General features: G+C 32.3%; 1 protein-coding gene across 2 annotated transcripts; it reads right to left on the reverse strand.

Moving 5' to 3' along the window:
• Nucleotides 1-33779: 33779 nt before the first annotated feature.
• On the reverse strand, nucleotides 33780-207835 carry LOC113399430 (uncharacterized). 2 transcript variants are annotated; one of them, XM_026638570.2, is made up of 7 exons: nucleotides 207821-207835; nucleotides 154256-154292; nucleotides 123816-123849; nucleotides 72215-72833; nucleotides 56400-56512; nucleotides 35831-35999; nucleotides 33780-35660 (listed from the first exon to the last, which is right to left on the reverse strand). In XM_026638570.2, exons 4-7 carry the CDS (start codon nucleotides 72809-72811, stop codon nucleotides 35025-35027), a joined length of 1515 nt encoding a protein of 504 aa, XP_026494355.2. In that variant the 5' UTR covers nucleotides 72812-72833; nucleotides 123816-123849; nucleotides 154256-154292; nucleotides 207821-207835; the 3' UTR covers nucleotides 33780-35024. The 2 variants fall into 2 exon arrangements, with proteins under 2 accessions (XP_026494355.2, XP_026494352.2); XM_026638567.2 differs by lacking the exons at nucleotides 123816-123849; nucleotides 154256-154292; nucleotides 207821-207835 and adding an exon at nucleotides 78831-78987.
• Between the last annotated feature and the right edge of the window lie 80523 nt (nucleotides 207836-288358).

The following is a 288358-nucleotide window of genomic DNA, read 5'->3' on the forward strand; positions in this document are numbered from 1 at the left end:
CGGATAATGATTTTATTTTTTATTCTAGCTTACATATATCGGTGCCATTGTTGTATCTGATTCTATTATTAATGCTATTTTAATGTGCCTGTATGGTTTTGGTGCCATACAGCATCATAGTAAAAATTTTTGGATTGAAAATTGATGACGGATTGCCATTGCCTTTGGCATTGAACTCTATTTTGACGACTTCTTCATTGACTCGGAATTTGTCATTGTTTAGTTTACTCTTCCGTGGTGTTATTAATCCTCGTGGGATTCTGGATTCTTGCTGAGTAATCCAGAACTCCGTTTTATTTGTAACCAACTGAGTGGCATTTTGGACAGTTTGTTCAAACTAAAAATAACATCATTGATAAATATACTTTTGGCTTTGCGTATAAATAAATGCTTACAGGTGATTAGATAAACAATTTTGTGTCTCTTTATTTTGAATATTAAAACAATGATGACAAAAGGATAAAAAATGTCTTTAAATAAACAACGTTTAAGTGAAATTTGTAATTTTAATCATTTGATTGAATATTATAGACTTTAAAACGTTCATATTTCAATTGCTTTACCGACAAAATACTCTAGAAAGTCAATTGGTTTCTCCTTCACTCTAATGTATTTCGACGACTTAAAAGTGGTACTCAAATATTAGCCATACACAAAACATCAAACAAATCGAGATTGGTTCGATAAAATATAAAAGTTGAGAAAGATATCCTTTTCACGGACATCTTTTTTACGCTTTCCAGAAGTCAATATTTATATGACAAAGATAAATCGAGATAGGCCTGTCTATCATATTAAGTCTGTTTTCTCAACCGCGTAATACACGATGCCCACTGACGTTGACCTTTTACGACCCTAAGATTTTAGTTTTGCGTTACGATTTTCTTCGTATATCCAGAACAGGAGGGTTTTGCTAATCTGGTTCTCACATTACGTTCGAATGCGTAGACTAGTTGACCCGGCTCCTTAATAGGGTCACCCATCACTCAAACTGTCCCTTCAAATGAGAACATTTTCTTTGTTCCGATTCTCATGAAAATCGAGTTTTGTTATTTCATAACGTCTTCGATAATAAGATAAAAGATTACGTAACATCATTTGTGGGTAGTGATTGCCGGAAGCTATTGCGTTTGTGAAATATACTCCGATAACTTCGTATCAAAAGCTGATGAGCGAAATGAGGCAATTAAACTCAGGGCATTGAATAGGGCATTTAATCATACATATTTTATTTAATATATATGTGAATGGGAGGTGATAAATGGCGGAAATTACGTAACAAAACACTGAATCAATAGATGGACCTCCAACCACAAAGAATATTGGAAAATAAGCAGGATTTTTTTTTAAATTTAATAATTCAATTATATATTTATTTAAGCATCATAAGAGACGAGATGGCCCAGTGGTTAGAGTGCGTGCATCTTAACCGATTATTTCGGGTTCAAACCCAGGCAGGCACCACTGAATTTTCATGTGCTTAATTTGTGTTTATAATTAATCTCGTGCTCGGCGGTGAAGGAAAACATCGTGAGGAAACCTGCATGTGTCTAATTTTAATGAAATTCTAGCACATGTGTATTCCACCAACCGGCATTGGAGCAGCGTGTTGGAATATGCTCCAAACCTTCTCCTCAAAGGGAGAGGGGGCCTTAGCCCAGCAGTGGGAAATTTACAGGCTGCTAATGTAATGTAATGTAAGCATCATATTGCATCATTAACAAGATGTGAATTATAATAAATCCGATAATGTAAAACTGTGGTGCAGTTATTAACCAAAAAAGCGACATTGCTCAATTTTTTAACAAATCAATACAAAAACAAAACACAATAGAATTACGAATCAACCGAACAGAATCAAAACATGAGAAAAATATTAAACAAACAACAAATAGTAACATTTGATTTAGACAAACAATTGTAAGATTGAAATTATATTTATTGTAGTTTATAATGAACCTATGTTAAAGTTATTAATCAAAGTGAATTAGCATTAATCTATACTACTATATAATTCTGTAGAGACTGTCTGTACACTCAATTTATTTGTCGAATTTCAATCCCTGGGATCAGTTTTATTATTTTTGAAAAGTTTGTCTGTCTGTATGTCCCGCTATAACTCAAGAACGGTTGAACCGATCTTTATAAAAATTGGTATACAGTAAGAATATATGATTGAGTAAATGATAGACTATATATCTATACATTTACTACTATATAAATGTGTATGTAGAGAGTTTTTTTTGAACGAGTGACAGTTGAGGCGGAGTCAGAGGCCGATTAAGTTTGTCGCGAAAATTCAATTTCTTTTTAAATTTTGGTGTTAATGTTATTAATTTTAATATTTTCACTATTAATTATTATTTTATTATCTTATATGTTGAATAAATATATTCAAAATAAAAAAATGTAGCTTATAATTTGTAAAAATACTATCAATAATATGCAATTAAGTTGATGTCAAAATAATTAGTAATCAATTCAATGAAAGTTTATCATTTTGAGTTGAATGAAGCAACAAAATTTACCTGAATAACAGAAGAAAATAATTATGACGTCATCATTCTTCTTAATGTTCCAAAGTTACTAAAACAGAATAGTGAGTTTTCAAGAGAAAATGTGTAAGGATAATTTTTTACACAAATATCTAAGTATATGGCAAAATTTCTATTAGGGAAAATTCTTGATTCAATATATCTGTCCAAACTAAAGTGCCTTAAACTAATGACAGTTCTCTTTTGCTACTTTATAATTTAGTGGTAATCCAAAGTTAAGGAAAGATTATCTGTCAACTTGAAAATCATATCAAAAGTTTACTAAAGTGGGACTTTCCCCAGGGGTACCGTGTCCAAGATATAGAAATAGCTGAAATTTGCCATTTGGAAAATATTTCAAGTGATAAGTTAAATAACGTATATTCTGCTCTAATATTTTAATATATTTAATTCCTGTTATTATATTTATTAAAGAATATCAGGTATTTTTTCAAATAATTAGGTAAACTGGCAAATGGGCAACCTGATGGTAAATGGTCACCACAAATATAATACAAATATACAATAAAATTATTGGCGCTAATGTAATTAATAGTGGACATACGTTCAGCAAACACACCTGTTTTATGGAAGTCAGTTTTGGTGTTTCTATTTTTGTTTGAAATTCTCTTCCATATTGAAAATTGTAAATAATTAACACATTAGACCAAAACAATGATACTGAGTTTTTTAGCCAGTTCTATTATGATCAGCGTATTTTCTTTTACGAGCCTATTTTTTAATTTCACCATCCGCCAGAGAAGAAAGGAATTTGAACTTGGAAAGGAAATTGTGGTTAAATTCATCATAAAAATAATCCAGTAAGAGCAACCACTCAAATCTTCTGTGTAACTTTTCACGCAATACATATAACAGCATTAAATTTTCTAGGAAATTGTTGTTTACTTAATATAATATCAAAAGCGTATTGCACCTGTGCTGTCTTCATTACTTGCAGCTCATTAGAAATACCATGAAGATGCTAGATAAGATTATATGGCTAATCATTTCAACATCACGCACGGCGTTATCGCATACGTCATGTGTGGTTGCATTGTGTTTCAAAGATATTCTTCTTCTTGGGTGAGCCTCAAGGTTTGGAAACCCCAAGTAAAATTATTGTAATTAGCGATCACCCATTCGTTGAAATTCGATCGTAACTAATTGCTAATAAAATAAGTAAGATTGATTTCAAAGACAACAAAAGACTTCAACGACTGAACTAGACAACACCTTGTCATTGTTACGATAAATAAAAAAAAACACAAAGTTAATTAATGATTAAATTAGAATAACCAAAAAGTTTGTTCTTAATTCGGATGTGGTCGGTTTTATTTTTAATCGCATACTTTGTAAAAAGGCCAAGCGCGCTGGGTAGGTACCACTTACTCATCAGATATTTTACCGCCAAACAGCAATACTAGTATAGCGTAACTAGCGTAACTAGGTACAAGGGCCAATATATCTTAGTTCCCTAGGTCGGTGACGCAATGGGAATATAAAATAATTTGATAATATTTTTTACAGTGCATTAGCACCTTATTATATTATTATTGATTGACCCTTAGGTAGCCGGGTTGCCCGTTAGCTAAACTATATGATAAAAAAACATGATAAACAATATCACAAATTAGCAATATTTTAGTGCTATTTTAAGTTTGACTGAGCATAACATTGCCAGCATCAATGTCCTTAGTGTTGACGATGATGAACTGAATTATTTCGATGATGGTTGCCTGTCTCAACGAAGACCAGACACATAGCAATCGAGTGTATTTGCTTCTTCTTCTTCTAACTCTTAGCTTCTTCTAACTTCTTCTTCGAACTCTTAGAACGGTCATCCGACATATTTCGTAAATTCAGACACAGACCCGACGCCTTTAATTTTAATTGTATCCGAGGAATATCATACTTTACTTCTTAACTCTGTGTTATGAATGAAAATATCTGAGCACAAAAGACCAATGATTTTTACTTGCCCGACTCAGTAATCAAACTTGGAACTCTCCACTTTCCAGTCAAACAATCTAGCCATTAAATTTCAGGGTCTATATATAACATGACGGATCAAACATTACAACGCGAACATACGTTAATAGTCTAATGACTAAGACAGGCTAGACTCGCATACATTAGCTATAATTAATTCCATAACTCGTCGGCTAACCACACATTATGGGTTACTATACGTCAAATATGGGTGGATGGACTTTGCTGGAATTAAAGGGATATTTCAGAATTTTGCGCATGTGGTTCTCTGTTGATGTTCATTATATAAACATACTTTATTGCTATATACACTTTACATATGAACAGCGAGAAGTAAATTTACATTAACGCGTGGAGCTAATCAAATAATTAGCGGATTTTGGCTAATAGCGTTTGATAATTATCTGTTCTATGGTTTGAGCTATTTTGACTAATTCTGGTAACGGAATTTCGTATCAGAAGGCGAAAATTTATGGCAGAAGGCAAAAAGTCTTCAAATAAATGAATTTACAGGCTACTTCAAGATAATTGAAGATATTTAAGAATTTTCGGAAATAATCGCGTAATAATTTTCGCACTGGTTCTACCAATGATAATCATAATTGTGGCAATAATTCCACTGACTCAATAATTAATCTTTTAAATCCTACTTACCAACTATTATTATATATGTGAAAGTTTGTATGTTTGAATACACTAAACACATAAGCTACTAGAGCTAAGCTACGAGCTACTGCTCTACAAAGGGCTAGGGAATGAATGATTTTTTTTATTTCAGGAAATATTAGTACACATAACAAAATAACATTACTAGTCTTTACTAATATTATAAATGTGAAAGTAGCTCTGTCTCTCTATCTGTCTGTCGCTCTTTCACTACCAAACCAATGAAAATGATAAAATTTGGTATGAAGGAAACTTGAACTCCAAAGAAGGATATAGGCAAATTTTTTTGTCTAACACATGACAACCAACCCCCTAAAACGCGAACGAAGTCGCGAGCGACAACTAGTACTTTATATATGGCTAAATTGTACAACAGTCTTTTAACATTTAGATTAAATATTTTTTATCATCCGAAAAGTACCGCGATTTAAGATGAATGTCTAGAAAGTTCTCATGATTTAATGTAAGCAACAACTGAAAGAAATATTCCCTTACATAACATTTTACTTATCCAAAGTAATTATAATTTTATTTTACCGTCACATGAACTTAATCTTTCGATCCTGAAACCGAGCGATGAACAAAATTCAAATATTTATAGAATTTACGCGTGAGACGCGTATTTGCGAGATACTCTCAAATATTACCGCGATTTTGTACAGTAAACAAATCATGTTCCACGCTTATAATATTCAAGCGATTATTGTTTTTGTCTGTACAAAGATAAGAGCTATATTACTTTGTGCTATGATATGTTTTTTCGCTAGGTATACAGAACGTAGCGGTTTTAATAAAGGGTACCCCTTAAATTTGTATGCTAAGCTATGGAACGAGGATATTTATAAGAATTCGAGATGTTAAAATGTTTCGAAATCATTGTTGTAAATAACTCTCTCTTTATTTTGTAGAATTGTAAATACTCATATAAGATCAAGCTAATTAATATTATTGACGACCTCCGTGCTCGAGTAGTGTGTACACCGGTTTCCATGGGTACGCCACTCCGAGGTCCCGGGTTCGTTTCCATGCCGAGTCGATGTAGAAAAAGTTCATTAGTTTTCAATGTTGTCTTGGGTCTGGATGTTTGTGGTACCGTCGTTACTTCTGATTTTCCATAACACAAGTGCTTTAGAGACTTACATTGGGATCAGAGTAATGTATGTGATTTTGTCCAATATTTATATTTATTTATTATTATTATTTATATTGTTATTGAGTTTGCATTTTAAATTACGCTTAAGTGTCTGACCCGTTGGTTTGGTGACTATTTAATAAGGCTGTAGGCCCCGAATTTCCGGGATCAAACCCAGAGTCAGACTATTTTCAAGTTAATAGGTTTTAGTTCTATGGTCATGGGCAGTGAAATTACTGCGAGGGCTCAAAGATATAGATTTGAAAAATAAAAGCGTGGAACTTACACTTGTTGCTTTCCAAATAAGACATTATACATATTTAATAGATTACAACATATTATTTGAGAAAAAGAATAAATAAGTATCTTGGTTCTAGGTGCCAGTTCTACTCGGTAGTTATACATTCTGATCTCCAATATACCTACTTGAAAAATATCTAATTAAAACTCATTTTTTATCAAAGGAGAACATATGTAATATAACACGCTATCCTCAAATTACCCCTTTTGAGGAATGTCTCGTGAATCTTTAATCTCAGAATTTCATTATGCCAGGTTTTAAAACGTTAAATATATATTAAAACAACCATGAAATACACTCAGTTACGCTTAAAATATTTATGGTATAGGTGACAAGGCAGGCACACCTGGTGGACAGTGACACCGCCCATGGACCGCACCGGATCTGCACCGCATGCAACACCAGGGTGATTGCAGAGGCGTTTCTGTTGCTGTTTTTTTGAATGTTCCCAAGCCATATTACAGCAACAGTCCAATATAGGTACAAATTCCAATATTTTGAACAAATGTCGGCAATTGGAATTTAGGTACTTAACTTATCCTTAAAAATTCTTCACATACTATATTTATAGAAAAACTTTTCATCGAAGTCGAGCAAACTTTAAATCGGATTACAGTTGGAACGTGAAGTTTTAATACGATTTCGAGAATTTTGTTTTTTAATATTTAGATCTTTGACTTTAAAACTCCTGATAAATTAAAATCGCAAGATAGATTAATTAAATATTGCTACCATTAATAAATAGGCGCTTAAATCTTAGAATACTTCAAAATGTAATATTGCTAAATTAAATTGTCAGGCATTTAAGATGAAGTTTTAGGCGATTTATTTATTGGAAAATCAATTATTGGAATTTCGCCTTTCCAATTAGCTACACACAAAATAAATTTCTGCTTAAATCTCGTAATGTTTCTACTAATCGATATTGTATTTAACCTAACAAATTTACATAAAATTGTTTTGCCATTGAAGTAAATTCTAACTCGTTCCCTGCTATTGTAATTTACGGCATAACCAATTATTTAATACGGATTAACCACTCTCGTTTGTACTTCACACTGTGCCATTAGGCGGTTACGACCAACAATTGCGGGTAATTTGTACCACAAACAGTGCTAAATTGTGCAACTTAATATTCTAATGTGAGAGGACGTTTCCTTTTTTGGGATACAAAATTTAATTGCTGTAATTTTTAATTTGGAAAGGTTATAAGGGATCTTCGTTTTCGTATACGTTTTGTTTATATTATAATCTTGGTTAAATATTAAGTGTATATAAAAGCGAAGTAAAAAAATAACAATCAGTGTCTATAATTCTGCTGGTGAAAGTCCTTTCTTCATTTTTGAGGAGAAGATCACCACGCTGTTTTATTGACGGATACACACATGGAAGAATATGAACCATGAAGGTTTTCTCGAGACATTTTCCTACACGACCGATCACGACACAAATGTAAATTCAGTGGTCCTAGGACTCTGAGTCCACAATTTTGGTTAAGATCCAAATGCATATGCAATTCATGTAAAGAAAAAGGGATTTTTAAATAATTACAGGAATAATTAAAAAAGCGTATCTATTACTTTACTTACTTACTATTAATTTACTCGTCATGTTTATAAATATTGCAACAAAGTACGGCAGAGAGCAAATACAAAAGTCATACATTAATCGCTTCAAAATATTTTAAGTGGAAGCTTTTAATATGTGCAAATTAACCCAACAAGACTAGCTTAGACGAACAGAATACTAGAAGACTTACTTTTAATTAGTTCTTCATTATGCCCGGAGCTGTCTTGGCGTTGTTTTATTTGCAAAATGGTTTTTATTATGTCTGGCTTCGCGTTTGTAACGAAAATTGCAGACTTCAGTTAAAATGCATTTTTGTTCGAACGATTTGTCGTTGTATCGATTAAGTATTTCTATCAAGAAATCTTTCGTAGTAGCGTGCAGTTGGGAATTTTTGGTGTTGCATTACCTACGGAATGTATTTAAAATGATTTTTTAATTGTTGCATCGGATCATCGTACTATCAGATTGTAACAGTACTCCAGCGCTTACTAAGTATTAGCACAGTTGACAAATAAAATATTAAACGTCAATTTTGAGGCGCGTGTTTGAACATTGCCGCAATCGTTTTCTGTTTTCAACGTATCTTCAGAATTATCAAGAATCTATCACTTTGTTAAGATTAAATTTTTGGTTACATCAACGAACAAATTAATGACAAAAAAAAATTTTTTGAGCAAAATTTATCCTTTATCGTGAATTGTAAAAAGGCCTCAACAATGGCACTTCTTTCAAAAACACCGAAGCTTGCATCTGACTGTTGAATCGACAGAATTTAGAATTTCTACTAATCTAAGAGCCCCAGTTGTTGGTCTTAATGAGCAAAATTGCTACGATGCCGACTAATTACAGTCAATAAAAAACTTTTTGAATCGTTCTTTTTAGAAAATATAATTTTATGTTTCAATGAACTGTTTACGCTATTTCTGTCTATAAAAATTTTAATTTATTAATTATATTTAAGAGTTTAATCGTATTTTAACTGCAAAAAGTAGAAAATAATAATATCTCCCTCTTTTCGGCTTATCAGTAGAATCGACACCACAAAACGGACGTACTACAATACTATGTGAGCAAAAGTTATATATATATATTTTATTGATTTATTTAGTTAACCCATTAACAACTAATTTAGTACTAATATTTACAATAAATACATATAACAATTATTTACATAGAAAATGTAACTGTAAGTTATTAAAAATATAATGTAATTTAAATAAAGCAATGCTAAGCAACTCTAGTTCGATGAATATTACCCTCCGTACTAGGTGAACTGTATGACGGTAGGAGCACATTTCTCGACCGCGAGTCAATAGCTGCATAGTATATGCAAAAGTTACATGCTACGTCCATCATTGTTCTAATAATACAGAACACTTATTTTCATTTTATATTAATTTGAATATAATATTATATTGATAGTGCAATGTTGTATATATATGTGTAAGCATTTATGTAAGTGCCTGAGTTTTGTCTGCACATGTGTGTGTGTGTTTGTGTGTTTGAAGAATTTTCTATTTTTAGATGAGTTAAGTTCTTAAATGAAGTCAGGTTTTAACAATTTTTCAGTATCATCATATGATAACATTTTAAGAAATTTATGAAGTGATATCTTGAGATTATATTTAGTGAGGTCCTTTATAACAATTTTCATAGATATTTTATTATAAAGGTACGGTGCCAAATGGAGATAGAATGATTTAGAGAAGGCTAGTTTATACGTTGGTTGATCATATAATCTATAATTATGCCTCTTATTTTGGGATGTAGTACTTAGCTTTCCATATTGTATCATCAGTATACATATATTTTATATATATTTGGCGAATGGTTAAAAATGGCAAGTTTTTATATAGTGAGTCGGTAGGTTGCATATATTCTTTAAAGATCATGACCTTCAATATAGTCCTTTGAGCTCGTTCTAGTGTAAGTATTAAATTTTTACTTGCTCCACCCCATACAGAAATTCCATAACTTAATAGGGAATGACAAAAGGCGTAATAAATTGAGGTCAGAAGATTTACATCACAAACATAATAGAAGAAATATAAAAAGGTAAAATCAGGCTAGTAATTAGAAGTGATAAATACCAGACAGTAATTGATACTAGTCACATATTGCTTTGACACTTCAAATCTTCGACTTGATCCAATGACTTTATTTGTATAGCTGGGTCACCATCAGCTTTCTTAACATAAATTTTTCCTTTTGAAATCCAGTTATATCGATAACCGTGAGATTTTTTAAGTTGACGTGCCAAAAAGTGTAATTTTCTTGCTTTCGGGGTAAGAGATTCATTGACATAAATTCGCTCTTTTATGACTTGCTCACCAAAGATACTAGTATTAATCTTGTCTACACTTATTTTATTGAATTTCCTCACCATTTGTAACACTTTATTCCTAGTGTGACTATCCTGATATTCAACTATAATTGGATTTTTATTACCAGTTTTAACTCTATAGCACTGGCGGATGTCATCAACTGGTAACTTCAAACCAATGGAATTGTGAAGTTGTGAGATCATTTGCAAAACGTCCTCTTTTTCTTTCATAGGAGTGTTAATTTCAATGAAGGTTGTGCGTTGGGTACGCTGGATCTCTTCCATTTGGTCCTCCAAGAACACAATCCTAGTCACTGCTTTTTTGTAATTTTCCGACATAATCTCCACCGATTAATTTAATTTTTAAATCGCTATACAGTGCTGTTGTGTGTGGTAAAGTCTTTTTAATTTTATCATTGGTTTTCAATATCTCATTATTTTGTATTTTAAGACTATTATTCTGTTCTTTCAACTCTTCATTAATTTTAGTAATTTTTTCGAATTTTGTTTCTTCGCCTAATTTTATAGTTGCAATGAGTGTGTGTATCTCATCTCGTAAATCTTGCAGCTCACTCCTTTCTTCAAGCCAAGCCTGGTTGAGAAGACTTTATATCTTTATGAGGTGAACGCAGCATCTTAATATTTTGCCTATACTATGTACGTATCGATACAACACAAAGGACGTTGGTTTTTTAGTTCTAATATCGGTCAAAAAGCTTTAAAGCATTATAGTTAAGGTTGAAATTTGTTTGAAACACATTTATTAAATACATTAATATTTTTGAAACATACTGCCACTCAATACAAAAGCGCGTCGAGGAATGAAATAAGTACTGACTGGGAAATCGATAAGTGGTCATCACTGTCTACAGACATATTTTGTGCCTTAAGAAATTCATCACCAATGGACCAACATCCTTTGGAACTAAAATATTAGTATATCCTTTATGCCCATAGTTACACCGGCTCACTCACTCACTTTAAACCGGACACAAAAATATAAAGTATTGCTGCTTAGCGGTAGATACCTTCCCAGATGGGCTTGCATAAAACCCTACCCTTCCCTAGTGAAAAAGCCTACTCAAATTAAGAATATTTTGATTTCGATTGACCTCATTAGTATTTATTCATAATGTTAGCACTTAATATTATTTCTTAGTAAAGTTCTACTTGGTAAATTGCCAACCGTGCCCCCTTCTATCAATGCATTGCTCACATTGTAATTACAGGTTAAAAGGGAAAGTTTATTTTAATGGACTCCTTCCGCCTATAGACTTTGGGACTTTAAAACATTTAAACCATTCCTTACGACGTTAATGTTCCGCCAACCGTGGAATCTCCTTTGTAATATCCATTGTGCCTAAATTAGACTGGCTCTCTTGCCCTTAGAATCAGAACAGCAATGTGAAGCACTCAGACATGCTTAAGTGGTAAATGATATAAACCATAATAAGTTAATTATTGTCTCCTTTCAAATTACATATATAAATAATGTATTATAATTAACTTGATAATCATTTGCACCGAGAGAATAATACGAGTTCGTTATCTATTTAACGAAAACTCATTCTGGAGATCTTTCAGCATAATTAAACAGATGTTCGGGAAAAAATAACAGTTTTAGGTTCATTTGGGCGCTCATAAAATTCTGAACACGCACCCCCATAACGTGGCAGGCAATGTTAATGTATAGTACAAGTTATAAACTTATATGATTTTATAAATGTTGTAAGAAATATTTGTTTGGTTATGAAATAGTTGTAAGGTCTTTATTTTTGGAGTCAATTGACGATAGACAAAAGTGCATTTCGTAAACAGTTAGATATAATTTGGGATCCCTTTTTTAACTAAATAATTTGTTTTTGTTATTTCTTTGTCCCAGCATTGTAATGACCTAATTAAATCACCGCTTTTTGAAATTTGATGGTAAATACTCAAAACGGCTTCGAAGACTTGTCTTTTAATCGTCAATATCCTCTTATTCATTCATTCTCTAAAGTAATTAGTAATTTCAAATTAGTAAGTTAGCTAGGAATTATGTAACAAATAAACTTTTCTCGAAGTCTTTTTAATGATGCCATCTATTTAGATATGCGCGCAGTAAACATTGCGGTTACATTATTGCTCGTGTGAAATGGACCACGTACAAAATCACCTGCCTCCGAAATCCTGTAATTATCTGCACATTCGTATTATTGTAAGACAGATATACTAATCGTTAAGAAGATTTTTTTTTCACCTGCTGTACTGTATCTTATAATTAATGAATCGATATACATTCTTAGGGGTTTTTGTTTGTTATACTCTTGAATTGTAAGTAATATATTTTTGTTCGAGAATCGTACTGCAATTCTAAATGATGAAACTTTCACGAAATGATAGATAAAAAAAAAGATCTCTAGTTTCAAGATGGAAATATAAGTAGACCCCATTTATATTTTTAAATATGTCTCGTTTACATAATAGGAGGTATATCTGTAAAAAACGTTCCAAGGAATTTCGAATGCCGGATAAAGTATAACATAAATGTTATGTAACATATTTTTTTTATGATATCGGTAGGCGGACGTGCAAATGGGCCACCTGATGGTAAGTGGTCACCACCGCTCATAGACAACGGCGTTGTAAGAAATATTAACTACATCACCAATGCGCTACAAACCTTGGGAACTAAGATGTTACGTCCCTTGTGCTTATAGTTACACTGGCTCACTCACCCTTCAAACCGGAACACAACAATACTGAGTACTAATGTTTGGCAGTAGAATATCTCCAGTATAAATCCGCCCTCAGAAGATTTAGCAGTATTTTTTTTTTAATTTTAAACCAAATATTGACCTTAATTTTTTAGTATAATTACAACATGGATTTGCGCAGTAAAATTTGAAATTAATAGCACCCATATTTTTATTTAACACACACGAAACGTTTGACACACCTACCAATAATGAGGATTGTCAAGCAGCCCTCAAAAATGCTACTCTAAGCTAGTTTTTGTTTCAATGGTAGGTAAAAAATGCCTCTAGTTAGCTTATAAATGCAACCAGATTATAAACAAAAGCGCTAAGGCTTGAGTTAATTTATTTGTGATGAATCTTTACATATATTCATGTAAAGGCTATATTTTTGTATTGAACTTATATAGAATATGTGTTAACCTATGTTACTGAATTTACTAATAATAATAGTAGGCTAAACTAAATTCTATTTTATTTTGTTTAAATAATACAAAAATCATTCCAATATTTTGGAATATTTTCTTTTAATTTTAAAAGCAATAGTAATATTTTTATCAGCTCATTAAATACTTGAAGAAAACTTTAAGTGTAAGTGTACTGAAATGAATACTATGTTGTTTCTGTATTTCCTTTTCATTCCATACTATATTCTTATAATTGAAGTATTTAATGAAATGTCTGTGCTTAGTTCTTCAAGCAATGGAGGAAAACTGCACTGCAACTTCGGATGAAAATCTGCCCCAATCCAACAATCTGCTTTGAGGAATAAGCTTCAAAACCCTCTCATGCAAATAGCCCAGCAGTGGGATCTGTCAGCTGTTACATTTTTTTTTATATTTCGTCACATAAATGTGTTAAAATTTATATAGCGAGTATTTGCTAACTTTTAATTCCAAGTTTATTTTTTCTATTAAGACTATCGGGAGCAAAAATCTAATCTCGCTTTTTCACATTGTTTCGTTTCTATCAGGATATTAAAGTCCAAACACCCTTGTATAAGTCCACGAGAGTGTAAGACCATTAGTTTGTGAATTCACGTTGGATTTTGCATTATTTTCTTACAAAATAGCTTTGCTGTTAAAACGAATGTTATGGTTAGCTGGGATTGCACGTTGGTGTGGTTAGATCCAACCCACACACAGTTATTATACAGCTAGTAATGCTGTTTCTATTTCAGCCAATGGAATAACAGAATTACGTGGACTTCAGAAGAATCCGTGATCGTTGGTTGGTGGATTAAAATACAAATTAGATAATTTCCTCATCAATCCTTTTATTAAAACCAAATATAGAATTGATGAGTATTGTTTATTTAATTAATTTAACATAGGTAGATAGATAGGCATACCACCTGATGGTAAACGGTCAGTGTATGAAGTATTACCCACCCCCTTCATCACTAATACACCACCAACCTTAAGAACTAAATGCCAGAATGTCATGTCCCTTATGTACCGGAACACAGAAATACTATGTATTGTTGTTTATTGGTAGAATGAGTGATGAGTGAGTGGTGCTTAACTACAAAAGTTTACACAAAGCCCTACCATCAAGTAGTATCAATAATGGCAGTACTTTAAAATAATCATTCACATAATTAAACACAGATACACGAACTTCGAAATAAAATTCAACATTGGTATACAAAAATATAAATACTTGTTACTCTATTGAGCGGAATTGCTATGAAATATTATGAAGGGTCACCCGCTTAATTGAATATTATTATTATTGTGGATTTTTTTCCACTGCCAGGCAAGGCTTTCTCTCTTCTGGAGTATTAGGTTTGAATTTTTATAAACTATGCTATTCCAATGGTTTTTTTTTTTATTTATAAAATCGGTGGCAAACGAGCAGGAGGCTCACCTGATGGAAAGTGACTACCACCGCCCATGGACATCTGCAACACCAGGGGGCTTGCAGGTGCGTTGCCGGCCTTTCAGGAAAGAGTACGCTCTTTTCTTGAAGGTTCCTAAGTCGTATCGGTTCGGAAAAACCGCCGGCGAAAGCTGGTTCCACAGAGTGGTTGTGCGAGGCAGAAAGTGTCTTATTGTATGCTATTCCCGCGCACAAAATTAATTATAAATGACAGGATCAGACAACATGGTTAATAAGAATCTTATTTACAAAAAAGCGTAAACACGAATACAATAACATTTATTTCTGCCTTTTTTGGTATGAAAAGTTAAAAGACAATAAACGAAAGTTAACAACACAAGTCACGTGGTTGACAACGATCATTAACAATGCTGGGGCGGGCATAAGACTTTTGAGACGATATTTTAAAGCTTTTAAACCGTTTATATTTAGTATATTTTTAGTCCTACGTATATATATGTATACTTAAAAATGTCAGTTAATCGTATTGCACTAATCTCTAATGGCTTCAATTAAGCGTGTCTTATTTGTTCCGCTTTAAACAAAATGAAACGAAACGAAATGAAATTCGAAAATCGAATTTGAAAACATGAACATTCGTTAAAAGCTTTTACTAATACTGACTACAGAGAAAAATCAGAAATCCATTTTGTTTCAGCCATTTGGTTCCAAGAGTTACCACAAGATACTTATATGGATTGTATTGTCTTCAGAGAAAACTTAGGAGAATAAACGGAATAACAGTACGAGTCATTATTTTCCATTGTCAATACGCTTTCATCCGGTATCGAAGATGTTATGTCCCTTGTGTAATTACACTGGCTCACTCAAACTTCAAACAACAGAACAATATTAAACGTATAGAGTGAAGAGGCAACAGCCCAATAGTAAGATAATATCGTTACTATTAAGTTTATATTAGATGTTATTGAAGAATATATGGTATCTTAGTAGTAGGACTTGGTGCAAGCCCGTCTGGTTAGGTACCACCCACTCATCAGATATTCTACCGCCAAACAGCAGTATTGTTGTGTTTCGGTTTGAAGGGTGAGTGAGCCAGTGTGACTAGAGGCACAAGGGATATAACATCTTAGCTCTTATGGTTGGGTGGTGAATTGGCTATGTAAGAAAAGGTTAATATTTCTAACAACGCCATTGGTTGTGATCACTAACCATCACGTGGCTCAATAAAACATATACATATATATGAAAAATCACTATTCATATCTAACGAAGTCGTAACTGCCATAAATACTTTTTATGGCAGTTTTATCTGACAATTTTATCTTCAGAAACTAAAATCTTGATAAATTTTCAACTACCATGAATTGCCTAACTTGGAATTCATATCTTTGATTGATTTCTAATTTTTTAATTGACAAAAATCTACAAATTAAACACTTTGGGATCAGTTCCGATAGTAACTTAGCCTTACGTCTCTGCGTTATATATTCTTTAATAATCCTATAAAAAAGTCTTAAAGAACACCATATTCTCCTTGAAAATTTGTCATATTAAATTTACACATTTTTTGTTATCTATCTTCTTTAACAGCCTCTAGAACAATCTGATAAACACCCAGAACACGAAGTTTGGTATTATACTTCAAAATAAAAAGATACAGATGTTTCGACCAGTCGCTTTTAATTTTATTAAACTTTAACTCCCATTATATCCTAAATTTAATTACGTTTATAAAGAAACAAAAAACGAAATCAAAATTATCAGGTAACAATATGTAAGTCCCCATGAGGATGCCAATCAAATGATTTTCACCAAAAAAGCGAGAACGCGTAAACATTCTACTTTACACCTGAATTCCCACAACCGATATTCAATATGTTAAAATCCCGACGCGAAGCTAAGCTTGTAATCAAACGGTTCGTGGGTACGTGAATTTATTAAATTAGCTCATTATATTCTACACGCCCCTAACAAGACCAGAGCTGAATAATCCTTTAATAAAGAATCCTAAAAACCGCCACAATAAGAATCGATAAGGAGTTTATGAGAAGACAAGGATGTAAGAAATACATCACCTAGATGTAACAAAGAAAGAATCAACAAAATAAAGAATTATAATCACTTCTAGATATAGAATTATATCTATGAATATCTGAATTAAAAGCTGATTTAGCTATTTTTGTCGACTGATATTTATTCATATTGTATTGTGATAAAAGTTATAAACAAAATAAATTCTTATTATAGAGACAGCTGTAAACTTAACGAGTTTGTAAATATTTTTTCCAGATAAATAAAATGTATCACCGGTTTCGAATGTAGATTTCACCGAGAAGAACCGGCAAAAATAATCAATTAATAACTTTGGAATCATCAGTCATGTCATTATTAATTAAATTAACATTTAATTATCGTTAAAAAAATACATGCACACACATTTTTTATCGTACGTGATAAAAATCCTTATTTATTAATTTATTGATAAAGAAAAATTGTATTACCGATACTTTATTATACGATTTAATACTATGCCACAAGAAGGCAAAACTTTTCGGAGTCACAAACTTGGTAGCAATAAACATTTAAATTTTTTAAATCTTCGGAGCAAGGAGTTTTGTCTGGTTTCATTTAGAAAACCTTCGTCACATCCAGTCCATCAGTTCAATTTTAAAGCAATGTAAATAAAAAGACCAGAAACCGAGAAATAATAATTTCTGACGCAGCCATTCGAAGGTATTCAGCGCACGTACAACACAATGGAGATTTTTTTTCCAGTCTTCACGGAATTTGGATCCTGACAATTTTGCCACCTACGTCAGCTTTACCATTGTGAATCCCATTTACGGATTGGTTTGATAAATTAAATATTATCCGACATTTTTGTCTAAATAGTCTATTGTTTTGGAATTAGTTTTTATGTTAAATTGCTGGACCTTCATAAGGCATTAATGAAGTAAACTCATATATGTTGGTCACCATCGCTATCAGGGTTTTAATTTTTTTATAACCTTTTAACCGAGAATTAAGTATGAATAGAATGTATAGAAAATATTGCGAAATTTTAGAAAAAACAAATTATGGCATTGAATCGTTCAGATTTTGGAGCAAATTTCGTGAAAAAGAGCCGAGTGGCCTGGGGATCAGAGCACGTGATTTGTACTGAAGATTGCCGGGTCAAGCCAGGCAATCACTAATAAGTTTTCATATCCTTAATTTGCGTTTAACTGTTGCTTGCCTTCGCCCAAATGTCGGACATTTACAGATTACTTTTTAAGATACATTGATAACAGATATGAGATAAGTACCTTGACAAAACTTGGCATTGAAGCGATGTATGTATTACAATTATGAACATATGCATAGTATTTTGGTAGTGGTGGCGAATTTAAATGTTAAACTTAGTGATATCAATATTCTGGCAATGTAATGATCATTCGTTTAGAACCACCGAATCTCATAATTTTGAATTTGGACATGTTTTTTTTTTTAATTTACAACATCCACGGGCTCACAGTTGCCCACGCCTTTTTTTACATTTTACTTTTATACATTTTGACGTTTTATATTTTTACTAAACATCAGCTATTCGCTGGACTTTAAGCTTGTCGTCTTCTTGGAAGACGTGGCTCACACAGACTTTTTTTGTCATTTTAAAATAATATATACATAATCTATAATATATAATAATATATATATGACATTTTGTTCGTCGATTGGTTAAACTGTATCGGAATGAATACAACGAATATGTTTAAAATTAGGCTTCTTAAGTCTTAATACCTATACCTACTAGTAAAATAACTAATTAACATAATGAATTAAGTATTTTGCGAATCAATCTGTGATTATTATTATTATAGTGATCAGCGTTTTTTTTAATTATTATTGAAATATGATTCTATTCCATGCCATCTGACGGTAAGTGGTTACCACCCTACCCAAAGATATACATCGCCAAATGCACCAATGCGACACCAATTTTGGGAGTCAAGATGTTACGTCCATTATGTCTGTAGATACACTGGGTCATTCATTGTTCAAACTAGAACTAAACAATGGAATATCTACAGACGGGCTTGCACAAAGACCTTCCACCGATCAATCAATTGGCATTGATAATATAGTTTCGATATCGCGTTTTTTTAACAAACTTCAAAACTGACAATAACTTTGTCTCGTAAATCGATCCGATCGTTCAACTCAATAAATGATTCTGAGCCTTAACATTTGTCAACAATACAAAAAAAATATACTGATGTAGTCATACCCTAACGTGATCGCTACTAAGCTTGTGAAACACCTCGCTAATAAAATAGGTCTTAAAACTAATTCCGCCTGTAAATCATGGGAAAAAAGACATGTCCCTATTCTGAAAACAGTCCGGACGTCAAAACAAGGTTGTTAACAAACACGCAGTTCGCGCAACACGCGTTAGTGAGAATGTCAGTTAGATAGATTGTAGCAGCTGCGAAGCGACGGAAATATTTACATAGGGATGGACGATATTCGACGTCGAATATCGAAATTAGGTCGAAATGACAAATTCTTAAAAATAAATTTTATATGATGCTAGAAATAGATAAACCCCACACAATACTTCGTAGTATTATATAATTATTATTTGTATATTTCGTGGCCGACAAAAAGGGTCATACAGTTAGCATGTATCGAGTCTACAATTTCTCCAGATAAGTTGCAATATCGATAAACGTATACATACCTGTCCTACTTTGTCTCATAGTTTTAATTTTACTGTTATAAATTACCCATATAAAATTTGAATGCCATTATCTAATAATTCAATCTTTTCTTACCTAGTAATTGTTACAAAAACTAAAATAAATTCAATTATAAATGCTATTTTTATTTTAACTAAGAATAAAACTATCGACAACCATCATCCCTATCCAACAGCAGTACATCACTGAACTCGAGATTATAAAATCGTTATAATCATAACTCAATTAAATCTTTTATATTTATTCGAATCATTAAATCAACATATCGTGATACTAAATTAGACTTATTATGAGAATACAAATGACTCCAGTTATTCGAGTATTATTCAAATAGCCGACCGAAATGTACATATAATTCGATAATATTTCTTGTATTTTATTAGTCGTGTAAAACGTTACAGGAATAGGGATTTGCGATAATTTTACGTAAAGGAAGGATAAGGAATTTTTATATTTACATATCTTACAAGCTGTTGCATTTTATGGAGTATCTACTCGTATGATAGTTATGAGAAGTTATGAGGCGATTTTGGTATCAGTTGCAGTTTATCGCTGATTCTTGCTCTGCCTTAGTTAGGTTAATGAAAGACTTCGAAAACTATTGATGACTTTAATTTCTGATAAGAGTCAGGGTATTGAATTACCTGCTCCAATGATTGATTGATGCAATGTCATTTTCAATATTTTCCTTCATCTTTTAACACAAATTCTTCTTTATAAATAGAATATTTTCAAGTACCAACTTGAAAAATCTGTTTTTTCGTTTTCAAATTGCAATCCTTCACCTTCATACGAGTATATGATCTTTTGTTTATTGTTTTCTTTTGAAAAAGACATACAGTTCATAAAAAAAGTTGTTATAAAATATAAAAGACACAAAACAGACGTATACTAAATTATAAACTAATTAATAAATTTGCCAAAGCCGAGATGGCCCCGTGGTTAGAACGCGTGCATCTTAACCGATGATTTCGGGTTCAAACCCAGGCAAGCACCACTGAATTTCATGTGCTTAATTTGTGTTTATAATTCATCTCTTGCTCGGCGGTGAAAGAAAACATCGTGAGGAAACCTGCATGTGTCTAATTTCAACGAAATTCTGCCACGTGTTTTCCATCAATCCGCATTGGAGCAGCGTGGTGGAAAATGCTTCAGACCTTCTCCTCAAAGGTTGAGGAGGCCTTAGCCCAGCAGTAGGAAATTTACAGGCTGCTAATGTAAATATGTAAATGTAATCAATTTGAAAGTAATTTAGGAAAACAAAACGCCATAAAACGTACTTTGACACAACAATAAAATTGCAAGTACTAATTTTCAATTCATGTACAAAATACATGTTATTAAATATCTCGATGGCTAGCTAAAGGTATCATATCCGGAGATCCTATATTTAACGCACGAGTTGGCCTAATAAAAATTGACTGAGTTTCTTTCGACAAATTGTCAGTGTCAATCGAAATCTTAATACCTTGGTCTTGCACCGGAAATCTTTTTGGCTATACGATCGAATTTTGTGAGTGACAGAATAGGGACATTTGTCGCTGTGTTTAAATACATGTTATATATTATTTACATTTCTTAAGCTATTCATTACAAACAACTAGTTTATTCTAATATGCATTTGATTATAAAAAATATAAAAAGGCTCTCCAAGCACCATCGATCCTCAAGAGTGAATATAATTAGCTCATCTGAAGTTTCACCACGCTAATTGGACCCAGCCTAATTGGCATCTTCGTAATTTTAGAGGGTTTGTGGGGATTTTTTTAGGGAGGAGATCCGAAGTCATCAATTGTTATTTTGTAATATTTTCCAATATGATTATAACTAGATACTCTGTCTAATCATGTCATATATCGCTACTTGGAAGCTTGGAAAAATTGAAGATTTTCGGTGAAAATATTTTAGAGATTTTGTTGTATTACTTGCAAATAAGTAGGCTGACTGTTAAATAGACAACCACAAAGATAGACTAGCGGTCATCCCCGTCTACAGCCTAAGAAATATCAACCGTGACCAATGTACTACAAACTTTGCGAACTAAGATTTTACGTATCTTGTGCCTGTGAGCTACTTTGGCTCACGCACCATTAAAACCTGTTGGGCGGCAGAATTGATATATATGTATATGATGAGTAACATAACTTATACAGTACATACATTAGAGATGAGTTTGCACAAAGATCTACGACTAAACGAAACCCTACCGCTAAATAAATATTACAGCAAAATTTTTAAGTAATGATATACGACACTTACTAAACCTAATATTGTTGGTCCAAAAATTAACTTTCAATCATCAGTCATAGTAATTGTTATCCATCCGCTTCGTTCGGCTTTAATTAAATAAGTAAGTCCCCTATGCCCTTTATTCAGCTGCATAATTGGCTGGTATGTTTATTTTAATTTGTCCGGCTGTTCGTTCGTGATTAAGTGACAAACGCTCAAAAAACTTTCGCAATTATGAGATTATTAAGATAAGACGAATTGAAATTTCAAACCACGATACCGAAGAATAATTTCTTTATTGGAGAATATAATAACTGTTCTGAATTAGGGTTAAGTTAAGATTGTATCCCAAGGTAATTTTCAACCAATGAGTGATTAATGAGGCATGGATAACATTCATATGGATTTTAAAATATTGTGTAGTGATATGGATTTAATTGATGGGAAATCAATAAATATGTATTATTTAATCGAAATCAGTCAAGCCGTTGGCGAGAAGGATTATGAATCCACATCCACTGTTATATTGACACAAATCTGTACATATTTGATACAATCAATTTAAGTATCTGTTGGTAGCATTGCGTTGAATCGACGCAAAAGTATTGTAAACTGGAATTGAAAAGTGCACTTGACTGCAGTACATTTAAGCTCAATAGATTCCTTGGACACTATGCTGAATTAGTACCTCCCTGGTGACAAATTCAAGCGTTACAAATGGCTATTTTATCTTTAAAATCGATTATTAACAGCACCGAGTTTTCATTGGTTATAAATGTATAATGCAATATCTCTGCTCGTAATATGTATTGGATCAATTTTATTTTCCTTTTTTGGCTGTATGTTAACTTCCTTTGCTTGTAGGTATGTATTATTTTTTTACAACCTGTATGGATTGATAGATGATCTCGATTCACATTGTTGCAAAGTTTTAATGTAATTTAATTATGATTTACAATACTTGTCTGTAACTAAATTATTTTCTATCTTACCGAATGATTTCTCTGTCTTAATCGCTCTCTTAAATATCTTCAATTTCGAAATTAGAAGCTGATGTAAAATAATTATTACAACCATATAATTTACCATCGACAAACGAACAAAACATATCTTTACAGTATTAATACGATTTTACATACATGAATAATTGTTAATCACAAAAGTGATTGGAAATAACGCGATTTATTAACGTTCGATTGGTTCATTTAACTTGCAAAAGTAAGGTGTAATATTGGAAACAAGCGTTCTGGATCTGTTAATACGATTTTAATTACGTTAATCGTTTTACACGAATTCACGTTTAAAATATTCGTATTGAACGTAGGTGACTGTCACAATATTGGGTAACAATTAAAATGAGTTGGCGACACCAGCCTATTATCAATTTGTATGTAATTATAGTTTACGTGCTGTTTCGACCACGACATTTCGACGATCGATAAGTGCAATTGCCTAATTGAATTGTTATAAAACCGAGCAGCTGGTAACGGAGTGAAATTAACATAAATATTATTCAAGTGGTCTTATACAAGTGCTTTTAAATCAATTTACGGATAATAAATTTCGGTAAGAAATTCAACAGTTTCTTTATTCCATTTCAATCCAAAGTTGCGTAAATTAAATACAATCCTACGATCGCTAAATATTATCTACGCTTTATTGTTATCTATAAAATCTGGTGTTGATTGATGTGTCTTATTTAGTAGTATTTTTTTCATAAAATATGAATAATGGCAAAGTCAAAATTGATGTAAGCTAGTTACTCTTTTGTTTTTCTACCAAACATCCAATCATTTGAATTATATTTCGATTTGAAGTGTGATCGAGATGGCGTAATTGCGTGCGCAAGAGCTATAAATTGTAAGTTACGATTGTTGGCGAAGCATTGTCATGGTGTGTATTTATTATTCTCTATAGGCAATATTGATCAGGTAGCCCATTTGATTTGATTGTCGGTTTTTGTGTCTTTTGATTCAGTATCATAATCTTCTAGGTGTTCAATGCCTAACCAAGAAAATTAATTCTACCTTATCTTTTTAAGTCGTTTTACTCAATGTGTTGTCAGACTCTTAACCAGTAAGAGTTTAGCATTTTTTTTTTAAATTATAAAGCTACAACCAGCTTTAAATGTAGATAATACTGAAAAGGACCAACTAGGAACTCATTAGTTATTATTTGCCATCCATGTTGGTTATATAAATAAATCTACCTCATCTCATAGAACTTCTAGGACAGAAATATAACAGTAGATTTTCCCAAGATGAAACAAGGACACGTAACAATAAAAATTGGGTATACAATTTAAATAAAAATTCCGTTCCATTTTAAAGTAACGCCCCTAAATAACCCTTCAATTATACAAATTATTTCCTATATTCCTATTGGTTGACACGCGAGTGTATAATTTTAGCGCCATTGCTTCCATTATAGTTCATGATATGGACGCAGCTGTCACGATAAAAGTCCCAATTTAAAAACTACGTTTAACATCTTTATATAATTTTGTCGGTATAGGGAACATGTGGTCTAGTATGCGCCATTTGTAAATGAACATTTTTGTGTATGTAGTAATTACTATGTTTACAATTCGGATCGCTGCCCGCTTAAATTATATGTATACATTTATTAATTTATGAAATAATAAAAACATGTCTCTGTTTATTGCATACTCTACGCTAATCAGGTTTTAAGCAAAAGCATTCAGTTTAAAACAAAATACTCTCGTGGTGATGATGATGAAGAGTGCAGCCAATTACACTTATGACAGTTCACACTTATGTGCGCAAACACAGGTGATTATTCCCTCACTCTCATAGTCCGATGGGACATCAAATCCGACTCTAACGGAAAGAGTTCAGGCACAGGACCAAAGGTTTTACGTGCTATCCGAGATACAACACAACTTCCAAACTGGGCTGTTACTGAGATTTTTTCGACATCTGCCCTACCTGGGAAATACACCAAGAACCTCGGAATCTTTGGCCTTATATATACAAATTATACCAACGAGGTAGTAGGTGAGACTCCATACAGATATTATTCAAATTAGTTTTAATTTTACTTCCAAAGTTCAGATAATAGTTAAAACGCCATTTTTTGCGAATCCATTGTGAATATCATAGATTATTTAAGCTCTCAATGATATCGAATCAATGTGATGTCAAGGTGTATTTATTTGTGGCCAAAATAGGTAACGCTGTTTGGTTATAGAATAAAAAAGATAGATAAGATTAGAAATATTAATAGTAAGTGTTAATTGCTGTAGTCATTTACTTTGTTCTAGTTTCATTTCAAATTAAAAACTATAATTGAAACCAATAAAATTCAAAAAGTCTAAACAATTGTACTTATACAGCATGTTCTAAATGTCAGACTGAATACACGACACCTGGCTATGTTTGTGTCATGAAAATTAGTTAAAAATAAACGAGAGGACTGACAATGTACCGTGTCGTGATACACAAAGGAGGTGACAAAGATCGTAAATGTTTAGAACTAAAATTAAATCTTGAAATCTTCAATCAAGGGCTGCGAGTAACTATTCTCACGATCGTACGATACATTTGGATTGATATTTCTTTTTCGTTCAAGAACTTAAATTGCAATGAACTTTGAGGCAACGTTTTATTTTATCGTTTGTATGTATTGTTTCACTACTGTTAAGTGTGCTGAGTTTTCAATTTAATTTTTTCATTCATTCCAGTTCACCTAGCCTTACTTTAACATGGTTCATCCTTCTTTTCTCTACTTTGTCCCAAACTATTTTGGGTCGGCGCAGCATGTGTTTTCTTCTCTCATTCATAATTCCTCATCTGATCGCTCACACCAATCTCTCTCATACACCTCACACACTTCATCCATGTCTTCCTAGGTCGTCCACTCTCCCTTCATCCCTCTACGCTCATGCACTTAAAAAAACTATGTGATTGCGAATAAATTGTACCTTTGATTTTCAAATTGCTTTCTGCATCAGAAATTAATTATTGCATTGTTTACCAATAATACATTCATGGTGATTAATTTTGTAATAAAATTATCATTACTATTTCGAATTAAACAGTCTTAATCACTTTCGAAATAGAATGTACCATTAATATATCGTATGACATCTGAATAGCCGTTTAGGTATTTATATCGTCTAAAGATCGTCACGAACGAGTGTTCAGTGAATTTTGAGCCAAAGTTGCCTTTTATAAATTGCATTCCTCGTGGTCGACTCTGTCCTGTTAGAATTATTGCCTCACGTCTTATTTGATGAATTCGAGCAACAATAAACCAGTATAAATTGATCTGTCTTGTTACAAACTTGTTGCATTACAAAAGCAAGAAGATGTTTTTAATGGTTCTTTTAAGCTGGACGTTAGGCGCCACAGATTTTTTAATCTATTTGGTCTCTTTAATATAATGTCAGAAATGATTTTTAAATTATTGTGAAGTTAGGTTATACTTCAAAGGGGATTATTTCGGTCTACGTCATTTTATTTGTCGCCAAACAGTTTTGGCATTTAACGCTTTTGTGCGTGTCAGTGATATTAAAACATACGAATATTAAGTTTTTGCAATGAAGAGCGATTTGAGAATATATATTACAATTCTCTAGGCTAGCTAGGTCTAGGTGGTAGGGTACCACTGGTTATTTAGTGGGTATTTGAGTGTACTCTACGTCCTGGGCACCGGCGACGCGCACATACCCCCAATTCATGTGGGGGAACCGCGAGAGGCGTTTTTTCAGCGAGAATGAAAAGACCAGTTAGGTCACTAGAATTTGCATATAGTCTCTATATATATTATGTCCCTATCAAAGTATACTAGTTTCTGCACGCGGCTTCGTCCATTTGTTGTTAGGTGTTACGATATATAAATATTTATACAAAATTTCATGATGATCGGTTCAGTAGCAATATGTAACAAATAAACTAACTTATACTGCAGTAAGGAGATGGGTTCTCTTCAGCTGCTTTCATATGTTATGAATTTATATTTTAAAAAAATAAATATAACAACACGATCATAAAAAAAATATCCTATCCTCAATACTATATTTAAATAATTCATTAGACTTAAAACAGATGTTCCTTAAATCAGTAGCAGGTTGTTATAAAAATCGTTGTTACCGTTATCACACTATTAATTATGTCCTATTAACAATATATACATATAATAATAATTGGTATGTCTGTTTGTAATATTAAAATAACCGCTTTTTACTAAATGCCTGTGTAAGATGTTACTTTGGTACATGTACCGTGTATACAACACGGGACCACCAAAGTAACATTTTTTACAATTTTTGTCTGGCTGTCTGATTGTCTCGACTATCTCTGGAACGGCTGGACCGATTTTGATGGGACTTTCACTGGCAGATAGCTGATATAATGAGTTTTAAAGAGTTATATATAAAATAATAATAAAGTCACGCTGCAATATCCAAATAGTGTACAGTACCGAGCGCAGCTCTCGCGTCGCCGTCACGTCGGGTTCCTCTCACCATAGACTTAATATCACAAAAGCTGCCTAATACAGAATTAATAAGTTATAGTAAGATCAGCGAACTAAACAATAACTTTATTGTTAAATTCAAACGCGCACGAAGTCGCGGGTACAGCTAGTCTCCCATAAAATTGATTGAGACTTTTGTAGATTTGGGACATTAACATTCTGTTACGTTTGCTGGTTAATTCTGAATTAGTTCCACATAACCGCACTAAATATTTTAAACACACTTCTGGTGTTAGTGAAAATGTAATCCAATATAATAATTTCCTTTTTAATATAATAAATAATTTTTAAAATTAAAAAACACATAATATTTCATACTAATCAATTTTAATACAATTATATATTTAATAATATTCATTTCGTGTCAAGAACATTCTTAAATATTATTACATTGTTCACGTAAAGAGAAACTTACACTTAATTTAAACATCTTCTTAAACCTACGATGACGTCATCACAGCCATACTTGCAATATCATAACTGATTTTAAAATTAATCACATCTATTTGAGCAACAAAAATTAAGACCTCCATTGCCTTACTACTCTAGAAGTATTTGACGACCTCCGTGGTCGAGTAGTGTGTACACCGGTTTTTATGGGTACGCCACTCCGAGGCCCCGGGTTCGATTCCCGGCCGAGTCGATGTAGAAAAAGTTCATTAGTTTTCTATATTGTCTTGGGTCTGGATGTTTGTGGTACCGTCGTTACTTCTGATTTTCCATAACACAAGTGCTTTAGCTACTTACATTGGGATCAGAGTGATGTATGTGATGTTGTCCAATATTTGTTTTTTTATATAATGTTTACAACGGCACAACTTTTTCTTTTTAAAGAATTTTAGCAATGCCCCAAATGAATGAATCACTAATATTCCTTTTTACCCCTCCTTATAAGCTTATCACTTGTGTTAGGAGTAGGTATGACTATAGCCCATGGGGTCAGGATCGATCCTGCAACATTTTACATCGCCAGACGGCCCGTAAACCATTGCGCTATTAACGCTGTGTATAAATGTGTGTATAACACAAACTATAGTAACTTGTCAAGTGTGTTAGAATCAATTCCGGGCGTGGTCGGGTTATTTGAGGTATATAGCCTGGTCTAAATCGGTGCTTACCAGGCTTTCCAACTACTTTACACAATTAAACTAACCTAACTTTTCCATATTCGAGGGTATTTTATTTCCACTATTGAGGACGCGAATATTTTTTTTATTTTTCAGTATATTTATAGTCTAAAGTTCATTTGAACCGATAGCATATCATACCGTAAGAATATTATTAAGACCATTACTGACAGTAATATATATATACATAATATATATATATATATAAGTCATTATACGCGTATCATTAATCTTAGATTGCATCTATAGAGTTTTAATCGTGATCTGTTAAACTCAACCGTTCCGCTTTCCTTTGAGGATATTTGCCATCAGCTCCAGAAACGCCTGCAGCGCTAGTTGCCGCTATTGAGACCAAACTATTGACGTCCTTTGTTTCACTCATTAGACTTAGAATTAATACTTACGCCTTTACGTTGTCAGTTTAATATATTACATATAAAACGTTTTCAATTAATACAAATTTTGGTATAAAACTTTTACTAAACATATATCGCTTCGGCGTATTTCCTCCAGAATAAGAAGAGAATCGAAATTGCGGGATTTTCCTGCTAGTGTTCCTGCTAGCATTTCTACGCGGTCATGATTTGTACCGTAAATTATTTTTCATCTTGATTTCATTGAATATTACGTATTTAAGTACTCAACAACAAATAGCGCTTTGATAATTTAATTGAAAAAGGTAATATGAACGTTTATATGATAACAAAAGGACATTTATTTCTTTACTAAAACAGTTCAATAAAAATGTATATTAATTAGTCTGTACTGACAACAAACCGAAATGCGCGTGCAATCAAAAAGTGATTCCCACTTAATTTAACCCGCACCTAACACTAAACTTAAATTAAAACAAAAGCTTCACAAGCTATTCTAAAAGTAATGATAAACACGTTTAAGTAACTTCCCCCATCCGCAATGAACCCTATCGAATTAAATATTTGCGTACGTAAATAAATACTCTAGAAGCGTATCATTATTTCGTTCAGATCAATTTCATTTCAATTAATATACGTGTCAATTGATCTTTTATTAAATCTCGTTCGTATCCTTTGTATCCTCACCCCTAAAATTAACTCTGCAGTAGTCACTCCAACAAATCCAATGTTTAGCTCCCCGATTATCACCTTCACCGCCATCTTTTATTTTCCTGTCATCCTAATAAATAATAACCTCATTTAGTTAGACTGAGACACTTCATATCTCTGTGTGTGTTGTTAAAATGTATTCATTTGCGCAAGCCCGTCTAAACACATAAATCAACACTGCCTTAGGCGGCTTATTAATATTTCCCGTACGTACTGATCTAAAGTATCTGGAACTGACAATAATATTATATTATTTTAATTTAATTATTGCTTCTTAAATAGTTGTTTGTTCGTAAGTGTTTTTTATTCTTATTAATTAGCAATCAGACGACAAAATATCCATTAATGATAATAATGGTCACCACTAACCATACATATTAGTGCTGTAAGATATTTTAACAATTCCTTATATATTTACATACAATATTAAATAAATAATTCCACTGGATCACGCACACTAAAATCCTAAATGACAATAAAAAAAATGGGTTCTGATGAATCACTGGTAAGTAATGTAATGTAAATAGCCCACTACTGGACAAAGGCCTCTCTTCCCTGTTAAGGACAAAAATAACTGGCGTTTGATTGTTATTTTGAAAAGACACGTCTTTGGGTGATACAGACCTCGTACCACGAGGAAGATCATTTGTCATCGCAACCATGAAAAAAAAAATTACGCTATTATTAAAATCTATCTATGTATCTTTGAAACATCTAACAGAGAAATTACAAGATGGCGTATCTGATAATGATGCAAAGGAGTTTATAAGTTTTAATGGCACATCTAGTTGATGTAATTCTGTAATGAATATATAAGGGTGATGCTATCTCCAACGCAGTTGTTCAGTCCACTACGGAGAAAGAGTTACACTAGTATTTGCACAGTTACTTTCAATAAACCTACATTATGTTTACAGAATTAAACTTTAACCTTATATAACCCCGGGTTTAGGAATAAAAGGCTATTATTATTATAGTATTATGCTTTCTAACGTATAGTAACCGAGCTCGATAGATAGTACTAATTCTAGTTGCAGGTTCAAATCCATGTAAGTACCACTGAGTTTTACAAGTTTGTTTTTTTAAATATAAAAATAAAGTTAGGTGGACGAAGAAAACTGGTGAAAATCGTGTGATGGTAGGTGTTCATTGTGGCCAACTTTAACTATTCCTTATATGGCCAATGTGCCACCAACATTGGGAACTAAAAGATTATGTCCCCGTTAGCTCATTTACTCTTCAAGCTGGAACACAATAGTGATAATTATTACTGATATTAGTTCCCAAGTTGAATATATCTAATAGCTCCAAGGTCTGTGAGTTATGGCGACCATTTAGCCTCAGGTGATACATTGGTAATTCATTCGCTTGTACGATATAGGTAGGAGAACGATCAAATTGGTCACTTGATGGTAAGAAGTCACCATAACCCATAGACATTGGCACATTAGGAAACTTTAATCATTCCTTACATAACCAATGTGCCACCAACCTTGGAAACTAACACGTTATCCTAGTGCCTGTAGTTACACTACTTCAGTCAGTCTTTAAACCGTACACAAGAGTAATAAAATTATTGTTGATCTTAGTTCCCAGGTTTGGTGGCCAATGTGAATATATTCCAAGAATATATCTAATAGCGCCAATATCTATCAGTTGTGGCGACAGTTTACCATCCTCTTATCGATATCATACAAAAAAGTACTCATAGATGGAGTCTGTACTGTTGCACCAAAATCGTCACAGTAACAGCCTGTAAATTTCCACTGCTTAGCTCAGGCCTCGTCTTCCTTTTGAGGAAGGTTAGGAGCATATTCCATCACGATACTTCAATGCGGGTTGGTGGATATACATGTGACAGATTTTCCTTCACCGTCGAGCTTGAGATAAATTATATACACAAATTAAGCACATGAAAATTCAGTAGTGCTTGCCTGGGTTTGCACCCGCAATCATCGGTTAAGATGCAAGCGTTCTAACCACTGGGCCAGCTCGGCTCAAAAAGCGTACTAACTTAAAAAAAAAAGTTCGGTTCATCGTATCTAATATTAATTACATAAATTATGAAAGCCGTTTACTCGCCGTTTAATTTCCAAATAATTACTTCATAAATTGCATCCGAATTCCAACCCTCTTGTTTACGCACAATAAAGATAAAATTTAAGAGGCTCCCTAGGAAATAACTCAACAATCTAGTATCTAGATACGGAATGGCATTACAAAGAGGAATAATTTAAACGAAGCTTCTGATTTTAAATTTGCATTTTGATTGTATTTTAAACTTGAATATTGTTTTGATAATGAGGATCAGTGTGGGAAAGTAAAACGCAAGCCAATTCTTAAAGGGAGCCCAGTAGAAAGAATTCATGGAACTTAATCGATGACGGTTTGAAATTCGGACGATTAGTATTTGAATTGTCAGGCACTTTATATATGTTGTATGTTATAAGAGGCGGTACGTGCTTATATAATTACATTATATGTAGGTTAATTCACATGTTGGAAAGTTCCATTTATTTAGAGTCCATAGTATGATACGGAGTTCTCATGTGGTCTGTGGTAACGTGAGTATCATGTGTGCGCCTTGCTTTAGACTCTGCTAGTGTAACAAACGATTGTCCTTCTCCTAATCCAGAAATTCCATCTTTTGACTCGTATTCTTCGAGTGTGTGACGACCAAGAAAACTATCCCAAGAAGACAAGTGTCCCATTTTTTATTTGTCATATCAACACAGTACACTTAGCTACCACGAATACACGCAGAAATTGATTTATTTGAGAAAAGCAACGTAGCTCCCGTAGCTCTCTTTTTACAGCAAGATTATTTAACTATGATAGAAAAATTATCTTAAAAATTTTAAATAATATGTTTTGCAAAGTAGAGCATTTAGTCGATCCTCCTCAGGATCGGACACGCGACGCACTACAAACAGCAAGAAGTTAAAAGAAATGGGTTTAATGTAAGCTGGCTTTAAAGATTACAGATTATGACTAGTAATCGTGTATCTGATTGAATGAACATCATAAACAAAACCATTTTTAGGGTTATGTTCGCCCAAAGCCTGCGTGGTTAAAACGACCTAGTGTCCTAACTCTTGACGACCTCCGTGGTCGAGTAGTGTGTACACCGGTTTTCATGGATACGCCACTCCGAGGTCTCGGGTTCGATTCCCGCCCGAGTCGATGTAGAAAAAGTTCAATAATTTTCTATGTTGTCTTGGGTCTGGGTGTTTGTGATACCGTCGTTACTTCTGATTTGCCATAACACAAGTGCTTTGGCTACTTACATTGGGATCAGAGTAATGTATGTGATGTTGTCCAATATTTATTATATTTATATTAATATTTATCGTATGTTCTATTTAACTCTTACGCTAGATATATTTGTTTAATCGTATTCTCGTATCTTTTATTTGTAAACAAATAATAAAACGGGGATACAAGATCATATACAAAACAGAAACAAAGCTGATACTTTACTACGCAAAAAAAAAATGATAACACAAAGAAAAAAGAAGTCCTTTAAATACTGTATATATTGTTTGTTACCATTATTGTTGCGTGTTTGTATTTTTTAACTTATTTATATAAATATTCTCGGCTGGTTCTAAGTTTTGACTTCGATCCTTTATTGGTCTATTAGATCAGACTTATGGTAAGGTAGTAAACAAGTTCCGGAGATTCTGGGTTGCGACCCAAGTCAGATTCAGGTACCGTCGAAAAAATCTTAGTCTTTAATAGTTTTCTCAGTAGCATTAGTAGTTAGTTGACTGTGTTGACACTCCGACCTATCCGACCGAGGTGATCAGATTGCCGTCCCATCGAATTATAGGTTCTCCGTTTTTTTGCACCGTCCTCTAAATTAGTAAAAAGACTTTGGCATACATCCGGCGTTTACTTCATAGTAAGCAAAATGTATCATATATATCTCATTGATATTTTTCGATAAGATATTTAATTCGTTTAAGTGAAGTAGTTGTAGTGGAAATGAAATTAAAGAAAGTGCTATTTAGAAATGTATTTATTTTTTATTTTATTGTGCTCCTCATATTTATAAATAGACACATTTGTCCGTAAACTTTATCGTAATAGTGATGTTTTAAAACATGCGAAACGATGTTACAGGTATAATAAATATCACTTAAATAATATATTAAAAACAAAAAACAAGAACAGTTATAGACGATCGAATATAATTTTCAATATACATTGTGTCAATGAGTAATGATTGTTTTTTATTGGAATTACTTTAGAATGGTACAAAATTTTAGATAAACTATAAGATTTTAATGATGTAAGTTGTAATTAAAATAAATTATAATAAATTTTAATATACATGAATTTTTAAAAGATGCTCAAAGTTATATAAACATTGCGTCGCGTTGTTCCTAAAATGTTTATTTAAAATTTGATTATGACGTTTTATTTCCATATGAAGATATGATTCCAAACATAATTCAAAAATGTTTAATATTACAAAATTGATTAAACATAAATGTTTTACTTGAAGTATACAAAGAAAAGAAATTTAAACATCATGAACATCATAAAGACGATGGCAGTACAATAATTACAAATTCTTTAGCACCAGAAATATATAAATAAATAAAGCTTTAAAAACATAATTAAAAGGACATCAATGATTTTATTCTATAAATGCAATGTAGATAATTTCATTGTGATATGATATTAAAATCCAAGTCACTATACTAACTTAATTTTTATCAACTATTTATACAATATCTACAAATTCAGTGAATCCCAAAATTTACAATTTATATTTTTACATTAAAACAAATATGTGTATTATAATTTGATAACTGCAATTAATTTAGGACTAGTTCGATATAACTTACTATGACGAAACTTCTACAACTTAACAACTTATCTATGTTCACATAATCGTACAAAATACCTACTCATTTGATTCAAATTGAAAAATTGATTCCAAAAAGCTATGAAAAAATTAAATTATGGTTATTCCTCGTTGGAAAATCTTCAGCTAATTAGAAACTCTTTTGTACAGACTGTAGAAATATTATCACTACTCGATATCACTAAGTTCCATAGTCATAATAATTCACTCACAAACACTATTATCGAAGAAGGCAGAGGACCATACTGAATATCAGTGAAAGTAGGCCGTAAGAAGTAAACCTAGTAAATGCTTGGAATTACATTAAAAAACAGGTATCACTCAAAATGGAACCATTATGGCACGCCCATCACTGAGTCCGAAAAATCTTCTCGTTCATGACAATGGTATTTCAGCTGACAAGCGATGTCTAGAGGAAGCCCTTGTACCACATGTTCCACAAGTATTATTGCTGTATCCTGAATCGGAGCCAAACGAGGAATCTCCACTAGGAGGTTTGGGAGATGCTCGTGGACCTCTCCAGCAATTGATGCCAGGTAATTCACCTCCGGGCCAGGCTCCTCCCGGTCCCAATGGCATAGGTCCAGGTGGCCGAGCACCAACTGTGCCGACTTGAGGATACAATCGTAGCAATGCATCAAGAAGCACTCCTTCGTGGAATTCTGAAGGATCTGGAGGATGCATATGTCTAGGAACTCTATGCTGCGCCCGTCTTCTTTCAAGTGACTTAGGCCGCCGATCTAGTCTTTGTGGCCTTGGTCTATGAGGCAATGAATGTGGTGCGGGTGGTCTAGAACACGTCCGACACGGTACCGCTTCGCCGACGAGGCTAAGCTCGTCCTCAGCGAAATGATCGTCACTGTGAATGGAGTCGTCCGAACGATGAGGCAATTCTTCGTATAGAGGTGCACCACAAGTGTCTCCACCACAAGAATTGCCGCCTCTCCATGAACCACCCGTGCCGCAAACGAATACCCGTTCTTGGCAGTTGGGTCTCTTTGCTTCCACCATCTATAAAAAAAATGATATAACAGTTACTGTATTTATATCCATATAATAACAATTATATAATCAACTGTAGGGTGGAGTAACTTATTTTTGTGTACACGTTCTGTTTTTATCAATTTGTTTATAATGAAATTAAGATTAGTATGCTCATAATATTGTTCATCCATATTCACCTCAAGTTGTGGTTCCATTTCGGGCCTGTGTGGCAATGGTGGTCGGCGTGGCAGATCTTGAAGGTCCTCGTATAGTGGTGCTGGTGGTGGTGCTCGCCTCTGAGAGCCTGTGCTCTGATTGGTAGCTGAAGACTTCGATGGTAGCAAGTTAGTCACTTTCCGTTTATGCCTGGAGAAGAAATTATAACTTTAATATATCTATAAAATCTAAATACTTTCTTACAAACAATTTCAAATTATCATTTTAGATCTTAAAAAAAATTAAGTACCAAGTTCTCACATAAATTAGTTGTTATTGTTATATGTAAACAGTATCAGCAAGGAACTCAGTAGTTATTAAAAACACTACAATATCATTAATATATGTATAATATTATTTCAAACTAGCTATTCTCCAATAGCCCACGAAGATATCTTTATAGGTTTTTCCAAATCCAAATGCCAATTGAGATAACTTCAGTAGTATTGTCATGATGAGGTAAGAAATGGTAATACAGAGTTTCAGTCACAATTATCTGAATCAGACTATTTATTCTGATTCACAAAACAACAAAATAGTTTAGGATATCATATACAGTTAAATATCATTGTGTCAGCCCTAACCGTTATTTAAATCCCACTCATATTAACAAAGAAAAGCAAACGGAAGCTGCTTTATCGAACTATTAATTTAATCATACAGAGCCCATGCGAGGTTATTAAGCGTGCGTGATGTTATTTATTGTTGAAAAATTTCCTCAACGATGCGACTATTACTCGTAACTACCAGTTACGTACAAATACACTTAGCACAATATCTCTATTAATATTTGTCGGAGCGGTATTGTATCTCGAATCTATTGTACCTTGCAGCATGCCACTTGATATTTTTTTAACCATTCTGAGATATTAAAAATGACAGATACCTTATCGGTTCCATTGTTATAGTATTTGATAAGTGGATGCGTGGTTTTCTGGTTGTAAAATATTGTGCGATCTCGTCCGGGTTTAAATATTGCATTTTTTGTTTTTAAATATATTCGTTCTCTACAAACTATTGTATGTTTGTTGTTTGAGATCGCCTTTGTATTAGAAGTGTTTATCTGTAATGGCTCCTTTAAATTCTTATTATTACTGAACTCGATGTATATAAAGATTAAATCATATAATGAATATTAATATCTTAATTTAGTTTAAGACAACAATTGTTTACGCAATAACTATGACCACATGATTGATATCATATGTTTTTAATATGTTTTCATTTAAGAGGTAACAATTACCCAGTAAAAGTTACAAATAAAATAAAGCCATTTTACGTCCATCAACGCCTTAATCTAGGGAAGAGGGGGTTCGTACATTGTAAACCTTAACTATAATTTCAGCGGATGCATCACTGTTCCAACTGTTTCCACTCGAATCGAAGCAGCCTGATGGAATAAGCTCCAAACCTCTTGAAAGCTAGAGAAGGCTTTAGTGTATGCGATCCTGGTACCATCACCACCAATATTCTAAAATGTGTTGTATTAGGAATATGTATACCTGTGTGTTATTTAATTCGTATTCGTATCAAAATCAAAATATTCTTTATTCAAGTAGGTTCGTAATAGCACTTTTGAATCGTCTGTCGTTTGAATATGTTTTTATAAAGAGGTATATTTTGTATATTCGTAAGTTTGGAGCTAGAGGGTTATATGCGAATATCACTAATATTCCAAATATAATCCTTCGGGCTGGACATAGCCTATATATTATTTAGTTAAAAGGGTTTTTCGTGTGGACCGATTTTATGTAAGTCGACGAAATAACGGTCAAAGGAAAACATTTTTAACGCACGTTGCCTTAATGGTACCAGATATATGAATTATAAAATTCTTATTTTGTATGAAATTAGAACGGATGGGATTCTTTTAAAATTTACTAATGCATCAAAAATAGTAATAGTCGATCCTCTAATATGAAAGGACTAGATATTATTTTACCACGTTGCAAATGAATTATTGTACTAAAATTTCTATCTAATTATCAGATTTTTTACGATCGTAGTTTATGGTTATTTTCCTGCTTAAAACCTTTATAGATATAGTAATATTAAGGCGTCACTTGTAATATTTTTCAATGTTCTTTTGTTTTTTTTTTGTTCCGGATCAAATATTTGATTCAAAAACTAAATGTCTGGTAGATCCTCCAAAGAAATAACAATAATAAAATTGTACATTGAAATTAAAAAGATATCATAATTTGTTCATAAAGTATCCACTTGAATGTGCAAATTAAAATACCATTCAATTGAAATGCAATTATATTGGGTCATTATAAGTAAATTAGATACGGTTATTGAACACGGTTCATGGAATATTTTATATAGGGTGATACTTTTTAAATAAAAAGGTTCCGTGAATTAATATTCATTCACGGAACCTTTTAATTTAAATAGTAGGTTTGAATTCAGAAAATATTTAACCGTTAATGTAATTACAATAAATCCGCTTGAAAGTAAATAAGTCTTATTAATTGATGAAAATAATAAGACCCAGTTATTGTATATTCATGTTTTTAAGACTGGTTGTAACCCCTGATATAGAGTGGTCACCACCGCCAAAAATAATGTATTATGACCTTTGTACCTGTAGTTACTGCCTCACTCACCTATCAAACCGGAACACAACAATACAAAGTATTGTTTTTTGGCGTTTGAATGTCTGTAGAGTAGGATAATATCCTTTTTTTTTTTTTAGCATTAGCAGCCTGTAAATTTCCCACTGCTGGGCTAAAGGCCTCCTCTCCCTTTGAGGAGAAGGTTTGGAGCATATTCCACCACGCTGCTCCAATGCGGGTTGGCGGAATAAACATGTGGCTGAATTTCGTTGAAATTAGACACATGCAGGTTTCCTCACGATGTTTTCCTTCACCGCCGAGCACGAGAAGAATTTTAAACACAAATTAAGCACATGAAAATTCAGTGGTGCCTGCCTGGGTTTGAACCCGAAATCATCGGTTAAGATGCACGCGTTCTAACCACTGGGCCATCTCGGCTTTAGGATAATATCCACGGATCCCTAATACCAGGTAGTTAGGGGTTACAGTAAAGATGTGTATGTATGTTAAAAAATTGTGCTCGTAACAAAGGCACATTAAAAATGATTCGATAAATTGAATTGTGGTAAGCGAGTGAGGTTTTATTTACGCGACATTAACTTTGAAATTTAAAAAAAAAAGATAGACCTTTCTATCGATAAATGTTTAGTGAAGTTATTTACTTTACTTAACTTTAACTTAGCCGATTCATAGATTTAAATCGTTTGTTAAAATAACATAAATAAATAAGGCATATTATTTGACAGGAGATTATTTAGACGATAAAACAAAAGTGATTGATATAACCTTGTATTTTTAATGTTGGTAAAGAGTAACTACTGTGTTTTTGCCGGATCTTCTCGGTGGAAAGTATTTTTTTTATGGCATAGACAATGGCGCTGTGAGAAATATTAACCATTCCTTACATCGCCAATGCGCCACCAACAACACTGAGTACTGTTGTTTGGCGGTAGAATGTCTGATGAATGGGTGGTACCTACCCAGACGGGCTTGCACAAAGCCCTACCACTAAGTAAAGACTAAAGTCTACTTGAATAAACTATATTTTTATTTAATATATTGGTTTAACTGCTATTAATACATTTTTATTGTGTTTTAAAATGACGATATTAATATTGAAGTTAATTTATCGTAATATAAGGAATAATAATATAATCGTCAGCATTTTGGTTAAATATTCGTAGAAAGGTTAACATAACATAAAACATAATCAGCCTGTAAATTTCCCACTGCTGGGCTAAGGCCTCCTCTCCCGTTGAGGAGAAGGTATGGAGCATATTCCACCACGCTGCTCCAATGCGGGTTGGTGGAATACACATGTGGCAGAATTTCGTTGAAATTAGACACATGCAGGTTTCCTCACGATGTTTTCCTTCACCGCCGAGCACGAGATGAATTATAAACACAAATTAAGCACATTAAAATTCAGTGGTGCCTGCCTGGGTTTGAACCCGAAATCATCGGTTAAGATGCACGCGTTCTAACCACTGGGCCATCTCGGCTCAACAGAAAAGAAAGTTGAGAAAGGTTACACCTTCTTATATAAATACACCATTTGTTTTAGTTCGAATTTTTACATAAAAGTTTTCAACTATATTTTTATTTCTAAGTTGTATTATATAGATATACATATGTATATGACATGATTACATGGAAATTAAAATTTTCACACACTGAAAAGTGTGTATGTATGTACCTTTCAATAATGCAGTGTTACGTCGCAAATCACGTGACATATTATTCATGATATCAATGGCAAATATACAGTCACATATTGTATCATATAAATTCACAATGAAATTCATAATGCTCTCAATGTTGTTTACACCTTTAAAGAATCACTTTGAATGTTACCCAAGTCAGTTATTAATTTTAACTGCTTAGTGTTAAGTTGTAGTCTCATATCATTGTCCGACTCGAATTTAAAAAGAATGAAAATAAATGATTTGGTATAGTTTTGATAAATGTCATCCTAGTAATATATATTATCTACAATTTAACTTCATTTTCGTATTTTTGAATTTGGAACGACATTCAATATCCATTTCTCTCCATTATGACAAAATTTGCGAAGGAGATATATAAAGATGAAAGTCGATTGCTTTGTTATTATATATGTATAATTAAAAAACTTCCGCGACATAAAATAGACCACCCACGGTCACGACCGTCCTCATGATATCGTGAAATGGACACTCCTATAAAAAGGCAGTTAACAGGTCGTCGAGATTGAGTGATATAACAAACTCTTTTTTCCTAGAAAACTCCTTTAATAAACCGAATAAAAATTTCAAATTTTTGAAACATTCGTATATAAGAATGACATATTCTGTCAAAGATAATACGAATAAATCGGCGCCTTTGCCTGGTATTTTAAATTAAAAAAAAAAAAAAGAATCAGCAAAGACTTCTGTAATTATTATATTTCAGATTACTCAAAATATTTATATTTTTAATGTTAAACTTCCAAAACAAAAATTCAAGGTTTTATATTTGTAGCAGGAAGAAAGGTTTGTAACGTATTATTTCTATACTGAAATAGCATCACAGGGAACTGTGGTGTTATGATCTGGATATTCAATATTTGGATATTTTCATTGAAACAGGTACGTAATTCTATGAACGAATAATTTACATTTTAAAGTGTGTAGACAGCTTGGTAGGATATTGTACAAGCTGCATGATTAGGTGCCACACACTCAGAAGACTACTATGCGTGGTGGTGACCACATACCGTCAGTCGACCCATTTGTTCCCCTACATTAAAAAAGATCGTATCTCGAGACATCTACAATATAATGTTTCAGAATTTAACAAAAAATAATATGAGATATTATATAAAAAATGAGTTGAGTGAATAAGTAAGAGAAAATTATTTTTATTATTTCCTGTTATTATGTGAATTATCTAAATAAGAAAAACTATTTTTTTTAAGGCGAGATCGAACGTCTATCGATCGAATATACATTAGTCAAATACAATTAACAAGACCCGGAGCCGCCATGGAAAAAGCCGAAGTAAAACGAACGATCGAAATATCCATATTATATTTCAAAATGATATCTTTGTCCCATTTGCAGTTGAAATAATAATTATTGCCCCACTGGTGACAGGAAGGGCTGAATCATTTTTGCCCAGAGCGACTCAACAAGGAAATGCTGCTAGGATTCCAGCCACCATTCCACGCGGTCATGATTTGTACAGTAACTATTTATAATTTGTGTTTGTACACAATAAAAGTCTGAGTGCAAATAAATCCTTATATAGGTCTCGAAATATCAATTCGTTATAAAAACACAATATATTTTTCATTCATATTAATATTGTCTATGTCGATCATTCGAAATAATTTATTCTTAATTTCATCAAAAACGCAGTTACAGTATTTCTATTCGTCAGTCGTAATTTACATTTAGAAATATCATGTGATTCTTAATTTTATATACAGCTTTTTATTAGTGGTCGAATTGATTATTTTAAAAGAAAATGAATGAAGTTTGGTTTTAAAATATTACACAACACTATTTAAAACATAAAAAATTGTTTGTTTATATGTATTTATGGTATTGTATGCAATAACCATGACAACGAATGATCAAGATCGTTATCGAAATGACAATATTTTAAAATTATTTCTATCATAAGATTGAATTGATTCAAGAATCAATTAAACCATAGCCTTTAAATAAATCGTTTATCTAGAATCAAAATTCGAAGATAAGAATACATTTATACAAATTTCAAAAAAACAAATGTGGCAATGCATTTTAGACTCTATCAAAATAAAAATAGAGTACATCTACTTGACGCTTTAACTTCCATACGACTCTTTAGACGTAGTGACGTTCATAGTTTGTCGATAAAACTAGTAAGATAAATCAAGAACACGGTGCCTTGTTTTGTATGTAAATAGTCATGATTTATGTCTGTTCAAATATTTCGTTTTATCGATATGGGTCCCCACGAAATTGTATTGTAATTAATGCATTTAATTATCATTATCTCTAATCGGGCTGGTATCTTTTAATTGATGGAACCGAGATTTTATTCGATACGGCTAGAGAGATTTGTCTATATAAATAAGATTAATTAGCTTTTAACATATATATGTAAATTAATAAAAAAAGTTTATTCTACCTCGCTAGTCTAGTGATACAAAAGGCTACAGATCTGGAAGTTTGAGGTTCAAAACTCAAGTGGCAGTACTAGTTGGGAAGTTTTTTTTTTACAGTTGAGGCAGTCGGACAGGCAAATGAGCCACCTGATGAGAAGTGGTCACCACAGCCTAGCATTGTAAGAAATATTAAGTTTTCCTAACATCAACAAAGCCAATCTCGAGTGCTATGATGTTATGTCCCTTATGCCTGTAGTACATTGGGTCACTCATCCTTCAAACCGATAAAGTAAAAAACGATTAAGTTTGTTCGAGTTTATACTTTAAATAAAGGAATTTAACTATTTTTTTTTTTTTTTTTATGGCATTGATTGGCGGACGAGCATATGGGCCACCTGATGGTAAGTGGTCACCACCGCCCATAGACAAAGGCGCTGTAAGAAATATTAACCATTCCTTACATCACCTATGCGCCACCAACATTGGGAACTAAGATGTTATGTCCCTTGTGCCTGTGATTACACTGGCTCACTCACCCTTCTAACCGGAACACAACAATACAGAGTACTGTTATTTGGCGGTAGAATATCTGATGAGTGGGTGGTACCTACCCAGACGGGCTTGCACAAAGCCCTACCACCAAGTAAAATAGAATAAAGAGTTGATATAAACATTTAAAACAACAACACAACTACACTCAAATAAAAATATGAGATGCGTACAAAATTGTGATCCCGTTAAAATTTCGAAATAGGTAGTCTACCTGTGAAGTAATTCGATACTACGTTTAGTAAACTAATATTCCGCTTAAAAAAGTGTTAAAACAACACTAGACGTGATTTATCATCGACACGTCCTACGTCACAACTCATTATCTCGTTGCCCGTCACTAGCAATATAGCTATACGCCAATCAATCTTATAACATGTCTGTGCGATTAGTGACGGACCACTAATTATAGACTATCGAGTAATACGATACCAGTTCTCAATGAATATCGACAAAATGCGGTGTCGACGTCGATTTGGCGCGAGGCTCGTCTTAAATGTTTACTTATAATTAAATTTACATATGGCTGAGTTTGTAACGGGATGAGATGTACTGTTTATATTCAGATCACGTATATCGATGCATATTTATCGAATTTAACTTCATATTTTGTATGCACTGTTGTCATATTCGAACTAAAATATATTTTAACACGTGTTTCGTGTCGGTGACGTTTGTTTGCTGAAAACAAACAAACGAAACGGTTATGGATTGTACTGTTTGATAACAGTCTGATATCGATCTTTAAAAGTATAAACTGTGAGATGTCTAGAGCATCTATCGTGGCTCAGTGGTTGAAACAGACGGATATTTAACAAATGTATATAAGACTATGTTCGTCATAAGTTTTATAGCAATCATTTGTAAAATATTTCGTGTAACAAATAAGTATGTAAAAGTAATTTAACTGACGTCATTATTTTATTTATCTTTTAAATCAAAAAAGGAAATAATTTAAGTTCCTATGTATACATATAAGTGGTCACCACCGCCCATAGACATTGGCGGTGTTAGAAATGTTAACTATCCCTTACTTCGCCAATGCGCAACCAACCTTGGATACTAAGATGTTATATCTTCAAACCGTAACACAACAAACCCAGAGGGGTTTGCACAAAGTTCTACCAAGACAATACCAGTACAAATTCAATTTACTAGAATCTCATAGAGATGTAGTATTTTTTTGTCAATTATCATTAAAAAAAAAACTTTAAAATTTTTTGACCAATCATACACATCAATACACACTCACAAGATCTAATAAAGCGTAAATAGAACACGTTCATCTTAGCCGGAGATAGTTAATTCGAATTGGACTCGAACAACTTTTGGTGTGATTAATTTATGTTTACAATTCATTTAGTGCTCAACAACAAGAAAATCACGCGAAGAACCCTGCACGTGTGGCATTACTAGCAGTTCGTATAATTTTTTGCATGTATTATGATCATTTCAATAACGATAACTTCTCGTCGCAAACGCGGGGGTCTTATCGATTTAATCCTTTATAGTTGAATGATTCATGGTCGTTGGTGGTACTTCTGAGGTGCGAGAGCATCTTACATAACTTATTCATTATTTAAAAATATGTGAATGATTAAATAACAGTGAAAGCCGAACTAAATTAAATGCCGCCATTATAATACGTCATCAAAAAGATTGACCTGCAATATTGTAACCAGGATGCCGGCACTATTACCTCTGAATCCCAAGGCTCACTCTACTAAGCTCTCTAAGCTAAGTAAGTGCCAGTTCGTGGTCACCAGAAGATTATTCATTATTATAAAGTTAATAGGAACATTATTTCTACATTTGCCTTGGTTATGAAATTTAAAAAATCAAATTACTGTTATACTTAAGAAAATTCTGAGAGAATACTGTTTCCGAAGATGTGTACCATAAGGTATTTGACTAGTAATGTTATGAACAGTTTATTCATAGAATTAAAGTTTAATTATAATTCTTTAACATATCTGTGCTGGGGATGGCCTTCGCTCGTGGTTAGAATAAAGTACGACGATGTGGTTGTAGCAGAATTCTATCCGAAACGTATTCAGTATTGTATTCAGTATTGATTATGAACCATCACAAAAACTCGTGTATTATTTTTAAACATTAATTTACCAAATATCTTGCAAATACAATTTAAAAAACCCTTTCAAATTGTAAAAATGTTTTGAAATAATTTATTCACGCGTTCCGTATAAAATTTATTAACGAAGCGCTAACGATTCAACTAAAGAATTGAATTTGCGTTTTTAATATGTGTTTCGAAGTTAAGCTGAAATTTTCAACTTTAAGCATTTATGCAATATTATTTATTATAAAACTTATGTGCTACTTTTAACATATTCTACCGTGAAACAGGAATAACTAAATCGTTGTTTTCCGGTTCCGGCAAAATGGACTTAACATTTTAGTATTCTAAGTTGGTGGCGTATTGGCGATGTAAGAAATTGTTAAGATTTATAACAGCGCCCAATGTCTATGGTGACCACTTACCATCAACTCGTACAATTGGACTGTTCGCTTATCTATATAAAAATAATCTTTTTTAAGTATTTGACTCTACATAACAAATGGTGCTATTTAATATATTTTTTGTATTAATTAATTAATAGGATACAAATGGCTGTATGTCAATGACACATGTCATTGCGATAGCAATTGTTATTGACATACGTAATAAAACCGTAGCTGTCACATTTCTGTAACAAGCCGGGGCGACCACGAGTCGAGGTAGAACTCGGATTATATTACTCTTTCGTGATGTTGGTATTGTCTAACTAAATTTATGCATTAACGCTTCGATCGTTGAACGTTCGTTTTATTTATGGATGAATTGCAAGATCCCGTGGTTTCGCGGTATTTATGCGTTTAAGCAAATCGTTATTTCAATATCCTTCGTGACCTTATTACGTTTCCATTTATGGGAGATTAAACTTTTTCTTAATTTAACTTATATATTTTCAAATTCCTACTCTAGACTTTTTCACGCTTAAATGGTACGGATTCAAAAAAACAGTGAAGAATTTGTTATTAAATACATTAGTATATATAGGTTCTTTATTTTTCTGAAGTACTAAAAATTAACTTTTTTCGTAATTAATATTATTAAATATTTTTTATTTAGTTTCTGCTCGCATCGTGTATAGTCTAACTTTATTTTTGTACATATTATATTTCCTTTATTGACTGTTATTTATTATTTTTGCAAAATAAATAAATTGTGTAAAGGTATCAAATAGGTACATAGGTATAGTTAAATTGTTTTCTAACTTGTTGCCAAGAAAAGTTTATCGACGTAATTTAAGAGTATGAAGATGTAGTGCAACCGTGAAACCGTTCCATATACTACCTATTTCGGATCTACGGTAGAAATATTTGTCAAATTATTTAGACACTGTCAAATCCCAAAAGATAGTTAAAAATAGTTCATATTATCTTGACCTTTCCGTTGGATTTAATTAATGTATCCCGTTCCAATTAAAATTCATATCCGGCTAATGTAATTGTATTAGAATCAAGGGGATTCAGACGAGATCAAAGGCTTATTGGGATTGTTTGGGCTGTTATGTTTCAGGAAGTAATATAAATTGATCAAACTTTATAAGATAAATACAGTTCAGCAGTACTACGCAGGTCTTATTAAATTCAGCCGACGGATATCAAATAATTTGAAACTATACATCGTAACAAACCCAGATTCATTTATGATAAACGTATATAATATTTATTTATAATTGTAGTTTGTATCAACGAATACATTATAATTCATAAACATAATCTATTTGAGTTATTCTTCTTAAGATTATATTGTCTATGAATGCGATCGCATCCCCGTAAACTAATTCTTAATTTATTTGTTAATAAATAAGTTTAAATGCTGACGTAAAAAAAATGACTGGTAGTCTTGATATTTTATATAACATTTATATTATTTATATATAGAAAATTATACCAAACTTTGATGACTTTAGATTTATTTTTTTATTATTTTAAAAAGAGAACAATTAATAGAAAAGGATATCACAGTTCTTAATATTCATTAAACCAAGTGTTTCTGGATACAGTTGCCTGTTTGTAACACAAGAAACAGAAATTAAAACTTTTAATATACGGTCAAATTGAGTTATTCCATAGGTCTCATATGCGGTCACTTGGCTGCGATGCCTTGTCAACGACGGAACTCGCCTTAATACATAAAAATGAATGTTTATGCATTTGTTCTGGATGCGGTCATAAATTCTTCGGCTGTTTGTGATAAAAATTTGATTAGAACAAACTGAAAAAGATTATTTATTATTGTCCTTCAATATAGACGTTTTATGCTGACCCTAATTCTACACGTGCAAAGGACGGAGAGCTATTTACCAATATATAATAACGTTTTCGACAAATCGAGACACAAATGCATTATTATTAGACAGAAAAATAAACTAAAATGTAGAAAAAGAAACCATGTAACGGAATAACTTTATCAGAAAATTATTCAGGATTTAATTCAGTCAGTCTGTTACCTGCATTTCAATAGAAGGCATTGGAGACTGCTCCATTCGAGCTTATTAAAATTGCGCTCTGACGATAAGTTACGGAAAACTTTTACGCAATGTTGAACATATATAAAATGAACCTATTAAAGATATATAGACATCGGAAATGATAAGTAACTGTATGTTTCACTGTTGGCTAAGGTCGACTCTCTTTTGGAATTGGAATTAATACAACTACAGCGAATGTTACAGAATTTCAACCAATACATACAGCTTTCCTCACAAAGACTTCACCGCCAAGCACGAGATGGTGCTTGTCCGGGTATATGATAAATAAATAATAATAATAAATAAATATTGGACAACATCACATGTATTATTCTGATCCCAATTTAAGTAGCTAAAGCACTTGTGTTATGTAAAATCAGAAGTAACGACGGTACCACAAACACCCAGACCCAAGACAACATAGAAAAATGAACTTTTTCTACATCATGAACTTGCAATCTTGAACTAAGGCCGATTTACCAGTATATCTATATATTATATAAACAATAAAATAATCTGTGGATGATAAAACTAATCGGATGTTCAAAAATCGTTAAGCTTTCCATTTAATAACGCCATTTTTAAACATGATACTCGCAGATAAGTAAATACAAGATATGTTAAACAAACATATCACGACAACAATGCTTTCATGCATTTTCTGCACATGATAGTTTACTACCTAGAATCTAGGTTAGGCTAACACTAAGTGACGTGTCTCGTGTCATCGCACAGTTTATACCCCATTTACAATACAAAGATAACAATTCTAGGAAATTCACTCGTAGTATGTTTAGTTCTGTTATATATATACTTGGATAGAGTGCAATTGACGTTGATGCAAATAGCATACGCTGTTTACCAAGCATTCATTAGTGTACTGTAATATTGAATTAGATTTTTAAAGATAAAAGCAATTTAATATCATTAATTCCGCCTTTGTATTAAATCTCTGCTCGAATGCTTCCAACATTTCGTCGTTTTCGTAAACCGTTGACGAAAATAATGCATTTTTTATCGAATTTTTAATTCGCTAATGTACGAAATAGTCCAACTTTTGGGCACATTTACGTCCAATTTTTCAACTTAATCGAATAAAAGTTTGTCGATTTTATCGAAAACTTCACGAGTTGCATATTTTTAACTTGGAAACTCGAACGCAATGGATAGTGTGAACATCGACGGGTCCATTATCCAGAAGTTTCTGTCTGAAAAGTTAGTACCGAGTTGGCATATCGAAGTTAATAGAAGTTGCCAACTTATACTTGTGAAAATTGCCTGCGAATGTTTGTACGTTGTTTTGTTCTAGTATTTATATTGACAGTCATGGCATTCATTTTAGCGTATCGGCTACAAAATCTGTATTAGTCCAACAACTGTTACAGTATAAAATAACATTGCCCATTCTGTAGAAATTATTGGATTACCTACGCGATAAGGGCAACCAATTCTTGACTATTGTTCAGTAGTTAGGACACCATTTAGATTTTGGTTTTTGTATGTAAGTCACCACAATTATCTAGACGCTTAATAGCCTCAACTCAAACTGTTTATTGTTCAAATTTAATCGTTGACTACGAATTTTTGTTTCTACCGAATTATATAAAACTTTGTAAGTTCTTTAACATAATTTCATTGTAAGAAAATTGCAATCAGCTTTTTGGTTGTCAAAACGGTCGAAATCCCGCTAAAACCTAATGCCTCATCGTGAACAATGGAACAATCTTGAACGCTGTCACATCTTATCTGATGACAGATTAAATTTAGGACCGAATAGTGTTATGTCATTACGTAATATTCTGAATAGACGCGTAGATAAGTGGGTTATATCTTGTAATTTATGGCTCGAGGATGTCACACTTAATCATGAAGTTTGCGAAAGGCTTTTAACGGAATGCTTTGTAACAATAATTATGACTAAAATTTTGGAGTCTGGTACCTGGAAATGGGAGTTTATTCAGTTCTGTATTGTTTAACATGGTCTAGAGGGAGTTTTGTTTGTTACAAACATCAACTTCTGCGATGGAAATAAAAAATAATCAAAACTACTACTAATATAGGAATGATCTACTGTTATGTTATGGACTTTGTTTTACTATGGTCTTTCAATGGAGACTGGGGTATATTAAGAACTGATTTAGATTCTCACTGAAGCAATGAAGGTTTTGTTTTTAATGTAACCTATATATTATTCATTACTTACTACAAATTACTTTTTATATCGAACATTATCAGTCCTTAAAATATAAATCTACCGAATAAACTATATCTTCTTAACATTTGGTATAAAGTTTGCAGCCTGTAAATATTCTACTGTTGGGTTAAGATTTGAATTCTATTTTAAGGAGAAAGTCTGGAGCTTATTCAGATGCTCTAGTACATTTGGCAGATTTTACTTCGTCGAACACGCGATGATTCATAACTCATTACAGTATACCACAAATTAAGCACATGAAATTCAGTGATGATACCCACAATCTGTTAAAAGACAGGTATTTTAACCTCTGGACCACTCCAACTTTCATTCATGGAAAAAACAAATATAATATGACCAACATATTAATTAGCACCGTGTATTGATGAAGCTAAAAATATTAATTTCGTTATTGAAACAGTGGTCACACATAAATATAAGCGAGTTATTTGGGTTAATTAAGCTCTGATGGGCTAGTAATTAAAACTCACATTACAATTTAATCAGTATGGTTTGAATTATGATTTTTCAGGTTACTAATTATAATAAATAATTAGCATGACAGTATTGTTGATGTTTTATTTAATTTATATCTATTTTTGTTGGAGGATACTTCAAGAGTGAAGTACAGTCAAGGTTATTTCATTAATTATAGATGAATTTCAGTCAATACAAGTAATTATCACGAGAACTTTGAATTCTTTGCTATTTTATAATGATCTAAATTTTCCAAAAGCAATATCAGTATAACCATATTTAATAAGCATTATGTCTAAAACAATGGTTTTCATTATAATATGTAGAAATGTGTCCTGGACTCGCCATGCGTAAAATTTACCATAGCTATTCAAATCAGACCACAAGAACGAATTGAGATATCATGCAAATATGTGATTGTATGCAGATTGCCGATAATAAGCCGTTGCGTTCTGAAATCAACGATTCCCTTTATATAATATAAATACATTCGAAATACGACTTTAAATAAATGAAACAAGAATTAAAATTCAATAACAATTTTACAATGAATGATGTACTGTACGAAGATCTAGATATAGCTACATACAATTACACACGGAATTGCAGTTCTTAAGCTGATAGACATAAAGATTAAATTAGTAGCAAAGATTTTACGGATAGTTGAGCTTACACAATTGGTTTGCCATAATGAGAAGAAACAATGGAACTTAATAAAGACGTTATCCTACGTGTACGTGATCTTATAGATAGCGTTGAATCAATGAGATAAAATACTGATTTTTATTAGTTTCTTTATATGGAGCTAGCTACTTATATCTTTTGACAGAATGACTAACGAACAAAATAGTTTATTGCTGTAAATTTCGAATTAGGAACCTTTAATATTATGACCCAAAATAATAAATTTCTTCTTGGATTTTTTATAATGTGAAATGTTATTTAAAATCAGATAGTCATTAATTATTTATTAATGATATAAAACTTATGATTCAACATTTATATGGATACCATTGAAGGCTTTTCCAGTCTTGCATAAAGCATTCATTCAACACGCTATTAGCGTTACCGAAATTGAAAAGGAAATCTGACTGAATCGGAAGATTAAATTTATAAACCTCAATTTCTGGCAGTTTAAAAGTCTCCTTTGCAAAAAATTAAAAAAAAATACAAAAGTAGAAAATGGTTTTACTGCAGTCTTTCTCGGTTGGGTTATTTAGAGTGCTCAGCCTCTCAAAGTTAAGACAAAGCGACCCTGTAAATAGTCTATTGTTTGGGCCCCCGGTGTTGAGGGGTCTCGAGTTTGTGCGGGTTTTCTGAGAATAGTCGAGAGTTATACCGTTGAGGGGTTCGGTTGTTAGATCTTTGATAAATGTTAAGTTCGGAATAGTAGCAATGAAAGCTGCTATACGATTTGAAGGGTATGTTATTAATTTCTCGACTTAATGCTTAAATTATTGAAATTTAAATATTTAAAAAGGATTTATTTGCACTTATAAATACCAAAAGCTACCAATACTGATTTTAACAAAACGATTTTTAGATAAGGCAGTAAACTTATATGATTGCTTAGATAACAGTTGTATAGAGGTAATATACCAGCCATAGACAATATTAACACAACTCAAATAATGGAACGTTGAATATTCGAACATTGCAAAGCTAGAATGCGCAAGAGTGTCACGCCCTCTACGTTTATTGGTCGACCGTCACGGTTACATCCAATCACGAGGAAGGAATCGCGCGGTATAATTTTGGCATAATTCGTCACGCATCGATTTTAACGCTGGGAATATTCCCCGAAGGAAGTTGTGAATTTGTTAACATGTGTTGTGTTAAATTTTAATATATTTAAACAATAATTGCCTTAATTGTATGTTTCGTTTAGCGGGCGTTAGTTAAAAATTTATTTATCTCTTTCTGTCATTATCGATGTGTCGTTTGAAAGAAGAAGACGCAGCATTGTTTAATTAATCGTATCTTATACAACATTGAAAAATTATGTCACATAAATTTAAAGACGATAGATTATCAAACACTAGTTTCTGCCCGCGGTTTCACCCTCTTGTAAGGGGGGTTAGATGTTGGATATGCTATATTTTTCGATAACCTAACAATTTTTGTTCAAAATTTCATAATGATCGTAATAAAGAAATGCAAGCGACACCAATTCAGTTTCGCGTTTATAATATTAAGTTAAAAAGTAAGATAAACAACCGTACATTTTTAGATGGTTGTATCTTCTATAATAAATAAAACTCACAGGAAGCCATCCAGATATATTCTCGTTAAACACATATTGACATTTCGATGATTTATGAATAGTAAACCCGTGCGGTGTGTTGCCATATTGTTTTAAAATAGTTTATTATTCTAAGGCCGTCCACGCCGTTAAGTTGTTTATACGACAAATTTAATTTTATATAACCGTTATTGTAATGGTTCGAATATTAAATATTCCTTTTTTTGTTCTCTATTTAAATATTATCATTGAGATCTAATTTGTTTAAGAGATTACATCATACGTCATCAAATACCAAATAGTGTAATTGATGTAAGCCTATTTATACGCTTTCTCTTTTTTTTTATGATATCGGTAGGCGGACGAGCCAATGGGCCACCAGATGGTAAGTAGTCACCACCGCCCATAGACAATGATGCTGTAAGAAATATTTACCATTCCTTACATCACCAATGCGCCACCAACCTTGATACTAAAAATTATTATTATTAATAACACACAATTAAATTTAAAAATTGATTAATTATAGTTTTATTTAAATTTTAATTACAAATATTTTTGTCTTAATTTTGTAGGAAGCCTAAGGGATGTTCTCGTTCAACAAACTTAATTTTTGTTGTTTACGTTTAGTGACTATTAAGGGATTCGTGTATGGTTATACACGTACAAAATGTGTGTTACGAGAAGATCGTTAACAATGTACTTAAATTTATTTGAATTGAGAGTAACTTACTGGTTTTTATTTTTTTTATCATATACCACCGCCCATAGACAATGATGCTGTAAGAAATATTTACCATTCCTTACAACGCCAATGCGCCAACAACCCTGGGAACTAAAATGTTATCCCCATCGTGCCTGTAGTTACACTGTCACACTCACCCTTCAAACCGGAACACAACAATACTGAGTACTGGTGTTTGGTGGTAGAATATCTGATCAGTGGGTACTTCCCGGTAGAATATGCATTCCGAACCGGCGGCTTAGTAGTCTTATCTGTTTTGTTTTCCAGTTAACCGATTTTAATTCAATTTGGTATGAAGTGAGTTTGATTTTTAAATACCTAACACCTGATGACACACTGGCGACTGCTAGTGCTCAATATAATCCTGTAAAATTACGAATGTGCTAGATAAAGGATACTTAAATAAGTATATTCTGTTTTCGACTATTAAAATAAATAAAATAATAGAGCACTTTATTACAAAATATAATGATACCTGGATGTTATATATGAAAAGTTGCTTGTGTATCTTATTAATTACGTTAACTGTAGTCTTTTGTTTCGAACTAATGTTATTGAATGAAGTACTGAACATTGTATATAACAAACAATTTTAGAACGCGTTATGATAGAGCGATCTCTTCGGTTCTATTTCCGGGTAATGAAGATTCAATATTTTCTATTTCCCGGGCGCTTGATTTTGCATGCAAGTTGAAATGTGTTCCTTCAAAATATTATTTTATGCTAATGCGACAGATCTACATGCAATGGCAACCGACAGTGCCAGAACGCTGCCAACTGAGGAATCTACTTTAAATAACGTATAGATTTTTTTTTACCAGTAAATAATTTTGTTCTCTAAAGTCATTATCCTCTCGAATTTATAATAATTTTATATGTACAGACTTCTGCACACGGGTTTCCTTACTTACTTCAGTTTAATAATGACACTAATCTGTGTCCCGGATCCTCTCAATTCATGTCTAATTAAAAAAAATATTATGGCAATATCGTATTATAATTTAGACCTCGTTAAGTTACGTTATATATCCGACGACGTCTATCTGTCCGTACATCGACGTTATAAAATTGTGTGTATAAATCGGGTTTAAGTTACAAGATAAAAGTACCGGAAAGAGAAAGTGAAATAAAGTTAATGATATACTAATTAAGTAACTTTGTCGTGATTAAGAAAAGTAACTTTCTACGACTGTTATTTCAAACTAATTGCCGCCCGTGAGTTTGTTCGCGGTTTAGGGGTCGGTCGTCAGGTAAGATTCTTCATTGGTGTTTAATCTCCATTTCTACCAAATTTCATCAAAATCGGTTGTGTAGTTTGATCGTGAAAGAGCACCAGACAGACCGACAGATAGATAGACAGACACACAGGATTACTTTATAATTTTAGTATCGAATTATAGATAATAGTTGAATAATAAATCCTAATACTGTGACCAAAAGGATTACTCCGCACTTGAAAATGATTTTGTAGACACAAGTTGTTCTGGTGAGAAAAGACTCTTTTTATATTCAAAAGAAGATTTGAGAGTTTGTTTTCACCCCATTGCTAAAATTCCAAAAAAAAGGCAGGATTTTGACACATAAGATACACTTAGGTTCCCAACACCACAAAATACGAAATTAAAAAAAAGGAGAGTAGTTGTGGGATCTCTGGTTGGAACAAAGTTGCTTTTGCTGTATATTACGTATTAAATAATAAACACAATGAAAAAATCAACAACATATGAGAATAATCGTCATGAAATAAAATCGTTATTAAAATCCCGTGTGAATTAAAACCATAAGAAAAAAAAAATGGTTTTAATAAGTATAGAAAAGAAAGAGAGGGAAAGTCGTCTGTCCTCGTCTGGAGCATAACGCTTTTCCTTTAAGTGACAATATCTGCCAGTTCATTCTGTAAGCTGAACAAAAGAAGTTGGTTCCAAAAAAAAAAAACAAAATAACTACGGAAAATCACGTTATGATCCTCGTATTCTAATTCCTGAACCATCACAGCTCCTACCAATTGTATATCAAGTCTAAATTCCACGTAATCGTATGAATAATACAAATTTTCAAATGTTCAAACATCAGAAGAACGTACGCATTAACTTCACGAACAATTAAATCCGAGACATCTCTTTACTTGCACTGTCATCTGTTTAAGGTCGGGATTAAATCTCGAATAGGTGACAGCAATTCTAATCAACTTTCGGGCCATTGCTCCAGACATATGTGACGACGGCTTTAACGACGATTAAACTGTCACATCCACGCCTGTCTTCGCGGGATTCGAAGGCGCTAATTCGTGAAAATATTGTTTTGCTCCTTTTCTCGGAAGATTTCATGACAAGTGACAATTATATGTTGAGATTTGGATTGTCGGTACATTAAAAGTGTCTAACTTTTGTTCAATAAATTTTATAAGGTGTTAACGGTGTCTAGTTAATATATTTAATTGGCATATCTATGTATGTCTAGAGATTTAGTTAGTGCTAGGGCTTTGTCCAGACCCTTCTGATTAGATCAGCCACTCATCAAATATTCTACTGTCAAACGGCTATAATTAGTATTGTTGTGTTACGGTTTGAAAGGTTTCTGAGCCCGTGTAACTATAGACACAAGGGATATAGCATTTTAGTTCCCGTTAGTATTTTTTAGAGTGCCAATGTCAATGAGCGGTGGTACGACTTACCACCAAATGTCCCATTTGTGTTCCTATTTTTTAAAAAGAGAAATAGTCGAGTAATTAACATTAAAATTTACTTTTGACTTTTTAATCTTACCGTTTAAGCTGTGCAGTTACTTTATTTCAAAATGAAATAAATTTGACGTTAAAAACAATTTCAAATTCAAAATTAAATTCAATAAGTATATGATAACACATTCACGGCTATTATCTTAACCTGCCAGACATTAAATGGTCTCGATGTTACAGTACAGCCTGCATTCGTAGCCATTATGATTTACACAAATAAAACTTTTCCATTATTATTTCAATTTCAATTAACATATGCATTTGCAAATTATTTTTCCATAAGACATCTTCAACTAAATTCAAGTAATAATTTTCTCGTAACATGTTTTCCTCCATCCTCATTCGCCCTAAGGTAATAGCTGTTATTTTAAATCAAGTTCTTAGCCCACTTACTTCCAAACAAGTATGGCGCCTATAAGCACACCCACGATGAGCACGATCGAGCAGAGAGCGATCACCGCTGACGTTTGAAGCGATGGACCGCTATGATTGTATGCGTCTATCTTCTGTAAGGAAAATGAAATGTATTAATATTTAAAGTATACAATACTGGAATATTTGCTAGATTTTTCGCATCTACAGAAATATCTCTTTCTTTCTCGTTGATGTTGAGATATGTCTCAATTGGCACTAAGAGTCTTACTGACTTACGACTTGGTATACCTCTGAACGGTGGATAAGTATTTCTTCTTATCTTTGATATTTCAACGTTCAAGTTATTTTTGTATAAAATTACATAATTTATTCAACCGAACCCGTGAATGCATAGCAGATGTTATAACATCAAAAATATTACTAAAGATTGAACTGAAATAAAAAAGTTTAGCAAACATTACACAACAGCAAATCTAATAGTTTGGTAAACGGCCAAAAAGTTGTTTAAACAAATAAATAAAATTAAAGGTTCAAACATTTCATTGTATTCTTTCGTGATCTAAAAACATCGAATCAGCGTTTGGTACAGGTCCAACAGCGTACTAGATAAACATTACAGTTGATAATGAATTTGAACTCGACACATTAATTCGCATAGTTAACGTTGACAAAACAAATGAAAATTAATCAAAGCAAAATAGTGTATCAATGGACGAGTATAATTCAATTCGTAAATCCTTGGAAGCGATCCAACGAATCGACAGAACGTGATACGTACAACACAATTGTATCTGCCATTTATCATAACTCGCAGAGCAATATAGGCATTCATGCCACCGTTGAAAGATGACAATAGCGTGAATATATATCGCAAGTGCCATAATGAGTTTTGGACAGCGTGCAGCTAATTTGTCTTGTAAGTAAAGAATCGTCGATCCTTGCCAAATGTGCTTACTTTTCGCTCGGCGCTTGTGGATTTTGGCGATCATTGCTTACGTCTGCCAAAGCATACGTAATATACAATTTCAATTACTCCGAATCATATTTTATGATAATACAATTTAAAAGATCGTATCATTTTATTATTGCTGCCATTTTATTTTTTATTTAGGTCAAAGATATTACAAGTTTTACTAGAGATTATAACATCAAGTTTGTGTTAATAAAAATGAGTAAATACTAATGAGTCGTTAAGTTGTAAGAATTAAAACCACTTTATGTTTTCAAACAACAATTTTAATTTTCACTTTCAATTTGAATTTCGAATGTTTTGTTAGCTTCGAATGTTAATCGAAAACAATTTAGTTCCAACAAAATTGTAAAAACAGGTTCTATATTTCGTTTCTTTAGTCCGCCATGTTGGATGCCCGCCATTTTGTAATTATGGATACCGCAAGTTTTTATATAAAAACTGTAAGAATAGGTGTATACGGTATTAATATCTTCATAGCTGGCGTCACGCATGTTACAAGGGGAGAAACGGTCATTATAAGCCCCATGTATTTTTTCACCCTTGGGAGTTTAAGCTGGTTTTTTGTCTCTAGAAAAAGGGGTCGTTATTGAAAAAAATGTCGGGTTCGTGTTTTAAATTGCTTTATTAGACACAAAGGTGATATCGAGGTATAAAGGGAATTCCAGACGATTGACAAAACTAATGATCCCGAAAATTATAGAATTTACGATTTGCAATCATAAATTTTTCATTTTTAACTTTATGCAATTTTAAGGTTTAATTAACTATTATTAAGGCTCAATATTGTTTCATATCATATCAACCCATTAAACGGTAAATAGTTATTCCAAAATCAATGCGCTATCTGTATAATGTTCGTTATCTACTTAACTAAACTATGCAAAGGTAATTTTATTTCTGTTTTGATATCGAAGAAAATGTTATGAGAGGCGCTTATTGCTAAAACAGCAATCTCTTCTTTTAACCTTTGAATGGACGATATTATACGACAAATGTAAGCGGCGAGGATTTATTCATTGAACGTCATGTTAAAAAACGAAAATACAATGTCATAAGAAGCAAATGTGATTTTTTTTTTAAATACCTATTGGAGTAATAACTATGGTATCTATTGTCAATTCCAATCGTAGAAGGAATGCCGATAAACAAACATTAGATTTAAGTATTCCATGCGATTTGCTAATAGAAGATATATTGCGCAACTAACAAATCTTGATTAATATATCATTATTTAAAACACAACACTATTCTGCTTTACTACTTATATCCACTTAAATTTTACTTCTAAAGTTCCGATAACAGTTTCATCAACGATCGAAACGGCATTTTTTTTCTCAAGTCCATAATGAATGTCATAGATTATTCAAGCTCTCGACCAATAATGTCACCTCAATTTGATTTCAAATGTTATTCATTGATCTTTTATCCTCTCGTGGTTGGAATAGACTAGATATTACAAAATCTCAACGCTGTTTATGAGAACATAATATGTTAAATATTTAATACTCTTTATTAAGACCAACAGAAATAATATTCAATTGTCTAAGAATTCGCAGTGAAATAAACGTAACAGCTGCTAATTGTCAATCTTGACATCTTTTCTTATGGACATACACAAGCTGCCCAAAATTGGTCGGTGAATCTGGCAAAATTATACCCGACTCAACGCCGACGACGCAGGTATCCTCACGACCTTCCATGAGGTTTACTTACGCCGCAGAACTTGAGATGAATTATAAACACCCTGAGACATGATAACTCCACATATGCCACATAGTACAGTTTATCAGTACGCATGCTACATATTCTACTTTCTCTGATTAATGTCATGTTTAATTTTTTAAATCTAGTATTTAGCATACTTTTAATAAAGATCGCAATACTATTTAGTCAAGTGTAATTAAGTACAATAAATTCTTTTCCTATGCATCATGCGAAGAAGCTAACCGAACTTCTTCTTCCTCCTTCTTTTGTTGAGTTATTATTGAATAACTCCTTGAACAATTCTACCCTTAAGCAAAACGTCGTGTACATATTATAACAGAGGTCAATCATTTTTAAGTCTGATTCGTTTCACGCGAACAAGTTACATTACTCACCAAATAAAAAAAAAATCAAAATATACTTTATTCAAGTAGGCTTTCATAAGCACTTTTGAATCGTCATTTAACAAGCTATTTAAAGTAAAGCTACCCCCGGTTCGGAATGTAGATTTTACCGAGAAGAACCGGCAAGAAACTCAGTAGTTACTCTTTTTCAACATCTAAAAATACAGTCATGTTAGTTAAATACAATTATATATGTATGCTATGTCTCCTGCGTGGAAGTCAACAAGCATCGATACCAAAGTAACTTATCTTCAAAAGCCAATCCATATTTCGACATTATAGTCACTAATGTTCAACATACAAAACAATTATATCGCTTTTAATGAAAAAAATCAAGGCTCTTACTGATCGTAATTATATTCTCGAAGTTGAATTATGATTCACAGGAAAATGTCTAGACGTGTCCGCTAGTTGTGAGAATTTTGCTTTATTCTTTACAGATATGGGACACATTAACTGATACAAAAAGACTTAATATTAAGACGGTGACGAATAGTAATTTTTTTTAATTACACATAGAACTGTTATATTAGAACAAATGTGTGCGTGTCTATGTACCAGGTTGAGTGTGTTTATATGTGTGAGTTTTTTTTCAATTTATTTGTTCTCAACTCATTTGAATTATTGCTTTCTTAAATTTAAGTTTTGCAAAATAACGTGTTTTAAGTTCATGCCAATTTACAAACTATTTAACAAACATTAGGTTACAACTACAATTTAGTTATCACGTATTTAAATTAAACGAGTGACTTCAACGTTAACAACATTAAGCAATGGCGTGTTTTAAACGTCACAGTTATCAACAATAAACCAGTTATGTACGAATAAAGTCACATTACATTTGATAATAGCGGTAACATAAGACCTTTCAGTTATGTTTCAATTATACAGTTTTTATTTACTTTAGCTCCTTAATAGATGTAGTTCGAGAATATAATCTATAACAAGTTTTCTATATTAACAACTGTGGACGGCTAGTATAGGAAATGATAACAGTCATCATACACTCAACCCTCTTTATAGCGCCTTCCCTAGACGATATAAGTCTAAACAGGTACGTATATAGAAGGAACGTCTATTCTCAACTTTCACGTAGGCTCCCCGTTCTCGGAAGAAAATCCCCTACAACGACGTCAATGTTAACAAAACGAAATAATGGAACTGGTTACACTGAACTATAAATTGAAATGTCACAAAAACGATTCATATGATACGCTAAAATATCACTTCCATTTTTAAATTCAAACTCGCATATCAATTGTTCAAAATATTCAGGGATATTGTAAAGGACTTAATATCTTAACCCCCCCCCTTGCCCACTCTGACACACGTGGAACGCGGGCGGAAACTAGTTGCAATATAATTCAAATTCGTCTCATACAGAGCATTGTTGATCAATATGTGCATATTGTGTGAAATTTTTGGGGTGGGTTAATGGTTTTGGCAATAAAAACGTTCATTCAATGCAATTAGGGTGCGAGGAAATAATATTATTATATACGAGACTACGGAACCATCGAATTAGGGCTGGGGCCATTAATATGAGTTCCAAGATGTTCTTCTTTTGTAAGCTATTACATTTATTTTGAATGATAACAGAAATATCCAAATTACCTGACTTAAGACATTATTCACTTAAGGAACTGCGATCAGATTGAAAAAGTTAAATAAACCAATAGTAACTAAATCACCTTAGCAGTTAAGTAAGTAAGTTTAAGTAGTTTTACCGCAAATGCATCACAGACCAGAGAATATAACACTATACCATAATATAATTACACTGGTAGACTCACTATTCTAAACTGAACATAACCATAGTTTTACTGTCTGAATAACTAGTGAGTGGGTGGTGCCCAGATGTAACCACCACCACTAGAGAAAGTACATAATGTACATTACTAAGATACTAAACTTTCTAAAGGTGAAAAATGTTCGATAGAAAATAAATTACATTTAAAATTATAAATAGTAATCGATGATTTTCCTAATCCTACCGCAACGATATTTAGATTGGTAGGTATTAACGATGGATTGGTGTATGTATGCATGTATAGTTGAGATTATGAGACGGTTGGAAACAATAGCATTCGCATATAACACTCTCTAGGGTGAGAAGAGCCGAGATGGCCCAGTGGTTAGAACGCGTGCATCTTAACTGATGATTTCGGGTTCAAACCCAGGCAGGCACCACTGAATTTTCATATGCTTAATTTGTGTTTATAATTCATCTCGTGCTCGGCGGTGAAGGAAAACATCGTGAGGAAACCTGCATGTGTCTAATTTCAACGAAATTCTGCCACACGTGTATTCCACCAACCCGCATTGGAGCAGCGTGGTGGAATATGCTCCATACCTTCTCCTCAACGGGAGAGGAGGCCTTAGCCCAGCAGTGGGAAATTTACAGGCTGATTATGTATTATGTTTTATGTTATACTCTCTAGGGGTCCACGAAGATCTGATATTAGTTATGAATCTATTAATTTACTACTACTACAACTACAACTACTACAACTACAATTAATTAGAGCTTACTCTGCCACACTGGTATATAAGGTTTGTTGGATAAAGATGTAATAGAATGAAATAACAAGAAATTACATATTAAAACAAATACTTAAAGTTAGCATCTAAACGTCCCACAGCTGAGCTAAGACCTCCTCTCCCATTGAGGATAAGGTTTGTATCTAATTTCACCAGGTGTTCCAATGCTCCATGTGGCAGAACTGGGCCTTGGTTTGAACACAATCATCGGTAAAGATGGAGGCGTTACACTATAGTTATACAATAAGCATGAATCATTTGTGTTACACAAGACAAAGAAAGATTTATTGAAGATTAATATAGCCTATATCATTCCTTGGAGTTAAAGCTTACTTTATACCAAATATTACCAAATTCGGTTAAGTGGTTTGGCCGTGAAAGAGCAACGGACAGCCAGAGTTACTTTCGCATCTATAATATTTATTTATTTATTTATTTGGGATACAAACAATTTTAAAAACACTGTAATATAAAACAAAAATAACATAAAACACAAATCAATCAAGTATCCACTTAAAGCTAATACACAAAAAAAATATATATTTACAATTAAAATTAAAACAAAAATAAAAACAGCATATAAGTAAATATTACAAGTAAATGTATATTCGTTTGGGTTTAGTCTACCGACTGTAACGCGTATGGTCTAAGCCCAAGCCATTGAATGTCCTACTGTTGGTTTAAGAGTTTATGACTATACTATCCACAATTTTAAATGTATCTATCTTGTGTCTTACGTCATACTTTCAAGCAATAAGGTTTTATTGGAAAAAATACTTGTCCGTTGTTATTATATTTTTTAGAGACAACACTTTTTTATATTGTTGAAATTTGCGATACGAGTATCATTACCTTCAGAGACTTTATTGCTAAAGATGACACACACTACACGATGCTAGGTTAAGCTGAGCATACTCTAAAGGAATTCTATTGATCGTTCAAAGTAAACCAGCTCTTAAAATTATAGATGTAGAGTTCAAAATGCTTCAAGATTTAAATACTTGTACTTTGTAACTCTCAATGTCTCATGTACACGTTAAACAATGTAAGATCAATCGGGTATATATCTTCGGACTGTATCCAACTTACTAGACAGAATACATGTAGTCACTTACTCAATACTTACTCAGGGATATATTACGACGGTGTCCGAGCATGTAATAAATGTGACTATAATGTCCTTATATTGCTCTAAGTATCTATAAAACGTTTTCATACATAGTTCTTAAATGTATTAGTTACGTGAGTATTTTTAAAAGTGATTGCATATATTTGGTTAAAATTATATATTTTGAGCCGAGATGGCCCAGTGATTAGAACGCGTGCATCTTAACCGATGATTTCGGGTTCAAACCCAGGCAGGCACCACTGAATTTTTATGTGCTTATAATTCATCTCGTGCTCGGCGGTGAAGGAAAACATCGTGAGGAAACCTGCATGTGTCTAATTTAAAACGAAATTCTGCCACATGTGTATTCCACCAACCCGCATTGGAGCAGCGTAGTGGAATATGCTCCATACCTTCTCCTCAACGGGAGAGGAGGCCTTAGCCCAGCAGTGGGAAATTTACAGGCTGATTTTGTTATGTTTATGTATATATTTTGTGTTCCTTGAAATTATAATATGATCATTAAATTACGGATTTCTATAACTTCATGATACATAATTTTAACATAATATAAAAATATTGATATAATTAGTTACAAAAAAAATTATACTATCTCAGATAAGGGTTTAAATATACAATCACAAGCTAGTCAAAGTTACAACTTTAACATATTAATTTTAATAATAAAAATAGTAAAACTATTTCATTTAATAGACAGTTTATTTTATAGTTTCAATCACTCTCTAGGGATGAGACCGTGGCCCAGTAGTGGAATATATAAATAAAAAAAAAACTAATAGGTAATTTAATACAAGAAAGTCACGTAGCGTTTATTTCCATATCCAATGAAAGCATCCCAAAACATTATTCTCAATGAGATATAATACAGATAACATAAACGATTACGATCGACTTTTAACAGATTACAAAAAATATTTCATAACGAAAGACAATTCATCCATTCCCGAGACGGTCATTGTATGGGACTACCATAAAACACAGATAAATATCGGAACATGGCCCCGAGAGAATTAAACTTGAAAAAGGGGACGTCGATTTGTCAAAATGTCCAACTATCTGCTGAGAAATCCGTCATCAGGACGAAGACGATACATCGGTTATATCTGCTTCGATCTCGAACGAACAATATCGAGGTAATCTTAGGGAGTTTGTAGCGATTTTTTTGATTGCATTTCGATTACAAGGTAAGCAAACGCAATAACCCAATGGATTGAAGCGAACATTGTATGCTCAAATGAAGGGATTTTTGGTGTTTCATATTAATATAAATATATATCTATTCTATTTCCCAGCAGCAAAACTAAGTATTGTTGTGTTCCGGTTTGAAACCAGTGTAACTACAGGTACAATGGTGGTAACGTCTCAGTCCCCAACGTTGGTGGCGCATGGATTATGTAAAATGTATTTATAATTTCATAGGGCCTATGTGTTGGACACTTACTATCTCATGGCCCATTTTCCCGTCCGCCTACAGATGCCATAATATAAAAAAAATATTATCCATGGCGGTAATATCCAAAAATAGGTTTTTCCCTGACACTCATAATCAGATAAGACTACAAATCCGACTCGACCAAAAAAGAAATCAAAGAAATTTAAAAAACTGAGTCAATAGTGAATTAAGACTATCGATTAATATGAGTACCAAATATATGCTTATATTATGGAATAGTTGTTTAGTTTACACTTCGGTCACATTATAGTACCTAAACGACTGGACCAACGCTGTTTTACCAGTTTACCTTCATCTGTTAGTATTTGTGGGGGTAAATCTTGAATTAGAACTTTAAGCCGTTTTCATCATAATGGATTTAAGTTTAGAATTTGTATATTGTTTTGTTAATTTTATTTTATTTATTAATTTATTCCTTTACCTATTACACTAATTATACTGAGATGTTATGTTTGTCAATGCTAGGGGGCATTAATTATTGAAAAGCTAAAAAGAATTGAAAAAAAAGGCTTAATTAATTTCGTCCCGGTTTCTTGAAATTTCTTTCTAAATTATTATTTTCGTCGCCCTCAAAACTTCGTTCGGAGTTTTTATCGAAATTAAAACGACTCCGCTGAGGGAATTTGAAATTTTAAGGATCATGAAAATAGGGATCGGCGAATTAATAAAAATTTTCAATCAATACGGAACGTTTAATTGCCACATCAGAATTTGCTAATAGTCATCAAGCGGTGTTTAGTGAGGCTATACTGGTGTACGTAATTAAAGCAAAAACATGAGGCAAGTATATACTATAATATATATACTATAATTAAATTCTGCTGATACTTTTAAATATGCTGGATATATTTAAATGTTATGGTGAAAAAATATTCAAAAAGGCCATATGCTGTACAAGATTATATAGATGATAAAAAACCCCAAGCGTTACTTTAAAGTAGGGTCTGGTTAGGGTACCACCCTAATCATATATTCTACCACCAAACAGCAGTACGAGCGAGCCATTGTAACTACAGGCTTAAGGCACACATCAACTTAGTTCCTAAAGTTAGTGGCGTATTGGCGATGTAAGGAAAGGATAAAAATTGTTACTGCGCCTATGCGTAGATGTAATCCTTACTTATCCGTCCATTCATCTGCAATGGATTTTTTTCAAAATTCGAACTATTTTAATCGCATACAAATGGAAACTGAATAATAACACAAAATAAAATATCGGAGCGAGTTAACTTAATAAGGGCTTATTAAGTTAACTTGTAACGTGTAGACAAGTTTTACTATAAATATATGCGGGGTCTAGTCGTGTGTGGTAAGATTATACAAGAAACGAGGTAAAATTGAGACATCAGTGTCTTGCAAATTATAACGTATCGGAACAGCCTGTTATTTTATTTAATATGTACAGGTTTTTTAAAGGAAGTACAGTGTTTATTTTAGTAGATATTACAAAACCTTTTTACGGACTTGACCTTAAAATTATAAGCAAATAATTTTACAAATATTACATTTTAAGTAAGTCAAAACAGTGCGGTGGATTTATCTCGAGAATCTTAACTGAATATTTGAGATTCGAAACCGTGCAAGCACAATTGGGTTTCGAGTGCTTAATTTTGTGTTAAAGTATCCTATGTTTGACGGTAAAAATAATCTTGATCGAAAATTGCATGTGTTGCATGAAATGCTGCCAGGTGTGTGTGTAATAAGAAAAACTCCAACCCCCTTCTCTTTAAAGAAGAAGAGTTCTTTTTCCTGCTAACATAAACAGGCTGGTACCTAATTTAACTTTATATTTTTAATAAATTAGTTGATACTATAAATAATTTACAAATAAAATTCAAGCTCATAAAAAATCCATCCGTATTTTATTACGTTAGGAATGGTTTTATATCTTCAAATATAAATCCAAACGGGAATCATACCTGATCAACAAAATAATTCAAACAGATTCATAAATTACGGAGTTCTGTGGCAATAAACATAAAAACTACAATTGAATTGATAATCTTTTTTGATGTCGATTTATGATAAAGTATTATTTTAAGTCTGTCAATAGAAGACGATATCTTAGCATTTAACGTGCAATAATCCACTACTTATGATAGAATCAACGTTACGACACTTGTAGTTTTAATAACCCTAACTATCGATTGGATGCTCTCGTGCTGAATTGATTTTTGTCGTGTCCCTTGCGTCTATTATTACACCGGACCAATCAAGCCTTAACACGGCAATACGAGTACTGTTTGATATTGGAATAACTGATAACGTCTGACCAACACGACGGTCTTAAACAAAGCGATATTGAACACTGGTGTATCGAGAAGCTAACTGGATGTGGCACTTTAAAACAACCGTCAATACAATGACGCAAAATAATTATCGAAGGCTAAATAGCGTTAAATATCATTATATTGTGCAAGTAAAATCGTCGGCAGATGTTACACAGCTTGACAAATGACCAAATCCTGGTGTGAATTATTGGTGATCTTATATATAGAATCGTATATAAAAGTAAGAGAAATAATGAGGATGATCGCCTGAAGGAGGGATAACGCTTTTCCCTTACGTGACCATTTCAGTCGATTCATATTCGTTCTACTGTAAACCGCATAAAGAACTTCTTTCCAAAAAATTTAGTAAATATTTAATATATTTACGAAAGTACGAAATTAGAAAATCACAAAAGTCAATTTCCGACATCGCTAACAAGTTCAGTTACAAAGTTCCAACGTTTAAACTTTAAACGTGATTGATCCGTTGCATCTGACGTTAAAATAACTCGAGTAATAAAATTGGAACTCTAAGAGCAACTATTTATGGTCCACATTCACTTGATGGATAAACTTTCTCGATAAAAAATTCACGCTAGTAAATATAGTTGATACGGTAGAATGTCTAATATCGAAATAGTTTATGTTTTGAGAAATAACGTTTTAATGAAAAACCTGTATAGGTACCGTGTTTTTGGTTACCGAACCAACAAAGCTGATACTTTCTTCCTTGGTTGAGGTGAAATGAAAAGATCTAAAAGACAAGAGAAAATGGGTAAGGATTTTATAGAATTCCAAACCGTGAAAGGCTTTGTCTGATAGTTAGGGTACGTGGATGTATATCATAAGTATTAAGGTAGATTTATTACAATGTTGATAATTCGTGTAGGGCTTTTACAAATATGCCTGATAGGTTCAATTCTATATTCTTCATTAGCTCATCTATAGTAAAAAATAAATCTTTCCGAGTTGCTTTATCAGATTCTTCTCAAGTTTTATATATTTATTTTCTAACACAACGCTTTCTGATATTTATTAAACAAGGCCGATACTTCTATGGATTACCATTTTGTTATGAAAAAAAAAAATCCGTTGCTTAAATTCAAGACTCATTCTAAAATTTTCGAAACACCGTCATTTTAGTCAATTGAATAAATACATCAGCAACGTATTTCTCAGACAGGCCATGAATATTAAAATAACATTAATTATAAATGAGAAATTTGAAACAAAAACAGAACGCAACCAAATCCCTGAGTCATGATAGTATCTACATATAACAAGAGAAACGAAAATGTAATCCTTGAATGGCACTTTTAAATATTATGCGCATAAGAAAACATGCACCCTCATCTTAAACAATTAAAGGAACAAATACAAACATCTAAAGGTCTGACTGAAGTCGGTCGTTTAAGTTTGTTTTATCTTATTTTAAGAATTTTAATATATTTAAACTGTAATGTACCTTAACGACAGATATTCAGTTGTCTTCTAATACTGCAACAGTACTACTGTAAGTATTCATTTCCAATAAGTAGTTTTCATAAATCTTAAAATTTAGACTGTGATGCGGCGTTAAAATAACGTAAAGTCAAATAATAAAAAACTATCAAACACAACTCTATAGGGACAGAATTATTCAAGAAAAAAAATTATAAATAGCTATCAAATATCCTATTTTTCATCCAACCTTGGGAACTAAGATGTCCTATTATATTATATCCCTCGTGACTGTTGTGATACTGGCTAACTCATCCTTCACCTCAGCAAAATGGAACACAGAACTATTTGGCGATAAAATATCTGATGAGTGGGTGTTACCTAACCAAACGGGCTTGCACAAAGCCACCACCGAGTAATTAAAAGGTGAATAGGTAATTCTAATCAGAAGGGAAATTGTATAAATTCTATTCCAATACGGCGTCGTGCATATATTTGATTCCATTATAAATCATGAGGCACACAATCTCATTTCGTTTTGCTAATAATGATATAACAAAAAAATTAATGATTTGTTTTAAAATTTTATTTCAAATGAACTTAAAATAAATATTGATTTTCAATGTTTATGACAAACGTTCTCAAACAATATACACACGCGCATCAAAATTTCGGGGAAAGTATTGCTTACAAAACACGTACTGATATGAAAACAATGAATATACTAGTTATTGTTTTTTTTTATATATAATCAAATCCTTGAAATAAGAAATACTTTATAGACCTTTAAATTAAATTTAACTCATCTATAGTTTAGAAATTCGAAATTCAAATTAAAAAAGTTCAAATATCGAATAGAATCTCGAAAAATAAACAAAAAGAAGATCGTTAACCAACACATCGTTAGCACTATGAATCATTTGCAAATCATTTTAAATGAGATTTTTTATTTATTAATAAAGCAAAACATATAAAATGTAACACGTTAATGACGTCCAATTTATGTTCACACGTCATCAGTAAATTATCCTCTAAGAGGTGACCAAGATACTCGAGTTAAACCTCTTTTAGACCACCCAATCATTCTGCTAACGATGACTCATAGCAAATAAGTATTAACACCTTTTCCTCACAAGAACTAAGTATAAAAAGCATGAGAAAAGAGGTTTACGATAAATGTTCTTGACAATTTATATTAAATTAATACTTATTCATAAAGATTGAGAGTTAACACGACTTCTGGTTTTTGATCAACCTAAAATTTACAAAATGACGATTCAGAATTGCTTCTTAGATTCTACTATAATAAATGATGTTTTGATTGCAATTAAATCATCATCATTGTTTGCCTGTCCTTATCCAATTTACAAGTCTTATGGCCAGCCTCCAACGCATTTTAGAATGCTTTTGCTTATGGTGGTACAGTGATACGTGGTTCTCTGTCGCCATACGGTTGGTACAAACTTCATCAAATGATAAATATATTTGACTAAAAAAAAATGAACGAGCTATGGTAGTCACAGATGTAACATATGATATATCAAGTTGGTAATATGCAAAATTAAAGTTATATCCTCTTGGAAAATGTGTTGATACCATCCGATTGCTAACACTAGCAGGGCGCGCACTCATTGGTCAAATTAAATAGCGCTCGCTTTCCCAGCTTCCTGTTACATATTTCCGTCCCTTTTCACGAAATCACATCCACAGATTGCAGGGACACGAGAGAGTAAAAATCATGCCATAAAAACTACACCCACGAATTATGCGTATTCGGTAGCTCTAGTCTGCTTAGTTGAAACCATTGGACTCTACACTTGGACCTTAGAGTCTTGCCTTTGATTTTTTTCTTAAAGATTTTTTAATAAAATTATGTAGGTCAGTTTTGAAAATAATCTTAGATGCAAATATTCTTCTAGCAAGTTGATAAGAATACCGACAATGATCCTGCTATCTCTCTCTTTCTTTCCTCTCACTTTATTTTAAAATTACTGTGATTTAAGATTTGTCTTTATTAAATTTGATTGATTAGGACTCTATATGAAATTCACATCACGTCAAAAATATATCTACACTTATACAAAACTGTTTGAAAATTACAAACAAATAAAAATTTATTTCTGGTGTGATCATATAATCGTACTAATTACAAATGTAATAAAATTACAATTTCATAATTTTGCTATAGTCATATTTAGAAAAGATATAATAAATGTAATTTAATACATTTCCGACAACATCGAAACGAGTTGCATATGTCATTAAAATATTAAAACCCCAAACAGAACCTGGACGAGATAATAGTAAAGTGAAAAAATCTTAATGAATTATGTACCAGGTTTTTTCCCTTTTGCGTTGTTAGTTACACAGAGTGCCGCCTTGTGCCCGATGTCTTAATCAAACGAGATTGCGATACGTAAGCCGCAGGAATTTAACGCGGGTTATAAAAACGAGATAAAAATGCGTTGAAAATTAGTCATTCGTTTCACGCTTAATTTATTGAAGTGATTATAGGAATAATAATCGTCTAATATTTTTTATAGTGGAGATAAAGTTTAACGGTTTGTGATCAAAGTTAATAACGAGGATGATAAGAAAGTTTTTGGAACAGATAAAAATCTCAGGCGACTTCTTTTAGCGTATAGTTGTGAGATTTTATAGCAATTAAATCAAAGAAAGCTATTTAAAAAGTGATTAATTACACAAGTGATCCGACGACGAGACGAAATGACCCAGTCGTTAAAATGGTTGAGTCGTAATCAAAGATTGCGGGTTTAAACCAAAGCAAGCATCACTGCATTTTCATGTGCTTAATTACTGTGAATTATAATTTGTGGAATGAGCTCTAAGCCTTCGCGAAAGAGGTATTAACGCAGCAGTGCGATATTTATATGATATTACACATAAACATATCCGAAGTAAAACGATGTTTATTTAAAGAGTATTTTTTTTAAGAAATGGTATCTAATGGTCGACATAATCCAAGACCCATGGTTTCTAACAAACATTTCACGAACCGACATTCTTTAGCAATAATGAAGTAATGAGGTAAGTAAATAGAAAGCTCGTATCAATGTTAGCATTACAAGTACTTACGAAATCCAGGCTATAAACCGTTACTCTCAAGTTTCATAATACTGAGTCAACAGAGAACGATGGACTAAAGTAAGCAAGACTTACTTTATAAGTCGAAGATCGTAAAAAACTCGGAGATGTAAAGATAAAATGTATTGTCGCAACGCGTTCATTAAAGCCCGCATATGACAAATATTTACTAACAACGATAAGAGACAGAGTTATTCATTATTTTTTGGGAATGTTAAATTTCAGATAAGAACGTTCGCGATACGTCACGTTTTAAATGTTTTGTAAATGAAACAGGAAAAATGGTTTACGTTTTTGTGTTGATAAAATATCATAGATTCATGTTACTGACATTCATTCAATTTTATTTAACATCACTTTAAATTTTCCAAATTTGAGGTCAAAAACTGAACAAAGACTATCCCTGGTGAGAAGTTTCAGAGCTTATCGTATGGTACTAAATGTCAAAATTAAATATTATTATTGACATTTCTTTTTGTAATAAAATATGAAATACGATGCAAATTTTAATTTCTAAAATACCATTTCAGTTTATGTAAGCTTTCCAAGTGGACTGTTGCGGAAATGAAGTGGCATTCTAATTAGAATTTGCATTAAAATTTCCAACACATTTAAGTTATTCCTGTGTTTCTATTTTAATGAAAACCTAATTTTATTTTCCTTTACCGAGAACCACATATGCTAGAATAAAGTAGTTTCCATGTCAATATGGAAAATTTCGTTCATGATTTTATGTTCACATAATCAAAATCAACACCTTTAGAAATAACTGATCATAACAATATGTCATAAAATATATAAATAAATTACTTACTGGTTCCGTATCGCAAGTTTCCAAATCCGAAATCGGGTCGTCACCACAATAGTAGTCTGCCTGCAGGAATGGTGGTCGCGGAGGCGGTGGAAGCAGAAACTCTGGAGGTGGTCCAAGACAATCACACTCCGTAATGTCCGTGGGCTCCAAATCCCACATCTCGTACTTATCTAACTTAACACTATTCACAACCTTGTCGCTGTAATCACTAACACTAGAATATCTAGTATCACGTTTAACGCGGTTTACTTCATTTGTAGTTCTTATTTTTATTAAATTGGCTATGTATAGTTCGTCATCGATATCACTCCACACGTTCTTTCTAACCTCTTCATTATCTTCGAAGTCACTGTAACTCTCTGTATCAGTTTCAGACGCTATAATACGATCGCTCTCACTATTCGATTCGTTAATAAATTCACTGCTTTCTTTGTTCTTATCACGGAAAGCATTTTCACTTTTAGTGTTTACCGATTTATCGTTTAAGTCAGGCTTTTGCAAATATTTCCCACTGAGATTTTTGTAAATAGCATTCTGAAGTGTCCAAAAAGCGTACGAAGACGCTTTGGTTGGACCACTATCGTATCTCTCGTCCATACGCGGTTTTCTTCTATTTTATCTGTAACAAACAAACATCGATTAAATAAAACTTATCTCGTACAACAATCGCTACTTCATCCAATTTCGTATCAGACGTCGAGTGAATCAATTCCGTATTAACATCAAACCATTTATTATTTAATAGAAGAGTTAACACCTCATTTTGTATAACAAAGAGGCCGCAATTAATGACTACTACATCTAAGAGCACAATGGCTGCCTTGGTATCGATATCATCAGGGTCCATTGGTTATTTTAATTTATTTTTTATCGCTTCAGTTTAACCGGATGGGTTTCTAGGTATGCACGTATCGTGATGGTGTCAGAACTGGCCTCGAAAGTAAGATCAACGTTTCATAACATCAAACGATACTTATTTAAACTGTTACGCTTACAAAGATTATAATCTAAATAACATAGTTTATTATTGATTATAATAAATTCTATTTGTATTTTTTTTTATTTATTTATAGTTTTTATATAGACTGTCAGTTGACAGTTAATAGAAATTTTGGTATAATAGCGGAGATGTTACAAGTTAATGAGTTGATACAATTACGTGCACATTGGGTTAAAATTAAAGATGAATAATCCGAAGTGATTTTATAACTTCTATCAAGAGTGATAAGCTATTATTTAATAAACTAAAACCTTCATTCAAATATAAAACATTATTTATTTTTGAAAGACATGTAACAAATGAACGCATTGTTTTTATTTAATTTTTTATCGTATCAGCATCTATTCTTTTGTACTCGTGAATATTTAGAGTCATTACGACTGTAAAGAACCAAGTCTTATTTGAACCGGTGCTTGAATATTCACTAATGTCCACAATTGACACAGCGCTAATACACAATAGTTAAACGAAGAATGTTCCGAGAAGCCGGCGTGAGATTGCGGGGTCAGAGGGTCAAGACAGCTCCAAGTCACTCAATAATCAAACGGATGTTTAGCATAGAACCTCTGTCGATTTCATATATTACAATTCTTATACGGTACATTTTATATAAGTATATACGATTGATTGGTTAGAAAATTGACAATAGATTTTATTATACATATACAGATGGTCGATGGGAAAATGCTCCTAAGATTATTAAACTCCTAAAAGATACAACTCTTTTTCATTCTCCTAAAATTCGAATCAAAATCAAAATATTCTTTCAAGTAGGCTCATAAAAGCACCTTTGAATCTTCATGATACAGTGTTGAAATAAATGTAAAGGTACCACCGGTTCGATACGTAGATTCTACCGACAATAAATTGAATAATAAGTCCTTTCCATCATTTTAATTTCAGTACGTTACTAAAGTACAATTACATTTATATATCCTGTCTAGAAGTCAACAACAAACTCCAAGTTTTTTTGTAATAGAAGATTGAGTAAATGCATATTACTATTGGTTTTTAAGCCGCAGAGCAATCATCCACTTGGCATGATATTTTCGGCACCTACCATCGGCAAATTTCGACCAATACACATGACCGTATGAAGATGTCCGTTCTGTAGTTATAGACTTTATCACGTTCAGACAGACCGACGCGGTGGGGGACTTTATTATATAATACGTAGTGATTAAAATAGGCTTTCACAAGTACTTTTGCAACATATACAAGTAAATTAAAATTAACACAACCCTCGCTTCGGAATGATCGCACAACTGTTTCATTAATATAACTGTTTAAAATATTAAACCACAAAATGTACGCGTGAAGTCGCATTATAGTATATGTATATATTAGTAATTGAGAATAATAATTCGTCTATTAGTATAATTGGGTTTAACGTATTGTTGTTGATATGTCACAACCTTAATAAGGCTCTTAAATATTTCAGAACATATTGTATTGTTTGATAGGGATTTTCAATTAGCCCGTTTATAATTTCAAGAATCGTATGTATTTAACATATAAATCCAATTAGGCAGTATGTAGATAAATAACACACATACGACATTGAAAGTGAAACCAATAAACTTGTATAATATCACGCTTTCAATTTTCTTATACTCATTTAAAAAAAAAAAACCATCTCCTTGGAAAAATACTTTGTGATTGGTCAAACATATTAGTAGGGTTTTGTGCAAGCCCATCTGGGCAGGTAACATCCACTCATTAGATGTTCTATCACCAAACAGCATACCTACTTAGTCTAGTCGTTATCCGGTTCGAAGGGTAAGTGATTTAAGTTTCAAGGTCTGTATGTGTCAAATCGACCAAAATGTCATAATATTAACTTCCTGCTTAAATCGCCTAAATCTATTTAAATAGTATCGATCTAATTAAACAGTATCGATAATTTTATATTAAGGCATTTAAAGGTACTTGGTTGTAAACAAGCATGTCACCAGTTGACAGATTTAGTTCTAGATATTCATGCAGAGATAACCCCGGACGTCTCAAATATTTGGATAATCAACTGGCAATAAATACGAAAAATCTTCTACGAAATTAAAAAAAGGCAAGTCTTCTATTTCATTTATTTAATATCCAATAATTATACTTTTGCTGATCAATCACAGAAATTTAATAAATATGACCATACAATTGGATATACGGAGATCATTTATCATGGCACTTACAAAGACATGAATTACGAACAGAAGATTACATAAATTCATAATTACTATCCACAATAACATTGACAAATGTATTCAATGGATTCCATTGGACTGCGCATGCGTAATCATTTTATTTGTCTAAATTCGGCGTGTGATTTCGATCATACTTTTCGACGCTCATTTATGATCGTTCAAACCTTACATTTAACAGTAATCAAACCTCATTGTTGTGTATCTAAACGTCAATTAAAATCACTATTCGTAAGCTAAACGAAATGTTTTATTTGAATATATTCATTACTCAAGAAATTAGTTAATTCAATATGGCATGTAATTACACTGGGTCACTTAAAATTGCCAGGTGATATGACACATCATAATTATTGGGATTGTATTATCATCCACTAACCCGATCGATGGCCATCCATATAGGTTGAGTCTCATTAACATTTTGGCGAGTGTTCCGAGTGTCTGACATCAGCACAATGCCAAGTGGAGGGCCCTCAAGCCTCTTAACGAGCCTATTCTGTTGGTTTTCTCACGTGAATTATTACTAGTTGAGCAGGGTTGCCGGTTCGAGTTTTCTCGATGCGTTCGCAACAACTTGTAAACATTGGAATAACAATGACGTTAATTGACACATTTTTGTATATAATATTTCCATTTTTTTTTTCGTTCAAATATTCGTAGTAATGCTTTCAAGCTTGTACCTTGTTACATCTAAATTAAAAAAAAAAAAAAAGAAACTATATAAATTGTAAATAAAAGTGCAAAAGGTACCAAATATAATTAGTAACTTCAACATAAATTGTAAATTAAACAATTACCTCCGTGTTATTTATTAATTCTTTATCATGTTGAAAATTGTAAACAGTTACAAAAAAATAAAAAAACTAATCTAAAGGTCTCCAAACCGGTGGTAGTTTTTACTTTGACTACCGATAAATAAGGAATAATTTTATAACGAAAATTTACATGCACAAGCTTTATTAATATATCTAGTAAAAAATGTTTATGACTGATTATACATTTAGTGTCTCTTACAAAATGTCAAAGAGTAAAAAAAATAATTTTACCGGAAAGCATTTATTTTGTACTATGATCAACAAAAATAACGGTTACTAAAATATAAAACTACGTGCAAAGACCAAAGGTTTACAAAATCGAATCGCATTTGAAACGGAATTGACGCAGATTTCGCAGTTATAATGGATTTTAGTTCGTTTATAATTTTATATTATTTTCAGCGTAACAATAATTTAACATTAAGAAAATATAAAAACGTTCGCATGTCCATTTTATTGGTAATGGCAACATTGTAATTTTTTATTTTTATTTAAGCGGTCGTTTGGGCAAATTTTTGAAGCCCGTGTTTTTTTTTTTATATTAAACAAATAAATTATAGTATTAATTGTTGAATTAAAGCTAATAATATATATGTGAATGTATGTATCAGATGTCAAAGACTGATTACTAAGTTTCTTGTCGGTTCTAGAAAGTATTAAATCACAAAATTATACTTTTTTGTGTTATTTAGTGTTTTATTAACCTTGTAAATAATAAGGGTAACCAAAAACATTCGTATTTAGTTATTTCAAAATAATTCGATACACATTCTATTTTTAAATCAAAGCGCCGTTGTAGTAAATTCATGTAACAAATAAAAAAAAACTACTATGTAGGCAAAGTCAACATGGATGGCTTCCAAATGGTCCCCCTTTAATTCAGCATTCCAGCGATAAACCGTTCAATGCATTGAGATCGCTGTGTGTGAACACGCCTTTATGACCTATAAAATGAGTTTAAGTAGGGAGGCGGGACAATCTGGCTTTCTAGAATACTTCTTTAATGTGTATTTATGATATTATGCAACAAAGAAATAATACGAATTTTTTTTTTATTGTAGCAAATGTGGTTAAGTTCGAAAGGTCGTATGTGAAAATCATTGTAAAATGTCAATAATTTTCGTTTTCATAAATAAGGTCTTAATGTAAATAAATATTTTTTATTAGATAATTGGTCAGAGGGAAAATTCTTACTTTATAACAAATTACAAATTTCATGATAATCTGTCCAGTAAGAATGTTAAGAGAGTTAGGTATTAATAACACTTTGATAATCGTATATTTGTTAGTGTTCTTGTAACTTAGACTCTGACCAATTAGAACTTATATTCAAATTCATGTTTGTTTTGTAAGACGATACTAAATAGCCCTACTAAGTTGTAGATACTAAGTAGTAATTTATTTAAAGCTTTTAGCTTTATTTATTATTTAATAAGTTTATGTATATATAATTATATCAAATATTGTGAAATGTTATTTTGGTTGATATAAATTTTGGTTATATATATTTCTATAATATATAATTATATTTATTGTCAAACAAGAAATTTTATGGTTTTCATTGTGCGTGTACTTTTAAGTTGTTAATTAAATTATGGTTGAGCAACTGAAGTAAATATTCTTTTTTTTTATTATAACGTGAGAACTCCCATTATGAATTTATAATCACTAGGATTTTTTGTTTAAAGTCTATCGACTCTTACAGGAACTAAATTAAAAATAATTAGTAAGATACGGATTGTATACGGTTTTACGTAAATACGTTATTTATCGAGGAAACCTCGACGTGTATCGGACGACTACGGTATACGCCATACGGTTTGGTTCAGTCGACGCTGTGACTTCAACGCGTCCGCTCCGTGATGACGAAATTCATAGACTTCCCTAAACACATCGAAATATTCTCGATAAATAACATAAGGGAAACATATTATTTATACGAATAATAATAATAAAGCCGTTACAGAACGTACACTAAATGTAGAAATGGCCAAAGGTTGTCTAATTATTACATACGGTAATATACTAATTTATTCAATTATTTAAATAATTAAAATGATATAATATTCGAGAACAAAAAGTAGTAAAAAATAAATAAATAGGTAAATAGCTAAACCATCATATTTTTACTTGTCATCCTTAAACTGATCTTATTTTACTACAAGTTACCAAAAGATAACCAGACACCTTTTGGTACTAAAAGATAAATCATTAATAATATCAATGGAAATAGTTTTTCCTAAAACATCTCTGTTATCCGTCACTTAGCTTTGCACATTACACACACAGTGCACAGTTTATCAGAATGTTTATAAATGAATCCCTGAGCCGAACATATTCAAACAGTAATATCTTCACATCTAGATTATTTATTAGATTAGCTGGAATTGCCAACTTTGTTCATAAACTAGGTCTGGACGGAACCTCTTGGCAGAGTAATTCACTCATTTCTCAATTTAACTTTCATTTGAAACTATTCTGTATCGGCATTATTAATTTTAAAAAAAAGGAACGCATTCTTTTTAAAAAATGTTCCTACAGTATATTTGAACCAAAAAGTATTTATACGACAATAATAAAAAAAAAAAAGTAACACTAAAACTAACCTGTCATAAAATTCACTAGACTAATCCAATTCAAAAGTTTCATATCGAATACCGTACACTTATATCACTCACAATTCATCACTTCACACATAACCGCGCGTAATTATATAGAATACGAGAATGCGTCTCACGCGCCCGACCGTTTTGAACTAAATGAAATTTTACGAAACGCACCCTATTTATAACTTCGGTGCTTGACAGCTTCGCTGGTCTATGATTGGCTGCACCTACTCAGGTAGTGTTTTTTTTTGTATTCAATTTGTTTCGACGCTACTTTCTTGTCAACTTGACTTCGGATTTGATATTTATGATTGCGACGATTAAGATTTACTAAAAATAAATATTGACTTTAATATAAAAAAATATATAAGTTTAAATTTCGAATTTTTCTAAGACTCGGTCGTGCTGAATGTAAATTTCAAAGTTAAACACGGTTAAATGAATGAATGAATGGAAGTAAATTACAAATAGAAAACCAAGTAAACTCTAATTGAGCAAACGCAAGGTGCAAATCTTACGCTCTTAACTTTTCTCTTTAAACGTTAAATAAAAGCTCTTTAAAATCTTCTTTTTAATTATAAAGATGCTTAACTTGAACCTGATAAAATTCAAGCTTTTTGCCTGTCTAAGTTAATGTCTTATTTTCGTAAAGTTTTTGGAAATAATACTTTTTCTTGTTTTGAGTGGTGAGTGAACCGGTGTAATTACACTCATAAGGTACATAACATCTCAAACGGTAGGTTTCAGCGATTATAGCCAGAGATAACTTAACATCAGACACATCACAATTCGCTCAAATTATTGCATAATTTTAATTGGATATATAGTGAGTGAGTTTCATTATATTTATCTTGAAATAAAATGCATTAAAGTCAATATGAAATATATTTAAAAATGTACCTAATTTTAAAATGCAATTATATTATGCTTTGTAATATTATAATAACACGACGTCTTATGATTATTTATAATGATGTACTTGAATGTCTGTTACTTATTTTTCTAAAGAAGTTAAAATAGAAGTAGAGTCATACAATTATGAGATACGTTAAACGACTTAGAAAATAATGTATTATAGTAAAAGCTAAAGTATTTTATCATACAGCCCTACCAGTATGCACAAAGATTGAATTAAATTAAAGCTGTATGAAAAAAAAAATGGAACAATTTGCTTATAACTAAATTCAAATTAAGAAATAAATAATTGTATTTCGTTCTTAATTTAAATTAATCTCTTATCGATTCATACTACGATTTCAACTAAATTTAAATTAAGAACTGAATAATTATATTTCGTTTTTGATTTAAATTAATTAGTAATTATACGTCATCGATATTTACAACGATATCAAGTATGTACGGAATCAAAATCGTTTATTAAACTACAATTTTTGAAAAAAATCATTAACTATTTCGTAGGTCGGCGTTCTTTTTTACGCGAATGCACGGTAAAAAATTGTATGTTCGATACAATCTAGATTTTTCAATCGTCAAACGATTTTATTGATTGAAATATCGTGATTTTGGTTTTATTTGATCGTACTGATGAGCTATTGTATGACTGAGCTATTCAAGAATTCCATTTATACATGAAACTACTTGGTACTCGTTTTTAAATCGAACTGAACACCTTAAATGTGAAGCTCAGTTTTAATTTTGATTTCTAGTCGTTTTATGTTTTTTTTTTACGTCTGGCAACCCTGAATGCAATGTCAATCCTAATTATGTGTTTGTGGTCGACTACCACATATAACCTACACGTCTGAGATCTAATCACATTAATACGTGTTCACGAGTTAATTAGTTTGTTTTCGCAGATTCGTAATATGTTGCCGTATTTATTTGCTGCTGTTCCGATATACAGAGTGTGTTTGTTTGTTTAATTATGGTTTTGATGTGACTGACGTGAACAATAGAGGCTCTCAATCCATTACTAATATTTCTATATAGCAAAACTAGTAACGAGTTGGAACGACAATTACATAAGGGGATCCGAAATGTACTGAGACATTTATGTCGCAAAGTGATTCGTGTACTTTTGACTTAATTAATAAATACATTAAGGCAGGGAATCTTGTTGAATTAGAACAAATTATGTGGGACGTCAAGTATAAACTTTCTTAAATCAATCTTTATTCTTGTTAGACTAAAGTTTTGATAGAATCTAAATAGGTTTCAATACATTAAAAACTTTTTGTGAATGAGTGATTAAAAAAAATATATATTTTCGTGTAACTTTAAAAGGTCAGTTAAATAGTTCGCTTTCAGATAACCAACTGGAGAGTCGAAATTGTATACTTAGGATTTTATTAACATTTATTTACCTTAAGAATTTTTATATTCGATAAGCCATATCCACGGGCTTGTACGAAAGGAGATTCGAATATTACATAATTCGTTTACATATTATATAAATAAGCCTGCTTAGCTTCTATATCACAAGCCATAGAGATGTGTTAAAACGATGATTTCGGACAAAGCAATCGATTTGACATTCATTTTATCTGTATTTTGTGACAAAAATTGTCAAATGTTGAGGTGATAGATGCAATAGAATTATTTGAATTTCTCGGATTTTTTATAGAACAGAGAGGAAGAAATTATTTCCAGTGTTTGTAAAAATAATTTCGCTAAGTATAAACCAACTTTCAAATAATAAAATGTTACGAAATTTTATTTCCTAGCGATACAATGTATAGGCTACTGTTGCTTCTAAATATCCTGTAATACAATGGGCAGGCAACGATTCCTATTTGCCCACCAAAGGGCCTTCTCTATACAATATACATGTAACAGAATTGCAACTGATAGGTATCACCAAAAGTTTTCCACAACTGCTGAGCACGAATAAATATCATACACACAAATCCAACACATGACAAAATATTATTACAGCTGCACTATTTTTAAATTCAGTAGGTTTTTTATAAAAACTGTTAAATATTTTAAATGTATTCTATCGATCGATCAAGAATGATCTAGAATATCACTCAAATAATTGTCTTTTTATTCGAGAACAATCAACCTCGGTACTCAAGGAAATCTGTGAACGACTAGGACATTGGTACATTGTCATTTGGTATTTTGTGTAAGTAAATCACTTCTCACTTTCACCGACGGCTTGATTACCCACAAACTCGTAACAATATTAAAGAAATAATGAGAATCTGTTATCCTTACAACGTTAATGTTACACGGACTAATATCGCTGTTACTCGAATGTAGAGTCATTTTCCTTTTGTGAAGCAATGTATGCGATTTCACAAAAGAATCCAAGAAAACGAGTAAGCTGCTTCTGTTGGTAAACTTAAAAAAAAAATGTAATGTGATGTTTGCCTTTGATATTATAAGATTAGTAAGTTTTTATATGAACAAAAGCTATGAAAAAAAATGCAGTTTTTTTAACCGGTTCGTTTCAGTTCTGGATTTGCATTTTCGAACCGATGGCAGATTTCGTTTCAATATACATTTAACTATATGTAATATTAAATAAATAATAATAGATTTTAATTGCAATGTTAGTTGGTATTTCTCTTTACTTATTTATATTAAGAGGTTAGACAAGGTTTCTGTAATGCCTTATCAAGATTTTTAATTTCGGAGATTACCAGTCACAAGCAAATTTAACTCTGCCGTTACCTATTACGTTTTTATAACGGTTTATTTGTAGTTCTAGCAAACTACAATTGTTATTTGTAGTTGTTTTATACTTATATTAAATTTAGTCAAGAGTTTTTATTTAGTATAATTTAAACAGAATTTTACACAAAATATTCGAACTAAATGCAATCTATACTAATATTATAAATTCGAAAAAAAAAACTGTCTGTCTGTCTGTGTCATGCTCTTTCTGCAAGGAAGGACATAAGTTACTTTTACGCCATCTAAAGACCAACCATTAAAACGCGAGTGCAGCTGCGGGCGACAACTAGTATTTCATACATGTATTACTAAGAAATTACATTCAAAACAAATAAATATAAAAATATACATATAATCTAATTTAAGTCACAGAAATGGTTTATTTTCAATCAAACTAAGTGAAACCGGGAGCAATAAACTGTACACACACAATTACATTATTGTTAATAAATCTCTGTTTTTACATTACTCTTCGTTTTGGTCAAACGTTTTAACTAAGAGGGTAAGATGTGTTTTCGTGTTTGTTCTGGTGTTAGCCTCGGCCCGGCTAATGGCGGCGGCGTCGGCATGTTCTTTACCTAGTAGCTAAGCTGAGGAGTATTATTATACACTGTAGATTAACTCAGCGATTTTTTTTTTGTGATAAGTATCATTATATTCATAATAAATTATTAGCAAGTGTGTTGTTATACTTACGATTTTTATTTTTGTTTTATACGAGAGTTAATCAGTCAAATAATTTAAGGTAAAATTCAATTTCATAATTATTTAATTTATATAATTTTAATCAAAGTAATGATACTTAATTTTTCATAAAAAAAAATATATCTTACTGTAATCAGAACGAGAAATATCATTGCGTTTTTGTGTAGTGCGAGAAGACCTTATTACGTATTCGAATGGTTTATCGCTTGTGCTAAACGTTAAAACAACACTCCAGCGGGTTACGCCGTGGATATATGGTTGTATTAATTTTTATTTTATTTTTAAACGACCACCAACGCGTCTTAGTAATATTAATATTTATCTTTAATTAACTACAGGATTACGCAGTAAAGGTGGTAAGATGTGATGCTTATTCGGATGCTCGAATGCGTGTTGGTAGATATATTTTTTTTATGGTATCGGTAGGCGGACTAGCAAATAGGCCAACTGATGGTAAGTGGTCACCACCGCCCATAGACAATGGCGCTGTAAGAAATATTAACCATTCCTTACATCACCAACGCGTCAAAAACCCTGGGAACTAAGATGTTATGTCCCTTGTGTCTTTAGTTACACTGGGTCACTCACCCTTCAAACCGAAACACAACAATACTGTGTACTGCTATTTGGCGGTAGAATATCTGATGAGTGGGTGGTACCCACCCAGACGGGCTTGCACGAAGCCCTACCACCAAGAAACACATTGGTTTTTTCCCGGACTTGACAGCAATCTTTGGTCAAGGTCAGATAAAAGATAGTTCTTCAAAATTATATTAGTACTATCATAAAGCATGTAAGATTGCTTGGTTTTTTAAGGTTTTGGTAAGTTACTGGCCAATAGGAAACCTGACCTGAACCTTCTCCAGTCTTTACTGAATGTAAGTGGACACCATTCCCATAGACATAGGCGCCGTATATATTATCCATTTCTTAATTAACCAATGAGCCACCAACGTTAGGAACTGAGATGTTATATCCTTTGTGCCTGTAGTTACACTGGTTCTCAAACCCTTCAAACTGGAACACAATACTATAGCTTGCTCCAATGGAAGGAGGAAAAAAGATAAACAAACCCCAGATTTACGTATTTCATGCGTTTCGCTAATAACTCAACTATATTGTGCACTACTAAGTGTTTATGATTAATATATATTTATTTATAACACAACACTATTTCACTTAACTACTTATATCCACTTTAATTTTATTTCCAAAATTCCGATAATAGTTTCGTCGACGTTTAAAACGCTATTTTTTCGCAAATGCATAGTGAATATCATAGATTATTCAAGCTCTCGACCAATGGTATCGCGTCAATTTTCTGTCAAATGTTGTTTATTTGGCTTTTCTCCTCTTATGGAATAGAGTATAAGTACTACTGCGTGGCGGTACAATATTTGATGAATGGGTATTACCCAGACGGGCTTGCACCAAGTCGTACCACCAAGTAAATCAATGAGTGTAAAATTGGAATGCAAGTTTTTTCAAAATGTTATTAAAAAAAAAGAATTATCATTTGAATTTAGAATAATAAAATAAAACCCTTGCTTATATTCAGGCCCAATTGCCTCATACCCATTAAACATGCCAATATAACGAAAACATAAAAAGCGAAAATACTGATTCACAGACGACTTTCTACGGAAGAATACTGTGTAACCCAGTTTATAGAAGAATAAATGTAGGTTGGGAGGCGCTCTACATTCGGACTGATGTGTACTGGCAGGCGTTTGCCAAGTGCGATGCCAAGACGGTATTCGTTACCGATGGCCCAACATAGTGTCCCCTTGTAAGGGGGGCTAGGACTTGGCAAGAGCTGCGGAAACATATTGAGTTTGTTCGAGAGGCGAGATAAGGCTAAATTTATTCCTTCTCCAGTCTTTACTGAATTTCCTTTAAACTATAGATAGTTTTGGGACGTTTGATTTATTAAAATATAAATAATATATAAGGGCGATTATCTGGTTTATTTTGGCATTTCTTATCGACTTTGAATTGAATCAAATCAACCTATTTAAAACATGCCCGTCATAAGACACTAAAATGTCTGCATACAAAACTCGATTCTTTATCATGACACTAGAAATAGGAGAAAATTATTTTTTTTCATATGACAAGGAATTCCGTGCATGTCACATAATGGAGCAGATTTATGACCAACTTTTATGATTAATATGATTACCCCCCAAACGGCTCACGTGCATCGCACACCTCCTCCATTTACGACAACCCTTATTTAACTGCACAAAATAAAAAATAATTTTAACATATAGTGTAAAATACAAGAGGAATCCGGGTTGTGTATACTCTCACACTAAGTTTGAATGGTGCCAGTAATTCAACTCTAGTCGCAAGGGATTTCATTCGTCTCATTAATACACGCCGTTTAGCGTAAAGAACCCGTTTGTTAACACGCTACATAGATGCAGACTGTTTTATAAACTATGGGTCTAAGCTGAAAGAAAAATACATTTTTAGTCGTTGAGAGGACCTTTTCCGGGTAAAAGTGGATATTATTTTAAATAAATAAATGTTGCATTTAATTTGTTTAATTAAATGAGTTTCAAGTAATTTTATTTTTTTCATATTTTAGTAAAACGGGGTCAAGTTAAGAGGCGGTAATATTATTGTGATGTTTTTGAGTAACTGAAGTGGAAGATAGCATTAGATTAGCAAATAGAGTAACTCTCATGCATTTATTACGTTAACATTGTGACATTATATTTAAAGTAGTGATTTTGAATTTTCTAGAGTCCACTTAGGAATAACTTATGTTAAAAACTTTCCTTTTACAAATTTTACACATGTTACAGTTTAGCTATTCAACCAATCGTCATGAAATGTTACGTAATATTACCTAATATATAACACCCCCCCCCCCAATACGCGCCCCTCCACACACGCGGGCAAAGCCGTGAACGGAAACTAGTACTATATAAATGTTTGGCCTCAATACAAATCGGGCTTGGAATTTGTGAGAGCTTTAGACAAACTAATCCGAACCGTTAAATAAACATTTCTACAATGTTTTATAAAATTTTATTGTTATTACTCGTGACTAATTTATTTTTGACATCTAATTATAACTAATTGAATCATAACAGCTCAGTGGCTAGAAATTATTCGATTCAAATTCATTAATTTGTCAAATCTTCATAATGACTTACGGGCCGCCTAGTGATTTAGAAAAGTTCGATCCTGACCCCTTAGGCTGTTGTCGTCCCAAGTTGTCAGACACCAAGCACCTAATTTCTGGTCATAATATATCTCGTATTTATCGTATTGTAAGGAATACCGCGTTTCGAATTTGATTCTGCCACACATTGAAGCAGCATGTATAAGCATAGCATGGTAAAATAAACTCAAAATCATCTCCTGAAAACGAAACCTTTGTACAGCTATACGAGATAGGGTATTTCCTTTAAATGTAGTTTTCAATTGCCTTTCTCACTTATAAAACCTTTTTTAGAAGAAAAATTATGCTCAGTAAGTTTTATACAAACTAGGAAGCTGAACTGGTACAATAAACGGTAAAAATTGCTTTTTAACGATATAAATGATTTACCACTCGAATACTACGCAATAAAAGCCGTATGAAGCCTTCGTGAAGTGATCTATAAACATGTTCGTATTTTTTGGAAGTTGTTTTTTATGAAACTAACCTATGTCTCTTAATAATGAATTCATCTGTGTTAGAAATTACTCTTTATATTGAAATATATCTCCAAGCTAATGTAATTTTGTCACGTTTTACCACAAAAGTACTTTGATTATATCAAATGTACTTTTCCTTATATAAAATAAACGGAAGACCATAATGTGATACAGAGTCTCGTATTAAACAAATGTAATTAAACGAGTAACGAATGTTTTAAAACCTTTCCAAATATATCTTTGACGTATACGATGCAAATACAATAAATTAAAATGTAAAACTTCTAGTTTCCTACTTTTATTTTACAAAAATATACAATCGAAACTGTTATTTGAAGCGAGACATCCCAAGTCGGGAGGGCTCACGACTAACCGCGGACCACGACATCTCTAAAAACTGAAGAGACTTAATTAAGTTCTCTAACGACGCCAATTTACAAGAAATCCCGTACGTGACTACAGACTTAAGAAGCTATTAGAAGTCTCCATGCTAATCCACGTGTAATTTACATAGAAAACTAAATTGTAACTGTTTCAATTAAAACAGTATAAATAAATTGGTATTACCATTTACATTATCCATAAAAATTATGATATTAGAAGTTACATCAGAAATATATATATTTAGATACAGTTGATGCAGTTTTTTTTTTTTATAATATTGGTTGGTGGACCGGCTAATAGGCCACCTGATGGTAAGTGGTCATCATCGCCCATAGACAATGGCGCTATAAGATATATTAACCATTCCTTACATCGCCAATGCGACAGCAACCCTGGAAATTAAGATGTTATGTCCCTTGTGCCTGTAGTTACACTGGCTCGCTGACCCTTCAAACTGGAACACAACAGGTTGCTGCTATTTGGCGATAGAATATCTGATAAGTGGTATCTACCCAGATTTGCACAAAGAGGTACCATCACATTATTCAGATAATATTTAGAGCTCGCATTAACAAAATATACAATAACGGTAATGCAAGTATTAGTGCTGGTACGAATGAATTGTTCTCTTTAGATATTACTTTGGAGTTCTATACAGGAGTTATAATTGCGCGCACGTGGTTCGATTTGGATTCAGAATCTGATTTCGCTACGTGAGTGCATATCATTGTGATTAAAATTCGAACACGTCTCTGTAACATGAGTTTTGGAACTGGAATTCTGGGTACTGATTTTGCATAACGAGTTTTCGAGATTATAACTTCCCCAATTGATGTTAGTCGAATTTCTTTAACTTGAGCAAAAACATTGTTTTCATCTAAATTTAAGTGTAAAAAAAACATCTATCTATTTAAATTATCAAAAAAATAAATTGTCTATCTGGTTCTTCTCGATACAATTTACATACAAAAGTGAAACCTTAATGCGTTAATCTTTGCCCTATATAGTGTTACTTTTATAAACCCTCGTTTTAAGATTTATTGTGTTTGCACGAAAAACAATTGGATTTAAAAATATAATGAAAACGTATAAAGTCAGACAAAGTATTACCAAGATAAGAAAAACGATACGTTTAAACAAATCCGATTTCGTTCCTCATAAAACTGCTGAAATCCAATAGCGAGACGACGAATGAGGTGGACAAGATAAAAACAATAAAGTTAACATTAAAAATTCGAAAGCTCTGCACGTTTGTAACCCACATGCGGCACTGACCGTATTTATGTTGTCAATAAAACTCAGCGTCGCACGGGGAGTCTCTCGACATAAACATGAATGAAAATAGTCGCAGTCGGTTTTTTCTGGCCCATTTGATGGCTTCATCCAGTTTAACAAGTACGATTAGCATACTGTTTTTGCTAACGAACCTGAGAAGCTAGCCACCTATAGTGTTATATTTATCACTAATACTGAATTTAACTTGTGATTCGTCGAATATATCACCTAAAAATATGTGTAATTTTATACTTGGAATAATTATTTTTAAGTGAGAAATTAACGTTCTAATTTTAAAAATATCTGATCATTTGCGTATTCTATCTGTCTTATTTAATTATCTGTGGTATTTATTTATTTTTTATGTCATCTTTAAGCGGACGGACAATAGGTGGCATTGTTGGTAAGTGGTCAACACTGCCCATAGACGTTGGAGCCGTGTGAAATTTTAATCATTTCTTACATAAGCAAATCACCACCAACCTTGGGAATTGAGATAATATGACCCTTTTGCTTGTAGTTACACTGGCTCACTAACCCTTCAAACTGCTTTTCGGTAGAATATATGAATAGTAACCGGTACCTTCCCAGACAGGCTTATTCAGGCAAGTCATCATCTTTGTTATTCTTCCTCCAACATTTCGAATATAATCGATATTTGAAATTGATCAAAATTCCATTCCCACAATTCTTCACAGTAATAATCTTCTGCATTTCTTAACTATACAAGTCGAAACAAGATTTAAATCATCAATATTTATAAAAGAAAAATATGCCTCCAGGAATATTGAAGCGTCTCTAATTTATTGCTGGCTTCATACGATGTAACCAAATTGGCTGCAACATTTAATTCACCTAATTGGCGTTGGACGAATGGACCTACAAATTGTCTGACTGATCGTTATTTTGAATAGTGTCTATATGGAGTGGCTATTATTAAGTTAGTACTGCGGGAAATTGAAATATATGGTCTAATATTATAGAGGACGGTTTTAATAGTTATAAAGCATCCAGATCAATGTATATCAGCGTGAACTAATACACATCGAATATCAAATGTTATTGTGCACTACGATAGTGATATTCTTCAAAATATTCCTTAAAGAAAAAAGTCTATCGATGTTCAATTTACAGTTCGTGGTAGGGCTTTATGCAAGGTAGTTCTAGGTAGTTACTTCGATCAACATATGTTCTACCACGATACATTAGTATTGTTGTCTAGGTTGAAGGTCGAGTGAGCCAGTGTGACTACAGGTAAAAAGGAAAACATATTAGGAATGATAAATATTTCTTACAGTGTCAATGTCTACGGCCGGTGGCTTTTTTATCTAAATACTTTAAAAACAGCTGGGCAGTCTTCTCTAAAGAAGACTGTGACCTCATTCTACATTCCACAATGCTGCTCCAATTTTTCGAATGCGATAATAATTAGTTAGGTAATAACAAATCTGAGGGATACATTCAAGTTTTCGTTAAGCTCTGCAAGAGATGAATTATAAACACAATTTAAGCACTAAAATTGAGAGGTTGTCCGATTATTATTATTTTTTTACAAAATTGGTAGGTGGACCGGCAAATAGGCCACGTTATTGTTAGTCACTACTGCCCGTAGATGTTGGCGCCGTAAGAAATTGTAACAATTACTAACACGGACGAAGCGTTATCAACCTGTAGAACTAACTGATATCCCTTGTGTCTTTAGTTACACTGGCTCACTCACTATTTAAACCGAAACACAACAATACAAAGTATTGCTGCTTGACGGTAGAACGTATTATAGGTTGTACAAAGTAAATACTAAAAGTACCATTGATAATTATTGTAACAAACAAAACTAATTGCCACCCAGTATTCGAAACAGTTGCATTTCACTATTTGCGTTCCGGCAAAAACATTTGAAAATAATAAAATAAACAACCCTTTGATATCTAGACATGAATGACAAAAGCATGACAAATGACTTTTTACTAGCTGCTGTCTGTATAAAAGAGACAGGCCGACAAAAAGAGAACAGTACTCGTATACATCAAAGATTTAAAGCATTTGCGTGAAACTTTTGATCAATTTATTGTTGTCAATATCAAACAAACGCGTTTTCTGTAAATGATACTAAATAATGTTTACGCAGAATGTTTGACTGTTAATATATAGATATATTTTATAGTGATTACTTTCATCTCTCTGCCAAAACAGAGCTGAGATAACTTGGAACATTAAATTTTTATGTGCTTAATTAACAGTCTGGGGGAGGCCTTTACTCTCAACTGAGAGGGATTTACGCACTGTTGTTTATTTTCTATAAATTACGTTCTAATTATTACTAGAAAAAAAAAAAAAAAAACAATTATTTAACAACATATGAATAATGAATCGAGATGGCCCAGTGGTTAGAACGCGTGCATCTTAACCGCTGATTGCAGATTCAAACTCAGGCATCTCGCGCTCGGCGGGGAAGGAAAACATCATGGAGAATGCATGTGTCTAATTTCAATGAAATTCTGCCACATGTGCACCAAGCCTTAGCTTGCTTCATGATATGGACTGTCTTTAATTCAGAAAGGAGGACCTGTTTCATTTATATAAAACTTAAAAATATAGAACAAGCTTGAAATATTATACAGAAGCCATTCGAATTTTAAGTATTAGAGATTTTTAATTTTCGTTGCGTATAAAGCAATTTTCATATTTGGTATTTCAAACGACCTTCGAATGTGAAAAACTTCCCTAAAAAACTTTATATCCAATTCCATCCTCATAAATGATAAATTAATATTTCTAACGTCAGATATTCCGTACAAATTTTCATCTCCTATTTAAGTTAAGAGAGGGATTTTGAAAAATCCTTCCTTAGGTCTAGTATTCATCTACGTTTCATAAGGAATACCTGTTCATTTCATCCTGATAGACTCACCGGCTTAAACTATGCGTTGTATATCAGTCAGTACGTATAAAATTTTATTAAATATATATCCAGGCTCTTCGCCTCCGTCACTTACCAGTATTACTTAAATAGAACAAAATCGTCTTTCATAATTACTTAACAAACAATAGTTATTTTTAATAATTTTCGGTAATTAACCCGCAAAGATCGCAACATAATCTTGCAAATATTTCAACCAAACATCTGCGCCATTTAATCAAAAGGATCTTAACTTAATTAAATATATACCGTATTTTAATTAATGCCACGCTCAAACACGAATGTGACACGCACACTTATAATATCTTGGCTTAAATTTCAGTAATTTTCATTATATAATGAGACATATCATGTCACAGGAGTCACGTTTTAGGCATGTCAAGTTTTTGTAATGTGAATATAATTTATGTTCATATTTTTTACATTCTAATTAATATTCGAGAAGATGAGATTAATTAAGTCTAGTCTAGCTAGACTAAATCGCTCCTTGAATCGGTAATTTTTTGGACTATATATCTATACTAATATTAGGAGATAAAATTTGTAGATGGTAGTTTCACTAGAAGACAGGAACGAGCATGAACCTTATGTGGGGAACGCTGCTTGCGTTGACACGCTGGCCGTCTCGGAAAAAGCTGAAGCAAACAAATGACCCAAATATTCTTGTTTTATTCCAAATTATGTTTTTGTCCCATTTGATGTTGAGACTTGGCCCTTGGAGTATTAGTGCAAAACGAATCATTAAAAGTATAACACCTCGCCTCCACTGGTGACCGGGGCTGGTGCGTTTTTTGCCCAGAGGATCGGAATTGCGATTCAACAGGGAAATGCTGCTAGCATTCTTGCCACCATTCCACGCAGTCAAGTTTTATACAGTAACTATTATTAATTCATATTGGTATATATTTAAGGACTTAATTTTTGAAGAATCCACAAGATAGACAAATGAATTTAAAAAAATATATAATGTTATTATGTTTCTTTGAGATGTATAGTAGCCAAGAAGCTTTGCTCGTTAAACAATACTTGACGTTATGGGTGTATTCCGTCTGAAGCATTCTTTGCATCATCCTTAGTGAAATCATTGAAGAATTCCAAGCTGAAAGAAGTTTAAAGATTTTTCCAAAGTAATCGTTGACGAGAGATAGCTAAGCTTTACAATATATCTTTGAATTCCCTTTGTTTGAATATAAACTTTATTGATTAAACACGCTAGCAAAGGATAAGAATTACTTTTGTATATATCTATTAATTTAATCCATTTCTTAATTATATCCTCTACTTTTGTAATTTAGTATGCAATAAAATAATATGTTACTGATCAATATAACTATCATTCTCTACATTATGACGTCGTAACTTTATATTGAATATTGTAAAATGACCTAAGTGCCTATATAAATAATATATACCTTAAACAGGTAGGCGGATGTCAAATGAGCCGCCTGATGGTAAACTCTCTTAGCTATTGGCGCTCTAAGAAATATTGAACATTCCTTACACCGTCAATGCGCCGACGACTTTGGAAACAATTCGAGTTCCTTCCTTCCAACTGGAACACAACAATACTGTTTCATGGTAGAATATCTGATAAGTGGGTGGAGATATAGACAGCTTTGCACAAAGTTCTACCGCTCAGTAAATCACTATAATAAAGCAGCTTAAAAATCACATCCATTTTCCTATCAAAGCATATTTTTTGTTTTTTTTTTTTAATCTTCAAAATATTATAAATGCCATTTTTTTAAACATTGTAGTATTTCTAACTTATTAATAAATATTCTTCAAATCAAATAAAAAAAAAAAAATTTAAGTAAACTTTACAATGAAGCGTTTTTGAATCGGCGATATTTAAATACTACCAGCGTTTCGGAAAGCAGCTTCCAGCGAGAAGAAACGGCAAGAAACTCGCATAGTTGCTCTTTTCAAATAAACAGATTTACAATGCTGTTTTTTACAATAATTACTGTCCTGTGATGGAACCCGAGCCTAAATCTAGGCGTTATTTTCTAAAAGTATTCTTTTAATGAATAATAAGATTTATTTATTAATTTAGTCTTAATAAACTTTTTAAATTTAGTAAATGGTAAATTTATTATATTTCCCGATATCTTATGATATATGCCTATACATTGCCCAAAAACTTTTTCTGTGCCGTATGCAAACGGAAAGTAGGGGTTACAGGTTTATTCTTCTTTAGATTCACGATGCTTTATCGTTTTCTTTCGAATATAAATGAACCGATAATAGACGATAACGATTCTATAAGGTTTATTTTTAAAGTATAAAACAAAACAGTTTAGACAATTCGTCTCCAAGCGATGAATGTAAACAGATAATCAGTCAATGTTTTTTCGTCACTAAAAACGCGGAAATGGGCGGAACAATGATCGATTTCGGTATATTTGGGACGAGCTCATCCTGTTCAAAGTTTTCACGCACGTAATTCTACTAGATTTTGATAAAATCGTGATTTGAAACAAAAAATACAGTCAAAGTGGTATTTGATCGGATGGAAGCGACGTGAATTTAAGATTTGATTTAGTTTCTTGATATTATTTATTAAAATAAATATTGTATCAGTTTTATTATTTTGGCTTATAATGTTAATATAATACTGATATATGTATAATTAATTAATTCAACATATGTATGTAAATACGTATAATAATAACTAAAAATGTATATTTATTGTAGAAGTCAATTTGTAAAAAATAATATTAATGATTTGTAAAAATATTTGTAATGTACTTATGATGTCTGAACCGGGCGTCAGAAGTCAGTTCCCTCCAGGGGGCGCTAGAGTTTGGCATTTTTCCGGGATAAAAAGTAGCCTAATTCCAGGTATTCATTATAATATTATTATAGGGCCGAGATGGTCTAGTGGTGCTAAGCATCTTAACCTATGATTACGGGTTTGAACCCCAGCAAGCATCACTGAATTTTCATATTGATTTGTATTTATTGTTCATCTCGTGCTCAGTGATGAAGGAAAACATCTTGAGGTAACCTGCTTGTGTCAGTGAACGAATACATTATTGTAAATGTTACGTTTAAGTATTATTTCGTTAAGCTGGACATTTTCGTTTATACATATGTATGTATATTGTTAGCTTCACATTTAAAAGCCGAATTCAATAAAGTATATTTGTTTTAGTTATTTTGATTTTTTTTATTTGAATACATTTGTTTTTACTAAATAAAACGTTTAAACAAAATCGCTGTCTAAACTAAATAAATAAAAATATTGTAGCGATAAAATTTTATGTAAAAATAGCTTGAGTGCTTATTTTTGTATTCGTATTAAATATTACTTCTAAAATTTTGAATAACGTAATACTTTCATATTGATCTATACTGATATTATTAACGTGAAAGTAACTCTGTCTGTCTGTTGCGCTTTCCAAACTAGTGAACCGAATTTGATGAAATTTAGTTCGAAGTAAGTTTAAACTCCCTTTAAACGCGAGCTCACAGCTAGGCTGAAAACTAGTTCATATAAAAACATATACACTTGATACATTGCAAAATTTAAATCGTCGGGTTTATTTAGCAAAAACACGTAACGTCGGAATGGATCGTAAATTTTGAGGGCGGTTTCGTTTTTTCGTTCAACTCAAAACCGAATTTATGAAGCGGATGAAAGTCCGTTGATTTTATCTCGGCTTACTTATGGTTTGTTTAGAAATATATTTATAAATATTACAGAAAAGACGATATTTTTTTTATTTGAAGAATTTTATTAAAAATTTTGGTGAATATATTGTATCGTAAGCTGTAACGTACATTTGTTTAACAGACCGATTTAAAAAAAAAAACTTTATGTATTAGATAATCGATATAGATAGATATATATATAATATAGATATATTAAAGAATAAAGGACAATCAAAGAATAAGGGACAATATAAAACAATAAAGTACCAACTGTAATTTAAAGAAATATATATTTTTATGTTCGCTTGTAAAATAGAAAATGTTTATATACGATGAATCCCACTAACAGTGGCGATAAGTAAAAAACATTAAGTAAAAATCGTATCCGCGTAGTATCGAGGTCATAAATCTCTGTTTTTCACCGCCGAGGCCGACACAGATTGAAGAAGGCTGCGAATAGAAGTCGAAATGTTTTTCAAATAGACTAACGAAATTACAGAGGTATTGTATTAAAACACAAGTTGTTTTTTTTTTACGTGATGAGATTAAAATTTCAGTGTCGATGTTGTGGACACGGACAGCCTTTTTATATGTAAAGCTTTCTAATGAAACTATTCTGATGCTTTGTTTTACTCATGTATACTGTGTTTATTTATTCTATATTTATTATAATTATATATATGTATGCTTGTCACGTCAATAGTCTAAAAACGTGCAGGTTAGTGAATCTAAAAGAAATATAAGAGCTATGTATGATTCTTTAGGAAGTTTTTCATACCGTTGAAAATGTGCTTAAAACTCAGTAGTAACTTTTTATCGAATTTGAAGTCAAACCATCCATCATCGTGTGACAAATTTATTTTAAGATTCACGTTTGCGTCTGAAACCACTGGATCACTAAAATTTTTAATAAGGCAGTAAAAACATGCGCGATTTTTTTTACATTCAAATATAAAACAAAACTATTTTATTATTTTATTACCTCTGTACATATCTACTCTACAATGATCACGGATAGCTCTGACATTCGTTTTCCGATCCCTCAACAGCTCATCAATCGTACATCTTATTTGAGATCCGAATTTCTTCTTAAAAAATACATCTTTGTTCTTCCCTTTCATGACAATTACCGTATCATTCGTCACCGTTCAATTCTGAGCTTGATTTTCTCAATCAGTACGGCTTAGGATTGATTGATTAGCTTCGAAACGTTTTTTTTTTTATCTTTTAGGCAGAGTATTTAATACTGAGTATGTTCTTAAGTGTATGCTTTCATTCATTTTGAGATATTGATTTGGAGGAGAGTCATTGAAGAATTGAAGTCAGCTTTAATTGAGATTTATATTTATTAGCCATCAAAGCAAATAAGATTTTTTATTTTCTATTGTATAACTATTGTATCGTTATGAGTGTAAGAAATAAAAGTTAAAATTTATATGTTAACTCAGCCGTGATGACTCAGAGGCTAGAACGCGTGAATCTTAATCGGGTATTGGTGTTTATTTGTTGTCAATTAATCTCGCATATCTTACACTAGTTGTCGCCCGCGGCTTCGCTCGCGTTTTGGGTGTTGGTTGTCATGTGCTAGGCAAAAAAAAGTAGCCTGTGTATGTATTATGTTTGCTTAGTACCAAATTTCATTAAATTCGGTTCATTGGTTTGCCAGTGAAAGAGAGACAGACAGACAGACAGACAACAGAGTTACTTTCACATGTATAATATTAGTATAGATATCGATTAGTACTTGAGCAACCGAGCTTCAATTAGCTCTAATAATAATATTCTGGGAAACATTGCGTTTTATAGGAGAGACAAAATTTCAGACAATTTTTAGAGGATTTTTCCGAGACAAGAATTGCTTATACAAAATTGCAGAACCCATCGCATCGGATCTCATAGAAAAACAATTCAAATAATTAACATTACAACGACGTCGATTACAAAAATCGACTTTTTTGTGCAATATTTTGATAGTAACTTAATAACTTGTTTCAACGAACCCATCTACTATGAGTTTTTGCTCGTATTTGTTCGTTATCTCGTTTCCCACGGCGTCTCGTGAATAGTTTATGCAATATAACATGTCATAGTTCTTTAATAGATTTATTCCGTTGATTTTACTTGACAAAAATTTGCTTAATTTTAAGAAAAATTTAATTGCAAAAAAAGTTAAAATTCTTAAAATTACCACAAAAATCGATGCGATCTAATTTATGGAAACCATTGTTAAATAAAATAAAATAGTTTAGCCGTTTTCAAATAAGTGATAAACATACCTTAAATTATTTATAAATCTAGATAGAGTGTCTACAAAAGAACTAAAATAAACGCCAAATGCGTTTACTTAGTAACCGACTGTGGGCCACTTTTGTTTTCAACGCGTTTTCATTTTTAACAATTTCTCTAAATAATCAAAGGATCATGCTCACAACCATACGCGTAATATGTATATAACCTCTTCCGTTCTTTGAAATCTTTTCAAAATATGATTATTACAAAACCAATAATAAGTTTTCATATTTTGATAATTCAAAGAGGAAGAGGTTATATATATGTACGAGTATGTTTTAGTTGTATGTATGATCTGTTTTGTTATCAAAAAAGCTACTCTTTGCTGATTTATTTAATTAAATGTCTATTCAGAAAAATCACATCGCTTTCGATTTAGACGTCTAAAATCGACCCACGAAAATATCAAAGTTTAAATAATATACAGGCCTTATCTATACTTCTATACTAATATTATAAATGTGAAAGTAACTCTGTCTGTCTGTCTGTCTGTCGCTCTTTCACTACCACACCAATGAACCGAATTTGATGAAATTCGTTATGGTAAACTAGAACTCCAAGGAAGGACATAGGCAACATTTTACTGCCTAACATATGACAACCAACCCCCTAAAATGCGAGCGAAGCCGCGGGCGACAACTTGTATGTTATAAGTAAGAAATAAATAAACTTTCCCGTTATGACCTTTAAATTAATACATTTATAGGAGTGACAATAATTTTTGTTTTTCTAGGATTATCGTCCCGAGCTCAGCCCTATCGTAATTAAATTTGGACGTCTTAGTTGACAGTTCATTCCTTTTGTTCTCCCCCAAATTGTTTCGTTAAGTTTATGATCAGATATTACACCTTAATTTGGATTAGTTGTTTCCCGTCTAATTTGGATCCGAGCCACTTACAGCCATGCTATTTTTCTCATTTTAATAGAGTATATGTAATCTAATTTCATAAATTTATTGCATAATCTATGAGACAAACATTTTAGCTTATAGATTCAAACACCTTTCTCTTTCTGACACAACTATCTCTGTCTTTCACATCTGAGCAAAGATACAATAAAATACAAATATATTTTTAGTACCGAGAGTCAACATGGTTTAACGGACAGGACACGTCAATGTTAACTGAAGATCGCGGGTTCTAATCCAGTCTAGAGTGACTGAGTTTTCTTGTGCTAAACTTATGTTGAATGAGACGAAATCAATTTAAAGCCCCAGAGTTGATGGAATATCCTCATTTCAATTTCAAGCATTTTCCGTGGGAGTAGCAGAAGTAGTAAAAGCCCAGTAAACATTGAAGAGCTGATCACCAACTCGAATGAGACTTGCACATAGTTCAAGAGCATTTGAGACATTGCTCTTTTATTTGCCAAGCTGCTTCACTGATGTAACTACAGTTTTATAAACATGCAAAAACTTCGTTAAACTTCCAAGATTAGAATCTAAAACTGCATTAATATTGGCTTTTTGTCCACTTGGACCAGCTCCATTTAAGCGCGAATCAATCAATAAAATCAACGCCTCATCGTAAGATATTTAACTCTACTGAAAATATAATTAAAACGCTGTTTGATTTTTGATCACAAGAAATGGACGTTAAAAGACTTTCGGAGGCGTTGATAGTAATTACTTACAAAATAAATTGCGGGAAGTATAATGAGGTAATTATTCAAGATGGATTGAAGTAACTTGTCAGTCAGCAAAAACAGTCGCCAGCCGAACCGTAGTTTTTGCTACAAGAATCACTGACGACAAAAACATTGACATCCAATCGTGCAAAGACCAAACAATTGAGAGAAGTGGCACCTGTTTCATTTGTATATGCTTAAATAAAATCACATCAAAATATAAAGTATATTTTGTACAAGTCAGCTTTTACAGACAAATGTGTATCGTAATTTTACAGGGTTACACTAAATGTGAAGCTAACTAGCTCGGAATAATAGTATCGAGAAAAATTTTCAAGTGACTCACTAGTTACACTTTTCCAACATTAGCAACAAAGTTATACCAATCAAATACTATAAAATTTATATATTATGTATATCTTGATTGAAAACCTACAAGTGCTAAATCCATGCTTTTTTTTCGTTGGAATGTTTTGGATATTATTTAGTATAATTTTTTATATGAATTAATTCTCAATTATTAAAAAAAATAGGGGGTCTAGGAAATCCGAGTCACCCAATTTTCTAAGATCCCTTTTACAATTGTATAAAATTGTGGAGTAATTACTCCTCAATTGAAGATTTCATGAGATAAGGAAGGTTTTGGATATTTTGTTACTACGACATTGAGTATATAAACCATAAAGCTCCCTCAATCAAAACACACTCACACACACACACACACAAACTTAAACACATGCATACAGTATTCTAAATATTCAACAAATATTCTATCCCTAACATGCACTATAAGGCTGGAAGACCCTTAACACAAGTTTTACTTAGTACCTCTTCCATCCTCTCCTCCTCTACCATCTTATTCCATTTTATTGTAAGTTATATAATTTAATTGGTATAAAAGACACCAATTAAATTAAATTAAATAAAAGGTAGAAAATAAATAATTATTATATATTTATTGTATGGTTCCGTATTATTATTTTTATATAACTCGTATCATTGTTGATAGTATAAATATTAAATTACGCTGGCGAAAATTCGTACTAATTTATAATCTGTGTTAAATTATAAAAACTAAAAAGGAAATATAATAGAAATGGGCCATATTTATAGTGTATCGTTTTTTCTAGTGTATTTTATTTATTCGAAGTTGACACCCAGCCGGAGGCGTCAACAAAAAAAGTTATTATATTTATCTTGGGCCCTTAAGTGTGTTTCATCGTATTTAGTTGAAGAGTTGGAGAACTTTCGCGTTGAGGGCTTAATTGTTTCCTAGTTTTTTGTTAAAACTTTCGTTGTACTGTACTTTTGTTTCCGTTCTCTTTTGTGTTGTTTATTTTATTAGTTTTTAGTTCAGGAATCGTATTCTGTAAGAAGAAACTCGAAACTCACCGCAGGAAACGAGCGTCAAATATCAGAAAGTGATATGAAACATTCAATATAACAATTGTAAAATTTATTGGACGCATATATCAAAATGGCGTATCATCGTGAATTGATTGTCAACATTTCACGAGTGAAATACGAAGTGATTTCTTACAGAATCGTACTGTTGTTAGGTATTTATTCTTTGTTTTATTGTATTCGATTTACTTGCTTACCATTATGAAAGCTATCATTTCATTAATTGCTGTCATGGACAGTATAAGTATGAATATATCAACACAGATTCGACCGTGTACTTTGTAATATCCTTCATTTATTTATTTACAATAGCGTTGAACATATGGACCTTATCAATAAATACCTTATATTGAGTAAATAGTTTATTTAAATTATAAAATTTTCTTCAATTAGCTACATTTGAGATACGGTGGCAGAACAATAAGGTGGAGAAGTCGCCTCTTTAAAAATATATATCATCTATTTTATTGGGATTTTTGTATATTGTAACGTCATTATGTTATACCCCTCCTTGAATTTGAAATGGGTAACTGCGATGATAAATAAGATTGATTTGGAGTCGGTTCCTTTCTATTTTGAACATAAACAAGCAGACGTTCAGAAAAGTAACGAATTCAAGATTAAAATAATAATTTAGTGAGTAGTTTTTCATATGTGTTACATTTAACCAGAATAATGAGTTAACATTAATATAAACAGTAAACAGTAGTTAAAATTATAAAACTACAATTACATGCTCGTAGATAGATCACGTAGCCTATTTGCCTGTCAGAATACCTATTTAATAAAAAAATAAGAAAAAACTAGCTTTCGATGAATACCCAATGTAGAAATACATTTATAAACATAGGTAATTAAGAAAATTATCATGAATTAGTAACCAAAGAGGATTTTTATAGCATTCGTTTTATCTTATGAATAAACATGAAATTCAAACGTAGAAAATACGAAAGTGTTCAATAAATATTTTATTAGCAATCCTAGATGGGAAAAAACTTAGACGGACAAAATGTATTAAAACTAACAGGATTTAAATAAACGAAGCTTATTTTAGATTGAAGAGGAAAGTCGCCTCGGAAATAATCCAATCGTCGTCCATAAACCAGAGCTAAGGGAAATTAACACGAATGCTGGGGACAAACTTGATCGTTTGTGAAGTGACAACTTTGAAGATTTTTATTTATACAAATTTTCATTAGCTAGAATAGATAGTTAGTAGCTAAGTTTAGTAAGAAATATCGCATATTAAAAAGTCCCAATTGAATAATAAGTTAATCCAATTTACAGTTGTTGAGTTAAATATATAATAATTCCTTTAAACCTTTATCAAAAATACTCACTTAAAATAAACTAGATGTGATGGCAAATCGCAACATTATTGAAATTTCTGAGCAATTTAATATTTTTTAAAATGTTATAACTCAATATGAAATGTAATTAAAATATCTTTAAAATAAACCAATCGGAACCAATAAGGATATTAACACAAATGTCAACTACAAAACTGATCGTGATCGAGCCGACAGATGTCACTAAGGGGAAATATCACGGGAATGCGGCCGTACCCTGTACGAAGTTTCGGAGAAAATTTATAAATTATACATCAATAAAAATGGCCGTACGTCCGCTGTTACTGAAGGTGGTATTCGAACACCGGTGACTTTTTGATTACCAATAACAATGCTATAACGGTTTTTGATGGAATTACTAAAAAGTGTTTAAGGGAATTGGGGTAATTTTAATTTATTTTCGACTGTTAAACAAGCTTTGTTAGACTTGAGTATAACATTATATTAATTCAGTGTAATTGCGGCGTACTGTTCTCGCGTAGTTACCGTGATAAACAATTGCTCAGTTGACGAGTACATTTACCAGCTTGGATTCCGAAACATTAGCTGCTACTTATGAATTCTCGATGCAACATTTCGTTTCTGTTCACCTCTCAACAGCTGTGCTATTCTATAAGAAATCACTTCGTAACTCACTCGTGAAATGTTTAAAAACCGACTTACATAATTATATTTTATAATTATTTTTATGAATAGAACAAAACTAGTTTGAAGATTTTTTCTTACAATAAGTCAAAAGCACCCGCATTATATTCAATTGTATTACTCATAATTGTCAAGCGGAATATTATACCAAACAAAGTTGTGTATTAAGGAACATCCCGACTTCATACCGGTAAAATTCGTACATAATTATCCCCGTCACAGGCCCTTACAGTAGAACCTTCTAACTATATAAATTAATGAACCTATTTTCTAAAGTTCTAGAGAGTTCTGTCTTCTTCTGTCTTCTAGTGATAGCAATTAGTAACAAAGTATTAAAGTAACAGACCATACGTGTTCCAATTTGAGGACATCGCAGACCACTTTATCGTAAACAGCTGAAATACATACTAGGTCTTAGAACTACTTTCCACATATACACACGTTTTCTAGTCGTTGTTTAACTAAGCTCGATATGAATTTTGCAAACAGAAAAAGCCAATTAAAAACGCAGTATTGCTTATTCGGACTCGAATTCTCCGTATTTACTAAAGAAATTGAGGTTAAAATAACAACGTAAGCCTGATCCATATTTACAAATGGTAAGGTTTAAATTTCTGCATAGAAAATCAAATAGAAACCGAATTTCTAGTACTCTCTAAACCCTTACTATGAATTCTAAAACATAATATCGTCCAAGTTTTATGGATAAGATTTTTTTTTTTTTCATGTTTATGTAGGCACACGGTCAACTGGGTTACTTGATAATAAGTGGTCAACACCGCCCATAAACATTTGCACTGTAAGAAATATGAATCGTTCATTACATCGCCAATGCACCACCAACCGTAAAACAATGCCTGTAATAAGTATTGCTGTTTTGGTGGTAGATCTGATGAGTGGGTAGTATCTACCCAGATGGGCATACACAAAGCCCTACTACCAAGTAAATTAAATGTATCTTTTAGAAGAGAAAACGTGATCTTCTAAATCCGTTGCTATGATTTCCGTGGTTATGGCACGAAAATAAACATACCATACAGACAGACGTTAGGGTAGTCCATTAAAACAACACGCATCTTATTATTTGACCACCCAAGATGAACAATGTTTTTATTATCACCATATCATAAAATCACACTGTTTATCGCATTCATGCCCATTCAAACGTGCTGGAATCAGACAAAGATTAAACACCCACTCAAACACAGCATCCAATAGTTTTATTGCCGCGATAATCAAACAGAACTTATGGTGGTTAAGAAATTACTTCTCCCTGAGCATAATAAAACGGGTACAATGGACTGATAACTTTGTTCCTTCTGATAACTGACAACTTTATTGATATAAAAATATCTATTATTTATATTAATCGAATCACTATTACTCATTGATTGTTCAAGGTTAATTTGACAGCCATCATTCTGGAAAAGAAAATACCTGATTGAGAAAAACCGGTGAAATAAACTCAGCTGTAAGAAGTCAACGGAAAATATTGAAGTTCCAAAACACAACCACCGAAGGCAGTTAAAATTGCAATCCTGAAACGTCATTTGTGATGCTGTTTGATGATAAAATCATACAGGAACGGAAAAAAAACGTCTCTGAAGATTTGTTAGTTAAAAAAATATATAGTCATATGCAGAATTGCACGAATTTCTTATTCCATTTTTATAAAAAGATTGTTTATAAAATAGGACTGTCAAGGAGTGAGGTATAGTAATTGATATATTAGATAAACGTCACACGCATCCAATTAAATGTGTCTCAGTTCAAAAACATGGCGTTTACTATAAATAATTTTCGCGGTGACTCCGAGATTCGCTGTAAATGCTCCATTTGATGTGTTTATTTAATTTATACTAATAATTCTACTTGAATTATGGGACTTGGACAGGAAGACGGTGACAGATCAACATTTAGTATAAAACAAGATTATTCACCATTACAATTTAAGCACAATGTAGCGAAATGTGATTTTGCTATAAAGTTTTATAGCAAATAATTAAAATAGCAAAAGGGAGCCTATTAATGTACCCTTCTGGGTAAAAGACTTGTATCCTCTTAAGGCGAATGTTTGTAGTGGAAGTGAAGAATTTCATGCATTTTTATTATAAAATTGGAACCCTAATGGCTACCTTGGCAAATGGAACAACTGTAAGGTAAGTGCTTGCCACTGGCCATAGACAATGGTTCGATAAGAAAACCGAAGCCCAGCAACACACCTGCACACCTTGTGTTGAAGATGTCCATATAGGTGGTAGACTCTATCAATCAGGTGAGCCTGATGCTCGTTTGCCCGCTATGATATAAAAAACTAACAATTCACAAATACATACAAAAAAAATTTGTTCTAAAACATTTAACTTGTACTGAAATATAAGTGAATACTTAACTAGGTTTAGCGTCGGTATTATGTTTAGTAATAAAACTTTTTACAGTATGCTCCAACGAAACCGCTTAAAGAATTCCTTGTTTAGACAAGTGCTAGTCGGTTACAGTAAGTAATGTTTATTATGATTAAAAAAACAACTTTTCTTTTGCAAAACTCCTTTAAAGAAATCTTTATTCTGCATAAAATCGGATGCATTATTTTTATGGATCTACAGGCCGAAATAATCACTATTTGATAAAATAAATTTAACAAATAAAATCGAATTTGTATTTTTATCTACTGTCGATAACGATGACTTTGTATAAACTAAGTCGTCTCACGCACACTAAGACTTCTTGTAAGTACAGGCGTCAACACTCCTACTAATGAGTACATGTCGATAAAAAATATTGTGGAGGGGAGCGCCTTCGTAAGTAAACAGATCTATAAATGGAGTCGTATTAAAACATTCTGATTAATGGTTATAGATAGCTTTATCGTTAAATATTGTTAAGGACGTGATAAGACATTCTGTCTCTTCACCTTACGCATATCAAAACAATAATGAAATAAAGAGATACATCACTATCAAAAATTACTTTTAAGGCCGATATAATTAACTTTAACTTTTCACATTAAAAGGCCTAACTATAATAATTCGTTTATTACTGGACTATTACACCAATAAGCTGTTTAAAACACCAAATTTCTGTCGCTAACAGAAGTTAGTCTAGAGTTAATACCTTAATTGTTATGATCAGAAACTCGACTGACAATGGCTTGAAAATTGAGCGCAATGTTTAAGAATAATTCGCAACTAATTTGGAACCGAAATAACAATACAAGCGTCTATTGTGATATAAAAGTGTTACATACCACATAATAAGCGTCGAACTCTGGTAACACTGATTAGAACTTGCCAATTGCAGTTGATGTAACAATTCCGTTCCGCGTAATCAAAGCCAAATTATATCCTACAACGACGACATACGTGTCAATTTCGCTGGATCCGAGCTGACAACGGATTGTCATGTTGTCCTTTATTAGTCGACGTATTGACAGAACCAGAACAGAACTAACGACATCGACAGAATCGGGCCAAATATTTGGGTGTTCAATTAAACAAATGAAATCCTATGTGGTACAAAACTTGCGAATGTATTTAGGATAAATTGTTGTTCCGAAACGCACAACGAAAGAAAACAAACACAGCGCGGTAACGAACGCGCCTGTTATGACATCTGTCGCTGCGGACACTTTGACAATAGATAATATAAACTATACAGCAGTAACCGTTTGTTTTTCTATGTCAAAAGTTAAGCTGATTGGGAACACGAGTCATGTGAAAATTGGAATAACAATGGAGTTGAAAACGAATTTGATCAATTCGATTGTACTTTTAGCGACATTGTCAGGATTGTGTAATCACGGTTTTAGATTCGAATATCGAACGTTCGTTGCTAGTGAAATATATACAATAATTACCAATTTCAACGCTCATTACCTGTTCAATTTTAGACCCGTACCAATCTAACGGCCGCACACTGCCCACTTGGTGAAAAAACAAAACACGACAGCTGGTGTACCACCGAAGCTAATAATAAAGTAGAAATTTGGACGGACATTATCCATTATCTTAATATTGATACGGCATACAAAATAGCGTTAACTTCTACGACATGTGGACTGGGGTGACATTTTTAAACAGTAGATTTTATTTTTATCAACTTATCTGTGACGTCACAATTAAAAAAGGCACAAACGCATCCGTGCAACCTTGTTCGAATGAAGATATATGTACCTTTTTTATTTTAGCTGGATGTATTAGTCAAACGTTATTGAGAGATGTATCAGTTATAATGTATCGTAAGTTTAAACTTGTCAGCATACCAGAATTTAAGCTGTCAGCCATCGGTAGCCATCTATTATGGCTATCTCGTTCACTCATCGTGACATAGTCGACCACTGACGTTGAGCATACTTTAAAAAAAGTCAGGTACTCAAAACCAAACTTCGTTAGCGGTGTCGGAGCTCAAAGCGAAGGAGTAGATATTATCTATGATTTCTCAGAAGCAACAACCCTTAGGGGACCTAAGTCCATAAAAATATTTTGTCTCTATATTTAAATATATTAACTGTTCACACTTCCTTGGCTCTGTTAAAAATGAGATGTCAAATACGTCGCAGTTTTATAGTCTTTGTAGATAGCATCGAACTGAATATTTATTTAAATCCAGGAATTTTGGCAGGACACGGTAGACTGGACGCAAATGACGCGTACTTAAACGGGAATTAATGAACTGAATAATTTACTGTTTCTAAATTCAAAAATAGTGCATACCAGTAATAAGAATATCAGGTATAATAAAAAAATAAATAAAAACAAACTGAATAAAGACATTAATGTTATAGATGATCTCTTTGTCGCACGAATTTGTGAGCGTTTCCACGAACAAATTGATTCTTGGAGATTTTCAAATAGCGATTTCTGAGGTTGACTCAATAAATTGAGATATCTGGTCAGTACACGTCGCGTCAGTTATTGTCGACTTTTTTTTATTTTTGAGCAGGTAAAGATTCGAAGGTGTCGGCATAAGACCTTGTAAATTGCTTTTTTTTGAGAAATGATTGATGAACTATTAAATTATTGTATGATAAACGCTTCGATGAGTCTTTTAGAAAGAGATTTTAAAGGTGTTAATAATCTTTAACCGAATGTTGTATACTAAAATATATCTCTTAAGGTTTCGTGTTAACATAAATATTCATATAAAAGACGATAAACATATTAAAGAAAATCGGAATGTAATTTTATTGAGACAAATATAGACGAAAACAATTTTTGGATATCGTTGCCACATGCGATTAGATCCAATAATATGTTGAATTACATGAACGTAAATGAATGTACAAAATCACGATATTTTTTTCATTGTGTCAAAAATTTTAATTAAATGTTAATCTGTGAGACCAACACAGAATTTAATTATTAAAATAAATAATGCTTAGGATCTAGGTGACGAAATCCTTGATAATGGGTAAATATTCAACTGTGATATTTGTTGTTTTTTGTACGTCTTAACACGTTGTCCTATCGTCGTGGAATCTGTGCACGATAAAGTGTTACGACTGACATGCTTTTTCATTCCAATACTACAGTATTCCTCGACAGAGAATGCCAAATCTTGAAAATGTTTTTATATGAGTCATAATAACCACCGCTTTTTTGTAGTTACTAGGAAACATTTCGAAATTCGAACGGGAATAAACATTTCGAAAATATATATATTTTAATGAAATGTTAATCCACTCATACATTAAAAACATTAAGTCGGAATCTAAAAAAATAGTCTTGATGAAAATGTTCCGAGTGTTTAAATTAAAATAATGGCATTACCCTTAGTCGTGTAGTTGGGTGAATCTTGTAACAAGATGTATTGTTTGCGAAATGAGTGAAATTCCAGTTGACAGCTATAATGCACTTAACGTATCAGCAGTAGCTCGAGTTCGCTTACCTAGTTTCGTATTTTGAGTGTTAATCTATTTGTTCGTGTCTATGTTAAATATGACTCTCGTCTCTTGTTTATATATGTTAGTAATTTAACCTTTACTGTCAAAAGAGGTAAAGTTTATTGTATTTATATGTAAGATTGGAGAGTTTAATTTAAATGTTGCAATATTATAAATTCGTAATTAATTTTGCCAATTAATAAAATTAAATCAATAATAAATCGTATTAATCAGCACAAGATAATATACATAAACATAAAAACATAATCAACCTGTAAATTTCCCACTGTTGGGCTAAGGCCTCCTCTCCCGTTGAGGAGAAGGTATGGAGCATATTCCACCACGCTGCTCCAATGCGGGTTGGTGGAATACACATGTGGCAGAATTTCGTTGAAATTAGACACATGCAAGTTTCCTCACGATGTTTTCCTTCACCGCCGAGCACGAAATGAATTATAAACAAATTAAGCACATGTAAATTCAGTGGTGCCTGCCTGGGTTTGAACCCGAAATCATCGGTTAAGATGCACGCGTTCTAACCACTGGCCCATCTCGGCTGCCAAGATAATATATATGATCAAAAAGCGTTTGAGTAGTTATTTGTTGATTATATTTTTGAATAAATAATAATGTAATTACAAGTAAAAACAATACAATCCCGTGACTAGTCAAGTGCTTGTAAGAGCCTACTCGAATAGCATATTTTGAATATTGAAATATAAACACAGAAATATTTTATGTAAGAAACTTCTAGTTGCATATTTATTACGCGTATATATGCGTTTAAATGTTTTATGCACTATTAGAAATTGATAGTCAAAATTTGTAAGTGTAAAGTCATGTGTAAGTTAAATATTTAACAGCGATAGTTAACTTTTACGACAACCATAACCAAGAACTTGGAGGGAGTTTTATTTTTGAGCACACTTTGTTTCGATCCTTTATATACTAAGCACTGATATTAAATTAAAATATTATAAGCTTGCCTCGCTATAAAATTTTACGACCGATTTTACTATTCATATTTTTCTTAGTTTTGCTACAACATTTTATTTTCAATTTTTCATAGCTTCTGTAATATAAACTTTGTGTTGAAAGTAACAGTCTGTGAATATCCCACTGGTGGGCTAAGGCGTTCTCTAAATTTGCAATTTCCGATACTTGCAGGTTTCTTCAAGATGTACCACAATGACATACAGGATTGAATGTATTATACATTCATTTATATTATACTATCACTAGAAAGCATGTGAAGCTATTGTTTCTGTGCCTGAATTCTCCCCAGTCGTATCCGATTGCAATCCCATTGAATTATGAAAGTGAGAGAATATACAGTCCACCTTTGTTTGCGTACACAATTTTGCACTACAATAACTCCTGCGCAGTTAAATCTTAATTCATAATGGTCATAAGGTTATAATAAATAATATATACAAGGCTGTGATGATTTGAGCTCAAGCTTCTGAGTTCTTCCGTGACAAAACTTAAAGTGATTTTGATAATTGTTATTGTAATTAAAATTTTTAGCAAGTATTACACTACCTAAAGCAAATAAAATGTTGAGCCATTTTTAGTGTTCACTTCAGTAAAACGTACAGCGGAGGGATCACGCCCTCCAAAATGAAAACCCGCATTGGAGCAGCGTGGTGGAATATGCTCCATACCTTCTCCTCAACGGGAGCGGAAACGCCACAGCATACAAATATTTACTTCACAATCATTGATGATTCTTGGACATTCAAGTGATTATGTCGACCTGACCGATTTCAGCCACGGCCACAGGACATATTATAGAACACAAAGGTGTGCGAAAACATTGTGGCATTCTCTATCCCCTAACTCTCATAATTTAATGGGATGGCAAATCCAACACGGCTGGAAGGAGTTTCGGCGGAGGGCCAACGACTTTACGTGATTTCCGAAGCACCTGACCGTACACATTTCCAGACTCCAGACTATTACGGAGAATTATTTCGATAGGTAAACCTGATAAATTCTTATCCGTCCGACCTGGTGTTTGAATCCACGATCTCGGGCTCTGCGATCTTAAAACTAGCCACCAGAACAACAAGGTAGTCAGACATCCAAATATTTTTCTGTTTGCTTATAAATGTCTTACGAGGGGCCACTGTCAATCTAAACCTTTCAACAATGATACGTAAAAAAATAATGTTGGCTTCCGACAATAATGAAAAAATAACAATGATTGGAAATTAAAATTCTAAATTGATAATTGCACTCTAAATATAATGGCACTTGAGAATAGAAAGAACAGGACCCTCAAAAATATAACCCGGTCGAAATACAAAGACGTACAATCGGAAGCGACGCACGTATTCTTTAGACTCATCTTCACAAGTGCTGTGGTAAACAAAAGTTTACGATGCCTTAGAAAAAAAACTAACTCCTTTTTTTATAATCGTAAACTTTATTGTAGTTTGAACACAGAGTTCTTAACACCATGTGTTTGGCGCCAGTTAAAACAACTAATTTTAAGCGCCACAAACTCTGAACATCCATATGGACTTTACGACTTGCGGATTCGTCCAAACACATTTTTTTTTACAAATATTCTTAGCATGGTTCTTTATTATTTTTGTCTAAACAATTACCGTTTATAATAAAATGATTATTTTATAAATAAAATTTAATTTAATTTAATTTATTTGATTTATTATGAAACTGATTTATATTATTTTTTTCATTTGTATTATTTTTTTATATAATATAAATATCCATTTCTTTCTGATTTTTTTTTTTAATAATAATATAATTAGCAATTCAACCCTATATATTTGAATATATAATAAACATTATATTTTCAAATTTTATTTTATTTGTCTTGATAAAAATCCACTTCCAAAAATCAAGAGAAGACCTCAAAAACAAAATTGATTAAGTCAATGTATGAAATAAACTGTAACTTATTTAAAAAAAATGAAAGATTTAGTCAAGCCACGGGACATAACATTACATGATTTTGTTAGCGTTACTTAACACTAAGTATATTACACAAAATTTATAAATTTTAATTAATAATAACAGAAATTGTGATTAAGTTCTCATCGGGTCACTTCGGCGTTTAGTTACGAAATTCAAATAAATAGTTTATTGTGGCGAATTCGCCGTCGGCTCCCTTTGTCAAGAGACCATTTGTTGATTTAATGTTGTGAATAGCTCGTAACAAAAAAAAATGCTATTGAAATAATCGAAATATGAACGTAGGGTAGGTCTGACCATCTGTCGCCTGGGGGCTTGGTCCGAATCCATTTGTATATTGATGGCATTTTCATGTTTTGGCTAAATAAATTTTTGCATATAAATTTTTAGGTGCAATTTTTAGGTTGGGAAAGTTGAAAAAAAAACGTCGTCGTTTAAAAAACAAATGTGAACACTATGTTGTGTCAGATACCGACCGCAATTTTGTATATTACAATCAAAATAAAAGCTTTTATTCAATATCATTTCGAATACAAACTCTTTCAGCGCAATAAAATTGTTGAAACTTGCATTATTCGACAACACTGAAATTGTTTTGTGATATCATGAAAAGAGCGCGGGTAACTTAGAACAGTTGACAGAAGTAGAGTCGTGATGGTAGACCAGTGATGATGAGCACGTATAATTTAGCTGATAATTGCGGGTTCAAAGCCGGTCAACATCTGAATTTTCGCGTATTTAATTTTTTTAAATTTATAATTCATTTCATGCTCGGCGGTGACGGAAAACAAATATAGTATGATAAACCTTCACGATTTTTTATGGTGTCAGTAGTTGGAACGGCAATTGGATGCTGATGTAAATGCAATTTCTTACAAAACGAATGCGCCACCTACCTTGGGATCTATAATGCTAAGTACCTTGTGCCTGTTACACTGACTCGCTGATAAAGCCGGAACACACCAATACCAAGTATTGCTGCTTAGCGAAAGAATATAAATACACTAGCTGTGCCCGCGACTTCGTTCGCGTAGTTGTCGGAAACACTATCATGATTATCGTTTGATTGCTCACGTTGGTTTTTGTTATTATAATCGTCAATAAGATTTAATAATATGTTTTACAGTACTTTAGCGTAGATTATATTTTTAGTTTTATTTTCTTGTGGTAGAAGAACATACTGATTTTGCCCGCAACCCGATCTTGACAACGCGACATATAGTTGGCCGTGTGAAAAGCAGTCTTGACGTAAATCGATTCCTACGTGTTTAAATGTTTGGCCCTGTGGTTTATTAATGGTTACGGCAAAAGATAACTTAATGGGAAATTGAATTCTTTTAAAATTAAAAGGTAAATCATTTGGAATCATTGGGATGCGAGGTATAAGCACTGTTTGACCAACTGCCGGACCAGTCAAAACTGTTGCAACGTGCCCGTTACATAAATTTGGTGGTTTAAGATTTCTGAGTAAAATTATCGCAGCACCTATTTTTAACTTCAGGGAATGTGGTGGAAGGCCGCTCGGGTTTAAAGAATTGAGAAACTCTTGTGGGTAATGGAAAGCATCTTCTTGATCCATTACATTATCAATAGATGTGTAGGTAGTTATATCGCCTGGAAGTTTGGTTAAAATTAGGTCGTTAATTTCGTCAACGCTACTATTTCTCGCCGCCAATATTGCCCTTTGACACATCCATTGGTAATCTTTATTTTCTATTTCGACGATATTAGGGTAAACTTTTGATATTAAATCCTCTATGCTAGTCACTTTTTCTCCTAAATCGCGATCAATTTCAATTTTATTTTCAGAATGAGGTACTTTTCCATCTCCTATTAAAAGTAACTTTGAAGGAAAATTTGTACTTCCTCCCCCCAAATGTGCTCTCATATTCGTAGATAGTTTTAAGGTATGGACAAATTTCCATAACGGTGAACTTTTAAGGCAAGACCTTACAATGCTGCTCTAGTTCCTCTTAAAATTACCGGTAAAGTATGTCTAAATAAATTACCAACATCTGTGTTTTTATTGCTTATTGTTATACGGTCAATTATGACAACCCTTTTCTTAAACATAAAAGAAATATTGTACAATAGTGTACGATTGCGAATATTTTTTTTGTTAACAATTCGATGCAGGTGTATCGACATCTGGATGTAAGACAAAAGAAAAAGTCAATTGTAAATAAATAAATCACAAACAAAATTCATACTCTGCCAAAACAAACAAAACGTTCAACAGGAAATGTAATAGTAAATCTGAATGACTTTTCTTTGTCTTGGATTAGGAGAAAAGTTCATGAATTGTAATACCTGACGGTAGACATGTTTACTTAAACGCTCAATTTTGATTCCAATTTTCTGTCATTATATAGGACCACTATGTACGTATAGGGTTTAAAAAAACATCAAGAAGAAGTGTATTTATCGATAGACCAGATTTACAAATTTGGAGTATATCATATATTTACAAACCTACCTTGGCTGACACCGCCTCCAAAAATAACAATAATTTTAACTATAATATATTATCGTAATAACTTTGCTGACTTTTAAATAGTCTAAATATTTTTAATTTCATTTTACATAGTATAAATCTAAAAAATATTGTGATCATTGTTTGTTATTCATAGGTTTGTGTTAAGTTAGATTTAAAGTGGGTAGGTACATACTTATCTCCTTGCGTGGAAACACAGAACGTACCTACATATTGGTAAGTAGAATAAGTTACTTGATTATTAAGTTGTAGAATAATAAGCAATTATTTTTTACTTTTTAGAGCATATTATTTTTTTTCTCTTTTGAAGTCGGTTTTTTTTTGTCAAAATTTTTGTTTCTAAAAGATTCGGCCGAGTATCGCTAACGTGCTCCTTAGAATTGTTCCGTTCCCTTCCGTACCGTTACTTTGTCATGGATCCTATGCTCAGAACCTTACCAAACTTTCACCATAGTACCCTTGAAGTATATCCTTTATAATAAAAAAAGAATCATTAAAATTGGTTGGCACAATTTTGAGTTATTCACCTATTTATCGCGCACATACATAATGCACATTTAAGACTTATATGGTTTTCATAAGGATACCATCATCGTAACAGGATAAAATTAAAATGGGGCCCCACGGGAAGCACTACCTTTCAAACAAAAAAAAATTATCAAAATCCAGTGAAAAGTTATGAGGTAACAGACATATAAAAAAAAAATACAGACGAATTGATAACCTCCGAGCCGAGATGGCCCAGTGGTTAGAACGCGTGCAACTTAACCGATGAATTTGGGTTCAAACCCAGGCAGGCACCACTGAATTTTCATGTGCTTAATTTGTGTTTATAATTCATCTCGTGCTCGGCGGTGAAGGAAAACATCGTGAGGAAACCTGCATGTGTCTAATTTCAACGAAATTCTGCCACATGTGTATTCCACCAACCCGCATTGGAGCAGCGTGGTGGAATATGCTCCATACCTTCTCCTCAACGGGAGAGGAGGCCTTAGCCCAGCAGTGGGAAATTTACAGGCTGATTATGTATGTATTATTATGATTATGATAACCTCCTCCTTTTTGAAGTCGGTTGAAAACAAACAATATTAACTTAAACGTAATAAGATAAACAAACCGAACAATAAGAAGTTTAGATTGTTTCTCCTTTGGTGTTATTATTTCATAAGGTGATTATAGTACAACCGTGTTGAATATGCTTGAACGTAATAGAAATTACTTGAAATATTGAACTACTAATTTATTTGTGTAGTCATTTTAAACGATATTCACCTATTTGCTTATTTGCATAATTTATTTTCTTAGTGATGATTAATCTGCATCGGTAAAAGTATCGCTCGCCATTTTGAACTTTTTTACGTGTGTAATGTAATTTTTATACCTTATTTATACCGTGAAACGTTTGAATTGTTTACTTGCAAAGTACGAAGGAATGTTCATTGAAATTTTATCTTATATCGTAAGTTAAAACTACAGCAGATTATGATTTAAATGTAACCGATTTTAAACGATAAAAAATAATGAGCAAATAAGCTGATAACAAAACCTAATTTTGATAAATAATTTAACTATTAAGAATGTTAATTTTTTTAAGTCGTTATGTGCATTGCTACTTCGCAGAACTACACCCGCGGGTGAGAGTGGCGAGCGCGGCGGCGGGGCTGACCCGCCTCCCCCTCATCCGCCGCCGCGCCCCGCCTGCTAGCACACTCTTAACAAATAGACATATAGTGTCACGGACTTTTTTTTTATTATTAAAAGAGGAATATATCTTTCATACACATTTTTTGAGTAACTTTAAACGTTTATGCTGCGCACGCATCGAAAGTCCATAAATGTGAATAATTTTCCCCGTTTTTGCAACATTTCTCACTGTCGCTGCGCTCCTATTGGTCGCAGCGTAATGTTATATAGCCTAAAGCCTTCCTCTATAAATGGACTATTCAACAAAAAAAGAATTTTTCAAATCGGACCAGTAGTTCCTGAGATTAGCGCGTTTAAACAAACAAACAAACAAACTCTTCCGCTTTATATATTAGTATAGATATAAAAGAATATACAATACAACTTTTTTTTTTTTTTCTTTTTTTCTTTTATAGTACATTGATACATTTTCATAACCGGTGCGAGCATCCCAGTGTTGCAGATGTCCATGGGCGGTGGTAATCACTTTTCAACAGGCGAGCCTCCTGCTCGTTTGCCACATAAATATTAAAAAAAAAAAAACAATTGAATTTACATAGATATCGATGTCACTGTTATCCAACGTTTTCGAAACTATTAGTTATTGAGGTAAGGTTTAATCTTTACTATTGAAGTAAAATATAATAGCATTTCAACATACTGATATGGTATATAAAATGACTTTCATTAAAATTAATTAATAAATATTTTCATTTCCCCAGACCCTCTCCAAGGCGGACTGACGATCTTGTGAGGGTCGCGGGATGTCACTGGATGAGGGTGATCCTTGGGGGAATTTGTCTAGCAGTGCACGTCCAGCGAGAGCTGATGATGATGATGATGTTTGTTCATTTTAAGCGTCTGTACGTGCACGCGATTATTTCAAGACGTATACATTTGTTACTAAAGGCTGAAATTTTAACGAGTTTAAGAAATAAAAATCAAAATATTATAATATTAATATTACTTATTCAAGTACGTATAAGCACTCTTGAATCTGTCATGTTACAAGATTTAATTGAATGTTAAACTTCCACCGGCCTGAAATGCATATTCTACAGAGAACCGTCAAGAAACTTAATAGCTACTCACTCTCAAACGGAATACTTAGTTATATATATAGACAATTTAATATATATTTCATGTCTGTGTATAAATAATATAATTATTTTAAGTTATAGTTATATTCAATAATTATGTTTCCAACCTTTAACCTGAATTGAGGATTAAACCCAGGACTGCGGGATTTGCAGCCTCAAAAGGTAAAGTAGGCCATTGACCTACTAATATATTATAAAGGATATTTAAATAAATGCATAATAAATAAATAAATAAATTAGACGCGATAAGATCGCTTAGATATATAAACTAATACGTAAATCTAATATATTAAACTTCATACCATAAGGGTAACTTAGCTCTAAGACCCCCACCCCCCTCACTCTAATGTGTGGTCGAAGCCGCAATTGGAAACTAATATCTTATAAAAATGCTTTTGAATATATATGATTATGATAATTTTTTCTATTTCTAAATCATACTTATTTCAAATTAGCTCTCAAATGGTCTTAATGTCAAAATAAAAGTCTACTACGCCAATTGAACGTAGAGCTACAACCGGTTCCAGATCTCAATTTTACTTAGAAGAATATCCAAGAAACTTAATCTACTAAATCTTGAAGTTTTATCAAGAGTTATAATCTCGATAGATACGAATAAGTATAAATTATATTTATTAATATGAGAAACCCACACATGTAATCTCGTAATCGCATGATAATCGTAAAGCGTGTTGTCAAAATAACAGAATTATTTTCAACCTTCAATAATATAACATAAATATTATTTTTGCTTGAAGACCAGCAATTTCAAGCAATTCCAGCCGTGCGTTGCTTCATATATATAGGCATGGATAAGAACATAGGTTCTTATCCATGCCGGGTTAACACAATGTCTAATCTTATCACAATTGTTTCAGCAGTTAACGAACAGACAAAGCTACTTTCGCATATAAGTCGCGAGCCGCCTGACTTCGCACGGGTACAATTTATACTGTACGACAGTACCCTATAGCACTTTGAAAGAATGCCGTTTTCTACCAGTAAAAATATTTTTAGAATTGGATTGTTCGTTTCGGAGATTACTCCCTACCATCTTAGTATCTTAAAACCATTGTACAGTGATCACTGTACAATGGTTTTAAGATACTATATAAGTGATCACTTATCATCAGGTGAACAATTGTCCAACCGCCTACCAAATAAAAAAAAGTAATATATTAATAATATATTTTATTTAAATAGACAATCCGATAGTACTGGCCACTAAAAAAATGTCCATAAAAACTAGTGCACAAACAAACCTGGCGGTTGAATAAAACATCGCACCAGCATATGGCGACCGAAACGATAAAAAAAAAACATTCACGGAAATTTATAATACGTCAAATCTTCAGAGAAATGGTTTCCTCTGGATAGAGACGTTATTTTTATATAAAATTAATTGTTCAGACATCGGTTGCATCTGCTGCTCCTTTGTGATTTTTTTACGCCCTGTAGCTATAAAGATGCAGGTTTTTATACACGCTGTATAAGTTATTTAAGATGAACTTCAGTATCGTATTCGCTCATTAAAATCGTTGTAATCGATACCGAGTTATCGATAATTATTCGAATACCTAATTCCGATATACGATGTTAAATGAATCCTCGTCACTCGTGTTACCAATAGCGATCAACATAAAACCCCGATAATGAACGCCTCGCCTATGTTACATTTCAATTACCATATAAAATGTACTGAGCCACGATCCAAAGAAACTCCTTCGATAATCATCTAATCAGAGATCATTCAATAACTTTTATTTAAAGCCTCTAAGAGGATAAATATTCACGGGATATCGACTCTAAGACGATAAAAATAGGGATCGTATTACATTGGCGTGATTGGTAGGCTTCGTTGAATCTCTTGTTTTATCTTTAAGGATTTTTCATCGTCTATTTCTAGCACGTCATGTGTAGAACAAAAGGGATAAGCGAATAGCAACGTAATCTCCATTGTATTAAAGTTAAATTTCGAGAGTTGTATTATATTATTCAAAGACATTCTTATTTCCGAAAGACCCGTAAGGCATGTTCGAAACGTCAATGAGTATTCGTAATCGAGATTCGAAACGCAAAACGATGTTGCTCAAATTGTCGATGCAATCGCTGTTCAAAAAGTTGCCGCATGAAAAAAAGACAACTTTTGGGCTCGACGCGACTCTGTTACGTGCGTGGTTGATTTCGTTTTTACATAAAAAGAGAACCACGTCCCGCCTCATTTATAACTATTGTTTAGACTAAATTAAATGCATTTTTCGTGTGCACGTAAACCTTTACACCGGTCATATATCTCAGTCTTCCCCTTGATGGTCGTAAACGTTTTAAAAAACTTAACAATTTAATTACGTACATATGTTAAAGTGGGCTGACACGATTTATAATGTATGGTACCATAATAAATTGTGGTGGAGACAATAAAGTTATTCGCGGACAAAAAACGGATGAAGAAAACAAAGATCATAATGAAATAAACAACATAATGAGACGTCGATTTGGGATCGAGAATCACGGACACCTGCGAAGGAACCGAAATGTCTTCATTAAAATGAGTGGGGCCGCTCCGCACAGGTGCATTTTGATTGGAGGTTGCGAGTTAATAAACCGCTAGTTAAATGAACACCGTAATATTATTTTATTAATAACTTAATAAGAATGTATCGTTTCTTTAAATAAACCTATTTTATTTAATTATTTCAAAACAATTAAATACAAATTTATTTAATTTATTTGTATAGAAATGTTTTTTTAAAAATCGAATCGTTTGTTTTCAAATTAACTGAAAGTAGAAACCAAAATTTCAACGATTGTTGTTTTTTTTTTAATTTCGAACAAGCTAGTGAGTATAACATTACACGGAAGCTTTAAAAACCATCTCTAATTACAAGTTACTCTGTTTCATAAAGTCACGATCCTGGTAATTGTTTCGCCTGCCCGTTGACAGGCACCCCGGGGACGCACCGATTGGCGGGAATCTCGCAAGATGGCGGCCGACCTCGCCTGACCCATCCGTCAAGCGAAGACGGAACATCTGTTTTAACATGTCGGACTGGCAGTTAATAAACGTTCCATATACAAACTTGAATTTAGAACTGTTTTCGAGGAAAGAGATTTCGCGTTGACAAGCGTCAGTCGGATTTATGAGGGATTTAAATTATCTGTGGATGCGATGCAAAAAGTTTAACCTTAATTGCGTTGATTTATTCGAGATGTCTGATTAAATTTCATTTTATAACCTGTTTTATTTTCAATGCTACGTTTTTTTAAGAGCGTCAATTTTTTCTGACGTAATATTTTCGAACGGATTTTCAGCGGGCGTCATAATAGGATTGCCACTTAAAAAAAAATCTTGCAACGCTGTCTATGCAAGCACAATAAGGAGCGGCTCGATTTAAAAAATCTAAGCGAGCAAGATTACGTTAATATAAAAGAATATAATGGTCGTTGCCTGAGGCTAGCAATTTCCTTTTGCCCCGAAATACTCGGAGAAATATGCTGTACAACTTTGATTGTACATCGGAGAAAGAAGAAACTTTGTTTGCGTTGAACAAACGTTCTTTCATCTTTCCACTCGAGTTCTTATTACGTTGATAATAAAGGCTATAATTGAATGAATGTTTCTCCAGATTGATGGTCCGACGTTCATCACTCTTCCTTGTTTACAACAGTCATTAACGTGTTTCGCGATGACTCTGAATTTCTTATATTTATTGGCCGTAACAACGTTTTGAACGTAAAAAGTTAAACTACAACATTAATTAGTTATTATGTAGTTACATTGTAATATAACGGAGTTATGTATAAGAATCTCTAAGAGCGGTATCTTTAGTACTAGTCCACGGGTTCGTAATATTAATATGGATTATAATATTAACACCTTACCCCATTATGTTTCACTAAAAGTGTTAATTTAATATTCTTTGATAATTAATATATTTTTATTGTTGTCGTCCCCGCTCGAGTTTTAGGAGTTGGTCCTCAAAATATAGGTAAAAATAAGCCTATGCCCTATTTGGGACTTAAACTAATTACATACTACGTACTAAATTTTATCAAATTCGGTGCAGTAGTTTGGCCGTGAAGCGAACAGGTACAGACCGAGCCATTTTCGCATTTAGAAATACGACTTCTTTCGTATTTCACTTAATACCACTGGAATATTGTGGTTTAATACAACGTATGCTCCGTAAAATATACAATTAAATAATTCTGACATGTTCATGCCAGATACAGCATATTTTAGAGATATGGTGTCATATAAATTACATGAAACGTAATCATTACTGCGGTCGCTCAATATCAACGGGGTATTATTTATGTATGATCGCAATTGCTTTGAAGCGTCAATGGCGCGATGGTATTACGTGCCGTCTAGCAATGTTTCCTAGTATAAGTTTTAAGCTTAATTGGGGGTAAATAGGAAAATTAGTTATTCCTTAAAACAGGACATTGCTCTATTTTTTAAATACGATATATATTTAACAATATAATTGTGTTCTTCTTATTATTAGTGAATCGTTTAACGTTTTAAAACTTTATTTTATTTTATTTATTTTTATTTTTTTAAGCAATTAAAGCACTTTTGAAGCATCGTGTTACAGTGTTGTTTTAAATGTAAAGCTACCACCGGTTCGGAGAGAAGATTCTACCGAGAAAAACCGCCAAGAAACTCAGTAGTTACACTTTTCTACCACTGAGTATTGCTGTTTGGCGGAAAAATATCTGATGAGTGAGTGGTACCTACCCAGACGGGCTTGCACAAAGCCCAACCATGAAGTAAACCCTACCACCCCTACCAAGTAGCCTTACTACCAAGAAATTGTTTTATTAGTTCCTATCCTCGTGTCTATACAATGATGTCGCCGTTTCTTTCTACTAACATAATATTGTTGTTAGACTTAAAAAAAATCAATAAATCCATTTTTATTTATTGAAATAAAAAAATAAAATAAAATTTTATAAAAATATCATAATAGATTCAATATTATCATAATAATATTTATTCTATAATTGTTATTATATTAAATAAATAGTGCTCTATTTTAATTTGAATTAGGTGTCAACCGTGGCTTTGCTTGCGTATTAGGGGTTGATCAGAATTTAGGTATAATACAGTAACTTATGTCCTTGCTTGGGGTTCAAGCTTGCTTAATACCAAAACTCGGTTCTGTGGTAACAGACAGATACATTTGCTTTCACATTTATAATATCAGTAGATCGTGTTTTAGGGGTTGGTCGTATTGTATTAAGCATATAAAATTAGCCTTTATCCCTTAGAGTTCAAGCTTGCTTCATACCAAAATATCGTCAAATTCGTTTCAGTTTGATCGTGAAAAAGCAACAGATATACAGAAAAACAAACTTATTGATTTACAATATTAATATATATATATGAAAAACATAATACGATTTATTGATTTTTTTTTTATATAAAAATGTCATGTTTTTTTAACTTTAATTGTATTCTAGAATTCAGAAGATGTTATTTATAAAAAAAACATCTATATTCTATCCCAGACTATCAGACTATAATATACCTCTGTGTCAAATTGCATTCCGATCCGTTCATCCGTTCTAGTGTGATTGAGTAACAAGGATTCATCCAAAAATCACATATTTAATTATAGTCAGATTATTATTTTATCAATAAAATGTAAACAGTTATTGATATAAATAAATTAATAAATCAGAAGTATATTTAATGTTTAGTCATTTTAATTTACTCGTAAATGCAATGTCAATGTAGGCTTTGTTCATAGAATCAGATGAAAATAAATTATGAAGCAAAGACACCTCATTGATTAAGAAATATAACCTAGTTTCGTTCGTCTTCCGCTCATTCAACCGTCCGTAGAAAATAATTGTAATGTGACTTCGATTCTTACGTATAATTGCATAGAATTTAATATAAATTCAATTTAAATACTTTATTATGATGATATAATATATATAATTATAGTAAAGTATATTCTTAGAATCTCATTTTCTCTTGAAAATGAATTTTAGGAAAATGAGATCTTCGTGGACGCCCGTTTGGGTAGATATCATCAACTCATCAGATAATCAACAGCCAAAGCAATATAGATGTGTTTCGATTCGAAGCGTGAGTCAACCACTGTAAATAGAGACACAAGTAACAAAACATCTTAGTTCCCAATGTTGGAAGGAAAGGTTAATATTTCTAACAGCATCAATGTCTACGTGGCTGTGGTGACCACTTACCATCCGACTTGCATATCCACTTACATTCATCATCCAAAAAACACTTGCTTGGCATATTTTCATCCAAAATTAGTGGATATCATGATATCTTGTATCACTGCTAAGAACGAAATTAATTATAAATCCGAATTAAGCATAAGATCAAATGATACTGGTCTGTCTGTCAGCCCGCGATCTTCGGTAAATTATCGTGTGTTTCAAACGATGTCCGTTATGAAAATATAACAGAAAAGTTCCATAAAAATCGGATGAGTTGTTCTGCGTGACATAAACTACAAAATAAGGAATGTTTTAAAACTAAAAAATATACTGATATTAACAGTTTATTTTCGCGACTGTTTATGTCATTTTAACTATCAATATTTTCACAATAAATTGTTCAGATATATCACCAATAACTTTAAAAATTTATGGAGTCACGCTCAAGTGAAGTACATTAAGTCGTGTTTTACGATTTTTACTTCTTTATTTCATCATAAAATTGTGAATATATTTTTCAATAAGTCATTTTATAATATATTTTATACGAACAACCTGTCTGGATTAGCGCAGATGGCAATAAGTAGTTACAGTCAATGGTTGAACTTCTATCACCCACCATCAACCACGGAAATTATTACAACGGATTTGGCAGTCTAGGTATACCACCCAAATATTTTACCTTAAAGAATACTTAATATTGTGTTACAGTTTGAAGTGAGTAACCCAGTGCAACCTCAGGTACAACAGACATGATATCTTAGCTCCCAATTATGTAAATACTTAACTAAGTTCTTGTTAACGTATAGGTAACCACTATCAGCTTTAACTAGAAATGTTGTTTAGGTGATATTCTGTTAAATAATACTTTTTCTCCTTCTTTCTAATGTCACATAAGTAATGGTAGAAAGAGAGAAATCATATATGGAAGTCCATTAAAACCAAAAAGCAGGTGAGGTATCAACAATTTTGACCGAAACGTATTAAAAAAGAAAAAAACAAAAAATGGTCGATAGATAACAATAAACGTTTATAATTCGAATTATAAGTATAGTAGAAACATTTATGAAGGCAGACGTGGCGAGGAATTTAATGCTCAATATACGTAGATTTGTAAATCTAATTTCATAACTCACCGCTTTAATGTCTGCATACGGGTCTGGACAGTATCTGTAAAGAAAAAAAATAAGTGAACTGACAGATTAAACAAGCAATATATATATATGTATATACATGACGAGCTGTTCATCTTATCTAGCAAAAGAAATAAAATCTCGGAACTCGATCGCGGTACCTTCTACCGGACGTAAAAATCATCAAATTCAGCCCAGTCGCTTAGTTAGACAGGTTTTGGTCTAAAGTCATTAACGATTTCATCTCAAGACGCATTTTAGGTCTTATCGAGGAAAGCTGGACACCCGAGAGCCGAGATGGCTCAGTGGTTAGAACGCTGAATTTACGGATTGAAGCAGCGTGGTGGAATACTTCCCAAACCTTCTCCTGCAAGGGGAGGAGATTTTAGCCCAGCAGTGGGAAATTTACAGGCTGTTAATGTAATGTTATGTTTAGTTAGAACCAGTTACAAAAGAACTATAGGTAAAAAGATTTAGATCGAGTTAATTTTTTTTGTAATCTATAAAAAAATGATTGCTGTTAATTTTAATCATCATTATGATTGTGTTTGTATTTCACAGTTTCATATTAAAACTTATCTTGTAAAGCAAAAGTTTCCAGCATCATTAATGATACCACAAAGTACTCAAGACAAATGTCGTTATTATGTGCGTATTTTTTCTATTAAATTTTTGGTACTATAAAATTTCAAAAATCATCATGTAATCATAAAAAATAGTCGATTTTTTAAATTATATTTTAATTACCTTTGAAGGATTCTTTGAGCCTGTAAATGTCTTACTGATATACAACCTTCTTCTGGTATCTATCAGCTCGAAGGTTATCTTTCCATGCTACTCCAATATATACACAGAAAATATCATGAGAAAACGTGCATGTGTCGAGAGAAATTTTGCCACATGTGTATCTAGCAAAAAATATCCGATCAGCATAGCGACATACTCTCAAAGACCTTCACTAAAAGTTATAGGAGACCTTAGATCAGCCCTGGAATATTTATTTGTAAGGTATTCTATGTAAGTGCTCAATAACTAGAAGTGATTTAGTCCCATATGTAATTTCCCACCAGATGACTATCCTCCCAAACTTATAGTGCCTGTCTTAAGAAACGACATTTTTTCTACAAGAACATCATTACTATCCAAACCTGACTCTATAATGACTCCAATTTTAATCCCTTCACACGTTACTTCTTATACCTGGAAGACAGACGCATCAACCAATTTCTTAAGACGTTCCCTCTCTATCGTCTTTTATAATATTTATATTGCCATCCCTCTCGTACAGCCTTACGGTCTGAGCAAACATGGTCTCTGAATTAAGCAATTATAGTTAATTTCGTATCTCCCGATAGCCAGTCGTGTCGGTAAGAGAATATGTTATTTTGAATTGTAATTTGTGTGAAGGCATCCGCCTCAACAGCTGTAAATTACGTTTTATATATAGACTAGTTGTGTTCTGCGGTTTTACGTCTTTGGATCACTAGTTTTCGCATAGTGGATTGAAATTCGAAGATCATTATTGAAAATTTCGATAATTTTTTTATTATATTATTGAAAATTATTTGACAAAGAGCAATTATTGCGGCTTAGATCGCATTTTGGGGTTTATTCGTCAGGTGTTAGGGATAAAAAGTAAGGCCTCGGTAGGGTAACGGATAGGGTTCAAGTCAAGGTCGTAAATGAGTAACAAATAGACAGAGTCACCTTCACATTTATGATAAATATATGCAATTTTATACACATAACCAAGTATAACTCGTAATATACTCGTAGTAATCGTTTTCTAAATTGGTTATGTTATAGTCATTGTTCCGCTTCTTAGGATCGTAGCGTGAAGTTTAACCTACACAGTCCCCGATAAGGTGGCTATTTAAAAAAGGTATATTTTTTAATTGTTCTTGTAGTTTTTGAGATAAAAGCGATCAAGCAAACAGAACTATCGTATAGATAATTTAAAGCGTAAAATCATATTTATGGATGCATTAAGATATATTTAATATATCTGTAAATGTTTTCTAATTGAATATATAAAAGTCGACTATCGCAAATCTGTTCAGCCAATGGTACGTGGATACATTTCTATGGCAATAAAATAATTATTGATCTATAATTTTGAAGAGAGTTTTGAAGTTAATTATAGATCAAACATTATGAATTAACTGCAACTCTTAAAAAGCGCTGAAATTTTTAAATTACACTTATAATAACGATTATTTTAACTTATTAATTTAATTAATTGTGTCCTGAATAGATATTATGTTCCAGCGTAAATATTGGACAACATGACATACATTACTCGGATACCAATGTACGTAAGTAGCTAAAGCACATGTGTTATGGAAAATCAAAAGTAACGACGGTACCCAAAATACCAATGAACTTGTTCTAGATCGACTCGGCCGGGAATCGAACCCGGGAAAACCGGTGTTGTTTAAAACTTGTTGATTAAATGTTAGAGTCATTCCATACATTAAATGAAAACACAAATATTATATAATTCGAGTATTCTCGTAATCTCACACATTGCTGACTCTGAATGAAAATTCGACATATATCGATTTCAATTATAGCGAAACATCGATCCAAAAAATAGTAATCACTTCAAACCGGTTCAATTGGACGTCAAATCGAATCATATTTGAAAATTTTAATGTTCAAAAAAAAAAGAAACAGTGACCGTTGGATTCTAATTTTAAAACCATAACGACGGAGTGATTAATATTCTCCGTGCTGGAATGACACTCCATATCAGCGAACGTTAATATGATTGGACGTTTTCATATGAATTACAACACCGGGCGGGGCCTATTGGTATAATTAAAAAGCATAGATTATTATCGCCTTTCCAACCAGCCAGGTTTCCGGCGCGTAATTGTTAATAGGGCCGATTCAAAAAGGTTTTAATGAACATTGTTTTTCTGTGAAAGCATTCGTTTGAAGAGTTAACGGTCAGTTGGTGATTTTAATTATAATTATTTTACAAAAGAGAAAAAAACACCGGTATTTTTTAATTTTATTTAAAAATAATGTACACGTCAATTAAATCTTAAATTAATTTAACAGAAATCTGCTTAATTATGAATGTTTAATTTAGAATAAACAAGTCCACTCGTATGTAACATAACATTTTATAGTCTATAAAACAGTAATGATGTTTCATAGAAACATTAATCCCAAAAATGGTCAGAATTTAAGCCTCTCTGAGTTAGAACGCTTTCATCATTTATTCTGATGCTAAATAGTAAAACTCCTTATTTTGTATTGAAGTGTGCCAGTGTAATTAGAACACAAGGGACCTAAAATATAAGCTATACTAGTTGAATGATCAATCGGATGTCAATTTAAATGTGCTTGTAAAAGTCTACTTGAATAACTAATATTTGGACTTTGATAATTTCTGTATCAAGATTGAGTGTCGCACTACAAAAGAACTAAAACAAATTAGCCAACTTTATTAGCTTGGTGTGCGTGTACTTAATAGGAAACATAGCCCATCATTTTTTTGACGCGTTCTCAGCAATGACAGTTTGTCTAGATATATAAATGATCAAAGTATTTGGATCTCATTTAATTTTAATACAGCAAATTAGGTATATTTTATGTCATATGAGAGTTATAATAGATGCTCATCAATCTCGTATTATTAAAAGTTGGTCTAATCTACAGGATTATTGTAAAACTGCAACAGTTTTAGAACGTAGATTCTACTGATGAAAACTGTCAAGAAATTTGAACTGTTTATATACAATGATTCATATTTCATCCATATATAGCTACAAAGAAATGCTGTTTGTTAAAGGCGCCTCACCGCTGAAAATTTTGACATGAAATTTGTACCATTATATTTAGAATGTTTCAGAGAAGTTTTCAGCTTTAGCTCACTAACTAAAATATCAAGCATTATCATTATTGTTATAATTCAATATATCTCGAAGCGACATTGACGCTTGATCTTCTAATCCTATATTTAAATTAACGAATACAAACTCTTTACCATAATATATAAATATTTTCCAGCATAATATGATTTAAATTTATTAAAAAAACGAAAACATTTTTTTTTTAATACTGTACTTTCGCCTGCGGTTTCTGCCCCATATGACGCGACGTTATGGGTATTCAATAGCTGTTAGATATTCGGTCTTTTCCGAAACTCATTACCAACATATAGGCAAAATGTTGCTCGCTTGAGTAGTTGAGATGTTAAAGCGAAACAAACAAATACCATTACGTACTTACAATACATAGGAGTACTAATATAATATATAGATGCCCTCATTCATATACCATACAAGTCTTGTTTGGTAACAATATATTAATGAGTTTACTTAGTAAGTCACTTGTAACGTTAACTCAGCAACGTTATCTCTGTAACACAATCCGGTGTTGTCAAAACATATTCTTATCGTGTCGTGATAAATTATGTTCATAATCGTCACTGAATCGTTTAAAATTAAAACGAATCGATTGTGTAATTAATATGATCTTATAATATCGATTATAATTTATGAGGTGTAAGTTCATAGGGATTTATGTGTAAAGAGCCGAGATGGCACAGTGGTTAATCGATCTTAATCGATGATTTCGGGTTCAAACCCAAGCAGGCACCACTGAACTTTCATGTGCTTAATTTGTGTTTATAATTCACCTCGTGCTCGGCGGTGAAGGAAAACATCGTGAGGAAACCTGCATGTGTCTAATTTCAACGAAATTCTGCCACATGTGTATTCCGCCAACCCGCATTAGAGCAGCGTGGTGGAATATGCTCCAAAAAACCTTCTCAAAGGGAGAGGAGGCCTTTAGCCCAGCAGTGGGAAATTTACAGGCTGATAATGCTATGTCAGTGTCAAGGTTTTCTAGGTCAAATATAGCAGAGTTTTCATTAAAAAACGTTTTCAACGCAATTAACAATCGTAAGTCACTCTTTATGGAAAGATAATAATTTAAGTGAGTTGTTTTTTTTGATAATAAAAATAAAAAAATATACCAACGTGAAAATTTAATTCGTTCAACGTTGTTATTCTAAATTTATTCTTTGAAAGTCTTAAAATCAGCCTAAATTACACTACGGTGTTCTAAGAACGGATTCGGATCGTTGCGGGTTTTAATTTGATTTGAATTCTAGTAAATCGACCAATAATTTAATCGAAGGCTTGATAATTTTGACGTTATACCATAATGTGACTTACAGATAATTAAGAGAACTGCTGCAATTTCGTTCATTTGACACGAAAAACAACAACAATATATACAATATATATTATAACAATAATGCATCTCAATTCTGATACTGGAATAAAATTCCAATAACAGATTATAGTTGAATATCGAAAATGACTAGCGTGTAACTATCACGAAGCCCGAGTACTGAATTATAATTAGAATTCTATTGTATTTATTGCGATATATTTAGTATACTACTCTATATAATTCACTCGATTCGTGTAAATTAAAATATAACACATCATCTTTACGATGGAATTATTTTTTATCCTTTTTTCTCATTTATGTTTGGTGCATAACATAAAAAAATAGTATGCAAAAAATCGCTTAACTTTCTCACAGACAACGTTCAGTGAAAGAATCTTGGTAAGAGAAAGGAAGAGAACTTTGTGCAAGCCCGTCTGCGTAGGTACCACCCACTCATCAGATATTCTACCGCCAAACAGGAGTACTCAGTATTGTTGTGTTCCGGTTTGAAGGGTGAGTGAGCCATTGTAACTACAGGCATAAGGAACGTAACATCTTGGTTCCCAAGGTTGGTGGCGCATTGGTGATGTAAGGAATGGTTATTTCTTAGAACGCCATTGTCTATGGGCGGTGGTGACCACTTACCATCAGGTGGCCCATTTGCTCGTCCGCCCACCGATACCATAAAAAAAAATATAACTTGTTATTAGCAGGCATGATATGCACAAAATACATATGTATATCATTATTTATTACCAAGTATTAGCAAAATCTAAATATCAATCAAAATATTCAATAACTATACAATTTTAAACGAAGCTTCTATTAGCACTGAAAGTGGTTTACGTCCTCGGATTTCTCTGTGCATTTGCTACACCGATCCTGCGGGAAATCGTTTGAGATGCAAATTCTGAGCAAGGTGTATTAGTAACTGCTTTATTGGTTCTATTCTATGTATCTAAGTGAAGTTGGTATCTAAATAGTTAATGCGATGATCTATGAATAATCAGATACAATCTAAGAATATCACGAATAATAACTTAAACGCAAATACATACTATGTTATCGAAAATATTTAGCCTTTGATTTGACATAATTTGGCATTTATTAAAAAAAAAAAATATGTAAAAGATATTATCATAAATTTATTATAAATTTTATTTTTATTTTTTACTAAATTTTATTTCATTCGTCCTTAGTAGCATGTTTTGGTCAAAGTAGTAATAATATTTAATTTACTTACCATTAGGTGAGCCATTTGGCCACTACTATACTAGAAAAAAAAACAGTATCTTTTCTATTCCTTTCATCTTTTATCTTTGTTATTAGTACATCTGTAATATGAACTATTGCTTAATAAAATGCTACTTTATGACTTTAGGTTAAGTTTAAAATTAGTTCCAAAAATCCATACCATGGTTCCCTGAACTACCTTTGTTTTTAATAAGACTTTACAATATATTTCTCAAAATGCTCTATAGAATATATAGATTTGAAATTATATTTATATATATAGAACAAGATTAATATTTTAGTAACATAAATTATAAGTACATTCAGACTGTGACCCAGTTAAGGTATTTGGTACGCGAGCGTAGTAGTTTTGCTGTGTTACGTTATTCTTTTCAATTATATTATAATGACTTTAACGATGTCTGCAGTTCAGAAAGATTTTTAAAGTAGCCTATTCGTTAAATATATTCAGAGTCCTTTAGGAGCTTCTATTAATTAATATATTGCTGTTCAAGTTGTTGTTCGAAGATATCTTATCAAGGATCGCTTACTTAAAATGGAGAGGGGCGGGGTATAGCAGAAAGACCGAGAAATTCTCTATCAAAACTCTGAATAAAAAAAGGAATTATGGTATTCAAATCTTGCCCAAGCAAATAACCCCGCCATAGTTGGTTACTCTAAGTTTTAGTATTCTCGAGGCTTATCGTAACAAAATAGTTATGCCTATTTTCAGTTTCATCAAATCCGATCCATCCAATCAATTTCATATTCAATTTTTTATCGTAATTTTTTATTAAGACGATTTTTTACACATATACACCTTCCGACGTCAAATGTACACAATCTCATCAATTTCACTTTGACTGCCTCTATTTATAATGCACATGATCATAATTATGCTTGAAATAAAAATAATTATGTAATTGTTTTGCTGACGCTTATTATGTTCAGTGATTAACAAGATGGCGTATGTGATTATAATATCGACATTGGATTCTAAGTGCGTGGCAGCGTGTCAGTTATGTTAATAATATTGCTTCGTGTTAATTAAATTAAGTCACACCATAGAGTTGATTGTTATTTATTATCATGGCACTATGTAATGGCGCATATGTTATGCGTCGTAAACTAAATAATATTATGATAATTTTGATAACAAAGGAACAGTTTGAAAAGGCGCGCTTGTATGAATACATTTTGTAACAAGAATTTTATTATTAATATAAACTCAAAGTAAAATTGTATGTACTTTTAAAAAGTAGGTGTTAAAAAAAATTAACCTTTTTTTATGATATAGGTTGGCGGACGAGCTAATTTGATCTGACGGTAAGTGCTCAAAAGGGTACTGTAAAAAATATTAAGCATTTCTTACTTCGCCAATGCGCTACCAACATTGGGAAGTAAAATGCTATGTCCCTTATGCCTGTAGTGACACTGGTTGACTCACCCTTCAAACCGGAACACAACAATACTGATCACTGCTGTTTGGCGGTAGAATATCTGATGAGTGGATGATAGCTACCCAGGCGGGCTTGCACAAAGCCCAACCATAAAGTAAACTTCTATTTAAATTAAGATCATCCAATTTGTTACATTCGACATTTAAAAAATACAAACGTTTTAACATACAGTTAACATATAAAATACTACAAGAATAGTGTACTATTAAATTCATAGACTCGCTGAAGAAGTTATACGTGATATTCTCTATGGTTCAGAAACGTTGAAACATAGTTGAGTATATTATTACAAATTGAAGCTCTAAAGCAACGTTTAGAATGTAAATTGTCATAATAACGGATTATTGCACGTGCAATAGGCGTCATCAATAATTTGCACATTATATAACAGTATATTATATATTATGATTGTATATCATAGCGCTGGTTTGTATATTAATCCGACCTTAAAGGGAATTTGCTACTGTCATTGAAAAGGTCGTATGTAATAATTAAATTCCAATTTCAAAAAGATGTATGACAGCTGTTTTTTTTTTTAATTTATAGTTTTTTAACGTAAGATAAAAAAAAAAGTTAATTAGTTTCCAATGTTGTCTTGGGTCTGGGTGTTTGTGGTACCGTCGTTACTTCTGATTTTCCATAACACAAGTGCTTTAGCTACTTACATTGGGATCAGAGTAATGTATGTGATGTTGTCCAATATTTATTTATTTATTATTTAAATTAAACAACAATAATTAATATCGTTACGTTTGCACATTTAAAATTTAACGATCGAAATGTACAAGCAGACGTATTAATATTTGGTTATCGTAAATATATTATCGAAGTTGATCATAAAATGAATGTTATAATCTCTGAATAATTGAAGTACGAAGGTGAAACAGTTTTAAACAATATATCGCATAACAAATAAAACCGAGCCACGTAATTTCTGAACAAGCCATGTTTATTAAGCCATACAAATTGTTGCAAGTGATTTTATAATTACGGCAAAGTACATGTTTTTAGCTGAAATTGTATGCAAATTAATGACGGAACGCGATAATATTTGTTCAACCGAAATTCGAATGTAGATTTGTAGATGAACTGTTTGCTGACGTGTACGCTTTTAATAATAATAATTATATATAGTTTCGTATATTTTACATTAAATATAAAATTTTGGAACCTTGTCACAAATATACTTTTAATTACAGACGTAAAGATACTTATTTTATGTATATTATGAAGACATGTCCATGCCCCGCCTGATAGTAAATGGTAACATCTGCCTATAGAATTATTTTGACATAAGCCATTTTATAAATTTGCAATGTTAAACGTCGCATATTTATTTATTTTTATGTCTTATTGGTAGGCGGACTGAAAAATTGGTCATCTGATGGTAAGTGGTCACTGCTTATAACGATCACCAATGTACCACCAACCTTGAGAACTAAAATATTGTACCTTGTACCTGTGGTTACAGTGGCTCACTCACCCTTCACACCGAAATACAACTATCTAAGTATTTCTGTTTTGGTGGTAGAATATCTGATGAATAGTTAGTACCACAAAGCCCTACCACCAAACCAAATGACATCAAACAAATAAACCTTTCAGGTGTATGATAGAACAGATTAATTTTCCAACCCCCACCAATAGTTCTAGTATCCATTCAATCAGTTCCTTTATTGCTTATCTAAATTGCAATTTCCAATAACAATCTAAATTATAAGTAATGTTCCCATAGGCTATACCCACTTTGTCTATTGGCTATAATCAATATGCATCATAGAATTAACAATACAACAGTTGCAAAACAACGTAACACAATGCTTTGTAATTTATGTGCGTAAACTCGATGTAATCTTACAGTATAGTCTTGTTGAGGTATAGTCCCTACTCGACATTTTAGTTACGTATAATAAATATTTATAGTATGTGAATAAGTAGCTTTGAGGAGAAGGTTTGGAGCTTATTCCATAACGCTGCTCCAATGCGGGTTGGTGGAATACACATGTGGCAGAATTTCGTTGAAATTAGACACATGCAGGTTTCCTCACGATGTTTTCCATCACCGCCGAGCACGAGATGAATTATAAATACAAATTAAGCACATGAAAATTCAGTAGTGCTTGCCTGGGTTTGAACCCGAAATCATCGGTTAAGATACACGCGTTCTAACCACTGGGCCATCTGATAACAGATTAAGCACATGAAAATTCAGTGGTGCACAAGATTAACGTGTTTAACAACTTGGTCATCTTAATTATTACCAAAAGGGAATGTAGCAGAATATATTTAAACATTCAAAATTCGCAAACATAAGTATATCGTCGAGCAGAGAACAAACCTATATCTCCATGGGATACATTGGGTTCCTTTACACGTTGTTGTGGATATCTCCTGAGGATATGTTTCAGTTGTTTCTTGGCTTGTTCCCTGTATTTATTGTGCCGTTGGTACTGTCGTCAAAACAAATGCGTTGAATAATATAAATATTCATTTGAATTTAATAAATAAAATGTTATCAGTTGATGGCTTGTAAACATTTTTAATTTAACATTAAAAACAAACTTAAATACGATTTATTTAAAAACTGAATCGTTATTTTACGAAATTAAATTAAATATAAAGCAACCACCGGTTCAGAACGGAAGATTCTGCCGAGAAGAAACGGCAAAGGGCCCTTTACCTGCAATCATAATTATGTAACAATGATATAAAATTAAATGAATTGATTATGAATAAAAATCAACGAATAGCAATTCCAACCTACTAACAATAATACCATACTAGCTCCAAGTCAACGAATAATAAATAATCTATACAATCTTGTAAACAATATTTTTTCTGTTTTATTAATATTTTTTGTAAAATTTGTAACTGTAAGCACTACTATAAGGAGATTTATATATAGGTCGAATTTGTCGAGATTTTATATGACTTACGCCGTACGACGTAGACAACTGCAGATTTAGTCCACATTTCCACATCCAAATTTAAGGCAGTTCAGCTTGCTAAGGAGCGTACTCTGAACGATGAAATGAGCTTATCTACAGAAGAACCAGAGTTACCTAAATAGCTTTCATGATTAGCAGTCTGAAATGGCTGAGGGCTGGTCACATATGTCTAAGAACCAATAGCCGTTTGAGCAGACGAGTTCTAGAGTGGATCTGGGGAAGGTAACGGGACCTGACTGGATGCTGAACGCAGAAAACCGCCAGCTTTCACGCTCTTTGGGAGAAGTCTAGCAGTGGATTGTGGTTGGCTGAGCATGATAAAGATTACAATTATTTATTTACGTTGATTATTTAAACAATAACCCATTTCATACATTTTACAGAAGTCAACTCAAAATATATATATTCCAAGCAATATATCGTTTAATATGGTAAATATATTTGCGGTAAGTTTATGTTACTAAAAATATTATTTTAATATCGCTTATTAAAATTGCGATCGCATACTCAAAAAGTCATTACTGCGAAAGAGGTCTCTTTAATATGAGTGACGGATAAAATTGAAGTATTTTTTGCAAGATAGCGAAGTAACGTATATCATTTTAATGAACATCAGAGTTAAAAAAGCAACAAGTGCCTACAATAATTTTACAGCGAGTGCCATTATAAAAGGTTCACAAACGCAAGCCTGATATGTAAACCAATATCCATAGCAAATGACCGAAATTAAGTCATCACTAGCTCTACACGGGGTCTATGCTGCCTATATTTAACTTCACGACAATATTATTAACGTAATTAAAAATAGACCTTATGATGTTTACAAATGGTTGCATTTCCTTTGTGAACATAAATTTATCGTCTTCAAGAAAATCGCAGCGTCATCCCATCGGCAAAGCGTGACAAATCGCAATGGAGACGTCAATATCTTTACATTCTCCATAAACCAACAAATACAAAAAACTACAATATGAAAAAGAGGGTAAATAAAATACGACATTGTAGTTCGGGTTTCGTCGTGACATCTCGTGCTACTAAACGACAATGACAATCACGCAGAAAAAAAAATTAATTCAAATAGCTGATCGACGGTCGGTCGTACTTTTACGTAAAATGTTAAACCGTCTTGTAAATTTTAAATTCAACTAAAGTTTTGTTTCGATTCGGTCGGTTTGTTTGGATCTAGTATAATGGTTATCAGTTTTTTAAGTGTTATGTGTTACCAACGAGCAACTGAGTATGACTATAAATCTGGTCAATGACAGGCTTTTGGGCAATTCCCTTAATTAAATCAATGTCTAGACATCGCCTATAAAGTAATTTGCATGAATAATTGACCTTCCAGACACTTTAAAACTTGTCAATTTATGCGAAAATAGCTTAATTTTATAATAACAACTAAATACATAATATTTTGTATTCTTGTATCCATGATTATACTCTATTCAAATAATTCCAACCTTAAAATCAAAAGTGAGGGAGCTACACTTTCGAATTGAAGAAGTCGTGACGTCGTGGGGAGCTCTTCTTAGGAATCGTCCAACTAAATGCCCTTTGTATTTATCTTTTGTTGCTTAACAATTTCATTGTTTGCCTTCGTTACTGTGCATTTACTTTACTCTGTTACTTCACTTGTAACAGAGTCTTCAACTTCGCTCCTTATCTGGCGTATATCTGGTAAGTCTTTTATTTTGTTTTACAATAGTTTTATTTTCTACTTTCGAGATTGCATCATCAGAAAATGTCTCATTTAACAGAAACAGATTTTGCTATTAGCTCGTATGTGCTATTACTATTAATATAAATATGTTCACCTTACTAATCAAATTTGACAATTGAAATATCATTGATGTTATCAAATGGCACTTTATGGTACTACCAAGAATTTTATTAGTTAGTAACGTAGGCAAGATATTCTCAAAATACACCCGTTTTTAGTATTGGAAGAAATTTTGTTGATCACAATTGGTTAGAGATCGAAATTCTGAAAAATTATAAGTAAAATTTTCAAAAAACTAACTCAATTGTACATTATTGCCGGCAGCGACTACGCTGTTATTCTGGCAAATATGAATTTCATGGTATATATTATAATTTTATAGATAACACGAACAATATTTAAACGTTTCTTAATATATTTTCTACTACTACTATGAACATGACATCAAAGGATTTGTTTTTTTTTTATGAAGAATAAAGAACTAAGATCTGATTAAATAATCACGTTTGAAAATGGAACACATCGTTATTTAGCACTCCAAAATTTTAGTGTTGTTTTGATCCTTGTAATCTTTGGGTCTCACGATCTGCTATGAAGATTACTTCGATTTGAATTCGAAAAGTAAATTTATTTGTGTTCATTTGTTATAATTTGCTAGAATCGATTTCTAAAAAGGCATAAATAGATCACATTTATGCACGTACATTGACAGTTATCTCTAGCTACTAATAGTGACTAAACGTAATGTTACTTATGACCTTTAAGAAAATGTTATAAAGAATTTTAATGCCCGTTTCTCTCTTTCTAATCTTCAAGAATTGGATTTACAAAGGAACATGAATTAAGTCGTTAACTTTTGTGGTTTTCATGATCTGTAGGATCATTAGCTTGTTTTGTTTGGTATAAGATACTGGCGCGCCGTTCCTTTGTTATTTTATTTTTGTTGAATTCAAATCGTCGTATACATTTAACTTTATCTGTTTATCTCTGAAAAGCTAAAATATTGTGATCACTTCTCATTGATAAACTGATTCTAAACCAAGTATTGCTAGCAAAATTACAAACTAATTCAATATCAACGCAAACATTATATGCACGTGCCCAACGAGTTCCCGACCGATATATACTTTGTATCTACACGCTGCGCATAATCGAAAAGCGATAACAATCGTGATTAACCATTAAACAGACCGAAAACAATTTCTGGCTTCGCGCCGAACGCGTCTATCCAACTTTATGATTAAGATATCCGATAAAAAACAACGCAACAGATGGAAGGAGGCGGATACGCTGCCTACGGGTGCAAGGTATATAGTAATTACTGTTAGACAAACGCTCGAAATCAAAAAAGCCGACACACTCACAAAGTCCACTTTATTATATGCATCCGATACGCACACAAAGATGTTTTATTCGCGCGATGTTAGCCACAGCACACACGCTGCGCTCCTAACATCATAATTACGAGGGCCAGTGACGTGCGTCGAGCTGTAACGAGCTTTAACAAAATGGCGGCTAATATTATTTATACATCGAGGTGCATGTAAGTTTGATAGCTTAATACAAACCATGGATATAATGGTTTTTTCTAATCTTAACTCGCTGACGTGATCATGGAAACGTAACTATCTGATTTAAACAAAATAATGAAATACGGTTAATTAAAACGTCGTATTTCAGAATTGTATGGGAATGAGGGTGAGTAGAGAAGGTAGTTTACATAATTTAATACAAAACAATAGATACTACTATCAACATATAATCATTCATATTTAAATTACAATTAGTTTTAAAACAAACAGCAAACAGCGTATACGTTTAAAAGTTTGTTTATCAAAAACGAATTGGATAACAATGAACTCAGTTCAGCTAGCTGAGATTTTAATTTTTATGTAAGAATAATATTTAAAATCAAACCAATGAAATTATACTTGCTTTATGACAGTAATTATATAAGCGAGTATCCAAGCTGAAGCAGAATTGAATCGAACACAAGATAATTTTGTTAACAATACATTCATCGTAACAGAAAACTCATCGACCCAAACGCGACGCAGCCCTGTCATATGATAATGAGATCTTATGAATAAAATTCGTTTGGGCATTAGTAATTTTTCTAACAGTAGCGAGTAACATTTAAATATGACTTAGTAGGTGATTAATATTTATTACTTAACTGAGAACGGTAGCCGAAAGGAACTTGCGTAATGTCACCGGGAGATGTTAATTTTTTAAACGTAATTATTTAGACAATTTCTCAAGCTTATGAATGAAGAAATAACAGGTTTTATTAAGATACTAGTTACATTTAGCTTTATCACTATCATTTGGTTTATCACAATGTAATCAAGTACAGATCTTATCCCGAAGATCGCGAAGAAGATGATAATTATTCTATCAAAGCTGGTTCAGTTATTACGCTTAGTAATAGCATTAATGATTTTAATTAAATAATTGTAATTCATAAAAAAAGAACAAATAATTAAAATCAGGTCTATTTGCCAATGAACAAAATGACCAAAAGACAGAAGATTTAATTGAATTCAAAATAAACGTTATACTCAGAATAAACATCGGTCTGTACTTTAGATAAGGATTAGAAAAAAAATGTGTACAAATTGAGCATTCCTTAGACTTGTCAAGCCACCAAATTAAGCCGTGTTGAGAGAAAAATAATGTATAAATACAGTTAATCAAGATTGTGGGAAGAGAAATAGCCCGGTAATTATTAAAACAAGATTATTATCGAAAAAGCTATAAGTCTTGTAAGTTCAAAACAAGTTCTCCATAGATTAATAATGGACGCCAGTCATTAACGCTTCCAACGGTAATTGCTTGGCACTATTATGATGAATTGTTACATTTTTGAGGGTACATTTAATAAACGCTTCAAGGGATTATCATCTTAAATTACCGGAGACGAACGACTTTTTACCGTAGTTACATCATTAGGGCCATAATAATTTCTATACACTCTTCAATCTTTGCTTTTGAAAAAGATTTCCTCCTAACGAGAGAGATACTTTTAGTTGCCTTCAAAAATATCAGAATGTCATCCGTGAATTTGCCTTGCGTTAAGGCTAATTTGTATATTATTAACAAAGACTCAAAGAACTTAGTTTCATTTTATTTAAATTAGGTACTAAAATAAATAAATTCGGTCCTAATGGCTAAGAGAGGGGTTCAAAACATTCGCCCTGACTGGAGCTCTTAACGAAATTGTATTATTTTGCATTTATTTTTGACAAAGTCCTCTTGAGTAAAGGCTTTACTTGGAAATTGGCACTAACGTTTTATATCGACTGTTGAATTTGAATAAACGTTAAAGCGAACTTCTCATACCACTAATATCAAAAATATGAAAATGTATTTTCTCCGTTCAATTTTGTTTATAATATTTTTCATATAATAATGACTGGCAAATGGGCCACCTGATGGGAAGTTGTCACTATAACCCATAGACATTACCGACCTTGGGAGCCAATAATTTATATCCCTTGTGCCCGTAGTTACACTGGCTCACTTACCATTTACACCGGAATACAGTAATAATAAGTATTACTGTTTGGTTGTAGAATATCTCCTGATTGGGTGATATCTACGCAGACGTGGTTGTAGGGCTTCCATAAAACCCTTCCACCAAGTTTTATAACTTTACAGTTGCTAAAAGTATTTTGTATATTGGAGTGATGTATATACAAACTGTAACGGTATACTATTTAGCTCTATACAGTATTTTAATCGTTTTTATTTTAAATAATATTATACTTTATTATTTGAAACAGTTTTTTGGAAATAACAAAAGAGTAAAAAAAAAGAAACCAAAAAAAATGGTGTGGGGCGTGCGGCAAGATGATTAGCATTTGGTAGGCTGGGGCCGCGCGGTCGAACAATTCTTAGAACCATTTTATTATTAATAATGTTAATAAGTTTTATAACAAACAGAATAAATAAAATACCGATAATAAGTAACGTATAACATGCCAAAGGGTCGTAGTAGTTAGTGATAGAATAGTCAATCAGTCAGTCAAGTCGATTATTAAAATAAAACTTTCAAAATCAAATTTCAAACCTTCACAGATTTCTACCCGATATTTATGGTGAAATTAGTTTAAAATTCTTCCCCGTAAGATAATCGGATGCCTATGTTCAGTAGTAAGACATTTAGGAGCCTTTGATATGCTCTAAAGATCAAGCGTTCTAAAAAGTCTACATGCGTGGGAATAATTCGTCCTTGACTTTATATGTTACCACAATAGCTTAATAAAAATGTATAGGTATTTCAAACACGTTGTAAAAAAAAAACACAACGAATTACACACAATTTTGCAAATTGCTCAAAAGGAATTGAAAAAATGAGCTACCGACAATATTAATAAAGGCAAATCTAAATCCGTCAGGTGGACATCATTTCGCTGGTATATGAGGCGTTAACGATTTAGATCTTTCAAATTACACGCCATTAATTGAGACGTCAAGTTTGCAAAGGAAGAGGGAGAAAAAAAACGAATAGGCCCGTCTCCATACTAATTTAGATATCAAGCGAACGGGACCGACAAATTGTTAGCCATTCGTTTGGTTCGTGGAATTAAGACATCGGTCGGGCGCTTTGTTCAAAGACTATTTTTAGTTTCCATTTCAATCGGACATGGTCAGAGTTCGGACTTTGGCGGTTTTTGTTATGAGATAGTTTGGAGTTAGGATGTTGGGTTGTGACGGATTAATCTGTAACCTTTAGAGGATAAGTGAATGAGTCGGAATGTTCGTTCGAAGCTATTTCTCTTCAGGACGTTTTAGTACTTTTATGAAAAAAAATCTCTATTCTAGATTGATGGTAAAATTACAAAATAATCAAAATATAGCTGACAAAAATGGTTAATAATTGCTGGATTTAGTGCAGTAATAAAATGAAATGTAGTGTAATCTCTAGACCGAATTTGGGCTAATGCGGCTAGCCACAAAGACTAGCGTCAACGCAGGCGATATCAGATATTTGTGCGCAAATACCTACGTGCATATTACCTAGAAATTTAACATGACTGAAGAGAAATCGGAGGCAGGAACAAGGGCTTTACGTAAGTATTACGAGATATTTGAGTGTCAGCACTGTTTTTTCTTTTAGGATTTATTTGTCAACCATAATAATTTTGTCCGTAGGTCCTGCTGCTGCAGGAACTATTGAATTGCTCATGGGTTATTTCGATAGAACCGAAGAAGGTATTTCAAGTTAGTAATAGTATTATACGATTGACGATTAAAAAGTATTTGTAAGATTTTTTGTTGTAGTAAATAAAAAATAACACTTTTAATGCCTTAAATTAATTAATAAAACTGTCAATATCAGAAGACAACGCAGTTTAAAAAATGATTCGCAATTTACACCTTTTTACAACAACTAATAAATTCATTTATAAATGTTAATAAAGCCATAAATAAACATTAAGAAAATTATTCATCGCACTGGTTTTGATAAATTTATTAATTGAAACATCGTAAGGTATTAGAAAAAAAAAACTGGTTTGAATGCAACACTAATTTATACTTTAGATATGTATTCCGTATTTAATGCGACACTTTGACAAGGGTTAATTTATGTTTATGATATTAGAAAATACATTAAATTGGACTAGTATGATTGCTCCCTTATCATAAGCTTATGTGGGTAGGCAGTAAATGAATTTTGACTGGTAACTGATTTGAATTATCTATTTCGAATTGTAAAAGTACTTGTATATTTTATTTTTCAGAGTTTATTCTTTACGACTTATCTTACAATATACCTAAAGAATTACTTTCTGAGAGCATCTAGCATAAAAACAAATAACGAAAAGCTTGAAAAGCTTGCGTGGAAACATTTGCATGCAAATGCTTCAAAAATTTTGGACACTGTTCTTATAAATGCCGTGGTCCACTCATAAGTTAGCGAATACCTAGATCAATAAACACAAATATCCAGACAAACATAAAATATTCATACAATAGTCTATTTAAATATTTCTCAAGAGCAGAATAGAACTCGCGACCAACATATCCACTTGGATCAATCAGAAAACCAAACACAGAACATGATAAAATAAAACTATATCAGTTTGACACTACACTATAATAAATTCAAATGAAAATGACTTTATTATTTTATCTAAATATGAAAGTCGAATAAATAATAAACCGATCTAACTCGATATATATGAAAATAATATCGAAAAAGTCCGATATATCAAGGTAAAATCGATACAAGTGACAGATGAAATTAGTTTTGGTAATCGACTCGGCGCTTTGGAAATCCGTTGCGTTATTAGTAGAACATTATATATTATTTAATGGTGATTTTATGAAAATGCGCCAGCAAATATAAGAGATTTATGTCTTAATAAGCTTGCTTAATGATATACATATGTTATATATTGGTAATTGAGATGTAGACTTAGCACCGTTATAAAAACATTTGATAAATGTTACAAAAATCAATATGGATTTTTCTAATTATGTCGATAGATAGAATAAAAATTGACAGTTTACAACAGTTACTGCATTGTGGGACAAAGAGTATTGCTGTGTTAAAGTTTGATAAATCAGTTAGCCAGTGTAATTACAATAATGAGGTACGTAAAACCTTAGATCCCGCGCTTGTACCTGTATTGACCATAGTGGTTTAGATTTTACATAATGCCTATGAGATAAGATTACCATTAACAACCTGCTAGCTGATTTTCTATTCTATCTACCTAAAAAAGTCTACATAGATAAGTTTGGATTTAGAAGTATTATTTGCGAGCTTAGATTTTAAAAGCGAAATTTTTTGAAGGATATATCTATATTTAAAAACAAAGTAAACTGTATTTGGGTATCATTTTGTTAGTTTTGTACTAAGGACATTATTAATAATCTAATATCCACTCCAATTAAGTTTGAATCTGTATTAGGCGATACATACGACAATAGTCTATCCATTATCGGCTATGCTCATTACATCACGACAAAAATATCTCATGCACAGACACGGACTTATCCAATTTACTGTGAGCCTAGAAGAATATATTATTACTAAATATATAGAGCCCTCAGATTTGTAATATTTTGGTAAAATAAAGTATAAGATACAATTTTCTACGTCAGTAGGTTTCGTTAAAATTCTTATGACAAAAGAGAATTGGGACATATCAAGGCTCATTTACATTTTATTCGAACCATAAACTGACCCGTTTTTGTATTAAAATAAATTATATATACATGTGACGAGGAATAAAATACTGTTTCGAAATGCCTTACAAAATATTCTGTTCGGCCAATCCCTTATTTTGAGTTGTGATTTTAATTTCATTGGATGAACGTGTTTGCGCATGAATTTCGGTAATCGCGTTCGTGTTTTTTTGGTCTTTAGTTTATTCGCTTGAGTTTTCTAATGTTTTATTGGTATCATTCAAGTAAAATTCGATTTGGATCAATCTTTATTACAATAGCGTTTATTTATAAGAGGAATATGTTTTCGTTCATATTAATAATCTACTGATAAGGCTAGTAACTGTTGTCGTTTTTTTTTTTATTCGTATAGATGGAGGTTTGATCACCATAAAAAAACGATCAAAAATTCTGATGACTATGCTAGTCTAGAAAATGTCTATTTGCTCGTGTGTTAAAGCTATTCAGAATTACATAATGTTAAGAGAGCAGCGATTCACCAGTTATTAGATTATCTGAAATGAAACCGAAGATTGTGGGTTGAATTCGTGCAAGCACTGCTGTTGTTTTCATGACTTTAATTTGTATCTTTGAATTTTCTAGTGCTTGGTGCACCACTGAGCCTGAGAACTTGAATGTGTCGAATGAAAACCTGCCAACCATCAGCTTAGTGGTTAAAATTCAAATCTTCTCCTTAGTTCGGCAAATGTACATTTTGTACAGTCTGTTACTGATCGTCGTCATATCATTCATATATAAAAGTCTATTTTGGTATATCGCCCTATTGTAAGTATTGCAAATTTTCAATGTTATAGAATTTAAGTACTTAATCATGCAGTCGAGGAAACGCATCAGTTGCATTATTATATATTAATGTTGAAGATAATACAACAAGACATTAATGCTTTGGTAGAACTTATGATCTGCCGACATTAATACCAATTATTCATAAGACCCGTTAATTCAGGTGTGACAGGGATTATATTAAGATGATTAGATTTTCCATTACATTTAATACCTAATTTATATGAATAGCTAGCGGTTTCTCGCTGGTTCCCTTTCTTAAACAAACTGACTTTCTCTATTCTGTTTTGTCATTGATATAAAATTAATCGGGAAGACCTAAAAGGAAATATTTACTGGATATTCATTAACGACTTTCTGATTGCGATCTCGTCCGCGTCGAATTTATATACGTCGGATATAAAGATAGTTTAATAGCAATTCCTTTTGAAACTCTTTTTTTTTTTGAGCATTGCAGATTCCATTTAATCTTACTGAAACCCACATTTTCATTTATATATATTCATTCATTCATTCATTCATTCATATATATAATTTGTCTCTTTAACACGTACCTAATAAATTGAATTTATTATAATTTAATTAAAAATAAATAATGACCGCTATAGTTGAAATAAAGATGCTATTATTTTTATATTTCAATATGAAATAAAATAAGTTTTGAGAAATGAATATATCAAACTGAATAATGATTTAGTGCTGAGACATGTACGAAATGAATGCGATGTTAAAAACAAGATCCTTAATCCTATAATAGCTAGTATAAATAAAGCTTTCGTTTCATTTTACAGACAGACTTGGCGACGTGTAAAATATTGTTATCGATAATAAGAGTACAATAAGACTCCGCGACGACTTTATACACGAATCGCATCACGTCCTAAGAAATCTGAGAACAACGTGTAAAGAAATCTCGTTGGAAATAAAATAAGAGAACATTTATGAATAAATTATGGCAATGTAAAGTATGATAAACGATGTAAGGATTGTAATGGAACAGCTTGTGGTGTACAATTAATAACATAAGTTTTCGTTGAGTCAATTAAAACAAATACTTATTATGGAGCAGCAAGGTCGATAGTGCTATTATTTTTAGAATGGATTAAAATGTTCAGGTGGTTCGTTGTACGGACGCCTCACATCAAGCTCAGCGGGTGGCTCAAATAAGTAAACTAGTATCTTGTGGACTAACGTAATAATCAGAATGTGTTCGACCACGTTAACAAGACACTTAGTGAGCCCGAACTGGGGCATAAAAGATATGCATAGGTTGATTATCCGACGATTCAGATGAGTTTCTGGAGTATTTAGTTAAGCTGGACATCAAGAATTAATACCAACGCACGGTGATTATTCACGATTCGAAAGATTATGATGTTGTGAAAAATAATTAAAGGCACGATGTTTTGGGAGCAAAGGTCAAGGAATTAAACCTTTAGTAAAATCTTTGAGATCTGTCGAAGTTCTTTTTTGTAGTGTTATTATAAGGACTATTGGTATTTTGATTTATAGATGCAACATATTTGTTAAATTATTTTATTTTGATATAATATTTTTGAATAAACGCTTGCCAATAATTTATGAGATATTTTTTTATTTGTTTATTTTGGGTTTCATGTAACGAAATATGCTGCGAGTATTTGTTGAAATAATTTCTTAGATACGAACGATGTAAATCCAAATGTCGTAATTAATCACAGATTACTCACTGGTATATTACAGTGTGCATATGCATGTACTGTCTTACAATAATGTTGTTCAATTCGATAATCCCAATTTATTTTATTATTTATGTACAAACCAATTTTTTAGAATTATTTGACATTAATATTCTGTCACTTATAAAAGCTTAACTCATATAAGAGATTTCTTCCAGCCATCTAGCGAGTGAGTATTACGAGGTTCTAAATGTACAGTAATTATTTTATGCAAAATCACACCAAGTTCCTGACGCTAATGCATGCCAAAACTAGTGCCTAACTTGAATGCATACGGAATAGCGGAGAAGATGTAAGATTAATCGGAATCGAATCTACGCGGTTCTGAAGTTGGAAACGTTGATTTTGAATTCAGGATTTAGAATATTTGACTTATTTTTGATTCTATTTTCAGATTCGGATTATTAAATTTCTTATAGTTTACGAGTGCCTCTTTTATTATTAATTCGTGTATCTGATGTGATTATTGAATATGAGTTTGTATATTTTTAAACTTACCTTTCAATGCCTTAATTAAGATGACCATTTGGATATTAAACATAGTATATTATTATTTATTGTGAAATGTTTAATATGTGATAATAATAATAATAATGATGCAACGGGGTCTTGTGAAATATTTTTGAAAGAAATAATTTAAATTTAATGAATCATTGAATGAGTTTTTATTACCTTAGAGAGGTAAACATTCATGCGCAAAAAGTAAAAATTTATTATTTATATCGAAATAGTTCTTAGACACACAATATTGTACAATATATTCACGTGCTAAAGTAAGATAGATGCAATACATTCCCAAGGTGTACCAAAGACAATGTAAAAACTTTTAACTGAATTTCATTCTTGACTGTAGATACGATTTATCTTTGCGAACGATCAGCAAGTTATAAAACGAATAGTCGGAAGAAAAATTCGCGATAACTTTCAACCGACATACTGGGAAATGTGAGAAAAAAATCATAACGGTACCATCTAATGGCACAGCTTTTCTAATTATATGAATGAGATACCGAACTCATTCAAGTTGAAAAAAATATTGGCGTCGACTCTGTGAACTGAGATGAAGAATTAAAGGCATGCGATGACATAGGTAGGTTTATGATACCGGCCGGCAGGTGACAAAAACTGATATGAATGCTATGTTTTTGCTTAAAACCAGTTCTCGGCGGTTCAATACTTAAGAATGCTGTAGACGGACGCGCTGATGAGAATCTGACGGTCTTTGTTTTGGTATTAAATGTGAGATTGGTACGAGTAAAAGCGGTTGATTGTATTCTGCAGCGCTTTTTGCAATTAACTTTATTTTTTTAATTATAAATAATAAAATTTCTTCATCGGCTTTAAAAATAAATATTAATACATACGTAGAATAAAGTGACCACTTATTATTTAGTGTAATTAAATAATTTATTTTAAAAGGTAAATATAAATACAAAATCAATATTTAATTAAAGTTTCTTTCTAATTTAATGGGTTTTACATTAAATATTACATGGAGTCAGTAAATTATTATTTTAATGATCGTATAAATGTTTTACGAAAGAATTTATGTTCGAATTTTATGAACTTGTTATTTTATGAACAAGTTAAACATTACAAAGTATTGTCAAATATTTGATAAATTTTATGTGATTACACACATTTTATATTCTTACTCACTGTTCCTTGCGATTCATCTGAATCTTGTTTTTTTGCGCAAATCTCGTTAGTTGTGTGTATATTTATGTTCTCATTATGGTCCTGAGCTGCCATTTTGTTAATTTTAATTACGATCGGTTAACTCATGATGATTTATATAAAGGTAGTCAAGGCACTAGATAAGAACATAGATCTTTATCCACAGCCTAGACTAACTTGTCAAATGAAAATCATGTCGGTAAAATGACTTGATAAGCATACAAGCAGACCATCTGATCATTTATTAACTCTCGTCTCTTCAGTATTAATCTTAACATTAAAATTACACCTAAAATCTGTTACGATCATTACGAATGCCGCGAATGATTTTAAATCTCTACTTTCGTTATCTTCAGAACAAATTGTAACGAACATGTGTGATTTTTAAATAAAAATTATTTCTTCACGAATTTGAACTTCGTTCATTAAATAATTTCTTGGAACATAAGTTAGATTAAGTTTATCTCTCGCTATAATTTATATAATTATAAATAATTCAACGTATTGGATCAAAATTAAGTCTGTAATTGCAAAAGTTAAGTGATTAACACGAAAAAGTCGGTAATTGCATTTTTTTATTTGAACAATTAAATTTAATTCATCTCGTTAATAATCTTGTTAAGTTCGCCATAAATTGTCTTATAAGATTGCCGTAAAATTCCATATAATTAATATTAATATGAACATCAGTTTTCACGATTATATAACTTCAAGTTTTTCGAAAATTCGGCGTCCAATATAATCATTTCATTATCACCTAAACCTGTAACAATTTCGTTGAAAATCAAAAGTAAAATATTTTTTATTCAAGTAGTTTTCTAAAATCACTTTTAAAAATACCACCGGTTGGGTACATAGATTCTACCGTGAAGATCCAGCAAGTAATTCAGTAGCTACACTCGATCACCAATTAACACAGGTATGTTAATTGAATAAAAAGTATTATTTATCCTGCTTGAGAATTGACGAATGATATAGGTTTAAAAATGCTTGGTTAGTCTCATTTTATGTTTGATGTTGCCATAAATTTTTGTTTGGTGGTCGATATTCGAAACATTATAAAACCTGTTGTAGACGTCTGTGAGTTTTTATGCATCAACGAAATGTATTATTACAGGCCTTTTCGTTTTTTTGTTACTTCTGTTATTTAAACCTTGCCAATGTTTATTTTTGATTTCAAATAATTAAAATCAAAATATACTTTATTCAACTGGACTTTTTACAATCATTTCGAATAGTCATTTTATAGAATTTCATTAGAACGTAAAGCTTCCACTGATTCGGAACTCAGATTCTATCGAGAAGAACCGACAGCAAAACAACAGGAAGAGTAACAGTCTTTTTCAATATTTGAAATAAAGTTCAACAGAACATCACCATTAAATTTAGTATTAATTTCAACAAGGTCAATATCTTAGTCGATAGTCGTTATGGATAATAGCTTGCAGACAAATTTAAGGAAGCTAAATAAAACATTAAAAATAAATTTATAAAAGCAACCAAATTCGTGTAAATGTTTCAATATATAGCTTAAAACAAAATGTCAGCCTTATCATTATTTTGGTCACATTACAAGAGGAAATTACAAGGCTTGGTGCCGAAGACAATTGTTTCCGAACCAGTAATTGTCGCTGCTACTTGTGAACAATTGCATCAACTGTTATATGTTAATCAGCTTCAAAAACAATTAAACTACAATTGTCATTTAAATTTGTCTTGCATAGATTTTAATTAAGTCCTTGTAATCAGGGCTGCAAGTATAGCTGACTAACTTATTACGTATACAGTACGTACGATACGTATAATTTAATACTACTTATATTAAGTTATACAGAATCAAATAATTTACTGTACAACACTATTAGCGCTAAGTTGCTAAATCTTTTGTTTTAATTCCCAAAAAGTTTATATTTGAGTTTATTTTTGTATTATATAATAAGATGACTAAATTAAACAATTTCTATATCGAATTATACGATCTGGCAGCCTTGCTTAAATTTTACTTGTAATTATGAGTTTAGAATTTTCTCGCAAATCTTAAATCGCTGAAAGCGCTTATCAGGTAAAAAGTTCTTATAAACGTCTAATTGAATAAGAATGTTATGAATTTGAATTTTGCTGATTCCGTTATCTTCGGTAATAAAATAATATATTACAGGCTAAAGCAAATCTAATACAGATTACTAGAAAAAATATGCTTTTTATATTAATTTCTATTTGACATGTTTTGTATAAATAAATCATTTTTAAGATTGGAAACAAACAAGAATTAAAGGAGTCAAAAGTCATATTTATTTATTTTCTTAGATGGAAAATTTTTCAAAGGTGAATGACATTCCAATTTTGAATATTAACGTCATGAAATCCATTAGTTGCAAACGCTAGAAGTTAGAGACGAAGTTTCCCAACGGTAGAAGTTGAATCTGACGGCATAGTTGTTTTAGAAACGAGACTGGTCGAAGCAAAAAGCCGTCTCGTAATTCTTACTGCAATTTCTGTTATGAGAACCGACAAATTTATTTACACGAATAAGGCAATGTATTTAATAATTATGAAATAATTTCGCCCTTTAAAGACGACATGTTCGGTTAAAAATTGAACCAAATGTGTTTAATTTTTCGAATTAAAATCGTTGAATTAAAACTTCTTACCTGAAATCAAAATTGTTATGGATGCAATTATATTTAAATAAGTTTAACTATTTTTTAACGTTACCAGTCGACTTAAAATATTTTGTAAGATTAAAAGTGTTAAATTGATACGCAATTATAACTTAACATTATAAGTAAGTGAATTTTATAATGATAGTATGTGATGTACTAATACCAATTTTTATTAAATGCATTGTTTTTAGGAAATTTCCATTGAAATTTCGCTAAACGTTAAAGAGTTAGATACAACAATAGTCCAAATGATCAATATCGAAACTGAGATGTTTACATCACTGGAGGGGACGAACACTGTTGATCTTTCGAGCCTTAAGTACAATCCCGTATAGATTTAAAAGTTAATATAAACTCAAAGGCACCAACAAGTAATGTGTATTTAAGACATGTCAAAACAAAAAAAAAATCAATCATAAAATTTCAAACGAATATCACCACATTTGTTACCAATTATAGCGTTGAAATACTCACTGAGAATATTTCCTTGGGTCGGATGTCTGTCTGTATCGTAATTAATAACTCCAGAACGCCCTCACTCAACACATGTGCGCTTCGGGTTACAGATTTATTGCGTTATTATTGTTTATTTCTTAATTTAATATATTGTTAAATGTTTTGGTTTCAAATTTTATGGTTACGGAATGATAAGATCGATTTTTAATTGAATTATATCGATATTAATCGTTTAGCAAATTATGAAATATACTTTAAAAATATTTTTTAAAATCGATTATTATGGCCCGAAAATCGATTATATTTAATTTTGTATATTCTGTATCTAGATTAAATTATAATTTTTAAATAGGATTTTTTTTAAATGACGTCCGACATACATTTCTAAATAAGATTTAAAAAACGGATATACTACATGGATTAGTTGTCATTTTTGAAAAAAGAATTACGAATTTCTTTCCGTTAAAATTGGTCATAAATCTGCAACCCTCAAGTTTCACATTCAAGATGTACTGCTAATTAACCGAGTTACTTGAACGGAAACTAGCGAAATTTATAATACGATGCGAGAGGTGTAAATTCAAATACTGTTGCAGATGCAATTTTAAATACGATTTTAAAATTTTATGAATAGGTATGTACTTGTTTTCACGAAAGGATGGAGTGTGATTTGAAATATTTTCATGTCTAGGTACAATTTCATAGTTGTCATATTGTTTTGTTATTCTTTGCACTTGGCTTTTAATGTCTGATAAATCTAACAATATCCTCAGTTACACTTTTTGGTCCAATTTTGATTGTATATAACTAAACTTGTTTAATCGGTCCAGTAATTTAAAGAAATTTAACTATTTTGCGACCTTGTCAGTCTACTTATAATATTTTGTATTTTCAATGTCTGAATTAAAAGGGTTAAATTGAAGCACAATTATAACTTATCAATGAGTTAATTTTATAATGGTAGCATTTGATGTGTTAATATTGATTTTTATAAAAAGCACTGTGATTGTTTTTAAGAAATTTCTATTCAAATTTCACTTTGCAATAATTTTTTATTAGGAGTGAATACGACAATAGCCCAAGTGAGTAATTTGAAAAACGATTTTTTTATCTAAGGGAAATGCACTTGTATTTCACCAAAGAAGAAGTGGAGATTGGAAATAATTTCATACATTTTCTTTGCTCTAATATTTTGTAGTTATTCTTTGCACTTGGCTTATATTGTCTAATAATATCCTCGGTTACTCTTTTTGGTACAATTGTTAAAGTTAATGTATTTATTTTCCATCTAATGTTGATTATTTGTTATATTGTCGGAACGACTTCCAACTGTTAAACATTTATTACCCCAAAAGTAAACAACCATTTCATAAATTGAGCAGCAAATAATGCAGCTCTACTGGTCACCCACAAATATTGACTCTTCGTAAAAGTCGGAACTGACCAGTAATATTATCCCTCGTTCCTTAATTACAAAGAGAACCGCGCCTCAAAACACCCGCTAACATTAATAGGAAAAAAACAAATACATACATGTCAGGCTGGTTCTTGATATAGAGCATTGTATGGACTATAATTTATGTTAAGTTTAAATTTCGTATAAAATAAATGATAAGACTCAATCTAAAAATACTCTTAGACTCATTCTTTATATCACAGGTAAATAATTAACAGAATATACACAACAGAAGTGAAATATTAATAATACACAAGACTGTCCAATTTTTTGGAAATAAGTTCTTTTACGTGTCTCGTAGTGAAATGAAATCGTTACGTAAGGTAAAAAGCTTTCTGGTATCTCTGTCTCTTGTCTCTGTTAATTTATATAATTATTATTAAATTCAATCATCTTATCCATTTCCATGACATTTTCCGAAAAATCCTTAAATAAAAAAATGCAAATAAATGCTCTTACTCGCTTAACGCTCTGAGTCGATAGTTGTCCTAAAAGTATTAAAAGCAGACATTTTAGGGTGGCGACGTACATCGACGTTATCAAAGATACGCCGCTTCCTTAGATAATGGTCGAAGCGGTCAATATTTGGAAACGCATTGACGACAGAGAAGTGACTTCGCTTTACGTAAAACCAACGTTAAAGGCTGCAGAGGTAGGACTATGTTTTTGTTGTAAATATCTTTTAAGCTAACTTGTACACCAGTAGCCTCAAGCTTAAATTTTTTGACATTGTTTTTTGATTTACTTAAAGTCTGCCTTTAATTGGAAGGAAAAATAAAATAATTAGGTATGTTGTTTTGTTTTTTTTACATTTTCAATGAAATTTGATAATCATATCTGTTCCTTCCCAAAATTAAATTTGCCATATACTTTACACAATTTTAAAATCACTGATTGACAACACATAGTCTAATCTAGAAACTCTAAAATATTGAAATTTTGCTTAACTAGGTGAGTTGAAGGGGGTTAAATGGGGATGAATATTTGTATGAAAATTCGTCATTTCTAATAATATGGAAATCAATGTTAAGGTTATGATTAAAAGGAAGCTTTCACGGCGTTTTTAGAAAACGTATCACTCAAGAAGGTGAAACGTGTATACATATAATATACAATTTAATCATATATATATATATAAGTTGCTGTATAATTCATACAACAAAATGGATATATAAAATACTAAAAATTTTTCATGATTACATATAAAAGATCGAAAACATCGGATAATTTTCTAAAACAACTAAACGTCATCAAGACTGGCATATAAATTCATCACAATATATTTAAACCCGAACTACTTTGCTGATTAACTTCAAAACTAAATATTAATTACAAGCAAATACACACAGCATTAAGACATAATCCTGACTCATCTAATAGTCATAAATAAACGACACTAATTACACTTCCTTAACTTCATTTCGCTCATTTAAAGTTGCACGATAAATCCTAAAACGAAATAGTACCTACAGATGTCTCTGTAAATAAAGATTAAACCATTTAATCAGTCTGTCCTAGAGTTCTGTTCCTTGCTTTGTATAGCAAAAAGTTTTGACGTGAATTATATCTTGGACTTTGGGTTAAATTAGAAGCGCAAAGAGTGTTTAGTTACGAGGAAAACAAATTATTGTGTTGCGTGGGCGATACAGAAAAATTCTTGTCTAACTTTGTAAATTTGCTTGAGAGTGATTTACGCTTGATGAGAACTCTAATCTAAATTGGACTTTGTTAATATTATTCGAATATATTTTACAAAGTTAGGTTTTACTTTATACATACTAATAAGATAAGTAATTATATTTTTCGTTTGAGAAATGTGTTTATTTTTGTAAGATTAATTATAAGAAAAACGTCAATGACTGGATATTATATAATTTCCTGCCACGTAAATACATAAAGAAGCTGATAGAGGAGATATTTAAAACAAATCACTTACAGCAAACAGACAGACGAGATCCAAATCACGGTTTTACCTGTAACAATTACAAAAGGTATCAGTGTCATAGTTCCATCAAACTTACATCTACATTTAGAGAATCACTTAATGCTAGATATTTAGTCTTTCTTGTTCCTTATCTTAAAAAAAAAAACATTAAAAATTGACAGTGCATTAGTATCATAGGAAGGATACTATGCTGTAAATGCGTGTAGGTGGGGATCAAAGAAACATTATGCGTTACGGTTTACCATTCAAAGATAACAGCGTGTTATGGAGACGCCCATACTCTAACGTCGAAAGATTACAATTTTATTTACTGCTCCAAAACGTTTGATAATCCATGTCTTAATTAACCAAGCGAGAGAAGACTTTTACTATGAGACCCGGAGTTGATGCTTCTAATCGAAATGTTCTTTTTGTTGTCAATTCAAAAGCAACTTTATACACATACATTTAAAGCTTTAAAATTAATGCAATTATGCTAATAGCAGAGATAGATGGAGTTATTAACGATACACCGATTGGTTCATTGGTAGCGGATTCTTTACATATGTTTTGTCGGCAACCAATATCCATTAGCTGTGCGCTGATTCCAAGAGAAACATTTTTTAATAATCCAACGTGATGTGTGAAGGAGAATGTAACCAATCTCTAACTCTACCACTTCAAACTAATTTAATGTCGCCCTAAAATCCTCGGAATGGTGAGGTGAGTAAATTTCGTTTTAATAAGTCTAGCTCCTTTATCTGTAATTATACCATAAATCTATTCTGGATATATTTTATTCGAAATTCTAATAGATCGGCATAAAACAAATGAACTGAAAAAAAAAAGTTTTTGAACAAAATTTATTTGGAGGAAGTTGAATCAATCACCGTCGGTAATCCTGTAAGCTATAAACAAAGCCGGACAAATGCCGATAAAGCCGACTTTTACGATCTGCCACCTCGTTTATTACGGAGTGTGTCGAGACGAAACAAAAGTAAGGGAATTGTATTAACAAATCGAACCGCACCCGATAGTATTGTTGGTAACATTTACGATTCAGGCCAATATAAAACGTATTGGGGCATGTCATTAAAATGTTCTTTCGTTATCGACTTATAGCACGTTTTAGATTTATTTACGACGTAAACTATTTCAATTCGAACAATTGTACGGATGACTTAACCGTTTATGTTTTTATAAGATAATTTATGAGGACGTTAATCTTAAATTTTCGTTTTATAACAAATTCCACCGGCGGCTGATCTTGTTTATATTTTGTGTAAATAAATTTCGATAAGATACAAAGGGAATAAAATTAATTTATTACGATTTATATCAGTTGAATAGATTCGAGTTTATATTCCATCCAACTAAAGACTAGTCGATCGTAAATAAGTCCTTTTATGTTTGTATATCCTGTACTTTATCTGTACGATCGAGTTTATTCTTAACATCTTAATTAATTTTAAGAAGAATTGTTGTTGAACTATCAGTATCAAAATTACCATCTCAAATATAACTGACGTAAAGATAAAGCCTCATAAAAGTATTGATTATAATTTCACTATTTCAATTATATTTGTTATTAAATAACAAAAAATAAAACTAATGGTACTTAAATACGGAGTGACTAATTACAATGTTATATTATTCATAGGATTATGTTTCAATAGAATTCATTCTATGGTTGTTAAAGATATTTTAAATGTATAGTCAACATGCATAGTGTTCGTTAAAACTTGACCCTACGATTCGATGTTTCATACATTAAACATAGAAAATTGGTGTTGCTTCAAGCGATTTTAAGCGTTAAGTATAACAGTCCTAAGATTGTAGTTTTAATGACATTTAAATTTTAAATATGAGATTTGGAAATGTCAAGAATCATCGTAATGTGAAATCTGACTCCATGGCCTCAGCGCTGTTTCTGGATTTAATAAATTTAATATTTTGTTCTTACTTCTGTTATTGTTTATCAAAAAGTAAATATTTCTTTGATTAAATGTTACCGTTAATTGATTTACAATGAAGGACTGATTTTGACTCAATTTTAAATGTACATTAAATCTCATGTATAATCATCAAATTCTCAAATATTATTTGATTAACTGTACTTATAAAGAATATTAAAAAATGGTTCCAAAAATCTTAGTTCAAATATAATTTTAAAAGAAACAAGCAAATGAACAGACTTAGAGGTAGATAAAAACATCACATTGACATCTCGATCACGACTCGAACACGACTCGGAATCCGTGATGTCATGACGAAGATGAACCTATACTGACAAGGTCGATGTCAGGATTAATATATTGTGATTTTACAAAAAGATATGCACCAAATACTTCTTTTTGAGTTATAAATAAAAACCGTACCCCAGTTATAAATAGTTTTAGTACTCCTTGGGTATGTCTTTATTTGAAAAGGATATGTACAAATACACTATGTTTTCAGAAATTGAACTTTAGATCCTTAACAAAATATTTTCTATCATATTTTCGCAATTATTTTTATTCACAAATAGCATATTTGCCAATTTTACCATTCATTGATGGCTTGCAATATTATATTTCCTATAATTATACCAGATATTTATTTTACTAGTGATTCATTTTTCTCGTAAATATTACTCAATAGGAGGCTATTTACTGAATCTGAGCTCGGCAATAGTGACGGAATAGCTTTTCTAACCTCATTTTCCTATACGTCACATATATATTATCTGATATAATATTTCGTTTACTCATACCAAAGTATTCAATTATATCCCCTTCAATCTGAAGCCCGCGGACGACCTCTGGTAAATTAACTTCTGACACCTTTTTAAGCGGATCAACTTTAAATTAAATTTATTTGTTACAAAAAAATATGTCATTACGATTGAAATTTAAGGTCGAAACAGCATAAGGTATCACCCAAAATGGGAGGCGATTTGAGAATTCGTTACAACAAAAAACAATGCTGTAACAACTACTTCCAGGATGAGAACACACAGGCTTATGGTATTTGCTGTGAATTCTCAAAACGTCTAACTGGTCTTAAAGGCGACCATCATTACTAAGAAAGCATTTTGATTGCGACACAAGGTAGCTTTCGGAAAGTCCATTAGAAAAATTGCTGTTCAAGTTTTCGAGGGAATGCTTAGAGATGTTCGAGCAAAAGTAAAAAGAATGCGAGGCTGAGGCGCAACAAAATGAAGAAATTAACTCGAAATCGGTGTAACAACGGGGAGATCACTTAATCGCCGCTCGTCAAGAACCGGTTTCTTTTTCTGAGGTCAGCGGGCGCTTTGAAATTACAACGATTGTTTTTGATGGAACTTCGCATGATCGTTAAAGTGTATTAGTAACTGCTAACAAGTTATTTTTACTTTGAGGGAAAAATGTTTTTTATTTTTAAATAATGTAATATAATTTGTGAGATGCAACACGCAACGTTATGAATACTATTCGTGATGTACTGTATCAACAATACGTTACGAATATTTGAGATTTTATAGTTAATATTATATAGTTTTAATCGTTAATCATTTCTATATTTAGTCTTACTAATCTCGTTATGTCTTGGTGTACCTTTATATTTTTAATTGTTATATAATTATGTTTATTAAATAAGTTTTATTTTTCCGTTTAATGTTCACTGAGTATTGTTTTAGCAAAAATAAAATTCGCCTAAAACAAAAAAACGATAAATTCCACTTAGACGTTCATTCTACCGATATAGCTACTCTGTATAAAATTCTGTTTTATGAAAACCAAGCGGGGCTCTTTGAGGGATATTAGGGCACGCCACCCGGTTAGTCCAAGGATCACGAACGCGTTTTATGCCGCGTCCCAAGGAAAAGGATATCGCGATTAATTTTATTTATTAATTGTTATAATTCTTAAAGATCAAAATTTTTAGTTGGGAGCAGTTTAGTAAATAATGTATATATTATAATTATATGTAATATATATTTTATATAATATAAGTATTAATAAACTATCACATTTGAAGACGATTTTATTATAAATTCAATCATATTTTATAAACAAGCAAATTTTAAATAACAATACTATATTAAAAGATTTTGATTATAATGATAAATATTACCTTTCTTCTCTACAGAAAATAATTTAAGATTGAGTTGTAAGTGAAACGCTAATCGTTCATGTACTAAACAAAATACTTGACTGAGATGAATTATTATTTTTATAGTACCCGGTGTTCAGATAGATTGCTCGTGATTTAAAGCTTTCAGGATTTAAGCTGCTCGGGGGAAGCAATCCGGCTAATACTGAAGTAACTTACCTGTAACTTAGAGTGATTCAGTGGAATCTGTAATTGATATTTGAAATAGCTAGATACTAGTGAAGTTCAACTCATTGGAACATCAAGTATGTATATATAATTAAAAGCACTAACGTATTTTAAAACTAACACTTTAGGACGTTTATTATTTCTTAAGTTCTGTTAATTCACTTGAAATTTAAATAACTTATATATATTGAAAAGTAAAATATTATGTTTATTCGTTAAAAAGTGTGCCTTAATTTGAATTTGGTGGTACCTTGTGAGATTATATATCTAGAGATATTATATAATATGTACTTAGAAACGTGGTTCTTCCTTATTGTTAATAAATGTTGACAAATTACCAACGACATTAAACAGAGCTCGGAGTTACGTAACATCGGTCTTTTAATTGATCTGCTTTATACAGTTCCATTAAAATATTCTTAGATAGGCGTTTCAAAACACGGCTATCAAGTTGCAAATTAAGACGAATGTGCCTTCGTATTATAGCTTTAAGTTTCGATAGATAATAACAATTATTTGATAGCTTAAATAAAAACGTGAAAAATACTTAACATAGGCTTTTTTATTTTCTTTTCAAATTCAAATAAATTAACATAATGTTGCAACAATAGAAAACATCCAAGATATCTTCACTTCATTCACGAGTCCTTTATTTCATTCACAGCTTTCTGATGGCATTATTCAAATTTTAATCTTAACAACTCTCTATATTAAAAAGGAAATTGTAAATCCTCGACCATTATACATTTTGTTTTGTCATTTCGTTTGAATATTTGGAATATTCGTATAAACCTTAAATTTTCCTGTTACGCTTGATGTTTAATTAATTAAAATCATAATTTCCGTTTCTTTACCAACACTTCTTATTTTTTTAATTATTGATACAACTTTTTTTGTGTCACATTTATTGTTAAATTTAAATCTATTATCATTTGAAAGTTGTAGATTTTCAAATGATTTAGGCTTTACAGCATCTACCTACCCGCTGAGCTCCTGTGGCTTCGCTTTCACTATCTCCCGGAGAGACTATAAGATATCGTGGAAATATATAGCTTTTGTTTTATTCTTATCAAATTTCGTATCTACGCGATATTGTAACTTCATCTCCTTATATTATTTATTTGTTGTACGCTAAATTTATTTCCGTTCGTGTCATATTTCTTAAGAGAAAATCTTAAAGTAGAGGCCAAACATGTGACATATAAAATAGTTTGTATTGAAGTAACATTACATTACTTTTGTTTGACAAATACTGTGATTATAAAAAACTATTTTTTTTTTATCAGAGAAAGGTCTGTTAACACACACAAAGTTGAGGGCGTCAAAACAGTGCCTATATCCCTATTCCCCAGCAGACTAAGAATTGATAAAGTGACGATCGATCATACCTTATCAGAACCCACGTGTCCAAGTGTATCCTAATCCATTACAACTTTCCAGTTAATAAAATTCATCCGTCGAACGTTATTTACAAATTGATAAATATATGATAAACCAGGTAACAGCTACCGCGGTGACACATCCATGATAAGAGGGCATGTTTGACAAGGATAAGTTTGTCTCGCTCCTGTAAATGCGTTTAAATGAGAAAGAAAGAGAAGAATATACAAATAACTTTTATCGTATTACTGATACATTGATCAGGGTATGCTCGATGTTGTTATACCAGAAAATTACATGGGAACATCGCTTAACGTCATATTATTTTGATGCACACAAACATTTTTTTTTTTTTTAAATAAAAATCAATTTTCGTACATTTTGGGTAAATTTAGTTTTACAATAATTTTGTCTAATTGATTTTCTTAATCATAGAGAAGGATTGAATAAAACATGAGATCATATAAATAAACCTGTTTCATAGTCATTAGTTTAAGTCAACACAGTATATTTACATTTTAAACTAATTTATAGCTTCGAGCGTTGAGATAATAAATTTTATAGATTGGCAACTTAAGCATTACGACTTGGACCAAAACCATAAATTACGAACTTAATAATAAAGCAATAACAAAAAGATAAAATTTAAAAAAAATACAAAAACCCAAGTTGTATAGAAACAAAATAGAAGCAAACATAGAAATATTAGTAACGATGATAAAACTAATTATCCTACAAAGCTGAGACATGACCAAAGAAATAGTTCGAAGTCAATCGCACGCAATCTATGCCGGAGGCTATATAAATTCAAATGACAATTTAATCTAATAGACAAACCCATGAACCTGTCTTTAGTGAGAATTTAATGGCAACACAGCGATAATTACTGGTAAGTAGAAACAGCTAACAACACGAATTGAAATTCAAAATTCAAATACAAATATAGAAAATTAAACCGAAACTTACGAAACATTAGATGCAGAATCGCTTAAACGATTAACGAAGATATATCAAAAGCGTCGTCCGTACGAAGATATATATTTCGTTTTAAGTAATTAAGTGGCTGGGAGCTAGGTATCTTCATTGAGTCGCATGAATCTAGAAATACTCGTTCCTTGCAATAATTACAGCTAAAGTTATTTTAAGGGCCACTTAGTGAATTCATTACATTGATATCAAGAACTGGAGCGGTACCGATAATTTTCCACAGCTGCAGATTTTTTGGGTGTAAATATTTGATTACTGCGTTGTTATTTTTTACTGGAGCACAATGTTATGTTATACGTGTTACAAATAACGTTCAACTAATTAAAATCCCGTTGAGATAACGATCAAATTTTTAACCATTTATAACAAACTGGTTGTTGCTCGCGGCTTTGCTTGCGTTTTAGGGGATGGTCATCAGGTATTAGGTGAAAAAGTTGCTTACGTGCGTCTTTGAAGTACGTTATTTCATGAGAAATTTTATCGTTCGGTTCAGTGGTTTGGCGATAAAAACTTAACAGACAGACAAACATTACCTTCGCATTTTTAATATTAGTATAGATAAATCTTAAGAATCATAAATAGAAAAAAATATATTATACCACCAAACAGCAGTAATCATTGTTGTGTTCCGGCATGAAGGGTGAGTGCCTGTAGTTACACTAGCCCAGTGTAACTACGGCACAAGGAACATAACATTTTAGTTCCGAAGGTTGGTGGTGCATTACTGATTTAAGAATGATGATGAGTCACCACCGATAAGCAATGACGCTGTAAGAAGTGTCATCACTGATAACCACTTACTATCAGATAGACCATTTGGTCATCCATAAACAATCGCCAAGCATAATAGAAAATATTTTAAATTGTGTAACAAAGTTATAACAATTTCAATATCCAAATAATTCAGAAACATCTAGAAACAATTACTAACACAAACGATTACAAGCGACCAATAAAAACAAAACACAAGAACGATTGATATTGCTTCACGTTGGTGCACAGTTAGTTAACAAATAGAAATTCAACGAGAAAATACCGAAATGTAATTACAAATGAAATTGTCATTGGTGTTATTTAATGGCTATCGGATTGTACCGTTAATTGTGGTCTAGAAATTTTAGAGTCCAAAATAACACGTTAACTAGAAAACGAGACTACAGAATTGGCGCCGAGCGAAGATAAAGGGAATTAATTGTTCTGATTTAGTGCTTCCAAATATATCGATAGAATGTACTGTTAAAATATATTGTAATCAAAGATTTTTTGTTGAAAAATATTTTTACTCTGTTAGGGCCACCTAGTGATGTGAAATTTGAAGTCTTTATAGTCTTTTATCTTAACTGCAAAAGTTTAATTAATGGAGACAAAAGGATTCACACATTGCTATATAAATGAAAAAAATATATATGTATATATGAAAATTTAAAATAAATAAGCCAGTGCCCTTATACTCGTATATTAATTACATCAATAATATAAAATTCCCAGTTCTCAACCAGATCTCATGTATCACGATATACTGGGTACTATAGTTAGTCGGAGTGAATACTATGAATTGGGACAGATGCCAAAAAAGTCTAATACTGATATTGTAAATGGGGATGTGAGTCTGTTTATTACAAATAAACGTATTTAACGACTCAATCGAACATCATTAATTTTTAAAGACACGTTGTCAGTGGCCCTTTAAAGAATACAGGGTATCAAACGCCTGTCGCAAACCTCACCCCCCAACTCATACCCGGGCGAATCCGCAAGCGGAAAAAGTTTAAATAATCGATAATTTTTTAACCTTATTTTGCCCTATTTTATGTACCTTATATACGTCACTATAAAATGTAAACATACATTTGGTATGAGTCTTTTCACATAATTTACCGTTGCCAGATTTTTTTTATTAAAAAAATAAACCCCATTTTATACTTGAAGCAACTTTATCGGTATGTCATAAACACGATCCGATGATGAATTTAAAAAAGTGCGTCTATGACGTAAATAATGGACCGGAGTGTATGAAGGCAATTGCTATTGAATTTACGGTTAATGTATTTTTTCATTGTTTGTACTCCATTCTCATTCTTGTAATTTATAAAAGGTCTTTCTTTAACTTCCTTTAATGCTATGTATTCCTTAACGATTGTGCGTTTTTTGTCTTTATTATTTTATCACATAGATGTTGGATCTATTCGACTTTTTATGTCACGTGGTTTTATGAGAAGGCTTTAATAGCAACTCCTTATTTGGCATGGAGCCCTGGTATATCGTTAGATGAAATTATATAATAAAGTTAGTTTGTTTTTGTGTTCTGATGCTTCAACCGTCTTTCTTAATAAATCACGTGTAAAGCCTGGACATATTTATAGTGTTGGCGCAGAAGATCCCCATAATTGAGGCACATTTGGATCTCCTAAGACCGTACTATTAATTCGAGAATTTCTCGCGTTTCTTATTTAATTGTCAGTTTTATATGTATCAGATATAAAAAAAAATGCCAAAAGAGTGTTAAGTATAAAAATCATACTTTGAAAATTCTTCCAGCAAACCCAAGACAAAATAATGTATTAATTTGGACAGATTTGGATAGATATAAGATTTTGACACGTAACATAACAGAAAATTCTAAATGAAAGAGTACAATGAAAACATATATTATATGTTTTTTATTATGTTATAGCTTGATGGGTGGGCAAACTACTAACTACTGAGTTTCTTGCCAGTTCTTTTCGGTAGAATCTACATTCCGAACCGGTGGTAACTTCTCTTAATATAGTTTGTTAAATGACGATTCAAAAGTGCTTGTACAAGCCTACTTGAATGAAGTATATTTTGATTTGATTTGATTTAAAAATGGGTAACTTGATGATGAGTGGTCATTATGAACCACATTCACCGCCACAACAACGATACTAAGTATTGATGCTTGGCGGTAGAATATATGATGAGTGGGTGGTACCTACACAGACGGGTTTACAAAGAGCCCTACCACCAAGTTTGCAACATCTTCAGTGATATAGCTTTATTGTATGTATCAAGTACATACAGAAAAAAATACCATATTGTAGACAATAAATTTATATCGTGCGTGAAAAAAAATCTTTACAGTATAACATAGATTTTCGTTTCTTGCAATAATTTTATATTCATAGAATTCTAAGGGCGTCTGAAATGTAATTAGGCAAAAAGTTGTTTATAAAATAGCGGGTAAATAGGCGTGGGTAGACAGCACCGTAACATTAGATCTATAGGCGCGATGGTTTTGGACGAAAAGATCTCGAATTATCTTAAAATATTATGTTTAATATTTATCATCTTAAAATAATAGTATAAATTTACTTTTAGCATTAGTAGTATCTTTTTTAATTCAAATTATTTAATTTTATAAGGCTAAAGGGCAAATTGGTTAGAACAATTTAAAAAAAGAAATTTCAATTAAAACACTCAATGAATCCCAAAGTTCAACGCTGCTTTTCAGTGACCGCCTTAGTAGCCGATACAATTAAATCGATATATGAAATTTGAAATAAACATATGACTTACAATATTGCATAAAATATACATATCTCATTTGAATTGGCAACTTTTTCTCATAGCTATTGATGTTGAAAAAATTAAGGCACTGCTAATAGATACCATTAGTGGACCCACCGTGCGAAAGAAGATGCGATGCCTTAAATAATTCACCAAAAACAGCCAATCAAAGTATTGCCAGAAAGAATGTGCCAACATATGAAACTACACAAACTACCACTTGGATAGTACACGAATTGAACAATTACCAGTAAATTATATTGTACTTTGCTATATCATTAAAAAAATTAAATCGTTTCAAAGTAGACAAATGCATTCGAGCGTGACAATAAGGTTATGAAATATAAAACGAATGCTAGAAGAAAGCTAAGCGCTTTTAGTATTGAAAATTACTTGAAAATTGCTCACGTAGCTCTTAAAAGCATTCCGTCCCTTGTTTTATGGAAGAGACATTTTGTTTCAATGTCTCCGTCGTGTAACGTTGAATTTAATTTACCTACCATATTCCGTTGGATTGACTTATATTTAACATTTATTTATTCAATTCCATCCGTTCGTATATTCATGATAATGTTAAGGATGTTGAACGATTTTTTTTTGCCAAATATTTATGGTATAATATTTTATGACGTCAGCGTATATACGCTATCTGTCATAAAATATTACTTGTGGTACTCGTTGTTTGCCATACATGATTCTCACATTTCATTGTATATCATCATCATCATCATCAGCCTGCTGCTGTCCACTGCTGGACATAGGCCTCCCCTAGAGCGCGACACGTTGTTCGGTCCTCTGCTAATCTAATCTTATATAATTATTGAAAATTAATTAATGAGGTATTTGGTGTTTTTATAGAATCTACATTCCGAACCAGTGGTATTTATGTCATATTGGTAGACGGATTGACAAATTGGCTACCTGATGGAATATGGTCACCAGCGTCCATAGACTTAGGCGCTGTTAGAAATATTAACCATTCCTTACATAAATCTCTTTGGATTAACATATTTTTTGCAAAATGACGTTTCAAAAAGTTTAAATTTTTGGTTTTCGATAAAAGCAATATAACTATATATTCTTTATCACTACATACTATATATTTATTACTAGAGTATTAATAAAAAAATTGTATACTGTGACCTAAAATTCAAATCCTTACCACAAATTTATACCTGATCTAAATAATACATGTAACTATGCTAGTTTTATTTTAAACTTTATTTATACAGTATTAAAGGTTAAAATGTGTGGTTGTATATTTCAGCTCAACGTCCGCTACTCAAAATAGATCATGTCAAAATGTCAACAGTGAGTTGGGATAGAAAAAAAAAAATTACAAACCAAAGTCGCCTTGACAATTTGCTCTGCGTTACGGTTGACAAAGATAATCGATCAGGCATAATAAATTTCTGACATTTGCTTGGAGTCAACACAATATTAAAGGAATTTGATGGGTCAGCAATGATTGATAATATGTAACAAAAAAATATTTTTCGTACTTAATCCTATCAAAATTAAAATACTCATTATTTAAGTGGGATGTTTTAAACAGTCACCAAAAGTACCAGAACTAGAGATAATAAAAGAACACAATCAGATACTCAGTGGTTACTCTTTCTCACGTGGTAGGGTTGTGTTCACACCCAGCCCTGTGTGCTGTAAGTTCGTTTGGAAGGCACCACCCACTTGTCATATATATATCGGCAAGCAGCAGTAATTAGTATTGCTTTGTCCGGTTCGAAGGGTGAATGAGCCAGTGTAACTACAGGCACAAGGGACACAACATCTCGGTTCCCAAGGTCGGTGGGACAGTACCGATAGGCTGTGGAAAATTACTATATTTGGTAGATCATTTGCTCGTCCATTAAAAGATGTGTGACCAAACTATGTCATATGTAAATTAAATGGCGATTACATAATTCTTAATTCTACATGAAAATTTATGATGTAATTACCAACTATATCCTATTTAAGCAAGTTAGATATCCACAACGTTGCTTCAATGTCTAAAATTCACACATCACAGTGTACAGTGTATTTAATATATATAAAGGATATACAAATTCCGCCATGCTTGATGCGGAATCCTTCATTCGGATAAGATTCACGAGCTCTAGACAATTTCGGGTGATGAGGGAGACACTGTTATTAGATACGTCAATCTTAATTTACAAACAAACATTGGATTTGTCGTAATTGATTGAATCAATATTGGAAACAGGCATAACACTGTTACTTCCCATGTTTTAGAGGGTCTATTTGAGAGGCCATTACAGAGATTTGAACAGGCACTTGAAAAATGAAGTAACATGGACCAATAAATCATGGTTAAAAAGGTACTAGCTACTTCAAGTGCTGCAGGTGCTGGGATATCTTTATTTATTTATTACTGAACAGCTGGTCTTCTTATAATTAATTATTAATAAGTATAATCAGCTTTTTATATATAAGGTACCTAAAATTGTTTCAAGCCTTTTTCCCAGTCGGAATCTGATCATAGTTTTGGTAATGTTTAAAGTAGTATGTTTTGTATTAGAAATAAAATAATTATCAAATTTGACGTCATGTATGAAAAAAAAGTTATAATAAAAGCATTAATGTGTGCTTTATGAACTCATAAGTACGGAAGACAAAAATCATTAGTATAAAAATGTTATTCGTAGACGATAAATTTTGGAAAAAGTTTGGAAATAGTTTTTGATGATTTTTATATGGAATGTAAAAATTTATTGTTTATGATCGATAAAAAAGAGCAACTACCAAGTTTCCTTGCCGGTCATTTTAGTTAAACTTTTCTTATAAAACGACGATTTAAAATCCAGTATCTTATGGAATTTTGTACCAGGCCAAAATACTACATAATACCTAAAATCTCATCTGATGACATAAGAAATGGGTTCGCGTGCAACGGATGAACGCGATCCAGGTTGTATATTTGCCACATATCCAAAGAAAACTATTGTCAGAAATTAAACATCTAACACATAAAACCCATAAGAACGCCGTATATCCTGACATTAATCTATCAAACAAACTTGGAACGATATTGTGTAACTCATCCAACAATGTAAGACGGTAAAAGAAATATTCCTTTCAAATCTATAACTTACAAAAGAATAGAATCAGTAACATTTCGTTCGGAACTCAATTCTAGTGTAGATTTTTTGTCCACCATTGTCGGATTGTCAATAAAATGTTCGGGGACACAAAGCCTATTTGCTGTCATTTATATTTTTATGCGAATCATCCAAAGGAACTCGGACTTCCGGAGCATTATGAGACAACAATAAATATACTAGGGGTATATAAGAATGTACAGCAAACCACAAACAGAACTTAAGGCTTGTTCGATAAATTTCAACTGTGACAGAGATGCACCGGCTTAGTTCCGTCCGTTGTATCAAACTCTTTTTGTTGCAATTATTTCATTTTTTTGTGGACCATACGTTATTATTAAATTCAAACAATAATTTGAATTTAGAAACTAATATCTCTTTTCATTTTAATTACAAATTTATTTAAAATCTAGTTAGACCTAGTGGTGATATATATAGAATTCAAAAACGTTTAAATATATACATACATATAAATGACTTACTTTTGTTAACTTAAAATATTACTTGTAAGTTAGTATTAGTACTAGTGAGTAGTGTATTACACGTAAACAAACAAACCTATGTTTATTTAGGCTATCGAATAACAAAAAGGTTTTAATCGAAGTGCAAAAATCTTCACCGAAGAGAATTAAGGAGGTCAATAAAAAATATTGTGTATCATCACAAACGAGTTTACTGAAATCGGATCTCTTTCAGTTCAATTTTAGTCAAAACAAAATCAGAATGGCCTTTTGTTAGCAATCCACTCCGAGGGTATCATATTTAAGCGAGGGCTCGCAGAGATCGCAAAAACATCGTAGACTCATATTTCTTAACAAATAATTATTATTCGAGTAAATGTTCAAATATTTATAAATCTATTTGATATCGCTTTTAGATCAACAAGGTCGTAATGTAGAATATTTTGTAATGGAAATTTGTCATTACTATATTTAGTAGCACTTAAATACGAGTATCTCAAGATTATAAATTGGAGATAAAACATAATGTTAGAAAAAAATAATATTGATCGAAAGAACTTGAGCAGTATTTTACATTTAAGTATATTTTATTGAACGAGATCTTATCCGAAGATTCTGGGTTCAAACCCGGGCAAGCATCATTGACGTTTCATGTGTAAAATTGTGTTTATAATTCATCTCATACTCGACAGTAATGGAAACACACATTCAACCAGCAGCATTCATTAAGTCCCAAACGATTTTCAAAGGTTTTTACTATAAAAATAAAAAATAAACCGTATTTCTACTAACATATATGGTTTATTTTTCGTTTTTAGTATATAGTAATAGTAATTTACATTTCAGAATCTGCTGATAATACAGTAACGAATACAATGTATAGCGTTACCCCAATTTTAAATAAAAAACGTGATCGTGGAATCAAGTTACATGTGTCGAATGTTTTACCCCCATGTGTATTTATTTACATCTTCAATACCCCTTTTATAACCTCACAATGGTCTCAGAACCGGTGGCGACTAAAAAATATCGAAGATATGTCATAAGAATTCTTTTGAGAATCTCTGTATACGTTTTGAATGGGATATTTTTATTTTTGTTGCATGATAGTTTTCTTTGAGCTATTCATAATGCAAAATGCTTTGCATTTCAATGTTTGTCTGTGACATCGTTTTATATATTTATTTTAGAGAGTTAATGGCGTTTGCGTTATATTCATATTCGTTTATATGCGTTTATTTATAAATACAATATTAAGTCTTTGAAATCAACTTTTATCCAGACTAAATTATAACGAGTATGTTTTCATGGCAAGCTGTGTCTCAAATCTTCCCTCGCAACTCATTCGGATTATATCTGACTGTTTTTATACAATATCATATTGGTTGACGTTTATGGGCATTACTCTAATCTTTAGGGTAGGAGCATAAGCTTAAGCATAAGAAGCAATCGGTTGCAAGCAGGGTTTTGGCGATCTCTCCTTCCCTCCAAAAATATTTCAATGGTACGATTCCGATCCAAGAGTTGACTATCAAGCTTTAGGGAGTTTCATGCTATTCGGGATACCGGTCTTTACCGGGTCTGAATATATCCCATATCTTTAAGACGTAATATTGTATGGACTTCGAAGTAATGAAAGGAAGACCGTCATCGGATTTTTCTTGCCCTGGGTTAAGATGGGCCTGTATATACGTCCTTACTTTCTTTACTAAATACACAATCTAACATAAAAAATATTCAATTGAAACTATCGATTCCAGAAATATAAGCTCTCTATCACGGAATTTATATAAAATAAAAAGAGCTACGTACCGATAATCTTGCTAGTTACAAAAATTGTGTTACAAAGGAGAGCTTGTTTATAAAAATATATTTTAGCCTTGTAACGTGAGTTTATTATTCGAATCAAAATATTCTTCATTCAAGTAGGCTCATAAAAGCACTTTTGAATCGTCTTATTACAGTATTGAATTAACTTAAAGCTACAACCGATTCGAAAAAAATCTAGCTAAAAGAAACTCAGTAGTTAATCTTTGCCACGATTTGGATTACAGAGTAAATCAATAAGGTTCAATTAAATATATATATCTTGCCAAGAAATCAACAGATACTAAGTCCAAACTTTTATATCATTAACATAATATTGTATTGACTGATGTGGCTTATTAATCAATGTTTTTGTCATGAGCTATAATTTTTTTTAATAGGTGAATATAAATATTAAAAACTGTTACATATTATATATATTTAAACTATGTTATAATATATATTTGAATACTCATGAATACTAAATCAAGATTAATATTCGAAAAATATTTATTTATTGTAATACATTTTTTATGTTTCTTATAAGCATATATTATCAGGCTTTTTTTTCAGTAAACATCTCTGTAAAGCAGTGTTCACTCATGCGAGAGCCTAACACGATAATCTCAGCGTGGGTTGTACACATTTTTAAAAATTCACAGAAGGAGAAAGTGCCGTTTATCCGCTTTCATATTTTTTGTTAAATAAAGAGAATATTTGTAAACAAAGCTGTCCTCTACGGCTTTGGATAATTTCGCGTTTTCTTTATGAGTGGCTTTATTTTATATTATGTGTTTTTTTTATATATAAGTAGCTATCGTAGTTAACGTTTGGGTGGAATTGTTGAGCCGTTTGGATGGGTACCACCCACTCATCAGATATTCTACAACCAATACTTAGTAAATTGTTGAGTTCCGGTTTGAATTACACTGGCTCACTATGACCCAGTATAATAACAGACACAAGGGGCAACTTAGCTCCCAAGGTTGGTAAATAATGGTTAATATTTCGTACAGTGCCTATGTCTATTGGTGACCCATTACAGCGTCATATATATTTTTAAAAAACCACCGTCAAGCTCACGGTGAACTCTAAGCCTAGCATGGTCCGGATTTCAATCCACGATTAACTGTTAAATACACATCTATCCACTGAGCTATTTGCCTATCTACGTAACATAAAAAGTTCAGTATGCAAAAGTGGCTCAAATTATTTTTATAACACTTTGGAAATTACTACTATTTTTGTATATGAATAATATAATCGCACAACAACAGCTGCATTTAATAATAATACGAATTAAAACGCTAATTCCTTTACATTTCACTGAACGTGACGTTATAAAAAACCTAATCCGTAAAAAAATAATCTTTCACAATCCGATATACTTGAATACGTTCAACGAATAAAACGCATCAAGTTACTAAAATAGAAACATCAGTGTTAAAAAGGAACAGTTTTTTGTTTTTTTTTTTAGGGTTCTCTACGCAAAATGTAATCATATATGTTTATTTAACTTTTTTTTTTTAAATATTTCTATTTAATAAAATGATAAGTTCTCTTTTTAAATCTTTCCACGATTTTTTTTTCAAAACTATGATTTTCGATCTTTTTTTTAACTATACCCATATTTTATGCCTTTGAATTTCGAATCAACTATAAAATAAAGCGCATGAACGCCATGATCGACTGAATAAAATTATGTAATGGTCTTTAAAACAATAGAATCAATGTATAGTTCATTGTTACTACAAAATCCTAAAAATAAAAGTATGTGAATTACAATTTAGCGCCGATAGATGGCGTTCGTCTATTAATTAACTAAACTAAACATACAGATTGTTTTTTGACGTGTATTTAAAAAAGGTTTCTATAAATCTAGATGAATTGATTTTAGTTTAGATTTCTTAAGAAACTATTTACGCGTCTGTGACTTAAGATGTCAAATCATATGATATCAATACACACTTATTCGAATAATCTTCTACGAGTACTTTTGAATGTCCAAGCATTACCAATTAATTTCCAATACAATAGATGTACAGGTACATCAGCCACATAAAGGTTCCACGAACATGATCTTAAGAATCTTGACGGCAAAATTACTAATGACAACTTAACCTTGTTAGGTAATACTCGATCACGATAACAGACAACGTCCCGATGGAGATGAGGCCCAGAATTCATTACACACGCCTAGACAAGTGTGATGGCCCACTCGATCCAGTCATTGTCCACCCTTCCCAATAACGACCTAAGCCGAGAGCCGGCCTCAGAATACCCCTTGAAACGAAAGTCGGAACGTTAAAGGTAGTTTGGATTTTAGTCGAGTTTAACTATTCACCCTCCTCATTAGTGCCGTTTCAATCAAGTTATTTAATAAAAAATGGGAGGATTTTTTTATTTATAGGAAAGTAAAATTTACGCTCGTCATGTCAATAAACTCGGGTCAAACTATGAAGCGCAACTACTTAGATACTAATATTATATACTAAAACTCGCGCCAAAAGATACAGCATTTTCTAGTATTCGTTTTATGTATATTGTTTTAGTAGTTAGGCTTTACAAAACAAACACTAAAACTCTCCTCATTCTTTATATATTTTACATTATGCTTATTTATATATCATTTATTATAATTTTAAAAGTCCTTTTTTGCCTTAAAAGTGCCATTGAAAACAATTTGCATAGCACGGTTTTTTCGAATAGCAGAAATATTTTCTATACGGAACCTTCAATAGAAAATAAGCGAACTGTGTATATTTTTTTAACGTTCATCATTATTGCATAATACCCTTCTTAGGTATTTTACACTCGACGTACCCTTTAAGGAGTAATGTACTTTTACGCTAAATTGGTTCGCGATTCAATTTTTTTTAAGTTTTTTTATGTAGTTCTGTATTTTAAACGGTCTGGTTGAAAGGATATAAGACTATCGTATTCAAAGTTAATGTTTTTTATGCCTCAAATTTATAATAAGGTTTTTTGAAATTGGAATTATTGTTTTTTATACGAATACTTCGCTCGGTTATATTATGACAGATTATGTTCTAAAGGATCTTGCGAAATTTAACCGTTTACGCGGCACAAGCAACGGAGCTCTCAAAAGGAATAATTTTCTTCCGTTTTTTGCAACATTTTTCATTGATACTCCGCTCCTATTAGTCATAGTTTAATTGCATATAGCATATGCTTCTCTCAATTAACGGACTATCTAACACTGAAATCATTTTTCAAATCGAACCAGCAGTTCCTGAGATTAACGCGTTCAACCAAACGAACAAGCTAACTCTTTATTTTTATGTTATTAGTGTTTGAATTATAATAATAACTTAAAATTTTATTCGTTAATATTTTGTCACAAGAATTTTGTTTTAACGAAACTAAAAAAATTAAATAAAAACAAAGTATGTTTTCAAGGTAATATTACTAACATTGAGGGTTCTTTGTTCATTTTTCGTTAAGCTCACGTAAATACGGTGTGGTCTTAGGGAAAATTTACGGGATCAAGTGATCACTACTGAAGATATATTAATGGCGATAACGGAAAAAAATTGTGAGAAAACCTACATGTTCGATTACATATCCTGTAGGATGTAATAATTGGAATTTTTCTATTTATTCTATTGGGTATCCCAACTAATATCTATCAGCAGACATCCTAATATGTATTTACCTTTTCAATCAGGCAATCAGTTACATTTTACTCCATAAATAAATAATTTGAAAATGGAATAACATTTCGAAGTCTTGTTTCGAAATAGAATATCATAATTTATTTATCAATATAAATATATGAATTATTGATTTTGCTGTTATTAAGTTGCGAGTTTCTTATACGCATTATAATATGAACTGTAGTAAAAGAGCTTACGATTAATTACAGTACGATGATCAATGAATCAATAGAAGCCGTCACATCGTACATCCCTTTCTAAATCATAGCAACCGATAGAGAGGTACATCTGTCATGTAACATGATCCCGTCGTGCTGAACAAAATCCATCGCATCACGATTCCACCCTCGCAGACGTATAGCTAAAGTCACGATTGTTATTTATTAACTAGATATCCAATATAAATCAGTTCAAATAGTGACTTAATATTTATTAATGGTGCAAATATGGCACGATTTATCTCAATCAGCGCCTGGACTTTGCCAAGGGGGTAAACCGTTTGTTATGTTTTAGCAGATTCGTATATTGGATGCGAGAGACTAACGGCTTAACTGATGCTCCGATCTATTTTTCACGATAGCAATTTTTTAACATTTTCATTCGCTTTTAAATTCTAATACGAAACAATATTTCTTGTACACTCATTAAAGTAATATGTCATTATGTTTGTATGTTCTTGAGCCGAGATTACCACTAGGTTCTAGTCCAGGTTAACAACACTGATTTTCAATGGTTCATTTGCTTTTACAATTTATTTCGTGGTAAAGGAAACCACGATAAAGTATGCGTCGAAATCTGACACACATTGGATCAGCCCAAGCTGTAGCTCCAAATCCTGTGCGGCTTTAGATCAGAAATGGGACACTTACATGCTGTTACTATTGTTATAATCAGGAGTTAGTTGGGATCGTTGTTTAAATTTGTTTATTTTCAAACCGTAACACGACAATAAGTATTGCACTTTGGCGGTAGGATATCTGAGTGATTGTACCACCACGTAAAATGTTTCGAACGAGATTTTTATACCATTATGTGGTATACTAAGATAGTTGGGTTAATTATTTTAATGTTACACATCCTTACTAGAGGATTTATTTTTTGTAAGTATGGTGACACTAGACAGCTGTCATAGAACGTAACCCGATGTAAGACGTATTTATTGTTCTAGGTTACGGATTAACAAGGAAATTACTACTACTATACTTGGCTTTAAAATTTAATTGAGTTTGGTATCTCAGCCATACCGATCAATCTCATTCGTGTCTTCTCCATCCTACGTGACATTGGCGAAATAATCCGTGCCCTGTGGCACAACTAAAAGCCATTAAACTAAGAATTGAATTGAATTGACGTATTTATTTTCGATTCTGAAATTATTAAATAAATATCACTCATTTTAAAACGTTTTACTCACTGTAATCCCATATATATTATAACGAGCTCTTCCCAGTAGTTTCATTCGCGTTAAACATTTGAAACTCTTCACGTGAGTCTTATCGTGATGTTGTATAATAAATTATTCTCATCAATTAAATTATCTAACGCTTTTTTGTTTTCAAATCGGCCTAACAGGTCTTGATATTAGCACGTATTAAAAAATCTTTATGTAAAACTATATATAAATATACGAAAAAAATTAATCCTTCAACAATCATATAAAATGTACAAAAAGTTACAAGAAATAACATTGTGAATAATATTGATAGGCAAATGGAAGCTTAAATTGTATTTTTAACGTAAGGGCGATATTAATTTCAATGAAGTATAGCTCTTCATGTCTTCCTCAAATTTGCTGGTAATATTATAAAATAATGATTAACTTCTTAAGGTCAGTTTCGTTTCAACCTTGGCTTTTTTCAGCATAATATGATAAAAAATTCAAATGGCAAGAGAAAGAAATGTATCCTCATCCACTGTACTTAGAAACAATCCTTACTTAGAAACTATAAGCTTAATAAAAACATAATATATTTATTTTCCAATTGGAAACTATCAATCGTTAGGTAATTGTAATATTTTATTTAGAATCTATTAAATCTGTATCATAAAATGTGTCTATAAATATAACAAAATTTAGATTTTGTTGTTTGTAAAAAAATATACAAGTGCTCAAGATCATAATACAATTGTAATTAGTCAATAAAATCGACTAATATAAAACATTTCTGAGTACGAACTTGTTATATTAATTAACGATAAAATACGTTTTGAGAAATATTGAAAAAAAAAGATATAAACATAACATAATCAGCCTGTAAATTTCCCACTACTGGGCGAAGGCCTCCTCTCCCGTTGAGGAGAAGGTATGGAGCATATTCCACCACGCTGCTCCAATGCGGGTTGGTGGAATACACATGTGGCAGAATTTCGTTGAAATTAGACACATGCAGGTTTCCTCACGATGTTTTCCTTCACCGCCGAGCACGAGATGAATTATAAACACAAATTAAGCACATGAAAATTCAGTGGTGCCTGCCTGGGTTTGAACCCGAAATCATCGGTTAAGATGCACGCGTTCTAAACACTAGGCCATCTCGGCTCTAAAAAAAAAAAAAGACAAATCTTCGTAAATTGTTTCTAAAAATCACTGGTAGAAGGAAAGCTACATTATCATTGAGTGATATAAGATGTATATTATATCATTTTATTTATTAAAATTTATTAATATTATACTCGTTCGAAGCAGGGGGGGGGTCGCTAGATAAGTAATAATAATAATAAACTAAAAACACCTAAACTGCCTTTTAATTTTAAAATGTTAAGGTTCTTTAATTAATGACAATTTCGTCACCGTAGTATGCGCAAGCGATCCCGTGACGTCTCCCAAAAAGACGGAGTGGGTACCGTTGGATTTTTAGTGGGTATTCCGCCGCCTTCAGTGCCGATGAGCCCCACATACCCCCCCACAGCATGCGGGGGAAACTCGTTATGAGTTTTTCTAGCGTCAAAAAAAAAAATGAAAATTTGCATCAATATTTTCTAAAAATGACTACAAATTAAAATTAATCATAAAATATTTGACAGTGCGGTGTAACAGCACCCTTTAAAACGTTTATAGACTAACGGTGTAAATACGGTGCACAAGTTGAAATGTTGACCGCTCGCTGAGACCGCTTTGTCTTCGTATTGTCTTCGAAACAACGTTCACAAAAGCCTCAATGGCCCTACAAGCCTCACACAACTTATTTTCATTCCATACATAACTTGCCATGCGATTCTATACTCTATTCGTTAGAGATAAGGGCAATAAAAGCATAAATAAAAATAATCACCTGTGAAGTTATCTTTGTCAAGTACACTTGTAACTTGTCATCGTTGTCTGTTAATTTGGTATGTAGTACCGTGTCCATAAAGAGTCTTCTAACTCTTATATGTTCGTCGTACTTTGACGTTTATTAGTACAGTAGTGTTTTACTATAAGGCATATTATTCCATGAATCGATTTGAGAGTAGTGCTCTTAGTACATTATTGTTACGCAGAAAAGTTTTCGAGTGCCCACATAAAACCCCCTTGTCAGTCAGTCTTTGATTATTCTTTTGTCTCATATGACATAGTTTTTCAACACACGACGTTTCAAGTTGATATTTATTTCTTAACCATGTTCGAGGGTTTGGTATAAAATGCCTTAACTTTTTATTTTTATTTCAATTTACAAAGATATATCATCTTTTTCGAATAATATTTCGAAATCAAAACGTATTTTTTCGTTTATTTATATTTCAAGTTCATATTCCGAATTTTGGTCCACATTTAAATATTTCAATTTGAAGATTTTATCAAAAAAAAACCGTGATCCGTAGTTACAGTAATATTATAATTTAGAGCACTTGTGTAATATATATCAAAAACAACATTAAAATTATCAAATTCTACTCAGTCCGATAAAGTTTTACCAAATATATGTAAGTTTAGATATCAATATATCGACAATAACTAATAGCATATCAAACATTTCGACCGTAATACCCTAATCAGAGCAAGATATCCCAAAACCAAGCTCAGGTAGATCAGATTTTCGCCGCACGTACCCGATACATACAGATACGAATCACAACCTATAGACCTTAAAGTTTGTTACGAATTCTAATAAGCGGGTGGTATCCAGTCGAATAGGACCCGAAACTGATAAATTTACGATATCATGCGTGTGGGTTAGGAAATATTCGAACATTTCGGAAATTTTTCGTCAGCTAAGCTATGTTATTTACTTGTGTAAATCATTTAGATGTATTTAATATTTATATACTATCAGTGATACGAGGTGACGTACGTCATTAAATTGTACAAAAAACTGTTCAGCCTTTTTTTTTTAAATGAGTGGTCATTTTAGTGGTCACCAGAATCTAGCCACATTAGCCCTGTAAGAAATATTCACTGTTTTTTACGTCGTTAATGCGCCATCAACCTTGAGAACCGACATGTTATGTCCCTTGTACTTATCCAGTTCAATCAGCTTTCAAACCGGAACACGGCAATACGGACTGTTGCTGTTTTCCGGTAAAATATCTGGTGACTGGTACCCAGAGAGCCGAGATGGCCAGTGGTTAGAACGCGTGCATCTTAACCGATGATTTCGGGTTTAAACCCAGGCAAGCACCACTGAATTTTCATGTGCTTAATTTGTGTTTTGAATTATAAACGTGCTCGGCGGTGAAGGAAAACATCGTGAGGAAACCTGCATGTGTCTAATTTCAACGAAATTCTGCCACATGTGCATTCCGCCAACCCGCATTAGAGCAGCGTGGTAGAAACTACAGACAAAAATTTCAATATATAAAATAATTATTTAGTTTAACATCTATTAAAGTCACTATTATTGCTAATAATTCTAATATTTTTCTTTTTTTTTTGTCGTGTAATTGTAATGTAATTTTGTATTGTAATGTAATGTAATTATGTTTTAAAAAATAAATAAAATAATATATTTGTGTGATGTGTGAATAGTTATACATATTCTAACATCACTATTATACATCGGCTAACAATTACGCTTCTAACGATAGAATGTGTGACTGACAGACAGACTGACGGCGTAGACTTAGTAATAAGGTTCTCTTTGGACAGGGAACCCTAATGAAATTACTGACACAAATTTCACTAATAAATTTTAATAATATTGTTACATACTATAGTTTTGTAATAAAATTGTTTGGATAAAGTTTAAAGTTTATTATGATCAACATTAAATATACAAATATATACATTTTGTAACATGGGATGGCGAACGAGAATTTGTCCCACCTGGTGGTAGCTGGTCACCGCTGCCACAGAAATTGTCGCTGTGAGATTAGCCAATCCTTACGCCAACGAAAGGCCATCAACCTTGGAAACAAAGGTTTTAAATAGTCTTAAATATTACTGGCTAGTAAATTTAGTTTTTTTACATTTATCGGTGTCCATTTTTTTTATATCTTAAACAATAAACAGATACGCTGTTCTGTGCCAATCATACCATACTTGATTGCGTACAGTAAAAACAATATTTTCAAGAAAAAGACAAATGGTTTTCGTAATTCATATTTCTTTTATTAAATCCGTGATGATATTATAAAAATATGAAGACATTTTATTTATTTCAAAATAGGTAGTCGAACTGATTAAATACGTGTTCGATAAGTTTTCACCAGCACCAATAGACATTGGCTTTGTAAGAAAACGAATTGGCATACATGGCCAATGCGCCACCAACCTTGGAACTAAGATGTTATCTTCATTGTACGTGTAGTTACATTGGCTCAATCACCCTTAAAACCGAAACACAATAAAACTAAAAGCTCTAACACCAAGTAAATTAATGTATCTGATGTTAAGCGAAGGTCCGAGTTTACAATCCGGGTAAGCAATCTTCTTTAAGTGCTAAAATTGTATTAGCGATACATCTCAATTTGGCAGTTCATTGTGAGGTAACCTACATGTGTTGAAAGAATTCAATACGTGGATACATGCCAACCCGATAGATCAGCGTGATGAATTATGGAATAAAATCTTTACCAATTTCATCCCAAATAAATTACACTTGTTTAAAAGTTTAAGTTGTCGTAAATTAAGTACTACGTATATAATTATTGTGTTGGAAGAATAAATAATAAAAAAAAAAAAAATGTACGCAGCCTATGCTTATCTCACAATAAAAAATTTAAAAAAAAAACTTTAATTTGCAAACAGCTGGCACGCAGGTAAATCATTATTACCTGAAACAGCTACGCATTCATTACACCGAGGTGTAATTACGAATAATATGTTTATGATATACCTACTAGAAATCGTATGCTATTCATTTTCGCAATTACTTCGAAGCTAAACAAATTTTACAGCGTCAATAATTTAACAATATATTGGTCCATAACCGACCTTAATTGTAGCCTTGTAAAATAATTTCTTGGTATAAATTTATTTTATATAGGCTTACGGTAAATTCATACTACTTGCCTAATGTGGTAACGTTACAAAGTTCATTAAAGTGAGATGTTATTTAAAAATATTTGTGATAGTATTATAATAACGAAGTATGAAGTACACGCGCACAGAAATAGTGGAGAAGAGCAGTGGAGAGCGGTGGAAAGGTGGCAGGAGCCTCAAGGCTACCAAATCCGTCTAACCCCCAAGGAGCGCTATTGGATGTCCGCTTCTATAGTAAAATTCCGCAGACATTTTTAACTTTGCCGTTTCATAGATTCAAGTCATTTCTAAAAAAATACATTGGTAAAGAAGGCATATTATTCGATACAAGATTATATTAATGATAAAAAATCGTGGAGTTAATGCTTGTTGACTTCCAGGCAGGAGACATAACATACATATATAATTGTATTTAACTAACATGACTGTATTCTTAGATGTAAAAGAATAACTACTGAATTTCTTGCCGGTTCTTCTCGGTAGAATCTACATTCCGTATCGGTGGTAGCTTTACTTTAAATAGTTTGTTAAATGACGATTTAAAAGTGCTCGTAAAAGTCTACTTGAATAAAGTATATTTTGATTTGATTTGATAACCATAAAAAAGTTACCCGTAACGATACAAAAAAGGCCCTAAAATTGATCCTTGTGGAATTACTGTTAAACGGAGAAATGCCGCTAGCATACTGTCATCGTAGTTATTTATTATACATATTTATTTGAGTCTTCCTCGTAAGTAATTCCTAGTAAACATATTGCTAGTAAATCTAAATAGCCCAGAAAACATTTAATATATCCGCATACATAAAATTCATTCTAGTCGAAAACCTGAAAACCAGATAAGAGTTAATACCAAGAAGTTTAGAAGATGAAAATCTAATCATAAATTAAAAATGAATATAATTTTATGTTCTTACTAATGTCATGTTCGCTTATCGTTGATCTGATTGGATGTCTCATATCTGATGGTACTACCTTGAGAATTTCTGTCATTCTACCATCAAGGCATAATATTTAACGAAATAATTGTATATAAGAAGATAAAATAACATTTGAAAGTGTATCTGGCATAGGATACTGAATAGTAAAACAAAAAGCAAGTGTTCCCTCAGAGATAATCACTGTAAAGAGCGTTAAGATTTACGGTATAAATTTATTTAAGTGTCCAACTATCAGTTATATAATATACACTCAAACCAATAACGTTTTCATAGAAATATTGTACATAGACAGCAAAACAAATTAATTAAATATCAAAACAAATATAATATTAAAATTTAACTTAATAACAATTTTATTGGAATAAATAATAATTGAGTCAGCTCAAGACCTTAAACGGAGAGTAGGCCTTAGCCCAGTAGTGGGAAATAACCTTAAAATATCGGTTAAACATCCACCATAATTGTTGAAATTAGGCAATACATTAGATGTAATTGTGTTCAATGATTCAGCGGTTACATTGTCTTGTAATGTTAATGATTACGTCTGTGGTTTTACTAATGTGCGTGGTATTTTTTGTAGCTCCGTTCACAATGACGGTAATGTGCGAATTTACCACTATTTTGCTTTGACATATGACGTTATTCTTCAGTGACTCAGAACTAAGTGAATTTCAAATCAATGACAATAGAAAACACCGAATTGTATAGAAATTCGAATAGAATTATTCGATTCAATAGTACGAAATCAATCTTTAAGATCAAAGATTGATTTCGTATGATTGGCAATGAAATTTGCTTCGATAATCATCGACTAAATTTGTTGCCAGTTGACTGTTTTCAAATAATTGATCTTCGAAATTTAAATTTTTTTATAAATTCGACTTTCATCCCTTCGAGAGGTAAATGAAAAAAGACGTCCTTTCTTGGAGTTTACTTCGTACCAAATTTCATAAAAATCGGGTCAGCGGCTTAACCTCTGTTATGATATCTGTGAAAACATATGTTATGTTTTGACATGACAGAGAGAAAATGTAAAGTTACATATATATTGTCTGATATGTATACACTTTTGTATTATAAATAAATAAATAGTTAGAACAATATTTAAGACCATTCAATTGACACAATGTAACTTGGGATATGTGCATAGAAAATATAGGTTTACTTAGTACGGTATAAATACGGCTAACAGAATGCAACCTTTACTTACTGACGCTTCTTATTTGGATCACTCACAACGTCATCTGATCAACGTTTTCCTTCGAAACTGACGAACAATAGAAACGCGTATGAGCGACAATTTTAAAGATCTGTTGTCTGTTGTTATATTTATTGCTAACTAAATTTATTTTGCCAAACCAAATCATAATTACTTGATAGGACTCTGTGTAAGTTTATCTGGTTAGGTACCCACTCTTAGTTCTCGAGGTGGGTGCCACATTGAAATTGGAAGGGAAGGTTAATATTTCCAACTGTGCCAATATAATGGGCGTTGGAGTTCACTTATTTGTCACATATTTGCCAGTCAGCATTTAAAAAAAAAACTTGTAGTAAATGTAAAGTCTTATTTTCAATAAAGTCAAACGAGGTAGTCTTATTAAGTTACTATTAAAACAAAGATTTATTCAAAACAGAACAGACGCTTAAAATAAGACGCCGCGCATACGAATTAGGTGAAAATCAGCAAAAAAATGTTTGAAATAAGCTCCGCTTTGGGAATAATGGTGGATTACTTTAGCGTTTATATTGGAATAAAAATTATTATAAATGCCACGATGAATGTTTTTTTTTTTTAATATTTAAATAAATAATAAATATTGGACAACATCACATACATTACTCTGATCCCAATGTAAGTAGCTAAAGCACTTGTGTTATGGAAAATCAGAAGTAACGACGGTACCACATACACCCAGACCCAAGACAACATTGAAAAGTAATGAACTTTTTCTATATCGACTCGGCTGGGAATCGAACCCGGGACCTCCGAGTGGCGTATCCATAAAAGTCGGTGTACACACTACTCGACCACGGAGGTCGTCGAGGTTGAATGATTTTTTTATATGTATGAATTACATTATGTTTAAACTAGCTACCCGTCCAGGCTTCGCTTGCGTAGAATAATTGTTAAAAAAAAACAAGGCATGATTTTAATCGACATCTTCAAACAGTAACAGTAATCCTCTTTTTCAGCTAATTTACACGATCCCTTAATAAATGATATAACACTTAAATGTCTTTCGTGTGAAATTCGTTATTTTTTCAATTTATCGCTTTCAGTCACACAAACAGACACAGAACATTATGTTTTATAATACATAGTGATATATGTATACATATTGCTTAAATATAAAAAAAAGGTTGAAGCCATTTTGCAAAAAATCTAATCTTAGATATTTTTTTACCCCCCTAGTGTAATAATCTCTGTCTCTCACGTCTAGCTAAAGACAACATTAACACCTCGATTATCATATGAATAATCTGTGCTATGAAAAAAGTCCTAGCTTTGAAAGCGCCGCGTAACGTTACAACGGGCTACAGAAAATGGTCGTTTAGTATTCAAAGAACATATCCTTTCATAATTCCACTACTTAATACGGGCTCATACACGACCGCCGATTCGAAAAGTTTGTAGGATGAACTCTCTGACGTCATTGTGTACACAATTATGTATGGCATATGTGATGGCGTGTATGTAACAAAGGGGTCTCGTTAGACTGGTCGTTTTATCTTATACTTGGCCTCATCTCTTTGTTTCACGAAAACGTGATATAAAAGATTAACTTATTAGTATTCGGGAAACGAATCGGACGGCCCGAGCTACGTTACGTGAGAAATGCGAGAAATGAAAATTTCAGTTTAAAAAATCAATCGGTCTCGTCCCATTATTTAGCAATTTTTGTATGAAATTAAAAAGTGTTAATGATTCCGTTTATAAAATACAATTTAGCAGTTGCATTTGCTTCAATACCGAGAATGGTAACTTAATTAGACAAAACAATAATTATATACTACTTATTTATATATATGCAAGTGCTCAATTTATATAAATAGTATTATATACCTGTTTATTAACGAAGGCGTCCATCCATGTTAAATGGTGGTGGCGTTGGCAAATATAAAATAAATTTGTATTTTTTTTGCTGTCTCTATTCTTGCATTAGTCATCTCACACACACTAAGACATTTTATAAGCATGACCGTCACTCGTCACCGTAGTAATGCATGATTCACCATCTGTGATTAGATCTATAAAGTAATATGTACATATTAATATTTTGAAATTACTCGTTAAGTCTGCCGTTTTAAATTTAAAACAGTATTGTATCGATGTTTAAAAAGTATATTTTTGCGGATAAAATAGGGCTGTATTTATTTATTTAACCCCCTAAAGTTTGTATGAAAAGTCAATTATTTTAAAATAAAAAATATGTAACTTTATATTTAGGTTATTTTATTCGTTATCTATGTGAGATGAAAAATAAATTAAAGTTTATATTAGCGATAGTTATTTGTGTAACTTGAAATTATTATGTTTCTGTTTATAAATGATAACTAGGGCTTAATGTAGACTTTCGCATTTTAAATTTTTGTTAATTTAAATTGCTAGCAAGAAGGAGAAGAATCTTTATATGGATGTTTGGTTTTGTAGTTAGAAGTGCGAAAGATTCGGGGTCTTTTTAGTTTTTATTTATTTTTGCGACACTGACTTATCGCCGCGAACAAAAGCTAAAAAAGACCCTAGTGAGATGTTTCTCAAAAGCAAAAGAAAATGGACCGGTATACTAATATTTCTAATAGGATATTTGCTGGCCTTGCCCCCCACAAGGAGATCGGACGACCTGGTGACGGTCGGGGAGCCCATGGTTGCGGGCTGCACAAGAACGGTCGTTGTGGCGATCTTTGGGGGAGGCCTATGTCCAGTGGACGTCCTTCGGCTGAGAGATGAGATGGTGATGAAAATAAATGTTTTTATAAAGAATCTTTTCATACTACCCAATTTGTTGTAAATCACTACTAGATGGCACTGCTCTACATCGAGCTCTATGCCATTCCACCGTTTCCATCAACTGTTATAACTCCATATATATATTGTAACAGTTTGTTACAAATACACACATATGTAAATGGTTTCGATGTATAAATGTATATAACTTGGCGTTTTACCAAGAAAAATATTACATTCATTTTCATCGCTCATAAAATACACTTTCCTGATTAATTCAAGTTTGATTTGAAATAACTGGAATGGAACTCTTAGACATCTAGAGTGAAGTAAAGCAACAGACAACCAAAGTCCCATAGCTGGGCTTAGGCATCCATTTTTAAAAAGGCTTAGTACTCTAACACGCCACTCCAATCCGGTTTGGTGGATTCATATATCGCAAATTTCCCTTTGACACGAAATAAATAAAAACACGATCTTCAGAGCTCTCCTGGGTTTGAACCCGCAGTGTTACGTTAAGAAGCACGTGTTCTAGCCACTGGGTCATTTCGGCTGTATACATTTATGCTTTTGTATAATTTGCGAAAAAATAAATACACAACTCGCGATACATAAAGCGAATGTACGGATGGAAATAAATAAAAACTAATTTTTCATTAGCCAGTAGCACGTACATGCTTGAACTCGTAGAACTGCAGACGGAATTGCTATTGTAAGAAACTACTTTTAAAGAATTATAACGCTAATAATTGAGTGTAAATAAAACCGTGCGGAAATCACTATGAAGCCTTTAAAAAGCCTTTTAACGTGATTACTTGGTGCTTTAGCCACCCCGTCTGGGTAGGTATCAACCATTCATTAGATATCCTACCGCTAAAAAGCAGTACCCAGTAATATTGTGTACCGGTTTGAAGGGTGAGTGAGCCAGTGTAACTACAGACACAAAGGAATGAAGAAAAGGAAAGGATGGCAATGTAAGAATTGTTAGTATTTCTTAGAGTGCCATTGTCTACGGGTGGTGGTGACCACGTACCATCTGTTGCCCCATTTGCCCTTCTACTTATATCATAAAGAATAGATTATTTGAAGCTTGATCCACCATGGCGCTCTAATTATGGTTGCTGGGTTATCAGATTTCAGTTGACAAATATCCTCACAACTTTTCGCTCTACCACGAAGCACGAGATGAATAATAAACAATAATAAATTTAATCAAAATTCAGCGATGACCGTCTGGGTTTGATTTCTAATTATATCAAAACCTATCTTTATTGTGTCTAATATTTTGTTAAAGCTTAGTTCACAATTATTTATTTTTATTTTTAGAGTTTTTGTTAGAGTATTTAGACCTGTTTACGCCTTTACTGTATTAAATTAAAAAATATAATAAGAGTTTCTATCGCCTCTGGGTTTCTCTTTGAGTTGAATCTTTGTAGTAGTTGTTGACACTTGCGTTAGAGTTTTTTTTAATTAGTATCATTAACAAAAACAGGTGGCTTGGAAGTCGTTTCGCATTGTTTAATAAATAATAATAAATATATATTTTGAGATTTTCTCTACCGTTTCAGTTTTTTGTGCTATCACTGTTCATAGTTTGTTCCTATGGTAGTATTTTTTACAAGACAATTTCACTTATTTAAATTTATCTTCACAACAACACATTACAACAAAATATGGAGCCGAGATGGCCCAGTGATTAGAACGCGTGGCTCTTAACCGATGATTGCGGGTTCAAACCCAGGCAGGCACCACTGAATTTTCATGTGTTTAATTTGTGTTTATAATTCATCTCGTGCTCGGCGGTGAAGGAGAACATCGTGAGGAAACCTGCATGTGTCTAATTTCAACAAAATTCTGCCATATATATACACCGCGCTGGAGCATCGCTGTGGAATATGTTTCAAACCTTGTCCTCAAAGGGAGAGGACGCCTTAGCCCAGCAGTGGGAAATTTACAGGCTGTTAATGTAATGTAAATAACAAAATAATACCTCCGACTTAATGCAATAGAAAAAACAAAATTTTAATATCCACTATCCAATATGGTATATCAAGTATGTCTGTCTGTGTATCAAGTAAACTGTTTATTACTATTTTTTTATTTTAATCTAGATCTATATAGATAGAAGATCCATATTATAGTTGGCAAATGATTCTTCACCTGATGCTATGTTGTCACATTGTGAAAAACAATCACGATTCCTAAACGAGCAATATTATAAATATTTTGTCAACTATAGCATTTAGGACGTCATACTGACTCACTCTTCAAACCAGAATAATGTCGATATATAGTTACAAGTGGATCAGACGGACTGGTCGCCTGAAGTTTATTTATTTAATTTCAAAATATATGATAAATTTCATATATATATAAACAACCCGATGAATATCCGTACTTGTTCTTTTATTATTGACATAAAATGTCAATAACGTTAGACTCGAACCGGTATTGATTCCAGGAAATCGGAATATGCAAGTACATAAGCTAGTCACTTAAAAGAGTTACTAGAACGATTCTGCTAAAAAAAATAAATAATTATTTAATAATCAATCAACATTACAACTATACTAATTATATATTAATAAAGATATATTTGTTAGACTTTTTTTCCCAGATTTATACAGTAACTAATTTTAATTCATATTTGTATATATTTAAGCATTTAATGTTACTAATTCTTATGTTAATACATTCATCAATTTTGTAAGATATTTAATTGTGTAAGTCACCGAAGTACGTGGGTGCAACTGTTTATGTTTATTTATTTTTTTAAATCGGACCCAATATAGTGAATCAAGGAAAAAAATTGAACAAAAAATATTCACGGATATTTGTAAAGAATTATTAAATATAACCATATAAAAATAAGTTTATATTCTAGAACATCTAAAACTGAAGTTGAGATTTACTTTCGATTGATAATCACATCAAAATTGTTTCAGCGTCGTATCTTAAGTCCGTTCCTGATGCATACATGGTCTAGCAACGTGAATTATTTCATAAACCCTGTCAGAAATGACGCTGGCATGTGTCGTGGCGATATTCTCCAGTTACATAGATTTAACTGGATATGACATATTTAGTACGTCAAAACCGAGATATTCCAGTTGTTAGAATACATGAATCGTAAGCGGAGAATACGGATTCAAAGCCCAGCAAACATTATATTTTCTTCTTAATTTGCGTTTAACATTCTAATGTCCAAAGCTCTGTTTGTGGGATAAAAATGTATCACTGTGTACGTTGTTTGTATTTTTATTTATTGATATAACTTCATATCGTCAAATGCCGAACAAAAACAGGTCAATCGGTTTACCAACAGAGGGGGCAAAGGCAGTAAAGTGTTTTGAACTTAGAAATACATTACGGATTTGTCCTGAAAGATATAAAACATGTTTATAAATCCGATATAAATATTGGACAACATCAAATACATTACTCTGATCCCAATGTAAGTAGCTAAAGCACTTGTGTTATGGAAAATCAGAAGTAACGACGGTACCACAAACACCCAGACCCGAGACAACATAGAAAACTAATGAACTTTTTCTACATCGACTCGGCCGGGAATCGAACCCGGGACCTCTGAGTGGCGTACCCATGAAAACCGGTGTACATACCACTCGACCACGGAGGTCGTCTAATAAACTAGTTACATTATAAATTCCTAACCTAGCCTAACCTAACCATTTTGCGCGTACTCAATAAAATATTTGTTTTATAAAACGGAAAATAAAATACACGATGTTTCGTCAAGACATTCATAAAGCACTGAGAGTCGCAATAACCAACGGTTCAAATTAATGAACCACTTTATTACTTTCTGAACTCTGTAAAGCAACTACGAGTACAGTGTAATATCACTAAAATCAATAAAAAAGACAATTTGCAAACTGATAATGTAACTGTTTTAAAATTAATATAATGTACATAATATATAGGACGTTGATGGTTTTTGATTGGTTAATATTTATTTTATATAACAGTCACAGATAAGAACAAGCATACAAACAGAGGCACATGTCTTGAAAACTTTTAAGAGTACGATAGTTTTTCAAGGTCAATTTTTAAGGAAATAATCCTGTCTCGTGGCATGATAGACTTGTGTCGAACAAAGGTATCATTTCCTATCAAACTTTGAATTGCTTATAGTCTGACTTTTCTCTGTCTCTTTCTTTCTATGTGTGAGTACATAAATACATATATGTAAAAAAAAACATTAGCTTCCCCCCCCTCTAGATGTGGACAAAACTTCGAACAGATACCAGTTTTAAATATATATTTGCCGTATTATTTTATTACTCACCAAATTGTTCAAAACATTTTTAAATGTAATTAAGATGTTCTAACTCCGCACAATTATAGAAAAACTGTATTCTTATTAACTGACTTGGAAACGTAAAGCTATAACCGACCGACCAATTATCGTTGAACTATTATAGTTCACCGAACTTCAAAAGTTAACTCAACCATTAAAAGACGTAAAAGACTAAACTCGGATCATCCTAAAATGGTAACGAAAGACGTTTATCGGAATAATCTTCCCAACATTAATTGAAACTCGATAGTTGAGAATTATTAAAATTCAACAAATTCATGTTTATTTATGGTTTTTTTTTTGGTTGTGATTTGTTTGGATGTTTTTAATTGGTTAATGTTGAAACAGAACTAGAAATTTGACGATTATTATCACAAGAGTAATGAGATGTGAATATCAAGTTACAAGAAGAATGAAATAGAGAATATATTGGATGAAGAAACGAGATGCATATAAGGCTCATAGTAAACAACCTAATTTTTGTAGTAGGTTTTAATTTCGACGCCGGAATTAAGTTAAAAAAGCAAATTATGCAATAAATCGATTTTCGGATCTAATTCGTATACGAGCAGAAGAAATCAAATTCATAATGTTGTGAAAAGGAAAACGAAGCTAAACGTATCGATATTACATCGATAAACCTTTGTTGGAATCGTTTCTGTTTCCTCAGCCCTATCGGAATTTCCTTTAGAGTAGATATAAAGTAAATTGCACGCATCCTTATCTATTGTACGTATTCCCCCAATGGTTTACTAGATAGGTTATGAATTTTCAATACGACGTTTAATGGTAACCATTCTCGTTTCAGTATTCGATGTTCGACTCGATTCTAAATATCGATTACGTAATGGCGGGTATGATATATTCATGTTCGAAATTCAATAATCGTAAAAGATATCTGTAGAGATATAACGAACAATTATCAAATTCAATTACTACTTAAAATATAAAATTATGGAACACAATACATTAATGATTTGGAATTGAATGATATATACCAATTAGCGAAAATTTTGCCAGCGCGATTCAGAAACGAGTATTAATTTATAAAACGCCATCTATTGTTAATTGTAATTAACTTAAAAAAATCCATATACTTTCAAATAATAATCTTGTACGTACCATAATTTCTTATTATCCTGTTCCAATATGAACAGGGCCTTATACAATTACGTTATCTGTTACGAACTCAGCGTATAATAAATTCTAGGTGAATTTCCAAAGTAAATAATCTCATAAAGGAATCGCTGTGAGAGTTTATTTGAAACCTACCTACGAATATATATGTAAATGAGAAAATTACGTCTTTTTTTGTACAACTGAATTGAAATAGCGGTACCGCTTAAAAAGTCAAAGTGTTGGGTAAAAGCCTCGTCTTTTCTATAATTCCATCACATAAATCCCATGGTTGTCAACGCATTGTTGAGGTTAGGAGTGGTTTCAATTTCTCCCAATATCAATGTCTATGGGCGTAAGTAACAATTTAATAGAAGCATTACAAAATTTTTGCCTGCATTTCAAAATATAAAAAAATATGAGATATTTTACTGTTCAGCATCTCTTGTATAAATAAACTAAGCTGATTATGTAACTCATAAACTACCCGTTCCGATTTCTGTTTGTCTATCTAACTGTTATGCATTCACGACTAAACTAGTAAATGGAATTAGATGATTTTTTTTTAGTCTAGGTGTTGCCAAAAAGGACACAGGCTACTTTTATACCTAAAACCTACAAACCCAAAAGACAATCTTCCAGTCCAGCGGTTTTAGGAGAATTTTAGCGGTATACCCAAGAAGAATTACATTATATATAATATCAAAATAATTATATTTCATTAAGTAACTTCAATATGTTACTTGTAAGTTAGCACTATTTCCGGTTCCGTCACTTGTTGCTCTACATTGAGTTTAAATGTTAGTTATGTTGCATGAGTTAAATATTTCGTAAATGTATGAGCAGATTTGTATAAGCTAATTATACAGTGGTAAGGATTTCTTAAATACTCTTTATGGGAGTAAAACTATCATTCAATCACTACACGAACGTACACCAATAATGATAATAGAATATTTAATAGCATATTTTTCGTTATAACCGTAAAATACTTTGTAATCTAATTTTGTACTAATTGTAAGGTTTTATTTAATATTTCATGCCCTATTTCACGGGTCCGGTTATAATTTGTTTCAGAATATTAAGTTAATAATTTCTATGTTCAAAATTATTTAGATTTTTACCTTCATTAATTTTGATTTAAAAATCTAAAACTCGGTAGCCAGAAAAAATAGATTTTGTTGGTTAAAGAGCTTCGAGTAAGTACGTCTGGGTAGATACTACGTACATTCTATGTAAGTAAAGGCAAGATGAAACTTAGTTCCCAAGATTGGGAGATCGCACATAAGTTACATAACATAACATAATCAGCCTGTAAATTTCCCACTGCTGGGCTAAGGCCTCCTCTCCCTTTGAGGAGAAGGTTTGGAGCATATTTATTATCACCACGCTGCTCCACATGTGGCAGAATTTCGTTGAAATTAGATACATGTAGGTTTCCTCACGATGTTTTCCTTCACCGCCGAGCACGAGATGAATTATAAACAAATTAAGCACATGTAAATTCAGTGGTGCCTGCCTGGGTTTGAACCCGAAATCATCGGTTAAGATGCACGCGTTCTAACCACTGGGCCATCTCGGCTCGCACATAAGTTAATATACTTTATTCAAGCAGGCTCTTGCGACCACTGGAGCAGCGCTGAGGAATTAGCTCCAAACCTTCTTCTCAAAAGGAGAGAGGCCTAGGCCCAGTAGTGGGAAATTTACAGACAAAATTTATGTTACACGTGGTAGCAATTCTTCACATTAGAATCGTCATTTTACATCATTAAATTAAAATTATTTACAATATTAAAATTACTCATTTAAAATGACGATTGAAGAGCCTATTTGAATAAGATATATCTTTATTCCTATAATTAGTCTTACGTTTAAGTCTTACTTCTAGAAAGGATATCTTTGAAACAGGTCCTGGAACAATTTTTACCACAAATTTAATTCAATCAGACCGAGCCGTGGGCATTCACTAATCGATAATAAATTACCGAGTCGATATCCCATGAAGTACTATCTGGTGTAATGAACAAGTTCTCAAGATAAATTACATCGACTAGTTCCGATTTGCATAAGAACCCAGGTATTGCCAATGGTATCATTCGATTCTTAATTTTAATTCTCGCTTCACAAGTTATGTAATTGAGTTATCCATGTATCGATTTAAATTCAACGATGTTATTCGCAATAAAGTGATGGTTCGATTAATTCAATGAGGTCGATCATTTCCATACGCATTAATAACCCTTAAGGTCTAAAGTGTTCAGCTCATTGTGCATAGAAATGACTTGTAATATTTTAAATGCGAAATTAGCTCTGTCTGTACTCCTGTATGGTGGTCTATCTGTTGCTCTTTCCAAACTGAAACGAATTTGATGAAATTTGCTACGAATGAAACTTGAACTCTAAACTAGGACTAACGCATACTTTTTACCTTAAAACATGTTCGCAGCCGCTTAGAATAATTATACTAGCACGCATATTCGCTTCATGTTTTGATGTAATTCAAATTCCAGTCTATTTCAATGGCAGGAGACGTAAAGACAAATAAATAACCTTGAAATTAATAACATGACATCGATTAAATAATGGTAATTATTATGGTTTTTCTATATGCTCTAACGGATTGTCAGCAATGTTTTGTTTAGATCACAAAATATATTAATAAAAAAGAGAGGTGTCACGATACAGCCGGTTGAGACGAAATTGCTGTATATGTAATAAATTACAGACTCAATGAAATAAATTAACATCATTTGAGATTCCAACAGGAAATACAATTGTTAAAAAAAAATTACCTTGAGAATTAAGTTATTAAACAAAATACGTTTAAATAATGTTATTTAAAACCCATAGGAATAAAATATGTTAGAAAGAGACAGAGGTAAGGAGAAAGAGAGGGAAAGTTCGCCTGGAGGGCGCATAACGCTCTTGCCTTAGGTGATTTCTGCCAGTTCGCTCGACTGCAAGCCGCGTAAAATAACTTATTTTCAATTTTTTTTTTTCTATATTAGAGAGCCGAGATGGCCCAGTGGTTAGAACGCGTGAATATTTACTGATGATTTCGGGTTCAAATCCAGGCAAGCACCACTGAATTTTCATGTGACGGAAAACATCGTGAGGAAGCCTGCATGTGTCTGTGTGTGTTCTCCTCAAAGGGAGAGGAGGCCTTAGCCCAGCAGTGGGAAATTTACAGGATGTTAATGTTAAAAAAATGTAATTATTTTATTTTGTTGATCGTGATTTTTACTTGCCTTCTTCACTAGGCAGATATGTTTAAGAGCTGTTTTTTTTATACAATACGATAAATATATTACAACTGCTAAACCCATTTTGATAATAATTTCACTATTGAAAAGATCGACAAGGAAACGAATTAAGAGAGATATTCGTGAACAACTTAAGTGTTATAAATTGCAAATGAAAAATACCGTTCATAAATTTTTAACGATAAATACCGTTTCCAAGGGTTTTATTGGGGCATAAAATGAATTTACATCTGATTGGCAATATTTAAAAATTGTTTGTTATAAATCCTTTGAATGTAAAAACGGACGATTTGGTTTGATAGCTTATAATGCATTCGAATGCGACGTTAATGTCTTATAATTAAGAGCCTTATTCGCTAAGATACGATTTATCAAATTAAAATTTGTAATTCATACAATAAATCGTACTTAAAACTTATTTCGTTTCAACGTAAATTGAGCAGCCAAAATAAAAAAAAACGATAAAATTATAATTTGAGCGAACAAAGAAACTAAATATGCGTGAGTAAGTGAAAAAAAGTTAAATGTAACAACCTCTAAATCTCCTACTGTCTAAGATCTCCTCTTCAATAGAGAAGGTGAGAACCTTATTCTACCACGCTCCAATGCGGGTTGGTAGACATATTACACATCTAGAACGTTTTTTCCTTACGATGTTTTCCTTCACCTCCGAGCACGAGATTAATTATAAACACAAATTAAGCACATGAAAATTCAGTGGTTCTTGCCTAGGTTTGAACCCGCAATTATCGGTTATGATGCACGCGTTCTAACCACTGAACCATAGAGTTTTTTTGCTTAGATATTTTTACCACTGGATCATCTCTGTTAGCTGCACATTTAAAATTATTGTTAAAGAATATTATTATTGTTTCAAGTGGTTACCCTTAATTTATAAGTGCTCCATCCACTACACCATTATGTTTACAAACTTCCTGTACGCCCATTGTATTGTTAACAACGGTTGAAAACAATTAAATTAGTAAAACGTATCTAAAAAGCGTGTAAACAAATTGAATAACACGAAGTTTGAACTTCGAATTTGTATAGAGGAAGTAATCATTAACACATCCTCATTAGCGAGATTGTACGAAACTCAATAAAAACTCATAAACTTATCAATGGACCGAACGAAACAGAGACACGCTTCCCGTAAAACTGTTTTGCATGAATGGAACGAGTGTTAAGTGATATTAACATTTCTATCGGACAATAGCGAAATGAAACACGGTACTTGGGATAAAGTGCTCGTCCCAGTTCTTGTTTGATTTGCTTTCTGTGTAGTTTTGTTGTTCAATTGTTTATTGTTTTTATGTCACCTGAATTTTATGGTCGGCTCGTTTCGTTTTGCAATTTTTTCTGTTGCTTGATGCTCAATTGTTTTTGTGGCCTAGTTTTAAGGTTTTTTAGTAAAATATAAATAACACAGACGGATTGGTAGATTGATGTGGTGATAAGAGCACGTTATAATATAATAGGCCTCCAACCATGGCCATCGAGATGTTATGTATCTGAGCTTGGAGTTACACTAGTTTATTCAACGTTCAATATAGGATACACCGATACTGAGTATTACAGTTTGTCGGTAGATTATCTGATGGGTGGTACCTCATATATGGGCTCGCACAAAGCACTACCACCAAGTATCCATTTGCTGTTTGTTTACGAAACTAGCTGATGCTGCGACTTCACCGGCATGTCAATGTCATTCGCCTTAACTAAGTCTTTTACATATTTACAACTTCAAAATTGAAGAACTTGTCCACAAATATACATAGTATATTGTTAGTCTATGTTTAAGTATTTATATTCAATATTAGTATATATTGTCACAGCCCGTCATAACCACCTCATAACCCAACTTGGAAACTGAATGGTACACCTATTTAGGACACGTTAACTATCATTGTTTTGTTGTTTTATTTTGTAGATTATATAATATGTTCCGTATCCTAAATAAACTTTTCTTTATTTTTTTATTTTACCTCCTTGAGGGGTGAAATAAAAAACTAACTCGTCTTTTTTACAGTTCAAGCTCATTACGTGGTGTAAATTTGGCTTAACAGTGAAAGCGCTACAGACAGAAAGAGATTATTTCGCATTTATAATATGAGTACGAATTATAATATAACAGCTATTATTCGTGCCTTCATCCCATATATTAACATATCTAACTCCACCTTTAGGTTCCTGGCTAATTCTCGAAATTCCATAACGATCAGTTTAATGATTTAGTCGCAATAAGATAACAGGCAAACAGATGGACAATAGTTGATAAATAACAAGCTGTGCCCCGCGGTTATATCCGCCTTAAATTTGGATCGTACATACCTGCTTCAAACTGTTAGCCGTAATGGTTGACGTTTATGGCTACTGCTCCTTAGGGTCGTGGCGTAAAATTATATAGCCAATAACCTTCCTCAATAAACCGGCGATCTAACGCAAAAAGAATTATTCAAATCGAACTGTTAGTTCCTGAGATTTGCGCTCAACCGTTAAACTATCCAATCTTAAGTATAAATCTTATCATGTAAATATGTGTAGAGAATGTTGAATCAAGATATAAATGCGTTTAGGTTTATTAATTTCTTTTTCTAAATATTTTATATTTCTTGCAGAAATTCTCTTAAATCGAGTTGACTATTGACTACTGTCCATAAACATGGGTACTGGAAAAATTTGAACAATTCCTTATACCGTTAAAGTGCTGACAATCATAGATACCATCGCTGAATACCTGATCATACTTGAAGTGGCTTTTTTTGAAGAAATTTTTAGAAGAGGTTATCGAATCCGAAAACATTTAATTTACCATATTCATAGCAATTCCTCTACGTTTTACAAAAGTTCAAAAACAATTAGAGGTAGATATTAAAAAAAAAGCAATGTATATATGTATGTATGATTTTGCGCATACTTTTTTACTTTTGACTCTTTTACTTGGTGGTAGGGCTTTGTGCAACCACTCATCAGATATTCTACCGCCAAACAGTAGTACTCAGTATTGTTGTGTGCCGGTTTGAAAGGTGAGTGAGCCAGTGTAACTACAGGCACAAAGGACGTAACATCTTAATTCTCAAGGTTGGTGGCGCATTGGTGATGTAAGGAATGGTTAATATTTCTTACAACGCCATTGTCTCTGGGCGGTGGTGACCGCTTACCATCAGGTGCCCCTTTGGTCGTCCGCCTACCGATATCCGCCTATCGATTTCCTGCGTAATTAACTAAACATCGAAATGTTATGGGTGACCTTTGGTCAGCCGAAGATTAGTATTAATGATATTATTGCTAGCTTAAAAGAATGCTGATCCCTCTGTACTAGTTTCAAACTCCAGGTCGGGCTGTAATAAGTAATTGAGTCTCGATTGCAACCTGAAGTTTGGGAATTGGTAGTATTAACACTCCCGAGCCTGAGAAAGTGCCTTAAGCCGTTGATCCTGTCGACCCATCGGATTTTGAGATTAAGAGAAGAGGTATATACTAAATGTACATGTTTGAGCCGTGACCAAAGTCCGTCAGGAGTACATATTAGATCTTACTAATATTATAAATGTGAAAATTTGGATGTATATATGCTTGTTACTCAATCACACCAGAACGGCTGTAGATTATATTTATCTCTAACACTTGCGCCTCTCTCTCTACTAATATGCGGGCAAAACCGCGGGCGTAAGCTGGTATGATATTAAATATCAAAAAATCAAGTGGTGGATACAGCGTTGATGAAATAAGTCTTCAAATATAATGGCGGTGCTTGTAACTGACCGACCGACAACCATTAGAATACTATTTCGTCTTCAAACAATATATAAAAATATTAATATACTATAATATAAAAGTTAAAAATATAGTATTCTATTTATGTATAAATAATTTAATTTGACTCTTTTTTTTATAACTTAAACGAAACGACTTTAAGAATTTAATGACGAAAATATTTAATACACATTAGCGAAACTTTTAGCTGTGGTGACGGAGTGTTTGAACTTTTTTAATAAAATATGTACTGGAGATACGATGACCTAAGAAAACGCTTCGAATAGAAGAGCTATATTGTTTACTTATAAAAAAAAGTTAATATATCACTGGGCTTCAAGCCTACTCCTCTAACGAAGACAGCTTAGAGCTTATATCACCTCACTAATTCAATACAGGTTAGTGAATCACAATTTTATCCGATACATGCAGGATTTCTTAAAATATTTTCACGTGAAAATTCAGTGGTCCTTTCCCCGGGCTTGAACATATAACCTTCGGCAAACATTCATATACTTTAACCACTAGCCCTTCTTGTCTTGGATTTTTCTCGACAAAAAGAAAAGTATGTACTTGCGGGCAAACAGGTTACGGTCACCTGATGAAAAGTGACTATCACCTCTCGTGGACATTTGCAGCATCGAGCAGGTACGTCACCGGCTCTTAAAAAATGAGTACTCTTTCTTTGAAGGTTTCCAAGTTATGTCGATTCGAATAGATAAACTGCTATTTAGTTCAGTGGATATAATATAGGTAGGGGACGACCCAAGAAACGATGGATGGATTGTGTGAAAGACGATATGGTTAGAAAGAATGTTACTTGTGAGATGACGTCCGACAGAGAATTATGGTACAAGAAGACATGCTGCGCCGACCCCAAATAAAATTGGGATAAGGGCAGGAGGATGATGATGATGATGGTAGTTCTGTGTATATAATATGAGGTTTATATTCTAAGATCGCCAGTTCAAATACGGACAAGCATCAGTGAGTTTTCACAGTAATTAATTTAACGTTTTTATGAGAGAAATATCATTTCCATTTAATTCCTAAGTTCTTAGTGGACTCTTCGTAATGACATCAAGAATTTTTTACGACTCCGAAGTTTGATATATAATTTGAGTTTATTATGATGCCGAAGACTGAGCTATGAAGAATATTTATTACATTGAACTAATTTTTAATTCACTGACGTTGTCTGTAATAATTTAAAGTTATATATTTTTTAAATGATCAAATAAAAGAACAAATTGCATTATAATTAACATCATAAATATGAATTTGAACAATAATGTCTGTTAGAATATACGAGTAATTGTGTAAGGGACTTTTTTTCACTGAGTGTTTTATTTGCACTTGGCGGCAAGGCCTTGTGAACACACGTGTCTGGATTGATACCACTCAATCATAATATACTTTACGTTGTGTCCCACTTTGAAGGTTGTGTACGTCACAGCCTGTACTTGTCTCGTTGGGCTGGAAATTGTGAGAGTTTTAGTCCCTTGGAAGAGAAGCTGATTTCACCATGCTGCTCTAATGCAGGTTAGTCGATACAAATGTGGTCAAATTTCATTGAAATTAGACACATGCAGATCACTCACGATGTTTTTCTTCGTCGTTGAACACGAGATAAATTATGAATACAAAAGCTCATGGTAAAACAGAGGTGCTTGCCTGGCGTTGAATCCGCAGTCACCGGCTAAGATGCACGCGTAACGCAGTGCCAATGTCTATGAGCAGTGCCACCTGGTGCCAAAATTTCCCAGTATGCCTGGCTATTAAATAAAAAAGCTGCATCTAAAATAAATCTCGACAAAAATAAATATGTATAAACTAATATTATCTTCGATACCGAGTGATCACATTGTGTGATCGCCAATTACGTCACCTTTTTATTTGCCAAGTACCATTTCGGTTTCGGAAGTATCACTTAACAGTACTTCAAAAGTTATCAACAAACTTATTCAAATCCATTCGTACATAAAATGTTTACATTATTGTATAAACTTCTGTTTTCCATACTAGTTCATGCGTGTTATTTATGATGCAAATTTAAAATGTTATTTGTCGTAAAGAATATTTTATTGTACGTTACGTCTATTTTAATTTACTCGTATTACAATCCAAATTAAATTATGACCGCCATAAAGAAGTTTCGAGAAGGACTTTTGATGAGACCGTAGTAATTACGATCATAAATGACTTATGACTTTAAAGATGCTATTAAATTGTATTAAAAAGTAGAAATATATTGTTATGTTTATACATGGAAAAATAATGGTTTTATCAACTACGGATTTATCTAATGGTTTGTTTTTATTACAAACGCCGAGTTCAAATTATACTGGTCATTACGTTATATATACATACATATATTTTATGTAATTGTAGATGGAGGGGCAAACGGATGGTAAGTTGGGAGCAAGTTGAGCACCAACCTTGGGAGCTAAGATGTCATGCTCATTGTGATCTGTAGATACATTGGCTCACTCACACTTCAAACCGTAACACAACAATGCTAAGTATTTTTTGGCAGTCGAAAATAATATTATCTGGGTACCACTCGTACCCAGGTAGGTTTGAAAAAAGCCCTACCAAAATTAAATTTATACCCCTCCTCGCCCTCCTTTTTGTCAAAAACAATTTGGGCTAATAACACTCTACAATTTTAATGTGAATTGGTGATGATTGAAGTTTTCTTTCACCGTCATCGTTTGAACCGGCAATTTTTTATAAAGATTCACATGTTCTAACAACTGAGCCACCTTGACTGTACTATTAATATTACTCAAATTGACTATCAAAGGAAAACATTATACACCATATTCCCGACAATGACCCTTTATGTTAACGTTCGGAAAGATCAAAGAATTTAAAATAGCCCAAGTTTACCTTAAACATCGGATCATAATAAACGTTTTAGTAATTGAACCAGCATCTAAACATTAGTACGGAACCACTACAACATGCAACGAAGACGTGAAACCGAAAACTATGCAATCAATAAACGACCTTATATTGATCACATTACAAACGAAATTAGAATACTCTTTCAAGTTAATATCGAATTGTGTTCTATTGTACAAAATGTGAATAAAGTGATTTTTATTGCAGGAACCATAAATGTATGTGTGTTGTGAAATACGATCGAGATGAAACTTTACTTCGACTATGGAGGAAGAGATAAATATTAAATACAACGATTTGATTATCTGGGAACTAAATACGAGATTAAGATAAATAAATAAATATTGGACAACATCACATACATTACTTCGATCCCAATGTAAGTAGCTAAAGCACTTGTGTTATGGAAAATCAGAAGTAACGACGGTACCACAAACACCCAGACCAGACAACATAGAAAACTAATGAAATTTTTCTACATCGACTCGGCCGGGAATCGAACCCGGGAGGTCATCATTTGTATCACCCCAACTTGCCTTAACAATATCAAATGCGGCTGATCCTGAATGTGCAATACCTGAAAACGCCGGCATTAATATTTTTCATCTGTGTAAAAGAAAATATATAAAGTAATATGAAATAATTAGTATAACTGTTATATATAAATTACTTACTACTAATATTATAAATTCGAAAGTAACTCTGCCTGTTACTCTTTCACGGTCAAAACACTGAACCAAATTTGATAAGAATTGATATGAAGCAAATTTGAATCCCAAGGAAGGACAAAGAATATTTTTTTTATATCTAAAACCTGACGACCGAATCCTTAAACGAAAGCAACGTTGCAGATGACAATTAATTAAAAATAAAAAAAACCACTGTTTCGATATACAGATTTACAGATTCAACGGAGAAGAACTAGCAAAAACTCCGTAGTTACGTTTCTCCAGCAATTAATTTACAAACTTATATTCATAACGTACAATGAATTAGGAATACTCCACACTTTATTTTTCATCTATATAAAGTTGCGTTAAATGTGCTTATTTTTTTAATGTTTAAGTTTATAGACATTTTGTCATATAGTCCCCAATATTAAGACAATGTTGCTGTACCAAAGTTAAATTGAAATACCGTTTCAAAGGAATGTAATTAATGTATAATACTCTTTCGAAAAACCATTAATGTTAGATCTCCCTAATGAGAGGAATAGTTCTCGACCGTCTTAGCATCATTATCTCCGGACAAGGCATTATGTATTCAAACAGGCGATGGCAAATGTCGCCCCTATCAAGTAAATAAGAGTTATAATACAAAGAAATAACATCCTTAAAACAATATAAATAGAGACGATAATACAATGTGAAATACAAATCGATGTGTGGTCAACTCAATTTAAACAATACGTTGAGGAAATAATTGTAGAATAAGATAATTAGGGGAAGAAAAATGTAAATATTATTATTGTATTTGTATTGAAATAATAGTGGAGATGAGCTGATATTAAAAATAAATTTTAAATCAATTTTGTTAAAACAAAAATAGATATATTATGCTGTTAATTGTGGTTTAAAATCATAGTTTTTGAATATCCTAATGAATATGTACCGTCAGCATAAAAAAGTACTGTTTCAATAAAAAAAAATGTACTCAAAAACATTGATAAGCTAGTTAAGCGCTAGAAGGGTGTAGTCAACTCTGAATTCGAAAATACCATATAGATGACAATTAGACCTAAGTCCATTGGCGCCAACACAAACCTAAATTAGTATCCGTCCTCATACATTCAAACAATCGAAGCCTAACATTTAAATGTCCCAGTAATACCCACCCAGAGAATCAAAAACTAATAAATTACATAAAAACGTACTCTTGGAAAAAAATCAGTGACAAATATTGTTCGTGAACTAGCATTTAACATATTAAAACTTCTATCCATTACGAAGTTAAATAAAACTTAAGTTAGTTTCTGAAGTCGTGCTTGATTTTTCACTTAGCATAAATGTGGTGACACGATTTGAATAACTTTAACTCGCTTATTTCGAACTTGGTCAGATCATTCTGATTACTTCAAGAGGAGAGAGGGAATCCAAATCAGATTGTGAAATACGTGAGTTATTATTGGCTAGTGATCGCGAAGGCTTTATACAGTGAGTATCCTTGTTTGGTTTAATTCTGTACAGAACTTATATACTTATTTGGTGAGCTTCGTAAGACTTGATTTTTATCAAAGCTTTTAACACTAATTAATGTAATTAAGTAAGTATGATTAAGGGTACGAAAAAAATGAAACTTTCCGTAAATGTCAAAAGCTTCCTCTTAACTTGAAGAGAATATTTGGAGCTTTCGTTGATGCAACAGCGTGTTTCAGAATGATATTACGATTTTATTTTATTATTATTTTTATTTTCAACATTTAATGTTTCTCCTCTTTCGAGGGGGTTAAAACCTAAAACGCGGGCCACAGCCAAGCTTTAACGAGTGTTTATATTAGGAACGTGGACGATGTAGTTGAAGATGTTATAAACTTTCGGGTGATACGGCAGGTGTTAAGAATTGTGGCTTTCTGGAGCATGTGGAGTATATATGTTGGCATTTGTAAGGTGTTCAGACTTTTTGTCAGGGATTTTGGTACGATACCTGTCGACGAAAGGACTATTGGGACAATGTGCACTATCTGTGCTTGCCATTGTGTTTTAATTTCTATGGCAAGATCTTGATATTTACTTAGTTTTTCTGATATTGTGGTTTGTATGTTATTTGAATTAGGAACAGCTATGTCAATCTGATAAACTATGATTATAGATTGCCTTGTTGGTATAGTGTCTTGATTTAACGCCACAGAGTCAGAAGTTCTGGTCGAACCAGAGCACAGAGTTTGGTCGATTTTCATGCTCGCGACTGGACAATTTTGGTTCAGTCCGAGAAACCCCTTTTTTGATTTACAAAAGGCAGATGGAGTAGCGGGAGCATTAAAGTGACGCAACAAAAGCGAATACAAAATTGAAATGACGCGTCTTTCACTTAAATTTTATCAATTACTGATATGTTAACAAGTAGAAACGTCTATTAAACGCCATTAAGCGCTACTTTAAAGTAAAGGAATAATAGCAAATACAATATCTAAAGCGAATACAAATTACTGCTAACGCGGAAGTGTTCCATCCCCCTTTTGTTTTATAATCTGAGAGTTCACGCTTAAGGATTGCAAAATGAAATGACAATAATAGAAAATTTATAAAATTATTGTTATAATAAAAAATATTTACAATACCCTAATCAGTTATTATCGGAGTCGGTTTCACCCGAAGCGAGTAAAAGCTAATATTTTCGGTAATAAAAATCGATTTTAAGGCAAATATTTGAAGTATGTTTTATTTAATTGTATTTGTTTAATTTAATAATCGACATTTTTCATTATTTATTTGTCTAGATAGACTGTGAAAGATAAACACGTATCGAAATAAAATGTAGCCAACGGTTGGTCAGTAAGTACACGCACACTAGTTAAGTAATAAGATGTTTTGTGAATGTAGTGTCCAGCGTAGCTGTCACGCACACCAAGATAATAAAGTTGGCTCGTTCGTTTTAGTTCTTTTGTAGTACGACACTCTGTCTAAATATATTTACATATAACTAATCGACGTTAAAAACAGAGATGACTGGATACTCTTAATAGTTCCTAGATAAATGTTGTTGTTGGTAAATAATTTTTAGAAGCATCAAACACTCAGCCTTTAATTTTGTTTTGTTTTGACGACCTCCGTGGTCGAGGAGTGTGTACATCGGTTTTCATGGGTACGCCACTCCGAGGTCACGGGTTCGATTCCCGGCCGAGTCGATGTAGAAAAATTTCATTAGTTTTGTATGTTGTCTTGGGTCTGGGTGTTTGTGGTACCGTCGCTACTTCTGATTTTCCATAACACAAGTGCTTTAGCTACTTACGTTGGGATCAGAGTAATGTATGTGATGTTGTCCGATATTTAGTTATTATTTATTATTATTATTGTGCATTTATATTTTTAATTTTAAAAATACTTTTTCTCAAGTCATTTTGCTCTACCCAGAAATATTTACTTGCATTTATCATTTATCCATCGCACCATAGTATAAACAACTAATTATCAAACAAAGTCGCGAGACACAATAGTAAATTTAAAATTCACAAAAATGAAATAATTATTTAAAAAAAAATTAAACTTCAATATTATTTTCTATTTATAAAATAACAAACTTAAAAATTCTTTTGTCACGTTTTTATTTTGAATTTTAAAAATTTATTCATAGCTCGCAAACGAAATTAATCATGACACAACCCTGACAGAGGCTCGAAATAAGTCCACATAAAAATTCTAAAATAAAAACCATTGCCCTCGAAGTTCCCTCAGAAGCCTACAGTGTAGGCTTTTATTTATTTTTCATTTTTCATCTTACGAACTCTAATGTTCTTTAATGAAAAGAAGCCGATACAGCCACATTTTTTCCCGCTCAAATCCTCTTTGTGATGTTTCATTTTAAGAGAGCTGTCTCATTATGTACGGCTGACTGGTTAAAAAACATTTTTTTTTTTCAATAATTTCTTCGGTTTTTTTTTAAATAGCTGTGTATCTTGCCTGCAACGTGTGTTATTTCTAATATTTTTTTCCTTTTATTTAACAGGCTTAATTATAACTCTATCTGGATATGATTCTGGAATATTTTCTCGATAGTATTTTCCGACTTTGAATTCAATAATTCCCAAGCGACGTAGTATTGCCATACTATAGCCCAATAAAATTGTTATTTCTTCAGAATTAATTATTGCTTCTTATTTATTACTTAAAAGCATTTACATAATAAAAAATTGCAATAACATATACCAGTGAACAATTCTGATAATAATATTATGTTCTTTAAATTAGACTAATAAAGGAAAATATTAATTAATTTAAAAAAAATCTGCAGACTTGACTCATTTTTTAGTATCATTTTCGAAATCAAAATACTTCAAATTATTTGGGAACCTATGACCGCAAAAATAAAATAATACAAGAATTACGTGCTAAAGTGTTTGTATTGGAAATATATACTAATATAATAAATGCGTTTGTTGTTTGTCTGTCTGTTTGTTATGCTGTAAGGGTTAACCGACTAAATAGATTGTGATGGGTAAAATCAAGCTTAAGCCCCAAGGACGAGCACAGGTTACTTATTAAGATTGACGATAAGGGATGATATATACAAGTTCTTGAAGCATTTTCGTCATAGACTGAATTCCACTAGAGCGAAGCTGCAGGTTCAGCTAGTATTTATATATGGGAAAATACTGACTACTCCATAAATGTTTCATTTTCATTGTTAAATAAACCGTGTATTCACCTATTCGTGTATAATACTAGTTGTTATTTCTGGCTTCGATAGGGTTTAAGGGGTTGGTTGTCAGGTGTTAGGCGTTAAAAGCCTACGTCTTGGGGTTCAAACTTGCTTCATACCAATTTACATCAAATTCGGTGCAGTCGTTTGGCCGTGAAAGAGCAACAGACCGAAATAAATATAAATTTCGCATTAATAATATTAGTTTAGATTAGGTAAAATACCGTTAAACGTAAGCTATATAAACCGTTTTCGAAGTTGCGTTAGTAAAGTTCTTTATGACAACACCTTACATGGAGTTTATCTAAAAAAATTATGACGATATTTGTATGTGGTTGTATGAATGTTTATTAAATATGTTAGGATACGTATTTATGTAACTAAGTAAGCAGTGTATTTACTTTACTTCATTTGCAAGATTCTACGATATGAAATGATTACATTTGAAATTGAAGTTAGAATTTTGATATATATAAATATATTCATTAATTAGTTTTTAAATGTAATATAAATACTTTATTTTGTCATTGTTTATTGAATGTTATTTTGCGTATTTTAATTTTTGATTATTTTACATTTTGACTTTGAATTATTGATATTATTTTTAATTTGTTATGGGATTTTATAAATTGATTTATATTTTTAAATTTAAATGTAAACTGAGGAATTATTACAATAATATTTTGGTAGTCAACTTAGCTAACGCGTTGGTTTAGGGTACTGTAATGTCAGATATAAGTTTTATGAAAATAAATTAATAAAATATATATTGGCGAAATACGTTTTTTAATTACTTAGCAACTGGTTAATGTTAGAATAATAACGTATACAATGCGACTAAATACGGAAACTAAAATTATTAGTGTTCTAATATGTGGTAAGTACTTGTTTTTATTTCGAGGTATAATAATGAGGGAATGGCACCAGTGATGATTTTAATTAATGTGATTACTTATATATAATACAATAAAATTGCTATATAGTTTAATTATATATGTTACTAACAATGGTAAGACTTTGTCGACATAGAGTTACCACTAAACTCATGGTCTTATTAAAATTATTGAAGACTTACTAATGGACCTAATTATTGCCAGCCTGCCTACCTTTATTGTAGTACAATAAATCTTGTTGGATTGTAACACGATTCTAAGCTGTTGAAGATTGTGAATAATTTCAAGTCCAAGTCCCACGAGAACAACATCCGATTCGAAAATGGTGTCGCGTTCTAAATAAAAAATAATTTTCTAACAGAAAAATTTCACCTTATAAATATTAACATAACGATAAAGTATTAAAATATGAAGTATTTTGTATTTCAATAAATCAATAAACAAGCCATCGTAGTAAACATAGTTAAGCGAATGGCATCATTAAAATGGAAATATAATAACGAAATATTTAAGTGAGTAATTGAGAGAACGAAACGTGACTATCTTTCGTTTTCGAATTTCTTTTCAACAATCTTCAGGGAACAGCGGAAATTAACATAAACGGAATTAAGTGAAAATCTCCAAAACTTACTTTGCGGATTAATAATCTCAAATGCGGATATTCTCTTACGTTCAGAACTTAATCACTTTTCACATAATCTTCGTCACAGTTTACAATATTACTCGAATCGACGAGTTCAGTCAATTGTTGTGTATGTTGTAACTGTTGAAAGCGAAATTAAAATTTCATTGCCGCCGGTTTGATGGTCTTGCGTGGGTTTAATGAGATACATCGGATTGTTGGTGAAATCTGACTCCCTGTGGGTATCTTTAAAATTGATGATAGTATACTTCACGTAAACTAATGAATTGACCGCAACGGGTCATTAACCAATAACCGTGTCGAAATTTCAATTGATATTGTTCTCTGGTTGGCTACTAATTGATTTTTTATACCAACCGTATTGTTTTTACCTACGGACATTATTCGTAAACTATAGAAATCTATCCCTCAATTATAAACAATGCACCATTGTAGTTCGTTCTATTAAAAGCTTGAATTATTCGTTCATTAGGCTTTTGTTCTTCCCACATGTCAAATTTTATTTCACAATTAATTCAATATATATATTTATCGTCTGTAAGTTTATTTTCAACTCGAATACACGAAAGCCATTCGCGATATTTCGAGAGAATATCGTATTCCGAATTCACTAAGTTTCCCCGTTTCTGAAAGCCATAATACTCGGTTGAAATTAAATCATTTCATGTTTCCGTTCTAACGTTACACGCAAGTTCCCTCCATTAAACGTTGTCAGACATCTACAAAGTCGGCAACGCTCCAATATTACCATTCGCCTAATGTATGTCAGTATTTACCTTTGATAGAATCAAACAAATCTCTGCCACATCCGTTTTTCTAAGACCATCAAACCGACACATTCACGACTTTCTTTTAATACCTAAGTTCAATGCACTCGAGTTATCTCACAACACTGATAGCAATCCGTCGAGTCAGGGTTTTTAGGGCGCACTATCTAGGAACAAACATCCCTATACAAACAGACCGATGCAGTTACGATGTTTCGAGCGCGGGAGAGGCGGCCGGCAGCGACACAGTCCCTCTGACGGCCGGGTAGCGACTGACTGAAAATTATGTTTAGCTGCGGGACACACCGGCTATTGCATTCGAGCATAAGCGAAAATGGCCGAATGTAATTTTGAGGTGGGAATGAGATGGACGAAGTATGACTTATGGGGAAATGAGATGGTTGCGCAGGTAGGGTGGGAGACGGCTGCAGCGAGGATAAGGGTTTTGTCTGCACAGGTTAGAGATTAAGAGTGCATTTGTTTATCAAACGTCTAAGGAATTACAGGGTATGTTTTATTACTAGGCAATCGACAATACTGCTGTATTATTGACTTTATTGAAACGCTTACGAAATGAATATCAGATTCCAATTAGAATAAAATATCTGGTTACATACCTTTACAATTGATGTCATGAAAAAATATATAAATTTACAATATTTATTTAATGAAATATACTGAAATGAACGATGGCTTCCTAGTGAAAAGGAGCGCAATCATGAAAATTAATTTTAAGCCTTTTTTTTTAATAATCACGTCACGTTGGGCGATTTCAAAAACGTGGCAGGTATGGGACTGATGCGGGCTGCCCGTGATCGGGATGCTTGGTGTTCTATGGAGGATTTCGTCCACCAATGGACGGCAAAAGGCTAAAAAAAATATCATGTGACTAGATTTGTTTGCATTGAATGTAATAAAATCATAAATTCCGTTTGTTTTATTTATAAAACTTAAAACATCATCGTATTACCATTGGCTGTTTCATTTTTCGCTCAAATAGTAGAATTTTTTTTTCTTTATATGTGCGTATGTCAAAAAAAAAAAAAAAAGAAAGAAAAAAAAAAAAAAATTGCGATTTAAAGGGAAAATGCTGCTAGCATTCTTGCCACCATTCCACGCGCTGCACATTTTGTGCAATAGCTGTTTTAAATCATTTTTTATAAACTTATTTAAGTCATCAAAGTTAATAAAAATGTTTGTTATACTTTACTAATCATAAATTAAAAAATTGAAACTAACGATCAACCCTGGCTTTGCACGGGTGAAAATTATTAATAAAAAAAAAAGATTATAATTTATATTATATAAATATATTTAATACACTATCGTTTTTGGAATTAACTTAGCTTTCTGAACCAGTAACAAAATTTGAGAATTGGACCTTTTTGTTCCGAAGATTACCTACGTACAAACAAACAAATTTATATAGGAGTACTTTAAGTTTTTTTTTGTAAGTTTTTAATAATAAATAAATAATAATAAATAAATATTGGACAACATCACATACATTACTCTGATCCCAGTGTAAGTAGCCAAAGCACTTGTGTCATGGAAAATCAGAAGTACCGACGGTACCACATACACCCAGACTCAAGACAACATAGAAAACTAATGAACTTTTTCTACATCGACTCGGCCGGGAATCGAACCCGGGACCTCGGAGCGGCGTACCCATGAAAACCGGTGTACACACAACTCGACCACGAAGGTCATCAAATATTAGTATAGATTAACTCTACCTACTAACTACCCGATTAATATTAGTATCGTCAGTGAGTTTGTTTGTAACGCTTTCACATCTTAACTATTTGACTGATAATCATTAAATTTTATATATTGTCAGGGGTATATAAAAAGACATACCGAGAGGGCATAGCAAACGCACCCATGTGGGCGAAATCGTGATAAGAAGCTTCTATAAATATAAAAGCATATACGTAATATAGGTAGTCACGACAGAGGAATTGAAGTGTCAATTTATAAATCGTTCGACAGAATGATTGCCTGTCATCCACGAATTTGTGTCAATTGTCTGTGAGTTGAGGGTACGGAATTATCTAATTGTTGCCGTTCAACGAAAATTAAATGTGATAGTCCCGTGCGTATCGCTAATATGACACATTTTACGATTTTACTCAGAATAAAATCAAATGGAAATGATGTTTGTGATTTTTATATATAATTTTATAAATAATATGACGTATTTTGTAAGAGATACCATGATAATATTTATATATTATATTTAAAAAAATGGTGGTATCTATGAACTAGAGGTATATTTACTTGGTGGTAGGGCTTTGTGCTACCTCTAAACAGTAGTACCCAGTATTGTTGTGTTCTGGTTTCAAGGGTGAGGGAGCCAGTGTAACTACACGCACAAGGGACATAACATCTTAGTTCCCAAGGTTGGTGGCGCTTTGGCAATATAAGGAATGGTTAATATTTCTTATAGCGCAATTGTCTATGGGTGGTGGTGACCCAACATCAGGTAACCCATTTGTTTATCAGCCCACCTATATCATAAAATAAAAAATCTAAATTACAATTATTTTGCCTTTTTTTTTTCTCAATGATAATTTTGAGATGTTATTACGTACTAAATGATTGACAAAGGTCTTGTTATATCCAGTAACAGCTTGTTAACGTCCCACTGTTGGGCAAAGGTTTCATTTCAATTTTGAGGCGAAGGCTTTGAGCTTACACAACGTTTCTTCAATGCGGTTGAGTGCCCCTCTCTTCCACCACGTGCAGGTTTTCTCACGATCTTTTCGACGAATTATAAATACAAATTAACCAAATAGATTCCGTGGTTCTTGCAAGGGATTTGAACTCAGAATCATCGGTTGAGATTAATATCATGTAACCAGACACCACGACTTTTTATCAGGTATATCAAATAATTAAATTCATCTCCGTTATAATATATTATGGTAGAGAAATTGTGGTAAATTGATCCAAAAACTGCAGCCCGATATTTTTGCAATAGAAAATTTTGATGTGGTGAATATTACTGATATGGTTTTTGGGTGAGTCCCTTTGAGGACTACCACCTTCTATTCTACCGCTAAAAATCAATACACTGACGTCAATTACGTGTCGATGACATCTAACAGTTTAGATCCCATGAGTATTAATGTATTGACCGTAATTAATTAGTAGCTTATTCTTACCGATAGAGAGCCGAGATGGCCAGAGAGCCGAGATGGACCAGTGGTTAGAACGCGTGCATCTTAACCGATGATTTCGGGTTCAAACCCAGGTAGGCACCACTGAATTTACATGTGCTTAATTTGTTTATAATTCATCTCGTGCTCGGCGGTGAAGGAAAACATCGTGAGGAAACCTGCATGTGTCTAATTTCAACGAAATTCTGCCACATGTGTATTCCACCAACCCGCATTGGAGCAGCGTGGTGGAATATGCTCCATACCTTCTCCTCAACGGGAGAGGAGGCCTTAGCCCAGCAGTGGGAAATTTACAGGCTGATTATGTTTTATGTTATGTTATTCTTACAGTACTAATATTTTTCCAGAAAATTCCATAAAACTTATTAAACCGCCACTAAATAGTGGTTTAATAACTAATAGTACTAGTTGAATTTTTTTAATTATAAAGTTTGTAAAGTAGGTCAAAATTTCATCCAGCACTTCTCACCATTTTTTTTCTTCATCGCCGAACAAAAGTTAACACATGAAAACTCAGTGGTACTACAGGTTTGAACCTGTAGTCTTCGGTAAAGTCTCAAGTATTCTAGCATCGAGCCATCACGGCTCAGAATTGTTAGTAAAAGCATATTATTCAAAATTCTTTTACCTTTCGAAAGAAAGTTAAAGTATTATTAAAAAGCAACACAAAGCATAATCGTCGATTTCAAACTTCATACAAGTTCACAAAAGAATCCTTTTCATATTTTACATTCACGTGATTTAAATTTAAAATAGCTCCTTGTTATAAATTTACCGTTCAATTTTGATATCTACACCCTTGTGATAGAGTATTAAATTTGCTATCATTTACAAAATCTTTTGAACTATAACTACAGGTGTTAAATAACAATATTCAGTAGTTTATTCGAGTGATTTGCGTTGACTCAAATGTATTGGATTCAAAGAGATACCTAAGGCTCCTTACATACTTTTAATTTTTATTTTAAGATTACATTTTAATTTAAGAGAGGTTTTTGAATTTCGAATGTTTGAAACGTTTATTTTTTTTTTATTCTTAGCATAATGTATTTCGGGTACGATTGTTCGATTCAGCAGTGTGTTTCTGTGAGAATTCACTTTGAAATATTGAATTCATTTTGATAATTTATAAATATTTTAGTCAATGTTTTATATCACATTCTGTCATACTGCATTCGTTTGCATTTATGTTTCGAGTTTTTTCTTACGTAATACCTCTACTGAACAAATATCGTATCTCGTTCGTGTAATGTTTACAACCGACTGACTGTGATACGATATTTTAATTCGTGTATCGTATAAACTTTATAATTATTTTAGTCATGTCTGATATTTCACGCTCGGGTTATGCGGTGAGTTTCGAGTTTCTTCCTATAGAATAGCTCCACTGTTATTGGATATACTGTGATTGACGTTTACATTTCTTCGAAGAAACGTTAATATATGTCATCTTCATATAAGTCACCTATAATTCGTTATTGGTATCTTTCTGATACAAATCATTAATATAGCATCCGAGTGTAAAATATACAATTGACAGATGAAATTGTCAGAAATCGACTTGAAATTGACGGTAAGTAGTCCCCGTAAGTATTTTATATAAAGTCAAATCAGTTCAAAATCTTCAATTAAATATAGAACTTACTTAACTTCGGAAAAGAACATACTAAATAAATTAAATAACATACATAATCCTGAATTTCGCCTTCGGCTATCTCAGCTGAATTCACCTTCATCCGCACCACTTAGTTGTCTGAAAATCCATAACGGCGGATTTTTTAAGGGATTCTCTCACACAATCACTACATGGGACCAGCTTTCACCTGTGTCTTTGGTAAGTTCAAGAAAAGAGCATACACATACCATAAAGGCCAGCTCCGCACAAGACCCTGGTGTTGCAGATGTCCATGGATACTTGGTGGTGGAGCTTTGTGCAAACCTATCTGGACAGGTACCACCCACTCATCAGATATTCTGCCGTCAAGCAGCAATACTTGGTATTATTGTGTTCTGGTTTGGAGGGTGAGTGAACCAGTGTAACCACAGGCACAACGGACATAACATCTTAGTTCCCAAAGTTGATGGCGCATTGGCGAAGTAAGGGATGGTTAATATTTCTAACAGTGCCAATGTCTATGGGCCACCGCCAATAGACATTGGCGTGAAAACCGTCAAACGTCACGACAGTGATCACTGAAAATCAGGTGGCCCATTTGCCAGTCTGCCTACCTATTCCATAAAAATATAACTTTAGTATTAGCCTAGACGAGCGTACTGTGCTGTATGTACGTGATATAGTATGTGTTTACGAGTAAAATTGTAATTAAAACATTAAGTAGCATTTTAAAATAATTAATGTATCCAACAACATTCATTCAAACTTTACTTGAAACGACTACAATTGAATCTACATTTTTAATTATGTCAATTAAACTTCGAGATACTGGTAAATATCATCTCGGTACTCGGTGCTTATTTTAACTGCACAATGTTTTACATCATACAAATCAAGTCATTTAACAACTAATTATATGTAATCATAAGAAATAAGTTAAATTGAATAATGAACTAAAATTATGTTGTACATACATAATCACTTCATCATCATCACATAGTATAAAACAAAGTCGCTTACCGCTGTCTGTCTGTCCCTGTGTATGCTTAGATCTTTAAAATTACACAACGGATTTTGATGCGGTTTTTTTCAATAGATAGATTGATTCAAGAGGAAGGTTTATATATATAATACGTGCACAATATAGTAGAGAAACACTTATAATTTTAGAGGTTTCTAAAGTGATGTCGTAAACACATTTTGTGCGGTTACATTGCAAATGCTGGCTCAACCCTACGAGATAGATCAAAATAATGTAGCACAGTATTGTACACCTTAAAAAGGTCTTCAGAAAAGTCCACGATGGTATATTTCTGTCTCCCACAATAACCATTTTTTATCCTTTACTTTTTACGAGAAATAATGGCTTATTTTCGAAGCGATTTTAAACAATACAGCATTAATCCTTATCCAATTAAGTACCTTAAATACATTGTGCATTGAATATAGATCGATATGGCCCTTTACAGCAGGTGATTTAAATTAATATTTTCGAAGATATTACAGGTTTAAAATGCAGGGACATAGCGGTTTGTTTTGTCTAATGACAAAAACACTATTAATGCACTATATAAAGACATTCTGTAGATTATTTAGTTCCAGCATCGTACCCGTGCGAAGCAGGGACATGTGGCTAGTCTTTAAATTAAACTAAGACTTGCTTCTCTTTAACATATTACGGCAAATGAGATAGCAATATGTTCCGTACTATTTACCGGAATTGGTTGAACACTTGGTTGTGGTGGGCTTTAGAAATAATTTGGTGGTTCACCAAATTATTTTGTAAGCAATATTGAGGTTTACAGACAGATTACACATTAACAGCCTGTAAATTTCTCACTGCTGGGCTAAGGCCTCCTCTCTCTTTGAAGAGAAGGTTTGGAGCAGCAGGACCACCACGCTGCTCCAATGCGGCTTGGTGGATACACATGTGGAAATATTTTGTTGAAATTAGACACATGCAGGTTTCCTCATGATGTTTTCCTTCACCGCCGAGCACGAGATGAAATATAAACACAAATTTAGCACATGAAAATTCAGTGGTGCTTGCCTGGGTTTGAACCCGCAATCATCGATTAAGACGCACGCGTTCTAACCACTGGGCCATCTCAGCTAAAGTTTACACAATTTCAACAAATTTTAGTGGATTCGACCAATGAATCAAGTTCTACCGACATATATTCGTATCTCTCAGTCGTCAGACGTTTTGTTAGCACGTATGTAAACACCCTTACGCTTTATTTTGAAACATTTATGTAGCAGGCAATTAGCGGGCTTGTCTTTTACAATATTTATTGGCCATTTTGTGGTGTACGGCATATATTATGGAGTTGTTCAGATTAACATAACTTTTAATGTAAGTAGGTCTAGGGACTTTGAAGGGTATTATAGGCATATTCTAGAGGATTAGGGCCTGACTTTTAAATGTTATAGTGTAGTATGTGTATGTTTCTGAGGGCTTCAAGATTTTTGTTTAATACGGATTTCGTTTTTTTTTTAATAAATGTTTTTTTTTATATTTCCCGGATAGGCAAATGACTCTACTTGATGGTAAGTGGTAGCGGAATCCACTAAGACGGCCCGTGAAGTCAGGAAGAATGCAGTTCGTTATGCCAGCCCCCAAGGTGCTTCTTCTGTTGTTATAAGAAACCCAGGTCTAATGAAAGACGCAGACGTATATGCGCTGGTAGATAGTTAATTTTTTTGGCGACGCGACAAAGAAAAAGTCAAAAACAGTAGATCCATTTTTTTATTAACATGACAGTAAGACTGTTTTATGATTATTAAGCGTTTAAACTAGATTCATTGGTTTAGTGGCTAGCTGAGATAGATCTCGAGATCCTAGGAATGGAATCCGGAACGAAAGTTAACTGATATTTTCCGTCGAGATTTTTGTAAGCAGCAGCCTTAAGTCTGGAAATCGGTTGAGTTGATACTATCTTGTCGCGGAGAGCGAGTAAAGCCATTGGTTCTGCACATGAGCTCTATTGAAATAATATGAGGATAAATAAGAATCGATAATAAATAATTAGAAAAAATCAAAGAGGACAGAGGTAGCTACCACCCTCTCATCAGGTACTGTATCGCCAAACAACAATACTCAGTATTCTCGTGTTCCGGGTTGAAGGGTTAGTGACCCAGTGTAGCTACATGTATGAGAGACAAGATTCCCAGGTTGGTAGCATCACTGTTTTTATAATGGAATACATTTAAGATAACATTAGAAAGGAATAAATTTAAGGCTTATTTGCACGTCCACCAAAACCATTAAATTAATTAAACCTTGTTTCAACTGTTTTATTTTATTTATCCAAGATCACATTATTATTTTAATGTAAATAAAAAGCATTTAATGAATTTCATAAATAATTAATGTTAACAAATCAGTATCGGAATAACTTATCCATCCCCAATTAATGAAATCATAGATTATTTATTGGATAAGTGTTAACATTCTAAATTTAAATCTTATCCAGTTAAAGTAGAACAGGACGAGGCAATCGATGCATCACTGATGAAACGATTCGGATGATATTTGGGGTGGAGATAAATTAATCCCCGGGGAGAACATTGTATTATTGATTAGTAAAGCCGCAGTACTAATCAATATATAAAAATCCATAAAAGTTCAATAAATAATCACACATAAAAATAATATCCATATTATTGAAATATCCAGAAAGGCTTTTAATATTGTTGTGGTATTACAGAGGCCACAGATTATAATATCGTATTCGCAGGTATTATCACGTCCTACACGCGGGAACATGCAAAGAGTTTGTCTGGTACATAATGGTGGGCGGGAGCTTTAATTTATTGATACTTGATTCAAATTTATTTTAATTAATGTACTGTACTTTTGTACTGTTTTAATTTTGAATATAGTTTAAGTTTGTTTTGAATGAAGACATTACATCACCATAAAATGTTTTCATTATTATAGTTTAATAGCGCTATTCTGTACTCACCTCGTACCTCATTTGCGAAACGTTAAAAGCCGACTTACGGTGATGTGACTTACGCTATTTTCAAGCGAGTATTCTTTAGGATGACTTCTTTCGTCTGTAATATAACTATCTAAGATTCGATTCTGAGCCCTTGTGACTGCCTCCTTGGTCTGATGGCTAAACATAAGCCCACAGATCCAGAGAAGAGTGACAGAGTTTTTTGAATTTTTCGTTCTAATACAAGTTCTATTATTGCAGTATTTTTACACTGCTTAGTTTAGTTTTCAAGCGAACTTCAGAAGTATTAAAAATGCTACTAATAATTAATGCAAGAGACACGTAGACTGATTTATGTGTTTGCATATTTTTATAAGTAAAAATAAAGTTCATTGTATGACGCATTGTACGCGCGTAATGGCTGCCGTCGGCTGTCATAACTCGTAACTCTGTCGCATCGTAAACAGCGAGATAAAAGGCGTGGACGTAAGCATGAAGCGGGTTGGGCCCGAAATTATTCGAATTTTAAATTAAATTATAAAAAAGAGGCAACATTATCAATTTTCCCAATATACGATTGTATTCCGTCTAATTTGAATGTAGTACTTTATATTTTATGTATCGTATGTGTGTGTGCGTGTATATTACGGATGAAAGCCCGGACAAACACCACTGAGTTATCATGTGATTAATTTGCCTGTATGATTTCATTTTAAGTCATATAGTTAGGCGGCCGGGCAAAGTGGACATGACTGGCAATGTGGTTAAGTGATCCCCTTCCCTTAGTTAAAGGTACTTTAAGAAACGTTAATCGTTCCTCATATCACCAACGCACCACCAACCTCTAAAACGATCATGGTCATTTATAATGCACGTAGTTACACTGGCTCACTGACCCTTCAAACGGGAACACAACAATAATAAATCCTTAACAATTCTTTTTGGCAAAATATTTATGATGAGTGGGTACCTACCAACGCTTGCACCAAGTCGACTGAGTATATTTATAATCCACGATGTAATTAAAACGCTGCCTCTTATAACTTAGTAATTAGTACTTTCATTCATAGCGTTGGTAGTTCAATGTTTATGGGTATGACTGTCCGCACACAGCGATATTGCAATCAAAATGCACAACTACTGTTTATATCAAATCGTTTAGGCTGAATGCATCAAATGTACGACGAATCTACGATTCAACAGTCTTCCTGTACGGATTTGTACATAATTTGACTAAATTAGCATGTCTGTTTATTTGTTTATATATGACTATTAAAAGTTTTAGGAGTTATATTTTAGTGTTTGAATGGATATACGTTTGAATGTGTAACGTATTTGTGAAATGTTTCTCAATTCGGTTTTTCTAAAAAGGTGGTAACTTATGGTGATTGCCGAAAAAAGACCACAGTGGCATCCATTTGGAGAGGACTATGTCCAGCAGTGGACGAATATGGGCTGATGATGATGATGATGAAAAAGATGGTAAGAGTGTCATGCACTTTCACACACACATACACACACACACACATAAACACACACGTAATCATGAGATAATTAATTATGTGTAAGATCTATATTTTTTTTAATATTTAAGTTTATAAAAAATCTATTAGATATATTATTGATATATAAAATCGAATAAATATTATTTCTTTATATTTTTTTTTGTATAAACATATATATATTATGTAGGTTATGATATTTTGGATATATAAATAAAACTTTTTAACAAGACATAATATTCGTACTTTTATCAATTAGTAATATGAGGAATGACTCATGTGTACTAATATCTATGAACAGTGGTGACCACTTACCGTCAGGTGGCCCATTTGCCAGTTATATGACATTAAAACATAAATAAATAAAATTTTCAACTTACCCTTGGGCTTATCCATTATGGCGGCTAGACCCTAATTCTAAATAATTGACAAATTGTAAATAATTGCCTAAGCCGCTCATTAGCCATTATCTTAACAGATATTTCGTAAATAAATACGTAAGTAAGTAATGAATGGTTATTGTTATTTTACGAAGTTTCACTTCGGAAATGGAAACATTTCTAGCAGTGCCTATAAGCAGTGGTGTGTACTTCATATGATTTATTTACTAGTTAAACTTCAAAATTTAAACAAAAATAAATTAAAGCATACGAAAGTGCTACATTAGCGAATTCGAATTGATAAAAACAGAATAAAATATACTTAATTCACGTGGGCTTTCACGAGCACTTTTGAATCGTCCATTAACAAACTATATTAAGTGAAGCTACCACCGGCTCAGAACGTAGATTCTACCAAAAAGAACTGGCAAGAAACTCAGTCAAACTCCTATTCAACATTTAAAAATACAGTCATGTTACTTAAATACAATTATTTATGTATGGAATATATCCTGTCTGGAAGTCAACAAGTATTAACTCCACGCTTTTTTATCATCTATGTAATATTGTATCGAATAATATGCCTTCTTTACTAATATATTTTTACAAATTCGATCGCACCTCGGCTCAGAACTTAGTCGGTGGGGATTCACCAGGCTGCTTTTTTGACTTTCTTTTATAGTCCTAGCAGCAGAGACTTTATAATCTGTAGTCAGATAAATGACAAAGAAGACAAAGTAAATTATTATAATGATAAAAAGTATCTTCAAAGTAATATCATGGCTATTGTTGAAACACATCTTGCAAACTTTCTAGACAAACACATCTCGGTAAACATTTTATTATCAATAAAATATTATGCGATATTTCATAAATCTATTCAAACAGTTTGTTGAATCTACAACACATTTGAACATTAGTAAATATTTTGTAAGATTTCATTGCAACTTCAAACCTTATTACCTGGAGTATACGATTCAAAAGACAATAAAACTCACTGACATTGTCTTGAAGCATCAATCTTGTCAGCAAAAAATATACAGACAAGTCGACATATTTCTATCTTTCTCATTATAAATATATATTGTTTTTCGTTTTGTGACATGGGAATAATGACGTCAGTGCGTTAACACGCAGAGTCGAGAAGACCAGTATATTAAAAACTAAAGTATTAACTTCATTGCTTATAAATCTTCTTAGAAGTATCATAGCCATATTTTGGAAGATTAGATTGATGTAAATTAGGATATATAAATAACAAGTATTATTCTAAAATAGCTCCATTGTTGAACGCTTTTTGAATATGTCTAGATGATGGGGGAAGTAATAGTAATTGACTAAACCACATTTCTCTACTGCAGGACTCTTCAAAATATTCTCCTTACCAATGAGAATATTTTGAAGAGGTTGGAGAGGAATGAAATCACGTCTACAAAACACTTACATTAACAGCACTTCCAGGTATTAAGGTGACTGAAATTAAAACAGTATTTCGTAATTTGATTTTTTTTTTGTTGCAAGTAACAACAGTAATTACTTGAATTTTAGATATTCGAAAAAATTCAAAGTTAAATCGACATTTTAAGCCGATGCTAGTTTGCGTCAAATATTTTATTATTGTATTTGCTTATTTTAAAAGATAATCTAACTACGTTTTGTAGATAAACTCGTCGGTTATATAATGTTACATATTCTCAAAATGTTTGTATGTAATGTTTTGTTGTTTGTCTCTAAGAAGCGTCAATAGCACAATGATTTACAGGCCGCCTAGCGATGTAAAAAGTCGCAGGTTCGATTCACTCCACTCCTTGCACAAGCTATAGCTTTAATTGAAGGGGTAAATAAGAATAGGAATTTCTTAACATGGACTATTGCTATTTTTTTTTTTTATATTAGAGGTGGCAAACGAGCAGGAGGCTCATCTGATGGAAAGTGACTACCACCGCCCATGGACATCTGCAAGACCGGGGAGCTTGCAGGTGCGTTGCCGGCCTTTCAGGAAAGAGTACGCTCTTTTCTTGAAGGTTCCCAAGTCGTATCGGTTCGGAAAAACCGCCGGCGAAAGCTGGTTCCACAGAGTGGTTGTGCGAGGCAGAAAATGTCTTAAAAATCGCGCTGTTGTGGATTATTTAATTTATAATGTATTATAAATATCAACATATACCTTTACAATGGTCTATCATATATATTATTTTAATGTTTTAATTAACTTAGCATCTTTGTATGATGCTTATCACGTATCACATAAGGAGCTACATTGCCTGCCAAATCTAGCAAAATCTATATAAGTAACTGGTACCAGAAAGATATATTGAAAATCGACGTTCAGAATTTCTTTTCTTTTGTAACTCATCATATGTAAACCTAATCGGAGTGGATTATTGAAAACTAGCTGAACCTGTGGCTTTACCCTCGCGAAAATTATAAAACACAATCGTCCAACCAACCAATCTTTTACCACCTTAGGGGTTGGGTTTCGTAAAATCCAGATGTCTACACCCTATTAGGAAACTACCTGCTAAGTTTCAAGTTCTATATACTATAGCATAGTTTCTCAGACATCGTGATAAATCAGTAAGTGGTATTTCGCCTTTATATATGTACATAGATAAATCAACTGAATGTCTGAAAGGATCTGAGGCCTAGGTGCCGCCCATAATATACATTTTATTGAGTGGAACCTAATCCATTTAGGAATAGGTTTCATTTAAAAAATAAAATAAAAAGACAAAATTTACATTCATTTAATATTTTCGTGGAAAAAAATATATATTTTCAGGCCACCTCTGTTTGTACCATGATGATTTGTTTAACGAGTGATTTTCTTGGACCGCTTTTATTCATAGTATTTGTTAATGATATTGTACCTTTATTCGTACTTGTAATATCTTTATAAGTATCTAAGTAATATATATATGAACTATTATACTTTGACTACCTCGTTGATATAGTGGTTAAATACAAGGCCACAGTTTCTGAGGTCCTCAGTTCAAACGCCAGGTAGGGCCGATAAAAAATTATAGGGTTTTCAATCGAAAATTTCTCAGTTACAGCCTGAAGTCTGGAGGTTGGAAGAGTGTACATTTCCACGAATCAGAAAGTACGTAAAGCCGGTCCTGAACTCTTTCTATTAGCGTCGGATTTGTCGTACCTTCGTTCATTCAAAATATAATTGATTTCATTAATAGAAATATAAATTCCACGGAGAAGAGAGAAGCCAGTTCCTGTTCTGCATTTATCGATATTAAGGGACCTTGGCATTTTACATGGATCATGAATAAACCTAAAACCTATGCATATTATCTCCAATTGAACTCATAATATAATAACGAACAAATGACCAGCCCTGCATACTCTTAATAGAATAAGGTGATTATACACAACACTTCCATTCTCGGTTGGTACAAAGCGTATTTACCTTACAAGTGGCATCTTCCGTATAAGGCTCTTAAAGTCTCCACGGCATAATGTGAAAACCTTTTGTTGCGGCAAACGTTTATGAAGTAGATAATAGCGTCACTGGAAGTGACTTAAATTTTGATCAGCTGATGTATTTCGGCGGGGTCTCCGACTTTGATGTTAGATTGAATATAAAAAAACATTATCTTATAGCTGCACGTAATACGAAAAATATATCAACATGACATTAGAATCTGTATAAACCTTAATAAAACTCGTCGGAAATCTTAGACAGGGTTGTAAGTATACATACAGTTATTAGACTAGACATCAAACCTTAGGTTCCCTGTATTTTTTAATTATTTAAGATATACGAGTATGTATTTTGTACTTTTAAGTATACATTCCGAACACATCATTCATAGTACTGTAAATTATCTGTTTGACTGGTATATTTCCGGTTATTTTATATTTTAATTTATTGTTTTTCTTACAGTGCTACAGTAAATGTAACAAACTGTCTTTCAATAGTAAATTAATTTAAAAAAAAAATACTAGTGTAACTATATACGCTGGACATAGCCCTCTTTCAAGGTTTTCCAGAACTCCCAGTTCTCTACCTTCCGCATCTGGTCAGGTTCCTTTTTCAGATCATCAGTTTACCCGGCCAAATGTCACCTTACGCTACGCTACTATTATTTTACGTTATTATAATCTATATTAATAATTTCGTGCATGTTTACGATACACCCGATCGAAACCACTCCACGATTATAGATCGTAAGAAAATAATTATTTTTAGTCCACAACATATATCCACAAAATTCGTATAATCGTGATATTTCGATATTAAATCAATAAAATTCAATGACATGACATTTCAACGGGCGGCCATGTTTGACGTTTACGGGTGCGTTCAGAAAGTGTGTTCCAAATAATACATTAGACTCGATGGAAACTTATCCACAAAAAAATATAGATCAACGTTTATGAAAAGTGATATATTATATGAAATTTAAAGGATAAACCGTATTTGTTTAGTTTTATTTATTTCACCCGAGCAAAGCCGAACATATAAAAAAAAAAATGTTATTGTCGTTTCTAGTCTTCTATATCAATGAAATCCCTTTGTTGGATTGAGCGCTTTGTGCGGTAGCCACAGTAAGTGTTAAGCGACTGATTCTGGGATCGCGAAAAATACTTTGAGAGTGACCCATCCGGTGTGAACTACTTCACTCCGAGAAATTATATAATGTTCTTATTTATATCGTTTGGTGGAATATACTTTAATCTTGGTAAATTAATTCATTTAATTCGCAATTTATATTTGATTTTCTATGAATTTAATCTGATATATTCCAAAAAAGACCTTTAATATAATTCTGAGTTTACATTAAATTTTATATAATATCATAATATTTATTTTAATATGTATAATAAATATTATTATACATATTAAAATTAAAACATAAAAATATTGTAAAAGAGTATTACAAACAAAAAACAATAGACGTCCAGATTAGTAGCAAAGATAAAAAAAAAATAGACAGAATTTTCGAGATCTTAATTAAAACGTACAATATAACAATAATATTACATAATTATGTACTTCGTTTAGTATTATGTAACGATAACAAAAACTTTTAACGTGTCTCAAATTAAACGTTTATTTAAAACAAAAATACTAAAGATTTAAAAAAAAAAAATCATAATTCGATAAACCTTATTAGTCCTTTGCTCAAATTTCGTTTTGAAAATTGATCATTTAATATATAAAATCATTTTGTTAAAAAAATATTCTTGGTCATCGTTCGGGGGTGGCACATGCCCTCCAATTTTTCATTACCATCACAGTGGATACATTACGTGCGTCTGATTCAGCAATATTCCCGCCATTAAGAGCACCACAAAGGGCCTTGGATAAACACAAATAAATCTGAGAGTAGATCAGGGATATGATAAATGATTTTAAAATGATTCTACGATCCTTTGTAACATGTCTAAGATTATATATATATTATATAACGTATATACATATACATGTATAGTAACATACAATAAATTATATGTAGAGGAAAAACAATCTCATTTAGAGTTGTGGAGGCTTCACTCTAGCACACATTTTTAACATTGCCGTTTCATAAATTAAAATCATTTGTAAAAAATACATTCGTAAAGAAGGTATATTATTCGATACAAGATTATATAGATGATAAAACAGCGTGGATTTAATGCTCGTTGACTTCCAGGCAAGATATATAACATACATATATAATTGTATTTAACTAACATGACTGTATTTTTAGATGTTAGTTATTTATAGAAAAAGAGTAACTACTGAGTTTATTGCCCGTTCTTCTCGGTAGAATCTACATTCTGAACCGGTGCTAGCTTTACTTAATATAGTTTGTTAAAAGACGATTCAAAAGTGCTTGTAAAAGTCTACTTGAATAAAGTATATTTTGATTGGGACATTCATCACGAATCATAGTAACACAAAACTAATGAAATCTGTATGAATTTTATAAACTCGAAAGTAACTCAGTCTGTCTGTTACTCTTTCACAGCCAAACCACTAAACCAAATTGTAGCTTAAAACCTAAAAAACCCTAAAATGCAAACGAAGCCGCGGCAACAACTAATAATATATAAAACAAACACCAAATATTGGACATGAAACAGTTTCAGCTAACTTTACAGAAACTTCTGGAACAATTTACTGAATAGTTTTTTACTTTTAAATTATAATCTGTGGTATATTATTTTTCATTATTCATAATTACGTTTATATAATAATCGTTGTATACATATACATAAATACTTTATTGCTTTTAATTACGAAACATAACAATACAAAACCTAATTAAAATTAAAGACGAGAAGAGGCAATATGTCTTTGTCGAGTCTGAACTCATTAAATATTACGTTGAATATATGATTTTTTGCTCGATACTGAATATATGAAAATTCTATTCAATAAACAGGAATATAGTACTTTAATAACAATGAATAATAATGAAAATTAAACATTTATTTAGATCATTAATTAAGATGTAATTTATATGACTTCGTGTGTCAAAAAATTTAACTCCTGCTGTGTACGTATGTTTATGCTATATATAAAGATGATAGATTTCCTTAACTTACAAACTCATACAATTTCACAACAAATCAAATAGTAATATAATACTTTGTAGGGCATTATGCAAGCACCGTGCAGTGAGCCAGTGTAACTACTAAGTAACTAACAGTGGAACTGCAGGCACAAGGGATATAATGGCTTAGTTACCAAGAGTAGCTCATTGGAGGTGTGAGGAATGATTAAAATGTCTCACGGCACCAATGTCTATGGGCAGTGGTGACCATTAGGTTGTTCGATTGCCCGTCCGCCTACTTATTCCATTAAAATAAATAAACAATCAGTGTCTTATTGCATGATGTCTTTTCTCAGTAATTATTTTTTTTTAGTTAGTGAAAAGTTTTACGACAATATATCATCATAACATAGTATAAAACAAAGTCGCTTACCGCTGTCTGTCCCTGTGTATGCTTAGATATTTAAAATTGCACAACGGATTTTGATACGTTTTTTTTCAATAGATAGATTGATTCAAGAGGAAGGTTTATATATATAATACATGCACAAAATAGTAGAGAAACACTGGTAGTTTTAGAGGTTTTCAAAGTGATGTCGTAAATAAACACATTTTTTGCGCTTACATTGCAAACGCTGGCTCAATCCTACGAGATAGAACAAACTAATGTAGTTCAGTATTATACACCTTAAAAGGTCTTCTTCAAAAAACTCCGCGATTTAATGATCTCACATATTATGACAAAACAGCATCTCAGCTTATTCATGAAAGTCTACAGATAAAAAATAAAGATACGAGGTAGACAGAGATCAAAATACAAGTACGAAATTACAGTTAAATATAAATAATATTACCAGTTAACTCGAATCAGAGATTTAAAACAGGTATTTATAAAAACAAACTTATCTCCTTCCATTTACTTATTGATAATTGCATTAAGGTACGTTTCGAACGAAAACACACCGTATATCGAATGGAATAAGATCAATTTTACAAAGTAGATAAAGTTAGCGATAAACTCCCACTTTGTGAAAAAACAAACAAATACTTAATCAGGACAACAAGACGACTTAATTAAAACTCCGAAACGTGTACATGTGAATTCATTTAAATATAGCGGTTTTAAATCCGTACGAACGTTTATTATCCTCACAATACGATCGTGTTACGAACATTTGTATTCCTTTACCAAATAACTTAAAAAAAAAAACGGTCTAGCCGTTTCTATTTCCTCACGTCATGTTTGCCCTTCAGTCTATTGATGCATATTTATTTTTCTAATAATTAACTTATTATTAAAATGAAATTAAGGGTATTTTTATACAACAAAAAATATGACGTATGTTTAAGTTTGTCTTATAGTTATGAAGGAGAAGGTATACTTTGAATACTCTTTTAAAAATAAGAGTTCTATAGAATAAAGTTTTTTTTTTTTTTAATTTGGATAAAAATAAATTATTAATTAGCACTATCGTATAGTACTTTAGGGAATTAAAAGTCTACTCATTTTTTTTTTAAATCCTATAAAGTCGAAAGTACTATTTCGGAAGTGCAAGAAAACTGATTACCAAAAATTTTATAAAATTTGTTACTTAGAGACAACTTATATCAATTCGATATCATATTTTTTTTTTCAAGTATAGCTTTATTTTTAATATTTTATTTTAATGTGCGATTTAAATTTACTGATGCAACAAAATGCGTAACAGATATTTAAAACCTTCAATGTTGCGTTCGTCAAATTAATGAGGCTGTTAATTTAGATGATATCTAGATGTACCGCAAATCAATTCGTATCGCATACTCACCACTTTCTTAGTACACCCTGAACCAATATTTCCGGCTTAAAATTTGAATGGTACTACTAATAATACTATGTCCGCGGTTAATATAAAAAGAAATATTAGTATTTACTTGGTGGTAGGGCTTTGTACAAGACCGTCTAGGTAAGTATTACCCACATCATCAGATATTCTACCGCCAAACAGCAATAGTCAGTATTGCTGTGTTCTGGTTTGAAAGGTAGTTGAGCCAGTGTAACTACACAAGGGACATAACATCTTGGTCTCCAGGTTAGTGGTGCATATATGGAATGGTTAATATTTCTTACAGTGCCATTGTCTATAAGCAATGATAACTACTTACCATCAGGTGGCCCATTTGCTCGTCGGCCTACCTGTATCATAAAAAATTACTTGCCAACGCTTACGATCAAGTCCAATCTGCCTTTCTATTTTAAATCTAAACGAAGCAACACATTAATATTCACCCTCAATCAATAATATGATATATATATGTAATAAAATAATATTATTAAAAGTATAACACTTCATCATTTTCGTCCAGAGGCATTGTGATTCAACGAGAAAATGCTGCTAGCATTCTTGCCACCATTCCACGCGGTCAAGATTTATACAGGAACTATTCGTATCTGTGTACAGTTAAGGACTTAATTATTCAATTTGTTATAAATTGCGTTAAATACCTATGTTTAAGTTAACACTATAACGATTAATAACGATATTTAAATTTAAAAATATAATAATTAATTAATATTATTATAGACATTAATGTCTCATTTGTTAAATAATTAAGGAAATAAGTATACAATTTCAAGGCAGATAATAAAAAAATATTTGAACCGCCCACGCGATGTGGTTTTTGCATTAAATTAAGAGCGAATCGAGCTCATTAGAGACGTTTAAGACATTTAACGTCTTAATTTGAATTCGGAACTCGATAAGTAATAAGTTTTAAAGGTGCCTTTTTTGGAATTTCAAATTCCATTGACTTCAGACGAAAGAACTGTCTGTGTTTTAATTAACGGTTCCGATACCTTAAGTAACAGTTATATATATATATTTATTTCATATGTAGTATATAAATTAAAGATAAAGTAGGTGCATTTTAACGGATGATTGCGAGTTCAAATCCGGGCAAAAAGCTGCACCGAATTTTTATGCTGCATTTAATGTCTCCACCAAACCGCGTTGAAGGAGCGCGATGTATCAAAATCCAAACCTTCTCCGTCAAGAGTAAGGCAACCATTGCTGTTAATTTAAGATAGAAATAAGGCAATGATGAAAATAAAAATAAATGCTAATTTCGTCTACAAATGGATTCGATATAGGAATACATGTATTTTATCTCAAACTCATTAAAACTGTTACTTGAAAAAGAAAGATCATTTATGTAAATAAGGGAACTTGTTGGTCTTGTGACTCATTTATCAGAGGACACATCCCGATTCCTGGGTTTATAGAAAATAAAGTTTGGTAAAGTAAGATATTGGTTATCACTGATGATATTATGATTATAATCATAATTTAATGATATATCACGAGTCTATTAGAGCTGTCTTTATAAACACAATGTCATAAGGAAAATAATTATGAATTAGGTCTCACATAATGTCTATTGTATCTTACTCTATAAATGCTTAATAATTGGGTCTTAAAGAATGCTCCTTAGCTGTATAGTTTTAAAAAATTGACATCACTCACTTACTTCTGGAACGTTCTCGAATATGTTAACATACGGATTAAAAATCTTTTCTCATCTCTTTGGTGTTTGCATTTCCGACAATAATCTGTCAGTCTCCTGCGCTGTTTGCTATTGGCGATCACTGATGAGAATGGCCGCCATATTTAAGTTCACGATGACGTAATTTATCATAGCTCATTGAACTCGTTTATATAAAGAACGATGGACGAAATTGTTAATAGATTTCACCTCATTTTTCTCGATTTAAATTTAACCCAAGGCACTTTTAAAATGAAGATATCGAAGCCTCAGGTAAGCTAAACACCGTCCAATTAATTAGTGAAACGCAATCGTGATAGCCGGAGCTGCTATTAATCAGGCTGAGATCTATCTGATAGCAAGGACAGAAAACTGGAGTGTTCCTATTGGAACGAAAGGGGTTCGTGATGTTGTTAGAATTTATTTTTGCGTAATCTTTATCGATTATTTGTCATGAAATTGATTAAAATTACAAAGCCCGTGATTTCAAAAAATGTATATATGTATTACTGTATATATAATCGATTTTTGAAATAAAATAAATAATAAATTTAATGTCTTATTATTTTTGAACATTAATAAAAAAATGTTTACAAATGTACTGAGAAGTAAAATATTATAATTTCAAAATATGTTGCAAAGGTAACACAAAATTATTCAAGCCTTCAATTCAAATTATAATTCAGTAATTAAATTGATGAAAATGTTTCTGTATTATATATTTACATTTATTTATTAGTTTTAGTAATATGTTAATTTAATTTAATTTATTATTACACCATCACCCACCACGTTTGCCTGGAAGAGATCGCTATGAGGTCGCCGAAATTGTACGCCTCTTTTATTTACGGTGTATCCATGTTTTATTTATTTATTTTCTCTTAATGGTGTACAATAAAGTAAACTATAAAGGTAAACTATTACATGCCGGAATAAAAAAAAAAGTTCAAATTCTTCAAATTGGTGATCAAAAAAATATATATAAACTAGCTTCTGCCCGCGACTTCGTTCGCGTAGATTTCGGATTTGTGACAGGATTGCGTATCTCAAACGGAAATCAAAATAACCCATAAAGATACAAAATATATATTTTTTAAATAAATAGAAGTAAGAAGGTGAATTTTTTAAACTTGAAATAACTTGACTTAAAATAACAGATCATGGATATGATGTAAATAGTTATATTATGACTTGGTTTTTGATTTTGTAAACGTATTTGCCGACATTTTTTTTCTATACATATAATTTATTAAGAAGTAAATCGACGGAATCTGTAGGTGTACATTGAATATTTTTTGAAAATTCAAAGCTTATTATATTTTTATATGTTTAATAGCGGTCGCCCGCGGCTCCGCCCGCGTGGATATCGGCTACCACTGCAAAAAGCCTACCCAGGAAAGACACGGTTAGCTAAATTATTCCCAGGTCAATACACAGACACCGACACTAACATCGACGACGCAGTCATTATCCGCAGGCTGCATAGATGAGCCCAGACGGCCCAGTGGTTAGAACACAACCAAAACAAACCCAGGCAAGCACCACTGAACTTTCATGTGCTTAATTTGTGTTTATAATACATCTCGTGCTCAGCGGTAAAGGAAAACATCGTGAGGAAACCTGCATGTGTCTAATTTCAACAAAATTCTGCCACATGTGTATTCCACCAACCCGCATTGGAGCAGCGTGGTGGAATATGCTCCATACCTTCTCCTCGAAGGGAGAGGAGGCTTTACCCCAGCTGTGGGAAATTTACAGGCTGTTAATGTAATGTAATGTGCATAGATTGTCTTTATGTGGATATTAAAGTTATTAATGATGAAAATATTTAAATGTAATTAATACTAAGTTTTCACTTCTGCTGGCAGTCCCGGATTGCAATCCGTTGTTTTAGAATAGATAACTAAAGCGATTATTGTAGAGCTTCTGTATACAAAACATTTGATGTTAAATTATTTTCAGGTAACAAAATTTACTGATGGTCGGGAGCCGCGGCCCGTGATAGGGCAACGTAAAATTGCCCATGCGTAAAACATTCTTTTCGTAAATCAATTCCTACTAATTAGAATGTTTGGCCCTGGGATTTTTTTATCGTTAGTGAGAAAGAAATTTTTACTGGAAATTGGAGCCTTTTGAAGGGGATAGGCAAATCAGTAGGAAACATGGGTATAATTGGTATATGAGCTAATTCACCAGCTGCAGGGCCGGTGATAATCTTCGCTACTATTAAATTATCTTTTAGCTCCTCTATAAGAAGTCTCGTGCCATTACACATGTTGGGGGGGCTTAAATTTCTGAGAAGCATTATCGGCGTGCCAACTTTTAACGACAGTTCAGAATTTTAAAATTCCTGGGTGTAGTGCACTGTGTCCTCGATGTTAGTGACGGTGTCTATGGATTTATAGCACTTAACTTCACCCGGTACTCTCTGCATAACTAAATTGTTTATTTCGTTGACTGTTTCATTCCTGGGAGAAATTATTTTGATAAGGATTAATAGCATTAGTAAAATAAATGCAGTTAAATGTAGTCCAAAAAAAATTCAAGATTTTTAAATAAAAAAGTGGTTGTTGTGCCTCACTCGACATAGATAGGCAAAGTGTGTCGCGGACTTTTTTGTAGATATTTATAAGATCTAGAATTAATTTGAACATTATATGGTTCTATCTTTTATTGTTTAGGCAGCGCACGCAAAATAAGTAACTTTTTTGGTTGATTTTTTACAATCAGTATTTAAAACGGGATATTTACCATGTTTTTGATGAGATAATCTCATGAACAAGACATTCGTAGATAATGTCGAAATATCGAGCTCCACCAAATAAAAATAAAAAACATGGTAAATATCCCGTTTTAAATACTGTTAGTAATAAAAATAACCATGTTAATTTAAAATTTGATTTTTTACACCTTGAATCCGAAAAACCCAAATATCTTACGGAACCCTATTTTTTTTCAAAATAAAATTTAGCCTATGTTACTCGTGGACAATGTAGCTTTGGAATACTGAATTTTTTTTTCAAATCGGTCCATTACTTTTTGAGCTTATTCATTACAACCAAACAAACAAAGTTTTCCTCTTTATAATATTAGTATAGATACACAAATCATTTAACTATTTTAAATATTTATCGCTGATTGTGGAACGGTACAAAACAATTAATATTCAATTTAAGTAAGAGAAAAAATAAATTGTATAAGTTACAGTAGGCACGAACTCTTTTAGTCATGTCATCGGCCCACGGCTAGATGAATATGTACCTACCGCGGTAATAGATGGGCCGAGTAATACCGGTACATAGTTCTGGTCTTGCCACGGAACATAAAAGATATTAGATATTTTCGATGACAAATTAGATTATTGAATAATTTAAACATTATTAGATTTAAATCAAACCGTGCTTGAATATTCACGTGTACTTTAATGAAAATATACGGCAGGGCTAAGCTATAATATTCGTTCATTAACTCTGTCTGTTGCTCTTTCGAACTACTCGACCGCATTTGATGAAATTTGGTACGAAGCGATCTTGAACTCCAAGGATAAATAACTCCATCCCGTATTTTTGCACTTTTGGTGATGGTATTTTTTATTTGGTGGCAAATTTAAATCGTAGAAAAGGGTAAGCATCCCAAAAAAAAAATTTTTAGTTGGTTTGTAATTATAAACAGTTCTAATTTAGTGACATGATAAAATTATAATAAACTCATTACAACTTCACAAAATTTTCCCTTTCCACGGGACCTTATATGAAAAATTCCTTCAAATCACTCTCTTTTACTCAAAGGGCCTGTAAAACAATTTCTAAAACAATTTTTCAATCAAAGTTACTTAATAAGGTTCTCAAAGATAGAGAAAGGGCGATCCCGTCTGAATTGTTCGCAATTTCAGTTTGTTTTGTTATCTATACACACTAGCCATCGCTCCCAAGTATTCCTGCACATCTGATTATAAACAAATATATTAAACATCTAATGTTTTTCTTAAATAAGACAAATTTACTACCTAGTAAATAGTTACTCATAAATAATATTGGCGATGATAACTAAGAACTTGGTAACTAAGATTTAATGTTCCCTATTCCTGTTTTTACACTTGCTCACTCGTCTTCGAAATCCGAAAACGACAACAAATTTATTAATATATATATATATATAATTCATGTTTATATGTCCATGTATATAAATACAATATTTTTCAAATCGAACCGAATCATGAAATTATCTCGTTCAATCTATTCAGTTTTATTGTGGTATGTTAGTCGAGATGGCTCATTGGTTAGAGCACGTGCATCTTAACCGATGATTGCAGGCTCCAACTCAGGAAAGAACTTAAATAATGTCTACTGTTTAACTATTGTGTGTATTTTGTCCTGTTAAAAATATCCAATAGGAATACGGAATTGTTTAAATTTTTTATTGTATAGTTTTAGCAATTATACTCCGACTTTTATGATAATTGGACACGTCGTTAAACAAAAATGAGACTAAAATAACATATTATATTCAATTAAATTTCATAAGGAAGTTTATAAGGTCATATATCTATTCACTGACGATGGAGCGCCCCGGCATATTAAATATCGTTCATTTGTATGAGTGACACTAGTGATTACAATGTCTCTGTGTGTGTAAGACAATTTAAAGAGTCAGCAGAAAAATTAAACTCAGATGCGCCCCTTTGCTAATAAGTTATTTTAATTATATTAACTATAACGTTAAATTAAATTAAAGTTATTTGATAAAATTAATAGTATTTTAGTATTTTAATAACGTAAAGCAGTATTTTTTTTTAAAGAGACAGGTTAACGACCTCAGCGTCACACGTCTACCGACTTCAGTAGCCATTTGTGGTCTTTAATGCCTTTTCACCGTCGGTTACGTTCTGAATGCGAATGCTGGGTATGTTGATGAAAATATCTATATGATAATAAATGACGGAGATCTGAGGGAACACACATGAAATAAATTCAATCGAATCGAGAACCTTCAACTTCGATTAAAGCGTGTGAAGTATCAAACGCGTTGAACGAAAAAAAATCCTATTAACACTTATAAAGATAAAATATACAGAGTTGAAATGCGATATTCGATATCATTTATAATCGTAAGAACTTAAACCTTTCCGCGTAATTGACTGTGATAGACAGGCAGACAGATAACGCGACCCGTCAGTATTCGCATACATTTTCAACGATAATAAAATTTATATGATAATCTCTTAAACGCTTTTTCGAGTAACCGGTTTTTTGTTTTTACAATTTACTAAATATATAGAAAATAGCCAAGTGCTGGGGTCGAATCCAGATTCGGACCAATTTATTTATTTACAAATAATTAAATATTTGGATTTGTAGTTGAAAAAATCTCAGTAAGAACCCGGAGCTAGCTTATAGAGCTTTTATTTTATTTATTGAAAATAGACAGGCAGACCTGCAAATGGGAAACTCGATGGCGAGTGTAACGATCACCTATATACTAGTGTTGCATATCGATAGTCCACTATCGATAGACTATCGAAAGACTATCGATAGTTAAGGTGTTAGCGATAGTATCCATAGTCTATCGATAATATCGATAGTAGCAATAGTATCGTTGCTACCAAATAGTATTGCTTACAGAGAGCTAGCGATACTATTCAATATTACAGCCGAGATGGCCCAGTGGTTAGAACGCGTGCATCTGAACCGATGATTTCGGGTTCAAACCCAGGCAGGCACCACTGAATTCACATGTGCTTAATTTGTTTATAATTCATCTCGTGCTCGGCGGTGAAGGAAAACATCGTGAGGAAACCTGCATGTGTCTAATTTCAACGAAATTCTGCCACATGTGTATTCCACCAACCCGCATTGGAGCAGCGTGGTGGAATATGCTCCATACCTTCTCCTCAACGGGAGAGGAGGCCTTAGCCCAGCAGTGGGAAATTTACAGGCTGATTATGTTTATTATTATGTAATCAATAGTATTCCTCACGGAGAGCTATCGATACTATGGATAGTATGGATGGTATTGATCAAAACGATACTATCGATAATACTATCGATATCCTGAATAGTTTTCAAGGTCAACTATCGATAATCAAACTATCGATAGTACTCTAACACTTGAGGGTAACTGGCCACTACTATCCATAGATATTATAATTGGGACCTAAGATGTTATGTCCCTTGGGTCTGTAGTTATACTGGCTTACCAACAAACCTGAACGCAACAATGAAACCAATGTATTGCTGTTATAAGAAATAAGTTTCTTAGACCGTCGATTTTTATGAGCGATGGTGTGATCACCATCATATGGCCATTTTGTCCGTCCGCCTACATATTTTATAAAAAGTAACGATAAGATTCATCTTAGATTTATGTGTTTAATTTGTGTACGTGATTAATTTTTTCATGTGCTTAATAATTTAGATTTGAAATTAACCTGGTGATCTGTGACAAGTTGCGTGTGTCGAGTCCATAAGTTCCACCGATCGGAGAAGAGACCTAATTAATTAAATAAATAAATGTCACTTTAATACAAACGCAAACTATGTCCCTTAAGACCTGTTTCCGTTATAGATAGTTAAATATAATCTTTCTAAGTAATAATCTTTCAAATCACCAGCCGGTGCGGTAACAGTCTCTTGTCTTAGTTACTTTTCTATCCCACAATAAAGATATAAATCAAACGGCGAGAGTTGAATAAAATCTCTTCTATCTTTTATCGCTTGATCGCCTACTCCTTAATATTATACGTGATACATGGTGTTTCATTAATGTAAACATGAATTATTTTAAATAGAAATATTATTATTAATTTTCCAAATTCTATGGTTACCGATAGTTGATTGTATAATTGTTATCACTTTTAGTGTACTGTATAGAATCAGCGACGACATTATTGCCAATGCTAGATGAGATTTGATAGACAACGCTTCAGATAAAAAAAAAAGTTTTTTTTTTTTTTAGTGGAGTCTTTTACCAGAACAAGGTAAGGTATTATATGAGGTAAGTATCCTATATTATTTCTATATTTCTAATAATAGTTAATAATAGATAATCTTTAAATTATTTTTTATTAATCAAATAAAATAAATCAAGCGTTTGTTTATGACCTCAAATCGTTTTTATGTAATTATTGAAGCAAAACTATCGAATATATAAAATAAAACATAAAGCCAAACATAATTTATAAACCTAGAATATTCTCAAATGACTACTCATAATCTATCCAATATGGTTAGTCTAAGAAATTATATCAATAAATAGAAATAACATTAAATCGAGTCATTAGCCCTAGACAAATATTTTATCAATATAATATTAATAAATGCTAACTGTTATAATACATCGTAAGTAAACCTTTTCACGAAACAGCCATTCCGGGATCGCGCTAAAATAAATCTCGCCCGCACAAAACCTGGACGCAGTAAAAATAATAAATTTTCTGAACATTCTGTATACGAGCAAGTCGCCTGAAGCAGTCAGCATCCACTTCGGTGTAACGCGTTATTTCTAACGCAGTATACAATGTCCAGTTTTACCTTTACGTGGGCGAAATGATGACGAATGTTTTACAATATTGTATACTAGTTTACGCCGGCGGTTTCGTCGTATTAGAGGGTCAGTTCGTCAGCTATTACGTATAAAAAGTACACTATAAGATCCTTCCTTACAGTTCATACCAAATTACATTAAATTCGGTTAGCCCTGATTGTTTAACCAACAGACATACAGACAGATTTACGTATAGATTACTTTAGGTAATTACGCAATAAACTCAAATTTTAGTCTTAATTGAATTGCTCTAATGACTTGAGTGTTAATTTTGTACACAATGTATTTCTACACAAAAAAACAAAGTCGTTTCCTGTCACCTGTATGCTTAGATCTTTTAAATTACGCAACGGATTTTAATAAGCTTTTCATTATAATAAAAAAAAAAATAAAAAAAAAAATAAAAAAAAATAAACAGAGTGATTCAAGCGGAAGTTTTATATTATAGTAGAGAAAAACTTGCTTGCTGGAAAAAACATTTTTTATTTTTTCAATTCCTTATTGTATCCGAGTAAAATCGGGATGGATAGTCTTTAAATAAAAAGGCACTGACGTAATGGTTTAGTATGTTATTCTCCTCTGTTAGTCATTTTAATTTGACTCTACAATGATAACTGTCCATGAGATTCGTAATGTTGTGAATCAGAGGTCTTCTTTGAAGGGGCTTTATTTGTCTTCGTAGAATTCTGGTTACTTGTGCCGGTATGGCTGGCTGGTATGTCATTTTTAGGTTGTTGTCCAAAATCTCCTTGTATCCCCTCGTTAGTGTATTTTGTTCGTAAAGTTTGTTAGTATGAAAGCATGACATTAGAAATTCGCTGGCGATAAGTTTTAACAAATACTCATTTGAAGAAAAATTTTTTTTTTTTAAAATAATTATCGTTGTAACCAGATTTTTATGTGTAATAACTTTTCAATAACTTACTAATATTAAAAATGCTTATCTGTATGGGTACCAGCCACCTATAAGATATTTCACCGCCAAAGAAAATACTTATTGGTATTGCTGTTTGCTGGTTTGAAGGGTGAGTGAGCCAGTGTAACTATAGACATAAGGGTCATAAAGTCTTAGTTCCCGATACTGGTGATGCATTGGCGATTTAAGGAAGGGTTAGTGTTTCTTACAGCTACAATATGTATGGTGACCGGTGATCACTTACCCAGGTTGCCCATATGCTCATCCGCTAACTATATCATTAAAAAAGTCTCCTCACTTATTAAATGTTATTAAATTAGGTATTAAAGACCTACGAGTATATTTCGACATACGTTTCAATACTACCTATCCCTTTAAAGCCCCTGTCGTTTGTGGTTGGATCCTCTGGATCCAGTTAATATTTTAACGAAGCCTTTACCGGCGAACGGTTTTATCTCTTTTAATTTATTTGGTCGTGGTATTTAGTTACTTATCATCAATTATTTCCGAATTTATTTCTATATTTGAAATACAATACAAATTAACATTACTTGTTTAAATTATCTTTATCATTAGTTATTTTTTAGGATTAAGAAAATATTTATTTTTTTTGTATCACTAATGTTGTGTAATCACGGGCACAAGGGACATAACATCTTAGTTCCCAAGGTGGCGCATAGGTCATGTAAGGAATGGTTAATATTTCTTACAGCGCCTTTGTCTATGGGCGGTGGTGACCACTCACGATCAGGTGACCTATTTGCCCGTCCGACAACCAATGCCATAAAAATATTTTGATATTTTTACTTTTTTTTATAGATTCGGTAGGTGGTCGTGCATATGTATCTCTTGGTGGTAGTCACTATAGGCTTTGACATTGCTATAATTATTATTCTTTAAATTGACAGTCCGAATACTTGGAATCTAAGATGTTATGTCTGTGCCTGTAGTTATACTGGCACACTCACCTTTCAAACCAGACACAACTTGTTTTATTAAGTGAGCTCAATTGTATTATTTTATACTCATTAAACTATATGAAATTTTATAACAATTTACAGATATGGGATGTGATTTTTTTACACAGGTACAATATGCATGCTCTTTAATTTCTGGGTATATTTACATTTAAAATATAAGCATTGGAACACTTTTCGGAGACTTATTAAAGAAAAATACAGTTTGTGACGACAAGTTGGTGATACTTCCACGGTTTTGAACCCGTGATCATCGGTTAGAATTATTCGTTGGAACATCCTGCAAATCATCTTCTGCGAATAAATCTTCACACATTCAATCACATTACTTTTGGGCAGATAAGAAGACAACTTTCATAATATTTGAATAAGTAATATTCGTATTTGATTGCAGACTATTCATATTATCTGTATTTATAATATAATATGCCCTGACTGATTGACCGACTAACTGATTCATCATCGCGGAACGTAAGCTATTGACGTTAGGGCCATGAAATTTGGTGAGTGAAGTCATTTTATTAAGAAGACACTCCCCAAGGAAGGAATTTTGAAAATTTTACACTTCAGGAAGTGAAATAGGGGTTAAAAGTTTGTATGGAAGACCATCATTTTTTAAGTGAGAAACTTTATTATTGGACTACTGGTTAAAAACTGTAGATACGTATTTAAGCGTTTCTGGATATTTTACCCAAACGGGTGAAATATACACAAATGTGGTATATAAGTAAATATGTCTTAAGTCCTGTATAAAGTACGAACCAAGGTCACCGATAAAATATACAGGTACATTGAAATAAGGATCTCTTAAAATACATCTTATCATCGTTTCCGAAGCGTATCTTGTGATAAAAATAAACTTATTTCACATCTTTTGAAGTATTGAATGAATTTTATTTGCGCGAACAAGAAAAACATGGCCTTAAATTTGATCTTAAAGTCGATATAACCATATAAATGTTCGAGTTTTACGATCTTTCGGTGTATTATTTTTATTTATTTTCGAAGTACATTTATATGGTTTCTTTGCATTTTCTTAATATTATTAATAGTGTTATAAATATATATATTAATTAATCATAAACTCTTAGTGGTGCAGGATATAGCTGAGTTATTATCAAATCACAAGAAGTATGTATTGTTTATGTTTTTTCCTTCGATTGGAATAGACTATAATTTGTGCATGAAACGTGACGAGCGCAACAAGCGCTGGCGTCAATTAACAGTCATATATGAAATGAACTATAAAACATATGAATACAGTTGCTTACGGCATTATACACACTAAAGTAATGAAAGTGAAATTAAAGTGGAATTAAGTATTTAAAGGGAATAGTGCTGTGTTATAAACAGGGCTGGATCGTAAGTTTAGGGGGCCCTGGGCTAATACTACTTAGGGGCCACCTAAGACATATCTGAACGTAGACTTGAATTAAATTAATTGAATGGGTTTGATTTATTGCAGAACACGCAGGGCTCCAAACCATACGATCTGTTTAATTTAATAAAGTTATGGATTCGTTTGGATTATCGTCTATTTTTGACTTTGACTTGAATTAGCTGGGGCCCCCTTGAATCCACGGGGCCCTGGGTTGAAGCCCAAAAAGCCATATGGTAGATCCGGCCCTAGTTATAAATATAGACGTATTAAATCAAATCGAATGGGATATATGAATCTAACTTATGTGTATATTAATTTCTTCGATTGGAAGAGGCTATGTTGCTTAGAGAATGTATATATTACTTGTAGGATATGTAATATAAATTTAATTGAATTCTTGCCGGTTCTTCACGGTACAATTTACATTCGGAACCAGTGATAGCTTGACGTTTAAAAGAATTCTGTAAAATGATGATTGAGTGCCTACTTTTATAAAGTGTATTTTGATTTGAATTGGTGATAAGTCTTGTCCTCTTGTTTCGAATGTGAAATCAATATTATATATTCTGTGGTAGGGCTTTGCGCAAGCACTTAATATGTATCAAAATCATCGCAATACCTACCGCCAAACATGTCACCCTCTCAGTCAGCCAGCATGTCTGAATAAAAAAGAAAAATGATATTCAACGAAATCACTATTGATTGCAAACAAATATTTAAAAATAAAAACAAATACTACACCAACTGAAACTGATCGTTACTTAGACATAGTTGCAATTTAAAATAGTGATCTAAATGTAGATAAAACCGTACTGTATCGTCAAAGAACGTTCACTATTCCCAGTGATCGAAATACCTAAATGATTAGCGAAGGTAACCGACGTGTACACGGCATTAACGGAGTAAGTCTCGTTCCAGTACTCTGAACAGGAATGCGTTAATTCACCGGTGGAGCGAACGAGCTAAGTAGAATCGTATTGGATACTTGGCTTGCGATTGAACTGGTAGACCATTGAAGATGTTTTAAAAGTAATTCGAATTGTATTCATATGTTTTCGAGATAAACGTGCAGCGCTGCATATTACTCAGTGGTAATGGCATTACTTTAAAAGGTAGGTACCACCCACTCATCAGATATTCTACCGCCAAACAGCAGTACTCAGTATTGTTGTGTTCCAGTTTGTAGGGAGCCAGTGTAACTACAGGCACAAGGGACATAACATCTTAGTTCCCGAGGCTGGTGGCGCATTGGTGATGTAAGGAATGGTGAATATTTCTTACAGCGCCATTGGCTATGGGCGGTAGTGACCACTTACCATCAGGTGACCTATTTGCTCGTCCGCCTACAGATATCATAAAAAAATAATACCAATTTTGTGCCTTGTATTTATATATAATCACTTCGGTTTACTATGTGCGAAGTTATCGAGGATCACACATATTGAAAAAATTGAGGCCGAAAAATAGCCTTCTTAGTTTTGATGTCGGCACAAAAATAAGTATGTTAATTTAAAGCATTATCTAACCAATAATGTTGTTAATGATATTGTATGTAGTGATATTTTGTAAGAAGAGTTAATTCCTACAAATGATCTCGACTGTCTCATGACTCTTCATTCTCCATATTATTATTATTATTTTCTTATTTAATTTTGGAACTTTCGTCCTACAAAGGTACGTCAGTCCCATTGTCCTTTATTCCAGGAGCATCCTAGCAGATTCTGATAACGGATCTGATAGAATACTCTGAACAAATCCAAGATCGATCAAACATGTTTTTAGATTAGTTAAGAGTAACTTGCTCTGATTCTGAGTCTTGCCACATTATATGACTTGTTGTTATGCTGTCCACAAGAAACTTCATAAAACATATAAATTGAAATTGAAATGACATTTTAAGTCAAAAACTTATATATTACTAGCGTAACCTGATGTTTGTTCCAGTGATTATGGGACGATTTAACAAAGAATTAATTTTAGAGAGAGGATAAAAATACTGGCCGGTTAGAGAGCGGTATTACGGCTGTATAAGAAAAAAATAAAAACTTAAAAAAAGAAACGTAAAAGTATATACTATTTGATATTAAAAAAATATTTAAAAAGGTTTTACCTTTTTGGCGAAAATGTAGATGAGTGACTTGCAGTTTACAATGAGATGAAATCAAAACATTTTTTTTGTGGCATAAGTAGCCGGACTTCACATGAGTTTCTAACATGGAGTGATAATCTTCTAAGAAATTAACACGATACGTCGAACATCACGATCCTAACTATTTTTCGAAAAGCATTGCAATATCTTTAATTTATTTTTAAATTAATTCTATCAATCTCAACACTACAGATGTCACTTAAAATGTTACTTTATCAGAAAAAAACATTCAATTGAGATCACTGAAAACAGGAAACTAAAATATAACAAAATCTCAGATCAAACGAACGATGCGTGGGTGAAAAAAAACCCAAAACAAGCAATCATTTTTCATTTATATTTCTACGAAGAATTTTTAAATTGAGTCGCTGGGCCCTGATGCAATACCAAGCATTACAATACTAGTAATATACAGAGCTATCTGGGCTCTACTTAACTATATGAAGTTAACTAATATATTTCCAGATTGTAATAACATAGAATGTACTAAGGCTTTGTAGCTCGCAGCGCTTCCAGACTCGCTTCGATTATCTGTTCTGTTCGAGCGAGCGATGCAGCGATAACCGTAATCGAAGTTGAACGAAATTTATTCGATGTCGGCTCACTTCCGAAGACTGTCAGCAATTTATTAAGCGACATTAGAATTTTGTTCGCCTCTTCTAGTATTTCAAATTGCATTCTATTTGGGTGTTGTGTATGCATCTGACTCAACTGTGATTGCCTTTATTATTATTATTTTATGTCATAGGTAGGTGGACATCCAAATCCACGTGAGTGCTTATCTATCTACATTATATTTGATTGTTATATACACTAGTGCACATTTCTGGCATATGCCTCATACACATGTGCATCTGAATATCTGTACTGAAGTATCTTCAATATCGAGATTTTGGCGCCAAATTGTTGCGTCATATTGCTTTGTCAAGTTAAAATATACCAAATTTTTACAATTATTAGTTTTCTTGTTTTAAAAAAAATATTTACTATTGTTATGGTAATACTAACGACCCAACCCAGCTTCGCTCGGTTGCAACTTATGATTCTGAGATTACCCGCTACTTTTACAAACAAATTTGACCTCTTTATAATATTAGTATAGATGAGTTATCCATGATTTTTTATTGAAAGCTATTGTTAGCTAATTAAAAAATAAACATATTTAAGTTGTTGTACTTCTTGACAAGTGGGGGGTGAAATTTTTTGGAAGTATGGAAATGACGTTAAAAAAAGGATAAATATTTATATAGCTGTCACTATAAAAAACTGTTACGCTCTTCTGTATCAAGAAACTCGAAACTAGAAGACGAGCTTGAAATGTCAGAATGTGATATACGACATTAACTATAATAATTCTAAATGTTATTGGATATACGTATCAAAATGGCGTATCACTGTTATTCTTTGTCAATATTTCACAAGTGAGATACGAAGTGATTTCTTACAGAATCGCACTGCTGCACTTCAAAAGAGTCGCTTAACTTCAAGTCAATCGTACCAATAGATTCAGAGATCATAATAATAAGTGATATTTTGCTTATACACGTATATACTATACGAAAGATAATTGAAAGTCGTTTACTTAACAGTTAATCAAACTCAGACTACGTAGAAGTATAACTTTTAACGCGAGTAAACACACTTTTTTCCATTTTATTTAATTTCAATTAGATATGGCACGCTGTCTGAACTAAGAATGGTATTACGTTATAAACAACATTTAACATTTTGATCAACTCTATAATGAAACTGGGGCAAAAATTCAAAAAAGGAACGCGAAAATACACCGTTAAAATAATTAATATGTTTTAATTTTAAAGATTAAAAATCTACATCTGTCAGCAGACGAACTCGTGACCGAATTACGCATGGCTGAATGTATTGATACAAATCGAATTTCATATATTCCTCCGGGGAGTGAAATATTGTTTGGATGGAATTCTATAGAGAAAAAACACGTCGAAAATAAAAGAAAAAAGTACAACACTAGTAAATATATTTACTTCAGTGGAATATGTTCAAATTTAACATGTTAAAATAGTCGAAATATTTCTGAGTTTATTTTGAAAACTTTTTTTTTAATAATTAAAATAGCAACACTAAATAATAATTAAAAACTTTTTTTAAACAACCTTTCTTGTCTATGCTCTTAATCGTTGAAGAGTTCTATCACCTGGAGCCAAGTCTAGGTGCATGATCAGGTCATGCTTACCATATAAAATATGAAAACTGAACTATCATGTATAGGTTTAACTTCGTGGGATAAGATGAAGGGGTCCAATTGAACTTGTAAGATTTGCTCTGAATTTATTAATAATTAATATGAAACTTTATAAATAAATAAATAAATATTGGACAACATCACATACATTACTCTGATCCCAATGTAAGTAGCTAAAGCACTTGTGTTATGGAAAATCAGAAGTAACGACGGTACCACAAACACCCAGACCCAAGACAACATAGAAAATTAATGAACTTTTTCTACATCGACTCGGCCGGGAATCGAACCCGGGACCTCAGAGTAGCGTACCCATGAAAACCGGTGTACACACTACTCGACCACGGAGATCGTCAACTTATCCCCTTATTGTAAGTGGTCTGGCCAATGGTGACCATTAACAATAAGATACATGAATGATTTGAAACGATTTTTATTGAAATATACATTTAATATACAGTCTATAACCCGTAGAGTATGGGAGTTAAAATCTTAATTGTGTCAATAATAACACTAACTTACAATCCTTCAAACTGGAACTTCAAAGTAATGCAAAAGTATTGTTGTTTGGCGGTACAATAAACGACGAAAGATAAAAAATAATATGGCATTATAACTTAATGTTACACATTTAATTTTTGTTCTTTTATCATTTGCGTTTACTTTGGTTTAAATAAGTTCATAAGTATATAATGTCTGTTTCATAGTTTTTATTTTGTGGTACGGCTTTCTGGTAGTCCTTCTGAGTAAGTGCCACTTCCTCGTTATATTTTTGACCGACAAACAGTATAATTGTATTGTTGTGTACCAGTGTGAATTTTAATGAGCCAGCGTAATTACAGGTACAAGGGTCATTTTAGTTGGCAAGGTTGGTAGTGCCTTGACGATGGTAAATCTTTCTCTCAGTACCAAAATCTATGGGGGGTCATAACCACTTCCCATTAGGTGCGCCGTTTGTCAATCTGTCTATTTATTTTAAATTAAAAAAAATATTCCTAAAGAGTGTGAGAAAAATTACTAAAAATTACATAAACATCTTGTCATGATCCTGAATCCTTATTTGACCTGAGTGAATCTGGAATGAGTAGCCAGTAATGAAAATGTCGCACTACTGCGTAGAGGTTACTCCCACCTTATGAAGAAGGGTAATTAAGGTTAATTAAGGTTGGATCTTATTCTATTAAGATAATTTAATCCAGACTTGTGGTCACGTAATTACTTATGTAGCATATTTTTGTTTGACATATGCAGGTTTCCTAACAGTATTTCCTTCTAATGTCGAGCGTGAAACATAAATTAAACGTATAAAATTTCGTTGGAGCTTATACTGATTTCAAAAAGCGATATTTATTTATGACCTCCATGTCAGTTTACATCATTTTAGGTTTCAAAGGGAAAGATCGTGCTCAAATCTCTATGTACAAAAATTTTTTTCAAAAATTTATCTGCCAAACCATAGTCGAGGTGGGATGAAAAATGCTCTTGCTACAAAATCTTCACAGCAAAGAACAGTACTTCATTATGAATATCAAAACATCTACATGTTCGAGAGGTGTTGGCGCAAAAACAAAGCTAAACTCGGATGTATATTCCTAAAATCAAATGAAACATGGGTTTTACTAGATTTGACGTAGTGCTAAACCACTCCCCTAGTAAATCTATAAATTGGTACAGCTGTGAATTGACCAAGATTCTGTGATACAGCAAACCGCATGGTTCGAACAGCTACGATCCACTGTCCCACGTATTCCTTGACGATAAAGATGATATTTCCTTGTATGTTTATTGTGTGGAATGTCGCCGCAAAGCTGTATTGAAGCCACATGTGTGTTGAGGAATTACTCAACTGCAGGATTCGAATTTGTGGCGGATGTCAAATAAATCATGTTGCCACTTCATGAATAAGTCTCAGGATAGGATTTCTATGTTGTCTTCAAGCTATATCTATTTTCGAGTTTCAGTTATTCAATATCGAATCGATTTTGTTGTTATTTGTATATAAAGAGATGACAAAGATATGATTTCTTCTACTTCTCTGCAACTTTTCATTAAACCTAATTCAGTAGAGTCTTATCAGAGTCTTAAACTTGGCTTGCCTTTCTTCCCGGATAAGGCAGAGCATGGAAGTGTCTTGAAAAGGACAAAGTAAACCAAATGTCGATTTAAGATTTTAGAATCACTATGTGGAATTTTATTAATATCCACCAGACAGATATCCACCACCAGAGAAACGGAAAACATAAATCCTTTTTTTTTTAATTAGGTATATCTCCATTATATTTCTAGAATTATTTTTCTTGAATCATTTCTATACTAACGGTTACTAATTTCGGGTCTCTTTATCATGCTTCTCGGATATTTTTTTCCGAGCCGCAGTTTGATTTTTGACACATATAGATTTGGCAATAAACAAGTGTACCTAAGTGTCGAAATTTAATAATGACTTTGATAACATTTATAAAAATACTGTTCTAAGTTCGTATGAGTTTTTATTGATAAAATTTCAATAATAGCTTGATTTAAGAAGTCTAAGAATTTTTTTGGGATTATTTTTGAGAATAATCATGAATTGAGAAAGGATGAGATACCTTTTGAATTTGTATAAAGTGTAAATTATTTCGAAACGCAACAAAAGACGTACAAACAGTGAATTAGTATACACGTCCTAATCATCTTGTGAAGTACTACAGTCTTGTGATCGAATGTTAATTTAAATCCTTTATTAACTTAAACAATAAGTTGTATAAATATAATATTACGGTTTAGGCTGCACCCGCTAAAATAATTTTAAAAATTATTCCCAAAAATGTTCAAGATGATCTATTGGTTAAAATATGTTTATTTTCACAAATGATTACAGGTACGTATGAATACGTATAAGTAAGGTACAGGTTGAATTTATTTTATAATTCACTTAATTCTCAACGCTGAAGGAAAACATCTTGAAGAAACCTGCATGTGTCGGTTGAAAATTTGCCATATGAAGAGATGCTATAAGATATTATAAGATTTGAACTTTACAGAACTATATTAAGCGTTTTTTAATATAGTTCTGTAAAATTCAAAGATTTAAAGCAATTCATAAATTAAGAATATCTTGATTTTGATTCGAATATTCTAATTTGTTATTCTTTAACAAATATTGAAACATTTAAACTTTCACACATTCGTCCAAAGACATAAAACGCAATACAAAAAATTTAATTGCATCTGAAAGAATAACAAATAAAAAACTCGAAGAGCTCAACCTCAAGGTTTTTGATTCAATTCAAACATTGAAGCCTGATGTGATAACTCTCTTAAAAGAATACAATAACGAGATATCGAGTTCTGCGATAAATAAGTCGCAGGAAAAACTTGTCGAAAATCGTACCGTTATCGCATTCGATAAAAAATACAATCGATATCGATTCTCGGGAATCGATATGGCTTTTTATAATCGAGTGCTGGAATGAGGGAAGTGCAGTCTGAACGTTCGAACGATTTTAAACAAAAGCAGGATGATTAATGTTATAATGTATTGGAAAATGTGTATATATACATTCCTGTAGATTGCAACATTGATGTCAGTTACGTATCTATTAAAATAAATATAGTATATTATAATTATTATATATAATATATATTATTCGATTTGTTCGACTGTTTCAAAAATTAATGTGTGAAATTTAAATGTGTTTAATTAGTTTATTAAAGATAATTTATGGTTTTATTATTGGTAAATACTATGTCGATTTTGTTGAATCGCTGTGATCTTAAAATTAGATTATATTTGTTTTTAGATGAAACTAATACTTCTACGACTTCTTCCATTTATTTTAGTATTTTTCATTATATCTTAAAGACTCTCTTCTTGACATAGATTTATCTGACCTAGGATTGGAACTATTTCCATCGGTCTTGTGACCTTTAACATATATATTCAGCAATTTTCTGTCGTCGCCTGTCTGTAAGGGCGTCCATTAGTCCATTTTTATTCTTTAATTTACGTGGTTGTTGGGCTTCGTGCAAGCCTATCTGGGTAGGTAGTGGATGGCCCACTTGCCAAGCAGCTATATTTAGAATATTTGTGTTCCTTTTTGAAGGATCAGTGTATCTAAAGGCACAAGGTATCATGTCAGTACCCAAAGTCGGTGGCTTATTGGATGTAAGAAATAGTTCAAATTTCATACAGCGCCAATTTCTAGAGGCAATGTTGACCTCTTACCATCAAGTGGGATATTTGCCTGTCCGACTACACTTGTAATTAAAAAATCGTAACCTTTTATTGACTTTATCCCTGAAACTGTGTTCTATACGAGTAGCGTATATCTCTCACAACTAATGACACGCTGTTTTGGTCCAAGTTTTAGAGTAACTAGTTACTAATAGATTATATTAGGAGTTCCCTGTAATAAAGGAATATTGGTGAATTTTTGACTTTCTGTTTAGAAGTTGTAAATGGGTGGATTTTTGGGCACACCGTACACACTAATGCGCCCCCCAAGGAGAGTTCTGCCAAGTCACGAGAGCATGGAATGGGAGGAGCAATCATCCCACAGCCTCTCATATTCATGTCAAGTATGTCCAGGATTTTAAGTAAAAAAAAACCCATGACGTAATAATCACATGGGTTACCACAATTAATGCTGATATCGTTTTCAAACTAACTTAATCAGGGAAAAAATTCAACCATTTACTCGAACGTATCTTAAAAGATTAACTATCGCGATATTACTTTTAAATTCTCAATCTCTCTTAATTTATTAAAATAACTATCGATCCTAGTGATTAATTTGTTAATTAGATTAACAAATTGATACATTTGTCTCGTGTAAAAAAACCGCCATAAATAAAATTACAGTACATTTTCTCTTAGAGCGTCAAACGAGAATCGCGCAACTTGCTACCAACGTAAAAAATTTATTCGTTTAAAACGTTAGACTAAAATTGAAATTCCTTAATGTTCTTGCCGATATATTGAAAAAAAAAAGAAAGATATTTGTCCATGCTACCCCACTTATATTCCTGTAAAGCATAATATGAACCGAAACATCATTTATTCAGCTCGATAGCATCAGCAACTTTCTTAATTAGTATATTATACATCGGCCATTTTTCAGGGCCAAACTCAGCTACCGAATTTATTTTGTTTTATATATTTTAATATTTATAAAGCATAAAATCTCGAATCAAAAACCAGTGATAAGTCTTTCTCTGTCTTTTGAACAGCTTTTGAGTTTCTTGCTTACTAGCTTTTATGTATAAATGAGCAAATATCGTTCGTATTGTTATAGGGATATAGTCCAAAATTCTCTGTGATGGTTTAGTGGTCGATATTATAGTGTGGGCGACAGTAAATTCGCCTTTTTATACGGCAAGCATATGTTATTGCTGATCGCGTCGGCTTTGAAAACGCATTGGTGGCCTCGAACCGGTTTGCATTATACCGTCCCGATGTACCCACCGCGTGGGTATAGACAGATAGAAAATGAGTGCACATTTATTTTATTTATAACTGAATTCTATTTGTAAGTATAAGTTAAAATGGGTTAACTTTTATTAATTAATTTCAAATATAATATAAATTATTATTTGATACAATGATGACTAAAATGTTATTAAATGAAATTAATGATACAGTCTTTGCGAATTCTGTCAATATATATTGAATGTTTTGTTGAAATTAAGGTTGTTTATATAAACAGCTATGTATTACAGAGTATGTAATAACATTGCAAGCATTTACCTATAATTAGCTCATTGTGTTGTTTTCATAGTTGAATACTGTCGTTGATGTACAATAAATATCTTATAAGTTATTGGTAGCCTCAATAAACTGAAATGAAATCATATACTTTTGACTGAATTTTGATTGGAATGAAATCAATTATGAGTTTATAGTTAGATGAGATAATAAGTCATTAATTGTATTTTTAATGGTTTCAATAATTTTTATTTAATATAAAATTTTAAATATTATAAAATGACAATTAGAAAATATTTTTATATAGTACGATGTATACCTCATAAAAACATTTCTAAGGATTTTTTATATATTTATTTGTAATCCTATAGTAATTTGAATAAATCGTCGTAACTAATCTAGTTAACTAGAAAATACCGGTTTTACAAAAATTTTAAATACTAATAATAACAGCAAGAAAATCATTTTACATTAAAAATATGTACAATAAAAAACATTTTACGTTTTTTATTAAAGATAATCTATTGACATAATCTCGCACGTAATGTTGTAAAAAATTTACTCTGCAGACGTTACTGAAAACAGACATCATAGCTTGTATCCGTTTAAACAAAACACATGATCGGGTCCCTGACCTTTACTTTTAATCAAACTATATTAACAATAGATTGCATATTAACATACATTAATTATAAACGAATTTATGTTTGTGTATATAAAATGCATCGAATATTTTATTGCTTCGAAACAATAAAAGCGAAATTGTTAGCTTTTGTATTCGGAGCAACTCCGTTTTATTTTAATGATGTTGGAGCTTAAACAATATATTTATGTTTACCTCGCTTTAATATGCTTTTTTTTTTTTAATTATTTCAGGTCGGCAAGCTTGCAAATGGGTTACCTGATAGAAATTGTTCACCATCGCTTTGACATTGACACTAAGATATATGAATCATCCCTCCAATTGTCAATGCGTTAGTAACCCTGAGGAACTGAGATGTTCCTCGTGCCTGTACTTACTGCTATTACAAGATGCACCTCTAATGTTCAACTCTTTCTACCAAGGTTATAAATTAACGTATACGATAAAGATGCACAATTCACTTGCTTTCGTACTGTTAAGTTGTACTTGATAGTATCACACAAACTATATCAAAAGGTCCATGAGCAAATTCTTACATTTATTTTGACATTACTCTAATTTATCAAGTATCTGTAGTGAGTCAGATAAGGAACAACAATCCGAAAAAGTCAGTGCGGTTTGGACTCGTGCACGAAGCATTCCATAATATTATTTATAAATGGCAAAAAAGACTTTTGCATGGGAGCTCCCTTAAATATTTATTTCATTCTGTTTTTTTTAGTATAAATATATCATCTGTGAAAATTTCAACTGTCTGACTATGATGAGATACAGCCCGGTGGCAGACTGACAGACAGACGGACGGACAGCGGAGTCTTAGTAATAGGGTCTTATTGCTAAGACGTATGGGTAAAGAACCCTAGAAATAATAATATGTTGAAGTGAAGTGTTCACCGAGGATTGCCTCAATCCAAAATTCGGGCTGCAGAGAGTTGCCTAAATACCTAATAACTTTTTTAATGACCTGACACAGGGTTTAAGTCTTGGACCTTGAAAACCAGCCACGACCAACGAGACAAGCTATATAAATATATTTTCGAAGAAAACTATTTGTAATTTAATTAATTTTAATTTCTTAAATATTAAAGATTTATCGTTCTAAAAACCACAATACGACGACGTCAACAACGATTTGATGTATACGAATTTATCGCAATATTTCATCAGAGATTTACAATAGAATTTATTAAAAAAGTATTTTACAAACAAAGCGTATATTTGATTCAATTCGCCGTATAAAGCTGATCACAAACGAGAGGCATGATCGAGTGAATCGAATTGATATCCTTTGTATTTTTATTTATTATATATTTTGGAGGACGGGTAACCGGGCCACCGACTATGGGTTCAGCACTATCCAAAGACATTGGTGCTGTAAGCAAAATTAACCATTCCTTACATCGCAAATGCGTAACTGATCATGAAAACTAAGATGTTATGACCCTTGTGCATGTAGTTGCACTGGCTAACTAACAACATAAGCTTCAAATCGGAACACAACAATACTACGTATTGCTGTTTGGCAGAGGAACATCTGATGGGTGTGTGGTACCTACCCAGATAGGCCTGTATAAAGCACCACCACCAAGTATCTGTCTACCTGCCTTATCTATATACAAGAAAGCAAATATATACGAACAGCACAAGCAGCTTCAAAGTAAAGAACTGTTTCTGTTTTGTAGGAGTATATGCCGCAGTCCTTGCACCCTCAATGTGCCAGAGGACGGGTTTATGTTAAGTTCATTGTCCCCGTAATAACACTATTCATTTGTTTTAATTAACAATAAACCATATATGCCGAACATTTCGTTTTAGTAAACAACAAATGTTAAAACTTTGTTAGTATTTAATCACTAGAAGTAATATAGTTCTCAGTGCAAACTTGAGAGAGCTTCCAGAGAATGCAGGCAGGCGAGCAGTTCAACATAAAACGGCCGTTTTTTACAATTTATATTTAAACAGTGCCAAGATGTTTTTGTGGCTGGAGTGACTCTTTACAGAAACACGTTCAAACCTGAACAAGTCCAACTAAATTGTCACGAACTTAATTTTGTATCTTATGTTCGATGATAATAGAAAATATCGTGTTAAAACCTGAATATGTTGGTTGAAAAGTTCCAACCAAATAAGGGAGGGCCTTAACATAAAAATGAAACATTTACGAGCTATTTACCTTACGTTTACTTATTAAAATTTATTTAATTAATTCGGTAAAGTCGCTCTCTTGTACTAAGCCTACGAAGTCAGAAACTTGATATTTTAACGAGTGGTATCGCTTTAAATTTATAATGAAATCTTTTGTATTCAACACCCGACGGTTAACAATTTCGAAGCTACCGCAAACATACGTATAGAATTAAAGTTTTATATAATTCTACACTGGGTTGTGTTACGATTGTCTAAGATGTTCTATTTGTTTTGCTACAAGGGATCAGCCGCAAAGTTCCTACTAGGAATTCTATGGTTATACGATTATAGTTCCCATTCGTTTGTAAGAAATATTGTTAAAAAAATAACATATTGGATTGTGACCCTAAATAATTACACGTTAATTATTAATTGTACTTGATCGAATCACAGAGTATTAATTTTAAATGAAGAAACATCTAAACATGTATAAAAATATTGAGTTGAGTTACATTGGATGTAAGGGTAAAGTTCATATACATTTGAAGTATACGTCGAGAAAGGAGTTTTTATGCTAAGTTTTTAAGATAATTGAACCTTTTTTTTTTTTGTTAGCGCAGGGTAAATCTTCATAGATACCCGACTCCTGGGGGGGGATGTCGGGTTATGTGAGATTTGTACTCACTAAAAACCCCTGCGATGGCCGCTATCAGTAAGGAAACGGAGAAGCTGCGAGATCGCTTTCGCAGCACGTCCGCTACCCCCTCCCGTGCGTTGCTCCGCTCGTGGCTGGCGGAGCACGATTCAGGAGGGCGAAGAATGGTCTCCCCCTCCCCGCACCCCTCGCTGGTGCGGACACCGGCAGTCCGGGGCCATAACCGGACTACCGTCCTCCTCTCGGCCGTATGAAACGGATGCATGAGACCCCCATCTCATGCACCCACGGCCGCAGGGAATGCCCTATTTAGCCGGGAGGACGACCCGTGGGTCGTCTCCGCCGGGCGGGATCCCGAGCCCGCGCTGCAATCTCCTTCTGGACCATGACGGTCTCACAGAAGAAGACTACGGCCTCCCGAGCCGATTTCCTGCATAGCATCGCCGACACGACTGCCCGCAGGGAGAAAGTTAATTGGACCTATAGTATATTATAGTGTATATAACATACATATATCATTATACTACTGAGTTTCTTGCTGGTTCTTCTCGGTAGAATCTATATTCCGAACCGGTGGCAGCTTTACTTAAAATAGTTTGTTAAATGAAGTGCTTGTAAAAGCCTACTTGAATAAAGTATATTATGATTTTGATTTTTGATTATAGTAGATCTCGTGATGAGTGTTATTACGCTGATCTATGTATAATTTAATTATAGTATTTATTTATATTAATATATGTTGTTTAATTTAAAATAATTTAATGAAATTGGGAAGCTTTCTGTTTTAGTATCAAATTTAGGACAATATAACGTTTAACGTTTTTATCTAAGATCTGAATTTGAGTTATTCCGATTCTAAAGACTTGTTCAATGAAAGTCACTCTGTTTAAAATCGGTAACTGAAATCTGAATAAATGTATAAATATGTTAATTTACTCGTTAAATTTCAAAGATATTTCGTTAAAGAATTATAATCAACGACGAAGTTAACGGTAGATAGTTAGGTTAACTTTTCTGGCTAACTGAATAGGTATTAATAAATTGAAATTCATTTGCAACACACACTTATGACAAGATCTACTTTATAACCAAATAAACAAACAAGATAAAAAAAATGTGCTCTGCCTGCCTCATTGTTCCAGTGACTAGATATTTAAGGCCACAGATCCGTATAAGAACCCCAGATCGAGCCAATAAAAGTTATTTCGTTTGTATTTCGAAAAAGTCAGTGTAATACACTCCTGTACCTCGGAAAGCACGTGATGCTGTTGATCCTGAATCTGAACTGTTCGATCGTGTCGGATTGGCTGTCCCATCAGATAATAGTGAGAGAAAAGAGATTAAACCTGTGTTTGTGCACATACTTGTGTGCTACTATATTCCTGTATAGTTGGCTGGTCTCTCTTGATATTGCCGCCGTGGCCAAAATCGGGCAGCCCGATATCATGATCATCATCATGTAATAATAAATCTTTCACCTGTATCGTTTATGTAATGGCTCTTAATAAGCATGACTCTGGTCGTGCCATTAAATAGTTAATGCATTTTACTGGCAAACAATTATCAGGAGCTGGTCGAAAATGGCAATGTTTACAGTTCTGTGCTTGAGGTTGACCGCCGCGAAAGTAATCGGTCAAGACGACATCATCACCGATACAACAAGGAAGGTCACTCAGTCTATGTTGAAAACCAGAAGAGGCATATACAACAATACTAAGTTTTTTTTTTTTAATTAAATACTTTAGTCTAATGTGTCCAAGGATAAAGAGATTGATGTATTAAAATTAACACTTATGGACCTCGTTTTTAACAGTCTAATTTTTCATCTTTTCTTATATTGAGAACGATATGATCATTTGTATTTATTAGCTACAGACACATCTTTAAAAAAACAGAGTCGCAGAGTATATGTATCAGATAATCTAATCACAACGCGTTCTAGCAACAGAAAACGAGCATTCGCTTATCAGAGCATCCTTTCTCATATAATAGATAAAACGAGACCACGATTATTGTTTATCCAATTTAGATCGCGTAAGTGCACATAACTCGAGATTTCTGAAAACAAAAGCGTACGGACGCTATAAATACAATGCGAGAAACATTCGCGCCTACAAAATGCGCATAAAGTCCCATATCGTCATTACCGCGCTATACAAATCAGGATCAAGATCGTTTACACCGCGACGACACGATTATTTCGATATTATATTATAGTTGTTCGGATATTTTGACGGATCAGGATTTATGTAGCCTTTGATACCATAATGTAATCCTACTTACCATAGCCTACCGTTTATTATGTGGTCACCACCGTCCATAGATAATGGCGTTGTAAGAAATATTAACCATTCGTTTCATTACACTTACACACTGTTACACTGGCTCACCTTCAAACCGGAACACAACAATACTAAACATTGCTGTTTGGCTACGGAATATAACGATCCAGACGGGATTGCACAGAGAACTACTACCATGTAACTTTCCTCCTTGCGCTGGGATTCATTGAATCTTAGATACGTCCTTTTAATAACATAACATAAACATAATCAGCCTGTAAATTTCCCACTGCTGGGCTAAGGCCTCCTCTCCCGTTGAGGAGAAGGTATGCAGCATATTCCACCACGCTGCTCCAATGCGGGTTGGTGGAATACACATGTGGCAGAATTTCGTTGAAATTAGACACATGCAGGTTTCCTCACGATGTTTTCCTTCACCGCCGAGCACGAGATGAATTATAAACACAAATTAAGCACATGAAAACTCAGTGGTGCCTGCCTGGGTTTGAACCCGAAATCATCGGTTAAGATGCACGCGTTCTAACCACTGGGCCATCTCGTCCTTTTAATACGTGTACATTATCTTATTCACCCTTCCAATCGGAATACAGCTAAGTAAAGATGGCGGCAAATAATGTCTCATCCTTTACACCGTTTATTATTTGAAATTCGAATTTGGATATTCGTGTAATAGTAAGAAGCCAATTGAATATCACAACATAAACACATTAACGTACGTTCACAATTTGATAATTAATCTAGGTATATTAATAAATGAGAAAAAAAAATGCTGCTTACTAATTGTAAATTTACTAAACCAATTTACGTATAAGTTATATTAGAAGCATACAGCTCGTTTCGAAGAAGGTTTTAAGGTATAAATAAAGACAGATAACGTCTGTCAAATTTGCTTGAATGATTATGAATATGTAGGATAAGTTTAATTTCGATAGTTCTTTATAAATTGAAACGATAATCGTAAACGTTGTTTAATTTAATATGGAACTGACTGGCGATGGCGGCGTACATGCGTTTTTATAAATCAACTTATTCGTTACGCCCGACTTCATTGTGCTTGAGTCTTACGCGGTGAAATATAAAAAAAAACTACACGAAATCCTCAGAAGAAGGTTCCCCTTACATATTGTTCTTACAACATCAACAAACAGAAGTTTAATCAGATATTTTTGCATTGTAAAAGTTTAAATTTTCCCATAGTTGGAATTATAAATTTGTATATTAATATTTAATGTATAATACAGTATCCTATATATTTAAAAGTCTTGCCCCAAATCAGTAATTTGATTCGACGATTAATTTAATTAAGGTTTGAACGTTTATATTTATTAACAAGATATTCCTAAAAAAGGGAAAATATTTAAAAATCATTACTCCAAAATATATTCGTCGAATCAAATCACCAATGGTCCAATGGACGACAATTATTCGTTTAATTTCTTTAATTTTTTTATTATCTATCATCTATCTTTAAATATACATATTTAGTTTTTATGTGTAAATTTCTAGTAAAAACAAAATTGGTGTGTTTTTCTTGTTAACTATTTTGTTTAATATATAAAACCAGTTTCACGCCCTTCAACCTCTTCCATATTTATATTAATCATTACCATAATTAGAATCATTTTAGATACTTTAATAGCAATAAAGACATTTAGATTTTCTATTGAACGCCTCAATTAAGTCGTGGTAATTGCTATTTTCCTTGGAAGTAGGTTATAATATTATGAGTTTCTAATCGGTTTTTCTCTGTAGAATCTACTTTCTGCCGACAGCTTTATATTCTATTTATTCCTGTAACGTGAGGTTTCAGAAGTGCTTATTAAGATTTTTTTGATTTGATTTTGATTGTGCATATGGATGATCAGCATATAGGCCCCACTACAAGGACCATGAATTGCTTTAATACATACAAATGTACAAAAAACACACACAACATACAAATTGCCGATATGACGTCACTGACGAGAGTCATAGTCGACAATTCCAGGAATCGAGCATTCGAAAACGCAGCAGCGCTGAATCTTTTCACAAAGTTTTACATTTTTATGTGTCAAAACAATTTAAGGTCCTTGTACTGGGGACTAATATATTTAGAACATATTTTTCTAATTTATACACACCAACAATTATCTAAATCAAACTAAGCTAATATAGTAAACTAAAACTACGTAAGCTAGTGCAATTTTTAATAATATCTATTATCATTTTTCACAAAGCGAAAGATGATGGTACGAAGAAAAAAACCCGACACCATTGTAGAACATCCAAAATAACAAGCAATGACGGCGGTCGCAGAACAATGGCCCCGCTGAGTATCGATGGCACTTGTCAAAAAATAAAAACGCATCGGCAGCCCGCCGCCGCGCGATAAGCGATTTTTTTTCGCTTATTTCGCGTGGGAGCGGTTCAGAGCGAAATCGGAATAGCGACGTTTTGGCACGGCGTTATTTCGCTTGCGTGTCCGTATGGAATATTGCAGTCTCTGTTTGGTATAACATGTATATCTCTGTAACGTTCTGTTTTTAAATCGGGACATTAAGATTTTACGTTTATTTATTATTTTATATGACGAATGCGTTCCATGCTGGTCAACTCCTCGCCGGTCAAAATCAATTCTCCTTTTAAGTAGGTTTGTATTTAATGACAACTACCACTTCAGATCACGTTTGCCGTCACGGCGTACGTAGCGAATTATTTTTTTTTATCGCTGGAAAAACGCGTTACGCGCTTCCCCCACGTGATGAAAGTGGGGGTGTGTGTGGGACTCCTTGGAGCCCTGGACGCCGAGACCTCCGCCTGGAGCTCCCAGGGCGGATCGCCGTACGTGGCGAACCTAACCCGAGGTGCCCTAATAGATGTGTTGAGGTCTTAGGACATCAATATACCAAATGATTTTATTTATAATAATTTGATCATAATTTTGTGTAGGTAATTCATCTTACCGCACACGATAAGTGCAAACGACACCTTCAATTAACAGACTTGCTTATAATTAACATTGACTTGTGTTTTAAGCACCAAGAAATTAATCATTTAAAAAAATATAATTTTATATTTTAAACTACAACTTTAGGAGGCATCGCTTCTGAAAAATAAATGTCATTTTATATTTACGAGTGTATTAATTAAATTTGAATTAGACTACTATTACGACATAAAGATAAATGGGTTACGAAGGCGCACTCTATAACAGTAATTCTAAAAGTGGGTCTAGAAATGTTAGGGTTCCCTGGGAAAATCGGTACATTCCATTTTTTTTACATTTACAGCCTATAAATTTCCCACTGCTGGGCTAAGGCCTCCTCTTCGTTTGAGGAGAAGGTTTGAAGCATATTCCACCACGCTGCTCCAATGCGGGTTGGTGGAATACACATGTGGCAGAATTTCGTTGAAATTAGACAGATGCAGGTTTCCTCACGATGTTTTCCTTCACCGCCGAGCATGAGATGAATTATAAACACAAATTAAGCACATGAAAATTCAGTGGTGCTTGCCTGGGTTTGAAACCGAAATCATCGGTTAAGATGAACGCGTTCTAACCACTGGGCCATCTCGGCTCGGCGGCTGGGAAAATTGGTATGGTTCCAAATTATTGGCAAAATTATTTGCACTATTTTTTAAAAGATAAATTTATATATCAAATCATTTAAGAAACGTAATTCAGTATTCTGCAGCCTTAATAGTTTTAGAAGCACTGTTCTACGCTCTAATTTGAAAGTTCTCATTCCATATTAAGGAACTAGGAGAATGGCATCACAAATTTACGTCTAAAACATAACTACGTCTATACTTTATTCTTATTTGTTTGGTATAAACGGTAAAAATATACGTATTATTATTATAAAATATGTCTTGTATTTATTGAATAAATAGTTCAGCTTAACACGCGTGTTTGGTGTTCAATCTTGCTTTATACTGAATTTCATCAAATTAAACTCAGTGGCTTAGCTTTGAGCGTATCAGACAGACAGACACTTTTGCATTATCGTTATATTATATATATGTTCTAACAAATAAGATATTTAAAATAAAATATATAAATGAAACAATGTCACTACCTTACATCAGCTATAAAAAATGTCAAGGTCAAAGGTCAAAAGTATCGTGTAATTGCATTCTTCTCGTCCGTACTTGACATATTGATTAGTAAAAAACAATATGTCTAGTGGAGATGTAAGATTAATATCTAAATGATATTACTTTGTTTTTCAACGAGAGCCTGATAAATTGCAATTGTTGAACGTAGAATATGTTACTGTTCAACAAAACAAGAAACTAACGATGGTATAAGATCTTAATTAATAATGATAAACAGTTAGAACTTAGCTGCTATACGATGCAATCGATATCCTAAGATCTCTCTTTGTTGCAAAGTAATTATTGAAATAGATGGATTCGGAACGGAAGATTCATCATTAATCAGTTCGAATCAGTGACGTGGAATCAATGGAATCAACTGTATTGTATTATATGGTCTTAGATTTTGTATTGTATGAATTATATTGAAAACCAAGGGACACTGTTTTTTTCCTTACCGGGTTATGTGGGATTTCTACCCACTAAAACCACTGTGTGTACAGTCTTTGGCACGGATTGGAGTGGCTGCGGGATAGTGCTTCGCTCATGGTCCGGCGGAGCTGTCCTCAGGCAGCGAAGACAATCGCGCGCCCTCGCTCTCGTTGCTAGAGCGCACGACGCCATCCCAGTTGCCGTCCTCCTCAGTGCCGTCTGAAACAAAAAAAGGTAAGGCCCTTACGCGTTACGTTAAGATGGACCCCTTACAACACATATGCAAAATATTGTGGTGATCGGTTTAGTAGTTAAGACGTGAAAGAATAATAAACACCCTTTTACGTTATAATATTAGTTACGATAAATTTTATCTGGATTTGAATATTATGTATTCAAACAATTTAGTAAAAAAAAAATTATTTCTGTTTGTCTGTTCGATTGTCGGGTATAATTTTATACCGTTATAAAGGAAGTAAATCAATGTATCGTTTAGACTTTTTTTTTTATCAAAATCGGTAAAATCAATCAATAATTATACCAACTTAAACTTTACGTACATACTTGTTTACCGCTAGTTTAGACTTTATTATAATTTAAATAAAAATCATTATCATTCAAAACGAATTCCAGAATGTTTCATAATTTATTTCGGGTTTTTTTTTGTTTTTAAAAAAATAAATATAGTAGCCTGCTAATGTCCCACGGCTAGGCTAAGGCTAAGCCCCTTTTGAGCAAAAGATTTGGAGCTAATCACGCTGCTCCAATGCGGGCTGGTGAATATGTGGTATCATTTCGTTGAAATTTGTCAGTAATTAGAAGTTGTTCAGTTTTCCGTCACTAGTGAGAAACATAAATTAACCATAAGAAAATTAAAAAGTGCTTGCTTGGGATTGGACCCGCAATCACTAAGTCATCTCATCTCATTTACTTATGGTAAAGTTAAAATTATCACAATTTTAGGATTTCAGTTCGGAGTAGCGTATATTTCGATGACCTCCGTGGTCGAATAGTGTGTACACCGGTTTTCATGGGTACGCCACTCCGAGGTCCCGGGTTCGATTCCCGGCCGAGTCGATGTAGAAAAAGTTCATTAATTTTCTATGTTGATTTAATATAGGTGTTTGTGGAACGGTCGTTGCTTCTGAATTTCCATAACAAAAGTGCTTTAGACTCATATTAGGATCAGAGTAATGTATGTGATGTTTTCCAATATTTATTTCATTTTTAGACACCAAGACTTATAAGCAAAAAGCAATTACCTTATATTGAGCTACAATTGTTCTTTAAATATTTTAAACAGATCCTATCAACAAGTAGCGTGCATGTCGTTTTGTTCCCGTTTTGCTGCACCCCTTCCCGATGATCGATTATTGGTATTTCGTTGCAAAATCGTTTTAAACCTGTCGTATTAATTATCGACCTTAATTCGGTCGCGACAAGATTGAAAATTAAGTGGAGGTAATCATACACTCGTAGCGACAAAGCGATAATCTTAAATACCTTTCTCCGATTTTCTTATAGAAGCTCTCTATTGACAACTCATTTATCAAGATTATAATCAGCAAGATGCTGTATAAAGCAAAAACATTGCTCTAACTAATGGCGTAAAGTTAATCGACTTAAGAACCGGTTTCAAGTTGTATGCAGAAATTCGAGTTAATATACACTGAATTATATGTATAATTATTACTGTAATAGTTAACTGCCTCGTTGGTCTAGTGGCTAGATATAAGGCTCTGGATTCTGAAGTCCTGGGTTCGAATTCGAGGGTCATAAAGAGTAATTAGGTTTGCTATCTAAAGATACTTTAAAGTTGCAAGTGCGTGAATACAGTCCCGTGCTTTGGAAAGCACGTAAAACCGTTGGTGCACTGCACGTGTACTCTCGGTTGTGCCGGATTAGCCATCCCATCGAATTATGAGAATGAGGGTAGAGTGTGCCTGTGCACTAGTTTGCACACATAGATATGTCCTGAGTAGTTGTCTGGTCTCCCTTCAGGTTGGCTGAAATCGGCCAAAACGACGTCATCAGCATCGCTGTAAAATTTGGTAGAAGAATATGTTATTTTCTAATATAAAAATTATATGTTGGATATATGTCGCTTCGAGTGAAACATTGGATAACCATGGCTTCCTCACCAAAACTCTCACAGTTGCCTGTTCCAAATATAATTACTATATAGCATATAGTTAAGATCTTTTCTTTATGTTTTTTTAAGAAAGAACTGACCTCTGACGCACGGTTCATATAAGTTCGGAAGTCAGGGCTGCATTATTGAAATTAGTAAAAATAAGGTTCATTATAAAGCGTTCTTTCGGGATCGGAAAGCAATGTCTACCAGGTTCAGTTTGCGGTCTCCAGGTTAGACTTATAAAGTATCATACTTATAGCTTATAAAAAAATATATAGGGAATGCTACTATACTAATTGCAAGAGGTAGTTTTGGTAGGGCTTTGTGTAAGGCTATCTGGGTTAAGGTACCGCCAGCTCACCGTATATACCGCTGAACAGAAATTCTTATTATTGTACCGGTTTTATGGGTGATTGTGCCAGTGTAACATGCTTGGGGGATATAGCATCTTGGTACCCAAGGTTGGTGGCGCATTGGTGATGTAGGAAATGGTTAATATTTCTTACAGTCTTAGGATGTGAGAGAGAGAGAATTATAAATATTTCTCATATATTCGAATAAGTTCTATTAAAATATAAAATGTTACATTAGACTGAAATACGTACGTACCGGTACATATCTTGCGTTAGATTAGTTTTACTGGAAGCACGGTAGTTCACTGGATGACTGGTATCCCTCATGAAATAATAAATAACACCGTATCACTCCTCGCACTCCATGGTAAATATTGTTACAGCAAACTAATGTATCGGTAGGCAGGTTCCGCATGCTTAAGACCTCGGCAACAAGGAATTACCTTGCAATTAGGATATAGTATACGTAACATTTTGAGATTAAAACATTTATAATATATAATATCTTTATAAATATTATAAATACGAAAATAACTGTCTATTAATTTTTCAGGGCTAAACAACTGAATTGAATTTGATGAAATTTGATATGAGGCAAGCTTAAACCCTATGAAGGATATAGGTTAATTTATTATATCTAACACCTGACGACTCCTAAAACGCAAGTGAAGTCGCGAGTTAGAGATAATAGATAAGAAGTACACAATTAATGTAAAATATTCAAATAATATAGTAAATCGGATTGATCCGACATTTGGAAGAATCATAATAATATCAAAGGATTACAATAATTCATCTCGATTAAGAGCAAATGGGTTTGCAAGCAACCATCGCATTCGAGTAGCTTGTCAAAACATAACGAATCGCGTTGCCATGACACAACTCCATTCGGGGCGACCGGCTCTTAAAAGTAAATCAGCCATCAAACATTATTGTCAACTATTCATTAATTATCCAAATCAACAATCAAAGTTATCTCGCCCCGTTATATATATATATATATATATATATATATATATATATATATATATATATATATACTGCTACCTATTGTACGTCCAACATGGGTTTTTTGCGATGTAATTTGACGTCCACCTGCTTACAACGTCCGGTATACGGACGCAAAAAGGGAGACAGCGTCTATTGCCTCCGCCTTTGTCTCCTCGTTACAGAAATATAGAAATTGCAAAAAAAAATTGGAAGTCATTTCAGTTCCAATTTGACTATACTAAATGTTTCCGTAGTTCCGCGGCAAAAAACTGCCAAACTCAGCGGCGCCACCAGCTTCATTTGTAACTTACACATCAAGCCGTATTGTGCGTCCATTTATGACAGCGATGCGATGCGACGTTGCCGCCTTTTCTTTTATATTAAAATTTAGAACAATTCGTCTTTTGAGTATTAGTGATATGCACATCATTATGCTCAGCATATGTTTCGGCGTCCAATCGTATATAGATTCAAAAAATGGGATGGATGGATGGGAAAGTAAGCACATTTTTTTATTATTACGTTAGTCGGTCCAAAATCCTGATCTACGTAATTTAGTCATAGAACTATGGTACAACATATAGTAGTATGTAAGGTAGTATCGAGTTGTACTGGTATAATCAATATTTTATTTTGAAAATAAGTAGGTTTACTACCACTTACTTTTGATTACTAGATTAATAATAAATGCAATCTATATTATAAAGAGACAAGCTTTCCTTGTTTGTTTGAACGCGCGAATCTAAGGAACTACTAATCTGATTTGATAATTTATTTGTGCATAAGATAGCAGAAGAGAATATTTATTTTTACACAATGATCTAATTTCAGTTAGTAGTATTGTTCTTAATCTTAACTAACATTATGAAGAGAGCGCCAGAACTATGTATGTGAGTTTGTTATGAATATTTTAAGTACTACTAATGTACATATATAGGTAACTGCGACCTTTTGTTCTTGTGATACCTACACGACCCGTGCCGCGTAGGTACTGTAGGTATATGGATGCCTAATATTGTACAATCATTATCTACAAAATCAGGTGTCCGTACATATATTTTTTATAAAGATTTTAGGCTACTCGAAATCTCTGGTACATATTATCCATTATTAAGCGTACTATTTATGTGTAGTTGATTCTACCCAAAAATATTATTTAAGTAAGTAGTATAAGGATTAAACTTAAATAATTATAATTAATTTTTTTATAAAACTTCATAGACGTTTAATTGACATTAACGATTTATATTGCATAAATTTGGGCGTCCGTATACATTTCTAAAGCTGATAGGGACAATCCGCTCGTAAGGGATGTTATCTAATGAAAAGACTGAAACTTCCAAGTTATCCTCATGTTAACAATTTCTAATTTTAATATTAAATACCTAAGTATTGGACAAACCTACATATACGGACGGCAAATTAACATTTCCCATTCACATTGTACAAAATTGGGCGTCCGTATTTTGTAAATTTTTCAGGTACTGAGTACAAATTGAACTATGAATGAAACATTACGCTAAAAATTACTAATATTTACAATTATTATTCTAAATAGGGTTAATTTTTGTTTTAGAAAATAATAAATAAACATTATATACGGTAGTCAGTTGAGCAAGGTTAAGATTGGACGTCCGTATATATAGTTGTAACATTCATTAGGATGAATCTCACTTTTATAAAAAAAGGTTTGATTTGATTGCCGTTTAAAAAATATATATTTAAGGACGTCGAATGAACATAAACCATTCATATTGTAAAAGGTCAGACGTCCGTATATTCTATGAATGTACGGGTGTTTAATATCAATTAATATTAACTTACTAGCCCAAATAAGCAAAAACCGACTCCATTTTTATTATGATATGTCATTGTTGCTTAAACCCACTGGTGTGGGTCTCGATATTCCTCCATATAAATGGATATTGTTAAGAAAGTTAATGACCTGTTTTGTGTCAAATATTATGCTATAATTATGTTGAATAAATAACTGTTGATCTCGTTACTCTGATTCATTTTTATTTTTGGGAACTGTCTCATAGTTGGCTCAATTTAGAGGATAATACTAGGTTATACACCTGTGCGAACTCAAATACGTACATATAGTATAGTACGATGTACTATTATTATTTTATTTAACCTATTCTCAGTAAGACTGGCAACGTCGCATTTCAAAGGAAGTAGAATGGTGTGAAAAGTAAATGTGATTTAATTAGTATACACGGGAAGTCTGATGAGAAGGAACCTGGCGGGGAGTGTAAAGTGAAAGCGATGTGCATGGTGATATTCATATATTTGTATATCAAAATAGATGATTTTTTAAAAAAAATAAGTTGTGTCCCTAAATTTCCAAAAGCATATCACCCAGTATTCGTTGAAACAACTCGCTTAAAGCAACTAGAAGTGATGGACGTCACAATGATTTGAAGTAAAAGGAAGTTACATTTGAAGCGGGATGTATATATATATATATATATATATATATATATATATATATATATATATATATATATATATATTTTAATAATATACTAGCCCACATGCATTGTGAAGTATCTTTAAGTTTAATTGGTAATTTTATCCGATACGATTTACGCTAAAATATACTACCTGATCATTGTATATGAATGTATCATATGTACCATACCAATTGCCACGCAACGCTACCTAGCGCCGAATTTCAACCACTTAAGTAGTACAAAAAAAAACTTCAAAATGACAATCAACATTGACAACCATAAGGACGAATCAACCCTTGTATGAATTCTTCTAGAGACGAGAACCTGTTGGCCAAAAAGCACTGATCGTATAAATCAAAATAAGAAACCCAGTAGCTGCAGCTACCAGTGAGGATTTGTAGAAATGGGGAAATCCCCACGTCCAGAACCGAGACTGAAGGCTAATAAGGAAGATCACCGTTCTTTCCATAAAACATAAAACATAATCAGCCTGTAAATTTCCCACTGCTGGGCTAAGGCCTCCTCTCCCGTTTGAGGAGAAGGTATGGAGCATATTCCACAACGCTGCTCCAATGCGGGTTGGTGGAATACACATGTGGCAGAATTTCGTTGAAATTAGACACATGCAGGTTTCCTCACGATGTTTTCCTTCACCGCCGAGCACGAGATGAATTATAAACACAAATTAAGCACATGACAATTCAGTGGTGCCTGCCTGGGTTTGAACCCGAAATCATCGGTTAAGATGCACGCGTTCTAACCACTGGGCCATCTCGGCTTTCCAACATCGTGAAAAATAAAATGGTCGATCAACCAATATCGAAGTTGTAATGTGAAACAGAAATACGAAAGTATAATTTAATTTAAATACTCATGTAATTTTTTCAGTTTATAAATTTAATTTTAGCCTAAATCAGAGGAGGATAATTGTTTAAAAACACATAGCGAAGAAAATTCTGATATAATTGAAATAACATAAAAAGTATAACGTTAATAAAAATAAACAAATCTTTATTTGAAATAAAGATTTGTTTTTACATTTTTTCAATATATTTGGCTTTGATTATGACTAAAATTTTATTAACAATATTATATCAAATTTTAATAAAATATAATTTCATAAAAATCTAAATAAATATTTATGACTTTCTCTAAACTTAAAGCAATACTTTGTATCAATAAGCAAATTTTCTCTTTCTGAACTTTCAAAGGTACGAAATTGCCTAGATTCATCTAATATCAATCATATACTATATTTTACATAAATATTACTTCAAAAGCACCTCACTGTTGACTCAAGACTAAAATGAAGCGATCAGACGATTGCTGTTTTAAGATCTTATGCAAATAACTTCCATCGGCGGCAAGTTTGTCGCGATGCTGTTGATCTTGGAATTTCGGATTTGGTAATGTTAGTTGGATGTGGTGGTTTAATGTATTTACCAACTAAAACGTATAATTCAAAGCCAACCTACTCAATTAAACTCTTTATCTATCAGAAGCATTCCTCGAGTTATTCGTTATTATGTTTAGAAAGTCTTCTTTTAAATTAGGTTGTTTCAATCCTGCATGATTTTTTTAAATAGCGTTCATATTTATTTTAATAAAACTGTTAGTTTATTTTGTTGTTAATAGATGGCGTTAATAGTTGTTTAAATCGCGCTATACTTCGTTTATTATTTTAAGTATATCGTCTAGTTTCCTGAATGAATTGTTCGTTTCATTTGTCGTCAAAATTGATCCTACGAGCCGGATTTGTTAATTTAATTAGTTGTAACTTAGTGAAAAATAATGTAGAACTGCATAAGAATGTAACATAACAAGAATGTGCAAATTTCACCTCAATATTAGGTCTTAACACGATAACTACTAATCAGGTTAAAAAAATTGTTATTTATTTAAATATATATAATAAATTATTGTTATTACGTTTTTTTTTTAAATTATCATTTCATTTAATCTTCTTACTGTATTTTCTATACAAAGTATCAGTTCAATAATATTACAGCTTAATTGTAAGCTGTAAAATATATATTAAAAGTAAAAACAATATTTTTAAACAATGTAATATATTTGAAAATTAAATTGAATTGTGATCATAATACTTTTTGTATATAGAATATTTCTAGCGTTAGCAACAATGTTGTCATAGTTTTAGTATTTATTATAAAAGGAAGGCGATGCACTTGTTTAGATAAATTACAAAATGAAAAAATAAAAATAAAAATTAATTTTGTTTTTATAATTTCATCGTTAGTAAGTTTTTAATTTAATTATATTAATTTAATATGGTTTACTTGTCTGTATACAGAGATAAGTAACATTTTGGCTCGAATTCCAATCGAAGACTCCGGGTTCAAACTTGGATAAGCATTAGTAAGTTGCAATGTTAATTTGTATTTGTAATTAATCTCGTTGTGGTGGTGAGACTAATCGTGAGGTACCTATATGTATCGGGTGAGAGTTTATGAAATGTGTACACACAATTCTTAATTAAATAAGTGTCGTGGTAAGCTCCAAGCTTACTCAAGAATCTTGTCAAGCAATGATCCGAAATTTTTCAACAGTAAATTTATTAAAAATAACCGTTTTTAAATTACATATTTTTTTATTTATTTTCGTTCTGATAAATAGGTTATACGACTTATATCGGAACATATTCAATTAGGTTCACTAAAGCACTTCTGAATCGTCATGTTACAGTGTAAAATTACATGTAAATCTACTACCGGTTCGGTAAGTATATTCTACCGAGAAGAACCGGCAAGAAACTCAGTACTCACTCTTTTCGAACATTTTAGTTACAGAGCATGTCAGTAGAGAACAATTCAATATTTTATATCCCGTCTAGAAATCAATAAATATTAAGTCCGCTGTTTTTTATCTTTAACAAAATATTGTATTGAGTAATATTATCAATGTTTTTTTGACATGGGCTTTAAATTTTTAATAGGCCAAGTTAAAATTGATTTTTATCACACAGCACACACAACTTAATCTTATATGCCAATCAAATCAATTCAATTACTACCAGACTATGAAAAAAAAAATGACTTAACCGTTATAAATGCCATATCAATTTTCTAACATATTTCTAACTCCTAAAACCGTACTATCGAGGCTTGACAGTGCTTACATAAGGATATTTTTGCAAATTTATACTGTGATTCAAGTGTATATTGATCGCTCAGACACTTTATGTAAGTGTTTGATTTTGCTCAGAGACTAGGAGTATTACTTAAATATATTTCTTATGAAATAAAACGCTATCTTTAAAACACATATTTTGGTTACGTACCGAGCGCCGAGATGGTCTAGTGTTAAGAGCAATATAATGATAAGCGATAATTGTGAGTTCAGTTCCGGGCAAGACAGAAATCTGTTTATAGTTCTCGTGCTCAGCGGTCAAGGTAAACCTGCAAGTGGCGGATGGAAATCAGACACACGTGTCTACACCGATCTGCAAAATGAGAGTCTGTGTGTGCAAACGTAACTTCTCTTAATTATTCTCAAACGTTGTTAATTTGTTTTACCTTCGTTCCAAAAAGGTTTCCAGTTTTTTATTACAAAAAAAAAAAACTTTTGTCTCTGTCTATCTTTTGAGTATTCCAAATTCTGATTAACTTAGTTCAAAACTCAATAGCTTCCATTTGTTTCGAGTGGAAGTTAAACTCTATACTACAAGAATTATTATCAGTAGTTATTTTCGTAGAAATCGTGTAATTGTATACACTAACACACGCTCTTAGCATTGGATTTAATATATAAACCTGCGTCTGGATAAATACACAACCTCGCTCAACTTTCAAAGTGGACCACATAAATATTGATGTTTGTCAATAAATTAACTGATGAGTGGGTGATACCCAGACGGGTTAGTATGAAGCCCCAACATTAAACTTATTGATATTTATATTATACTAGCGACCCGCCCCGGCTTCGCACTGGTGCAACGCTGATACTAAATATGTTACAGAATGTCTTACAACGTTCACAGCATTTTTGTCAATAGACAATACAAGCCGCTTTGTCTCTGCATTTTAAATCTGTATTATCTTCGAAAATACTCATTTAAATTAACATGCTAATGTATTTAAGGTACTCAATTGGATAAGGATTAATGCTGTTAATTAGGATTAATTGCTTAAAATCACTTCGAAAATAAGCCATTATTTATCGTAAAAAGTAAAGGATAAAAAATGGTTATTGTGGGTTATCCCTAAGAGATAGATATGTACCATGTCGGACTTTTTTGAAGATCTTTTTAAGGTGTACAATACTGATCCTTGATCTATCTCGTAGGGTTCAGGCAGCGTTTGAAATGTAAGCGCAAAAAAAACATCACTTAAGACACCTTCAACATAGTGCTTCTCTACTATATTGTGCATGCATTATACATATAAATCTTCCTCTTAAATCAATCTATCCATTAAAAAAAACCGCATCAAAATCCGTTGTGTAATTTTAAAGATCAAAGCATACACAGGGACAGAACGACTTTGTTTTATACTATGTAATGATGAATATTAATCCTTGTGAGACGTTTATATTATGTGTTTAAGAGGAATTATTAATTAGCAGGACCGTATTTTCTCATCGACTTTCATAAAATTTCCTCCTTTCGCTTGAATTAATTTTAAAACGATATCCGATCCCGTGACGTCACTTCATTTGCATTTAATTACAAACCGAAGCTGCGTTCAACCTTTAAGGGTTCTTGACAAGTCTGGTTGGCTATTGTAATTATGTTTAAAGTGTACTCATTCCTTCTTAGACCGAACCGTCCTTCGCACGGATTAAATAAAAAAGATCCTCTACAATTTTTTTAATTCATGACGCGTAAATATTCGTCAACCGATCTAGCTAGCTATTCGGCTATAATGTAAACGCGTCGGACGTCGAGAATGATTATAAATATTTTATGTTAAAACTTTAAAATGTAATATTAATTTTATTTTAATATTAATTTTTATTTAAATATCTTGTAATATTTCAATTTATGTATATATATATATATATATATATAAATAAAATATTTCATTCGATTGTTTCAATTGTTATCAACGTAATATTAAATTAATTTAATATAATTAATTATTATAAATTAATTTTGATAAGAATTAATACGTAATAATTAGACTAAACTACTATGAGTAAATAAGAGGAAGTTTGAAAGTGGCACCGGTAGCCGAGAAGTTATGTGGAAGGCGGCTATCGTAGTATGGACATGTTATGCAGAGGAATGAGGAACATATTATGAGGAAGGTCTTGAGCATGGACGTGGATGGATATAGAGGAAGGGGACGACCAATGAAAGGAATGGATTGTGTGAAATATGATATGGCTGGAAATTATGTTACTTGTGAGATGACGTCAGATAGGGAAGTACGGAAGAAGAAGACATGCTGCGCCGACCCAAAGTAAATTGGGATAAGGGCAGGAGTATGATGATGACGAAATAATTCATATAGAAAACTGAAGATCTTTAATTCCAAGTCAGAGTTCGCCCATGATATTCAATTAGTTAATTAACATTATAAATATCTTCGAATTTCGGCCACGACGTGCATTTTTAAACTAGTCATCAGCTTAGAAGACGTTATCGTGCACTGTGTGTGCAAATATACGTGCAGTACTTTACCTCATTCATATATTTTGATGGGATAGAAATCAAATACAAACGTAAAGTGGTCTAGTTTAAGGCGAACGGTATCTGTGGATTTTGTGGTTTCTGTGAACAAGGATCTGAGTACAAGACTTAGACGTCAGCAAATCGGCTAGCTGCTGACGTCTAAATCTAACTAAGTCTACTAGACCACTAACGAGACGCTCTAGCAGATCACTGTTGTCTAATTTTATATAATAAGTTACTAATAACAGCAATAATATTTTATGAGAGTTAGACTACTGAGCCGAGATGGCCCAGTGGTGAACGCGTACATCTTAACCGATGATTGCGGGTTCAAACCCAGGCAAGTATCGCTGAATTTTCATGTGCTTAATTTGTTGTGCCCGGCGATGAAGGAAAACACCGTGAGTGAGCAAAATTCTGCCACATGTGTGTCCACCAATCCGCATTGTAGCAGCGTGGTGGAATATGCTCCAAACTTTCTTCTCAAAATGGAGAGGAGGCCTTAGCCCAGCAGTGGGAAATTTGCAGGCTATTAATGTAATGTAAAAATATTTTATGCTTTAGTACAAACTGGGTCATACGGAGCTCAAGGTTAATTTTGTACGAAAATATTTATTTGCATGTACGTACATACCATGAAAACAAAAGAAAAATTAAAAAGATAAATATACAATTGTGTTAATGGGTATAATTAAATAAAACAATGATTCTCGTTTAGTTATTAATCTCACTCGCTTTGAAGTTTAAACACGCTTTTAGTTTTCCAACTGTCCTTGGACTATTTTACAAGCAAACTCTTTTACTTAAAATACACTTGCAAAATTCAATCAACGTACCTAAAGTTTATTATCTCTGATCTGCGTATTTTAAACCACTGAATTCATTAATTTAATTATATATACAATTTAATATTGCATTATAGGTTTTAAGACCATTATAATAAGGACCATAGAAACATTGTAAGCATATCAGATATATAATCAATGTTCTATTAGCAACTCTATTACCATAGCAATAAGACTTACCTGAAAATTGATTTGTGGGTAGTTATTAATGAGGGTGATTCAGTTTAAATAAGCGTCGCTCTGCGTGTTCTTTTTATTAAAATATTATTCGTATAGTCAACTATTTATTCTTAACGGCTAATGTTTTTGAATAGAAAGTAATTAATTTATACATATTAAATTAATTATTTTTAGTGGTAATATCCACTCCATAGTTTTTTTGTGTATATATTGTTACTGACATGGGTCTGAAAATTAACGGTCTGAGGTTTTTTTTTTGTATTGTGTTTGTAGTTTTTTTTGTGTTGTGCTGTTGGCCCTACTGGCCTTTACAGAGTCACCGGGCGTTAGGGCGAATACGAAGACTCAGCCTTGAAATTTGAGCCCTTTCGAGCTCGAGAGCGACGTTCGTCCTGAGGGTGTCTCCTATTAGATCACACCTCGGCTCAGAACGTAATCAGTGGGGTGGCGGTCTGAGGTGCGGTTGATAGTTCGTACGGCGTCAATGTTTATGGTCGTACGTGACCACTTAGGGTCTACTTGATAGTCGTGATTGTGTTATAAAAAAAAAAAAAAAACGGGAAGTGTCGTGAGACCCAGGATGAGACGATGTTGCTTTCGCTTCATATTATGTATTAAATATCAGACACAATAAAATATAGAGTATAAAAAAAGTTTCAAATTATTTAAATGACCATGAAATAGTAAAATTAAAAAATATATATATTTTATATGAAACCGCATACAATAGAAAGAAAGAGTTTAATAGAGTGAAAAAGAGGGAAGATCGACTAGAGGGGGCGTAGTGCTCTTTCCTTACGTCATGACTTCTAGCAGTTCACTTTGTACGGTACTCTGAGCCGCATAAAAGAACAACATGCTGGTATGTATTGTGATTGATTATAACATAATTTCGAAATTTCCGTTTTCCAAGAAAGGATTTTAAAATTAATTTTTATTCAACAGTTGTAAAGTCCTATCCTATATGTCAATTTCTGGTTATGTTAGACTGGAGACAGTTCTAATAGGAAGCAGAGGCTTTAAGCAAACTAGAGGGAGCTATTAAATGTTATATAAAAAAAAAACTATCAAAATCGCTACAAGTATCTTTTCGCAATCATCTTTTTCCAAGCTGTATCATTAAAAGAAACAATATTGATATTTTTTAACATGAAACCGTAAACAAATAGTTAGTCGAATATTTCTCAGAAATAAAAGTATTGTCCTTGAGAAGAAATGTTTCAAATCAAATCAAATCAATTTTATTCAAGTAAACTTCACAGCGAAGCGTTTTCGAATCTTTTCCTTACTATTTTAAAGCGGTTTGAAGCAGATTAAACTCGATTATTTTCTAAATACACTTCTGAGCAAACTTTTCCACTTGTAATAGAAATAAGAACTCATTTGTAACTGTTTGTCTGCAATGGAGCAATCGTGGCTCAATATTGATATTAAAAGTTCCTTTTTATTTCAATATCATAAGTAAAGAATGGCATCCGCTTTTAGTTATACGACGCGAATTGGTTATTAAAATTTCTGGACTCAAGGATGAATAATAATGAGGGAAAGGTCCGTTTCGTATGAGCGTAAAGTCAACTGCTAAGGCTAGTCCCATATTATGATCTTAACATTAACAGCCTGTAAATTTCCCACAGCTGGGCTAAGGCCTCCTCTTCCTTCGAGGAGAAGGTTTGGCGCATATTCCACCACGCTGCTCTAATGCGAGTTGGTGGACACATATCACCGCCAAGCTCGAGATGAATTACAAACACAAATTAAGTACAAGCCTGGATTTGAACCCGCAATCATCGGTTAAGATGCTCGCGTTCTAACTACTGGGCCATCTCAGCTTATTGCGTCTCGGCTCGGCTATCCAACCAACCTATGCAAATTGAATTATAAACATAAATTAAGCATACGAAAATTAAGTGTTGAACCTGCCATTATCAGTTAAGATTCAGGCCTTCTAACCACTGGGTCATCTCGGCTCTTAATTCATAACCTAAATGAAAAACGTTGTCATGTTTTTGTATAATGAATAGTTTACAACTACATTTAACAGCTTTCTCTTCGTAAACTAGAATTAAACCACCCACTTACAAAACAATAAATCGTTCTGCAACAGTTCGTGTACGTGAACCCGTTCTGGATACATTTATTTATCGGGTCTATAGAATAAATCAGGACCAGAACAGTTAACGTTGAGTTGACACAATGACACACATGCTTGGACATGTGTGTGTTTGTGTAACATTTGCAGCTGTCGATGAATCGTGTTAATATGTAACATCTATGACGCGCCACGGCGGGAAAGGCGACTCGTATGCCGTGACGGCAAACGGCATGACACTCCTGTATGCCGTCTTGCTCACTCGCTATCGCCTACTCACTCGCTTGTGTGTACGTGGAGCGTATACGTTTCTGTATATTATTATAATAATAAAAAAAATAATTATATGTGATGATTTTTTTATAGCTATTTAAAAAAATCTGCCATATTTGTATCCACGAACCCGCATTGGAGCAGCGTGGTGGAACAAGCTCCAAACATTCTTTTCAAAAGAGAGAGGAAGCCTTACCTCAGCTCTGGAACGTTTACGAATTGGGTTGATTGTAAATCTGCCACATGTGTCAAAGAATCTGAATTGCATTTAAGCAGATGGTACCTACCCAGACGGGTATTCAAAATCCTATCCCATAATAATCATATTTCTGTTCTATAATATATCTTTTGTAGATACATATTTTATTTTACGTATGCTTCTATCCAATTTATTTAGGGTTCGCGCAGTACGTTTTTATTTCATTTATCTCTCTATCTTGAGTTATATTCTCAGTCGCCTACGTGTCATCCCTCGGACTACCCATTCGTCTTTTTTTCAATCGTTTTCTTGATTTGGGGTGTGAATTTACATCTAAATTACGCAATATTCATGCAATATTTTATTTGCTTGTAAATAAATTTGAATTTAATTATTATTTAAAAAAACAATGATAAATTTATGTATTAATTTGTAAAAATATGTACCGACATATTATAAATTATTTATATATGTTTAATTTATTTATTTAGAATATATTTATATAATCTTTCTTCTTTCCTTTGCTATACTTTTATTGATCTCGTTTGCTGTAACATTTTATGTGTGTTGATTCTTTGTTAAATTGTGATAATATTTAGCGGGATTATTATCTGTGTAAACATAGCTGATGTGTGTAATATTGTATATTATTATTCTATATATGTCATCTCATTGTATGATTCTCTATATATAGAACAATTATTTTTATAACAATAAATACTTATATAATGTATATTGATTTATGACTTACGAGTACATTAATTTCAAGTTGCGTTTAAGTTTAAAGCTTATTGTGCAACATTTTACACGTATAACTTATGGACGAAACTTTAAAAAATCTTACAATGCTTTACGTGTGTGTGAATGTCTATAGGATGTTGATGGGGTTTCCACGATTTTGATGGACATCAGAGATGTTTACAGCGAATTGACTGCTTTTATGCTGTAATATCTGGTGCATAGCCTGTGGATTGACGTCAAAAGAATCCTCGATGCACTTGAATCATTATTGCGATATTTCTCTGCAATCATTACTCAGCAATATTAGTATTAGAAACACAAAAAGGGTATGTTTTAATTTAGGTTACTATCGTAGAGAAAAAGTCTGTACAGCAAATTGAGTTATCGTCGCTCTTAATAAAACAAATTATTTTTATAATTTGATTAAATTTAAACTCAGTGTCGTCGTTTTTATTTAATCGTTTAAATATTGAAATCAATGATAACTTCAGTTAAATTTATACATCAAACCGTATTTATATCTTTCAAAATAATAATACATTAATGAAGCGAATTGTGTAAATTCACTTGCTTTAAACGCTTTATAATTTTGACCAACGTATTGACATCAATTACAAGATATTTAAATAAATACATGAAAAAATAAAGCCAGATTATCGCAGTCCATGAGATTCGCGATGGAATTCAAGCAAATTAACTGCACGGAACAAATAGATCACAGGACATATAATATACAGGATGGGCGCAAAGACAACTGCACACACACAATCTGATGAGACGGAAAGACTGAAACGCCGGGAAACGTTTAGGTTCAGAACCAACAACCTTACACGGATTCCGAGACAATTTGACATTGTCAACTACCAATAAAAAATAAAATCGAATAACTTTTTACTGGCCCAATCCGAGAAATGAAACCTAGCAAGCTACCCATAAGGTAACAATTCAATTATAAAATCCCTATATACAAAACATCATATAAAATTGCCCTGACGAAGTTGCCAGGCTATTATATATATATAATTCTATTTCTTTTACTTTCTAAAACATATTAGTAAGCATTAACAAGATTTATATTAATTAGCTACGTCTAGACCGCGTGAGATATGCCCCACACGACGCCATTAGGCACTAAAATATTTGTTTACTTAATGCATCGAGTTTTAGAACTGAACTAGTAAACACATTAACGACTTTATTTGAGTTTTACATTGCTTAAGTGACGTACGAGCTACAGAGAAGCAAATGTACAGAGAAAACATTTGGGTATAATATTTACATATTACTATGAAACAAAATTTTTAGAAGTGTCAGTTATAAAATTATTGTTGTAGTCCTCGGTATGTTTAGGTAGAGACATGCAACAATGTATTAGATTAAAGATTGACAGCGCATTGAGGACTGGCATACATTAACTACAGCATTTATTTTTTTTTTATTAAGGACAACTTACAAAACATACACCATTTATAGTTTAAAAATAAAGGTAATTACATTTTTAGCTTAGTGTTGTTTCGATTAAAAGTTATCACGGCATGGAAAAGGACAGTTTTATCTATTAACCTAACACAACTTTTCTCTACTATATTGTATAAAAAGGGGAAAGAAAAAAAAAATACTAACAATAATAATACAATACAAAAAACGCAAATTACAAAAGACAAGACAATTACAAATTAGCAACTAATTACTAAACAATTAAAAAATTAAAATCTTGGTCTTGGTTGATATATCTAATTATTAATAAGCATATTTTCCCATTATAAGTATAAATAACAAAGAACAAGTAACCATTAGTTTCTGAAACTGTGATCAAAGTAATCTATTGATTTTAATCTAAATGATTAATTTAAATTTGAAATTAATCATTGGTCGAAGGCAAGCGATGACGCAATAGAACCAATGATTAATAGTTAGATTAGTAAATCGGACTGATCATATCTTGATCATGACTTGATCATAATTTCAGTAATAGGATTATTAGTATAAGTACATTATCCTTATAAATAGATAAAATAATCTTAATTATTCTGTAGATATGTCGTATTAGATTTATTTTAATAACTTATACTTGGAAAATCTCATAAATATTATCACATAGATAGTTTACTTATATTAAATATATATGATAGAACATAACGATGTTATTAACATATAATTACTGAAACTGTTACAGAAATAGAAATCACTACATATTGAAAAATAAAGTCCTCCCGCTGCGTCTGTACGCGATAAAATCAAAAACTACCAAACGAATTTTTATTCAGTTTTCACTAATAGACGGAATGATCCATGAGAAATTTTTTGTAAATCGGCTGAAATACAATCATGATTGTTGAAGTTGACAAAAAATGTGCTGACCAACAGAGATGTTATGATACAAATGTTTTATAAATATTATTTTTCGTCCCGTGCAAAGCTTTGGCTGGTAGCTAGTTGTTTTATAAATAGAATAGCTATTTAGAATTTCTTTAATTAAGATATAAGAATTAGTAATATATTAATTTTGATGTACCCAGCATCTGTGCGTTTCTTCACATTTGATTTTATTTCATTTAAATGTTATATTATTGTATTTTTTTATGTCTGTATATTTCTAATTATGGGATTGATTAATTGCCTGAAATAAATATCTTACTATTAACTAAACCCGTCTTGATTAATTGGTAATGAAAAATAAATAAATATTAATAAAAACATAAAATAAACAACACTTTAATACATAGAATAGTCATTATAATAAATTTTGATAATGTTGTAAGTTTAATTTTTTCAAATAAAAACTAAAAAGCTCTGTTCATATCTAACCTGTACCGTAATGGAATACTTACATTATTAACCAGAAACGAGATGCGTCCCAATTCCACGCTTTTTGATCTTGTATCTTTGATTATTTAAGAGTGTGTTACTTTTATAACTTAGGAACTTTTATATAATTAAATGTATAAATAAAAACTTTATTCGATTAGTAAGTATACTTAGTAATATTCCACAGATATTAAAGCTTTGTAGAGAAACAGTACGAGGTAAAACTCATAAAAATAAATAAGTTAAGTAACGGCCTATAAGTGTCCAACTACTGGCTAAGATCCAGTTTCTTTGAATAGGTTTAAATAGTGATGTACAAATAAATGTCATAATAAGTAGCAAGCCAAACGAACTATCTACGAATCAGGTAGGAGTACAGACACGTCCTGATACGTCACAACACGAATATATTTTACCGTCACGAAACAAACCCATCTAACCGTCGCGGCAATAACCGTCACGCCACGAGTTGAATATCATAGCGCTCGTCCCATTTTTTTTTCTCAAGCTTTTATTTAAATATCTATAATTCTCGAAGATTCTTCTTTCGATAATTGATGAGCGACGGACGGCAAGAATAACTGGTGTGCTGCAGCACATTGGAAAACCCACTAAAAAACCACCGGTATCCATCTCTTCAGGGGGCATGTTACTGTGACACTAATGGTTGGCTCACTTTTGTGCACCTCCAAGCTACAGGGGTTCCCAGGGTAAAGAGAACTCCCCTCCCAGTGACGTGTTCCAACCGCTGAGCTTTCTCAACTGACGATGAGATGAGTTGAAAATATGTTTGATATTTTTTATATTACTAATGTCTTTAGGCAGTGCTACTGACCCGGTGGCAAATTTCAGATAAAATGAATAAATATAACTGTGTTCATTAAAGAAGTATCTGTGCCGTCGTTTCAGTAACAATGAACCAGATCCAGTGGACCGCTATGCATTGAACACCACGACACAAAAGGAAATCGTTAAAGGCGCCACCTGCTAATAAAAGAATCGGATCGTCATTGGAAACGCACTATCCGTAAAAACGTCGCCGTTTTTCATAGCTTAGTAGAAAAAGAATAAACGTCGATTTTCATGACGGCCACGTTTTAAAATGAAAAATGTGTACATCTTCGAACTATATTATAAATATAATTAATTATTATTAATAAATATCTCTTTTTTTAAATTTTATATGAGAAGATGGCTATTTGGCGGTAGAATATTAAATTTTCATGTGCTTTGTTTCCGTTTATAATTAATCTCATGCTCGGCGGTGAAGGAAAACATCGTGCGAAAACCTGCATGTGTCTAATTTCAACGAAATTCTGCAAAATGTGCATGCTCTAACCCGCATTGGAGCAGCAAGGGGAAATGAGCTCCAAACCTTCTCCTCAAAGGTAGTGGACAACTTAGCCCAGCAGTGGAAAAGTTACAGGCTATTATCTTTTGTTTAAATAAATGTGCCATTTTCAGTCAAGTCTGACCAAGACGCGTTGACTGATTAATAGTTCTTACTTAACTAAAGTAGGTAGTCACTTCCTATAATTTGCCTTACTATATGTATTTGCTCATTTCAGTGTAATCACAGGCACAAGGAATATAACAACTTAATTCCCAAGGTTGGTGGCGCATAGGTGACGTAAGGAATGGTTAATATTTCTTACAGCGCCTTTGTCTATGGGCGGTGGTGACCACTCACCATTAGGTATGGTACCATATGCTCGTCCGCCAATCAATGCCATAAAAAAAAATAAGTAAAAAAAAATAAAACCATATTAAAACAAATATTTGCAACCATTTTATTATTAGTTTACCAAGTGCAATATCATAATAAATTTAGTAGTAAAAGTTGGAAATTAAATTTGCATTACGGTTATAAAAATGGTATTAATCAAACATTTTATATTAAAAGCGGCGGTAACCAGGAAGTGTGTTCTATAAAAGTGGAAAGAGTCTAAAATCAGCGTAGTCGCGATGTTCCGGAGTATACGTGCCCCGCATGTACTTTCGGCGTACTGAGATTTGGAGCAATGTACAGGCGTCAGCGACAATCATTTAAATGTCGTTACAATATTTCACGGAAATGTATTATTAAGAACGAATACTAAGTAAGGAATAGGCTTCGAGAATTTGTCTGGATTTTTATAACTTCCATTCCTAATTCGTATTGTGTGTGTCATGAAGTAGCTCTATCAATATCGATTCAATTTTTATATATTCTATGTTAGAGATTAATGTATTAAAAATAATGAAAAAAATTATAATGATTCTATCAGAGAAGCCAGAATGATGAGTTCTTAATCTTCCTTCCTCGGTATCCATTTGTCATTTCTTTACACAAGAACAAAAATACTCATACAATATCTCTTCAAATTAATAAATCTTTAATTCAAATAGATTAGTCTATTTATAGAATTATTTAACACATTTTCTCTTTAAAAAACATTTTGCAATCGAAACTCATGACTTCTACCATTGAAATGTAGATTGCAGAGAATGGATGCGCTTCTTATCAGATTAAAAACTAAAACTTTTTGTTGGAATTCGTGTCTTTTTATTTTAACTAACGAAATTAAAAAAGATTTCATTAAGTCTTAATTAAAATATTTTTTATTTAATTTAATATTTGTTTCTTATATGCTCAGTGAATATAATTTAATGCTGTTTAAATTTGCATTTATATAAACCTCACTATCAAAATCATCATCGTCTTTACCGTCATCATATAAAAAACATATATATATATATATATATATATACAAATCTATCGCTTTATTAATATATTAACTATGATGATAATATTTATTTGAATATAAGAAAATTCCAGAAAACTTCCTAGCCTACAAAGGATTTATTGCCGAGTCCATTGTGTAGTAGAGGCAGAATCTTCCACCAGTTTCTGAGACTTGTAATCTGGGTACAGGATTAAGGGGGCCCTCTTCGTAATGCACATCAGCACTCACCTTCACTGCTCGTATTGCCCTCCCTGCCTATCTAGATAAGTAGGAATCTGATAGCACACTTTGGATATTGATCCTAACATAGAACTTACTGCATTCTCGACCAATAATAGATAGGCTTCAATTTAATTTCGGCTTTATTTTAAATAGATTAGAATTTAATTTAAACTGCACTAAATTTATGTGCATACTACTTTTTATTAATCATACTTAATTTTGAACGAATGTATTAGTTTCAGTTGTCATCTCGATCAACTATTAATTAATTTCTTCATCAGTTTCATTTATATAACTATTGCCTCATGTTGAAGCCATCTTAGATTATATATACGATTTATATATCAATTTTATTTACATAACATATCACATACCTCGGTGTTACGATATACATTGCAGTTTGCACTTATTATACTCAGCATATATTTGTTTCAGTTTTATAATATTAACTTGAAAATTGAACAAAAATTCAATGAAAAGGTTAAATATGTAGTTGTGTTTTAACAGCAGATAACTTCACTCTTTCTAAATTCCTACGATTTAGGTATTATATTAAACTAAGATCATATACATTTAACATATTTCATAGGTTCCTAAAGGTTTTATTACGATTATTCTCTTCAAATATTCTATGTACAAATCACGCTACTCCCAACATATGATAATGGTTGGATATATGGTAGCCTAGTAAAAGATTTATATCATAAAACTTATATTCTGTGGCGATTCAACGCTAGCTGGAACCTATTTCCGGTCGGACCACGCGACCTGGGGCTTTTTTAGTTCTTATCATTCATATGCTAATGCCACACGAAATTTGCCATAGAATTTCTTTCACACCAGCCATTTCGTTACACGCCCTGTCTAATAGCTCGGAAGTACTTCGAAGTATGAATGGTATTTTTGCGTGAGATTTATGATGCTTTATGTGTGTGTTTTATATGAGTATTTTTATGCTCAGCTTTATGAAGTTGATAAATGTTCAATCGTTCTTGTTTTAAACCATATATTTTTTTATTTACCTACGTCAAATTTTATTCGGTCGTATTATTTACGATCAACATTTTTTTTTTCAAAAATGTGCTTATTTACGCCATCGCTTTAGGAACCTCTAAAATAATCAGTGTTTCTCTACTCAGTTGTACATGTATTATACATATAAACCTTCCTCTTGAATAAATCTATCAATTGAAATAAACTGCATCAAAATCCGCTATGTAATTTTAAAGATAAAAAAAAACATACACAGGGACAGACAGCGGTGAGCGACTTTGTTTTATACTATGTAATGAAGATTTGTAGCCTTCAAAATTTTTTAAAGTCGGTCGACCTTTTGAGTAGGCATTATAGTATGTATTTAAAATAATAAACATACGCGCCAAAAAATATTTTTCTAAAAAAAAAGTATAGGTAATAACAAAAATCTATACTAATATTTATGTAATAATTTATAAATAAAGTCGGTATATAAAAACTATACCACTGACACCAAAGAATTTACACAAAAACAAATAAAATGATGTATTGAGAAAAAAGTTGGTAAAACTAAAAGAAATACTGACAAAAAAGATCATAAAGAAATCTTCATTTAAATAGAACGTACTCGCTATGCGATGTAAAGACCTTTATTTAAATCAAGCAACTAATTGCTTGAGTTAGATTTTTCCTTAACTTTCCGAATTTAAAATGTTGACTAGGAAATTTGTTTGATGTAGATAAATCAAGTAAGCAATCAAGGAAGGGAATAGCTCAACTAAAAAACGATCGCAATTTTGGAGATATTGAAAACCGTTTCATCGAAGATTTGCATCTAGCCATACATAAGACAATCACTTAGGCTAAGTAATTGGTAAGCAACATCGCGTTAGGATATCCAATCAAAGGATTCTGCACTCAAAGATGTGATCGAGCAAATAAAAATATACCTTAACACACAGATAATAAAGTAGCTAGTGTCGCAGCAAGAATATTAGATGGATACAGGCAATTTTGAGATGGGCACAAACGCTAAGGGCGAGATATCGGTCTGCCTGTATAATTGAATATCGGGAACGTCGGTGACCCAGATATTGCAAGGTAGCTGATTTGTAGGTCATAATTAAAGTCCTATATGTTGGTGTCTATTAAATCATGATCCTCCTAATCTTTGTGTTTGTTCGGACTTAACATAAAGTCAAGCATTTCTGATGATATATTCTATCAAATAAAATTAACTATCTATTAATTTTGATCAGTCAGACTTTTCTATGATATTTAACAGTTTTTCCATAATATTTAACACTATCTAATAAGCAGTCATTCGCTAACTATGCTATAAGTTGATTGGACAATGAATATAATGTTTAAACAGGCTCTGTAAGCTTCAAAGTAATTTGCAATTTGAAACGTTTTATCTTTACATATTATACGTAAAAAATCGTTCCTCGTCTAACATTGTAAATGGAATTGGGTTAAATTTAACTGCTTTGGCTAGTACATTTAAACTTAATTACCTAGAATAGTTTTTTGGCAGCTGAACTAGAGCAGCCTACATATTCTGTTTTGACAATGAAGATACATACGATTTCCCTGATCCAAATGAGTTAATAACTAATCATGAACTTATTAAGAATAGTATCTGCTTCGTACAATTATTATCATAAGTTTTAGATTTTTTTGGGTTCAGAAAAATATTTATATTGTATTAACCAGATTCTATGGTGAGAATCAAATTTGAAGAGTTTTGATCAGTTTTTAATATTCTCATAATTGGACAATTATATGCTGCTTGTTTGCTTAATTTTTATTTCCAATGTTCTTTAATGCCTTTACTTTTGAAGATTATTACTTATTCCTAGTTTTATTTCTATATTCATCCAGTGAAGTTTTACTTTTGGCTATCAGAAAATGTTGCAGCGTTAAGCCGATCTTTTTGTCAATTAACTCTTGTGAAACATATTATTAATACATACATAATGTTAGGAAATCTCCACCAACTCGCAAAGAGCAGAATTTTAGAGTACGCTCAAAACTTTTTGACCTTAACAGGAAGAAGGATTTTTAGAAATGACAAACACAATTGAAGCAATATCGAAGTTGAGTAAAATGATTATTAATATACGCGAAAATTTTTATATAATATTATTGCTTCAAAGTTTAAAAAATCGTTTGAAGCATAAAAATAAAAAACAAAGAGATTTAATATGTCTTAAAATTATGTTCTTACGTTTCTTTATTTTTATAAATATTAATTTCAAAGACATTTCTAATATCATGAAGCACAATTATTATATTATAAACATCCTAAAATAATGATTTTATCAAACGCTCATAAGTCATTTATATTCTAAAGTTGTACATAAAGATGTTGTAATTGTTGTTTTGAATTTGGATCAAATCACAAAAGTGCTACTACCAAAAAGTCTTTCGAATCACAATTACCGTTCGAATGCAACACAAGCATTAAAAATAGAGGAATATCAAAAACCAGAAGTTCTCATACTTGTATAAAGCTAATTTAAAGATTGTTCACAAAGGTTCCACATCCACAAGCTACTTCAATTCATTAAAAGCACGCTTAGCCAATCCACCTAATTTCATGGCTGCTTACGTATCTGCCATCTTTAGTAGAAAAGGTCAGAATTAAAATGAAAAACCGGTAAAACGGACGTCAGTTACACAAATACTGAGACGAGTGGCTGCTTTCGAATAAAATTGTATTGTTCACCAGCTAGCGTTCACTTCGGACGATATTTCGTAAATGTGGACGAAGAAGATATTTGGAGAAGGCATTTTATGCTATTGAGTATGAGTTTATCAGAAATGAGCTGAATAAGGCACAGTTTTTGCGTGAAAATTTTGGATACATTTTTGCTAACATGATTTCTGGGAATTGATTTATTTTATTTCTTTACATATTTTTTAAATATTTAAAGTATTAACTAAATTAATCTTGTAGGGTTGTAGTACACATTTTATTTCATATAATTCAATTTAATGTATTTTTGGGATTCTAATATTATCTTAATTTTTCAATACATTTTGATATAAACATTTGCTTCCAAAAGACAATAATATCCCAGAATTACTATATTTAAGCATCAGCCACTAATTCAGTCCCATTCAAAACTTCTTTAATTAATTCTGTTATTATTTTATTCGTCTTTAAAATCACAGTAATCATTTTCGATATGGTTTTTTTTTAAATATAATAAGTAGACGGACGGGTAAATGGGCCACCTGATGGTAGGTGATGACCACCGCCCATAGACATTGACATACATTACATACATACATACATTACACCAACGGGCCACTAACTTTGAGAACTAAGATATCCCTTGTGCTTTTAATTACACTGGCTCACTCACTACTCAAACCGGAATACATCAATATTAAGTATTGCTGTTTGGCGGTAGAATATCTGAATGTTACCGCATCCAAATCTTTTTCTTATCTTAAACTTGAATCATTGGTAGTTTCTATTGTGGCAACTGAAGTAATGACTGGTCTGTTCAAATATTAAGGGAATGTGGATATAATTGGGACAGCCATTATTATTTACTCAGCTGCCGTAACGACATCGAATTATTGCATCAATTTTCGAATAAATACTATTAAAGAATAGAATGTCGATTTATTTCAATGTAATGAAAATTACGCGTGGAAAGCCTTGGCGGCGGGCGGTTGAACGAAAATTACTCAAAGTGAAATAGCAGATTGTAAATACTTATAGAATACGCGTTGTCTTCTAAAGTTAAAAGGGTTTTTAATGAATTAATATACGAATTCAAGCGGGACCTTGAAAAAATCTCAATTTATTTGCTTGGAATGTTTTTTAGTAAAACTCATTTTTTTGAGGTAGGTCGAGCGAATGGATGGCCCATTGGCCCCTGATGGTAAGCGGTCACCATCGGCCAATCCATAAATCGCCAACACGCCAATACCAACGATAGGTACTAAAATTTTGTGTCACTTATGCATGTAGTTACACTGGTTCACTCAGATTTCAAACCGAAACCCAAGAATAATGAATACTGCTGTTTGACGGTATATATCTGATGAATGGGTTTGGTACCCAGGTGAGCTTGCCCAAAGGCCTACCAAAAAGTAAAATTTAATAAGTTTTAGGAAAATACACTACAGATTCAAAAATGAGACAAAGATATTAAAATCTGATAAAATAAGCTGAGAAGAATAGTCGTTCCAACCAAATACAATACTATGAACTAAATCATAAAATAAATCATAAGTATTAAAGTAAAGGATTTAGACATATGTCACGATAGTCGACCTCAATTCAATCGAAAAATAAAGAATTTCATTTGTGCTCAATTCTAATCATATGGTTTATCTTATTAATTATTATTTATTATATAATAGTTTAAAAAATGTATTGTATTTCTTATTTTTAATTATTATGCTTATGTTTAATTCATATTTTCAATAATTACATTGTGTAATATGATAATGCACGGTGAGACTACCTGTAAGTAGTAGAACTTTTGCCTTGATAATTTTGAAATGTAATTTTTTATTTTTTATTTTGGATGTGATGTTGTATCTACTGTTGGTTCTAATGAAAATAAAATAAAATCATTTCTAATATAGCAGAGTAATATAGCTTTAACAATATATACCAGTTATAATTACATATAGCCTTTGGTATTTGATATCTGTAAGCTATTAGGAGACAAATAGCCGTTTAGATAGATTAATAGTACTATGATTACATCAGACAAATAGTATCAGACCAAGTATATCATTTGAGAATGATACCAAATTATACAAGTTTATTATTTTATACGGTCTTTGAAATGTTTTTTTAATAGGTTAAGGTCGGCAATGCAAACACTTTTAAGATGATAAAAGATTTTATTTTCAACACGTTCGAGCACATTCTGGAAAAACAAGTGAGTGAGCTGTCATAAAAAAAAAACAACAAGACAACTAAGGATCATTATTAGAGACCCAATAATTATTAACCATTTACATGGTAAGTTACAATGGGCATTATGTGAGACCTATTAAATATGTATTTTGCTTTATGACATTGCGATTTAAAGATACCTCTGATATTTATGATATGATGCAAGTGTTTTGCTTAAAGAGAAAGACAGTACTTCTAATTATGAAACTGAAGGTGTTAGCATTTTTTCAATATTATTTTTAGTCAACTGGCTTGTAGAAACATTGACAAAAAGAGAATTACATAAAAATATTGTTTAAAAAAAATGAAAAAAAAAATCATATCCATTCGGGATTAGAAATTTTAATTGTACATTGTAAAATAATAATAATTATAGTAATCATTCATCAGCCACATTAATATTCTGAAGGTTTGGATGCAAATCTTGTATTTTTTGGTTTGTTAAATGTTGCAAATCATATTTGATGAGATATTTTTTAAACGGATCGAGAATTTGCCAAAAAATTTGAAAAACGGTAAATGGCAAAATATGTCTCTGTTTATTTTGAAAAATTTCGATAACTTGTACTAAATAGTATCGGAACAGAAGACAAACAGTGAGTAAAACAGTACCAGTAGTAACAGTAAAAGACCCTTAAATAACCCAATAAATAGACCTTCACCTATTGCAATATTCTCCAGTTTATGAAAATCTCCCTCACAACCTCTTAAGTGAACTGTTGGTAAGCAGAACTTGTAATATTGCAAAAATCTATGGAGTATATACTCTTGTGATATCTGAATGTTTGAAAATAAATATATAAACCCTTATTTTTTTGGTGTTTTTCATAAAATCATGAGTTCGAATGTGAAGCTTGGTGGTAAGGCTTTGCGCTAGCTGGCCTGGGTAGGTACCACCCATGTATCAGATATTCTACCGCAGTACCCAGTTTTGTCGTGTTCCAGTTTGAAGGGTGAGTGAGCCAGTGTAACTACAGGCACATGAGACATAACATCTTAGTTCCCAAGGTTGGTGGCACATTTGCCCGTCCGCCTACCTTTACCAAAAATAGTGGTTATACGTAGTTATTTAATTCACTGTCCATCTAGATTCTTAACGAGGCAAATCATTACCACAAAATTGTTCTCACGATGGAGAATTAAATATGCATTTAATGTCGATATTTGGAACATCAAAGCGAAATAATGAACATGGGAAAACATGTCATTGTCTCGAGTTAAATTGATATTTCAACAA

Source organism: Vanessa tameamea, chromosome 19 (assembly GCF_037043105.1).
Source record: "Vanessa tameamea isolate UH-Manoa-2023 chromosome 19, ilVanTame1 primary haplotype, whole genome shotgun sequence".
Taxonomy (NCBI): Eukaryota; Metazoa; Arthropoda; class Insecta; order Lepidoptera; family Nymphalidae; genus Vanessa; species Vanessa tameamea.

Excerpts from the sequence above, each read along its gene's own strand:
- LOC113399430 (XM_026638570.2), bottom strand. The coding sequence starts at position 72,811 with ATGGACGAGAGATACGATAGTGGTCCAACCAAAGCGTCTTCGTACGCT. Across the intron at positions 56,513-72,214 it reads AAACTTGCGATACGGAACCA|AAGATAGACGCATACAATCA; the intron begins GTAAGTAATTTA and ends TTTTCCTTACAG. Across the intron at positions 35,661-35,830 it reads AAATGGAACCACAACTTGAG|ATGGTGGAAGCAAAGAGACC; the intron begins GTGAATATGGAT and ends TTTTTTTTATAG.